The sequence below is a fragment of the Anolis sagrei genome, chromosome Y (assembly GCF_037176765.1).
Source record: "Anolis sagrei isolate rAnoSag1 chromosome Y, rAnoSag1.mat, whole genome shotgun sequence".
In the NCBI taxonomy this organism is placed as follows: Eukaryota; Metazoa; Chordata; class Lepidosauria; order Squamata; family Dactyloidae; genus Anolis; species Anolis sagrei.
The window spans coordinates 41828209-42116566 of NC_090035.1; the positions used below are offsets into that span (position 1 = coordinate 41828209).

The following is a 288358-nucleotide window of genomic DNA, read 5'->3' on the forward strand; positions in this document are numbered from 1 at the left end:
CTCGCCAATGACTGATCAAGACTAAACTTGGCACACAGAGTCCTCATGACCCACTCTACATCCTGGTGCACTTTGGAGGAGGATGGACCACAGATGATGGGACTCACATACCTTCACTAACTTCCTAAGACCACAGCAGGCCATATAGATAACTGATAAAGATCAACCTTGATACACAATTCCTTTCTCAAATAACCCGGGCAGTGCCGGGTCCCCAAGCTAGTCTATCTATATCTATATCTATATCTATATCTATATCTATATCTATATAATATCTATATAACAGACCATGGATGATGGGACTTCAAGTACCTCCACTCCCTTCCCAAGACTGCTGCAACCCTCATCTAATGTCAGAACAAGACCAAATTTGGCACACAGTGTCAAATCTACATTCCGATGCTGTCTGGAGGAGGACGGACAATGGATGATGGGACTTCCAGTACTTTCACTCACTTCCTGAAACCACAGCCACACATATCCAAATACCAAGAAAGACCAAACTTGGCACAGAGGGCCCCTTTGGCCAATTCAACATTCTGGTGAAGTTTGGGGGAGAACAGACTATGGATGATGGGACATGCAGTACCCAAACTCACTTTCTAAGACTACTGTGAGCCTCATCCAATGATTGATCAAGGACAAAACTTGGTGCACAGAGGCCCCCTGACCCAATCTCCATTCTGGACCACAGATGATGGGACCCACTCTTCATCCTAGTGCGGTTTGGAAGAATTTGGCAATGGATGATGGGACTTGCAGTCACTTCACTAACTTCCTGAGACCACTGTGAGCCATATAAATAACTGATAAAAACCAACCTTGATACCCAATTCCTTTCTCAAATAACCCAGGTCCCCAAGCTAGTATATAATAAAAGAGTGTTTGTATTTGTGTATGTGGAGGAAGTGTATGTGGCAGATTTCTGATTAGCTGCAACTGTAGTACTATTTGCATATGGTCTGTGATAGGCCAGCCTCAATAGCAGCCCCTGGTGGTGAAAAGGGTTAATGAGAGAAGCATGGACATGAGAGAAGGAAATTTGCATGTGGTTTCTGATTGGCCAGCCTCAACAGCAGCCCATGGTTGCGAAGAGGGTTAATGCAAGAAGGGGGAATATGAAAGAAGCCTCCCACAAGGATGGTAAAACATCAAAACATCCTGGCATCCCTGGGCAACGTCCCTGCAGATGGCCAAATCTCTCACAACAAAAAGAACTTGCAGTTTCTCAAGTCGGTCCTGACAACAAAAAAATCCCCAAAATAATAAAAACATTCTAACATTCTCAAATGAATGAGAAGAGAAAAGAAAGGGACTGAGGGATTTGCAGTATCTTATCTTCCTCGACATCCTACTGCGGTTTGGAGGAGGATGGATCATGGATGATGGGACTTGAAGTACCATCACTCACTTTCTGAGACTGGTGTGAACTTCATCCCATGACTGATCTACACCAAACTTGGCAAATAGACCTCTCATGACCCATTTTACACCCTGGTGTGGTTTGGCCAGGGATGGACAATGGATTATGGGACTTGCAGTACCTTTGCGCCATTCCTGAGACCACTGCAAACCTCATCCAATTACTGACAAAGACCAAACTTGGCATACTGAGTCTCCATGACACAATCTACATCCTGCTGTGGTTTGGAGTAGGATGCACCATGGATGATGGGACTTGCAATACATGCACTCACTTTCTGAGACCATTACAACTTCCGACAATGATGGATCAGGATCACCATTCACACAGAACCCGTATTACCCACTCTTCATCCTGGTGTGCTTTGGAGAAATTTGGAGATGGATGGTGGGACTTGCAGTAACTTCACTCACTTCCTGAGACCACTGAGACCCTCGCCAATGACTGATCAAGACCAAACTTGGCACAGAGCCCCCATAACCCACTTTACATCCTGGTGCACTTTCGAGAAGGACAGATCATGGATGATGGGACTTCAAGTACCTCCACTCCCTTCCCAAGACTGCTGCAACCCTCATCTAATGACCAATCAAGAACAAACTTGACACACAGGGTCCTGATCGACGGCGACAGAGTGGAGAAGACGCCTCCTGCTTCTGCTCCCTCACTCGAAGAGGCCCCTCTGTCTCCGTCGATCAGGCTGGTGTTTCAGATTTTAAATTTTGGTGGAGCTGTGGCTGGCTCCGGGAGGCCCAGCAGCCATTGCTGCCACAAGTTCCGCCACGAGACGATGGAGGAGCTCTCTTACATGCACGTGCGCTCCCCCCACAGCTGCACCCATGCACTGCAATGGCTTCTCCTTTTATTAAGGATTTCCAAGTTGTTTTCAGTTTTATTTTATTTTTTATTATTGATGGTCACACCTTGTATGGTGAGGAGTTTTGTTGCCAAATTTGGTGGATATTGGCCCAGCAGTTCTTTTGTTTTTAAGCCACTCATTACGATATGAGCATTTTTATATTTATTTATTTATTTACTTTGCTTCTATACCGCTGTTCTCAGCCCGAAGGCGACTCACAGCGGTTCACAAACACAGAACATAGTAGAATTCAAACACAAATATAAAACAGTAAATAACCTAATCTAGTACACAATTAATACACAATTACTATGAAACCATTCACTAGCGTCTCGTCACAAACATGATCCAGGTTCATCATCTATTGTTCCATTCCTATGTCATTACCAGTCTTGCACTCATTATTCGAACACCTGCACAAATAACCAGGTCTTTACTTTTTTGCTGAGAACCATAAGAGATGGTGCTAATCTAATATCTGTAGGAAGGGTGTTCCACAGCCGGGGAGCCACCACCGAGAATGCCCTGTGACTCGTCCCCGCCAGTCGAGCTTGTGAAGCTGGTGGGATCGAGAGCAGGGCCTCCCCAGAAGATCTCAAAGTCCTGGTGGGTTCATAGGCCGAGATGCGGTCGGAAAGGTAGCTTGGGCCGGAACCGTTTAGGGCTTTAAAGGTCAACACCAGCACTTTGAATTGAGCCCAGTAGCAAGTCGGCAGCCAGGGGAGTTGGCGCAACAGGGGGGTTGTATGCTCCCTGCGTCCCGCTCCTGTTAATATCATGGCTGCCGAGCGTTGGACTAGTTGAAGCTTCCGAGCTGTCTTCAAAGGCAACCCCATGTAGAGAGCGTTGCAGTAGTCTAAACGGGATGTAACCAGAGCATGGACTACACACTTGCTGTCCCTTGCCACGCGTTGCTGTGGCCCAGCAATGTATCATAAGCAAATAGATCTGTTTTACATGTTTTTTTTAAAAAAAATTATTGGGTTTTTTTCCCACTCCCACCCTCCCCTCCTTGTATATACAATTTATACATCAAACTACAGAAGTTACATTTGAAATATCAGTCTCGGTCTTAATTTTTCTACTCTACATCTTAACACATTTTCTAAATAATTCCTAACTGGTTCCCACATCCTCTTAGTTATTGTGACCTTTTCAATTTTATCTATGTTATTCCTTTTACAATTTGTTATTTCCACATTTAACATATTAACTATATAATTAAACCAATTAGTCAGTGTCAATTTTGTTTTATCCTTCCAACCCCTCACCAATACAATTTGTGCACATGCTATTAATTTCTCAACCATTTTTTTTCCTTTTGTATATTCTTTGCTTCTGTTATCTGTGCATGTAGTACATTTTTATTAACCACTAGGTGTCCCTGCCACGCATCTGGTGATCTGGAAAATAAAGTAATGAGAAAATGTTGGTTTCTAATATATGTAATTCCTTTATGCTTGTGAGTAAACAGTATTTCTTGTTGTTTCTTTGTCAGTGTTGACGTGGAGAGTGTCTGGTTTGCCTACTCTGGAATATGCACCATATCATAGTCCTTCTTTAAGGGTCTCTTTCAAATCTATGATACTATATCTGTGTGTGTGTGTGAGAATCATATCTTATCTATCTATATTTATGACTGGATGGCTCTTTGTCAGGAGGGCTCCGATTACATTTTCGTGCCCTGGTGAAGAAAGTTGGACTGGATGGCCCTAAGTATTTTATGTAGGTCATGGGGGTTCTGTGTGGGAAGTTTGGCCTATTTCTGTCATTTGTGGGTTTCAGAATGCCAAGGTCTATTTCCTCCAAACTCCATCTGTGTTCATATTTAGGCATATGGAATTTTTGTGTCAAGTTTGAGTCCACAGTGCTCTGGATGTAGGTGAACTACAACTCCCAAACTCAAGGTCAATGCCCACCAAACCCTTCCAATGTGTTCTGTTGGTCATGGAAGTCCTGTATGCCATGTTTGGTTCTATTCCATCATTGGTGGAGTTCAGAATGCTCTTTGATTGTAGGTGAGCTATAAATCCCAGTAACTACATATCCCAAATGTCAAGGCCTATTTCCTCCAAACTCCATCAGTATTCGTATTTGGGCATATGGGATATTCGTGCCAAGTTTGGTCCAGATCCATCATTGTTTGAGTCCACAGTGCTCTCCGGATGTATGTGAACTACAACTCCCAAACTCAAGGCCAATGCCCATCAAACCATTCCAGTGTGTTCTGTTGGTCATGGAAGTCCTGTATGCCATGTTTGGTTGAATTCCATCATTGGTGGAGTTCAGAATGCTCTTTGATTGTAGGTGAAATATAAATCCCAGTAACGACAATTCCCAAATGACAAAATCATTTTTTCTGAGTGGAGGACATAAATTGGACTGTTAGGTGTCTTGTGTCCAAATTTCGTGTCAATTCCTCCAGTGGTTTTTGAGTTCTGATGGTAGCACGAACATACATTACATTTTTATTTATATAGATAGATGACTTTACAATACAATATAAAACCATGTATATTGGTATATTTTAACTTGTAATTGCCACTTTGGGTCTCCGTATGGAGGAATAAAGCGGGATATAAATAAATAAATAAATAGGGCGGCTTCCCGTTTAAGAGAGGGATACATTCTGGGTCCAGCCCTTCAGTTGGCCTGCCTACAAGCCCACGAGGAAAAAGAACTTGTAGCGCGCATGCGTAAAGGGGCGGAAACAGACAAGAGAGGGGAGGGGCGTCTGGCCGGCCGGCGTGCGCTTACACTGGGCGCATGCGCGCGGCCTTTCTCCCCTCCCCTGGCTGATTGGTTCTGTCTTTTGCAGCTTTAAAGCGGGGGTGGGGGGTGGGGGCACTGCCTCGCGCGGCCTAGAGGCGCCTCGGCGTGTCTTTGGAGGCCGTTCACTCCGAGGCCTGCTGGGGGGACGCCTGCGCCCCTTCAGGCCTGCCCGCTCTCCTTTTCCTCTGGAGGCCGCGCCTTCCCTTCGGAGCCCCCTCGAGGGCTGGGCCGCAGGGAGAAGGAGGCCGCAAACAGGTGAGCGCCCCCAAGTTGGCCCCCTTTCCCTCAGGCGGGGGCCCCAACATGGAGGCGGCCGAGGAGGCAGGGCCTGGCCGATGCGCCATAGAGGAGGGGCGGGGCTAGAAGTTGGGGGCGTGGCTAGGGTACCACTTGGGCCCAAATGGAGGAATCAAGAGGAGGGGTGGATGGATTGGGAAGCATGGGAATGGTCTGGGAAAAGGTGAGGACCAGTTAACTGGGAATTTTTAGAATACTGTTTATAATTAATCCTATTTTATAATAATAATAATATTAATAATACATCTTTATTTATACCCCACTTTTCGTATATTTGTATATTTTAAATCAGCCATGGACAAACTTTGGCCCTCCAGGTGTTTTGGACTTCAACTCCTACCGGCCGTTAGGAATTGTGTGAGTTGAAGTCCAAAACATCTGTAGGGCCAAAGTTTGCCTATGGCTGATTTAAATAGTTATGCTAATGGTTTTTTGTTAAGCCGCTTTGAGTTAAAGCAGGGTATAAATAAGTATAATACAGTAGAGTCTTGCTGATCCAACATAAGCGGGCTGTCAGAACATTGGATAAGTGAAATGTTGGATAATGAGGAGGGATTAAAATGATAAAAGGTCTGGAGAACAAGCCCTATGAGGAGTGGCTAAAGGAGCTGGGCATGTTTAGCCTGAAGAAGAGAAGGCTGAGGGGGGATATGATAGCCATGTATAAATATGTGAGAGGAAGCCACAGAGAGGAGGGAGCAAGCTTGTTTTCTGCTTCCCTGGAGACTAGGATGCAGAACAATGGCTTCAAACGACTTCTTTGGAAGCTTTTAAACAGAGGCTGGATGGCCATCTGTCAGGGGTGATTTGAATGCAATATTCCTGCTTCTTGGCAGGGGGTTGGACTGGATGGCCCATGAGGTCTCTTCCAACTCTTTGATTCTATGATTCTATGATTAAGGAAAAGCCTATTAAACATCAAAATACGTTACGATTACATTATGATTTTACAAATTAAGCACCAAAGTATGTTTTACAACAAATTGACAGAAAAAGCAATTCAATATACAGTAACGTTATGTAGTAATTACTGTATTTACGAATTTAGCACCAAAACAGATAAGTGTTCTTTCTTTCTCCCATCCTGTACTGTGTTGGATAATACAGAATGTTGGATGAACAAAGGTTGGATCAGAGAGTCTCTACTGTTATCATCTCTTGGGCAGGCATTATTATTATTATTATTATTTTATTTCTTACCTGCCTCTTCATGGCTTGAGGCAGGCTGCAAAACAATTAAAATACATAAACACAGCAAAAACAACACAAATACTTACACTAAAATGTATCTCTGTAAAAGTTACATAACAAAATGTACCTCTCTAAAATACTTGTTAAAATAGAGATTAAACAAAGGGCATGTATTCTGCTGGCTGGAACAGATAGCTCTTCACTTGTGTCTTAAATTCCAACAGCTGATTTAACTGGCAGAGCTCTTCCTGCAGGTCATTCAAGAGGTTGAGATGGTGTTTTCATCCTAACCAATTGTGGCAGGCCCAAAGCAGTGTTGATAAAATGAGAAAAGAAAAGTAATCTGTACATTGAAGTTTTATGACATTCGTTTTGGGTTATTGTTGCTCTTTGGATATCAGAAATATAATGAATGAAATGATTTCATAGACAATGTGGAAGGATTGGTTGGCTTTGGAAGGACTTTGTAGGGTCAAGTGAAGACCCTACAAGTCAAGTGTGAAGGCTTATAAATAACTGAGGAAGGACAGTGTTTATAGAGTTTTCTTTAACAATCAGGATTCAAAATGGATCCTGGAATGGTTCACAGGTGCATGGGAGAAGAAGGAAGTGCGTGGCTAAACAAGGCAGATGAGAGACCTGGTAGATCTCTGTATACCTGAAAAAAGAAACAAACAAACATGGATACCAGAAAGATAGTTTTAGGTGGATCAGTTAAGATGGAATATGAATGACAAATTAATGTGATCCTGAAGATGTTTTTTGTGCTTGTTCACAGAGATAATGCAAAAACTATCAAAAGTTTATATTAAGAATGTAATTATCCTTACGATTGTTTTCACTCTGTACTTATGTGCCATATGTATAATTTTATCCTTGAGGACAACTTCCTAAGCTTTTAACACATTTTTCAAGCCAGATGGGCAGCAAAAAAAGAATCTCTCAAGTTTTGGTGATCTACATTTAGTTTGGATTTTAAAACATGGTTCAGATTTTAAAGAGAATGCTATTATAGTGTGTGCTTAGAACTGGGGCAAACCGGCAAGAAGAAAGGAAAAGGAATCTAGAAAAAGAAATTGAAGAGATTGAAAAAGCATATGTAATAAAGAGAGATACATGAACTTATGTAAGGTTGAGAGCAAAAAAATAAATAAGAGGAATTGGATAAAATGGAAATAGACAAAGTACAAGAAATATATTTAAGGAGGGAATATTTCGAGTTTAGTGATAGGAATTCAAAGATGTTAGCCAAATCCACACAGAAAAAGAAAATGGAAGGCATGATAAATATGATAAAAGATAAAACAGGTAAATTATGTAGAACTATGAAAGAAAAATTGAAGGTATTTGAAGAATTTTATAATGAATTATACCAAGCAAAAGCTAGTTCTATAGAAGCAATTAGGAAATATGTGGAGGAAAATTGGGAGAGTAAGTTGGAGGAGAAAGATAAAGAGCTGCTGGAACAACCTATTAAGAAGACAGAAATAGAGGAAGTTATTAAGAATTTGAAAGTTGGGAAAGCTCCAGGTTTGGATGGCCTAGGGACAGAATATTATAAAAGCTTTAGAGAAGTTTTGACCCCAAAATTATTAGAATTGTATAATGGAATAATGAAGGGAGATAAAATGCCAGAATCATGGAGGAGATCACTAATAATATTAATACCAAAAGCTGACAAAGACTTAACAGACCACGGGTCATATAGGCCCATATCGTTAGTTAATCAAGATGCAAAGATTTTATCTGCTATAATAGCCAATAGAATGAGTAAATGCATGTATACGTATATATAAAAAAGATCAGTGTGGGTTTGTAAAAGGAAGACAAATGTCAAATTTGATAGGGAGAGTATTAAATAAAATTTGTTTGGCTAAAGAGGGGAAGAAAAAAGTAGGGATATTATCATTAGACATTTTCAAAGCTTTTGATTGTGTGGAATGGGAGATATTAAGGGAAATTATGAATAAATTTGGAATGGGAAATAGAATAAAAGGAATTTTAGAACAATATTACTCAAGAAACTCAGCAGTGGTAACTATAAATGATGGAGTGACAAATGAAATAAAAGTGATAAGAGGAACAAGACAAGGTTGCCCTTTGTCACCAATTTTATTTGCCATGGTGATAGAACTGTTTGCAAATGCCATTAGGAAAGACAAGAATCTAGAAGGGTTAGGAAAAAAGGAGAAACAGAGGTGAGTGTATTTGCTGACGACACATTGCTATTTATAGAAAATATGGTAAAGAAAATAGATAAAATAAAGGATCATTTGGAGATATTTGGGAAAATAATAAGTCAGAAATGATGCTACTCAATTATACAAAGAAGAAAAAGACTTTATAGAACAGAGTAAAATGTCAGATACCACTTCCATATTAGCTTATAATAATTTTCTTTAACCCGTATTGATACATTTTTTAAATGTCTTTGTCTCCATAATTGTTGCCACTCTGTTTCGTTTATTTTTATGCCTAAATCTTCTCCTCAAACCTCTTTAAGGATGTTGTTTTTTTGTGTTTCCTTCCTTTATTTCAATTATTATCTTATATATTTTACTAGTTGTTCCTCTCAAATTTCCATGCTCTTCTACAACCCTTCCATTCTGTATTATTTGTTCAAATTGGTTAAGTTTGCTTCCATTTTTATTATTTTTTCCCCCAATTTTTGAGCCATTGTTCTAAATGTATACAATGGAACCATGTCAATTTTATTTCTTTGAACTCTTCCATAATCATTTCCTTCTTCATTCCCACCTTTATCAAATCCCCTATCTTGTCTAACTTTTTTTCCCTTAACTTTTTATCCGTTACTTTTTTTAGATTTTTTGGAAATTTCTTTTCCATTACAATTGGGGTTATAATTGACCCATCCGTTATTAACTTTCTCCTATATTTGTTCCATACTTCTAATGTATTGCTCAGCATTGGGTTTCTAATTTCCCTAATTTCTTTTCTCGTGAACTGTTTGAAAAATATATTCCAAATTTCTTCTTCCACTTCTTCTGAATCTTTACTAAGCCAATCTTTTTGGTTGCGGATTCAATACTGTTAATTGCCGAACTCTTGCCAATTTTATTGCACTGTAAGTGAAGGCCTTTGTAATCCTACTCCTCCTCATGTTTCGGCGACGGACAACGGGCTAGCACTTTAATCAACGGAGGAACTCCTGTGGACTGCTAATTGCAATGTTATATGTGGACCGTCGTGTTAAGCTTGCATTTACACTTTACATCACGCACTTTATAATTTTCTCCAGTAACGGTCAAATGGCCGGGAAAAATTGGAGATGGTTCTATGAATCAGAGGAGTGGAACTATAAGAACGATGAAATTGATAGTTTGCCATCGGGCTGGGTTAATGATATGCTATATAACAGTGCAATTCTAGAGTGTCATGATGTAGAGAAAGGGGGAGGTGGGGAGGGGGAGAGTTCCAGTTCTCGGAGGGCCCCCATAGAAGTTATGATGGGGAGGGGGAGATACGGGAAAGGGAGAGATAAAAAACTAATTCGGCCAATTCGTGAACAAATGCTGAGGAAAATTCCAAAATGTGCTCCTGACTTGGTAAACGTGGGTTCCAAGGTAGATGGTCCTCCGGGATTGAAGGTGGTGCTGTTGAACGCCAGATCTGTCAATGGGAAAACATCAATCATCCAGGATTTGATACTGGAGGAAAAGGCAGATCTGGCGTGCATCACGGAGACCTGGTTGGACGAGGCTGGAGGGGTGAATCTCACCCAGCTTTGCCCACCAGATTATGCTGTGCAGCACCAACCGAGATCCGGGGGGCGGGGAGGCGGAGTTGCAATAATCTATAAAGATTCCATCTCCTTGGTCAGAGGCCCAGCCTTACAGTCGACCTTGTTTGAATGTGTCCACCTGAGGCTAGGGGACCAGGACAGAATAGGGCTGTTGTTGGTGTACCGACCACCCCGCTGCACCTCAACAGCCCTACCTGAGGTTGCAGAGTTGGTCTCAGGCCTGGCATTGGAGTCCCAGCGGCTTGTTGTGCTGGGGGACTTCAATGTACATGCAGAGTCCACTCTTTCAGGAGCAGCTCAGGACTTCATGGCCACCATGGCAACTATGGGGCTGTCCCAACTAGTATCTGGCCCTACCCATTGTGCTGGACACACACTTGACCTGGTCTTCTGTCAGGGCTGGGAAGAAGGTGGCGGGGTGGAGGAGTTGTCAATCTCTCCTTTGCCATGGACCGACCACCATCTGATAAGAATTATACTCGTTGCAACATCTAACCTCCGCAGGGGCGGTGGACCCATTAAGATGGTCCGCCCCAGAAGGCTTATGGATCCAGAAGGATTCCTGATGGCTCTTGGGAATGTTTCCGCTGCCTTGGATGGTGATTCTGTCGATGCCCTGGTCGCTCACTGGAATAGGGAGCTGACTAGGGCAATAGACACGATTGCTCCGGAGCGCTCTCTCTTAAGTCGCCGAGCGAAACCTGCCCCTTGGTTCAACGAGGAGCTGGTGGAGCTAAAGCGAACAAAGAGATGGCTAGAGAGCGTGTGGAGGAAAGAGCCCAGCGAGCCAAACCGAACACGTCTACTCCTTTATCTAAGGGCGTATGGCGCGGCAATAGAGGCCGCGCAAAATGCTTCCTATTCGGCCAATATTGCGTCTGCAAGGAACTGTCCGGCAGAACTGTTTCGAGTAGTCAGAGGGTTGTTGAATCCCACCTCGAGTGGGTCCCCTGACGACTCGGCAGCGCGCTGTGAAGCATTTGCTCAGTACTTTGCGGACAAAGTCGCTTTGATCCGCGCGGGCTTTGATACCACATTAACTGCGGTCTCTGAGGATGTAACTCAAGCATCTGCTTGTCCAGTTTTGTTGGATTCGTTTCAATCTGTTCCACTCGACGCGGTCATCAGGGTTCTGGGAGAGGCGAGACCTACCACATGCATCCTAGACCCCTGCCCTTCCTGGCTGGTAAAAGAAGCCAGATGGGGTTTGGCAGAGTGGGTAAAGGTGGTGGTTAATGCCTCCCTTCGGGAAGGCAAGATTCCAGGCAGCCTAAAACAAGCTGTAATTAAACCGCTGTTGAAAAAACCATCACTAGACCCCACTCAATTCGTCAACTTTCGGCCAGTTTCCAATCTCCCCTACTTGGGCAAAGTCTTGGAACGTGTGGTGGTCTCGCAACTCCGGGAATTCCTGGTGGACACGGACTATCTAGATCCGGCACAGTCGGGCTTTAGGCTGGGACATGGTACTGAGACAGCATTGGTCGCCTTAGTTGATGATCTGCGCCGGGAACTGGACAGGGGGAGTGTGTCCCTGTTGGTTCTACTGGACCTCTCTTTGGCCTTCGATACTGTCGACCACGGTATCCTTCTGGGACGCCTCGCGGGAATGGGTCTCGGGGGTACTGCCTTGCAGTGGCTCCGGTCCTTTCTTGAGGGTCGCTCCCAGAAGGTGTCACTAGGGGACTCCTGCTCGACTCCTTGGCCATTGCACTGTGGAGTCCCACAGGGCTCAATACTTTCCCCTATGTTGTTTAACATTACCCTGAAGCCGCTGGGAGAGATCATCCGGAGTTTTGGGGTGCGATGTCATCTGTACGCAGATGATGTCCAACTCTATCACTCTTTTCCACCTACCACTAAGGAGGCTGTTCAGGTCATGAACCGGTGCTTGGCCGCTGTCTCGGACTGGATGAGGGACAACAGATTGAAACTAAATCCAGACAAGACAGAGGTACTCCTGGTCAGTCGTAAGACCGAACAGGGTACGGGGTTACAGCCTGTGCTGGACGGGGTCACACTCCCCCTAAAAGCTCAGGTACGCAGTCTGGGAGTTCTCCTAGATTCATCGCTGAGCCTGGAACCCCAAGTCTCAGCGGTGGTCAGGGGAGCTTTCGCACAATTAAAACTTGTGCGCCAGCTGCGTCCGTACCTTGGGAGGGCTGACTTGGCCACGGTAGTACACGCTTTGGTTACATCCCGCTTAGATTACTGCAACGCTCTCTACGTGGGGTTGCCTTTGAAGACTGCCCGGAAGCTGCAGCAAGTCCAACGCGCGGCAGCCAGATTACTAACGGGGGCTGGGTACAGGGAGCACACCACTCCGCTGTTACGCCAGCTCCACTGGCTGCCAATTAGCTTCCGAGCACAATTCAAAGTGCTGGTGTTGACCTATAAAGCCCTAAACGACTCCGGCCCTGTTTACCTCTCCGAACGTATTCTCCCCTACGAACCACCAAGATTACTAAGATCATCTGGAGAGGCCCTGCTCTCGGTCCCACCAGCCTCGCAAGCGCGGCTGGTGGGGATGAGGGACAGGGCCTTCTCGGTGGTGGCCCCACGACTCTGGAACTCTCTCCCTCTGGAGGCCAGAACCGCCCCATCCATCCTAACATTTAGGAAACGGGTGAAGACGTGGCTGTGGAGTCAGGCCTTCAAGGAATGAGACAACATCATAGGACTCTGGATGGAAGTGGATATAGATCCTTCTTATTAGGACGACTGACCATTGTAGTTTTATATTTAGTGTTTTTAAAGTTGTTTTGTAATTTGTGATATATGATATTTTAATGAATGTATATGTTTTTATGGCTGTAAACCGGGCTGAGTCCCTCGACAAGGTTGAGAAGCTCGGTATACAAAACTGCGAAATAAATAAATAAATAAATAAATCTGCTCCCTCTTTTTTAACCATTCCTTCTATAGCCAATCTTAATCTACTTGCCTCATAATATTTTTCAATATTAGGTAGTGCTAATCTTCCCTCTTTTTATGATCTGTACCATAACTGTTTATTTAATCTATTTCTTTTACTAACATTGCAGTGCTTATTTATCATTTGTTGCTATCTGTTTAGTTCTTCTTCTGTGATTAGAAGTGGCAGCATCCTAAATATAAAATTTATCTTTGGAAGTATTTTCATTTTTACTAATGTTATCCTTCCAAACCAAGATAATCGTATATCTTCATACTCTATTAACATTTTCTGAACTTCTTTCCTCAATGTTACTACATTTACCTTTTCCATTTCTTTTACATCCTTTGTTATTATTACTCCCAGGTATTTTAATTTATTCTTAATTCGTATTCCCATTTTACTCTGTTCTATAAAATATTTTTCATCTTTCTTTGTATAATTGAGTAGCATCATTTCTGACTTATTCCAATTAACTTGTAAACCAGTTGTTTTCCCAAATATCTCCAAATGATCCTTTATTTTATCCATTTTCTTTACTATATAAATAGCAATGTATCATAAGCAAATAGATCTGTTTTACATGTTTTTTTAAAAAAAAATTATTGGTTTTTTTCCCACTCCCAGCCTCCCCTCCTTGTATATACAATTTATACATCAAACTACAGAAGTTACATTTGAAATATCAGTCTCGGTCTTAATTTTTCTACTCTACATCTTAACACATTTTCTAAATAATTCCTAACTGGTTCCCACATCCTCTTAGTTATTGTGACCTTTTCAATTTTATCTATGTTATTCCTTTTACAATTTGTTATTTCCACATTTAACATATTAACTATATAATTAAACCAATTAGTCAGTGTCAATTTTGTTTTATCCTTCCAACCCCTCACCAATACAATTTGTGCACATGCTATTAATTTCTCAACCATTTTTTTTCCTTTTGTATATTCTTTGCTTCTGTTATCTGTGCATGTAGTACATTTTTATTAACCACTAGGTGTCCCTGCCACGCATCTGGTGATCTGGAAAATAAAGTAATGAGAAAATGTTGGTTTCTAATATATGTAATTCCTTTATGCTTGTGAGTAAACAGTATTTCTTGTTGTTTCTTTGTCAGTGTTGACGTGGAGAGTGTCTGGTTTGCCTACTCTGGAATATGCAACATATCATAGTCCTTCTTTAAGGGTCTCTTTCAAATCTCTGATACTATATCTGTGTGTGTGAGAGAGAATCATATCTATCTATATCTCTGGCTGGATGGCTCTTTGTCAGGAGGGCTCTGATTACATTTTCATGCCCTGGTGAAGAGAGTTGGACTGGATGGCCTTAAGTATTGTCTGTTGGTCATGGGGGTTCTGTGTGGGAAGTTTGGCCTATTTCTGTCGTTTGTGGGTTTCAGAATGCTCTTTAATTGTAGTGAACTATAAATCCCAGTAACTACAAATTCCAAATGTCAAGGTCTATTATGGGATTCAGAAACTCAGCAGAATTAAAATTTGTATCTTCTAGTTTCTTTTGGATATATTCTAGCTTGGAACATATCAAGTTTAGAGTGTCCAGAGCTAAGAAAATTTGTTTGGCAAAGAGTTCATAAACAGTTATAGATTCCTTATGTTCAGTGGGGTTAATCACAGTGCTACTATCAGCATCCATTTTCCCCTTGTCTTCAGTTATCTCCTCAAGGCAGCTATCAGCCAAGTTGTCTTGAAGTAGCTCATACTTTTTTCTACAAAAAAGATCAGCTATAGAGCCCTCCCTTGGAGAAACCTCTGCATTCTTTAGCAATTTACTTGGATTGCCATTCTGTCCACCTGAGGGAGGCTGATCTCTCTTCCTTTTTCCCATTACAAATTAAAGGGGAGAGAATCAACAAGTCTTGTCAGTGATTAAAAGCTGCAGTCAAAATGAGAGTAAAACAAAGTTAAAAATATAAAAAATGCCAAAAGAGCACCAAAAAGAAACTGATAAGACACAGTCTGAAATTAGGCAAGGCCAATTTTCTAGTCAACATTCAACAGTAAACAAAAGAACCACAAGGATAACAGAATCTCGCCATTCTGAAACAAAACATCTTAAATTCAGTCCTTGTCAACTGGAATTTTGTATTTCACCAAAGGACCATGTACTCTACTCTCTAAGTCTTTTGCTGGGCACTCCAATAAGACAGATAAATCTTCATTCATTGAATGACAGTTCCATAAAAGACAGTTCCATAAAAGATTTATCGTAGCCTTTACCAGTCCTCAAATCCCACAAATGTTACTTTCTCTGCGTTCACATTTACACCATAAATTTGGAATTTTCATAAACAGAGTGTTCGAGGAGGCTGAAAAAAGACCTCTTATTAGAAATCTTACTAGAAATGACATAACAAAAAGTGGGCCAACTTCTGTCATCCATCACAAACTGCCCCTCTAAGCCCCAGATAAATCCCTCAGGGAAAATGCACTAGTCATATCCTACCAAATATCCTAACTGGAAGAAACAGCTACAACTGGAAGCTACAACATCAAAACTGGAATTCTTGAACCAAATTTAGAGAGAGATTTGCCACCTTTATCCAGAACAAAAACAATGAAGATGAACTTGCCCTTTTAAAAACATTCCAAAAGCTAAACAAGGAAGGGCAAACAGCAATAACTGAATGCCTAGATGACTTAGTCAACACGCTAAACAGTCCTTCAAATTTACCGACACCCCTGGCGCCTGCAGAACAAATTCCAACATCCAGCCAGAGAAAATCAAAATCAAGAGTAACCAAATCTGCCAACGATCCTAGTGAAAACTGCCATAAATTCCAAAAGACACAGCAGAGGAAATTAGATTCTTTCTATAACTCAGGAAAACAGATTGGCCCCAATAATCCAAGCACAGCAATCCCAAGTGCTCAAACAACACTTCATAGAATGACATAAAAATCGATCAATAAACCAAGTGAGCCTTGCATGCAAATCCACAATGAAGGCAATAAATCAACAGTCAGAGAATTAAAAACAAAAAAAAAAACTGGTCCAGACAAGTATACCTGAACTTTCGATATCTAGATTCTGAGGAATTAGGCCAAAATGATACTACCATACAAGTACCCGATATTAAGACCAGCCTCCTACCAGCCAGAACTAAAGCAGGAACAAGTATTGCCACAAAAGAGCTCCAAAGGGAAGCCACAGATAAACCATCTTCTATCAATTTGCCTGTGTAAATGGGGGCAGCCAAGAGTGCAATTGGCTGCATCTTTATAGATTCCCAAGGCTTACTCCACTAAATAGAGGTGGGCCCTCCCCAACCTACTACACCCGAGAAAACCACCTCAGTCCGTAGCCCGGCACCTACTGCACCTGTAATTCAACTGGAAAGAGTGCAATGACTAAGCTCAAGTCCAAAAACTCTATTCATATCGTGGAACATAGCGGGCTGGGGGAGAAAAATAACAAATTGTTATTTCCTAAAGTTCCTCAAAAGTGCATCAGTAATTGCTCTCCAAGAAACCTGGGCCCTAAAGGAGGTCGATATCGCAGGGTACCGTATATTCAACTTACCAGCCGCTAAATCAAAGACCCAAAGGGGGGGGGGGGTTGGCTATAGCCATTTCATTAAATATAGCTGCCTCCAGTTTAACAAATCTTCCACCATTGGCACAAGCAGTCCGGTTAACTTTTGCAACCAGAAAAATAGTATTTGTTAACACCTATATCCCAAACAGCCTGGGGAAAAATGAAACAGCTACTTACTGGGACAAATTAACACCCTACATACTAGATTTAAAGTCCGAGAATCCCTCTTGTGATTTTATTATAGGGGGCAACTTTAGTGCTAGAGTAGGGTCTAGTCTGGTGAACCTGATGAGAGAAGAGGGCCTGGATGAAGACCCCTTCTACTCTTTACTAACTCCAGAAGCCCGACGCTCTAAAGACCAAGTATGCAACCAAGCCGGGAAATGCTTCATCAAAATGGCTACGCAGCTCAACCTGTTTTGGTTAAATGGGCTTATTCAATTTCCCAACTCTGATGAATATACCTTTGTGTCTTCGAGAGGCTCTAGTGTAATAAACTATTTTTTGATTTCACCCTCCATGGCAAGCAGCATTGATACATTTGCTGTAGAAAACTATTTACTTAGTGATCATCTCCCCCTTCTCCTCACTCTAGACTTGGAGCAAAGTAATACTTTCTCACTCGAACAAACATGCCAACAACACACTAGACTGAAGTGGAATGAAAGGACGAAGGAGATGTGCCTAGATATATTAAGCTCTAATGAAGTGATGTACATGGAAGCTATGATAACTGAAAGCTTAGCTTGCGAGGAGGCAATCATTGGGTTTGAATCCCTTGTTAAATCTATCTTTCTGAAATTACATGATTGGCAAAGAACACTGAGGCAACCTAGTGCCTGACCAAAAAACTGGTTTGACAAAGAGTGCATAATGATAAATAAACAGATTCGCTCACATTACAACGATTATCTCACCACCCCAAACAATTTCCTCCTTTTAACAATTAGAGAGTCTAAGCAACAGCTCCAGCTGCTTATGGTCCAAAAGCATAAATCCTGCATCATAGCTGACTGGAAGCAGCTGCTGGGGGCACCACAATGAAATGATACCAAGAAGTTCTGGTCAATAGTAAACAGAACAAACAGTCCACTCAGGGCAGATATCTCCCTAGAGAGATGGGTCGAGCACTTCTCAGAATTGTTTGGTGGAATAAACCCTCCCCAAGAAAATGATGACAGTGGAGCTTTAGTGGGACCCAGCTGGGAGCCGGTCACATGCCAAGAAATCATCAACTTGATACACAACCTAAAGTCAAATAAGGCCCCAGGCAGTGATGCCATTATCCCTGAAATACTGAAGGCAAACCCTCTATGGTGGGCAAACCTGCTAGCAAACCTTTTTACAAGGATCACTGAAACAGGGTCCATGCCAAAGGCATGGACCTCCTCCATAATGGTCCCAATATTCAAAAAAGGAAACCAAAATGATCCAACAAACTATCGACCTATTAGCCTGCTCTCTGTAATAGGAAAGATGTATGCCAAGCTTCTCCAGACTAGGCTAGAATCATGGATCAACCAAAACAACATAATTGGCCCCGAGCAAGCAGGATTTTCTAAGGGGAAATCAACATTAGATCAGATCCACATCTTGGCTCACCTAGCCAACAAATACTCTAAAAGTTGTCCTAACAAGCTAAATGTGGCCTTCTTGGACCTCAAGGGGGCATTTGACTCTGTGAACAGAAAAAAGCTTTGGGAAAAACTAGCAGCCCTTAATATTGACCCAAGACTTCTCTTTTTGATTAAGAAACTGCATAACCAAAATCTATGCCAGATAAAAGACCACAGGGGATTCCTGTCAAACACGATCCTGGTCCAAAAGGGAGTCAAAAAAAGGGTGCGTACTAGCCCCACTCCTCTTCAACATCTTCTTGCATGATCTCCCTATAGCCCTGGCCCAAGTAGACGGGCATATTCCCAAGATTGGCCCTAAGCATGTTCCCCTCTTGCTATTTGCGGATGATGCAGCCCTACTATCCCTCTCCCATGTGGGTTTAAAAAGACTCCTGCAAAAATTTGTTGATTTCTGTGAGATGAATGAACTGCAGGTGAATTATGATAAAACCAAGATCCTGGCTTTTGGGAAAAGCAATAAAAAACAAGTCTGGAAGATAAAGGGCCACTATATCGAGCAAGTAAAACATTTCAAATTCCTAGGACTTTGGTTCAGTAACAACCTGTCATGGTCCACCCACTTAAAATATACATTGGCCCGTGCCGAATCAAGCGGCAGTGCTACCAGGAGGTTTTTCCACTCCCGGGGCAACCAATATATCCCCCTAGCTCTGCAAGTCTTCCAAGCAAAGGCAATGTCACAACTACTCTATGGAGCACCCATTTGGTTAACCCCTGATAACAGTGCCATCAGATCTTTCCACTCGAAATTCCTCCACAAATTATTTGGTGTCCCAAACTGTGTCCTGTATGCAGTTCTATGTCTAGAATCTGGTCAATATTCTATAGAGGCCACTATCTGGCTAAACACTATTACATTTTTTTTCCTCCACTCCTATAAATAGCCCAACCGCGGGGCTGCGATCCAGTTCATTTAATCCGCCGCAAAGAAGCAGCAACGGACAGACTTATTAAGAAATAATAATGACTACATCTTTTAAGAAATGCATTTCATGTCCGATTAAAATACCGGACAATGATTCTCATGTGCAATGTATGGCCTGCCTGGGGGAAATCCACCTCTCCCAGGCGTGTGATATATGTCAGGCTTTTACGCCCTAGACAAAGAAAAATAGAGAATTAAGATTGAAGGCCGCATTATATGAGCAAGCCCTTCTTCCGACTCAAAAAGAAGCAGAAGGGACACCAAATGTGAAGGCCATAAAGAAAGTACAAGCAGTAACAAGACCCAAGGACTTGCAAACCACGCTTAGGAAGAAGAAAAGAGCCAAGCCGCAGCTCCCTTCATGGGAGGAAAAAATGGCGCCACAGGCAGCGATCGGAAAGAATCGCGCGGCAAAAGAAACTTCTTTGCAAGAAGAAAGCCAGGCAGGGGCTGAAGGGGCGACCCTTCCAATGCCCACTGAACAAACTAAGAAGGGCCTGGTGGCTGACTCAGAGACCACCGAATCCCCACCTACCTTGACAAGGGCCTTGAATGGGGACCATGATTCAGCGGATGCCCCGATACCGACGGCCTCAGTATCGGGGCTGCTAGGCAGACCATGTGGGGCAATTTCCCCAAGACGCGCAAGAGCACGTCCTCCATCTCATAGTTCAGCCGAAGAAGTGGGAAGATGTCGACGTGGGAGGTGGTCCCTTTCGAGGAGCACCACAAACTCCTCCTCTAACTCCTCCCCTTCTCCAAAAAGGGGAAGAAAACATAGGAGCAGGAGGCATAGAAGCAAGGCTCCCTTAGTAAAGAGTACTGGCCAGTATTGGCAGCCACCCAAGCCTCCAAAGGAAGGCTATTGGCAACTTATGCCTCAAGGGCAAATGATTTTTTGTGCAGGCCCCAATCCTTATGTGTTAAAGAGAAGTGCTGGGGGCAATCATAACATGAGACACATGAGTCAAATTGGAGATGACTATGAGGATCCCCTAGAGGGCCCCTCTACACCCAACTCAAGACTGAGCCTTAATGGACATCAAGAGACTATACTGGGCTTATCTGAGTCATCAGATGAGAACCCAATATTTCTGGAGGAAGCAAAAGAAAAGGAGCAGGATAAATCTAATGCTGAAGAGTATTAGAAATTTAATGCTATATTATCAAGGATGATAAACCTTCGCGCGCGCAGGCAGCAATGGACACTCACGAGCTTGCTCACTCCAACTGACCGTTAGAGCAGCCCCGCCCTTTTCTCTCCACTCCTATAAATAGCCCAACCGCGGGGCTGCGATCCAGTGGGGGGGGGGGATGTGTGAATTCACAGGCTACCACTCGGGAGACTATGTTTACAGGTAAGCAACCTATTTTTTCCCCACGTAGCTAGCCTGTGAATCACACATTTTGTAGACTAGCGAGCTGCTAACCTCGGTGGAGGGAGTCATGCCATAGCTGAGAAAAGAACAGCTCGGCTGAAGGCTGCATCACTCTTCGATGCCACATCCAGTTTGTAGTGTGTCATAAAAGTTGAAGGAGTAGACCAGGTCGCAGCTCTGCACACCACGTCTAGAGGTACCCCATTCAGGAATGCAGTTGATGTCGCCACCACTCTCATGGAGTGAGCTTTCACCTTCAAAGGTAAGTCTTTCCCTGCCAAAACATAAGCTTTATGAATGGTCAAAACTATCCACAATGATAAGCGCTGGGATAACACTGGGAGACCTAAGGAGTCCCTCCGGTATTTCAAGAATAATCTCGGGGATTACCCGATGTTCTATCTAAATAAAAGGCGAGAGCCCTCCTGACATCTAATAAATGCAAAACCTTTTCCAAAGGTGAGGTGGGATTTTGAAAAAGGGCTGGCAGCACTATCTACTGGGAGAACCATGATGGCGGCAGGTCGGGTGCTTTGAGAGCTCTGAAGAGCACCAACCTCTCCTTCAGCCGGTGGGCGATTTCGCCCCCACCCTGGGATGGATCGAGGTCCTGGGGGTCGCTAAACCAGGCAGTGGCATCGACGGCCTCATAAGACTCTTTCCCCTCAAAGGCAGGAGTCGAGTGGGCCCGGTAAAACACTGCGGTAAGCGGACTGAGGAGATGGGAAGCTGGCCGACAGGCTAGCACTCAATGCCAGCCCTGCTCACTTTTAAAGAAAAAAAATAATCTACAAAGAAGCATCTGGAGAAGGGAACCAGCTACAAGGAAATGTAAGTTTCTAAAGAAATAATCAGTTTCTCAATGGAAAGCAAACTCTTACTCTGAAAATAAAAGAATTTACTGATAAATCAGAAAATCAAAGAAAGAGAAACCAGACTCCTCCATAGCTTCCTAACTGTTGGAAAGAAAGCAATAAAGAAGTGGAGAAGAGCTACATAAGCTGCGTAAGGGTAAAGAAGATAGTATACAGACTAAAGTCAGAATATAGAACAACATTGGACTTAAAGGGTGATTAAATTCACTAATGAATTAGACTTACTGGACCTAGTGGACTGATTGAACTGTCCAATCCACCGGACTTGGATGTGGTGAAAGAAATAAGAATATAAAGTAACAGCAAAGATAGAGAAAATCATTACAAATTATCTTAAAGACACTAACTAAATAGATTAATTATATAACGAAGTTGCTGGCTCCCGTGCTTCCATGCCTTAGCGAACAACGGAGTAATTAACTTAAAGAAGCAAAATTAAATAATGAAATAATCAGGTAAAGAGAAAGAAGAACCCGCTGACCTTGAGGCAAGATTGTTGTGTCTTCGCCATCAGGCTTCTTGTAAACAAAGGTGATCCATCTGAGAGAGTGGAGAGAGCGAGCAGATAAGCGACCACGAGGAGGAAGCCGGGGGAAAGCTCGCGAGGCAGGGGAAAGCTCGCGAGAAAAAGCGGGGAGAAACGAGATTTAGAAGGGAGACCTAGAGCAAAGAACAACAGAGTGACGAGCTCAAGAGGAGCTCAAGAGAAAGAGAGCTACGGAAGTGACGAAAGCAACAAAAACATCTATAGAGAGATGAAACACAAGAAGATAAGAAAGGGTAGAAGCTAATCAAGGAAAGGAAAGAAACCACAGCACCAGGAAAAGCGGAAATTAGGAAAAGAAAAGAGGTAAATTAATATATATACTACAAATAAACAAACGAAAATAATAACAATAATAAATAATAACTAAAAAGTAAAAAATAAAATAAAAAGAATAAAAATACAATAATAATAATAATAATAATAATAATATCTCAGAAGACATCAGAAGAAAGAAGAAAGTGAACAAAAAGGAATTAACGTGACTGAAGGTGATCCAAAATAAAATAAAATAAATTTAAAAAGGATCTAAAAAACAAGATAGCTTACAAAAGGACTTCGAAAAAATACGACAAAACAGGAAGAACAACAGAAAATATTCCGAGAGGACATGTTAAGAATGAACAAAGAACTAACGGTGGAAATAGGCTCAGTCAAAGACGAGATGAAACAAATACATGAAGAGATCAAGGAAATAAAGACTGATAAAGATAAAATAGAAGAATCACAAAAGATGCTTGAGAAGAAAGTACAAAAGATAGAAACAAAGAACCAAAAGATGGAAGAAGAGCAAGAAAAACAAGAAATGAAAGAAATGGAATTCCAATTAAGATTCAGGAATATTTTAGAAGAAACCAAAGAAGATACTCGACAAATAGTAATAAACTTGATTGCACCCCTGCTTCAACTAGAGCAAGGAGAGGTAGACAAAGAGATTGATAGAGTGTACAGGGTGACCACGAACTTTTCGAAAAGAAACAACACCCCAAGAGATATCATAGTTCATTTTGTGAGAAAAAAGACACGTGATGAAATTTTGAAGGAGAAAAGCAAGACACCGGTACTCTACAAAGACAAGAGAGTGACAATAATGAAAGCATTTCCTCAATCGATACTAAATAGAAGATGGAAATATTTTTTCCTAACTGATGAATTAAAAAGAAGACAAATAAGATTCCGTTGGGAGAAAGTCGAAGGACTGATGGTGACATACAATGGGGAAAAAATTTGGCTGACCTCCGAGGACAAAGCCCAACAATTCTACAAGGACCTGAGAAAGGATAATGATGATACACCTACAAAACGTAATTCTTCAGAAAGGAGACATAAGAAGAGACGCTTCTCATCCCCGGAAGTGATGATGAAGGCACTCAGACAACAGGTACTCAACCGTGACAGATCCGAAACAACAGAAGATGAGTCAGAAGAACCACGAGAATCGGAAAGTGAAGGAATTAACTAAACAAATAAAATGTTTAACTTTAAATGTGAATGGTCGGAATTCTTCTTCTAAAAGGAAAAAAATATTTAATCAAATCAGGAAAGGATATTACGATCTAGTAGCATTACAGGAAACACATATTTCACATAGACATGTCGCCCATCTAACTTACGAAAAACTAGGCAAAGCCTTCTATTCTTCGACATTGGAAAAGAAAAAAGGGGTGGTAATATATAGCAAAGAGTCCTTAAGTGCAGAGTTAGCTTTCAAAGATTCAGAAGGCAGGTTAGTGGGAGTGCTAATAAAACAAGAAGAACAAAATTTATTAGTATGCAATGTATATGCCCCAAACGGCTCAAAAGGCAAATTTGTGTCAGAACTAAAAAATAAAATTGAAGAGACAGAATTTGACCACCTGATTGTCCTGGGGGACTTTAACGGTGTATTAAACAAACATTTAGATAAGACAAAAATATAAAAAAAAACATGTAAAAGACAACGTAAGCACACTACCCCAAATTTTTTTGAAATTAAAAGAAGAATTTGATTTAGAAGACGCATGGCGAATTCATAATGGAAACAAAAAAGACTTTAGCTTCTATTCTCATAGACACCAAAGTTGGTCTAGAATAGACATGATTTGGACGTCAAAAACACTAACACCTAAAATTAGAGATATAAAGATATTAGCAAGAGAATTATCAGATCATGGGGCCCTAGTGATGACCATAAATAAAAAGCCTGGTCAGAAAAGATGGAGATTGGATAATAACCTTCTAAAAACAGAAGAGGATATTATGAAAAATAAAAAAATAATTAAAGAATTCTTTGAAATCAATGACACACAAGAGATAAGAATAGAAACACTTTGGGACACATGCAAAGCGGTAATAAGGGGAAACCTCATTCAGCAACAAGCAACCAAGAATAAGATAAAAAGGCAGGAAATGAATAAAATAGATAAGAAACTAGAGGAAACAGAGAGTAAATTAAAAAGAAACCCGAAGGACGAGGACATAAAGAGACAGATTGGAGAAATAAAAAAACAAAAACACCACCTAGAATTAGACCAATGGGCAAAACAATTGAAATTTTTAAAACAGAAAGAATTCCAGAATGCAAATAAACCTGGGAAGTGGTTATCGAGAAGGCTGAGAAAGAAGAAACAAACTAACCAAATCACAAAGCTCGTTACAAATAACAAATTAAGCACCACGGACCAAGAAATAGGGAACGATTTTTATGAGTTTTACAATGACTTATATGCAGAAGACCTGACTAGTATAGATGAGATAACAGAATATATTGGCAAACAGAAATTAGAAAAAAATAACTGACCATCAGAGAGAAATTTTAGATAAAGGGATAACAACGGAAGAAATACAGAATGCAATAAGAAAGTAGAAGCCGTCAAAAGCCCCGGGCCCTGACGGTTTTACAGCTATCTTTTACAAGACAATGACAGAAGAGATTAGCCCCTATTTGAAAGTCCTAATGAATAAGATTATGACAGATCAGAGTATCCCTGAGACCTGGAAAAAGGCCAACATAACGTTAATAAAGTAAACACAGAAGAAACAAATATCAAAAATTATAGGCCCACATCGCTGCTTAACCTGGACTAAAAATTTTTTTCATATATATTAGGCAAAAGAGTCAAACTGGTGAACTGGTGAACTGGATAGATGAAGATCAAGTCAGGTTCCTACCGGAACGACATATTAAAGAAAACATAAGAAATATCTTAAACGTAATCGAATAGTATGAGACTAATCACGAAAAAGAAATGGCTTTAATGACAATCGACGCTGAGAAGGCTTTCGATAATATAAATTGGAACTTTTAAAAAATATTATTCAAAGAATTAGATATTGGCCACAACTTTCAAAATGCAATAGAAGCAATATATAAGGAGCAAAACGCAACAAACTGGGTAAATGGCATACCGTCCAAAGAAATTACAATTAAGAGAGGGACAAGACAGGGATGTCCCCTATCACCCTTTATCTTTATCATGTCATTAGAGATATTATTGAGAAATATAACAGAAAACAAACAACTTCAGGGACTGAACATTGGAAGACAAAGGTATAAATACAGGGCATATGCAGATGACCTGATATGTATAATGGAAGATCCAAGAGAAAATTGCTTAAATTGGCTGAAGGTTATTGATGAATTTGGGAAGATAGCAGGGTTCAAAATGAATAAGACGAAGACGAAGATACTAACAAAAAATATGTCCAAGGAAAATAAAAAGAAATTGGAGGAATTATCAGGAATTCAAATATGTACAAAAATGAAGTATTTAGGAGTGTGGATAACTGCAAAAAACTCTCAACTATTAAAGAACAATTATTAAGCCAAATGGATAGAGAGAAAGAAAGATTTGAATAATTGGAAACACTTAAATTTATCAATTCTGGGGAAAATTGCTACAATAAAAATGAATGTGCTACCGAAAATGTTGTATCTCTTTCAGAATATACCCATAATCAGAAATAATAAATTATTTGACAATTGGAGCAAGGAGATTTCAAAATTTATCTGGAATGGTAAAAAACCAAGGATCAAGTATACAAATATGATAGATCAAAGGAATAGAGGAGGAATGGGACTGTCTGATCTAAAATTATACTATGAGGCAAGCGGACTCTCTTGGGTGAAAGATTGGATTTCACTTAAAAAAGAATATTAACAATTGAAGGCTTCGACCTGAGATTTGGGTGGCATTCTTACCTGTGGTACAATCAAACACTAAAAGAAAAAAAAATTAACAATCACTTTATCAGGGCAGCATTAATAAAGATTTGGAATAAATACAAAACGAGAATGTATTTAAAAACACCAAGATAGGCATCACCACTAGAAGCGAAGCAAAGAAGATTATTAGGATGGACCAATTGGCCAACATATAAAGATGTATTAAGGAAAAAAGATAATGAAATACAATTGAAGACAAGGGAAGAGATAAACACCCAATTTGCAAATGTATCTTGGTTTCAATACCTACAACTTAAAGAATATTACAACTTAGACAAAAAATTAGGCTTCATGACAAAGGAAGACATATGGGACAAAATCTTAGGAAAGAAGAAAAAACATAACAACAATCTATAACAAATTACTAGAGTGGGCCACCGAAAAAGAAGTAATAAAAGAATGTATGATTAAGTGGGCTAAAAATATTGGAAGACAGATACAATACAAAGAATGGGAAAAATTTGGACAAAAAAGATCCGGTACACTTACTCGACCGACATGCAGGAAAACTAGTTAAAATTTTTTTATAGGTGGTACATGACGCCACAAAAATTCATAATGTATGATAGTGTTAGAAATAAATGTTGGAAATGTGAATCACAGGTCGGAACCTTTTATCATGCATGGTGGACATGCCCCGTAATCAGTACATATTGGAAAATGATAAAACAAGAATGTGAGAAGATTTTAAAAACAAAGATTCAAATGAAACCAGAATACTTTTTACTGGGAATAACAGACGAAGAATTGGAAGTAGATCAAAATAAGGATATTCTGTTTAATTATTGTATCACAGCTGCAAGAATAGTCTTGGCAAAAAAATGGAAACAGAAAGAAGTAGCCACAAAGGAGGAATGGATAAGTAAGATGAAGGAAATCAAAGACGTGGATAAACTGACCTTTGCATTAAAAGACTCATATGGAAAACCAATGAGAAAAACAGACTGGAAGCTTTTCGAGGAATACTTATCAGATGACCAAAATAGGAAAGACACATAAGAAGAGGAAGAATGAGTTTTCAGAAAAAGGAAGAAAAGAAAAAGACGGATCCAGAGAGAAGGAGATTAAGGAAGTCGGAAGACCCTCAACACCCCCCCTCCCCATTGTTCCTTCCCCCCCTGCCCCAGATCCTAAATACTCTCCATACCCTCTTTCCCTAACCCACTCTCACACCCTTCCCTACCCAACCTACCCTCCAAATCTTCCTCCTACCTATAACTCCAACATCCCTAACCCCCAATTTTTACCTATATATCTGTAAGAATATACTCTAATAAAAATTATTTTTTTAAAAAAAGAACCTCGTAGCCACTTTAGGTAGGAATGCTAGATCTGTCCTCAGGACAACTCTGTCCTTATGCATCCGTAAATACGGCTCATCACACCTCAGTGCGCAGAGCTCACCCGCCCTATGGGCCGAAGTGATTGCTACTAAAAATGCCGTCTTCCAGGACACAAAGGATAAGTCCACTGTTGCCATCGGCTTGAAAGGTGGCTTCGTCAGTGCTGCAAGCACTATTTCAAGACTCCAGGCCGAAACTACCGGTGCAATTGGGGGCCTGATGTTCTTAAAACCCTTCATGAATTGAGTCACTAAAGGATCACTAAAACAAGAAGGTAAGCCCGCTCTCCTGCGGAACCAAGTCAAGGCTGCCAAGTAGCACTTTAAGGATGATAAGGCTAGACCCTGGTTGGCAAGGTGCATAAGAAAATCTAATACTACTGCGGTGGAGGCTGTACATGGGTCCGCATCCCTGTCCTGGGCAAATTTTGTAAATTTTGACCATTTATAAATATAAGATTTTTTTGTGGAGGCTCTCTGCGCGGCCTCCAAAACATCCCTCACGTCTTTTGATAAATCCGGATCTAAACCTCCTGGAGCGGGAATATCCTCCAAGCAGTCAGTCTTAGATCCTGGACATCTGGGTAAAGGACACAGATGTTCTGTGTTGACAAAAGATCAGTTCTGCACGGAAGCCGTCTGTACTCCCCCCTGGATAACTTCAGAACCAGCGCAAACCATGGTTGACGAGGCCACCAAGGAGTGATCAGAATCCCTCTGGCCCTCTCCCGGCACAGCTTCGACACTACTTTCAATATCAGGGGGAACGCATACACTTCCTGAGTCCCCCAATGTATTGAGAAAGCATCCACCATGCAGTTCTGTGTCAAGTTCTCCTCCTGTCTTGCACAAAAAAGGTGACACTTCTTGTTGACCTGTGACGCAAATAGATCTATCGTGGGAGTCGACCACTCCCCGAAAAGTCATGATGCTACTTCCTTGTTCAAAGACCACTCGTGATGACCTAGTGGACTTCTGCTTAGGTAGTCAGCTATTTCCCTGGCAGGTGGACGGCAATGAGATTAATGTGTCTGTCCACACACCAGCGCCATATCTTCAGTGTTAGAGTCAGTAATGTAGGGGAATTTGTGCCACCCTGTTTGTTGATGTAAAACATGACAGTGGTGTTGTCTGTAAGAATCCGAACGACCTTGTTGGTGAGCACTAACTCGAAAGCTTTCAATGCCTTCCCGACTGCTAGTAGAGTGGACTCTAGTGGAGACAACCTTCCCTGGGCAGTGAGGCCGTCTAAATGCGCTCCCCACCCCATGAGTAATGAGTCTATTGTTATGGTCTTGGTGGCAGCAACTTCTTGGAATGGCAATCCCGCACAGACATTGCTGCACTCCAACCACCAAAGTAGGGAGGCCCGCAACTCTCCAGGTATCATTGGAAATATGTGAGGTTTGCATGTTAGTGGGTTGAATAACGAAAAGAACCATGACTGTAGCAATCTCATGTTCAGTCTTGCAAGCGGGGTAACCGCTGTAGTGGATGCCATGTGCCCTAGAATGACTTGGATAGTTCTGGCTTGTACTCGTTTTTCCTGAATAATTTGAAGAATCATTGCCTTTAGATTTTCGAAACGGTTGTCAGGTAGGTACGCCCTCTCCAACTCTGAATCCAGTATTGCTCCAATAAACTGAATTCTTCTTGTCAGTGTGAGCTGGGATTTTCCCAATTCACGATGAGACCTAGGGACTGGAGAAAACATAGGGTTTTTTTGACATGGTCTTGTAAAATGTCCTTAGATCTTGCTACAATATTCCAATCATCTATGTACGGATAAACCGTAATCCCTGAGGTATGCAGGTAATCTGCAACTACTGCCATACACTTAGTGAATACTCGTGGCGCAGTAGCCAATACGAAGGCCAATACATTGAAAGTGTAGGCCTTATCACCTACCATAAAAGCTAAATATTTCCTATGTTGCTTATTAATTGAAATATGGAAATAAGCGTCCTTAAGATCCACCGTTGCGAACCAATCACCTTTATTTAGTAACGGTAATAGGATTTTCAACGATAACATTCGAAAATTCTTAGGTTCTATGTAAGAATTAACATCTCTCAGATCTAAAATTGGTCGTTGACCTCCTCCTTTCTTAGATACCAAAAAGTACCTTGAGTAAAAGCATAACTTTTGGTCTCTTGGATGCAATGGGGAAATGGCCCCTTTTGAAAGGAGTTTGTCAATCTCTTCCTGCAGCAAAGGAGATTGAGCTGTGACCTTAACTCTCCCAATAGGAGGCAATTGCTTAAACTCAATGAAGTAACCGTATTTTATAAGTTTCAAAACCCACTTATCGGTTGTTATACCGGCCCAACTATTGAAAAATGGGGCCAAACGATCGCCAAACGTGGCAGAACCATTACATACTCTTACATCCTCTTCATAAGTGAAACATTCAACATGTTTAATATCTACAACTTTATATAATGATACAACTGCGGTTGTTTTGCCCGCTGAGTTATAATCAAAAACGCTGCTTCGGACCCCCAGGGCGGTTAGGTTTACTTTGATACGGTTGAAAACGATTCTTCGCTCCATAACCCTGCTTCGGCACAAATGGTCTAGAATATTGTGTGGTATATTGGTGTTGTTGCGTGTTTATGTAGTTTCCAAAGCCTCTTCTGTAGTATGGTGAGGTGTTCTGCCATCTCAGTCGTTGCTGGTTTGTGTTCTGCTTTGGGAAACCATATATCTGTATTGCCTTCTTCATCTCTTGGTTGTGTTTTAACTTCTTATCTGTGGCTGTGTTGAATAAGCCATCATGGAGCATGGGCAGTTCTTCTGCTAAGGATCTACCTTCCTCAGACAGGTCTGATGCCCTCAGCCAAGCATGACGCCTAGTTGATGTTGCAATTGCAAACATTTTCCCTGCTTTTTGATATTTAGAGAGGAGCAGGGCCTCGGTTGCAAAAGCTCTAGGCAGCCGTTGTTCTTCTTCAGGTAATATATGTACATATGGCAGTACTTTGTTCCATAGGAAAGTTTGATATGCGCTCATATAGGTCGCGTAATGAGCCATTCTTGTAATTAGACCTGCTGCCATGTGCATCTTCTTCCCCATGGTATCAAGTTTCTTTCCTTCTTTATCAGCTGGTGCTGTTGCGGTCTTTCTTGATTTCTTCCCTTGCCCTACTTCTGCAATAACAGTGTTTGCTTTGAAAGGGCAAACCAACCAGTAAGCATTTGTTAAGTCGATTCTATAGAGGTTGTCGGCTTTCCTGGGCATGGCAGGTGCTGACGCCGGTGACCCTTCTGGTACTTTAGTAATTTTCAATAAATAAGGCAAGGATGGCAATGCAGTAGTGTAAGGAACATCCTGCTCATCATTAGGAAACATTGGGTCTTCTACCATTTCCTGTGGTTTAGCTGTTGGCAAGTCCAATGCTTTTATCATCCTTGATAATATAGCATTAAATTTCTTATACTCTTCAGCATTAGATTTATCCTGCTCCTTTTCTTTTGCTTCCTCCAGAAATATTGGGTTCTCATCTGATGACTCAGATAAGCCCAGTATAGTCTCTTGATGTTCATTATGGCTCAGTCTTGAGTTGGGTGTAGAGGGACCCTCTAGGGGATCCTCATAGTCATCTCCAATTTGACTCATGTGTCTCATGTTATGATTGCCCCCAGCACTTCTCTTTAACACATAAGGATTGGGGCCTGCAAAAAAAATCATTTGCCCTTGAGGCATAAGTTGCCAATAGCCTTCCTTTGGAGGCTTGGGTGGCTGCCAATACTGGCCAGTACTCTTTACTAAGGGAGCCTTGCTTCTATGCCTCCTACTCCTATGTTTTCTTCCCGTCTTTGGAGAAGGGGAGGAGCTAGAGGAGGAGTCGGAGTTAGAGGAGGAGTTTGTGGTGCTCCTCGAAAGGGACCGCCTCCCACGTCGACGTCTTCCCACTTCGTCGGCTGAGCTACGAGATGGAGGACGTGCTCTTGCGCATCTTGGGGAAATTGCTCCACGTGGTCTGGCTAGCAGCCCCGATACCGAGGCCGTCGGTATCAGGGCATCCGCTGAATCATGGCTCCCATTCAAGGCCCTTGTCAAGGTAGGTGGGGATTCGGTGGTCTCTGAGTCAGCCACCAGGCCCTTCTTAGTTTGTTCAGTGGGCATTGGAAGGGTCGCCCCTTCAGCCCCTGCCTGGCTTTCTTCTTGCAAAGAAGTTTCTTTTGCCGCGTGATTCTTTCCAATCGCTGCCTGCGGCGCCATTTTTTCCTCCCATGAAGGGAGCTGCGGCTTGGCTTTTTTCTTCTTCCTAAGCGTGGTTTGCAAGTCCTTGGGTCTTGTTACTGCTTGTACTTTCTTTATGGCCTTCACATTTGGTGTCCCTTCTGCTTCTTTTTGAGTCGGAAGAAGGGCTTGCTCATATAATGCGGCCTTCAATCTTAATTCTCTTTTTTCCTTTGTCTGGGGCGTAAAAGCCCGACATATATCACACGCCAGGGAGAGGTGGATTTCCCCCAGGCAGGCCACGCATTGCACATGAGAATCGTTGTCCGGTATTTTAATCGGACATGAAATGCATTTCTTAAAAGATGTAGTCATTATTATTTCTTAATAAGTCTGTCCGTTGCTGCTTCTTTGCGGCAACCCCCCCCCCCCCCCCCCCAAAATCACTATTACATTTTGGTTATCTATCCACTACCAAAGGCCCAGCAACTCTCTGACCCAACTCACCTTGAGTGAACTCCACCACTAAAAATGCTGCTCTACAGTTCTAGCAAAGATCGGGGGAATTGGGCTATGATAGCAATTTCCTGAACTTGCTAACTTTCACCGAGATCTTTACCCTTATTAAAAGGAGGCTGCTAGAAAGGGACTATAACCAATTGTTGAGCTTGGCCAATAAATCCTGTTCACCTATTAACATTGCAATTCCATTCATACAGGGAAACCCAGCTCACTAACCCCTCTTATAGAACAGCCTACATGCTGGCAAGATTTAACATGCCATTTCCGCACCACAGAGGAAGACTCAGTGGTCTACCAAGCAGTAAGAGGCTTTTCCCCTGTAGCACAGGACAGCTGGATTCCATCCCGCATATTCTTCTGCACTGCTCATCTAAGCTTACTATCACATGTTATAGATTCCTTGAAAAACTACAGTGACTGAGACAAAGTAATTATGTTTTTAAATTGTCAAGATTTTAGCTGCTGCCTTTCAGTGGCAAGATTCCTGAATGAAGTCTGTAAACTGAATGCCTAGCAAATGTGAAGTTCCCTTTTCTATTACTTGTACTGTATTTTATACCTCTTTGCTATTCAAATGCCAATAAAGGCTTTTTGGATTGGATTGGATTGGATTGGTCAAGGTCTATTTCCTCCAAACTCCATCTGTGTTCATATTTAGGCATATGGAATTTTTGTGTCAAGTTTGAGTTCACAGTGCTCTCTGGATGTAGGTGAACTACAACTCCCAAACTCAAGGTCACCTACATCCAGAGAGCACTGTGGACATCCGCTGAATCATGGCCCCCATTCAAGGCCCTTGTCAAAGTAGGTGGGGATTCGGCAAGGTCAATGCCCACCAAACCCTTCCAGTGTGTTCTGTTGGTCATGGAAGTCCTGTATTCCATGTTTGGTTCAATTCCATCATTGGTGGAGTTCAGAATGCTCTTTGATTGTAGGTGAACTATAAATCCCAGCAAGTACAAATCCCAAATGTCAAGGTCTATTTCCCTTAAACTCAATCTGTGTTCATATTTGGGCAGATGGAATATTCGTGCCAAGTTTGGTCCAGATCCATTATTGTTTGAGTCCACAGTGCTCTCTGGATGTGGGTGAACTATAATTCCCAAACTCAAGGTCAATGTCCACCAAACCTTTCCAGTTTTTTCTGTTGGTCATGGGAGCCCTGTGTGCTAAGTTTGGCCCAATTCCGTCATTGGTGGAATTCAGAATGCTCTTTGATTGTAGGTAAACTATAAATCACAGGAACAACAATTCCCAAATGACAAAATCATTTCTTTGGAGTGGAGGACATAAATTGGACTGTTAGGTGTCTTGTGTCCAAATTTGGTGTCAATTCCCCCAGTGGTTTTTGAGTTCTGATGGTAGCACGAACTAACATTACATTTTTATTCATATAGATTACTATTTGTAAATTTAATATTCTATTGATTTCCCCTTCAATCATTTTCCAGTATTCTTGCGCGTGATCACATTCCCATATCATATGATTAAACACCCCTCTTTGTTCACAGCCATGCCAACACCTATCCTTTATCCCTGGTACAAAGCGTGAAAGTTGTGCAGGAGTTCTGTACCATTTTTGTAAAATTTACTTCTTGCTTCCCTTAATACATTATACATTTCTTCTACTATATTACTTATTTCCCTTTGGATGTCTTCCCTCTTAATTTCCATGTCCAAACTCCCTGTTTGGAAAATTTCCTCTATTATTTCTTCTTTTACTGTTATGATTTGGTCATACAGTTCTCCTGCCACTTTCTTCTCCCCTCTCAAACATTTCCTAATCACCTTCTCAAATGGACTATCCTCTTTTCTAATATTCCCCCTCTGTCTAAAAATTTCCTGTCTTATAGCCCAGCTTTGAATCCAATTCCCTGACCCTATCCAATTCTGAATTTCTTTTTGTTCTACAGGGTTTCCATCCTCTGTATATAGATCCTCTACTAACCTGTTCCCTGTACTTTCTATTAATCTCAATGTTCTGCCTATAATTTCATCATTATTATAATTCATTTGCCATATAGTTGCCATCTTATTCTCATTGCCTCGATTTAACTTCCTTTATTCCACACTTTTACTGTTCCTTTAAAGGCTCCTTAAGTTCTATTTCCTCTCTTCTCTTCCATTCCCTAAATATTATTTCTTTGGGTTGTTGTAGGTTTTTTTGGGCTATATGGCCATGGTCTAGAGCAGGCATGGGGAACCTTCGGCCCTCCAGGTGTGGTGGACTTCAACTCCCACAATTCCTTGAGGCTCGGCATTCGCCCCAAAGGCTTACCTTGGCCCAAGGAATTGTGGAAGTCCACCACACCTGGAGGGCCGAAGGTTCCTGACCCCTGGTCTAGAGGCATTCTCTCCTGACGTTTCGCCTGCATCTATGGCAAGCATCCTCAGAGGTAGTTATTATTCTTTTCCTTTATTATTTCTTTTCCTTTAATATCACTCTTCAACAGAGAAAAAGTTGCGGGGCTGAAAATAGTTGTTCTTTTATGATTTTGGGGTGCTAAAAACGAAAATGACATTTAAAAATGTATATTGGCTCTAGTTTTTATGATATAAGCAATCACATGATCACGTATGGTTGAAAAAATGCATGTTGCAACTTACACTATGGAAGATTCTAGAAAGTTGCAGGCCTGAAAATAGCTGATCTTTTATGATTTTGGGGTGCTGAAAATGAAAATGACATTTAAAAATGTATATTGGCTCTAGTTTTTATGATATAAGCATTCACGTGATCACGTATGGTTGAAGAAAAATGCATGTTGCGACTTACCCTATGGAAGATTCTAGAAAGTTTGATGATGCAGTATTAGTGCCGTGTGCAAAAGCCAGAAAGCCCTATATAAGGCCAGACTATTGAATGGTGAGGGTCAGTCAGTTGAAGACTGAGACAGTATCGTTAAACATCGTTTTACATTGTTCTTTTTACTGTAGTTATGCCTCGTACATGTGTAAATAAAGCACTATGGAAAAAAGATATCAAGGTAAATGGACTCCGTCAATGCTGTCAGACTACTGCTGGAGCATTGTAAGAGTCAATCCTTTCCTCGAATACAAAAGAAAAGCCAAGAGAAGCAAACAGGATATGAACTAAAGTCACAATTAAAGCGACATTTCAACTTTCAGACTTTTCAACTGCATTAGGCCTACTAATATAGTTTCTTGCTGCACAAACATAAACAATAGACTAAATAAATATTTCTCGTATAAACTATTGGCAATATAATTTGACTAAAATTTAGTAAATATTCACGGTTTATATACATGCAATAAGGTTAGGCGCATTATCATAATATTAACGAATTACCTATTGTGGAGAAAATTGAAATAGCTGTTGCATAAAAACCACAGCCAATTAACACATTTAATTATTATATTTGAATTCAGCATGTTAAATTTATTAAGAAACGGCACATTTCATTTCCGCAACTGAGAAAAACTGAAAATTTGAAGAACTGTATTATTTACTAGCTTGGGGACCTGGTGCTGCCCAGGATATTATAGAAAGGCATTGTGTGGCAAAGAAGTTCTTTATCAGTTATGAGTTAGTGAAGGTACTGCAAATCCCATTGCGCATGGTCCATCCTCCTCCAAAAGCACCTGGATGTAGAATGGGTCATGAGGGCTCTGTGTGCAAAGTTTGGTCTTGATCAATCAATGGATGAGCACAGCAGTGGTCTCAGAAAGTGAGTTAAGGTACTGCAAGTCCCATCATCCAGTCTGTTCTCCCCAAACCTCACCAGAATGTTGAGTTGGCCATGGGAGCTTTCTGTGCCAAGTTTGGTCTTTATTGGTATTTGGATGAGTGTCACTGTGGTTTCAGGAAGTAAGTGAAGGTACTTGAAGTCCCATCATCCATTGTTCGTCCTCTTCCAAACAGCACCAGGATGTAGAGTGGGTCATGGGGGCTCTGTGTGCCAAATTTGGTCTTGATGGGACATTAGATGAGGGTTGCAGCCGTCTTGGGAAGGAAGTGCAGGTATGGCAAGTCCCATCGTCCATGGTGCATCCTCCTACAAACTGCACCAGGATGTAGAGTGCATCATGGAGACTCAGTGTGCCACGTTTGGTCTTTATCAGTAATTGGATGGGGGTTGCAGTGGTCTCAAGAATTGAGCAAAGGTAGGATGTAACATGGGGCATGAGAGGTCTATGTGCCAAGTTTGGTCCTGATCAGTCATTGGATGAGGTTAACAGCAGTCTCAGAATCTGAGTGATGGTACTGCAACTCCCATCATCCATGGTTCATCCTCTTCCAAACTGCTGTAGGATGTAGAGTGGGTCATGGGTGCTCTGTGTACCAAGTTTGGTCTGTATTGGTAATTTTCTGACATAACCCCTTGCCTTTTCCTTTCCTCTCTTTGTCATCTCGGAATCTTGGAATTGTGGCTGGCCAATCAGAAACCATATGCAAATTGCTTTCTCTCATGTCTCCGTTTCTGTCATGAACCCTTTTCTCCACCAGGGGCTCCTATTGAAGCTGGCCAATCGGAGACCCTATGCAAATAGCACCACAGTGGCAGGTAATCAGAATCTTGGAACTTTCAGGCTGGCCAATCAGAGTCCATATGCAAATAGCACCACAGTGGCAGCCAATCAGAAAGTTGGCACATACTCAGTCGCACCACCACACTTCTGTTCGCCGCATACAAACTTGGACTTTTATTGTATACTAGTTTGGGGACCCGGTGCTGCCCAGGTTATTTGAGGAAGGAATTGTGTACCAAGGTTGGTCTTTATATGTTATTTATATGACTCGCAGTGGTCTCAGGAAGTTAGTGAAGGTACTGCGAGTCCCATCATCTGTGGTCCATCCTCCTCCAAATTGCACGAGAATTGAGAGTGGGTCGTGGGGGCTCTGTCTGCCAAGTTTTGTTCTTGATCAATCATTGAATGACGGTCACATTGGTCCTTCAGAAAGTGAGTTTAGGTACTGCAAGTCCCATCATCCATAGTCTGTTCTCCCCCAAACCTCACCAGAATGTTGAGTTGGCCAAGGGGGCTCTCTGTGCCAGGTTTGGTCTTCCTTGGTATTTGGATAAGTGTCTGTGGTTTCAGGAAGTAAGTGAAGGTACTGGAAGTCCCATCATCCATCGTCCGTCCTCCTCCAAACATCATTGGGATGTACAGTGGGTCATGAGGTCACTGTGTGCCAAGTTTGGTCTTCATCAGACATTAGATGAGGGTTGCAGCAGTTTTGGGAAGGGAGTGGAGGTACTTGAAGTCCCATCATCCATGGTCTGTCCTCCTCAAAAGTGCACCAGGATGTAGAGTGGGTCATGGGGACTCTGAGTTCCAAGTTTGGTCTTGATCAGTTATTGGCGAGGGTCTCAGTGGTCTCAGGAAGTGAGTGAAGTGACTGCAAATCCCATCATCCATTGTCAAATTCTTCCAAAGCACACCAGGATGTAGAGTGGTTCATGTGGTCTCTGTGCAAATTGTGGTCCTGATCCATCATTGCTGGCAGTTGTAATGGTCTTAGGAAGGGAGTGCAGGTATTGCAAGTCCCATCACCCATGGTGCATCCTCCTCCAAACTGCACCAGGATGTAGAGTGGGTCATGGGGGCTCTTGTGTGCCAAGTTTGGTCTTTCTTGGTATTTGGATAAGTGTCGCTGTGGTTTCAGGAAGTGAGTGAAGTTACTCGAAGTCCCATCATCCATCGTCCATCCTCCTCCAAACAACATCAGGATTTAGAGTGGGTCATGAGGGTCCTGTGTGCCACGTTTGGTCTTGATCAGACATTAGATGAGGGTTACAGCAGTCTTGGGGAGGGAATGGAGGTACTTGAAGTCCCATCATCCATGGTCTGCCCTCCTCAAAAGTGCACCAGAATGTACAGTGGGTCATGCGGGCTCTCTGTGTAAATTGTGGTCCTGATCCATCAGTGTTGGCAGTTGTAATGGTCTTAGGAAGGGAGTGCAGGTATTGCAAGTCCCATTGTCCATGGTGCATCTTTCTCCAAACAGCACCAGGATGTAGCGTGCATCATGGAGACTCAGTGTGCCAAGTTTGTTCTTTATCGGTAATTCGATGTGGGTTGCAGTGGTCTCAAGAATTGAGCAAAGGTACGGCAAGTCCCATAATCCATGGTCCATCCCTGGCCAGACCACACCAGGACATAAAGTGGGTCATGAGAGGTCTATGTGCCAAGTTTGGTCTTGATCAGTCATTGGATGTAGTTAACAGCAGTCTCAGAATGTGAGTGATGGTACTGCAAGTCCCATCATCTATGGTTCATCCTCCTCCAAACTGCAGTAGGATGTAGAGTTGGTCATGGGGGCTTTCTGTGCCACGTTTGGTCTGTATTGGTAATTTTCTGACGGAGCCCCTGGCCTTTTCCTTTCTTCTCTTTGTCATCTCGGAATCTTGGAATTGAGGCTGGCAATCAGAGACCATATGCAAATTTCCTTCTCATGTCCCTGTTTCTGTCGTTAACTCTTTTCTGCACCAGGGGCTCCTATTGAAGCTGGCCAATCAGAGACCATATGCAAATAGCACCACAGCGGCAGCTAATCAGAACGCTGGCACATACTCCTCCCGCCACACTTTTGTCCTCCGCATACAAACGTTTACTTTTATTATATGTATAGATTAGGTTGGGGACCCGGCGCTGCCCGGGTTATTTGAGAAAGGAATTGTGTGACAAGGTTGGTCTTTATCAGTTATTTATATGATGCGCAGTGGTCTCAGGAAGTTAGTGATGGTATTGTGAGTCCCATTATCTGTGGTCCATCCTCCTCCAAACTGCTCCAGGATGGAGAGTGCGTCATGGGGGTTTTGTGTGCCAAGTTTGGCCTTGATCGGCCATTAGATGGGTGTTGCAGAGGTCTTGGGAAGTGAGTTGAGGTACTTGAAGTCCCATCATCCATAGTCTGTACTCCCCCTAACCTCGTCAGAATGTTGATTTGGCCATGGGGGCTCTCTGTGCCAAGTTTGGTCTTTATTGGTTTTTGCATGAGTATCGCTGTGGTTTCAGGAAGTGAGTGAATGTACTGAAAGTCCTATAATCCATCGTCCATCCTTCAAACAGCACCAGTATGTAAGGTGGGTCATGGGGGCTGTGTGTGCCTAGTTTGTTCTTGATCGGTCATTAGATGACGGTTGCAGCAATCTTGGGAAGGGAGTGGAGGTACTTGAAGTCCCATCATCCATAGTCTGTCATCCTCCAGGATGTAGAGTGGGTCATTGGGGCTCCGTGTGCCAAGTTTGGTCTTTATTAGTCATTGGCCAGGGTCTTAGTGGTTTCAGAAAATGAGTGAGGTTACTGCAAGTCCCATCATTCATCTCCAATTTCTTCCAAAAGGCACCAGGACGTAAAGTGGGTCATGAGAGTTCTATGTGCCAAGTTTGGTTTTGATCAGTCATTGTATGAGGTTTGCTGAGGTCTCAGAATGTGAGTGAAGGTACTGGAAGTCACATCATCCATGGCCAACCCTCCTCCAAAACTGCACCAGGATGTAGAATGCGTCATGGAGACTCAGTGTGCCAAGCTTGGTCCTTATCGATAATTGTATGAGGGTTGCAGTGGTACTGCAGTGGTACTGCAAGTCCCATCATCCATGGTCCATCCCCAGCCAAACCACACCAGGACGTAAAGTGGGTCATGAGAGATCTATGTGTCAAGTTTGGGCCTGATCAGTCATTGGATGAGGTTAACACAGGTCTCAGAATGTGAGTGATGGTACTGCAAGTCCCATCATCCATGGTTCATTCTCCTCTAAAGTGCAGTAGGATGTCTAGTGGGTCTTGCAGCCCCTGGTCTTTTCCTTTCCTCTCTTTGCCATCTCAGAATCTTGGAATTGTGGCTGGCCAATCAGAGACCATATGTTAATTTCCTTCTCTCATGTCTTCGTTTTTGTCATGAACCCTTTTCTCCACCAGGGGCTCCTGTTGAAGCTGGTGAACCAGAGACCATATGCAAATAGCACTACAGCGGCAGCCAATCAGAAAGCTGGCATATACTCCTCCGCTCGCACCGCCCACGTCCGCCACATACAAACTTTGACTTTTATTGTATGTATAGATAGTAGGCCTGGGTAACAACGCAAAAATTTGTTTCTAAAATCGATTTGTAATTGGGGTGTTTTTTTGTTTCGATATTTAAAATAATTACAAAATTTTCCAAAAAAAAAAAGTTCGGTATTTACAAAATTTCGTAAATATTTACAAAACATTTTGTAAAGATGGCGCCCTTTTTTTTTCAATATTTTTAAAATATTTTTAAATTTAATTATTAATTTAGTAGAATAGGGAGGAGAAATTATTATTGAGGGAAGGCAGGCACTCACTCTGGCGGGCCCTCTCACTCGCCGCTCGCTCGCCGCTCGCCCTCTCGCTCGCCCTCTCACCCTCTCGCTAGGATGGGTTCCTTCCAGGAGGGGCTCTTTTTCCCAGGCTGCCAAACTACAACTCCCAGGATGCTACAGCATTGAGCCAATGAAAGAAAGAGAAGGAGACGTCCCTCTCGCCCTCTCGCTCGCCCTCTCACTCGCCCTCTTGCTCGCCGCTCGCCCTCGCCCTCTCACTCGCCCTCTCGCTCGCCGCTCACCCTCGCCCTCTCGCTCGCCGCTCGCCCTCTCACTCGCCCTCGCCGCTCGCCCTCGCCCTCTCGCTCGCCCTCTCGCTTGCTCAGCCGGCGCCGAGAGAGGAGAGCTCCCAGCAAGCCAGGCAGCCATCTTACGTATTTTCGAAATGGACGGAAATACAAAATTTCTGCCGTTTCGATATTTAAAAACACTTCCAGGTTTAAAAATAAGTTTTGTAATCGTTTCGTAATTCAAAAATTAACGAATTTTTTAACGAAATACGAATTAACGAAACGAATTGACCAGCCCTAATAGATAGATATTGATATATAGATGGATATAGATATAGATATAGATTATATTCTTTTCTGTATACTGTATACTGTATTCTGTATACTGTATTTCCAGGGAACAGCTAATCTAGACCAAAGACTGGTATTCTCGCCTCTCTTGCTTCGTAACATTTGGATTTATTTAAAGCCTGCTTATCTCTCTGCTAACTAGATTATTGTATAATTTGGATTTGAAATGCATTCTGCTAAACTTCTAAATTTGGGATCTCTCAGCCTCCCTCTTCCTCTTTTGCATTTAACCACTTGTCCCTTATTTTGGGTCTTTTCCCTCCAACTGCCCATATTTTTATTCTTCTATGTCATGTTTCTAACATCTTCCTCTCTTCTGTGTTTGGTAAGGTTTGGACTAAGTATAATAATATCTGTTTTATGAACATTTTCAATGCCCTTATTCTGTCCACTCTTGTTAATGTTTTCCCTTCCCAGTTCTTAAGTTGTTTCTCTATTATTTTCCATTTTTGTTTGTAATTCCCCTTAACTATACGCTTCGGATTTTTATATATCTAAACTCTTAAATATTTTAGCTTCTTTGATCCTAATTTTAATCCTGATATTTTTCCTAATCTCTAATTGTTCTTTTGGTGGGGTGTTAAGACATAGTATCTCTGACTTTTTAATGTTATATTTTTAAACTCTTCCAGTTCTTTATCATATCTTTTATCATAATTAACGGCTGATTTGTAATAATCATTGCATCATCGGCAAAGAGATTCAGCTTTATTTCTTCCTTTTTTCCTCCCCCCTTTTCTATTTTATACCCTGTCCACTTGGTGCTATTCCTAATACTTTTGTCTAGTATTTCTATCGCTATTACAAATAAAGTGGAGAATAATGGGCACCCTTGTTTTGCACCATTTAAAATGTGTATCTTTCTTGTCCTTCTGTCATTCACCCTTACTCTTGCCTTGTAGTTACTATACAGTTGCTGTATGTTTTACAAAAGTTTTCCCCATATTCAACTGTTGACATACATTTAACAGAAATTTATAATTTGACCTTATCAAAGGCCTTATAAACGTCCAATCTGAGAATTCCAATGTTTTCTTATTTAAATTTGCATGATTTATTGCGATTAACACATTTTTTATTGGATCCCCAATTTTTCTTCCCTTTACGAATCCATATTGATTTTCTTTTTTTAAAAAATGGCATTATTGTTTCTAATCTTTTTGCTATATTTTTTGTAATTTTTTTGTAATCCTGATTACATAGTCTAATAGGTCTTTATGAGCCTGGTTGTATTAAATCTTTCCCCATTTTTGGTATAGTAATAATTTCCATGTTTGTGGGATTTTTTGCTTATTGTATATTTCATTAAACAACTTTTAAATGTGGTGCCAATTATTCAATATATGCTTTATAATATTCCACCGGGATATCCATCTGGTCCTGGTGACTTAGCTCCCTTTAACCCTTTAATTGCTCTTAATATTTCCTCTCGTGTTATTGGTTGATTTAATAACTCTCTGTCTTCCTCTGCAATTTTTCCTCTAATGTTTAAGTTCCCTTGCACTACCCTCTTCTCCTTATATAAATCTTTGTAATATTTTGCCATTATCTCCCTAATCTTACTTTGCTCTTCTTGTTCTCTCCCATTTTCATCTTTCAATCTCTTTACCTAGTTTTTTTTCCTTTTCCTTTTTCAAATAGTAAGCCATCTTCTTCATTGGTTTTATGTTCCAACTTTGGGAATAACTCTTAACATATAAGTACTTGTTCATTATATTATTTTCCTCAAAAGCTTCTAATTGTTTTCTCTTCTCCTTTAATTCTCTCCAGATCTTTCTGTCCCTAGTTCTTTTATGTCTGTCCTGCAAGGTTTCTATTTCTTTTATTCTCTTATTCTGTTCGTCCCTCCATCTCCTTCTGAGATTTGCCTCTAAACTTATACAGTGACCCCTTATCACAGCCTTCTTGCATCCCAAATTATATCTGTAGTTACTTGTCCATTATCATTGGTCTCAAAATACTTGATTATTTCTTTCCTAATAATTTCATATTCTTGCTCTCTACTGTTTAAAATTGTATTATATCTTCAGATTCTTTCTTTTCTCTCTATTTCTAATTTTACTTTTACTCTTAATGGTGCATGATCTGACAAATATATTGGAAGTGTTTTTGCCTCTAGAATCAATGATTGGCTTGTATTTTTCCCTAGAATATAATCTATGTTACTATATGTATCATGTCTTCCTGAGTAATATGTTCATCTATTGTTCTCTTATTCCCCTTCTAATAGGTCCTGCATGTTGTATTCTCTTATATTTAACTTCCTATTATTATTTTGCCTTGTTGTTACTAATTCCAAATTATAATCTCCCACACAATACAATTCCCCTTCTACCAACTTATCCACCTTTCTAAATACTTGTTTTATATACCTTTTTATTTTTGTTTGGGGCGTATATACAAACCAAAGAAATTCTAATTTTTCCTTTTATTATTACCCACTTCCCCTCTGAATCCCTTTTTACTTTTTCCACCTGGAAATCTATTGTGTTTTTAATTAAAATAACCACACCCTGTGCTCTATTTAAACCTCTAGATTCATAAACCTGACTCCAAATCCTGTCATTAAATAGTGGCATACTGTCCCGCAATATATATAAATAAAAATGTAATGTTCGTTTGTGCTACCATCAGAACTCAAAAACTACTGGGGGAATTGAGACCATATTTGAACATGATACACCTAACAACCCAATTTATGTTCTCTATATATACTTTATATCTATATAAAGTATAATAATATCTATAAAAATAACAATAAAAATAATCACATCTATATGTCTAATAATATCTATAGGTCTCTAATAATATCCATACATCTGTTGCCTGTTTTTACTCAAAAGATATTGAGCCCTATGCTCCTTCTATTTTTACTCAGTTTTATACTAATTTATACAATGTTTTTTTGATATGAAATATCAAAAGGTATAACATCTATAATACTAATACCTATATAGCTTAATAATAATATTTGTATCTATAATAATAATATCCAAATGCCTATAATAATATCAATATGTCTATAATGACAACAATACCTATATAAAATCTTTGAACTGGGTTATATGGCAGTGTGGAGTCAGTTAACCCAGGGCCCTTCCACACATCCATAGAACCCTTTGACCTCGAGGAGACTGAAATGGGCCTGTATTAGGTTGATACTTTGCCACTTCTGTTGTGTATTGATAGCTTAGAAACCAGCTCTTCCTCTTTTCTTTCTTTCCCATTTCTCCACAATGGGCCATAGCAATGCATGGCAGGGTACAGTAGTCTTTTATATGATTCTTATAAAAATAGTAGCTGACTGTTCTCTGAGAGGGAAATGTCAACAGCGGCCATCATCACAACTCAAATCCACCTTGTTATCTTTCACCATTTTTATCAGTTTTGCTCTTTGATGTGGAGCTGATAAGCCGTTACAGTTATACGATATAATTACTGTTCCAACCATATATTGTTTGCAATTACCCTCCTTTTCTTTTCCGTTTTCTTGTCTTCCCTCCCCCTCCCCCAATCCCCTAAGAGTCCAGTCTTCTCCCTCTTCCCCTCAGAGGAAGACCTGAAAAAGAATTCCATCTGTTCTCTTCCATCCCCAGACTCCCCCTGGAGGCCGTACCAGCCCCCTCCCCCCTGCAAGTTCTTAAACCCCATTTATCACAGTTCTATTATTTTTAGGCTGCTTCTTACCATAGTGGATCTTGTTTCCATTCATGACTCCCTTCTAAGCTTTTGGCGTTTCAATTCTCAAATCTGTTTCTCCATGTATTTCAACTTCTGCAAATCCATCGCCTTCAGATCTCATAAAGTTCTTTTCACTTGTTCCTACTTCTCTTCTCTGTCCAATAGCATCTCCAATAGCAAATAGTGTTTGAGAAGAACATAACTCTGTCAGTCCAACTACTTCTCCATCTGCTGCCTCCAACTCTGTTGATGTTATCCAGGGGCCTCCAAACTACGGCCCGCGGGCCACTTCCGGCCCACCAAGGGCCTTTATCCTGCCTGCGGAGGAGGAGCACCCCGCCACACAGAGCCCCTCCGTTGGCTGGCTCACGCTATCCGTCAGGCCCGATGGACAGCATGAGCCAGCCAAGGGCAGCTGCTCTGCGTGGCCTATTCGTGCGTAAAGCACCTCGCAAAGTGCTTTTCTCGCAAGTAAGCTGCGCAGGGCTGCTCCTCCCTTGGCAGGCTCACGCTATCCATCAGGCCTGATGGACAGCGTGAGCCAGCCAAGGGCAGCTGCTTTGCATGGCCTACTCATGCGTAAAGCACCTCGCGAGGTGCTTTACTCGCAAGTAAGCCACGCGGGGCTGCTCCTCCTTTGGCAGGCTCGCGCTATCCATCAGGCCCAATGGACAGCGTGAGCTAGCCAAGGGCAGCTGCTCCGCGTGGCCTACTCGCACGTAAAGCACCTCGCGAGGTATTTTACTCGCAAGTAAGCTGCGCGGGGCTGCTCTTCCCTTGGCAGGCTCATGCTATCCATCAGGCCCGATGGACAGTGTGAGCCAGCCAAGGGCAGCTGCTCCGCATGGCTTACTTGCACGTAAAGCACCTAGCAAGGTGCTTTACTCGCAAGTAGGCCGCGCAGAGCTGCTCCTCCCTTGGCAGGCTCACACTATCCGTCAGGCCCGATGGACAGCGTGAGCAGGCAAGGGAGGCTGCCCCGGCACTCCATGCAGTCATGCCGGCTACATGACCTTGGAGGTGTCTACGGACAATTCCGCCTCTTCAACTTAGAAATGCAGATGAGCACCACACCCCAAAGTCAGACACTTCATGTCAGAGATAAATCTTTAACTAGGAAAATTGTGGAAGATCCAGGGTGGGAGAAAGAACTCTGGTCTGTTGGAGGTAGGTATGAATGTTTCAATTGGCCACCTTGATTGTCATTTCATAGCCTGACAGTTTTTAGGAAGAATCCTTTGTTGATAGGTGATTAGCTGGCCCTGATTGTTTCTTATCTGGAGTTCTCCTGTGTTTGAGTGTTGTTCTTTATTTACAGTTATAATTTTAGAATTTTTTAAATACTGGTAGCCAGATTTCATTCAGACTAGAAATAGGAAGATTTCCCATTCTCTGCTCCTGGAATTACTGCCTAAAGAGGGCTAGAAAGAACCCCCTCTAAGGGCCCTTCCACACAGCACAATAAGATACGTGCAATGTGCATAGGAATTTTTTTATTGTTTTTTTTTTTAAAAAAACAAACTATTGTTCCACCCTCTATCGGTCTGAGGGACAGTAAACTGGCCCCCGGTTTAAAAAGTTTGAGGACTCCTGATGTTATCTGTCCAGCTATCTTGTGAATGTCCTTGGCATGTTTACTCCTTTCCTTTCTCCATATGAAACTCTGAGCTTCTTCTTTTTCTTTATCTGACTCCTCCATTCTGTCCAATGCTCCTCCCTCTGTATTCAGTCTTAGTTGCCTGAGCATTTCCTTCCCACTCTCCAGATTAGTGGCTTAGTATAATTTATTGTTATTATAGATTATCAAGGTTGCTGGAAAAGCCCAGGTGTAACGCTGGCCCTTCTTTTCAAGGATACCTGTAATTTCCCTCATTTCAGCCCTTTTTAAAAATGTCTCTGGTGATAGATCCAAAAGTGGCCAAACCGTTTTACCAGCAAAGGTCAGGTTTTAAATTCTCTTTAGCTTCCAAAGGGTAGATTTTTTATCAGCCTCCCTTGTGAATCGAATTAAAATGTATTTAGGTGTTTTTCCTCCTCTGTAAGGGCAGTGCACTCTCTCTATCTGTTCTGATGAAATTTGAGTCAATGTCTGTAACCAAATAACAATATCCTCTTTCAAACTCTCTTTGATTTGGAAATCTTCCCCTCCTCCTCGTCCTCTCAAACGTATGTTTGCTCATCTGGAACAATCTGCAAGATCAGCAATTTTGTCTAGGAGTTGTTGATTTGCATATTTTAAGTTACGTATCTCCTCTTTTTGTTTCCTAGACTCCTCTTCCGCCTCCTTGAACATTCCCTCATATTTTCCCACCCTATCCTTGATCAGTCCGAGACAGGAATTAATTACTTTAATTTGCTCCTTTATTTCATCATTCCCTTTTCTTAAACAGTCAGAACTTATCTTGAGTTCTTGCAAGTTTTTCATAATTCTGTCCAATTTATCTCCCCACTCTGCTCTCTCTGCCATCACGAAAACTTACTTTCACTTCTTCCTCAGCCGGTCTGTTTTGTTATTTTTGAGATTTATAGCTCCAGGCACACCACACCGTGACCTCTTTAGCTTCTCTTTCAGTCCGGATCCAGGTTGAGGAAAGATTTATAGTCTCGTTGGGCTTTTTAAAGCTTTTATTCTTTTGCCATCAGGGAGTGAGGTTTGAGCGCGTCGACTCTGGCTGACGCATCCCACAGCACTCCACTTTTGTTTTACATGTTAACGTTCATCTATAATATTGATCTTTCACTTCGGTTCTAGCAGTATCTTCTAAATTACTATAATACAACAGAATAACCTCACAAAATACAAGTAAATTAATGACTTGTAACATACTAGTAAAAGTATTTCATTATGTTTAATCTTTTCCTCCACCTTTTCTTGTTACTGTGTTTTCCTACTGAATGAAATATCTCACTAGAACAGAATCAATGTTTCCCTTGCACCTTATTCTCATTTTCCCAATTTAATACATTATAATTACATTTATTAACATTTTCAAACCTTGAAAATAAAAAGGATGCTTTTCTGAAATTGCTGAAGTTACTTTTTACGACATCCAAGATTTCCTTGTTGGAGGTGATATCAGATAGTCGGATATAAGTTGAAGTAGACCCCGGATTGTCAGGGAAAGGAATACTAAGAGCTCATTGACATTGTGGTATTAATGCAGTTTTAGTTTTACATGGTCTTTAGCTTTCTCTGCCAAAGAGTGCTGAGGCTCACCAAATGACAACATCCATGATTCCATGGCATTGCATCATGGCAGTTCAAGTAGTGTCAAACTGTTTAAATTCTAGAGTATAGATGCACCCTGAGACATCACCAGCATTTACAATTTCTGCTTCATCAGCCTGACCTCTCCTCAACTGTCTCAATAGGATTTGTGTCATTCATATTGTGCAAGCTGGGTCTGCAGTTCCATTTAGAGTTGGAGAAATTCTCACAAATCAGTTCCTACTTCAGACCGAGAGCACAGCACACAAAATATTGGACCCTCACTGTTTGCTACTAATGTCCGTATTCTTACTGATGCATAAAATACAGATATATAGAATACACCTGATGTGGAAGCAAATCCTGTCTTTCTAATGCTTTGCCTCTGCTTCTCTGACATTATGTTATAGGTAGTACCTTAGATTTTGTGTTGTCATAGCATAGATTGAGTGAGGGCTTGCTGTACAGAAAAAAAAAATAAGAATCTTTTGAAATTGAAATAAAGTATGTGTTTCATAAAATTTCTGATGGTGTTATATTGATTTCTATCTTAACATAGTTCCATTAATAAAATTGGGCTTTTGTGCTGGGGTGAAATATAATATGGATAATTGCAGATGGAAGTGGAAAATTAATAGAATTAATTGACTATCTCCCATGTATTAGTAGAAGGACAGCTTTGGTTCAAAGATATTATCTTTAATGTTCAGTGAAGTACATGTGTGTTTGGTAGCAAGTTCTATAACATCCAGCGAGGTCACTTTATTTCCATCTAAGCCAGTGGTTCTCAACCTGTGGGTCCACAGATGTTTTGGCCTTCAACTACCAGAAATCCTAACAGCTGGTAAACCCGTTGGGATTTCTGGAAGTTGTAGTCTTCTACAAAAGCTTCTACTTCAACAGTCCAAAATAATAAAAACCCTTAGCTCAGTGGTTCTCAGGTGTTTTGATTATTTTGGACTGTTGAAGTAGAAGCTTTTATGGATCTGATAGACATCTCCATCCTGAAAGCTTGCCCATCTATCTAGTAGTATGAAGTTAATTAAGTTAAAACATCATATTTTCTTGTACTGTATTATTAGTCTATTGGTTGTTTGCGTTTTGGTGAAAGGCACTTAGAAGAAATTGACTTCTCTAAATCCAGATTAATCTTTTTCTGTGAACATATAAGAGTTTTCAAGAAAGTGTTTACTCATTAATAAATTAGCTATGTGGATGATAGAATAGTTTGTTAGTTATGGCTGAAACTGGAATAATGTGGAATTAAAGCAAGTGAGACTCAGCTAAGCACTTCAGGAAGTTAAATCCCACCTAAGGGTTCATCCATTATCCACTAAGGCCCCATCTACAGTGCCATATAATCCAGTTTCTGAATCCAGATGATCTTCTTTGAACTGGATTATATGACAGTATAGACTCATATAACCTAGTTCAAAGCAGATAATCTAGATCAGGGGTCCTCAAACTACAGCCCGTAGGCCAAACCCGGCCCCCCAGGGGCATTTATCTGGCCAGCGCTGAGCCGCCGTACACCTAGGCCTTCTCCCGGCATTTGCAAGAGCACGGGGGATGAGGGTTAGTATAGGAAACGCACGCTCAGGAGATGGTGGAGGAAGCGTGCTTTTTGCACCTGCCCTCTTCCCCCACATGCTTGCCATCGTCCCCTGGGTGTGCGCTCCCTGCACTGGTGCCACCGTCCCTTTTCCTCATTCATGTGCAAACTCAGATCTCCTTTCTTACCTCCTCCCTTGCCCCCTCCGTGCCTTTCCCTCCATCTCCCTTACCCCCACATGCCTTCCTCTCCTTTCTGGGCAGAGTGATCAGCTGGATTGCCCTTCCCAGAGCGGAAGAAAGACCTTGCTCTCCCCAGTCCTAAGTTTCCCCTTTTATTTTCTACTACCTTCCCTTTTCAATAATATATATATTTACATGTGTGTGTGTATCCACTTTTATCCAGTTCTGTATTTATATTATATTTTATATATCTCCACCTTTCTCTCTCTCTCTCTCTCTCTCTCTCTATATATATATATATACACACACACACACTTTTATGTATTTTTGTTTTATATATATACACACACACACACATTCACTCTTATGTATATTATATTATATTATATTATATTATATTATATTATATTATATTATATATTAGAGAGAGAGAATCTATATATTATCTATATGTAATTTCCCGGGGCGGCCGAGGTGAGGAGGCAGCTGAGGACTGAGCGGAGGAAGGAAGCGTGCTCCCTTTGCTGTAGGGCAGGCACAGATGGAGGATGTGTGCCTGCAAAAGGAAGATTCTGGTGGCTTCTCCCATATTGGGTCTGGGCCTCCTTGCTGCCTTGGCCTGCCTCCTCCAAGTAGCCTTCACCTCCTTTTCCTTCCCCCTTTTCCTCCTCCTCTCTGCCTTCTTTACTGCACCGTATAATAACTTCTTTATGTCTGTTTGGGCAGGGGGGTCAAACAGATCCCCCCAACTGTCCCTCTAATATAAAGACTTTACTGGCACCTATATAACACTTGCGGAGATGTCTCTCTATTTAAACATTCGCTGCCACCATACACTAAATGAACAGGAACCCTCTAGCTGGTTAAACTATTGAAAAGGTTTTTTTATTAGAACACCAAGTACTGTGTCTTTTAAAAGGCTTCTTTGAAGGAAAACAGGTGAGGTTGATTTAAAAGACTATAGCCACAAACTGGCATACTGGACTCAGGCTTAAGTTTAAAAAAAAAAAACAAGGGAAGTTTATTTAAATATAGTACAGAATGAAGTGAATGCAGTTTAATAAGCTTGGCTGTTACAGATAAAATATTCTGGTACTTAAAAGCGTAACGGTTGCATGAGAATGGTTCTTTCTTTGTTACAAATATAAAACCCAGCTATTCCTTCTCCAAATAGCTGTACCCAGTTTGCCACAGCTCACTTGGCTGGCAAACTTCAGGCAAACTGCCTATTCTAATCACGAACTCCTAAAACTGTAATCCTGCTCTAACTCTAACATCAACAGACTGACTCTGACTAAAGAAGCTGCTTTCTTTCCCTCCAAACAGTCCAACTCCGTCCCCCTTTAACAAACCAATCCTGGCTGCTCCAAGGCTGGCTCAGGCCTAGGCCACTCCCCCTCTCTGAACTGGAGTTTTCCCTAAACTAAGATGGCTCCTGCTGCCCTCTGCCAGGCCTTCTAAGCTGAAACTACCTAGCCTGTCTCTCCTAGGCCCTGCCACCCGGACTGGCAAGGTAAGGGATCTTCACATTCCCTCCCCACCTCAAGATGGTTTGCGGAGTGAACCATCTTTTCCGAAGCAAAACCTAACAATATCCTAGGCCTAACTAACCCCTCTAACTAATCTATCTATCTAATCCATTTATCTATATACATACCCACATCTAAATACATTTTGCAATACTCACATATGCAATAAACACATTTTGCAAGTCAATATATACCATAAATACATTCCTGTAGGGAAAAAAGAACATGTTAAATACATAGCATCAATGCATATAAACAATCTAATATAACAAATACAATACCTTTTCTAATTCCTAATCTTTACCTTAATTCCTAATCTTTACCTTAATCTTTACCTGGACAAGATATCTGCAATGACATTTTGAGTGCCCTTTATATGTTTTATTTCAAAATAATAATCTTGGAGTGCTAAACTCCAACGAATTAACTTACTATTAGTGCCTTTAACCTGGTGTAACCACCTTAAGGGTGAATGGTCAGTGCACAAAGTAAACCTTCTTCCCCATAAGTATGGTTTTAATTTTGTGATAGCCCACACTATCGCCAAGCATTCTCTTTCAATTACTGACAAGTGCTGTTCCCTTTCTATTAGCTTTTTACTGAGATACAGCACAGGTTGCATCACACCTTCTTCGTTTTCCTGACCTAGCACTGTTCCAAGTCCTACCTTGGAGGCATCCGTGGTTAAAACAAAAGGTTTCTCAAAATTGGGCGCTATCAACACAGGTTTACTCATTAAAGCACTCTTCAATAAATCATAGGCGGTCTGACACTCAGTTGTCCACTTAATTTTATCAGGTGATGTCTTTTTTGTGCGATCAGTTAATACTGCCGCCAGAGAACTAAAATCAGGAATGAAACGTCTGTAGAATCCTACAGCTCCTAAAAAAGATTGGATTTGTTTCTTTGTTTTGGGAACAGGCCATTCACGTATTGCCTGTACCTTATCCATATCCGGCAATATGGAACCTCCTCCCACTATATGACCAAGATATTTAACCTGTGATCTGGCCATTTGGCACTTAGAGGCTTTGACTGTCAAACCAGCCTCCCGGATTTTGTGCAACACTTTCTCTAAGTGCTCCAGATGTTGTTCCCACGTCTGGCTATAAATTGATAAATCATCGATATAGGCTTGAACAAAGTCTTTCATCCCTGCTAACATTTGATCAATTAACCTCTGAAATGTGACTGGGGCATTTTTTAGCCCAAAACTGAGGACGGTAAATAGGTACAACCCATCCTTAGAAATAAAAGCGGTCTTCTCCTGGTCCTCTGGGTGCATAGCCACCTGCCAATATCCTTTGGTGAGGTCCAGGGTTGTTATGTATTGGGCTGACCCTATGGTCTCTATTAGCTCATTTATTCACGGCATCGGATACACATCAGAGATGGTAACTTGATTTAATTTACGGTAGTCTACACAGAATCTGATGGTATTATCTGGCTTTGGTACTAACACAATTGGAGATGACCATGGGCTACTCGATGGTACAATTAAACCAAGGTTTAACATTTCTTGTATCTCCTCTGAGATCAGTCTGGCTTGTTCTCCTGTAACGCGGTATGGGGCAGATGCTATAGGGTTAGCTGTACCTGTATTGATCCGGTGACAAGCTAAATGGGTTCTACCCGGTATATTGGAAAATACCTCCCTATGCTGGTACAATAGATCCTTCAACTGTTGTTTCTGTGGATCTGTTAAGTTGGTATTCTCATCCACAGAGGGTAAAGTACAATCCGCCGTTACCTTTCCCCATCCTGACAGTGAAATCTCCCCATCTGTCTCCTGGGATACTTGCATAACTACCCTAGCCCTGGAGTAGTAAGGCTTAAGCATATTCACATGTAATTTCCTACACCTTCCCCCATCTATGTTTTCCCCCACCAGATAAGTGACTTCCGAAATCTTAGACAATATTACATAAGGTCCCTCCCAAGAAACCTCCAGTTTCTTCTTAGATCTTGGTTTTAAAACCAGGACCTTATCTCCCACATCAAAACATCGATGTCTTGCGTGAAGATCCGCCTGTTCTTTCTGCTTCAGCTGGGCAGTTGACAAACTCTCGGCTGCGCAGTCTCTCATGGTTGTTAAATGTCCTCGTAAGTCCTCGATGTAGCTGTTGATATCACTCTCTGGAATGTCCTCTGCTCCTGTCCATGCTTCCTTCAAAATGTCCATAGGTTCTCTTGGTGTTCTCTCATATAACAGTTCAAATGGGCTGAACTTGGTGCTGGCTTGTGGAACCTCCCGATAAGCAAACAAGAAGTGTTGAAGTTTCTTGTCCCAATCATTAGGGTTCTTGTGGACGTACGCCTTCAGCATGTGCTTGAGGGTACCGTTGAATCTCTCCGTCAAGCCGTTGGTTTGAGGATGGTATGGAGTAGAAGTAAGATGCTTTATCTTGCAGGTCCGGAACAGTTCTTGCATCATCTGCGACATGAATGTAGCTCCAAGATCTGTAATGATAGATCTAGGGAAACCCATGCGTGCGAAGATATTGAGCAGCGCGTCTGCCACTGTTTTGGCGTCAGTTTCCTTCAATGGAATTGCCTCTGGGTATCGTGTGGCAAAGTCCACGGCAGTCAAGATGAATCTATGTCCATCAAGCGTCTTGTGGGACATAGGGCCAATGATGTCCACTCCGACCTTGTCAAAGGGAACAGTGACAACTGGAATTGATTGTAACAGTCCTTTTGTCTTATCTTTGGCTTTCCCCACCATTTGACAAGTCTCACAGGACTTACAATAGGCTGTCACATCACCTCCCATTCCTGGCCAAAAAAACCTAGACTGAATGCGATCTTTGGTCTTGATACCTAGGTGTCCACTGAAGGTGGTATCATGGGCTAACTTGAGGATTCTAGCCCTATACTTTTGTGGTACTACCAGTTGTGTTCTTTCCTCAAAGGATTTGGGACCCTTTTGTCTCCTCACAACTCGGTACAATTTATTCTCCACAATTTTAAACAAAACTGGCTTTTCACTTGTGGGTGTGTGGTTTTCTGGGACCACTTCATCCCATAAAGGTGTTAAGCTTTCATCATGTTGCTGGGCTGCTTCAAACTGTCTCATATGGCTTTGGTTTAAACTGAAGGGAATTTCTTGGCTGACATTTTCTGTTTGTGAGGTAGATGGTTGTTCATCAGCAACACTGTATTCAGCCTCCCCTTCTAGTTCAGCTTGGCTTCTGGTAATCATATGAACATGTCTACAGCGTTCAGCCAAATCATTGCCTAACAATACTGGAACTTCTAAATCATTAAAAAGTCCCATTCTCCATTTTCCAGAGAAGTTCTTGTATTCTATTAGGATTTCAGCCACTGACACTTCGAAAACAGGGCCATAAATTCCTCTCAGCTTGTACTTTTGGCCTGGAAGTATCTGGTCTTCCTTGACAAACTCCGGCCTAATGAGCGATACCTCAGACCCAGTGTCTCTGAACCCCATTAGTTCTTGACCCTTCACTTTGATCACCCTAAAATAAGCTCCATTTGTCTCTTTCTCAGTACTCCATACTCACATTATCTTTACAGGCTCTTCCTGTGCGTGTGGAGACTGACTTTCTTCGTGTGGAGATATTTGCCTAACCACCTTAACTGGCTTTGGTGGTGTAATTGGCCTTTTCTGGGTGTTTAATTTAGGGCAAGCCGTTTTCTTATGACCCTCTTGATGGCAGAAGTAACAGACAAGTTTCCCTGTGGCAATCTCTGGAATGCGGTCCCTCCTGACAGGATTTTGGCTTCCCACGTCAGTTTTCTCTTTTGGAACCCATTCCCTCGGTCTCTTGGTGGCTCCTGAGCTATGACTCACATTCCAGTCATGCTCCATCTCATCCAACCAAGCCGCGAGATCTGCCACTTGTTTAATCTTCTTGTCTTTAACAAACCACCTCATTTGTATGGGAATCAGTCGATAAAACTGTTCCATACAAACTAAATGCTTTAACTCCTCAAAAGTGGTTGTTTTACTTCCTTCAAGCCATCTCTCTAAGGCTTTTTCCACTCGGCTTCCCAATTGTGAAAAGGTTTCTCCTGGCTTTCTTTTGATCTCCCTGAACATTTTCCTACTTTGTTCAGGAGTCAAGCCAAACCTCAGCTTCACCCTTTCTTTAAATATGAGGTAACTCGCGCTCTCTGTCTCTCGCAGATCAGCGTAAACCTCACTAAGTTCCCCACAAAGTAGTGGTCTCAGGTACACCATCATTTTGGCTTCAGGTACCTCGAAATCGTGGCAAGCCCGTTCAAAGCTAGCCAGAAATGACTCCACGCAGTCCCCTTTTACATAATGAGGAAAGTTCTTTAAAACTCTTTGCATGTTAGAGTCCTGCTGTTGGCTTAAGTTAGGAGTTCTCTCTCTTTCTCTCAATTGTAGTTCTGCCATTCTCTCCTCATGTTTTAAACGTTCTATTTCTATCTCAGCCATTCTTTCTCTCTGCCTCTTTTCAGCTTACCTTTCTCTCTGCCTCTCTTCAGCTTGCATTCTTTCTCTTTCAGCCTGAAACTCAAATTCTTTCAACCTCATTTCTAACCTAAGCTTTTCAATTGTCAAAGAGGTAGCTATATGTTCTTGTCTACTCTCTTGTACTTGGGTCTCAGTTTCCTCAATTACAGAAGCAGTTGTCTCCCCTTCACTTTCTGGTTCTTCAGGAGTACCCTTCTTTGTTTTTGGTGGTGCCATGGTGCCTAATGTGTGTTAAAATGGCGCTAGAGGTGTTCTGTCTCTGAGGTAATTCTTAAGTTTCACGTTTTGACAAAAATTTACCTCAGGATTCTCACAAAATTGCCCTGGATTGAGATATTACATGATCCACACCGCTGCAAACCAATTATAATAACTTCTTTATGTCTGTCTGGGCAGGGGGGTCAAACAGATCCCACCAACTGTCCCTCTAATATAAAGACTTTAACACTTGCGGAGATGTCTCTCTATTTAAACATTCGCTGCCACCATACACTAAATGAACAGGAACCCTCTAGCTGGTTAAACTACTGAAAAGGTTTTTTTATTAGAACACCAAGTACTGTGTCTTTTAAAAGGCTTCTTTGAAGGAAAACAGGTGAGGTTGATTTAAAAGACTATAGCCACAAACTGGCACACTGGACTCAGGCTTAAGTTTCAAAAAAAACAAAACAAGGGAAGTTTATTTAAATATAGTACAGAATGAAGTGAATGCAGTTTAATAAGCTTGGCTGTTACAGATAAAATATTCTGGTACTTAAAAGCGTAACGGTTGCATGAGAATGGTTCTTTCTTTGTTACAAATATAAAACCCAGCTATTCCTTCTCCAAATAGCTGTACCCAGTTTGCCACAGCTCACTTGGCTGGCAAACTTCAGGCAAACTGCCTATTCTAATCACAAACTCCTAAAACTGTAATCCTGCTCTAACTCTAACATCAACAGACTGACTCTGACTAAAGAAGCTGCTTTCTTTCCCTCCAAACAGTCCAACTCCGCCCCCCTTTAACAAACCAATCCTGGCTGCTCCAAGGCTGGCTCAGGCCTAGGCCACTCCCCCTCTCTGAACTGGAATTTTCCCTAAACTAAGATGGCTCCTGCTGCCCTCTGCCAGGCCTTCTAAGCTGAAACTACCTAGCCTGTCTCTCCTAGGCCCTGCCACCCGGGCTGGCAAGGTAAGGGATCTTCACACACCAAGGAACACATTCTCCACCCGCACACATCTGCAGCAAAAGGGACATGCCCCCTTCTTTGCCTCCGCTACCCCGACTGAAGAATGGCTTGGATGGGGCCACGAAAGCAGATGAAAAGGAGGAAGAGAAAGAGGGTATGGGGCTGCCCCCCAAGCAGCAGCCCCTGTCCCACCGGAAGAGCTCCTCCGTCCCTGGCACTGCTTGCCTGTAGGAGCTGCTGCAGGAATTGCCCACCAAGGGTTCAGTGCTCTTTGGATGCAGGTGAATTACAACTCCCATATGCCTGTATTTACAGCTGGCCATGTTGCTACAATTGCCATCATGTTGGGTTAGTCCCCCCCCCCAAACCCCACCAGTATTCAAAGTTGGTCATATTGGGCATTTGTATAGGGAATTACAACTCCCATATGCTTGTATTCACAACTGACCATATTGCAGGGAGAACTACAGTTGCTATCATGTTGGATCAGTCTCCCTTAAACCCTACCAGTGTTCAGACTTGGTCACATTGGATATTTGTGTACTGAGAACTACAACTCCCATATTCCTTTATTCACATCTGGCCATGTTGGATCAGCCCCTCCCCACCAAACCCCACCAGTATGCAAAGTTGGTAATATTATTGAAAAAATATATATAATAAAGCCTTTCCCACTTTTCCACCCCCTTTCTATCCCAACCATTCCCAGATTCCAGGCCTCCTTCCACACTTCAGTCATTCCCCCTTTCCCAGCTGCCTCCTTCCCACCTGAATTTGTCACCCAATGCAAGAAATTAACTTTGTGACGCCACAGACATTGCCAAAGCAAATTGATATATCAGATTCATCAGATGAGGAACCTATAACACCAGATGACTCAAAGAAGGCAGAACATGATACCACTTCAAATGAAGACTTTGCAAAATTTACAACCATGTTATCAAGGCTAATTAAGGCATTAGACTTACCTGCACCAAAACCACCAGAGCCAGTGGATGACCCAATGTCTCCAGCAGAACAACAGGAAGCACCAGTCACCACTGCATTACCAGCATTACTATACTTGCTGAAACTTACCAAAGTACCAGAAGGCTCACCAGCAGCAGCTCCGGCCATACCAAAGAGAGTAGATAATCTATACAGAATTGATCTTTCTAAAGCTGACTGGGTTGCTAGACCATCTAAACCAAATACAGTCATAGCAAAAGTAAGTCATGGACGAAAATCAAAGAAAACAACTTTAACACCTTCTGATAAGGAAGGTCGGAAAATAGATACTATGGGGAAAAAAACCCCATATGACAGCTGGACTTTTCACTATGCCACGTACATGAGTGCCTAGCAAACTTTTCTGTGGAACAAAATGTCCCCTTATATAGACCTCTTACCAGAGAGTGAACAACGCTTACCAAGAGCTTTTCATGCAGAAGCTGTCTTACTTGCAAGGTTTCAAAAAGACTTCGCTAAACACCTTGCTGAATCAGCAGGAAAAGTATTTGCTATTGCAACATCAGTAAGGTGCCATGCATGGCTGCGTGCCTCTTCACTATGGGAAGAAGGTCGCTCTATGGCTGAGGAACTCCCCATGCATGAGGACGGTCTCTTCCATCTAGCAAACGACAAGAGGCTAAAACACATGCAAGAAATGAAGAAAACCATACAAGTTTACGGCTTTCCTCGTCAAGGAAATTACCAACAAAGACCTCGATGACAGCCTTTAGTCATCATACTACAGAAGAAACCTCAGTAATTACTATAATGGGCAACAACGTCAATGCACAACCCAAACTAATAAAACCTATATACAAGGGAAACAACCTTATGGAGCAAAGAACCGATACCAACTGTTTCAGAATAAAACCAACTGCTCAGGGGCATCAAAACAGTGTTTTTGACACTGGGTTGTTGAAAAACCACATAAGAAAGCCAAGTTGGGGCATATCTTTCCATAATGTTTCATTTCATTCTAGTTTATTAAGCCCAGTTTTCTGTTCACAAAGTTGTTCTTTAGATATAAGAGTGCCAATGTTGCCTTGTTTTGGGTCACGTTTGACCTATTTTTATGACAATTGGTCAAAAATCACTACTGACAGATGGGTTCTAAAAATTATAAAGAATGGCTATTATTATTGAGTTTGAAAAACAGCCCCCAGTGAGACATGTAAGAGCCACATCTCCGTCACGAACTCTATTAGAGGAGATAAATAACTTGTTAACTAAAGGGGCAATCTGCCATGTACCCCCGGCAGCATATAGTCGGTGTTACTTTTCAAGATACTTTTTGGTACCCAAATGGATAGGTGGACAGGGTGTGAATGTTTTACGGGGTGTGAATGTTTTCATAAGACCTAAGAAGTTTTGAATGGTTTCACTTAAGATAATTCTCCCATTACTGAATAAAATGTTTGGTTTGCCACTGAAGGACGCTTATTTTCACATTTCAATTAACACAGAACACCGAAGGTACCTTGCTTTCATGGTCGGTGACCAAGCTTATGAGTTCAATGGTTTAACAAAGGCACCTAAGTTATTCACAAAGTGTATGGAGGTGGCGGCACATCTACGAACAAAGGGAATAACAGTTTATCTATATATTAATGATTGGTTGATAGTTGCAAACTCCAAGGAAAAACTAGAATCCCACATTAGCAAAACATTGTGTTTTCTCCAGTCCCTAGGTTTGATAATGAACTGGGAAAAATCTCATCTTATACCAATGAGAAGAATACAGTTCATTGGAGAGATATTGGTTTCGGAGAAGCAGAGGGCCTTCCTATCCAGCGATCGCTTTATGAACGTATGAACTCTAGTTCTACAGGCAGCATTCCAGAGCAGCATAAAGGCCAGACAATTTCAGGTGTTATTAGGGCCCGTGGCCTCTACCACCGCTATTACGCAGCATGCAAGACTACACCCCAGGCCTTTACAATCATGGTTCCTATTGGCTTTCAACCCATCATCACACACACCCAATACACACTTTTCGCTACCTATGGAAGTACGAAAATCCCTGCTCTGGTGGCCTGATCACAACAATGTGTGTGCTGGTCTACCATTCCCCCAACCCAGCCAAGATTTTAACAACAGATTCCTCACTCACAGGATGGGAGGCACATGTAGATGGATTAACAGCTCAGGGTACATGGACCACTACAGAGTCAAGCAACCATATAAATCAGTTAGAACTGTTAGCCATAAAAAAGGCTTTAAAAGCTTTTGAAAAAGTTCTCACAAACCGAACCGTTCAACTAGTAACAGACAATACAGCGGTAATGTTCTATGTAAATAAGCAGAGAGGAACTCACTCTCCGACACTGCTATCACTAACACTCAGAATATGGCACTGGTGCGTGAAGAAAGGCATTTATCTCCTAGCTGTGCATTTGCCAGGGAAGCAGAACACCCTGGCAGACTCTCTAAGCAGGTCCCCACTGGCACACCATAAGTGGACCTTAAACAAGGAACTACCATCCCTTTTATTCAGGGCTTGGGGCTGGCCGGAGATAGATCTCTTTGCGTCACCGGAAAACACTCAATGCTGACTGTTCTGTGCCCGTCTGGACCGGAACATGTTACCCAATTGCCTGGGAGATGCATTTCTACTACATTGGGGGGGGGGGTGTGTGTTAAAGATCTACACGTTCCCTCCAATTCCCCTTCTGCTACGGGTAGTATCCAAACTTTACCGGGACGGGGCTCGGGGAATATTAATCACTCTGTGGTGGCCCCGGCAACCATGGTTCTCCCTTGTATTTCAAATGACCATGAGGTTATTCAAGCCGTTGCCGAACAGGAAGGACCTTCTGTTATCACAGAACGGCAATGTCCTGTATCCATATGTAGAACTTTGAAACTGACAGCATGGCAAATATTTTCAATTTAATAGGGAAGGAACCTTCCATATCTAAATCGGTAGAAATAGTACTGGAAGCGGCCCATAGAAGGTCGACAAAAAGATCATACGTATATAAATGGTCAAGATTTAGTAATAAGTTTGCACTAGAAAAAGGGTGGAGCCCATCCAAGCCTCCACATCAATTATATTAGACTTTTGAATGTTTCTATCAGATTCAGGTTTATCTTTGTCATCCCTTAAGTGTTACCTGGCAGCCTTATCCTGGTTCAGGAGGAAGGAGAAATTACAATCTTGTTTCAAAGACCCATTAGTAGCCCTTTTTCTGAAAGGGTTCAAAAACTTAAGGCCACAGGTAACTCCAGTCGTCCCACTTAGAGACTAGAGATAGTACTTGCCGCATTGACAAAACCTCCATTTGAGCCTCTGGCTTCAATAGACATGTCATTTCTATCTTGGAAAACTGCATTTTTGGTAGCGATTACATCAGCACAAAGAGCAGGTGAACTCTGTGCCCTAAGGTGCGACGAACCATATATGAAGATACATAAGGATAGGGTAGTGTTAAGGACAGACATTGCCTTTCTTCCAAAAGTAGCTAGCAAATTTCATATATCCCAAGAGATAGTGTTGCCATCATTTTTTCATCATCATTCCTTGGAGAAGATGCTTCATATGCTGGAAGGGCTTTGGCCTACTACATAGACAGGACTGCAGGGACAAGGAAATCCCCAAAACTCTTTTTGAAGTATAGGAAGGACGTTGTGGGTCTCCCATTGACCTCACAGCAACTTTCTTCATGGATTGTGTCAGCAATCCGGACAGCTTACCAGGTGTCTGGGAAAGTTACCTTTACAGGTTAAAGCTCTCTCCACGAGAGCAGTAGCGACGTCAGCGGCCTTCATGAAAGAGTTCTACTGGACGCTGTATGCAGAGCAGCTACCTGGTCTTCTCCAATGACCTTTGTGAGCCATTATAAGCTGGATGTGTTGTCCAAGAAAGATGCAGCCTTTGGCAGAGCAGTCCTTTTCTCAGCTGTGGCATGACACCCACCGTCCAAGGTTAGCAGCTCGCTAGTCTACCACATGTGCAAATCACAGCTGACCATGATGGGAAAATATAGGTTGCTTACCTGTAAACATAGTTTCCTGAGTGGTCACCTGTGAATTTGCACATTCCCGCCCATCTTCCCCGCTATGTCATGTATCAGGACTTCTGACTGCTTTTGCGGTGGAAGAACTGGTCAACGGCTCCTCACACGGGTGATTTATATTGCCGGGGGGGGGGGGGGGGGAGGGCGGGGCCGTTCTAACAGTCAAAAAAGGTCTCGAGAATTTCCGATGCTGCCTGCATGAGCGAAGGAATAAACCACATGTGCAAATTCACAGGTGACCACTCAGGAAACTATGTTTACAGGTAAGCAATCTATATTTCATAGGTTTCCTATGTTATGGCTAGGTTGACCCTCATTGTTTTGTTATTGCAATCAAGTCAGAAACATGAATGTAACTCAGAAGAACCTAAGACACAAAAGTGTCAGATATGTGTGATATTGGTAAACATTTTATTGGTATTTGTATGCTGCTTCTCCATTAGTGAGCTATGAAAAATCTTCACTTCCCGCTTGAGCATCACAATAACCCTGGCCCCTTCCACACTGCATCTATATCCTAGGATCTGATCACAGTTTATTTTCTTATCCCAGATTATCTGGCAGTGGAGACTCATATTATTTAGCTTAAAGCAGCTAATCAGGATCAGATTCTGGAATATAGGGCAGTATCGAAGGGGCACCTGTGAAGGAGGTCAGGCTCAGAAAAGCCAGCTAGCCTAATATCACTAGTTTATTAAGCTTCAAGAAATAGTATGGATTTGTACCTGGAACTCATCACTATCATATGGTCTATCTTGCATGTCTCCAAATTGTTTATGACTGTTGGGAAATATAAGGTGGAGCACCTCTAGTTAGGGCAGGTGATAAGTCTGTTACAGGTTGAGTATCCCTTATGTGCAAATCCAAAATCCTCCAGTGACTGAGAGTAACACCTTTCCTTTCAGATAGTTCAGTGTGCACAAGCTTTTTTCTTCGTGGCCTCTGTGAATCCACACATATGGAGAATGTGCACCTGCACAGGCTCCAACGGAAAACTTCCCAGTTTAAAACTTTTAAGTTTTAGCGGTAACCCCGCCCAGCCGCTAAGCAGGGCATAAAAGGCCCAGCAGGGCACGCGCTCCGTAGTTCTTTCTTTTCCACCACTCAGCTCGCTCGGAATCTTCCTTAGTATGTCAACAACTAGAGTTAAGCATTGCGTTCAATGCTCTAGGAAATTTCCTGACTCCGACAAACACTCAAGGTGTCTTCACTGCCTCAGCGAAGCCAACAACACCTCGACCTGCAGACATTTCCAGGAGCTTACGGCCCAGTCGAAGAATAGGGCGGCTTGTCTACGTACCCTCCTGTACGAGCAGTCCCTAGCTCCACAACCTTCAACTTCTTGACGTGATGTCTCAACCATTCTCGATGTCTTCCACCTCTTTGGCGGCCCAGTCGACCAGACCGCTGTTGACATCTTCTACCTCGTCGAAAAGGCCTCGTCAAACTAAACGACCCTGTACGGTAACGATGCAGACGGTACCTGCAAGACGCCTCTCGACATCGAGTTCGGTGGCCTCGGTCTGGTCGACCAGGTCAAACACGGCGCCGCCGCCTTTGACCTCTGCCATGAGAATCGTTTTCAAAAGGTCACACGAGGAATCCCGCCGAGCCAAGTTGACACTGGCTGCCATTCCTCCAACCCCGGGAAAATCTCTTCGGTCTCCTCGTCCCCCAGCGAAGAAGAGACCCCAGCCACAATCTTTGTTCTCTTCCTTGTCGAAGAGGGTTACCCAGATATCATCAGCAACCTCTTCCTCTAGGTCATCACCGATCCAGCCTGCACAGCAGCCCGTTCCTCTGCCCGACCCAACATTGGAGACTTAGCCAGAGGAGGTCGATGCCCATGTCTCACCTGGCCAGTTGATCCAAACAGTGGTGGAGCTCCCTCAACATCCTTCGGCGAGGCAACATTTCCCGCCTCCTTTGACACCTGAAAGCGGACGACAAACTGCTCAGGTAGCGAGAGCCTCCCAAGCCTCGGTTTCAAAGCAACCTCCTCCCCCGTCATCCCCGGTGGGAGTTGCTAGACCGCTACCGATGCAACCTAGACAATCTTCATCTTCCCCTCACTATTCGGAGGAAGATGACCACGACAAGGACATTCATTGCTCGGTTCACTCGGAGTCAGTCCTTTCCCTCGGCATTGAGAGGTCGCCAACCCATGATGCATATGTGGGTGATCCACCTTCCCCGACAGACAACGTCCAGGCCTTTGTGGATCAAATGGCTAGGATGGCCGAGACTCTGGGACTTGAGGTGAAACAAACCTCAAAAGCTGTAACTAACCCTGTCTTCAAAAGGGTGCAGTCGGAGGCTTCGCAAGCCCCCCTCCTCTCGTTCCTGCCCTATCTGCTGGAGGTGATCCAAGCTTCTTGGAAGACTCCATCTTCAATTCCACCAAGTGCATCGAGGTGTGGTATCGTACCGATGACGGCTTGGAGTGGCTCAAACACCACCCAGATCCGAATTCCGTTGTTAAGGCCGCACAATCGGGCAGACAATCCAACACCCTGTCGGATCGTGAAGGGAAACGCTTCAACGCCGTTGGCAGAAAGCTGTATTCCGAAGCCCTCCTCCTGGCAAGGATGGCGAATTACGGAGCTTGCATGGGAGCCTACCAGCAAATCATTTGGGAAAAGGCTCAGCCCTTCATTGCCAAGCTTTCCGATGAAGATCGGGCAGTTATGTCGGCACTATCCCAAGAAGCTACGTCACTTGCACATCACCAAATGCAAATGGCGAAACATACTGGAGATACAGTGGGTAAAATGATAGCCCATGCCGTAGCCATCAGACGGCACTCATGGCTTCGCTCTTCTGGCTTTCTACATCATCCCGCCAAGTAATCGAAGATCTTTCATTTGATGCCTTGGGACTTTTCAACGCCGGCACGGACGATAAACTCAAGTCAAATCAGGACTATAAAATTCTAGTTTCAATGTGTGGAATAGAGAACCAGTCGCAGGCTCAACGCACGCACTCGTATAACTATCGACAACATTGTGGCAATACTTACCGTCACCAATCTGCTAGACAGACCTTTCGTCCTTTACCAGCCGCCCAACCTCAACCTCAACAACAGCAATGCCGGTCACAAAAGCCTCAGAGGTCCCGGTCCCGACAACCGCTGACCAATGGCAATGCAAGACGTCGAGTTTGATGCTCTCCCCGATACCACCTCCGTCTCAGATACTTCTGTCATCTCCACCGTATCTTCGACTTTAGGTCCCTCCCAGACCTACAGTTCACCGACCCAACCTCAGTTCGGCGACCGCCTTGTACATTGCCTGCAAAACTGGCAATGTATCACGTCAGATGCGTGGGTCTTGAAGGTTGTTGAAGAAGGCTATGCATTACACTTCAAACAGCTACCTCCAACAGGACTTGTGGTGAAAACAGAACCCTCACCCGCAATCTTACAGGAGGTTGAGTCTCTTCTTGCCAAGGTGGCAATCCAAAGATCTCCCTCTCATTTGGATAATCGTGCCTTCTTCTCATGGTACTTTACGGTACCGAAGCCAGCGGCTCCCTTCATCCGATCCTTGACCTCAGGGCGCTCAACAAATTCATTCATGTGTTGAAGTTCAGGATGGTAACGGTATCGTCGATAACCCCTATGCTCCATCGAGGCGATTACTTTGCATCGATCGACTTCCATTTAGCATACTTCCATTTAGCAATCCGGAAGTCCCACAGAGGCTTCCTCTCCTTCAAAATAGGAGTCCAAACCTTCTCCTTCACCGTCCTTCCGTTCGGCCTCGGGAGAGGCACCAAGGACATTCACCAAATGTATGTCCGTCATAGCAGCCCATCTACGAAGAAGAAAAATCTGCATTTTCCCATATCTGGACAATTGGTTGCTGGCATTGAAATCTCCCGACCTCTTGCAAAAACAGGTCCTGTTGACTCTCAATCTCTTACTGACCTCGGCCTCCAACTCAACGCTGAGAAGTGTCAACTTGCCCCGACAACATCAGTAAAGTTCATCGGGGTCCACTTCGATTCCTTATCAGAGACAGTGTCCCTCCCAATGGCCAGATACCAGGCCCTCCAACAAGAACTAAAACGGTGCAGAGCTACTGTCAGAATCAGGGCATGACACATCCAAGTCCTACTCTGCTACATCGCCTCCACAGTGATGGTCACGGCATTTGCCAGGCTCAAGATGCGTCCACTACAGCGATGGTTCCTCGACAATTTCAACCCCTGTTGAGACTCCAACCTCCAAGTCCTGTCGATGCTGACGTCGGTCCGACAATCCTTGGTGTGGTGGACGCATCGACAGAACGTTTGTGTTGGACTCCCTTTCCATCCCTGGCAACCATCTATAACTCTGACAATGGACTCCTCAACCTTCGCTTGGGTAGCTCACACTGGCCACCTCTCTATTCAAGATGTTTGGTCCCCTCTGGAAAGGCTACACCACATAAACTATCTGGAACTGATAGCCATTTTCAAAGCCCTCAAAGCCTTCCTCCCAATCATGACGGGTCACATGGTCCAGGTTCAAACTGACAACATGGTGGCCATGTAGTATATAAACAAACAGGGAGGCACGGGTTCCAGAAAACTTCTGAAACTGTCGATAACATTGTGGGAGTGGTGTCGCCAACACGCAATCTTCCCGACGGCGATCCATCTACTAAGCAAGCTGAAAAATCATGCCGACTCCCTCAGCCACTCGACATTGACATCCCACGAATGGAAGCTCGACCCAGCGGTGTTACAAGTCATCTTCGACGAATGGGGTCTCCCGACAATCAACCTGTTTGCCTCCCCGGAGAACCACCAACTCCCCCTGTATGGAGCCCGTTTGCCCTGGGACGAGGCCACAGGGTGTCTCAGACATACCTTTCTGTTGGACCAGTCAACAGAATTTCTCTACCTCTTTCCACCGATCCCGCTTCTACTCAGAGTCATCGAAAAAATCGAGATGACACAAACCAACTGCATTCTAATTGCACCGGAATGACCAAGACAGATCTGGTTCCCCACCCTCCTTCGCTTGTCCAATGACCAGATGATCCACCTTCCCCGTCAACCGGACCTGCTGTCGAGGGAAGACAGTCTTCTTTTCCACCCAGATGTCAAGTCTCCATCTCGCGGCCTGGAGAATACACTTATAGCATCGCTCCGACCCGAGCTCCACTCAATTCTCGAAGCTGCACACAAGCCCTCCATGTCGAAGGCCTATGCATACCGTATTGGCCGTCTCCAGGGTTTTCTTTGAGACCGATCACCTGAGGAGTTCCCTCCGTCGATATCGACGATCCTAGACTTCCTCCTGACATTGGCCAACCAAAACCTTACATTGTTCTCGGTGAAGTCTTATGTGGCAGCAATCTCATAGTACCTCCAGACTCACCCTCTCTGTTCCAGAACCACCTGATCAAAACATTCATCAAAGGCTACACTCATCTTCATCCTCCAATACACCCACCCACACCGGGGGTGGAATTTGGATCTTGTGTTGTCCCAGCTCTCGGGTTCCCCCTTCGAACCTCTCGCCATGGTAGATCTTCAACTCTTTTCTTGGAAAGTGGACTTCCTGGTGGCTATTAGGTCAGCCCGGAGACCCTCCGAGTTATCGGCTCTTCGAGTCGATGAACCTTACATGTTATTCCATACCGACCGTGTGGTCCTCAGGACCGACATCACCTTTTTGCCAAAGGTGGTGTCAGCATTTCATGTTAACGAGGACGTTGTTCTTCTGGCCTTCTTTCAGAGCCCGTCCTCCTCAACTGAAAAAAGACTGCACTCCCTCGCTACGCAAGACCCTTAGACTCTTTGTCGCTTATGCAACGGACAAAATTGGGTTACCAATCTTTTCTCAGCGATTGTCTCGCTGGATTGCTTCAACTATTGAACTGTGTTATTAACTTGCTCACAAGCCCCCCCCCCCGACCTCGATCCGTCCGAGGTCGACGAGAGCCATGGCTGCTACAAGGGCATTCCTCAGGGGAGTCCCCTTGGACTCAATCTGCAAAGCAGCCATCTGGTCTAATCCTATGACATTTGTTTCTCACTACTGTTTGGACACCCGCTCTCGAAGAGACACAGTTTTCAGTCGAGCGGTTTTGGCATCCTGCCCTCCTTGAACTTTACCTCGAGGGGTTTTATTCCTTGGGAATGTTTTTTTTTCTGAACCTCCAGGTGTACATGTATCTCTGTGCTTACTTATGACCAATGCTGTTCATTACAACCACTTAAAAGTGTGTGTCTGATTGCAACGGCCCTATGGGCACTGATGCCAGTGTTTTCTCTGTTAACGTTATTTCAAGAATCCATGACTGTAAAGTACATCTTCCTGTGCTTACATGTATTGTTTCAACTTAATCCCACCGAAAACCGAGAACAATGTTAAGGTTATGTTAAAAGACCTCGTTTCATCCCCTCTTGAAATGATGATCCTACCTGTACTTGAGGTTTATTGTTATCTCGCCATACCTACCTTTATGGCACGATTCTTGTTGGTGCATACCTGATATGCGTGCTTGTGTTTTACATGCTTGTGCTTTCCACTTTAATAAATCATGTTTTAGTCCTTAATTGGTGTTGGTTTGCTTCCCACCATCCGGGACTTCAGCTTACTAGCTCTCCATATGTGTGCATTCACAGACGCCATGAAGAAAAATGGCAGGTTACTCACCTGTAACTATCTTTCTTTGAGTGGTCCTCTGTGAATCCACACAAACCCGCCTGGCCATCCCCTCTTGCAAACCTCCTCTTTCCTCGCTAGAGTGGCGTAGGAACTATGGAGCGCCTGCGCGGAGCACCTTTTATGCCCTACTGGGTGGCTGGGTGGGGTTACCGCCAAAACTTAAAAGTTTTAAACTGGGAAGTTTTCCGTTGGAGCCTGCGCAGGTTCACATTCTCCATATGTGTGGATTCACAGAGGACCACTCGAGGAAAGATGGTTACAGGTGAGTAACCTGCCATTTTTAAATAAGCAATGCATGGAAGTGGAAGAAGACAAGAGAATAGGAAGGACAAGAGACCTCTTCCAGAAAATTAGAAACATTGGAGGTAAATTTCAGGCAAAAATTGGTATGATAAGAAACAAAGATGGCAGGGACCTAACAGAAGCTGAAGGGATCAAGAGAAGGTGGCGAGACTATACAGAAGATCTGTATAGGAAGGATAATAATATCGAGGATAGTTTTGACGGTGTGGTGAATGAATTAGAACCAGACATCCTGAGGAGTGAGTTGGAATGGGCCTTAAGAAGCATTGCTAACAACAAGGCAGCAGGAGACAACGGGATCCCAGCTGAACTGTTCAAAATCTTAAAAGATGATGCTGTCAAGGTGATGCATGCCATATACCAGCAAATATGGAAAACACAAGAATGGCCATCAGACTGGAAAAAATCGACATATCCCCATACCAAAAAAGGGAAATGCGAAAGACTGCTCAAACTTCCGTACAGTGGCCCTTATTTCTCATGCCAGTAAGGTAATGCTCAAGATCCTGCAAGGAAGATTCCAGCAATACATGGAGCGAGAGTTGCCAGATGTTCAAGCTGGGTTTAGAAAAGGCAGAGAAACGAGAGACCAGATTGCCAATATCCACTGGATAATGGAGAAAGGCAGGGAGTTTCAGAAAAACATCTACTTCTGCTTCATTGACTATTCTAAAGCCTTTGATTGTGTGGATCATAATAAATTGTGGCAAGTTCTTGGAGGGATGGGCATCCCAAGCCACCTTGTCTCTCTCCTGAGGAATCTGTACAAGAACCAAGAAGCAACGATAAGAACTGACCACGGAACAACAGACTGGTTCAAGATTGGGAAAGGCATACGGCAAGGCTGCATACTCTCACCCAACCTCTTTAACTTGTATGCAGAACACATCATGTGATGTGTGGGGCTTGATGAATGCAAGGCTGGGGTGTAAATTGCTGGAAGAAACATTAACAACCTCAGATATGCAGATGACACCACTCTGATGGCCGAAAGTGAGGAGGAGCTGAGGAGCCTTCTAATCAAGGTGAAAGAAGAAAGCGCCAAAGCTGGGTTGCAGCTAAACATCAAAAAAACCAAGATCATGGCAACAAGAATGATTGACAACTGGAAAACAGAGGGAGAAAATGTGGAGGCCGTGACAGACTCTGTATTTCTAGGTGCAAAGATTACTGCAGATGCAGACTGTGGCCAGGAAATCAGAAGGCAATTACTTCTTGGGAGGTGAGCAATGTCCAATCTCGATAAAATAGTAAAGAGTAGAGACATCACACTGGCAACAAAGATCCGCATAGTCAAAGCCATGGCATTCCCTGTAGTAACCTACGGATGTGAGAGCTGGACCTTAGGAAGGCTGAGCGAAGGAAGATAGATGCTTTTGAACTGTGGTGTTGGAGGAAAGTTCTGAGAGTGCCTTGGACTGCGAGAAGATCCAACCAGTCCATCCTCCAGGAAATAAAGCCCGACTGCTCATTGGAGGGAAGGATACTAGAGACAAAGTACTTTGGCCATATCATGAGGAGACAGCAAAGCCTGGAGAAGACAATTATGCTGGGGAAAGTGGAAGGTAAAAGGAAGAGGGGCCGACCAAGGGCAAGATGGATGGATGGCATCGTTGAAGTGACTGGACTGACCTTGAAGGAGCTGGGGGTGGTGACGGCTGACAGGGAGCTCTGGCGTGGGCTGGTCCGTGAGGTCACGAAGAGTCGGAGACGACTGAACGAATGAACAACATCAACCTGCCATTATTTCACGCACAAAATTATTAAACATGTTGTATACAACATTACCTTCAGGATATGTATATAAGGCATTTATGAAACTAATGAATTTAGTGTTTATACTTGGGTCCCATCTCCAAAATATCTCATGTAAATACACTTCTGGTCCTAAGCATTTTGGATAAGGGATACTCAACATGTACTATGAGCTACTTTGTATATTTATTTTCTTATACTCACAACGAACGGCTCAACTTTTGCATGGCATCTCTACTTTTTGCATGTGTCCTGTGATTGTTTGTCAGGCAACCATAATTGGAAATGCATTTCTGGAATGTGTTCCTTAAAAGCAAGTGAAGAATATTGATAGATGAGAAAAGATGCTAAAATTCTGTGGCAAAATCCAAGCAGCTTTACCAGTGGCTTCTTTAAACCTAGGGGATTTTGTAACCTCATTTCTCCTTTGGAAACCTGCCTTGTGACAAAATGTGGGGCTTTCCAAAGCCATTTATGAAATGGCATTCGGGTCAGCTATTCGAACAAAAGTCACTATCCCATCAATGATTCCCTTGTAACAATTATTTGTAGGATCATATACTTGGCATTCAGGACGTTTCAGGTTCAGGCAGAGATAGGAACAGTATTTCCCCAATTTCCTATACCTCCCATAACAAGTTTGTTGTTGTTGTGTGCCTTCAAGTAACTTCTGACTCATGGTGACCCTATAATGTTATTTTCTAGCCAAGATTTATTCAATTTCTACAGTCCCTGTCGTATATCTTGGGATCTGATCCCAGATTATCTACTTATTCCAGATTATATGACAGTGGAGACGCATATAATCCAGTTCAAAGCAGATAATTGGGATCAGATCCTGGGATATAGTTCAGTGTAGATCCAGCCTGAATGTGACTTGCTCTAAGCCAGTGGTTCGCAACCTCTGAGTCCCCCGATGTTTTGACCTTCGACTCCCAGAAATCCTAACAGCTGGTAAACTTGCTGGGATTTCTGGAAGTTGTAGGCCAAAACACCTGGAGACCCATAGATTAAGAAGCACTGCTCTAGGCTAACAAGTGGGTTTATGTGAATGAGCAAAAATTTGAACCCCGATCTCCCAGAATCCTATTCCAACACTGAAACCACTGCACCATGCTTCTCTAAATAAATGAGTAGGTAATAATAATAATAACCTACTCATTGTGTTGCAGCTGGCTGAGTGTCAGGTGCATTAAGATCACTCTGACCAAAAGGTCATGAGTTCGAAGCTAGCCTGGGTTGGAGTGGGCTTCCAACCAATTGTGTAGCCTGTTGTCGACCTTTGCAACTCGAAATACAGTTGCAGCTGTCAAGTAGGAAAATTAGGTACCACCTTGTGTGGGGAGGCTAAATTAACTAATTTATGAGGCCATAAAAAAGACACCAGCAAAGCACTCCAGCAAAAGCATGCAGGGAATGCGGAAGTACTTCATCAGTGTCGCAGATGGATGATGAAAGCGACAGCTCCCCTGGCAGCCAGAAAAAGTTAAATAGCCTCTGTGTATGTCTGTATATGTTGTATGTCAAATCGGCATTGAATGTTTGCCATATATGTGTACACTGTAATCCACCCTGAGTCCCCTGCAGGGTGAGAAGGGCGGAATATAAATACTGTAAAATAAATAAATAAATAATCTTTATGAACTAGTTCTTTGATTTAAGGTATCTTCCTCCAAACTTGGCTCATATATCTTGTCTAATTCTGAACAGTTTTCTGAGCCGCTCAGATTTCTCATCATACATCTGTGTGAACATGTGAGAATGTTCTTGAAAATAAGTCCTGGAGTAGGTTATTCAATCTAAAAGTCTAACTATAAGGTTTCTTGGGGGAGTAGTGTAGTTAGAAATGAAAACCATCAGATAGAGAGTGAGGAGTCAATAGGATAGTCTTTTGATTTACTAGTTAGTCTTGGTGAATGGTAGATAGAATCATAGAATCATAGAATCAAAGAGTTGGAAGAGACCTCATGAGCCATCTAGTCCAACCCCCTGCCAAGAAGCAGGAATATTGCATTCAAATCACCCCTGACAGATGGCCATCCAGCCTCTGCTTAAAAGCTTCCAAAGAAGGAGCCTCCACCACACTCCGGGGCAGAGAGTTCCACTGCTCTCACAGTCAGGAAGTTCTTCCTCATGTTCAGATGGAATCTCCTCTCTTGTAGTTTGAAGCCATTGTTCCGCGTCCTAGTCTCCAGGGAAGCAGAAAACAAGCTTGCTCCCTCCTCCCTGTGGCTTCCTCTCACATATTTATACATGGCTATCATATCCCCTCTCAGCCTTCTCTTCTTCAGGCTAAACATGCCCAGCTCCTTAAGCCGCTCCTCATAGGGCTTGTTCTCCAGACCTTTTATCATTTTAGTCGCTAGTATGTGTGTCTGTGTATTGGCTTGATTCATTTTCTGTGTCTATATGTTCCTTGAATGGTCATTCATAGTAGTTTTTGTTGCTGTACTGTATTAGTATTAGAAAACAGATCAGCAGGCCAAGGAGAGGTGGGTAAGAAAAAAAACATACTGTTATTATTTTGATAATGTGCTCATTTTATGATAGGTATGTTTTATTTTAATATTAATATTAAAAAGTAAATACGTTCTGGGAAACATGTAGTCTACTTGCCCAATGTTATTCAGAGAAATCCCTCCCCTTCCAGCCTGAATGGCAGGCATTATGTGAGATAGAACAGCTGACACACTGCTAGGGGGCTCTCCTGCTTCCAGCCCAGCAGCACCCTCCTTCCCTCTTCTCTATGGCTCTTGTGACCTCTCGGGGTTCACTTCCTGTTGGAAGTGCTTCGTTTTCCTGCAGCAGGTATATGCAGTAAGCTGGCTCTTTGTTACTCACTGCACTCCTTTCTCCCTGGATGCTTTGAAGGTAGGAAAGCAATAGGCTTCTTTTCTGAACCTGCAGACACATCTTGGAAAGGGCTCCCAGGTGGAGTGGCCACAGCTCTTAAGATAAAGCAGGTTCCTCAAATTAGAGAGGGGCAATGAATTGGATGAAATCTTGAACATACACCCCATAGCTCAGAATAATTAGAATTTCTCATGCAAATGTTTCTTTTCTGTTCCACATAACTTTCATCCAAAGTAATGATCTGGGGGAAGCATTGGATAGAGAATTTGGGGGGGGGGGGGATTGGTTGGGTAGCTGCAATTGCATAGTTTTCTTTAAGAGCCCCCCCCCCTTTCCCCTCCAGAGAAAAACTTGCAGTCAAGTGGGATAGGAAGCAGACCCAGGATTCAAACTCTTAAGAATTTACTGTGGAGGATGTAAGATTATCACTTTTTTTAAAAAAAGTTTCACCAAGCTATTTGTTTGCGCAATCTGCATTGAGCAAGAATCTTGAATTCACTGTATAATGTCTGAATGTTGCAGTTCTGTTTAGGCATTGGATACCCATTTATTTCTTCAGAGGTTCAGATTAAGTATGCCTAAACCAATATGAGAAATAATCTAAAATGCATATAATTTTGAATTAGTTAAATTTAAATATCTGTAAAAATATGTATAGTGTCACATAGTGCTGATCCTGTACATTTAGTGCAGTATCACCATAATCCCTGTAAGGTTGACCAATACTATTATTTCCATCGTGCTGACCAGAGCCTGAGATAAAGTGGTTTGTTCAGATCCTTGGTTGTTCTTGCAAGAGTTGTTGTCTGTTGAAGCTGTACAACATCTCCATGTTTCCTCGCTGCTGTTTTGTGCATTGAAATAATTTCCAAATTATGGCAATCTTTTCACTGGGTTTTCTTGGCAAGATTTATTCTGATTGATATTATCCTTGCCTTCCTCTGAGGCTGAGAGAGTATGACTTCTCCAAAATCACCAAGTGGGTTTTCACTATTTGAACCTCGTCTCAAGAGCTGTAGTTGGGTCTATACTGGTTGGGTCTACACTGCCATATAATCCAATTTTTGAATCCAGATTATCTGCTTTAAACTGGATTATATGAGCCAATTCAAGCCAGATAATCTGGATTCAGAAATTGGATTATATGACAGTGTAGATGAGGCCTAAGATTACTGTTTTGTGTAATAAAGGTATAGATTTGAATCTGTACTGATTTAGAGGCATGTCTCTTCAAGATTTGGTTTTCAGTTTCTACTATGTTACTTTTGTAAAACTTAACCCAACAAGGAGATAAACCTGAGTTCTGTTCTTAACTGCAGTGATTCAAATCTTTGAATATCAATCAGTCAATTTTAGTGAGCAGTATCTGTGCTTCATTCGCTTACATAGCATGCTGCATTGTTGAATAAGGTGGAATTCTTCGATTTGTTTTCTCCTGGAAAGTGGGTAACAAAGGCGGAGGGGAATGTTCCCCTTGAAATTAAATCATCCAGAGTAATGATGCAATTCTTTTTCCTCTTTGCAGTTTGTAGACAAAGCTGATGCTGTTTTTGGCAGCATAGGTGAAAAACATAAGCATTTCTTGAGTTTGCTCATAAAATAGTGTATTACTTTATCTTTTTGGGTAGGTGGGGGAGGGGGTAAATTGGAGCTTACATCTCAATTGTTATGACTGATCCATGGAGTTGAATAATTTGTAGTTCAGTGAGATGTTTAGTGTTCTCTGCTAGAGACCTGTAGTGCAGGGAATAGACTAGTGCGCTTCCTGGAAATTTGAAACAATTTCCAGGAAACTACAAATCCCAAAAATTTACAAGAAGGAGCCCTGGTATCAGCCTGTTGTCATACATGTGGTCTGCTAGATACTGTGTTCATATCTTTTGCTCTTTTTAGAAATAACTCTTCCAGAAGCTCAATCGCTGCTCATTTCGTTATGTGGCCATCCATAATGATTGCACCTAAAATTAAGGCACAATAGTTTAGCATTGTATTCCAAGTGCAGCCACTTGGTATGAAATTCCCCATAGCTATTACACAAAGTAAAGTTAAAAATTCAGTAAACGTTTGTTTATCCTATCAGGAACCCTGTGCTATATCCTCCTGATCTTTTATAAAGCTAGTGTGTTTTACCTGACCATTTAGGACCCATGGCAATAGAGATGGTTGTTGTTGTGTACCCCTTGCTTTCCTCTGGGGCTGAGAGAATATGACTTGCTCATAATCACTCCTAGGACTCCATGACTGAGCAGAGATTTGAAACCTGGTCTCCAGAACCATAGGCTCGCACTCAAATCATTGGAACATGCTGACTCACAATGGGTATAGTTTGCAATAATACAAAGTGTGCCAAAATGTATACACATTTTAAGAGTAACAAAAGATGTATATAAGTCACATTCTACAATTACAAGTGATGCTCAAAGTAGTTACCATCAGCATCCAAGCACTTCTAATTATGGTGAAGTACTACTGCTACTACTACTACTACTACTACTTGTTGTTGTTCATTCGTTCAGTCGTCTCCGACTCTTCGTGACCTCATGGACCAGCCCACGGCAGAGCTCCCTGTTGGCCGTCACCACCCCCAGCTCCTTCAAGGTCAGTCCAGTCACTTCAAGGATGCCATCCATCCATCTTGCCCTTGGTCGGACCCTCTTTCTTTTGCCTTCCACTTTCCCCAGCATAATTGTCTTCTCTAGGCTTTGCTGTCTCATGATGTGGCCAAAGTACTTCAACTTTGTCTCTAGTATCCTTCCCTCCAGTGAGCAGCCGGGCTTTATTTCCTGGAGGATGGACTTGTTGGATCTTCTCGCAGTCCAAGGCACTCTCAGAACTTTCCTCCAACACCACAGTTCAAAAGCATCGATCTTCCTTCGCTCAGCCTTCCCTAAGGTCCAGCTCTCACATCCGTAGGTTACTACAGGGAATACCATGGCTTTGACTAGGCGGATCTTTGTTGCCAGTGTGATGTCTCTACTCTTCACTATTTTATCGAGACTGGACATTGCTCTCCTCCCAAGGAGTAAGCATCTTCTGATTTCCTGGCTACAGTCTGCGTCTGCAGTAATCTTTGCGCCTAGAAATACAAAGTCTGTCACTGCCTCCACAATTTCTCCCTCTATTTTCCAGTTGTCAATCATTCTTGTTGCCATAATCTTGGTTTTTTTGATGTTTAACTGCAGCCCGGCTTTTGCGCTTTCTTCTTTCACCTTAATTAGAAGGCTCCTCAGCTCCTCCTCGCTTTCGGCCATCAGAGTGGTGTCATCTGCATATCTGAGGTTGTTAATGTTTCTTCCAGCAATTTTTACCCCAGCTTTGCATTCATCAAGCCTCGCACATCGCATGATGTGTTCTGCATACAAGTTAAAGAGGTTGGGTGAGAGTATGCAGCCTTGCCATACGCCTTTCCCAATCTTGAACCAGTCTGCTGTTACTACTAAATACTTTATTTATAGAGCACCCTCTCTCCCTGAGAAAGGAGCAACATGGACTGAAGTCTTCACTTGTATCACTGTGCATGCCCTTTCAGTTTCTTCTCAGAGTACCACCAGTGTAGCTAGGTTTCTTGTCACCAACTCAGCACAAATTCATTCAGTTGTTAGGCGTGTTGGAGGTTCTGTTGCACACTCAGGCCTCTATTGTTGTCATACCTTCACAATGCCCTCAGATTTCAAATACCATTTCAAAGGAGTCTTACTTCTCAAATGGCTCGGCCATTTTTTTACCATCCTACCTGTCCCATGGTGACACTAGCAGTCATTTGGTTAACGCCGTCTTTTTAGTGAACATCATTCATATTCAGTTCAACTTGGGAAAGTAATACACATATAAGATCACTTAAATATGTATACTTTTTTTGGCATCTCTGGCATATTGTTTCTGAGAAGAACACAGTGTTCCTTCGCTTATCGTGAGTGTTCCATTCCAGGAACCCCCACGATAAATGAAAATCCACAATGTAGGGACACTTGGCTGCTGCTGACGACTGAGGAAGGAAGGCACTTGTCTGGTCGAGATCTTCTTTACCCCTATGAAAGGTGGCCCTTGCCCTCCCGACCCTGTCCCCTCCATCTCCAGTGAAGGATCAAGGCCCAGCTGCCCTCCAGCTCCGCCAAGGTAGTCCCTTCCCAAGGCAGAGCTTCATCCCGCTCCCCCTAGATCCAGGCCTCTCCTCCTCCTTGCCTGCCTTCTTCACTTCCTTCCCGGCCTCTCTCGCTCACTGAGTGGCACCGCGCGACCACCAGAAACGGCCTCATCACTGCAGAGCACTGAACCCTCCTTCCTCAGTTATCTTCAGCAGCAGCAGCAGGACAAGGAGCCGCTGGAGCAGGAAGGAGGAAGTGGTATCCTTCGCTAGTTCTCGGTGGTGGCCCCCTCTCCTCCTCCTCTTTCCCCTAATCTGCCCTCAATAAATTAATATTTATTTTTTAAAACCCGCAAACATTGTATTTCTTCCAGCTACTGTATAAAGATTATACATAGGTATATGGCATCCAATGTGATATAATATTAATGGAGGAGAATAATAGAGGTTTACATTACCAGCAATTACCGCCCAGTCTCTAACCTTCTTTTCCTGGGCAAGATTCTGGAATGGATGGTGACGTCGCAGCTCCAGGGATTCCTGGAGGAAACGGATTATTTAGATCCATTTCAGGCTGGTTTTGGGCTTGGCTATGAGACTGAGACAGCTTTGGTCTTTATTTTATGATAAAAGTACTTTGATTTGTATTGTATTACATTGTGAGATATTTTGGGTCCCGTTAGGGAGAAAAGTGGGATATAAATAAAAATTTATAATAATAATAATAATAATAATAATAATTACATTATTAATATTAAATTGGGTAAAAGTAAAGGTTTCCCTGACATAAAGTTCTAGTCCAACTCTGAGTGGTGGTGCTAATCTCCATTTCTGAGCCAAAGAGTGCCGTTGTCCATAGATTCCTCCAAGGTCATGTGGCCAGCATGACTGCATTCACCGCCGTTACCTTGATCTACTCACATTTACATGTTTTTGAACTGCTAGGTTGGAAAAAAGCTGGAGCTAACAGCAAGAGTTCTCCCTGCTCCCCAGATTCGAACCACAGACCTTTCAGTCAGCAAGTTCAGAAGCTCAGCAGTTTAATCCACTGCACCACAAGGGGGTCCTTATAATTAAGTGGATGAACATTAAGAATGGTGTAGTGTTCAGCTCAGACTCCTTCAACTTGAAGGAAGTTCTGTTCAGGGCAGACGTTCACTGAATTTTGAGCATACTGGGCCTTATGTCTTCTTCCTGATTCCACATAAGTTGGTTTTTTAAAGGTGCCCGATTGTTTTTTTCTGCAGGTGGAGGCCTTGTATATACCACGATGTCTGAGAAAACAGTCCACAACCTAACCCCTGCCTTTGACAACATACCCTACAGAATGCAAAACAGAACAGGTTCTACAAATTCTTTGCTGGATGACAAAGACTACTTCCTGAACTCTGGGGATCTCACAGGAATTCCTGTCATTGAGAGTGATAATGAAGATGAGCAAACCTTTGCTCCAAAAGAGACCCTCGCTTCTACCCTTTGCTCTGAGGACAGCCAGGGAGATGTGCGGAGGGTTCGGGATCATGCAGTGGACAATGAGAAGGACACGCAGATCGAAAAGGACCTCTCCTCACCTTTCAATAAAGGACCCTCTGTATTTAAATCTGTTCGTAAAGATTTTAGCATAGCAAGAGATGATGGAAATGAGAGTTTTTTGGCAAAGGAGAAAGCTCGAGAAGGACCTTTTCAAGACCATGACAAATGTTTGGAAAAAATGCAAAAAGAGTTGGATTCCAGATTGAAAAGTAATTTCCTAGATAAATTAGGTGACATCATGTTTGTTCAGATTGTGAAGAGCAAATCCAAAAGGTTTAACATTGTCTTGATCTGTTACCATTTAGTTTAGAAAACTTTATACAAAACAGAAGTAATAGGGGAAAGTATATGCATGGAATAGATCCATCATCTTTCTTCTTTTATGATCTGAAGAGAAACCAGAGTATATATTGTCTATGTAATACATTATAATACTACTAATAGTACAATATAATAATATTATAATTATGCATTATATATTACATGTAATATTACTAACATTGCAGTGTAGTGGTATAGCACAATATAGTAATATATAATACTAATATTATGCTATGTTAATATAATATATCGTATATACATATATTTTTCTTCGTGGCCTCTGTGAATGCACACTTATGGAGAATCTGCGCCTGCACAGGTCCCAACGGAAAACTTTCTAAGTTGAAACTTTTAAGTTTTGGCGGTAACCCCGCCCAGCCACCCACAGGGCATAAAACGCGCCTTGCATGCACTCTGCCATTCCTGTTTTTTCCGCCGCACGTCCCCTCGGGAAATCCTATTATGTCAACGACTAGATTTAAGCATTGTGTACAATGCTCGAAGAAAATTCCTGATTCGGACAAGCACTCAAAGTGCCTCCGGTGCCTCGGTGAGGGCCATAATGCCTCGATTTGTCGACATTGCCAGGCCCTCATGGTACAATCAAGAAAAAATAGAGCAGCTCGACTGAAGGTGTTGCTTTACGAACAAACCTTAGCCCCTCAGCCATCGATATTGACAGCTATGATGTTTCAACCATCGACTGCTCCATCGACATAGAGACCAGCATCGGCTGCTCCTTCGACATCAAAACCAGCATCGGTGGCTTCCACGGCGTCGAGAAGACCACGCCAAGCCAAACAGCCATGCACTCTTACTACATAGACGGTACCAGCGAGGCGTCCGTCCATGTCGAGTTCGATAGCCTCAGTCCGATCAACAAGGTCGACCTCCGCCACTCCACCCTTGACTTCGGCCATGAGAATTGCTTTTAAGCGTTCTCATGAGGACACTAGATGGGCCAGATCGACTCAGCCCGCGGTTCCCCAGACCCCGGGGAAATCCCTTTAATCACAGCCTCCAGCTAAGAAGAGGGCCCAACACTCCTCTTCCTCTTCTTCATTGAGAAGAGTGGCTCAGACCTCCTCAGCAACCTCTTCATCAAGGTCGTCACCAATCCAGCCAGCCCAACAACCTCTCCCGATCGAACCTACCCCGGAGGTTATGCCGGAGGTGGAGTCACACGTCTCACCACAACAATCGGTGGAGACGGTGATACAACTCCCTCAGCAGCGATCGACCGTGAGACAGGAACTCTTCCCGCCTCCGTCTACACCAGAAAGAGGGCGCCAAACCACTCGATTGGCTAGAGCTGCACAGGCCTTGGCCTCCAAACAGCCTCCTCGCCCGTCGTCTCTGGTGGGAGTTGCACGATCCCTCCCAGCTGCTTCGAGGCAACCCATCTGAGGAAGACGACCAAGACCAGGACATTGAAGGCTCGATCCATTCAGAGTTGGTCCTTTTCCTCGACATTGAGAGATCGCCAACACACGACGCTTACGATCCGGACCGTCCATCGCCCACCGACAACGTTCGAGCTTTTGTCGACCAGATGGCCAGAATGGCTGAAACTCTCGGTCTCGAGGTCAAGCAGGTATCCAAAGCTGTATTTAAAAGGGTACAATCCGAGGCGCCCCCAGCTCCTCTCCTGCCCTTCCTCCCTTACCTGTTGGAGGTGATACAAGCATCTTGGAAGACTCCTTCCTCGATTCCACCAACATCCAAGCGCATCGAAGCCTGGTACCGTACAGATGAAGAGGCTCAAGCACCACCCAGACCCGAACTCCGTGGTGGTCAAGGCGTCCCAGTCCGGAAGACAGTCTAACACCCCGTTGGACCGGAAAGGAAAGCGTTTTGACACTGTAGGCAGAAAACTGTACTCGGGAGCCCTCCTTTTGGCGAGAATGGCCAATTATGGAGCCTGCATGGGGGCCTACCAGCAGATCATATGGGAAAAGGCTCAACCTTTTCTGGCTAAGATATCGGATGAGGATCGAGCAGTCCTTTCTGCGCTATCTCAGGAAGCGACTTCCCTGGGCCACCATCAAATGCAGATGGCTAAACACACAGGAGATACTGCGGGCAAGATGATTGCCCACGCCATAGCTATCCGGAGGCACTCCTGGCTGCGTTCCTCAGGCCTGTCCTCATCACGCCAAGTCATCGAGGATCTTCCTTTCGATGCCTTGGGTCTGTTCAATGCCGGAACAGACGATAAGTTAAAGTCAAACCAGGACTACAAGATCCTTGCCTCAAAGTGTGGGATCGAGACACATCCACAAACTCAGCACACGCAATGGTACAGATACCGGCAACGATGCTTCAGGTCCTACCGCCATCAGTCGACCAGGCAGACGCTTCACCCGCTTCCGCCAGCCCAGGCCCAGCCCCAGCAACAACAGCAGCAGCGCCGAGTCCAGCAACCACAGAGGTCTCGGACTCACCAAACACAAAACAATGGCAACTCCAGACGTCGGGTTTGACGTTTTCTCCGACGATACCGAATCCGTGTCCGTTACTTCTGCCGTGCCCACCTCGCCCTTGTCGGTTTGCCTTCCCAACACTGTGATCAACAATCCGGTCAAGTTTGGAGATCGTCTAAGAACTTTCATCCAGGCCTGGCACCATATCACATCCAATGCATGGGTGCTAAAGATTGTTCAAGACGTTTATGCGTTACAGTTCAAAGACTTACCTCCAACCGGAATTATTGTTCGAACCGATCCGTCTCCCCCGATCTTAGCGGAAGTCGATTCCTTGTTGGCAAAAGGGGCGATCCGAAGATCTCCGTCTCGTTTAGACGGTTGTGCCTTCTTCTCCAGGTACTTTATGGTACCGAAGCCGGACGGCTCCCTTCGGCCGATCCTCGTCCTCAGGGCACTCAACAAATTCATGAAACTGACAAAATTCAGAATGGTGACGGTATCGTCAATCATCCCCATGCTTCATCGAGGCGATTTTTTCTCATCAATAGACTTGAAAGACACATATTTCCATTTATCCATTCGGGAAAACCACAGGAGATTCCTCTCCTTCAAAATAGGAGAAAAGACTTTTTCATTTACCATTCTTCCGTTCGGAATCGGGACGGCACCCAGACCATTTACCAAATGCATGTCCGTGTTTGCCGCACATCTCAGAAGGAAAATCCGCATTTTTCCTCACCTGGCCGACTGGTTACTGGCCTCAAAGTCTCCCGACCTTCGGGATCAGATCGCCTTCACCCTCAACCTGCTGCGAAAGCTCGGTCTACAACTAAATGCCGAGAAATCCCACCTCACACCTGCGACATCGATAAAGTTTATCGGCGTCGACTTCGACTCTACGAGGGAAAAGGTATCCCTCCCATCGGTCAGGTTCCAGGCCCTCCAACATGAGAATGCAAGATGCCTTCTTCCCACCAAGCTGAGGGCGCACCAGATCTAAGTTCTCTTGGGGCACATTGCGTCAACGGTAGCTGTTACACCGTTTGCCAGACTCAAGATGCGCCCCTTGCAGCGTTTGTTCCTTGACAACTTCGACCCCTGTCGAGATCCCAAAACAAAACTGCTGTCAATGCCGGCTGTAGTTCGACACTCTCTGAATTGGTGGAAGGATCGTTGAAATGTCTGCATAGGCCTACCTTTCCATGCGAGGCAACCATCAGCCGTGCTCATGACCGACTCATCGACGTTCGCCTGGGGCGCCCACACGGGACAATTTTCCATGCAACACCTGTGGTCCCCAGAGGAACAATCTCACCACATAAACTACATAGAACTGTTAGCCATCTTCAAGGCTCTCAAGGCCTTCCTTCCCCTCCTGACGGGGCAAGTGGTCCAGATCCAGACAGACAACATGATGGCCATGTATTATATCAACAAGCAGGGGGGCACTGGCTCCAGGAAGCTGCTAACGCTGGCCACAAAACTGTGGAACTGGTGCATCCAGCACGCAATTTACCCATTGGCGCTTCACCTTCCAGGTCATCTGAACGACCAGGCCGACTCCCTGAGCCACTCTACGTCCACGTCCCACGAGTGGAAGCTTGACACAATAGAGCTCCAAGCCCTGTTCGACACGTGGGGTTGGCCATCGATTGATCTGTTCGCTGCTCCAATCGTCAGCTCCCACTCTTCGGTGCACGCCTTCCTCAGAATGCAGTACCAGGATATCTAGGAGACGCATTCCTGCTGGACTGGTCAACCCAATGCCTGTACATCTTTCCTCTGATCCCTCTCTTACTTCGGGTGATTGAGAAAATCGAGATGTCCTGGGCCTACTGCATTCTCATCGCGCCGGAATGGCTGAGACAAGTTTGGTTCCCAGTACTCCTGAAGCTATCCAACTCTCAGGCGATCAAGTTACCACCTCGCCCAGACCTCTTATCCAGAGAGAACGGCCTCCTTCTGCATCTAGATGTTTCATTCCTCCATCTGGCGGCATGGAAGATAACGTTCTAGAGCCTTTTTGCCCCGAGCTCCAATCGATCCTCGAGGCAGCACACAAGCCTTCGTCATCGAGAGCATATGCTTATCGCATCGGGCGCCTCCAAGAGTTCCTCCGACTCCGAGCGATTCCGGAATTTCCACTGTCGATACTGACGATTTTGGACTTCCTTCTCTCTCTGACGACTCAGTAGCTTACCTTGGCCTCTCTAAAGTCTTACGTCACAGCGATCTCCTGGTATGTCCAGAGACTAGGCTCCCCCTCACTCTTCGGCAACCATCTCATCAAAACCTTTTTGAGAGGTTACAACCATCTTAATCCACCAATCCACCCACCAACGCCGGGATGGAGCCTCGACATCGTCCTTTCCCAGCTAACAGGCCCTCCCTTCTTAGCCACAACGGACCTTCGTCTTCTTTCATGGAAAGTCTCCTTCCTGGTCGCTATCACATTGGCCCGTAGGCCTTCGGAGTTGGCGGCATTGCGAGTCAATGAGCCCTACCTACTTTTTCATACCGATCGAGTAGTGCTGAGGACCGATATCACCTTCTTACCAAAGGTGGTGTCTTCCTTCCATGTCAACGAGGACATAGTCCTGCTGGCTTTCTTCCAAAACCCTTCATCGTTACCGGAAAAGAGATTGCACTCTCTAGACGTTCGAAGGGCATTGTTGTTCTATAGACAAAGGACTGCTGCCCTGAGAAAAACTCCCAGACTTTTCGTCGCTTATGTGACAGACAAACTGGGGTTGCCACTCTCCTCCCAAAGACTTTCTCGATGGATTGCCTCGACGATCGAACTCTGTTAGGAACTGGCGCATAAGCCGCCGTCGTCGATGGCACAATCAGGTCGACTAGGGCCATGGCAGCCACGACAGCATTCCTGCGGGGGATCCCGCTGGACTCGATTTGCAAGGCGGCCATTTGGTCTAACCCAATGACTTTCATTTCCCACTATCGACTGGACACTCGGTCTTGACATGAGACCGCCTTTGGTCGAGCAATCTTGTCGACTTGTCCCCTTTGAAAATGGTCACTAGGGCTCCCTGGGTTTTTGTTGTTGCCCTTCTTTTAGGGCGCTGACATGTTTCTACAATAAGGACTGTGTTCTTGACGACCCCTGCCGGGTACATTGATCGTGTGTATACCCCATTGTTTTCCTCCCGTTCCGGGAGTACAAATTTCAAGAAGTTTGTTGTTCTTCTATGTAACGTGTTTTTTCTCAAATGATATGCCTGCAATACACATACAGTACTTGCACATACCCAATGTCCTCGATATCTCTTCTTACCTGTATTGTTACCACTTGTCGGGCCCATGATGGGTCCTGAGTATTTCTTGTTATGACATGTGTTTATCTACTGTGATACCTACTGGTTCATTCACTGATGCCTAACCGTATGTGGAATGTGTTCCCCTTCTATTGTATACCTGCTTATGCAACGGGGTGATGTTTACGTTACTGTATATGCTTCTGCACACTTGATACTCTCATGTGATGTACAAGGTCTTCCTTTATTCATGAATAAAACATGTTTTGGTCCTTCAATTGGTGTCGGTTTGCTTCCCACCATCCGGGACCTTAGCTTGCTGGCTCTCCATAAGTGTGCATTCACAGAGGCCACGAAGAAAAATGGTAGGTTACTCACCTCTAACCATGTTTCTACGAGTGGGCCTCTGTGAATCCACACTAACCCGCCCAGCCGTCCCCTCTTGCAAACCTCCCCCTATTCCTTGCTATGCGGTGTAAGGAATGGTGGAGTGCATGCGGGGGGCGCCTTTTATGCCCTGCGGGCGGCTGGGCGGGGTTACCGCCAAAACTTAAAAGTTTCAACTTGGAAAGTTTTCTGTTGGGACCTGCGCAGGCGCAGATTTTCCATAAGTGTGGATTCACAGAGGCCCACTCGAAGAAACATGGTTACAGGTGAGTAACCTACCAATATTTATCATATACTATATTATAATATATTACTAATAATAGAATATAATAGTTATATATTAAATATTACATGTAATATTACTAATAATATTGCAGTATAGTGGTATAATTCAATATGGTAATATATAATACTAATATTGTTCTATGCTAATAATATAATATATTGTATATACATGTAACGTAAGCTGCTCTGAGTTCCCTTCAGGGTGAGAGAGAGTGGGTTTTAAAAATAGTAAATAAATAAATAATGCCGTTTTCCTTATCATAGCATCTCTCATATTCCACTGCAATAAGTAGGCACTTCATTTTGATTTACCTGTTTCTGTCCACCGCCGAATAGCTCAAAGTCACAAACTTTGAGACATGGCAGTTGTAACTTCCCTTATTTCAACAGTAAGTTACTCTTGCTGAAATAAATGGAGGATTCTTCCTTTGTGCTTGCTCTGGATAAATGTAACAGCAATTTGTGCAATAAGTTCAGGGAACCTCTCCCATTTTTTTTCTAACTGAATGTTTGTTTTCCTCAAGTAGAAGAAACATTACGTACCCAATTAGGACCACAAACCCCGGAAATCAACTTCAGGGTAAGTATGTATTGTGCACGTCTGACTGTGGATGTTTTGCATGATACGATGGTCAGATTGCTTTTCTGTGTAGAATTATTGTACAGATTTTCTAGTGACACTCTGCTAGTGTAGTGATGTGTTCAACTACTCAAACACCTGAAAGGTGAGTGATATAGATTCAAACCTAGGAGTCTTTTCTTGAGCCACCTAGAAGTAGGGAAAGGCCCTACATGAGAGTGAAGAAGCAGCTAGCCAAAACAGGTAATGTAATCAGAATGATGAGAATATGCAAAAAAATACCGTATATACTCGAGTATAAGCTGAGTTTTTCAGTCCATTTTAAGGCTGAAAAAGCACCCCTTGGCTTATACTCGGGTCAAGGTTACTTATTATTATACACTATTACTATTACTATTATTATTTCATTATATTTATTATTTTACTTTATTATTATTTTATTACATTTATTATTTTACTCTAGTATTGCATTTACATTATTTTACTCTGTTATTATTTTTATTACATTTATTAGTTCAGTCTGTTATTATTTTTACATTTATTTTTCTCTATTATTGTTGTTATTACATTTTAATTATTTTACTCTATTATTTGTATTACATTTATTATTTTATTTTCTTTATTATTATTGGAAGGGTACGTAAGCATATTTATATTGAAGAAGGTTAGAATAATGGTTTATTTTTGAAATTTACCAGTAGGTGCTGCATCTCCCACCCTCGGCTTATACTCAATAAGTTTTCCCAGTTTTTTGTTTCGAGCATATACGGTAAGCCTGAATTACAGCTCCCTGGAACTAGATGGTTCTGGAGGCTGTAGTTCAGGCTATGAGAGTGAAGGTACATCAGGATTGGGAAGTTAGAAGACAGAGTGGTCTAAGCAAATGAAGGGAAGGTTGAAATAAACCCTAGGAAGACAAAAGAGAAAATCACAGAGCCAGAAGGTATAAAAGTAGGGAAAGCTGAACTTCACCTCCTTGCCTTCTTTTTTCTTTTTCTTTTCCATCCCTGTCTTCGGCCCTTCCATTCCTTACTCTTTCTTCCCTCCCCTCCCTTCATACCTTTTCTTTCTCTTCCTTTCCTACTTTATCTCACTCCTTGCTCCTTTGTCTCTCCTGCTTCTCTTCCTTCTTTTGCTAGAACACATATGAATGAGGGGAAGGGAGGAAGAAAGGAAAGGAAAGGTGAGGGGAAGAAAGAAAAAGTATGGAAACGAGAAAAAGGAAAGGGGGGGAAAGTAGGAGGGAGGGAGGGAAGGCGAGCAGACAGGCAAGCAAGCAAGAAAGCAATCAGAGAGCCTCAGTAGCCCAGTTCTTTCTCCAGGAAAAGGAGGGCATCCTTTAGTATAATATGTCTTAAAGACTATACCATTTAAAAACTCTGATCTGCCTTCAGTTTGTCATCATTTTCTCCTTCTTTATCTGGGGAATTCTCCACTACTTCCCACAAATTGTCTCTTAACAAAAAAAATTAATTTTAAATGACCATGTGTCATAATTGCTGACAATCAACCTTTCAAAAAGCAATCCACTTGCTTGAAATACCATTGCCATATTTCTTCAATCTCAGTATGGTCTCTACTGGTCTGTACTGGGTTATACTGGGCTATACTGGGCTCAGAACCTTTGTTGGGTGAGTGGGCTTAATAACAAAAGATCCTTCTCATAAATGTACAGCAGAGTAATTTAGTAGCACAGTGTGACCCAGCACCAGTAGCCTAAAGTGATAAAAAGAACAAAAATATACAGACCAATGTTCTCTCTTCTATTGAAGGCTTTTCTTTGTAGTAAAATAATTTAGTTTTTTTACTGCTGCTCTGAGTCAGAGTGAAGAGAGATGGGGCCAGGGGACAGTTCCACCTTGTTTCCTGTGCTATGCTAATAATATAATAATATAATATATTGTATATACATATAATATTTTTAATATTATAATGTAATACAATATAATACTACTACTGCTAATATATTATAATTATATATTTTATATAACATGTAATATTACTAATAATATTACAATATAATGGTATAGTACAATATAGTAATATATAATACTGATATTGTACTATGCTAATAATATAATATATTGTATGTATATGTATCTTATAAGCTGCCGCTCTGAGTCCCCTTCGGGGTGAGAAGGGTGGCATATAAATGACGTAAATAAATAAATAAATTGTTGCACTATTTACAATAACAAGGTTTCCACAACACAAATAAACAAATACATAGTAGCTTTGCATGCAGCGGAAGCATGCCGGGCCCATAACCTTTGTTGGGTGAGTGGGCTAATTAACAAAAGACCCTCTCCATGAATGTATAGCAGAGCAACTTAGCAGCAGCAGTGTGATCCAGCACCAGTAGCCCAAAGTGATAAAAAGAACAAAACCACACAAACCAAGGAGTTCCCTCACTGAGGCAAAATACACACAAACCGGCTTTGGCCTACTCATTCTCCTCAGGGCGACACTAGCTTTGGCCCACTAATTCTAACAGGCTTCGGTCTACTAACTCTTTCAATGCTTGACTCACACTATTGTGATCAAAAATACCCTGTTAATTTTTAATATTTCTGACACACAATATAAACGTTAAAAATAATTCAACATTCCAATTATTAAAGGTGGAGAAATCTAAAGATTTGCATTTGGATTTTATGTATGGGCAGAAATGAGGCGTAATTCTGAAACTTTGAAGAAATTATTGAGAAGTATGGAGAAAAATTCTGGCATATTTGGAAAAATTATGTATACTAATTGCCGTCTTGCAATTCCTTTATGGTAGGAGTCCAACTATCTGTTTTCTAACAAGGAATCTGTTGGGCAAGAGCTTGGGAATACCTATACATCAAGTATTAGAATTAAGGAAGAGCCTTTGGATAATGATTACGATAAAGCTATGGCACCTCAGCTGGGGCTGGCGAATAAAGTTAAGGATGAACCAGATAATACTGAGGTAAGATAGACATAAACTACAAACTCTTTATCGGTATCCATGTATAAGGATATCATTGCTTGTGAGGCTGAAGCTGCGTTGCACAGATGAGCAGCAAGAACCAACAAGACCTCACAGCGCCATTTCAGCATCCTCTAGAACTGTGGTGGACAGCACTGTGAAGTTACTAGTATCATTTTGAAAGCCTAGAAATGTAATTGGGCCATTTCTATCACTTTAGGGCCCTTCTGGCGCAGGCTTTTGGTTTTTGCCCTTTCTGTTTAGCCCTGGTCAAAAATAATCTAGTAAGAAAACTTTGTAGAGAATTTCAAACACTTTTCATCTGAAAAGTGTAGTTTTTATTTATTTTTTGTGCACATGGGACTTGGGAAATTAGTGCGGTCAAAAGCAGGACTGAATTTTAAAAGTTTGCCCTTCGTTTAATATCTGTTTTGTTTATTTTGATACATATTTTATAGTAATACATTTTAATATGTGTATCTGTGGCATTTTTACAATGTTTATGTGTTTTAATTGTTCCGTAATCCACTTCAAGCCACGTGGAGAGGTGGGTAAGAAATTATCGTTGTTGTTGTTGTTGTTGTTGTTGTTGTTGTGTTGAAAGCTTTCATGGCTGGAATCACTGGGTTGCTGTGAGTTTTCCTGGCTGTAAGGCCATGTTCCGGAAGCATTCTCTCCAACAAATGCTACATTCAGCAAAGGATAAGAGGGATCCTCTCATCTCTGCAGGAGTCTGCCATATATTGTGCAGCTGTGGACAAATATACACAGTGACCACCAAATACAGCATTGACCAAACACAAATCAAGGAACACGAAAGGCACTACAGACTCATTCAGCCAGAGAAGTTAGCCCTGTGGGCGAAATGTCAGGACAGAATGCTTCTGGAACATGGCCATACAGCTGGGAAAACTCACAGCAACCAGATTATTATTATTATTATTATTATTATTATTAAACTTTTACCACTCACAACCCCTTTCCATTTGAGAGTTTTTTTGTGACCCCAGGTAAATAGGTATCGAAAATAGATACCTATAGATACTTCCTGATGGTAAATCGGCATTTGCAAGGCTTGTTTAAACAAGGAGATTTTCCTTTTTTGTGGAGTATAGATGGCGAATTTTCTGCATAGTCCACTTTAAACTCTGCATGTTGTTGCTAACAGATTTATGTAAATTGGTGGTGTTCAGAAAGTTTTTACTGTTGCCAAATTTTTGGTGATCCTAACATTGAACTAAGGGCACCCCAATTAGGATTGAGACACACAGTTCAAGAAGCAGTGGTCTAAAGGATGGAACTGCACCCTGAAAGAATCATGTGGCCTATAGCACAATTCTTACTCTGCTTTTTTGGTGAAGAAACAGGAATAGGATGACCTCTCTGTTCTTGACCCTTTTAATATTTTTGTTACTTCTGGGTTTCTCCCCATGAAGACTTTGTAGTTGTCTATGTAATCCACGTGTAAACATAAGAGGAAAATACAGTCATCACTCTCCACATTTACTCTGGTTAGGGAACCACAGGACCCCTGCAGAAGTGGGAATAATGTGAATAAAAACACCTAGGTTTTGTTTTTTTTTGCCTAACAGAATACCTTTCAAGGAATCTTTTGATCCTCCAGTGCAATTGTGTGGCATCACCATCGCCACCATTCTATTTTATCTTTTTGATTGAGAAGTGTTGAGCAGAGCTATGCTGGGGGACCTACAGATTTCTAGAAAAAAATATTAACCAAATAATCCAATCTGGATATTTGAAAGAAATGCAGATGTGGAGGGATGATTGTCAAAACTCAGAGAGCATTAAGCCATTCCTTCATCATGGATGAAGTTAGCATAATATATGCATAAGATAGGGAGCAAGTCATGGCTTCCATTACTGGGCAAGAGGCTGTGTCCCATAATTGCATTAGAGTAAGGGAGTGAGTCTCCTGAATAAGACCTCGGTTTCAAGGTGAGTTGGAGAGAGCTGATTTCATGTGCAATTGTTTATTTCAGGAATATGGCCAGCAGCCGAAAACTCGGGAAGGGGAACTAAAGATCAGTGCCGTGTTTTCCGTCAGTGGCAGCCCTCTTGGTAAGGAGCCGTACTTGGGAAGGGAGCGCAGAACTGCGTAGACTGAGAGGAGTCCATGCCTTTGCCTTACTTGTTTTACGTAATTTGGAGACATCTGTGCCACCTTTGAGCATTGCTTCCAGGATGGTTCACATATAGTAAGACCACCCCTTCCCTCATGTCCAGGGAGAAATGCATTTGCTAGGTCTTCCGGGTGATTCTGTGGGATGCTTCCCTTGAAGTTGCTATAGATGTGCCTTGCAGGATCTAGCAAATTTCTAGAGAGGATACTTTTTAAGTTCCTCCAACACAACTCTATGGTATTCTGGGACTGGAAGTCAGACAATTTAATGACATTTGGTTGTATCCATTGCTTCAGGCAACAGCATCCAGGCAAAAATGTTTCTTCCACAGTATAGATAAAATGCATGATCACTAGAAAAGACTTTTATTTGGCACTAAAAAAATATCACTGGCCAACATACATTTTGGTGTCTCAAACAGACCTCTTTCTGGGTATAGTTGACATGCTGATTCAAAAAATGGCACCCGTTTTCTCCTATCAGTCCTAGTTTTTGAGCTGCAGATCATATTCCATCTATCAGTTGCTATATAAAATAATGATAACCATATTAAATCAGCCCCCTCCCTCCCGACCTTTTGGAGGAAAGTAAAAACCTAGCTTTTTGAACAAGCCTTTGGGAATGTAGTGCAGTAGTTAAATACAGATTCATATGGAACTGAATTATGGAATGGCTCAGACGATGTTTTTTTGGACAACGTGTTGAACAGTGAAGATACTGGTTTTTATATGCCCTTAAATGGTTTTATTTTGTGATTTGATAAATCTGTTTAAATGTTTAAAATTTATACTGTATATTACGGTATCAAATGGCTGCTGGGTTGTAAGCCGCCTTGAGTCACCTTCGGGTTCGAGAAAGCCGGGATAGAAATATCACAAATAAATAAATAAATAAATAATACTTAGGAAATTAGTACTGATGTGGTCTATCCAATTCAGTTTTCCGAATCAGTGCCACAAATAACCCCAGGAATAGGCCTAAAAACCAAGATACCAAGATTTATTTATTTATTTGGTTGGGCTGTGTAATAATACTGATAACTGACAAAAGGGTGCAGCCCCTCAGAAATAGACTGTCCCATCTGAGGATGCTGTTTGGTCAGGCACTTAGATGGTGGACTTGTAATGATGATCTAGTCATAACAGCCTGTTTCTATTGGAAATTCCATAACCCATTGGAAAGGTAAAAATGATGTCACATCCATTTGGCAAATGTGAATCCTCATTAACATGTTGAGACCACATTTTGAAAACCACTAGTCAAGAAAAGCATGACCTTTGAACAAGTGATATTTATAAGCATTAATGTAACGGCACACAGGTAACAGCTATTAAACCGAAGAACCATGTCTTTAAATAGCTAAGGATAAAGACATGCCACTACAATAATATATTTGGTTAGCAGAGGATGGTTGTTTCTTTGAAGTTGTATTTGCAGTTGCCCAAAAGATATTTAGTTCAAAATATGCACTCAAGGATAAAAAAAACACACAAAGTATTCTTTGAAAATAATAACATGTCTTGTTTACTCATAAACAAGTTGTATTCACCAAACAGGCACATTTCTTATTAAAGTTCTTCTCTGTGTTGAGTATCAGTAGTTCATAGACTTTAGGTATAGTTGTACACACTGAAGTCTATAAGTCACATTTCTCTGTTGAAGTATCTAAACAGCCACTTCTTTCATTGAAGACCAAACACATACATGCATCCACCTCCACTGATGCAAACACTGAATACAAAATGGAGCCCCAAGTCTGCATATGCTCAGTACAATTACATGTCCATAACCCCTCCGACACCAAAGAAGTAAGGCAAACTGACAAATCAACATACACATAGAATACAGGTTAGCAAATATACATGTTAATAAATAAACAGTGAAAGGCTTGGGAGGTTGCTATTTCCAATAGTTTCTTCTCTTTTTTGGTAAGCTCCACAGTTGACATCAGGTTTTCCACCCAACATGCCCTCCTCTGGAGTGAACAAACTGCTTCCTGCAGTCCCAAGTGCAGCTATCCGGGTTTCCTGCTCTGGCTGTAAGAAGATCTTGCAGAAGGGGCAAACTGCTTATCAGAGGAAAGGCTCCACTCAACTCTTTTGCTCCACACTGTGCCTCACGGGATATACTGTACCAGCCACCCGGCCACCAGCTTCGACCAAGAAAACTTGTTTCAGCTGCTCCAAGTAAGGATGATGGTGGCTTGTATCAGAGCATTTGAAATCATGGGGATGAAATCCCTGTAAATATGGCCCGATATACATTGAACTATGGCAGGAGCATCAAACTCATTTTCATTGAGGGCCACATCAGCCTGATGGTTGTCTTCAAATGGCTGTTGAATCCATTGACAAAGAACCTATGGATACAGAGGGCCAACTATCTTTTTTATATATATAGTGGTCAGTGCTCTTTAGTTTTCACCCAGTTTGGGTCCACAGGTATTACTGAACGACAACTCCCATCATTTTTTATTATGGGAATACTGGAAATCGCAGTCCAACAACACTTGTGGCTCTGAGGTTGGGAAAGTGTTAAAGGACACTTTAATGATAGACTTCATATCCACAACCTGGGGGGTCAGGTTCCCGGGGGGGGGGGGGGGAGGTCGCAAGGGGGGGTTTCAGAGGGGTTGCCAAAGACCATCAGGAAACATATTTCTGATGGTCTTAGAAATCCCTTTGGCAGAGAAGGCTAAAGATCTCTCCGTCTTCCTTTTCAGAAACAGACGGCAAAATCTCCCACCAAAAGCCCTCTTCCTCCCTTGTTATTGGTGAGCTACAATTCCAAAACTCAAAGTCAATGCCCACCAAATCCTTCCAGCATTTTATTTTGGTCATGAGAGTTATGTGTGCCAAGTTTGGTTCAGTTCCATCATTGGTGGAGTTCAGAATGCTCTTTGTCTGTAGGTTAACTATAAATCCCAGCAACTACAACTCCCAACTTATAAAATCAATCCCGCCTCAACCCCACCAGTATTCAAATTTGGGCATCTCGAGTATTTGTGCCAAAGTTGGTCCTGTGAATGAAAATACATCCTGTATATCAGATATTTACATTACGATTCATAACAGTAGCAAAATGACAGTTATGAAAGAGCAATGAAAATAATTTTATGGTTGGGGGGGGTCACCACATGAGGAACTGTATTAAGGGGTCACGGCATTAGGAAGGTTGAGAACCACTGCACTAAATCCAGATCCCACCATCGCAACTAAACAGAAAAAATTGCAGCCTTCTAGATGCCACTATCATAACTCCCATCAGCTCTAGTCATGATGCCTAATATTGAGGAATACAGGAGTTGAACTACAGCATCTGGAGAGCCACATAAAATGACCTGGCAAAATGGATTTGGCCCACGGCCCTTGAGTTTGACAACGTGGTCTAGGAGTATATAGGATGGGAAACAGTATGAGAGAGTTCCTGTGAAACCTGGGGAGGTACCAGGTAACTTAGCTTTTCCTTCTTGTTTTCTTCATTTTTCTTGTGCTGTTAAGGTGGGCTTAGCCTAAATTCTAATTCAGCACCTGATTTGGTCTTGATACCAATATTTTCTCAGAACCAGTTGTTCCCTTTTCAAACTTGAAAAAACGTTACTGCAGTGGCCTTTGAAACGGCAATGAACTTGATCGTTTAAAGCAACCCAAACTGATAGCTCTGTTTTTTTTCTTCTTTTTTCCCAATTCCACAGGAACATCCTGAATCCAAAGGATGTGATCACTGCTCAGTTTGACAACACAAATTCCAGCAAAGACTTCTGTAGCCAGGCATGTCTTTCCATGCATGAGCTGAAAAAGAAGCCTGTTGTCACCAATCACATACACAGTATTTCCACCAAGTGCAGCATGTGCCAGAAGAATGCAGTGGTAACTGAACTTGCGCCCTATTCTTTGTTCTGAATGCGGGATAGGCAAGGTTGCTGGGATCAATATCCATTCAGCCATACATTACCCTTTATAAGCTTTACAAGTTAGTTTTTGATGTGCAAGTGCTAAGGGAAGTGGCAAAAAAGAGAACAGTTAGATCACATATAGAGTGGTCTGCCCAGTGATGTCAAACTACTGTATATACTCGAGTATAAGTCAGCCCAATTATAAGATCACAAACATACTGATTCGAGTATAATCCGAGGGTGGGAAATGCAGCAGCTACTGGTAGATTTCAAAATAAAATAGATACCAATATAATTACATTAATTGAGGCATCAGTAGGTTAAATGTTTTTGAATATTTCCATAAAACTGTAAGATAAGACTGTCCAACTCTGATTAAACCATTATTCTAACCTTCAATGTAAATGTGCTTACGTATCCTTCCAATAATAATAGAGTAAAATAATAAATGTAATAATAATAATAATAATAATAATAAAGGCAAAGGTTTCCCCTTGATGTTAAGTCTAGTCGTGTCCGACTCTGCAGGATGGTGTTCATTTCCATTTCTAAGCTGAAGAGCTGGTTTTATCCATACACTCTTCCAAGGTCATGTAGCTGGCATGACTACATGGAGTGCCGTTCCCTTCTTGCCAGAGCGGTACCTATTGATCTATTCATCTTTTCATGTTTTCAAACTGTTAGGATGGCATAAGCTGGGGCTAATAGCGGGAGCTCACCCTGCTCCCCAGATTCAAACCGCTGACCTTTCAGTCAGCAAGCTCAGCAGATCAACAATTTAACCCGCCGCACCACTGGAGTCTCTTTCATAATAATAATAAATAGAGTAAAATAATAAATGTAATAAAATAATAATAATGACAGAGTAAAATAATAAATAACTGACTCAAGTATAAATCGAGGGGGGCTTTTTCAGCCTAAAATAAGGGCTGAAAAACTCAGCTTATACTAAAGTATATATGATACATAATTCAACAGTGTAGGTGTGAAACTTGTGGGCCTCCAACCCCTTGAAGCTCTAGCCAACTTGTCCAGTAGCCAGGAATTCTGGGAGCTGAAGTCCAAAACACCTGGAGGGCCACAAATTTGACACCACTGGTGTGGATGCGTCCTTAGTTGTACTTTTGAGCTAGGCTATTGATCTCCCTTTACATCTGTGGGCGTTTCACTTAGAGGAAACCATATTGCAAAATATTCTTGAAAAGAAAGGTTTTTATGTGACTTGTTGATGGCTCAATTTTATACCCTCTTTTTCCTCCCTTTTTCCAGATTCGGCATGAAGTGAATTACCAGAACGTCGTGCACAAGCTCTGCAGCGATGCCTGCTTTTCCAAGTTTCGTTCAGCAAACAACCTCACCATGAACTGCTGCGAAAACTGTGGGAGCTACTGCTACAGTACCTCAGGCCAGTGCCACATGCTTCAGATCGAGGGGCAGTCCAAGAAGTTCTGCAGCTCAACGTGCATCACGGCGTACAAGCAGGTCTGGTTTTCCTTTGAGATATTTTCCTTCTTATATGTTTTAAATTACTCAGTTTGTGAGTATGCGCATTAGAGTCACACAGGAGTGAAATGGAAAACCTCAGCAGTATCTCTTTAATGACATATAAGGAATCTTCCTGAAGGGTACGTGGTTGTGGAGAAACTCCACAGGTAAACAGGAATTGTGGAGTAGAACCCAGATATTTGTTCTCAAGTCTGCTAAATCATTAAAAGATAGTGTCTCCATGAGTTGTATAGTTCCATCCCCAGTGCCATTCTGTGGACATATAAAATTCAGATTATCTGCTTTGAACTGGATTCTATGGCTGTGTAGACAGATATAATCCAGTTCAAAGCAGATAATCTGGATTTTATATGGCTGTGTAGATGGGGCCTTGTTCTTTAACTGGGGCCGTTCCCGCTATAACCAATATTATGGAAAGATTCACATATGGCCTTTTCTTTTACTTCTTATAAAATTATTATATTGTATCACTATTATAATATTTGAGTTCAACCCCCCAAAAATTCAGCAACTAAACACTGCATGGCACAGCAATAACAATTCCAGCAAAATGTCCATCATGCCAGTTGGTTAAATTCTTGTGTTTCTTCAAGCAGATTTTTTTAAATGCATCTCCAAAAAGTTAATGAGAAAAAGAAGGGTCATATGGGGAAACCTTTCTGTTGGCATAAAAAATGAAACCCTATTAAACTTGCACAGATTTATCTTTTTTCCAAATCTTTTGCTCATCTAAAATTATGTCTAGCCAGTGTTCCAAGTTCTGTTCATTCTTTTTCTTTTTCTGCTTCTTGCAATGTTATATTTTTACTTGTTTAGACTACCTTTTTGCAGATCAAGCGCATCATTTCTGTCCCCATCTGGCAGGGAAATCCCTTGTTTATTCCTTTTTCTCCCCTGCAGAAGTCAGCCAAAATCACTCCATGTGCATTATGTAAAACTCTGCGATCATCGGCTGAGATGATTGAAAACACAAATAATTTGGGAAAAACTGAGCTGTTCTGTTCTGTGAACTGCCTGTCAGCCCACAGAGTTAAAATGGTCACATCTTCAGGTAACTCCTCGATTTGCCTTGCCTTGGTTTGTTCCAAAAAGCCAAGGGTTAAAATCCATTAAGTCCCCTTTTGTTATGCTTTGCTGTTCTGTCAGGTGTCCAGGTCCAATGTAACAGCTGTAAGACCTCAGCCATCCCTCAGTATCACCTCGCTATGTCTGATGGGAGCATACGCAACTTTTGCAGTTATAGCTGTGTAGTAGCCTTTCAGGTATGTCTTCATTTTCAGTCTGATTATTAAGTATATAATCAGGTAAGCCATCCTCCTTCTCTGTCCTGAGCTCAGGGTCTTCTCCAGTGTCACTTCAAGTACATATTTTTCTTGTGACCATTGACTACCTAGCCCCAATTGGTAGGTTTCATCTGATTTTTTTTTTTTAAAAAGATATATGATGTGCAAAAACAATTGGTTTTTAATTATTTACCCCAGCTTTTCCAAGGCCTGAAACTGAGCTAAAAGTTAACATAATGAAAAGTATAAATATATATTTCAACTCCCATAGAATTAGACATGATCAAAGCATGCCCACTAAAATTGAAAAAAAAAAAAAACACAATCCTGCACACTCTCGAAAGGCTCTTTCCCTATGAGCAATTAGTTTTTTTAAAAGATCTGCCAAATCAAAAATGTTTTCACTTGCCTACAGAAGGATAGCTGGGAAAGCACCAGTCAAGCGTCTCTTAGAAAATAATCTCTGAATCAAGAAGCCATTATCCACAAGACCTCTTTCTCTGTTCCTCCAGACCAGCATTTCTCAACCTGGGGGTCAGGACCTCTGGGAGGGAGGCCATGAGGGGGTTTCAGAGGGGTCACCAAAGACCATCACAAAACATACATTTTTGATGGTCTTTGGCAGAGAAGGCTGAAGATCTCTCCACCTGTTCTTCTCTTCCTTTGTGGAAACAGGTGAATCCTCCCACCAAAAGCCCCCCTCCGCTGTAATTGGCGATCCTCTCAGCCGACTTCTCAGCCAAGGGGAGGGCTGTTTTTGAGATTCCAAACAGAGAGGAGAGGTGTGTTTGGCTCATGGCAGCATGGTGCGCATATTCGGGTGACGGAAAGCACGTGAGGCTGAAGGGAGGCTCAAGCCAATGAGTCCCTACTAGGCATGGGGGTTCTGTGTGGAAAGCTTAGCCCAGTTTTATCATTGGTGGGGATCAGCAATTCCCAAACATCAAAGTTTATTTCCCCCAAACTCTATCAGTGTTCACATTTGGGCATATTGAGTATTCGTGCCAAGTTTGGTTTAAATCTATCATGGTTTGATTCCACAGTGCTCTCTAGATATAGGTGAACTATAACTCTAAAACGTGAGGTCAATCCCTCCAACCCTTCCGATATTTTCTGTTGGTCATGGGAGTTCTGTGTGCCAAGACTGATTCAATTCCATTGTTGGTGGAGTTCAGAATGGGTTGTTGTAGGTTTTTCCGGGCTATATGGTCATGTTCTGGAGGCAATTTTTCTCCTGACGTTTCGCCTGCATCTATGACAAGCATTCTCAGAGGTAGTGAGGTAGTGAGGAGTTCAGAATGTTCTTTGATTGTAGGTTAACTATAAATCCCAGCAACTACAACTCCCAAATGACAAAACCAGTTGCAGTGACCACCAAGAGCAATGTAAAGGATATTGGGAAGCAGCCATGTTCTAAATTAAAGGTTGACCCCTTTATACAGTTCCTCATGTTGTGGTGACCCCCAACTATAAAATTATTTTCATTGCTTCTTCGCCGTGCCCGGCCCCCGCTATGTCAGACTTCGACAGCAACCCTTTTGTGGACCCAGACCACAATAACCCCTTCAAGGATCCTTCAATTACACAAGTGACAAGAAATGTACCTCCAGGATTATATGAGTACAATCTATTCTCATATTCTAGAACATTTACCTGTCTGAACGTATCTTCCTCTATGAACCACCAAGGATGTTAAGATCATCCAAGGAGGCCGTGCTCTCGGTTCCACCTCCTTCATAATCCTGACTGGTAGGGACGAAAGACAGGGCCTTCTCTGTGGGGGGCCCTCCCTAATCAGATTAGATCAAATCCTGGCTGTGAGATCAAGCATTTGAACAATAGACAGATCAACTGGGAAGAGAAATGTACCTCCAGTTTTTAGTGGACTGCAATGGATTGATCTGGATTATGGTTTAAACTGGCAAAGTGTTTTAATTGAATGTTTATAACTGTTTTAACTATATTATTTGTAATTATGATTTTTTTAATATATTGAATTGGCATCTAATGGCTGCCTGTTGTAAGCTGGCCTGAGTCCCTTTGTGGAGATGAGACGGACGGGATATAAATGCTCGAAATAAATAAATAAATAACTGTAATTTTTCTACTACTATGAATCTTAATGTAAGTATCTGATATGCAGGATGTTTTTTTCATTTATTAGACCATGACATTTGGGAGTTGTAGTTGCTGGAATTTATAGTTCACCTACAATCAAAGAGCATTCTGACCTTCACCAACGATAGAATCGGGCCAAACTTCCCACACAGAACTCCCATGACCAACAGAAAATATTGTGCTCCTTGTACTCTGATACCCCCTTGTGACTTCCCTAGGGGCCCCGACCCCCAGGTTGAGAAACACTGTTATAGAGTCAGAAAATTTTCCCAAGAGGCTATATAAGCTTTAGGTGGCCTTGGAAGAGCTCCCAAAGTTGATATGATAGACAAAGTGTTGTCTTTTCTTGAAGATGCTGGGGCATGGAATCTCTTCTGGCCTTGGTGCTTAGAAAAGTTAGTTTGGGACATTCCTCCTCCTAATGTAGGATTTTGAGAGATCAAAGTCCTGAACTCTGTTGCTTTTGTCCTGTCCATCTACTCTTCCAGCTACCTGTGTTGCAGAACTGGCCACCTGTTTTTGAAACAAATATAAGGTAGCAATTCATTATCATAAAAGAATAAGTAATTGGTATGAGCATTTTGAGATCTACCAGCTGGACAGATTCAAACAGGGATTAGACAGATTTGTGGAGACAAAATTGTATTAACAGCTGTGTCATTTCTGGTGTAAAGTATAGTTTACTAGCTAATAGGCACCCACTTGCCCTTCAGGAAACTGGTGAAAGAGCTCTGGAGATTAAAATCTAAATAAAGTATATTTTCCAAGTCCTGACATGATCCAACAAGGTTCTATGTTTCTACACTCATAGTCATAGTCATTGGCTTTTCTTTTCACCTGCTTCGTTTGTATGAATGTCTTAAGTTGCTTTTCTCTTGCAAGTATCTTTTTTCTTCGTGGTCTCTGTGAATGCACACTTGTGGAGAAACTGCGCCTGCACGGGCTCCAACAGAAACTTCTCTAGTTTTAAACTTTTAAGTTTTGGCGGTAACCCCGCCCAGCCCCGGCAGGGCATAAAAGGGCGCCCCACGCGTACCCTCGCAATTCCTTTTTTTCCACCACACGGCTCACTTCGGCTATTCTGAGATGTCAACAACCAGATTCAAAAAATGCACCAATTGTTCGAAGAAGATTCCTGACTCTGACAAACATTCCCTTTGTCTTTTGTGTCTCGGCGAGGCACACATTACTTCTTTGTGCCGCCATTGTCAAGCGCTGACGGCACAATCCCGTAAAAATCTACTACCATACCTACTTTACCAACAAACATTGGCTCTGGTACCATTGACATCTACACTGGTGTCGACATCAACTTCGGTGTCTCGGCCATCGGCATCGACGTCGAGGGCAGCGCGGTCCGCGGCATCTCGACCGTCGACATCAGCAGGGGCGTCGACCTCACAATCTGTTGATCCCCCACCCCAGGCCGCACCTCGCCAGACAAAAGCAAAGAAGGTAGCACAGAAAAGGCCGAGGGCAGCTATGTCGACAACTTCCAAAGCCACGAGGCCGGCAAAACAGGCCGCAAAACCATGCACGGTTACCACCGAAACCGTACACATTCGACACTCTTCGGCCAGTTTGATTGCATCAGTGAGATCGATTAGATCCACGAGATCGACGTTGGCGACCCCGCCATCCTCTACGGCGGTTTGTATCGCTTTTCGCCGGGTGCAAGAAGAGTCTCGGCGTGCCTCGGACTCTCCCTTTGTTCCGCCCACCCCGGGCAAGTCTCTCTCCAAGTCAGCACAGCCTCCGGCAAAGAAGAAGAAGACGATGCCACCTCCTTCCTCGTCTTCTTCTTCTTGACGGCCAACTACAGCCTCCTCGGCCACCTCGTCATCGAGGTCTTCGCCGATACAGTCGGCCCAACCGGAGCCTATTCCTCAACCTACTCAGGAGGAACATCGGTCGGCAGAGGTTCCAGTAGAGCGACCAGGATCCCCTGTGATTTCAGTGGACACGGTAATTGAGGCACCCGTTCGTCTTGTGACTGCCAGACAGGAGCTTTTCCCGACTGTGACAGCCAGACAGGAGTCCCTTTCCACTGTGATGGCCCGACAGGAGATACTCCCGGTGATGGAAACACCGGAAAGGGGCAGACAGACCACGAGGCTGGCGTGTGCCGTACAGGCTTCGGCATCAAAGCGTCCTTCCACCGTCCTGCCGGCGCAACCATTACGGGACGTTTCTTCATCCCCTCCCCTTCAGTCGGTGACAGCCGAGGAAGAGGAGGAAGATGGCGAGATACCGCGATCGGTCCACTCGGGCTCGGTATTGTCTCTCGGGATCGAGAGATCACCTACCCACGAAGCGTATGAGGTTGACCCGCCATCCCCTACAGACAATGTGCGTGCCTTTGCAGATCAAATGGCCCGCATGGCAGATACTCTAGACCTAGAGGTGAAGCAGACTTCTAAGGCGGTAGCGGATCCAGTATTCAAAAGGGTGCAGTCAGAATCCCCGCCTGCTCCCCTCCTGCCCTTCCAACCCTACCTCCTCGAGGTCATTCAGAGTTCCTGGAAGACCCCTTCCTCCATCCCACCCACATCTAAGAGGATCGAGGCATGGTACAGGACGGACGACGAGGGTTTGGAGTGGATCAAACGCCATCCCGATCCAAACTCTGTAGTCGTTAAAGCTGCCCAGGCATTTGGAAGACAATCGTCAACACCTTCAGACCGAGAAGGAAAGAGGTTCGACGCCGTAGGCAGGAAACGCTACTCTGTCGCCCTCTTGTTGGCCAGGATGGCTAACTATGGCGCGTGCATGGGGGCATATCAGCAAATACTCAGGGAAAAAGCAACGCCCTTCTTCCAGTGAATGTTGGAGGAAGATCGTACTGTCCTCTCCACTCTGGCCCAAGAAGCGAACTCTAGCGCATCACCAGATGCAAATGGCCAAACACACGGGAGATACCACAGGGAAGATGATCGCCCATGTGGTTGCCATTAGAAGGCATGCCTGGCTCCGTTCCTCAGGCCTTTCGACATTGTCACATCAGGTCATTGAAGACTTCCCATTTGATGCCCTTGGTCTCTTCAATGCGGGAACGGACGATAAACTTAAGTCAAACCAGGACTTTAAGATTTTGGCTACCAAGTGCGGCATTGAAAACCAGTCGCAAGCACAAAGGACAAGGTAGTTCCAGTACAAGCGTCGGCACGGAGTCCCATACCGAACGACGCAGTACCATCAGTCCTTTCGACCTCTGCAATCGTCCCAGCAAACCCACCCTCAACAGTCTCAACAGCGGAAACAGCAATCTCGACAGCAGCGTTCGAGGTGTCGCCAACCGTCAGGAGGTAACCAGGCCAGGCGCTGTGTTTGACGCCCTAATGGACGATACCGTCTACAGATCCGGTAACGATGCCGTTCCCATGCTCCTCCCATCGAACCCCGACCTCGATTCTCTACCAGGCCTCACACCTTTTGGCGACCGACTAACAAGATTCTTCCCTGCATGGCAAGATATCACCTCAGATGCATGGGTCTTAAAAGTTGTAGACGAAGGCTATGCATTGGAGTTCGAAGAACTTCCCCCAACAGGACAAATTGTCGATACCGAACCATCGTCGGCAATTCTCTCGGAGGTGGATACCCTGCTGCTGAAAGGGGCCATTTCTCCCCTCCCGGACTATCTCAACGATCAGGCCTTTTTCTCCAGATATTTTACTGTCCCCAAGCCGGATGGCTCCCTTCGTCAAATCCTCGACCTCAGGGATTTTCATCAAACCTCGAAAGTTCAGAATGGTGACGGTATCGTCCATACTTCCCCTCCTCAAACACGGAGACTTCTTTGCGTCCGTCGACCTTCGAGACGCCTATTTCCATCTTTCGGTCAGGAAACACCACAGACGCTTCCTGGCCTTCAGAGTGGCGGGACAAATTTATGCCTTCAACGTGCTCCCGTTGGAGCCCACCACACGCATAAAGTTTATCGGTGCCATGTTCGATTCTCTGTCCCAGTCTGTTTACCTTCCGGAGGAAATGTTCAAAGCCCTCCGCACCGAGACCTTCAGAGTTCTTTGGTCCCGCATGGTCCCAGCAAAACAGATACAAGTCCTCCTCGGACATATGGCCTCCACGGTGATGGTGACCCTGTTGGCGAGACTCCGCTTCCGTCTCCTTCAAAGATGGTTTCTGGATTCCTTCAACCCCATGAGGGACAAAGCCTCGAAACGTCTGGTGGTCCCGGACTAGGTGAAACACTCTCTGAGCTGGTGGATGGATGAGCACCATGTCTGCAGAGGCATCCCTTTCCATCCCGACCCTCCATCCATCACCATCACAACGGATGCGTCGATGTTCGCATGGGGATGCCATACAGGAGAACCCTCCGTCCACGACCTATAGTCCCCAGAGGAAAGACATTGCCATATAAACTATTTGGAACTACTGGCGATTTTCAAAGCCCTGAGAGCCTTTGCCCTGCTCGTTGCCGGAAGATCCGTCCAAATCCTTACGGACAATATGGTGGCGATGTTTTATGTCAACAAACAGGGAGGCACGGGTTCGAGGAAGCTGCTCAAGCTATCCCTAGAACTATGGGAGTGTTGTGTAGCCAGATCGGTGTCGATAACGGCCCTGCACCTCCCAGGCGAGGCCAACACCGAGGCGGACGCACTCAGCAGAACGAAGTCAACCTCACACGAATGGAGGCTGAACCCCCAAGAGCTGACCAAGATCTTCAACGACTGGGGACTTCCAGCAGCCGACCTCTTCGTGTCTCCCCTGAATGCTCAACTGCCACGGTTTGGAGCCCGACTGGCTCCCAGCACGGTACCGGGATGCCTCAGGGATGCTTTTCTCCTAGATTGGTCGAAGCACCTACTCTATCTCTTCCCACCCTTCCCACTCATATCGAAAGTGATCGATAGGATCCAGGTGGCGCAAGCGGACTGTATCCTGATTGTTCCGGAATGGCCACGACAACCGTGGTTTCCAGTCCTCCTCCAGCTTTCCGGAGATCGCATGCGACGCCTTCCACTTCGACAGGATCTCCTCTCCAGGGAAGATGGCCAGCTGCTCCATCCCGACCTCCCATCTCTTCACCTCTCGGCGTGGAGGATCCAGTTCTAAGGGCACTCTGTCCAGGTGTCCTTCCCATCTTGGCTGCAACTCACAAACCGGCGACGAAAAAGTGTTATTCGGCCTGCCTCAGCCGTTTTCAAGCTTTCCTTTCCGAGAAGGGAATCGACGATCTTCAACCCTCGATGCCGTCAGTCCTTCTGTTTTTGTTGTCCCTTACCGAATGGGGACTGTCCTTGTCATCCTTGAAATCCCATCTGGCCGTCATCTCATGGCAGTCCCAACAGAGAGAGGGTATCTCTCTTTTCAAAGACAGCTCGGTGTGATCTTTCCTGAAAGGGTTCAACAATCTTCATCTGCCAGTTCGTCCCCCTACTCCTGGATGGAACCTCGACTTAGTGCTCACACAACTTGTGCGATCTCCCTTCGAACCCCTAGCGACAGTGGACCTGCGGCTCCTCTCCTGGAAGGTGGCCTTTTTGGTAGCGATCACCTCAGCCCGTAGGCTGTCGGAACTGGCCACGCTAAGGGTTGATGAATCTTACCTGATATTTCATGCGGACAGAGCGGTTCTCCGCACAGATGTGTCCTTTCTCCCCAAAGTTGTATCCCCCTTCCATGTTAATGAGGACATTGTTCTCCCTTCCTTTTTTCAGTCCCCCTCTACCCCTGTAGAAAGGAGACTTCATCTACTCGATGTGAGGAGAGCGTTGTTGTTCTACAGGGATAGGACTTCCCAGTCTCGAAAAACTCAAAGACTTTTTGTGTCTTATGCCAAGGATAAACTGGGCCTTTCAATCTCTGCACAGCGCCTCTCCCACTGGATTGCTTCGACTATCGAGCTGTGTTACCAGCTGGCTCGACAATACCCCCCGCCGGTTGTTCGGGCCCGATCAACCAGGGCGGTAGCAGCCTCAACTGCTTTTCTAAAGGGGATTTCCCTAGACGCTATCTGTAAAGCTGCCATTTGGAAAAATCCTCAGACATTTGTGTCCCATTACAGATTAGAAACCAGGCATAGACCTGACATGGCCTTTGGGAGGGCAGTTCTGGCATCGTGTCCGCCTTAATTCTCCTTGATACCATGTTATGTTACCGATACCGTGTAATGTTTCTGGATATCGGTACTGTTTGCACTATTATTTTCTGTTGGGCCTACGGGTTGCTCAAATAGAGCTTGTCACTAGAGTTATTAAGATGTACTTGCACTTGTTAACAAAAAGGCTGCACGGCCTGTTTGACAGACAAATGTTTCTCCTATTCGACTTGAACGCGAGTTGCTTTCTGGGCTCGCTATTGTGCCTTATACTGTGTTTTATTTTGCACATGTTTATGTAACTGTTTAAGGTGCCCTCATCTTGATGAGTGTGTTTTTTACTATGAATCGGCCATCCACGTTTGGCCTGGGAGGATCGCGTACTCCCGTATGTTTACCTGCCGTGTACTTTGTGTGCTTAATACGGCTTATTGTTTTTTCTTATTTGCACTTAATAAAATAGTTTGGTCCCTTGATTTGATGGTTGGTTTGCCTTCTTCCCGCCTCCGGGACCTCAGCTTGCTAGTCTCCACAAGTGTGCATTCACAGAGACCACGAAGAAAAATGGTAGGTTACATACCTGTGACCATCTTTCTTCGAGTGGTGCTCTGTGAATTCACACTAACCCACCCGGCCTCCCCGCAAGCAAACCTCCAATTTTCTCCATGCCTTTGCGGCGTAGGAATTGCGAGGGTACGCGCGGGGCACCCTTTTATGCCCTGCCGGGGCTGGGCGGGGTTACCGCCAAAACTTAAAAGTTTAAAACTAGAGAAGTTTCCGTTGGAGCCCGCGCAGGCGCAGTCTCTCCACAAGTGCGAATTCACAGAGCACCACTCGAAGAAAGATGGTCACAGGTATGTAACCTACCAATATCTGCTTAGAATACTCTTTGTTGTTGTATGCCATCAAGTCATTTCTTCGTTATGGCAGCCCTAAATTGAGCCTATCACAGTTTTTTTGGGGAGGGGGAGAGATATGTGACTTGCCCAAAGTCATGCAGTGGGTATTAATGGCTGAAGTAGGCCCCGTCTACGCTGTCATATAATGCCATTTCTTTTTTCTTTTTTTTGATATTTTTTATTGATTTTCAACAAAAGTTTACAATTAAAAACTACATTGAGAGAAAAAGACATTTAAAAAAAGAAACAAGATAGAGAAAAAATAAAAATATATAATGCCATTTCTTAATGCAGTTTAATGGCATTGGATTAGATTAGATGAGTCTATTAAAAAAAGTAAAGGTTTCCCTTGACATTAAGTCTAGCCATGTCTGACTCTCGGGGGTGGTGCTCATCTCCATTTCTAAGCCAAAGAGCCAGCGTTGTCCTCCAAGGTCATATGGCCAACATGACTGCATGGAACGCTGTAGACGCGGTGCCTATTGATCTACTCACACTTGCATGTTTTCGAACTGCTAGGTTGGCAGATGCTGGGGCTAACAGTGGGAGTTTATGCTGCTCTCCGGATTTGAATCACCAACCTTTTGGTCAGCAAGTTCAGCAACTCAGTGGTTTAACCTGCTGCACCATCAGGGGGCTCTAGATGAGTCTATACTCTCATCTAATGCAGTTCGGTGCCATTAAACTTCATTCTGAAACTTCATTATGTGTCAGTGTAAATGAGAGCTGAGAACTTGAATTCAGGTCTTTGAACTTGCCTGAGCCTCAAACCACTGACACTAGTCTGACACATGGGGTTATTTTGTAACCTGTGTACAGATAAAAGCTGGTGAGGTTTTCTAAAACTAATTTGATACAGAACATGATAAATTTATCCTTAACAAAGGTTTATGTGTATTTTCTCCTCTCTCTGGTGCTCCTGCAGAACTTGTTCAACAAGCCCACGGGAATGAACGCATCCGTGGTGCCCTTGTCGCAGGGCCAAGTCATTGTCAGCATCCCCTCGGGGGCCACTGTTTCAGCCGCAGGCAGTACTACCTCAACCATCTCCCCAAGCTCCGTTAGCAGCTCAGCTGCGGCTGGCCTCCAGAGACTGGCCGCTCAGTCCCAGCAAGTTACTTTCGGTCGCACTGTCGTCAAACTCAGGTGTCAACACTGTAACCGCCTGTTTGCTACCAAACCCGAACTGCTCGATTACAGGGTAATTGGCACCTGCCCATTCATGTTGTTTGGAGTCCCGCACTCCTTAACAAGGGATGTATGAGTGCTGCCACTGTGATTTCTTCTACAGCTGTTTTAAGACCCTCCAATATTTTCTAGCAATAAGAAGGGCAAGGATAGTAGGACACTCTCTCTTTCTCCAGCTTCTCCCTCTCTTGGCTTCTGAGTGCTGCCACTGCTCTTAAGCTCAATGAGAGACTAGGCAGTGTGTGTTCTACACTTACCATGCATACTTGAGTCTAAACCAGATTTATCAGCTTTTTTTCAGCTGAAAAAAACCGCCTCGGCTTATACTTCAATCAGGGTTTTTTATTATTTTAGTCTGTTGTTGTTGTTGTTGTTGTTACATTTATTATTTTACACTATTTATTGTTATTACATCTATTATTTTGTTCTATCGCTGTTATTGCGTTTGTATTATTTTACTCTATTGTTATTATACATTTATTATTTTACTATGTTGTTACTACATTTATTATTTTGGTCTATTACTATTATTGCATTTATATTATTTTACTCTATTATTGTTATTATCACATTTATTATTTTACTCTATTATTACTATTATTACATTTCCATTATCTTACTGTATTTATTATTTGTTTATTACATTTATTATTTTACTCTCTTTATTATCATTCCAGGAATACGTAAGCACATTTACACTGAAGAAGGTTGGAATAAGGGTTTAATCAGAGTTTGACAGTCTTATTTTAAATCACTGTTTTATGTAAATATTCGAAAACATTTAACCTACTGATGCCTCAATTAATGTAATTTTATTGGTATCTATTTTTATTCTGAAATTTACCAGTAGCTGCTGCATTTTCCAGCCTTGGCTCATACTTGAGTAAATACGTTTGCCCAATTTTTTTCTGGCTAAGTAAGGTGTCTCGGCTTATATTCAGGTCGGATTATACTCAAGTATATACGGTAATTCAAAAAGCGAAATACAGTTAGCCCTTTACATCTACTGGGGTTAGAGACACGGGGCTCTCATGAAATTCCAAATACAGCAATTACTGTTTGGTATCTGAGAAAGTATCTCTAGTAATTTTAGGTCTTTCAGCTGGACCCTGTACTTTACCTCTGCTGGGAAGCTGACCATAGATCCACAGTGGAAAACTAGAGATTCCTAAAGAAATCTTTCCCCTAGATCCTCCAGCATGACTAGAGGAAGTTGAACAAAGAGTCACACTGGAGGAACTAGAAATTCCTAGAGAAAGTCAAATTCCCAAATGTGGAGGGACAATAATTTTACCAAAGGAAGCCGAAATAATTCGAAAACTTAAACACAAGCATGAGCAAACTTCGGCCCTTGAGATGTCTTGGACTTCAACTCCCATAATTGAAGTTGAAGTTCAAAACACCTGGAGAGCCAAAGTTTGTTCATGCCTTCTGAAACAGGACAGTTACTAGTTTAGTTTCTAGGACAGGTTCTAGCTGTAGTGGATTCTCAAATCCATGAATTCTCAAACCTGTGAATTCTCAAATCCCATTATATACATTAGTGTAGTAAAATGGTGTCCCTTTCATCAAGTAGCAATATCAAGGTTTGGGTTTTTTGGGGGGGGGGGAAATAGGGCGGAGAACCTTTTTGGGCCATGGACACTGGAATCTGTGGATACCGAATGCATGGATATGGAGGGACAACTGCAATGTAAATGTGATTTCTTCTACAGCTGTTTTAAGACCCTCCAATATTTTCTAGCAATAAGAAGGGCAAGGATAGTAGGACACTCTCTCTTTCTCCAGCTTCTCCCTCTCTTGGCTTCTGAGTAATAGGTTTGTACACATACTGGGGGAAAGCATATATTTTTATCTGTAAGACCTAGAATGTATTTTTTTCAAGTAAAAACAGATATTCCTGGTGTTTGTGATTTTGCACTTGCTATTGTGATATTTTGTCTTTGTGTGGCCCTATGAGATGGCAATTTACACTCAGTCCAAATGATTTCTTTAGGTTGTTAACATGACTCTGTTGATGTTTAATGACAATGAGGTGGATTTGCCTTTTTTGGATGATTGTAGTGGCATGCTTTTTCACTCTCTGGATGGGCGCTGGAGGAATCCAAACTGTTCTTGCTTGCTTGCAGGGGAAAATGTTCCAGTTCTGTGGTAAGACCTGCTGTGATGAGTATAAGAAGATAAACTGTATCATGTCCATGTGCGAATATTGCAAAATTGATAAGATTATCAAAGAGACTGTGCGGTTCTCAGGCATTGACAAGTCATTCTGCAGCGAGGGTAAGAAAGGACACGCTTGGATTGTATGCTTGGAAGAAACTCAGTCACAAAGATTTTATGGGATTGGGGTCAATGGGGAATGTATTGCTGAAAATTTAGTACAATTCAGGAAAGAGTGTAATTTAATTCCAGGAAAGAGCGGTATCAATAATTTGTGGGCAGATTTTGGCAGGTACAGTAACAGGCTATAAGTTAAGAGACCAGTCAGTGATCTTCTGGAGAGAACTGGCTTATGCTTCTTCATATTTTCAAATCACCCCTGGCATTGAAGCCCCCAGTGGTGCAATGGGTTAAAGATCGACAGGGAGCGTGCAGATGAGCTCCCTCTGTCAGCTCCAGCTCCTCATTTGTGGACATGAGAGAAGCCTCCCACAAGGATGGTAAAACATCAAAACATCTGGGCATCCCTTGACCAACAGCCAATTCTCTCACACCAGAAGTGACTTGCAGTTTCTCAAGTCACTCCTGACACAAAAAAAAAACAAAACAAAACCCAGGCATTGTATAGCAAGAGAAACTCAACATGTCATGAAATTTTCTTTTTGAAATATTAATGTTCATTATTGCTTTCCTCTTTGTGTAGTCTGTGAAAGACGCACATAATGGGTTTTAGTTCTGTGCATGCACAGCTGTTCGGAACCTTCTAGAATCTTATGGAAGAAACATTTTGGCAGAGGTCCCGCCCACACTCCCCAATACTATAAATGCCCAATGCAGGGGCTGCACCTTAGTTCCTTTTTCCGTGTTAGCAGCTTAGGAACCTCTCTAGTCTAGTAGACCTTTTCTGCCTGTTTTCTTTGCTTCTTTGGGTTTTCGACCTCGGCTGCTTATCAACCCGCTCTCTCCCTCCTCCCGACCGACCGGATTGGATTTCGTACGCCCAGGCCAGTTCTCCCCAATTATGACTACCTCATTCTTTAAAAAGTGTAACTCATGCTGCAGTAATGTCCTGGACATGGACGGGCATACTATGTGCCTGCTTTGCTTGGGGGAAACCCATCACCCGCAGTCCTGCCAAGTTTGCCTGGGGTTTACCCCCAGAGGCCGGAAGGACAGAGAATTCAGGCTTAAGGCACTGCTTTACAAGCGGGCTTTAGCCCCGAGCGCTGCCCGTCCGGCCAAGCGCCCAGTCCCCGAGGAGCCGCCTACTCCGTAAATGGAGTGTGATGGCGTCCTGACTGCTTCGTAATCGCCCCAGCCCAACCAGGAGGCGAAAAAGAGCAGCCTGCAAAAAAAGCCAGATGATCCAAACTTGGAAAATCGAGCCTTAAACAAAAGGAGGGCTCTAAGAAAGGGGGGGGGGAGGAACCGGGTGGTGTCTCACCCCCGAATCCTCTCCTCCCAAGAGCCACGACTCAGGGCGGAACAACACAAGGGCCCGCTACTAACTCCCTCTCGGAGATGCAAGAAGCTCAGGTGGCTGAAGCAACTCCACCCCAGGAGGATAGAACGGCGAGCCTCCCAACTTTCTCTCCGGCTGAAGGGAGTAACGATCACCGGGCCCGGAGCATAGGGGAAGCTCTTAGTCCTGCCGTCCCCCCAACCTTACCTTCAATGGCCCAGCAACTGGAGGACTCCCTAACTCCGTCAGAACTGCCTCAGCCACCCCAAACGGGGCCGTCAGTGGCTGAATGCTCCAATGAGGCAGCCCGTAGGGGCCGCTCTCAAGAAAGGCGCTCACACCACATGCCACGGCTCTGGCGTAGATCCCCATCCATCTGTTCTTCGAGCTCCCGATCCCAGAACCCTCCTAGGCAGCGTTACTATGAAGAATACTCACCAGAGCGCCGCTATCAGAGAGCCCACCACGACTATGGGCACTACAAAAATGCTGTGCCATATATGGAGAGACCCTGTTGTCGCCATCTTGACTGCTGCCAACAATTCTCCGGCCATATGCACCCCCGACAGTGGCCACACCCCCACTGATAGGACACGCCCATGAGAGCAGGGTGTCCCTGGCTTTGCCTCAGCCAGTGACCATGAATCCACCAGTGGGGACAGCAGCACACAGATTGGCGCTGCCTCGGCACCGAAACGTGCTCAACCTCCAGCGCCTCAGCCTGCGGCACCAGCCGCCTATAATACAGCAGAAGATCCCCCGAAACCAGTTGAAGAGGCTGAGCAACTCTCTGCCTCCTCGGATGCGGAAGACAGACCCAACTCTTCTGTGGATCCCCAGCCGGATCAGGAGCCCCTTCAGGCAGAAGACTTCAGGAGCTTCTCTGTACTAATGATTAGAATGTCACATGCCCTGAAACTTACGGTACTGTAACCTACCAAGATAGTTGAAGATCCGATGTTCCCCTCATCTCAGCAGCAGGATCCTCCAACGACTGTGTTACCCTCATTGCCTTTTCTGCTGCAGCTTAGTAAAACTTCAGGGATAGCTTTATCAGCGGTTCCAGCAACACCGAAGAGGGCTGAGAACCTATATAAAGTAGACTTCTCCACTACACTTTGGATGGCAAAACAGCCCAAACCCAATTCGATCGTAGTGGACATCAGTCAGCCTCAACCTGCGCAGAGGTCTCAAACAACTTCGGATAAAGAGGGAAAGAAATTAGAGGCTCTAGGGGAAAAGATCTATGCCTCAGCTTGCCTGGCATCTAGGATGGCACACTACGGGGCTTATATGGCAGGATATCAGAATTACTTGTGGTCCAAGGTTGCACTCTATCTTGAATTGCTTCCCCAAAATGAGCAGGTATTGGTAAAAGCTTTCCAGCAAGAGGCACTGCTATTAGCATCGTTCCAGAAAGACCTAGCTAAACACACAGCGGATGCTGCAGGGAAACTACTAGCAATGGCGGTAGCCCTCCACTGTCACGCATGGCTCAGGGCGTCTGGTCTCTCTTGGTTAGAACAGTGATAGAAGATTTGCCTATGCATGAGGCTGGACACTTTAATCCAGACACAGATTTGCAACTGGAGCATACTTAGAAGAAGATGTGCCAGACAGCCCATAGATATGGTTTCTCTCTTTACCTCTCGCAGGCCTTACTGGCCAAACCGCTTCCATCACCACCACAGGCATTATAGTCCACCAGCATTTAGAGGATGCCAGCGAACTTCTTCCTTAGCATCATCTGCCAGAAAGCCCACCCTGCCGTTCAAAGGCAACAACGTGGCCGAGGTAAACAACCAGAGTGTCAAAAGCGCCGCTTCTAGCCCTTCGACTAGAAGCCAGCCATCGTTATGCCTGTCAGTTCCAGAAGTTCAGAGTTTTACAGTTGGCTCCGTTGAGCCTTGTTCATCGTTTGACAGTTCTTTACCCTGCGATGCTCACCGGCCTTACTTACTTACTTACTTACTTAGGCGATCCCTCGTTTTCCGAGTATGATGGTCCTCCAATGTTCTTGTGGGTCCGTAAGTGGCTGTGGAGCCCTATTCTTGCTCTGCACCTTCTTCCGCAGTGAGGGCATTGGTTTCCAGGTGGAAGGCGGTCCCGGTCGGGGTTGGCTTGACGCGCTTTCCTCCTGGCACGTTTCTCTCTTTCACCCTCCACTCGTGCCTCCTCGAATTCTGCAGCACTGCTGGTCACAGCCGACCTCCAGCTGGAGCGCTCAAGGGCCAGGGCTTCCCAGTTCTCAGTGTCTATGCCAGAGTTTTTAAGGTTGGCTTTGAGCCCATCTTTAAATCTCTTAGCCCTTGAAGAGAACCTTTCGGGATCAATTGGTTCTTTTTGTGCATGCCTGGAGAAGAATAACCATGGACTCCTGGGTCCTCTCTATTGTGGAGCATGGGTACGCAATAGAATTCCAATGCTACCCACCTATGGGTGACATCAAAATAACAAAGCTCTTGCCTCAACGACGCAAAGAAATCACAACCCTCCTAGAAAAAAGGAGCTATCTCAAGGCTATGTCCCTCGGAAGCAAGGGGTTACTTCTTCTCCAGATACTTTCTGATTTCAAAAAGGGGTGGTGGCCTTCACCCCATTTTAGACTTAAGGGACATCAATTATTTCATCAAGCCCCACAGATTTTGTATGGTTACCCTCGCAGCGATTCTTCCTTTGCTAAGGCCAGGTGCTTGGTTTGCGACAATTGACCTTACCGATGCATACTTCCATTTTCCCATCAGGCCAGATCATCGCAGGTTTCTTTGTTTTGCTTTGGGCAACCAATTTTATTTGTTCAATGTGCTTCCTTTCGGACTCGCAACAGCTTCCCGAGTCTTTACAAAATGTGTAGCAGTTGTAGCAGTATACCTAAGTCAGAGAGGAATCATAATGTTTCCATACTTAGATGACTGGTTACTTACCCAACTCTAATCTGATGTCACCTTCACACTGTCTCTCCTGCAGGATCTTGGTCTCAAAGTCAACTGAGAAATCCAGCTTGACCCCATCTCGGACTGCTCATTTCATTGGTGCAAGGATAGACTCCGTAGCAGAAAAGGCCTTCCTCCCAGAAGTGCGGTTTCGTACCATCAGATCTGTTGGAGACGATATTTGCACATGCAAGCGTGCCTCTGTGCTGGCCATCCAATCCCTATTGGGACATATGACCTCTACAACATCTGTCACCCAATTCACAAGACTCAGAATGCTCCCCCTTCAACACTGGTTTCTTCAAGTATTCAAACCGCAAATTGACAGCCAAAATACCCAGTTGAACACCCCCCCCCCCCCCCCGGAAGTGCTGGCCTCTGTATGGTGGTGGACGAAGAGACAACACGTTCTGTCAGGCATGCCTTTCAGGCAGCGTCACCCCTCACGAAGGCTCACAATGGATGCGTCCATGCAAGGATGGGGAGCACATCTTCGGGACCTAACAATACACGAACAGTGGTCTCACAAGGAAGCGAGCCATCATATCAATTATCACAAACTTCTAGCGGTATGGAAGGCCCTGCGCGCATTCGAACGTCAAGTCGCCAAGCACACTGTCCAAGTGTTGACAGACAACATGATGGTGAAATTTTACATCAACAAGCAGGGCGGGATGCACTCTGCCAGACTGCTCTGATTGACGAGGGAGATTTGGGAGTGGTGCATCCAGAGGCAGATCCACCTCTCTGCTGTTCATCTTCCCAGGGAAAACAACTCTTTGCCCTCAGTCAGATGCCAACATGGACTCACAAATGGCCACTCCATTGAGACGAGTTCAACTTTCTGGTGCGCCACTGGGGCTGGCCAGCAATAGACCTGTTTACGTCACCAACGAACAGTCAATGTGACACGTTCTGTGCCAGACTTCACCCCAGGGCAGTGACAGGATTCATTGGTCCCCAGGCCTACTGTATGCATTCCCTCCGGTCCCTCTGACATCCAGGGTAGTGGCCAAGATGATCGCAGAAAATGCAGATTCCATACTGATCACTCCATGGTGGCCGCGCCAGCACTGGTTCGCCCCTCTCCTCTGAGCATTGGGAGGGAAGTACATCCGTCTGTGGTCCAGGCCAGATCTCCTCTCCATTCAAGAAAGCCAAGTGTACCACCCGGACTTGGCTTCCCTGCATCTCACAGCATGGAGAATTCAACCCAGGAACCCCTTTCAGAGGCAGAGCGACAAATAATCAATGCCACTCAAAAGGCCATGACCAAGAAGGCATACACATATAAATGGTCATGGTTCCTGGAATTTGTTGCACCATTGTCCACGGACTCATTTATGGCCCCCACTTTTGGTCATTTTGGACTTCCTGGTTCATCTGTCCAGTAGGGGCTTATCCCTATCCTCACTCAACTGTTATCTGGCAGCCATCTCATGGCACAGAAGGCGAGCTGGAAGCCCATCATGCTTTCATGATCCCATGATTTGGCTCTTACTAAAAGGCTACTCTAATCTACATCCACCAGTGATGCCTCCCTCTCCAGTGTGGAGTTTGGAACTGGTCCTGTCACAATTGTCCAAGCCACCATTTGAGCCAATGGCCACTTGTGGCACTTCACATCTGTGTAGAAGTTATTAATACTTTGCATGTTTTAAACTGTATATATATGTGTGTGTTTGGGTTAGCTACAGTAACACTGGAGCAGCCTATTCAGAGATCCTCAGTCAGCGTTACCATGGAGACCAAGGCAAGCTGGCAGAAGGAGGAGTGGGAGGAGCCAAGTGGAGAGAGTTTTGAAAACAGACAGTTTGAAAGTCAGTTAGGAGTTGATTTTGTATCTGAGAGGAGTAGAAGAGTGGAAGTGAAGAGTAGAGTGGGAGAGTGAAGTGTGAAGCGAATAATTGTGGCTTTGGGAAGCCTGAATAGCTACAGGAGGTTTCTCAGTCTAAGGAGGCTGAAACGAAAAACATAGCCAGTTTTCTTTAGTCAAGGGAAAGGCTAAAGGATAAGCTTGTTAATTTATTTGATCAAGGAAAGATCAAATAGGGAAGATAGTCCTGTACTGAAACATTGTTTATTAATAAGAGCTTCACCTCAGTGAAATACTGTGTAACTTGGAAGAATGAAATGTTTAACTAACCAAGTATTATTCAAAGTTCTATAAATTAAGTTACAACTTGTAACCACACGCTTTGTACTCAATAAACCAGGTATCTTTTGTTGGAGACAGTCTCATCTCCATCTATTCTGCGTCTGTATTGCCATATCTCACAGTAATACCTCATATCTCATGTTGGTGGCAGTTACCAGAGATTACATATAACAATTGGCCTCCACTATACCAGTTGGTGGCAGAATTCAGAGAAATAAACAATAAATCTCCCTCTACTATCCTGTCACACGACAGAAGCGTGTGCTTTCTCTCCACTCTGATCACCTCCTCGCAACACGTATCATGGAAAACGATGTTCCTCGTAGCCATTACATTGGGCAGGAGGGTAAGCGAGATCTGCGCTTTGAGAGCTGATGCACCTTATCTCCGCTTTTATAAAGAAAAGGTGGTCCTTTGGCCGGACATCCTACCAAAAGTAGTCTCCAAATTTCATTTGTCACAGGATATTTCCCTGCCAGCATTTTTTCAGAATCCTTCCTCCCCATTGGAAATAGCTTTGCATTCCCTTGATGTCAGACAAGGCCTTGGCATTCTACACTATAGGACAGCCCCACACAGAAAATTGATGAGACTTTTTCTTAAATATCTTAAGGACTCCCTGGGCCTGCCTGTGTCATCCCAGTGACTGATGTCGTGGATCATCTCGACGAACAGGCTTGCATACCAGCTTGCAAAGAAAGATCCTCCGCAGCAAATCTCTGCTCATTCCACGAGGGCAGTTTCAACTTCACAAGCCTTCCTAAGGGCGTCCCTATAGATGACATCTGCAGGGCAGTGACCTGGGCCAACCCTTCAACATTCGCCACCCATTACAATTTGGATGCCTTGGCAAGAAAGGATGCAGCCTTCGGTCGAGTGGTGCTGTTTTCCTGCGTCGCATGACCCCGCCCCCAAAGGTTAGTAGCTTGCTAATCACCCATTATGTGTGTCTTTCACAGACCACACGAAGAGGAAATGCAAGTTGCTTACCTATAACTGTGTTTCCTCAAGTGATAGTCTGTGAAATTCGCATATCCCTGCCCATCCTCCCCGCAGTGGTCATGCTTTGCTCTATAGCTGCTACAGCTGCTATGGAACTAAGGCATAGCCCCCACATTGGCCATTTATAGTATTGAGGAGTTTGGGCGGGGCCTCCGCCAAAATGTTTCTTCCATAAGATTTTAGAAGGTTCTGAACAGCTGTGCATGCGCAGAACTAAAACCTATTATGTGCGAATTTCACAGACGATCACTTGAGGAACACAGTTACAGGTAAGCAACTTGCATTTTTGAAATATTAATGTTCATTATTGCTTACTATTTCTTTGTGAACAGGACACTTGTGCCACATTGTCACAATTTGGTTTATATGTGTTTTGTTCATGCAATCTGTTAATAGAGACGAAACCAGCATTTTTGTTTATATACTGTCTAGAGCAGTGCTCCTTAAACTTTTTCCACTTGGAAACCCTTTCTGCCTGATAATTGTTTACGTGATGCAAAGTGTATGGGTATATCATAGAATCATAGAATCATAGAGTTGGAAGAGACCTCCTGGGCCTTCCAGTCCAACCCCATTCTGCCAAGAAGCAGGAATATTGCATTCAAATCACCCCTGACAGATGGCCATCCAGCCTCTGTTTAAAAGCTTCCAAAGAAGGAGCCTCCACCACACTCCGGAGCAGTGAGTTCCACTGCTGAACGGCTCTCACAGTCAGGAAGTTCTTCCTCGTGTTCAGATGGAATCTCCTTTTTTGTAGTTTGAAGCCATTGTTCCGCGTCCTAGTCTCCAAGGAAGCAAAAAACAAGCTTGCTCCCTCCTCCCTGTGGCTTCCTCTAACATATTTATACATGGCTATCATATCTCCTCTCAGCCTTCTCTTCTTCAGGCTAAACATGCAGAGCTCCTTAAGCCGCTCCTCATAGGTCTTGTTTTCCAGGCCCTTCATCATTTTAGTTGCCCTCCCCTGGACACATTTCAGCTTGTCAATATCTCTCTTGAATTGTGGTGCTCAGAACTGGACACAATATTCCAGGTGTGGTCTAACCGAAGCGGAATAGAGGGGTAGCATTACTTCCCTAGATCTAGACACTATGCTTCTATTAATGCAAGCCAAAATCCCATTGCCTTTTTTTTGCCGCCACATCATATTGTTGGCTCATGTTTAACTTGTTGTCCACGAGGACTCCAAGATCTTTTTCACACGTACTGCTCTCGAGCCAGGCCTCCCCCATTCTGTATCTTTGCATTTCGTTTTTCCTGCCAAAGTGGAGTATCTTGCATTTGTCACTGTTGAACTTCATTTTGTTAGTTTTGGCCCATCTCTCTAATCTGTCAAGATCATTTTGAATCCTGCTCCTGTCCTGTGGAGTATTGGCTATCCCTCCCAATTTGGTGTCATCTGCAAACTTGATGATCCTGCCTTCTAGCCCTTCATCTAAGTCATTAATAAAGATGTTGAACAGGACCAGGCCCAGGACGGAACCCTGCGGCACTCCACTTGTCACTTCTTTCCAAGATGAAGAGGAAGCATTGGTGAGCACCCTCTTGGTTCGTTCATTTAACCAATTACAGATCCACCTCACCATAGTTTTGCCTAGTCCACAAGGGACTAGTTTGTTTGCCAGAAGGTCATGGGGGACCTTGTCGAAGGCCTTACTGAAATCCAGGTACGCCACATCCACGGCATTCCCCACATCTACCCAGCTTGTAACTCTATTGAAAAAAGAGATCAGATTAGTCTGGCATGACTTGTTTTTGATAAATCCATTTTGATTTATTTAGTGATGTTTAGTGATGACCACATTTGTTTCTAAATGTTTGCAGACCACTTCCTTAACAATCTTTTCCAGAATCATGCCTGGTATTGACGTGAGGCTGACCGGACGGTAATTGTTTGGGTCATCCTTTTTTCCCTTCTTGAAGATTGGGACCACATTGGCCCTCCTCCAGTCTGCTGGAACTTCTCTAGTTCCTTCCGTACTCTTGGGTGTAGTTGATCTGGCCCTGGGGACTTGAACTCATTTAGAGCGGCCAGGTATTCCTGGACGACTTGTTTCCCAATTTGAGGTTGGATGTCCTCTAATCCCTCATCCACTCCATCTTGCTGAGGTTGAAGATGACCTTCTATTTGTGAGAAGACCAAGGCAAAGAAGGCATTAAGTAGTTCTGCCTTTTCCCTATCCCCTGTCAACATTGCCCCATCTTCTCCTCGAGGAGGCCCTATCGCCTCCTTGTTTTTCCTTTTTCTACTGTTTATTGTTTTTATTGTTTTTAATGTCCCTGGCAAGCCTGAGCTCGTTTTGTGCTTTAGCCTTGCGGACCTTTTCCCTATAGGTGTTGGCTATTTGTTTGAATTCTTCTTTGGTGATGTCTCCCTTTTTCCACTTCTTGTGCATGTCTCTTTTGTGTTTTAGCACAGTTAGAAGTTCTTTGGACATCCATTCTGACTTCTTTGCACTTGTCCTATTTTTTTCTCCTTGTTGGCACAGTTTGCAATTGTGCCTTGAGTATTTCACTCTGGAGAAATTCCCATCCATCCGTAACTCCCTTTTCTTTTAGTATCTGTGTCCACAGAATGCTGCTCAGCGTTTCCTTCATTTTTCGAAAATTAGCTCTCCTAAAGTCCAAAATGCGGTTTGACTTTTCTTAGTTTTGGCCTTCCTTTGTACCTCAAATTGCAGGAGCACATAGTCACTTGCCCCTAAGGATAAAATAAAATAAAGTATACAATAAGTATACTTCAGTATATAAAATAAGTATACAAATCAAACATTTACTGTGTTGTATCCCATATAGGAACACCACTGTACTTAAACCACAGTCTAGTATAAATCAGCAAGCAGTTTATTGAAGGTTTATTGTGAGTTTTCCGGGCTGTATGACCATATTCCAGAAGCATTCTCTCCTGGCGATTTTCCTTCATCTATAGCAGGCATCCTCAGAAGTTGTGAGACCTCATAAAACCTCTGTGGATGCCTGCCAAAGATGTGGGTGAAACGTCAGGGGAGAATGCTTCTGGAACATGGCTATACAGTCTGGAAAACTCACAGCAATCCATTTCTCCCCTTTATTTTTTAATATACTCTTATCCAAAGAACAGCTTTATGCCCCCACTTGATCTGAATAGCAGTTCTTGAGGTTCTTGTAGAGAAAGGATGGGGAATTGGGCATTACTAGATGTTGTACTTCATCTTCCATAGTCAATGGTAAGGCACAAAAGCATCCAGCAACACATGAAGGGTCACAAGTTGCCCCCCCCCCCCCCAGTTCTGGAGTATGTGCCTTAGACATAGCCTCCAGCCAATGCCAAATACAATCCCTAGGGCAGGCATGGGCAAACTTCAGCCCTCGGTGTTTTGGAGTTCAACTCCCACAATTCCTAACAGCCTACCCGCTGTCAGGAATTGTTGGAGTTGAAGTACAACGCACCTGGATGGCTGAAGTTTGCCCATGCCTGCCCTAGGGCCACAATTTTATCTACTCATGCTTTTGTCCTTTTAAGATCAAGAGAGAGTGTGGAAGCTTTATTTGGTGGCCATAGTTTTTTGTTATTTACCGTTCCAGGCTGCAAACTGCTGTACAAGCATGATTTAGCTAAACGCTGGGGGAACCACTGTAAGATGTGCAGCTACTGTTTGCAGATGTCTCCCAAGCTGGTTCAGAATCATTTTGGGGGAAAGGTGGAGGAATTTTGCTCCGAAGACTGCATGTCAAAGTTCACGGTTTTGTTTTACCAGGTAAGCTGTTCAGTGCTCCTCTCTATCTTGTATTGTTTCCCACCTTCTGAAAAACAGTAATGGACCTCAACAGGAACCTTTGTGTCATATTTATGTGCCATCATAGAATAGCAAGGTACCACAAGGCCAAGTAGTTTAGCCCCCTTTCAGTGCAAGTATCTACTGCTGGTGCTCGTTTTTGGTCTTAAACTATCTAGCAACTTTTGATCTATTTATTTTATCAGTTTTAGGTAAACTTGTATGCAGTGCTTTTAACACAAAATAAATAATACCCATAACACTTCTCCTTCTGCCTTTTCCTCTTGTCCAAATAGATGTCCAAATGTGATGGATGCAAAAGGCAGGGGAAACTCAGCGAGTCCCTGAAATGGCGAGGAGAGATTAAGCATTTTTGCAACTTGCTCTGCATCCTGATGTTTTGCAATCAGCAGTGCGCATCTGATCCCCCGCCGCCTCCTCCTCCTTCTCAAAACAATACAGGTAAACAAGGTGTTGGTTGTTGCTGTGGATAGAGGATACTGATGGAGATATAAGACAATGAAAATCTCAAAATACAGCGAGAGTGTGTATGTATAGGTGTGCATACTTACTTAGGTGATCCCTTGTTGGCCAAGTAGGATAGTCTTCCAGGATCAGTTTTCTGGTGGGTCCGTAGGTGACTGTGGTGCCCTATTCTTGACCTGCATCTTCTCCCGCAGTAAGGGCATTGGTTTCCAGGTGGAAGGCGGTCTCGGTCAGGTTTGGCTTGACGGACCTTCCTCTTGGCACATTTCTCTCTTCGCCCTCCAGTCGTGCCTCTTCAAATTCTGCAGCACTGCTGGTCACAGCTGACCTCCAGCTGGAGCACTCAAGGGCCAGGGTTTCCCAGTTCTCAGTGTCTATGCCAGAGTTTTTAAGGTTGGCTTTGAGCCCATCTTTAAATCTCTTTTCATGTCCACCGACATTTTGTTTTCCGTTCTTGAGTTTGGAGTAGAGCAACTGTTTTGGGTGATGTTGGACAGGCATCTGGATAACATGGCCGGTCCAGCAGAGTTGATGGTGGAGGACCATCACTTCAATGCTGGTGGTTTTTGCTTCTTCCAGCACGCTGACGTTTGTCCGCTTGTCTTCTCAAGAGATTTGCAGGATTTTACAGAGGCAGCGCTGATGGAATCGTTCCAGGAGTTGCATGTGACTTCTGTAGACAGTCCACGTCTCGCAGGCGTAAAGCAGGGTTGGGAGGACAATAGCTTTATAAACAAGTACCTTGGTATACTTACGGATGTGCTGGTCCTCAAACACTTCTGCTTCATTTGGAAAAATGCTGCTCTCGCAGAGCTCAAGCGGTGTTTTGCTCATGGAACCCTTGCTCATGGAACATTTCCGTGTCAATGTTGACTGTGGTGGAGAGGTGGCTGCCAAGGTAGCGGAAATGGTCAACATTTTCTAATGTTACACCATTAAGCTGTATCTCTGGCATTGGAGACGGATTGACTGGTGACTGCTGGAACAGCACTTTGGTTTTCTCGATGTTCAATGACAGGCGGTGCTTCTCTTATGCTTCTGCAAAGGTGTTTAAAGTAGCTTGTAGATCTTCTTCTGAATGCGCACAGATGACATTATCATCAGCATACTGGAGTTCTATAACAGATATTGTTGTAACCTTGGTTTTGGCTTTCAGTCTGCTAAGGTTAAACAGCTTGCCATCTATCTGATAGATGATTTCCACTTCGGTGGGAAGCTTCCCATCAACAAGATGAAGTATCATAGCGATGAAGATGGAGAATAGAGTTGGGGTCAATAACACCCAATTGACACCCGATTCCACTTTAAATGGGTCACTTTGGGAGCCATTGCTGTTCAAGACAGTTGCCATCATTTCATCGTAGAGGAACCACAGGATGTTCACGAATTTATTAGGGCACCTGATTTTTTGAAGGATGGTCCAGAGAGCACTGCGATTCACTGTGTCGAATGCCTTTGCAAGATCAATGAATGCCATGTACAGAGGTTAATTTTGTTCCCTGCATTTTTCTTGGATCTGTCGTGCAGTGAAGATCATGTCCACTGTTCCTCTGGAGGGGCAAAAGCCGTTCTGGGAGGGGATCTTCTGAGAGGGGTAGAAGGCGGTTTGCAAGGATTCTTGTGAGGATTTTCCCAGCTGTTAGAAGGGAGATACCTCGACAATTTCCACAGTCTGTTCTTTCCCCCTTTTTGAAGAGGGTGATGATGGTGGCATCCTTGAAATCTGCTGGTGTTTGACAACGTGCCATGGGACTACTTGATTAAAGTATTGGACCACTTTGGAGTGGGTCCGTATTTCAGAAAGGCCATAGGAGCCATTTACTCAAAACAAAGGGCTAAACTAAAAATAAATGACCAAATGTCAAGTTATATAGAAATGCAAAAAGGAACAAGACAAGGCTGTCCCCTATCACCACTATTGTTTATTTGGATATTAGAAATCTTGAACGGAAGAATTAGAGAAGCAAGTGAAATCAAAGGAGTTAAGGTAAAAGGGTATGAATTTAAAGACAAAGCATATGCAGATGACGTGGTTTGTTTTTTAACGGACCCTTTAAGAAGCACACATACTTTATTGGAGATTATCAATAAATTTAGCACTGTGTCAGGTTTTAAAATTAATAAAGAGAAATCAGTATTTCTAACTAAGAACTTATCTACAAGAAATATTGCTAAATTGGAGAAACTAACTAATTGTAAGGTAGTGCCAAAAGTAAAGTATCTTGGAATATGGCTCTCCAACAAAAATAGTAAACTTTATCAAAATAATTATGACAAAACGTGGAAGGAGATCAAAAGAGACCTCGTAAACTGGCAAAGACATCAACTTACCTGGTTAGGGAGGGTAGCGGTTATAAAAAATGATGGTATTACCCAAAATGTTGTTTTTGTTTCAAAACTTACCGATTATCAAGGGAGTAATGGTTTTCAAAAAATGGAAGAGAGATTTGGTCAATTTTATTTGGAAAGGCAAAAAAGCCAGAATTGCTTATAGGAACCTTATTGATGGGAAAGACAGAGGGGGCCTGGCTCTGCCAGACCTCAGATACTATTATGAAGCAGCCAACTTTAGTTGGCTAAAGGATTGGATCAGACTGGAAAATAAGGAACTGCTTAACTTAGAAGGACATAATCTAAGATATGGATGGCATGCCTATCTATGGGATGAAAAGGACAGGGTGAATAAAGAATTCAATAGACATATAATAAGAGCCAACCTTTTGGCAACGTGGAAAAGGTACAAGAAGGGGATAGAGCCAAAAATCCCCTTATGGCTGCGTACACTGGAAGCTGTGCAGAGACCGGCCACACATACTGAATCTAGAACTTATGAAGAATATTTAGTTAAAGAGAAAGGGCAATGGACACTTAAAGGTAGAGAAGAATTGGGAATAAAAGATTGGTTTTGCTTCTTTCAATTGCATGATAGGTTTAGGAAGGACATAAAGGTAGGAATTGCCTCTAAAAAGTCAGAGTTAGAACTTATCTTTGAGAAGGGCAACAAAGGCCTCATATCCAGGTTCTATAATTTTATTTTAGAATACAATTTAATAGATAACCAGATAAAAACTGTTATGATTACATGGTCCAAAAATTTAGGTAGAAATATTGATTTGGAAGAATGGGAACATTTGTGGGAAAAGGGGTTTAAATTTTCAGTGGCCAGCTCAATTAGAGAAAATATGTTTAAAATGTTTTATAGAGCCTACATAACTCCAGAATTATTGGCTAAAATAGAGAAAACAGGACAAGGAACTTGCTGGAGATGTAAGAAGGCGAAGGGTTCATTTTTCCATGTATGGTGGATGTGTAATATAGTTAAAGAATTTTGGGAAAAAGTGGTGAAGGAAACAAACTATGATTAACAAAAAAGTTAAGAAAAACCCAGAAATGTGCCTTTTAGGATTATTTAGAATGTGTACCAGTGCAGAAGATGAAGAAATTTGTCAATATAGCTTTGTTGCAGCAAGACTAATAATAGCCAAAACTTGGAAAGGGGAAAAAGTGCTATCTATTAATGATTGGAGAGATAAATTAGCAGACTATATCCAAATGGCCAAGCTGACAAAAAGCAGCAGAGGAGGAAATAATGAAGAATATGCAAATAATTGGAGGCTGGCACTTGGGTATTTGGAAAAGAAGACAAAGGTAAACTTGAAGATTGCCATAAAGGGGATTCAGTGAAAGAAGATATTTGGGTAGTTGTTGTTTAAGAATGCGATCCTGTTTTGAGGGGTTTCGGAGGTCAGGGGGGTGGGGTTCACGGGTGGGGGATAGAGGGTTATGTAATGTTAAGGTATAAATAATTGTACAACCAAATCTGATTGTACACGTGTTTGATGAGTGCTGAATGTTGACTCTTGTAAAAAAAAATTGCATATGTTTTCTTTGTTTATTTTTTTCTTTTGTTCGTTTGTTTAGTTTTCTGCATACACTATGAAACAATAAAAAATTATTTTTTTTAAAAAAGGAAAATCTCCACACTAGTGTATACACAGATGGGATACAAGTTGAAAACCCAATAGATACACCATATCTGTACTACGAAAGTATATTTGCTCTGTTCTACACTAATATCTTCTCAGAGTTGCGATCCATGACCATTCTCGCTATTTGTTAGAAAGAGTGTAAATAAAGCTCTTTTCAATTTGACCTTTTAAAAAAAGAAGAAGAAATCTGCTGGTGGAGTTGTTGTGTCAGCTCAGGTCCTCCCTCTTTAAAGATTTCAGCAGGGATCCCATCAGGTCCACTAGTTTTGTTATTTTTTTGTTGGTTTATGGCATTGCTGACTTCTTCCAAACTAGGCAGTGCTGCAAGCTTGTCCCTGGTTTGTTGTTGTGGGATTTGTGAGAGAACCTCTTCGGCCACATTGGAGCTGCGATTCAAGAGGCTTTGGTAGTGTTCTTTCCAACGTAGTGCAATTGATTTTTGGTCCTTCGGGAGTTTGGTTCCATCTGATGAGCATAGAGGCTGTATGTCATGGTTTCTTGGTCCAAAGATGACCTTTGTGGCTTTAAAAAATCCCTGAGCATCATGGGTATCTGCCAGGTGCTGGATTTCTTCAGCCTTCTTTGTCCACCAGATGTTCTTGAGTTCTCTTGTCCTTCTTTAGACTTCAGCTTTTGCGCTGGTGTAGATCTTTTTCTTAGCAGCACAGTTGATGTCTCTCTGCCATGTTTGGAAGGCTTTCCTTTTCTTGTCAATTAGCTGTTGGATCTCGTTGTCATTTTCATCAAACCAATATTGATGTTTCTTGGTTTGATATCCAATAGTTTCTTCACAGGCTGTGATGATGGTGGTCTTCAGTTTGTTCCAATGTTCCTCAATATTTTTGGGGTGTTCTGTGGGTAGATGGTCCTTGAGTGCTGTTTGGAGAAGGGCTCGTCTGGAGGGCTCCTGAAGGGCTTGGGTGTTCATTTTGCACCTTGTCTTTTTCCTTGGAGTCTGTGCTTGTGGGCGATCTTGATAGCCATAATGGATCTGATAAGCCTATGGTCTGTCCAGCAGTCATCAGTACCTGTCATGGCTCTTGTGAGGAGCACGTCATGGTGGTCTCTGTCACGTGTGATTACGTAATCTAAGAGGTGCCAATGCTTTGACCGCAGGTGCTTCCATGATGTCTTGAACTTGTTTCTTTGGCAGAAGAGCGTGTTGGTGATGACAAGGTTGTGTTCTGCACATTTGGTGAGAAGCAGGATGCCATTCGAGTTGCTGTTTCCAACCCCATATTTTTCTATGGTCCCTGGCCACAGATAGAAGTCTCACCCAACTCTTGTGTTAAAGTCCCCCAGGAGGATGATTTTGTCCTCCTTAGGTATCTCCGATAGGACGGTGTCCAGCTGACAGTAAAATTGTTCCTTGTTGTATTCATCAGCATCTAGTGTTGATGCATAGGCACTTATGATGGTTGCCTGTTGGATATACTGTGTGCATATACTGACTGCAGAAATGTCTAGCTTAAATCGGGAAGCAGAGTGGGCTGGAATCTCTTCTCACGAGTTATGATAGATCCAATGTTGAACCAAAATGGCAGAAGCTAAGGCACTGGTTCCATGGAAGCGTGGTGTTCCACATGAACATTGTAGGGTTTCCATGAACAATCTTTTAAATTCTTTTTTAAGAAGTTCATGCCGGAGTATGATGATGTTTTTGAAATTCAGTATATTTTCTTTTTAAATGAAATTTAATCTGTGCCACTGCATGACTTTTGAGTAGGAGTGATAGAAGTGTACCCGTCAGTTGCTGGAAAAGCTATGTGAGCAATGCTCCCATTCATGTCCAGCTATCAATGCAAATCGGGCTTTTTAGCTTAAGCTGATATCAAAAATAAATTTAGGAGTAAGTTAAATACTGCCCTGGATTTACATATTCAACTGTCAGACATAAAGCTTATTTACATATTCAACTGTCAGACAATAGTTTCAAAACTATTTTAAGTGTAAAAATAAAAGATTTTCAACTTTTTGGGTGGGAATTCAATATCTTCCTATACTAAAATTTAGGTTTGTGGTTATAGCTAGTATTTTCTTGTACCAACATAGGTATACTGATTTATATTTAAAATACTTTCCCTTTGGTCAAAATCTATTACAGTATACAAAATACAGGCCCTCTGGTGGCTCAGCGGGTTAAACCACTGAGCTGCTGAACTTGCTGACCAACAGGTTGGCAGTTCGAATCCAGGGAGTGAGGTGAGCACCCTCTGTTAGGCCCATCTTCTGCCAACCTAGCAGTTCGAAAACATGCAAGTGTAAGTAGATCAATAGCTGCCGCTTCTGTGGGAAGGTAACAGTGATCCATGTAGTCATGCTGGCCACATGGCCTTGGAGGTTTCTACATACAATGCCGGCTCTTAGAAATGGAGATGAGCACCAAGAGTCAGACACAATTAGACTTAATGTCAGGATAAACTTTTACCTTTTATACAGAATACACAAGCAATGTGGTAGATGAAAGAAGAACTTTGTGGCTTTTTAGGGACAGAGATAGAGTTCTGTAGGGGAAAAGTCTTTTGAAGGGTTCCATGAGCAAATAAAATCAGGAACCACTGAGTTAAGGGAGGTACATGGAGGAAAGGATAGGAAGTGCTTGTACATGCACTTTGTGAAACTACATTGTGTGATTGAATGTGTTTCATTAAACACAAGCCTCTGTGGACAATAATGTTTATGCTACTTCATTACCTCTTGCTTCCTCTACTCAGCAAATCTTTCCATGGCACCAACATCCTCAGCGGGACCCCCTCCATCTCTCAGGAAGGATTCCACTCCAGTTATTGCAAATGTGGTGTCCCTTGCCAGTGCACCTGTTGCTCAGCCCACAGCCAATTCCAACAATGTTTTGCAAGGTAGGACAGCCATTAAGGAACTTCCTTTCTCTTTTCCATTGATCGTAATAAATTTCATTCAAGTCACTTCCAGATACTACATGCATGTGAATCTCCCCTCTATTAGAAAATAATGTGTCTCAGTTTTTTTGTTGGCTACCTGTGATGTGTGTGAGAAATGTCGTCTGAAGAGAGAGAGACTAAAAGAACCAAAGGCCTGGAAACCATAAATTGATGAGAGGCTTAAAGAGCTGGGTCTGTTTAGCCAGCAGAAGAAAGGTTGAGAGGCAGCATATCTTAATATCTGAAAGGCTGTTATTGTCAGAAATATTAAAAACCAACTAGGTATTTCTAATTACAAACCTCTTGAGTCAAGCACTGAAAGGGTTAAATGGATGCAGTGACTGCAAAAGCTGCAGTTCTATATAAACAGATGTGCCTCTAACTTAGTAGCTATCAGTATGAGGTAAACCTCAGTGGGAGAAAGGTCTCAGTCTGAGAGGCCTCACAGTGTGAGGTAGGTCTTAGTCGGTGAGAGAAGCCTCTGTGTGAGGTAGGCCTTAGTGTATGAGAAGGTCTCATGTGTAAAGCTCCAGTATAAAGGCTGCTGTGTGTAAAAAGCTTCTGTGTGAAGCTCCAGTATAAGTTTGTTGTGAGAGGAGACTCTGTGAGAGCGAAGCTGTTTATCAGCATGAGGAAAATGTCCAGCATGGAAGCAACGAAGGAAGTATAGAGGTCTTTATTTGTGTTCTAAGGAAGAAGGAGCATACTTGTTTCCTGCTGTCCTAGAAAATATGACTTGGTTCAGTGGGTTTAAATGACAGGAAAGAAGGTTCCACCTGAACATTAGGAAGAACTTACTGACCGTCAGAGTGGAACTCCCTGATCAGAGGATGGTGGAAGCTCCTTATTTGGAGGCTTTTAAATAGAGACTGGATTGCCATCTGTCAAGTGAGCTTTAATGGTGCTTTTCCTGAATGCCATAATAGGGTTTTACTGGATGGCCCATGTGGCCTCTTCCAACTCTTATGATTCTATGATTCTAATAAATTTCCTACTTTTCTCCCCAATAACAGGTGCAGTTCCTACTGTGACAGCAAAAATTATTGGAGACGTAAGTTGTCCTAGAAAGTCTTTGTTTTGCTAAATAAAACTATAATTTTGTTTATATCTCTTTGAATACCATTCTCTAAATTTTTGGGTGTTTCTGTACTGTATGTAGAACATTTCAACATTTCCTTGTCATTTATTGTGGGTAGTAGTACTTTTTCTTTTAAAACATTCAGTACAATTCTTCTGTCTGTGGAGGATACATTTCCAGACTTCACATGGATACGCAAAAACGCAGATAATAGTGAAACCTACTGAAATGAAGGATTCTGGCCCAAGAATACCATAGAGTTGCACTGAAGGACTTAGATACTGCCCTGAGAGGACATATTTTGCCAGATACATATAAATAGAACCACATATATCCAACCCAGGGATACAGGGGTCATGCTGTACATCCTAATTCCATAGCAGACTATTTGAGGCAGCATCAGAATAGTTTAGATTAGTAGCTCCATGGCTACTACATTTACTGTACATGTTTTTCCTTGTTTTGTTTTTTTAAAAATATATATATATACTAGGTTGGGTACCTGGCATTACCCAGGTTATTTGAAAAAGTCAATTTCTAATTATTTAAATAAATAAAATAAATAATTGTACAAAATGCATAAGGTTGTGTGTGAACTACAACTCACATCATGCCAGGTTAACCCTGAGAAACTCCATCAGTACATAAAGTTTGTTACGTTGGGGAAGTTTGCTCTCTGAATTCATCATGACTCTCACTATGGAGAGTCAGTCCCCTCAAAGCCCCTCCAGTAGGTTGAATCAGTCATGGGGGTTCTGCGTGCCAAGTTTGTCACCTTGATTTGGGGGAGTCACCTATATCCAGACAGCACTATGAACCCAAACACCAATGGCACTGGACCAAACTTGGCAAAGATACTGGATATGCTGAAATTTGATTACTGGAGGGGTTTGGGGAAAACTGACCTTCCTTTCTGGGAGACCTCCAGTATTTTTTGCTGGTCATGAGGGCTCTGTGTGCCAAGTTAGGTCCAGTTCCATCTATGGTGGAGTTCAGAGTGTTCATTGATTGCAGGTGAGCTTTAAATCCCAGTACCTACAACTCCAAAATGTCTTGGCCATTCCCCCTCAAAACCCACCAGTATTCAAATTTGGGCACATTGGGTATGCATGCCAAGATTGATCCAGATCCATGGTTGTTTGCATTCATAGTGCTCTCTGGATGTACGTGAGCTGCAGTTCTATAAATCCCTCCCATAAGACCTTCCATATTTTTTGTTGGTCATGGGGGTTCTGTGTGCTAAATTTGTTCCATATCCATTGTTGGTGGAGTTCAGAGTGCTCTTAGATTGCAGGTGAACTATACATTCCAGTACCTACAACTCCTATACAACTCCTATACAAAGTGAATTCTCCCCAAACCTCTCCAGTATCTTCAGTTGCTGATCAATCCTCTGTTTGCTGTGTGCCATAAAAATAATAGGAAAGGGAGAGGCATTAGGCGGGGTCATGCAAATTCCACACCAATGGAGAGAGTAAGAAACACTGGGATGTCTGTGGTGGAGGAAACACATAAAACCTAGGATGATATTGTCCCCAAATGAAAGCCTTCCCTTGGGTCGAGAAGATAGATAGATAGATAGATAGATAGATGGATGGATGTATATAGATGTAAGTAAGGCCAATTTGCCCTAACAGTAAGAGCAAACTTAAGCTTAACTACAGTGTTGAAAGGAAGAAATAACTAACTTTCTGAATATCATGATCAAAAAAGACTTCCCGGGAAGTGTGTCTCCCAAACATAACTTCACCGAGAGTGACAATTTTCTCTGTGTATAGCAGAAACAAAAACATGGGTAATGGGAGCAGGAGGAGCAGACTGGTAGCTGAGACTTGCTGAGTTTTGTGTCACATGAATAGATGCTTCCCTTCAAAGAAACGACAACATAAATTGACTGAGTTTCCTTTTCTGGCTTCTGATCAGGCAAGTACTCAGACGGACGCTTTGAAACTGCCTTCTTCACAGTCTGCTCGGCTTCTCAAGAACAAAGCCTTGCTCTGCAAGCCTATAACGCAGACCAAAGCCACCTCTTGCAAGCCTCATACGCAGCACAAGGAATGCCAAACAGGTGTGTAATGAAAGAATGGCAGTTAGTTGTTTGGACCCATTAAAAAAATCACATAATATTTTGGAGATGTTAGAATCCCTTGAATGATACAAAATAATGAACAAGATTTGGAGTGTCCCACAAATCCTCAGGAGGATTTGTGGAACACATGCAAGTTTAATTAAAACCAAAATGTGACTTTCATAAGAATGGACTTCTTGGTTGAAGATTGGATCATTTGGTCTGGAATAATCTTCCAAAGAGGCCAGATGGGTTGCATCCCTGTTGAAAGGGATGGTGAGTTTGGAGCAGCAATCGTGATTAGCAAGAAAAAATACACAGTTTGTTAAGCAGGGCAAATGACTGACCAGTTGCTTTTTGGTAAGGATTGCTTTATTATGTTTGATATGACAGAAGAAGAAGAGGTTCTGCCCAAAATCATCATGGTGCCTGTTCCTGTACCTGTGTTTGTGCCACTCCCACTTCATCTCTTCACCCAGTACACACCAGTTCCGCTGGGAATGCCGGTACCCGTAAGTGGAAAGTGGGCAGAGCCCATCTTTCTAACTAGCTCCAAAAATGCACCAGTTAAAAGTATCTCCATATCAGTATTTGTGACAGTGCTGAAAAGAGCACTGTGCCCGCACCCAACACATCTTGATGCATCACACCGAGAAATACCCTCTCTTAAGACTGAAACCATAAGTGGCTGAGTAATTCATAGTAGACCAGGGGTCCTCAAACTAAGGCCCAGGGGCCAGATACGGCCCTCCAAGGTCATTTACCCAGCCCTTGCTCAGGGTCAACCTAAGTCTGAAACTACTTGAAAGCACACAACAACAACAACAACAACAACAACAATCCTATCTCATCAGCCAAAATCAGGCTCCATACTTCCCATTGAAATACTAAAAAGTTTATATTTGTTAAAATTGTTTCTTCATTTAAATTATTGTAGTTTTAAAGTGGTTTTTTCGCTACAAATAAGGTATGTGTAGTGTGCATAAGAATTCATTCGTGTTTTTTTTTTCAAATTATAATTCGACCCTCCAGCAGATTGAGGGACTGTGACCTGGCCCTCTGTTTAAAAAGTTTGAGGACCCCTGGTATAGACTGTTTAGGACCATAAAAAGTGCCTGACTTAATGAAGCAAGTGTTGTAGTTCAGCCTTTGATTGTGCCTGTACCTGATCTCTCTGGACATGATTTCTCTGGGGATTTTGGGTCTGTTAGTCACTGTTGACACAAGAGATTCTGGGTTTGCAAGTCAGCAGGAGCAGCTAGAGATTGAAAAGGGGTGCTTTGAATGCAATTTTCCTGCTTCTTGGCAGGAGGTTGGACTGAATGGTCCATGAGGTTTCTTCCAATTCTATGATTCTATGAACAGTCTCTGTCTGAAGGCCACATTCCAAAGGAACTGAACTCAGAAGATGATAGTGGAATTCCAGGTGGGCAGACTAATGAGCAATTAGATAGAAGATTTAGGTTTCGTCAACATAGAGTTTCAAGATCAAGTTTGTTAGCGAAAAAGTCTTTGTCAGTTTTCCAGTGAAAAAGGCAAAGTTTTTTAAAAAACGTTTTATTAGGAAGATTAAAAAAATAACATCAAAAGTGGGAGAACATATTTGGTTTGGATAGGAAAGTAGGAACAGTAAGGTACAAGTATGTAGAAAGAAGGCAAAAAAAGTGTATAAATAGGTGATAGAGAAAATATGTTTAAGGAAAAAAGAAAAAGAATAAATTAAGAAAAATAATAAAAAATAAGAGTAAAATAAAAAAATAGTATTGTTGACGTCCATTTAGACTTTGGTGGCCTTTAAAGTCTTTTTTGTTTTGTTTTTTAAAGTTATCTGTTTTTCAGAGTTTATCTGCTTCCCTTCTTTTTCTTCTTTATTTGTGATTTACTCTTTTTAGATGATAATTTCTATTTTCCGTTGTTTGAAATAGTCTTTTACTGGGTCCCAATTTGTGTATTTCTTTGGGGTCCCTTGGATTGTGTATAGCCAGTAGGTCAGTTTGTCCATATTCATTATCTCCAAAATCTTATTCTGCCATTTTTTTCTTTTTTGGGTGTCTCTTTTGACCTCCAGTGTTTTGCAAATACAATTCTAGCTGACGTAGTCAGGTAATTAAACAGAAAAAGGCAAGTTAGGCTAACAGAATCTTTGGTCAGTGGAAGCAAACTGTTGTACACCAAGGCTGGGAATCACCTCTGCACTTAACACACACACAAGTCCAAGGTAAAATAGCAAGTAGTTTATTGAAGAATATATAGAAAGCAATTCAGCAAAGTAGTATCAGAAACCAAAGTCCAAAAATCAGAGATAATCCACAAAAAGCAAGGTACATGAGTAGCTTCCAGAAACCAGGAATACAAGAACAGAAAAAATCCAAAACATGAAATTCAGGAACAATCATCAATACTTTAGAAACATGAAACAGGAACAAACAGGAAAACATGAACATGGCACTAGAAATCCCTTGACTTGACAGGCTGACTAACAGGCCCAGAATCCCCAGAAAGATCAGGTCCAGGTCTTCCTAAATTTAACTGAATTAGCGGCCAGCCTTTGCTTGCATTGTCAGTGAGATTACCCACAATAAAACTTTCTGGTCTGCCTTTTCCCATCATAAATAACAAGGCATTTGGAGCCTGCTTTCTAATCAAATACATGCAACACCACCACTGAATTTTCCCCTCTTCCCAAATCGAACCTTTCTTCTAGATTCCAGTTCCTATGTTTATCCCACCTGCCCCGGAAAATACCGGAAAGGCGGTAGAAGCTGCTCCAGAGGTCAAGAAGAAGAACCCTGTGAATGCCTTTGGCACGGCTCTTTTGCAGATGGCAGAAATCATCACAGAAGATGAGAAGGATAAGGAACATTCTCAAGGAGGTGCCTGGTTTTTCTTTTGAATGGGTGAAACAAGGTTGGGAAGTTAACTTTTTCTGGAAATGCTGCTTTAAATGCTCATGTTTTTATCATATGGGCGAATCCCAATGTATGCTAGTTAGCTTCTCCTTTGATTCTGTAGTAAAGTTACTGTGTTCATCTCCCAAAGAGAGGCCTACTTGTGAAAACTATTCCATAGGGTTTGCCCCAGTTTTGGATGCCTTTGAAATTCTAAACTAGTCATTTTCATAAAATGGTTATTTGAAGGCATTTACGAATAGGACTGCTGAGGAAGTGGGCATGGGCTGAAATATAGCAGGATAATGGGTGACATGTCATACAATAACATAAATACAATATAGTAATAATATAGTAATATATATAATACTAATGTGTTATTCTAATAATATAATATATTGTATGTACATATAATATTGATCATCATAATGCAATACAGTATAATACTAATAATCAGATACTAATAATACTAATACTAAAATATTATTATTATTATTATTATTATTATTAACTTTATTTGTACCCCGCTAGCATCTCCCGAAGGACTCGATGCGGCTTCCACGGCCGAAGCCTCAAACACAATACAAAAGAAAACATAGCACAACAGTAAACAAAGCAAATCAAAACAATTAAGCAAAATAAACCACAATGACAATACATCAGGACACTATTAAAAACTGGTTCGGCCGGCGCAGTGGGGTACAGGGATTAAAAGTGCTGAAATGGCAGGAGGAACGTAGGATTAAAGTGTGGTGTGCAGCAACATTGGTTATGCTAAGGTGCTTCTAGGACCTGGGATGGGGATTCCTAGTCTGGGAAGGCACAACGGAACAGCCAGGTTTTTAACTTCCTACTGAAAACGGCTAGAGTGGGGGCCTGTCTGAGATCTTTTGGGAGGGCGTTCCAAAGTCTGGGGGCCGCCACGGAAAAGGCCCTGTCACGCGTCCCCACCAAGCGCGCTTGCGACGTGGGTGGGATCACAAGCAGGGCTTCTCCGGATGACCGTAGCGAGCGTGTGGGTTCGTAGATGGAGATGCGGTCACGCAGGTAGGGTGGTCCCGAACCGTTTAGGGCTTTGTAGGTAAGCACCTGCACCTTGAATTGGGCCCGGAAAATAAAAGGCAGCCAGTGGAGCTCCTTAAACAGAGGGGTAGACCTCTCTTGATAGTGAGCCCCTGTTAGCATCCTGGCTGCTGCCCGCTGGACCAATTGAAGTTTCCGGGCCGTCTTCAAGGGCAGCCCCACGTAGAGCGCATTGCAGTAATCCATTCTAGAGGTGACCAAGGCGTGGACCACCCCGGCCAGATCGGCCTTCACGAGGTATGGTCGCAGTTGGCGCACAAGTCTCAGTTGCGCAAAGGCCCTCCCGGATACCGCCGACACCTGAGCTTCAAGTGTAAGCGAGGAATCCAAGAGGACGCCCAAACTGCGGACCTGTGGCTTCAAGGGGAGTGTAACCCCGTCCAACACAGGTAACCACCCTATACCCCGATTCGGTTTGCGATCGACCAGGAGGACCTCTGTCTTGTCGGGATTGATCTTCAGCTTGTTCTTCCTCATCCAGATCGACACAGCGGCCAGGCACTCACCTAGCACCTGAGAAGCCTCCTTGGAATTAGGTGGAAAGGAGTAGTAGAGTTGTGTGTCATCCGCGTAGAGATGGCACCCAACTCCAAAACCCCGGATGACCTCTCCCAGCGGTTTCATGTAGATGTTAAAAAGCATGGGAGATAGAATAGAGCCTTGCGGGACCCCACAGGTCAAAGGCCAGGGGTCAGAGCAGGCATCTCCCAGCTTCACCATCTGAGTTCGTCCCTCCAGGAAGGACTGGAGCCACGACAGAACCGTGCCCCCAAGGCCCATCCCGGAGAGACGACCCAGAAGGATACCATGATCGATGGTATCGAAAGCCGCTGAGATGTCCAAGAGAACCAGCAGAGTCACACTCCCCCTGTCCAGTTCTCTGCGGAGGTCATCTACCAAGGCGACCAAGGCTGTCTCGGTGCCATGGCCAGGCCTGAAACCAGACTGTGACTGATCTAGGTAGTTGGTATCGTCTAGGAAACCCTGAAGCTGAGAGGCGACCACCCTCTCCAGCACCTTTCCCAAAAAGGGGAGGTTGGAGATCGGCCTGTAGTTATTCAGTACCGAGGAGTCAAGGGAAGCTTTTTTGATAAGTGGGCGAACCACGGCCTGCTTCAGGTTAGATGGAAAAATTCCTTGCTCCAGCGATGTATTGATAATCGGTACAAACCAGTCAAGCAACCCCCCTCTGGCTGATCTAATGAGCCAAGATGGGCATGGGTCCAGGGATGAGGTGGTCGCTCTCACAGCCCCAAGGGTCTCCTCCACGGTTTCAGGAAGAACAAGCCTGAAAGAATCCCATAAAATTGGACAAGCAGGTGCCTCCGTCACCTCTCCTGGCACTGCGATGGAATTGGAGTCGAGCTCGAGGCGTATCTGGGCGACTTTATCTGCAAAATGGTGTGCGAAATCGCGACACCGAGCTGCGGGGTCGTCGGGGAGCTCCTCCACCGCTGGTGGGTGGAGGAGCTCACCCACGACCCGAAACAGCTCCGATGATCTATTTGCTGCAGATGCTATACGGGCGGTCGTGAATGACTTCCTGGCCGCCCGTATAGCCACGGAGTATGCCTTAAGGGAGGCTCTAGCCCGTGTTCGGTCAGACACGTTCCGAGATTTCCTCCATTTGCGCTCTAGCCCCCTTCTCGTATGCTTCATGACAGCCAGCTCCTCGGTAAACCAAGGAGATGGCCTGTCACGACGCAACGAGATGGGGCGTTCGGGTGCGATCGTATCTAACGCCCTGGCCATCTCCCCGTTGTAGAGAGTTACTAAGGCGTCGATAGAATCGCCAGGCTCCAAGGCAGGGGGAACCCTAAGATTCCTCAGGAATCCGTCCGGATCCATCAGTCTCCTAGGGCGGACCATCTTAATTTGTCCTCCACCCCTGCGGAGGTTTAGGGTCGCAGTAAGTCTAAATGTGATCAGATGATGGTCAGACCATGACACTGGAAGGATGTTTTGATCTTCCACTCTGATCAATTTGTCGTCCGCCACAAAGACGAGGTCGAGAGTGTGCCCAGCATGATGTGTGGGGCCAGATATTATCTGTGACAGTCCTATGGCCGTCATGGTGGCCATAAAGTCCTGAGCTGCGCCCGATAAAGTGGTCTCGGCGTGGATGTTAAAGTCTCCCAGCACCACCAGGCGCTGGGAGACCAAGGCCGAATTAGAGACCACCTCCGCTAACTCAGCCAGGGAAGCTGCTGGATCTCGGGGTGGACGATACACCAGCAGGAACCCCACACTGTCACGGCTCCCCACCTTCAAGTGGACGCATTCAAACCCAGACGCTTGTGGGACAACGCATCTGGTCACGGCGATGGATTGCCGGAAGACCACTGCGACCCCTCCTCCCCGCCCCCCTTGTCTGGCCTGTTGATGCACTCCGAAACCTGGGGGACACAGCTGGGAAAGGTTTACACCTCCCACCTCGTCCAACCAGGTCTCGGTAATGCATGCCAGATCCGCCCTCTCATCCAGGATCAAGTCCTGGATGGCTGCGGTCTTATCATTTACGGATCTGGCATTGATCAATAAGACCTTGAGACCAAGGGGGCTGCCAAGGAGCCTACCACTACCCACTTTTTCCAGGGTCGCAAGGACTCTGTTGCGCTTCTCCCTGGGATGTTTATGAACCGCAAATCTCCTTCCCCACACGACTCGGATAGCACCCCCTTCCTCTGGAACCTTACCTCCCCCCGCCCGGCCAGAATCTAGTCAACTCTCAGGGGAGGAAGTTGGGCTGGGAAATAATCTCCCTTGGGCATTTGGTGGGGATGACTCTGATATTGAGGTGGACAAAGAGGTATCAAGGGAGCTAAGTGGGCTGAATAAAGGGAGTGTTCTCGAGCGGAGAAGTGTGGCTGGCTGAGTGGAGGCGACTGGGGCAGATGGGGTCTTAAAATTGTACGAACCAGGAGGGGGGGCCATGACTGGTGAGCTGGTTGTGGAATTCGCCCGGGGGCCAGGTGGGGTATGGTGGGACAAAGCCCCAGGATCGAACAAGGGGCGAATGTGGGGGTCTACAACTACCCTCCTAATGGTGATTCCCCATTTCTTCAGGCCAGATTGTTTAGCCATTAGCTCACCAAGCCAAGTGGTGTCTTCTGATGAAATTTGAAGACGGGTGGAGCGGTCAGGGGATTGGTAATCCCTCCACAACCACACTATGGCTTTTAGTCTTATATCCTGTGATCTTTTACCTAGGATTTGGGCCAGGGAATTGCAAACTGCCCTCTTGGAGGTCCATCTACCTCTGTTTATCATTTGATCAGCAATGTCCACTGCAAAACTGTCTGTGGAAAGATGTTGATGCCAATCATAAAGTGCAGTGGGCTGATCCATGTGGCCAGATGTTGTATTGTTGGCCGTTCTCTGAGCAGCCAGCCCACACCGCTGCCACTCCCGGATGTTTCCATTCCTATGTACGCCCAGAAATTCTCCCTTTCCCTCAGATATCTCATCTTCACTCCCTCCCTCCCTCCCTCCTTCTGCCTTATGTTCCGAATGCTCTAAAGTGCTTTCCTCCCCGTTCCGGCACAAGTCCTTAGCAAAGTCTGCACAGAGAGAGTCTTCAGTCTTTGGAGGGTTAGATTGCACAGTAATTCCTGAGAAGGAGGCAAAGCCTCTGAGGAGATGGTCCATTTTCTCATTCAAAAACCTGAGCTGAAACAGCACATGGTTGAAAGAGTCCCTCAGGAGGTCGTAAAAGTGCAAAATGTCATTTTCCGGATAAGAGTCCGCTGTAGCCATTCCTATGTCAAAAAAATACACTCTCTCACCACTAGCACCAGACACTCTTATCATTACTCATTCACTCCCACTTACAGCACAATCAGTCAGTCCACCAAACATTCCAGTACTCCCATATTCTTCACAACCTCCTGAATTTCTCCCAGCACACTAAAACCAACATGTACATTCTCTCACACACACTACTATCATCCACACCTTCCACACCTTCCTATAATTCGCTACTATCACGGACAACTCATACGCTCTCCTGGACTTCTTCACTCACACCATCTCATGCAATCCAGTCCTTACTAATACTGATTATTATTATATGTTATATATTACATGTAATATTACTAATAATATTGCAGTATGGTAGTATAGAACAATATAGTAATATGTAATACTAATATTGTGGTATGCTAATATAATTTATTGTATATGCACATAATTTGTAAGCCACACTTGTCTCCTTCAGGGTGAGAAGGGTGGGATATAAATGTCATAAATAAATAAATAAGCATATAAATATTGTTGAGAAATACTTCACTCCTCCTTTTTTTCTATCATGGAGTGATTCTTTGACAGTGTAGCTGGTGAGACATAAATACAAAAATCTGAGAACTATTGGTCTGGATGGGTCAGTACAAGCAAACATTATATGGAATTACATACTTTTTTGGATTACTGGGTTTGTTTGCTTTTTCTCTATCTGTGTTTGTATAGCTGTATTTTCTCCACTTGTTTCTTTATGCATTTGTATATCCATGTCTTCTCCACTTGTTTTAGGTTCTCAAACGTCTGAGCAGGAGCTGTTCCTGGACCCTAAAATATTTGAGAAAGGTTAGTATACAGGAGCTTAGTAAATGAATTCCACAAAGCAATATTGCCCCTGTATTCTTGTGTGGGACAATAGGGATAAAGAAGTTTGAAATATTTCCTTGACCCGATAGATGCAAGTTAGAAAGAGAGATGATTTAGCTCAACATTTGGAAATATGTCATGATGGAAAGAGTAGCCAAGGGGAAGGGCTCTCTTTTCCTTAAAGGCTTCAAGGCTGAGTGGCCAATCATTGGGGATGCACCAACTTTGAATTGGTTTGGGGCAACATATGGTGGTCTTCCCACATATTTCTCAGTATTGCCACAGTATTGCCTTGCTTGCCACAGCCAAATCACCGAAGTGCTTGGCTCCTTAATAGCTTGAATTTTCTACTGGGCTTTGCTTTGTATCCACCTGTTGGCCTTCTTCCATCATTCATTGCATTCTCTATCTTGCTCTGAATTCCAGACCAAGGCAGCACATACAGCGGTGACTTGGAATCTGAAGCAGTCTCCACACCTCACAGCTGGGAGGAGGACCCCAACCACTATGCCTTACGCTCCAATACGGTGCCCGAACCTGAGCCTGAGTCAAGGCAGTTCTCCAAAGGGGAGCAGGACCTGGAAGCTGACTTCCCTTCAGGTTGGTCAATGTTCACTGAAAGCACTCCAGAGTGTGAAAAGCATCCCTGTCCCTAACAGCGTCCATAGATTTTCCACCCTTGTGCTCTGAGTAGCTTGGTGAAGTCTTCTTTCCCCAGACATTGTATGGCCCCCATTTCTCCAGGGAACAGTTCCCTGAACACACTCTGTTAAGTTGCTGTTAATTTGGCCCACTAATGAGGGGCAGCCTCCTATTCCCACATAAACTGTATTCTCCTGATTACTGCTGCCTTTCCTGTACTAAATTTCTGCCTTTTCTTTTCAAATTAGACTCTTTTAGCAAAAGGCTGGGATCGCGTGCACGGGCAAGGCGGAGACACAGAGATGGTTTTCCACAGCCCAAAAGACGGGTAAGGAGCATTCTTTTAAAGGAGAGGGAAATATTTGTTTGGTACATGCCTCTAACTTTTAGCCTCATCTTAGACATGAGGGTGACCTATACACAAGTTTATGTTGGGAGAATGGGGTTATTAACAAAAGAACCTCCTCATAAATGTACAGCAGAGTAACTTATCAGCAGCAGCATGACCCAGCATCAGTAGCCCAACAAAAGACCCTCCTCATAAATGTACAGCAGAGTAACTTATTAGCAGCAGCGTGACCCAGCACCAGTAGCCCAAAGTGATAGAACAAAAATACACGTTATCTCTACCGTAGGAGGCTTCTCTCTATAGCAAAATAATATGGTTGCACTATTTACAAAAACAAGGCTTCCATAACACAAATAAAGTTCAACCTTCACACATGAGGCCTTCTAATACTCTGGCCTACCTCACACTTTCTGTGAGGGCTACTACTACTGAGACCTATTCTCCCACTGAGGCATTCTCTCACACTGAGAACTCTCTCAGACTGAAGCGTTACTAACCAACAGGCACACCTTCTTATATTGAACTACAGCTTTTGCTAAGCCATTGCATCCCTTTCAGTGCCTGACTTACATTTTTGTAATTAAAAATACCTAGTTAATTTTTAATATTTCTGACAGTTTACACAGTTGTCTCATTTGCAGATCCTATCGCCTTGCCCACTTTGGATCATAGGGCTGGATTACTAGGCTTACCCACTGAGCACCTATTTGTGCTAGAACTCAATTTTTGAGAAGAAAAAGGCAATCCGAAAGGCCAGCATCATGAGCCATTGCTTCTTCCCCATGCTTGCTTTTGACTTTAAAGTTGAGTGTGAAAAGTTTTGAGTGCACAGGAAATGCTAAATTTGTGTTAGTTCTAATTCACCAACCTGCTGCTGATGTATCAGAAGATTGAAAATTAGCTGGAGCGCAGAGATGTTTTGGGTGCACAAACCACCCGCCTCTATATGGACCTGAGTGACACACAATGACACATCTAATGGCACACCAACCCACTGTCTTCTGGCATTTTCATAGGGGAGGAAGAAATCCATTGTGGCAGTGGAGCCCCGGATATTTGTGAAGAGCTCTTACCCAGGCTGCTCCGTTTCTGGAATGACCCTCAAGTACATGTATGGAGTGAACGCCTGGAAGAATTGGGTCCAGTGGAAAAACTCACAAGAAGACCAAGGTGAGTTGAAATTTGGAGGTAACATATCCTTATTCTAACTTATTTATTTGTATGTTGCAAATAAAAGTAAGGGTATATGTCAGATATGGGCAAACTTGGGCCCTCTGGGTGTTTTGGACTACAACTCCCACAATTCCTAACAGCATTGTTAGGATGTGTGGGACTTGCAGTCCAAAACACCCAGAGGGCCCAAGTTTGCCCATGTCTGGTATATGCAGTTGGACTTTAAATAGCTACTGCAGTATTTATTTGTCTTGGCAATTTGTATTGGATTGTGCGACTTGAATAAATGCTGTTGTCTACACCAGTAAGTCAGTGGGGAGAATTTTTTTGTGAAAAGGTGACCTAGAACTAAAAAACAACATAGCACCCTTTGTTTCACATGCTTGGGAAACTTGAAAAAGGGGATGCCATGAGTAGCTATGATGATAATAATTGAACTTACCATCATAGTACCTGGAATTTCCTGCTTGTTCAAGCAACTGTTTTGGGTGCTTCTCTTTCTTGCAGTTCGGTCTGTAAAACTCAAAGAGGACATCCTCTCTTGCTCCTTTGCGGAACTGAGTTTTGGCTTGTGCCAGTTTATCCAGGAGGTGCGGCGACCAAATGGTGAAAAGTATGATCCCGACAGCATCTTATATCTGTGCCTTGGAATTCAGCAGGTAATTGTCCTCCCTTAGGGCCTTTTCCTAAAGTTATGTTTCTTTACTTGTACTTTGAGGCCCAACCGACAGAAAGAATGCTTTATGTTGTCAAGACAGATCGGCTCACTGTACAACACAGGTTTTGTGACAGGTTACCCACTGCCAATCTTTTTGCAGGATGAATTTGAGCTAATGGCAGCCCTTTGCTAACCCTATGCCAGAAGTGGTAATTGTACATCTTCCCAGCTGTTGTTAGACTACAAGCAAAGTAGCAAAGTCCTAAAAATGATAACAAAGAATTCCTAGGTTCTCCAGCACAATTTCTAGGATTGAAAGCCAAGTACCACATATACCAAGTTTTCAGCCCCCCCCCCCCTCCTTTTTGTTTTTTTTTTTTTTTGAGCTGAAAAATCCTCCCTAATGAGGTCAAGGCCAGGCAGCGGAGCCTGGAGGCCATTGTTTGCAATATACGAAATATCTCTCTCCTCTTATCTCCCTTAACAATGTGTTTCCCCTTCGTGTAGTCTGTGAAAGACGCACATATTGGGTTTTGTTGTGCACATGCGCAGCTGTTCGGAACATTCTAGAATCTTTAGATAGAAACTTTTTGGCGGATGCCCCACCCAATCTCCCCAATACTATAAATGGCCAAGGCGGGAGCCTCAGCTCAGTTCCGTGTCTGCGATCAGCAGCGTTTGGAACCTCTCTACTAGCGAGCTTTCTCTTAACGGACGGACTTAGCTTTTCTTTTGGACTCTGAAATCTCATCGACTTGTGATACTCTCCTGTCCAACGACCACAGAACAGATTTTGACTACGCTCAGGCCAGTTCCCACCTCGATATGAGCACCTCTTTCTTTACGAAATGCAGCTCCTGTGGCGGCAAGGTGCCCGACTCAGACGAGCACTCTATGTGCTTGCTCTGCCTAGGGGAATCCCACCGGCCCCAATCCTGCCAAGTGTGCTTGGCATTTATCCCCAGGGCGCATAAGGACAGAGAGTCCAGGCTCACAGCCCTTCTCTATGAAAGAACCTTAGCCCCTAACACTACCTGAGCAGAGAAGTGCCCGGCCCCTGAAGTGCTCTCTGATCTTCAAAAGGACCAGGATTCGGGGCTGGCCTCCTCCCAACTATCCCTACAGGGGCAGGAAGCGGAGGACGGCTCCCAGCTGGGACCCGCAAAGAAGCCCAAACCTCCCAAGCAAGGGAAAGTATCCCATAAGCATAAAGATGGGCTTAGAAGAGGCAAGAAGGGGCAACTTGGCGGCAGCTCACTCCCGAGTCCCCATTCCACAAGAGGCGCAGCCCAGCGAGGCACAGCCCGACCCCTCTTGGACGCTCCTACAGAGCCGCTGGGAGAAGCTCAACAAATGGCGAATCAAACCGCCAGATCGGAGGAAATGGTGCCAAGCCCGCCAATGCTCTCCCCTGCCGAGGGTGTTTTCCCAAGCAGCGCAGTCCTAGCTGCACCGACAGCGGCCTTGGGGCCTATCTTGCCAAGCGACTTACCTGTTGTGTCTCAGGGTACAGAGGGGTCTTCAGCCCCTCCAGGGCTGCCCCATCAAGCTCAAAATCCGCCCTCTTTGGCAGCAATATAAAAGGGAGATGGGGGCAGGGGCTGTTCCCAAGAGCGCTGATTGAGCCACGTGCCATGGCACCGACGCAGGTCCCTGTCTATCAGCTCATGGAGCTCACGATCCCGGTAGGATCTTATTATGGAGAAGATTACTCCCCGGAGCGCCATAATTCCAGATGCTTTAGAGACTGTGCTCAATACAAGTACGCTGTTGCCGCCATGTTGCTTGCTGCCAATACGCCGACCATACCTACCCTCCTCCAGGAGCCATGCCTCCTGGCGCAGACCACGCCCATTCAAGGGCTGCAACTTCAGCTCCTTCCCAGCCTGGAACCGTAACGCAGCCTCTGAAGGCTGATGCGACACCGGCGCAACAGTCCGGCCAGCTCAACACCACAACAGCGCCTACTGCTGCGGGACCTTCGGCTCCACCAAGAAATGTCTCGGCACCAAGAGTTGCAACTCCAGAAACCGATGCAAATCTTCTCCTCGGACTCAGAGGACCACCTCCACTCCCCCTCTGAGCCTCAACCTGACTCAGAGGCACTCTCCACTGAAGAGCTTGGGGGATTTTCTGCCCTACTGATTAGACTGTCCAAGGCCCTGCAACTGAGGGTGCCACAGTCAGCGAAGGTAGTGGAGGATCCAATGTTTCTTTCTTCTAAGCAACATGACCCTCCAACAACTGTTTAGATTCCCTTCCCTTTCTGTTACAACTCAGCTAGACCGAAGGCGTTACTCCATCAGCAGTGCCCGCAACATCTAAAAGGGCAGAGAATCTCTACAACGTGGACCTTTCTGCTGCCCCATGGCTGGCCAAACAACCTAAGCCTAACTCCATTGTAGTGGATGTCAGTCAGCCTTGCCCCTCCCAGAGATCTCAAACTATCCCTTCTGACAAGGAAGGAAAAAAATTGGAAATGCTAGGAAAGAAGATCTACACTTCTGTCTGCCTCGCCTCCAGGATGACTCACTATGGGGCGTACATGGCAGGCAATCAAGAATACCTATGGGCAAAGTAGCTGGATACTTTGACATGCTCCCACCAAGCAAGGAGATGCTGGCGAAGGCCTTCCATCAGGAAGCATCACTACTAGCCTCCTGTAACGTCTTAGGAGAGAGGAGGGACGATTTATTATTTATTACTCTTAATGGTGCCACCAATGGGTGATGTGAGGTATTATTGGGAGATATGGCACACTGGACGCAGAATTAATGGAGATGAGGCAGTCTTCAAACAAAAGAGAACAAGTTTATTGAGCACAAAGCGTGTGGTTGCAGGTTGTAACTTTTCTTATAGAACTCAGAATAATGCTTGGTTAGTTGAATGTTACACTTTTTCAGGTTATACAGTATCTTCCTGAGGTGAAGCACTTATTACAGAACAAAGTTCCAATACAGGGATGTCTCCCTTATCTGATCCTCCCTTGATCAGATACTTAATAAGCTTATTCTTTAGCCTTTCTTTAGACTAACGGAATACTGGTTATGTTTCCCTTATCAGACTCTCTGGCTAAGAAACTTCCAGTAGCTTAATCTGGCTTTCCAAAGCCTCGAAACTTTGCTTCACAATTCACTCTTTTACAGCTATAACCTCCTAATCTTAACTCCTGACTGCTCACTCCTCTAACCCTAAACCCTAACTCTGACTGAACATAAACTGTCGTTTTTTTTAAACTCTCCCCTCTAAGCTCCTCCCACTTCTCTACAGCATCGTCTCCATGGTAACGCACTCCTCTCAGTTAGGCCGCTCCAGCATTACTGCAGCCAATCTAAACACAAATACAGTTAAAGTCATACAATTTATAATCAACTTCTTTACACCTCCTTTCAAAAGGATTTAGCCAAACATACGGCTGATGCAGCGGGCAAACTCCTGGCAACAGCAGTGGCCTTACGCCGCCATGCTTGGCTGAGATGCCAAGACAATAATAGAAGACCTCCCAATGGACGAGTCGGGTCTCTTTAATCCAGAGACAGACTCCCAACTAGAGCATGCCCAGAAGATGAGACAAACAGCTCACAAATATGGTTTTTTCCCCCTATCTGTCACAGTATCACAGACCATACTGGCCGAATCATTTTCAACAACACCGGAGACGCTACAGCCCTCCAACGTTCAGAGGACGCCCTGATGCTCCACCACCATCTACCAGAAAACCATCTCTACCATACAAGGGCCAACAGCATAGCGGAGGTAAACAGCGTGAGCGTCAGAAGCGCCACTTCTAGCCCTCGGGCTAGAAGCCAATCTCCAACTATCTCAGCAGTTTCACAAGTTCAAAGTTCCACAGTTGGCTCCATTGAGCCAGGTTTATTGTTTGACAGTTCTTTATTCTGCGATAGTTACCTGCCACGTTTTGCCCAAAGGACCTTCCAGGACCGCCTGGCCCCTTTTGCGCACGCTTGGAGGAGAATAACCACAGACTCTTGGGTGCTCTCCATAGTGGAGCAAGGTTATGCCATAGAATTTGAATCTTGCCCCCCCATGGGAGCCATCAAATTTACACCATCTTCCCCTCAACTTCTCAAGGAAATTTCAACCCTCCTAGAGAAGGGAGCCATCTCCAGGATCCATCCTACAGAAGCTGAACATTGCTTCTTCTCTAGATACTTCCTGATTTCAAAGAGGGACGGTGGCCTCCGCCCCATACTAGATTTGAGAGATGTCAACTTCATAAAACCTCGCAGATTCTGCATGGTCACCCTAGCATCCATTCTTCTGCTCCTAAGGCCAGGGTCGTGGTTTGTAACACTCAACCTCCGAGATGCATACTTTCATTTTTCAATCAGAGCATATCATCGCAGATTTCTAAGTTTTGCATTAGACGACCAATTATACTCTTTCAATGTGCTTCCATTCGGACTGGCAACAGTGCCTCGAGTCTTCACGAAATGCATAGCAGTAGTGACCGTGCACTTGAGGCAGAAGGGAATAACGATCTTCCCATATCTGGACAATTAGTTGATCACTTCAGAATCGAGATCCCAACTTCAATCGGACCTTACCTACACTCTGTCTCTCTTGCAGAGCCTCGGCCTCATAGTCAACTTTGAGAAATCCAAGTTGACTCCCTCAAGGGGCATCCAATTCATCAGCGCTACCATAGACTCCATCAAAGAAAAGGCCTTCCTGCCAAAAGACCGCTTCTACGCCATCAAATCTGCAATAGACGACATCTGCACTCATGGGAGAGCCACGGCGTGGGCCTTCCAATCACTGCTTGGACACATGGCCTCGATGACATTGGTCATCATGTTTGCAAGGCTAAGGATGCGCCCACTATAGCATGGGTTCATTAGAGTGTTGAAGCCCCAATGCGACAGCCAGAACATCCTACTGTACCCCCCACATTGGGTACTGGCGTCCCTCCGATGGTGGACAGAAAAGGAGCATGTCCTTGCAGGCATGGCGTTCAGACAGCTGCGCCCATCTCACTGCCTCACAACAGATGCATCCACTCAAGGATGGGGGGCGCACCTCCAGTGCCTGAAAATACACGACAGATGGTCCTATGAGGAGGCAATTCACCACATCAAGTACCTCGAACTCTTGGCTGTCCAAAAAGCCCTGCGTGCATTCGAGCTCCAAGTCACCGAGCGTGCTGTCCAGCTCCTCATGGACAACACAACAGTGAAATGCTATGTAAACAAGCAGGGCGGGACGCACTCTTCCGACCTCCTTTGCCTATCCACGGCAATATGGGAGTGGTGTATTCCACAAAAGATCCATCTCACGGCGGTACACCTCCCAGGCGAAGACAACACTCTCGCCGATGCTCTCAGTCGGGCACAAACATAGACCCACGAATGGCAACTTCACCAAGATGAATTCTGGTTTCTGTCCCGCCACTGGGGCCAACCAACCTTAGACCTGTTCGCATCACCAGTGAACACACAGTGTGGCACATACTGTGCGAGACTTTGCCCCAGATCGACTCAGGGATGCATGGGGGACCCATTCATATTCACTTGGTCACCGGGCCTGCTATACGCCTTTCCTCTGATCCCACTGATACCCAAGGTACTGTCCAAAATGATCGAGGACAACACAGATGCCATACTGGTCGCGCCATGGTTCATTCCCCTCCTCAAGGCCTCGGGGCGGGGGTGAGTATCTTCATCTGCGAGACAGACCAGACTTCCTGTCCATCCAAGAGGGCCGGGTGCATCTGACTTCCCTGCGTCTCAGCGTGGAGAATCCGACCCAAGCCCCACTCTCAGAGGCGGTGCTACACATAATTGCAGCAGCTCAGAAGGCTACAACCAAGAAGGCCTATGCTTACAAATGGTCGCACTTCCTGGAATATGTCAAACCACTGAATGTTGACCCTCTAACAGCTCCGAAAACGGTTATTCTGGACTTCCTGGTACACCTATCTAACAGAGGACTTTCTTTGTCATCCATCAAATGCTACCTAGCAGCTCTGTCATGGTACTGGAGACAGTCAGGAAGACCATCATGTTTCCACGAGCCTATGATACGACTATGCCTTAAAGGATACTCCAACCTGCATCTGCCTGTCATGACCCCTCCTCCAGCATGGAGCTTGGAGCTAGTACTGTCGCAACTTTCCAAACCACTATTCGAGCCGATGGCCACATGCGACCTGTCACATCTCTCATGGAAAACAGCATTCCTCGTGGCCATCACATCGTCCAGGAGTGTGAGCGAAAACTGTGCCTTAAGAGTTAATGCACCATATCTGCGATTCCACAAGGAAAAGGTGGTCCGCCGACCGGATATTATGTTCTTACCAAAAGTTGTCTCTAAATTCCATCTGTCGCAGGACATTTGTCTACCGGCCTTTTTTCAGAATCCCTCTTTCCCGCTGGAAGCTACCCTGCATTCTCTAGATGTCAGATGTGCCCTAGCGTTCTACACCAACAGAACAGCTCCCCACAGAAAGTCAGTCAGACTATTTCTAAAATATCACCAAGACTCCCTGGGGTTACCTGTATCCTCCTAGCACCTGGCCTCGTGGATCGTCTCAACCATCAGACTAGCTTACCTGCTGGCAAAGAAAAACTGCCTCAGCAGATTCACGCACACTCCACGAGGGCAGTATCAACTTCACAGGCTTTCCTGAGAGGCATCCCAATTAATGACATCTGCAGAGCAGTGATCTGGTCCAGCCCGTTGACGTTCGCTGCTCACTACAAGTTGGATGCTATGGCAAGGAAGGATGCTGCCTTCGGCAGAGTGGTGTTGTTTTCCAGTGTTGCATGACCCCCGCCTCTGGAGGTTAGTAGCTTGCTAATCACCCATTATGTGCGTCTTTCACAGACTACATGAAGGGGAAATGCAGGTTTACCGAGTGATATCGAGTGATAGTCTGTGAAATTTGCACATCCCCGCCCATCCTCCCCGCAATGGTCATGCTCGTTCTATAGCTGCTGATAGCGGCTGCGGAACTGAGCCGAGGCTCCCGCCTTGGGCATTTATAGTATTGGGGAGATTGGGCGGGACGCCCACCAAAAAGTTTCTATCTAAAGATTCTAGAAAGTTCCGAATAGCTGCGCATGCGCAGAACAAAACCCATTATGTGCAAATTTCACAGACGTATCACTTGAGGAAACGCAATTACAGGTAAGCAACCTGCATTTTCTTTTCCACTCAAAAGGGGAGGGAAGGAGAAAAAGGAAATATATTTCATGTCCTCCTTGTTTGTATGGCTCTCAAACCCACCCAATTTCCTGGCTTTTTTGTGTGCATCTAAATGTATTAACTTTATATGTGATATATAGGGCTTGCGAATATTGCAGGAGGGAAATGCACATATAGAGAGAGGCGATTTGCAAATGTTTCATAGACTCATAGAGTTGGAAGAGACCTCATGGGCCATCCAGTCCAACCCCATTCTGCAAAGAAGCAGGAAAATCGCATTCAAAGCACCCCCCAACAGATGGCCACCCAGCCTCTGTTTAAAAGCCTGGGAAATGCATATGTGAAATTAGTATATATAATTATGGATCTATATCTGGCTCTACATTGTTTATATAGGCATTGAATGTTTGCCTGCTACTATGTGGGAAGCCAGCCTGAGTCCCCATGGGGAGGTAGGGAGGAATATAAATGAATTGATTATTATTATTATTATTATTATTATTATTATTATTAAAGTTATTGTTGCTACCATATTGGTTTTGTTGACCCAACTTTTCCACTTACAGAGCTAGTTTGCTGTTTTCCTTTGAAATACAGTAAATATTCAAAAACATTTAACCTACCGATGGCTCAATTAATGTAATTTTATTGGTATCTATATTTATTTTGAAATTGATCAGTAGCTGCTGAATTTCTCATCCTTGGCTTATACTGGAGTCAATAAGTTTCCCCAGTTTTTTGTGGTAAAATTAGCTTCCTCGGCTGATATTCAGGTTGAGTATATATGGTAATTTCCTTCATTCAGCCATATTGGTGATTTTAGGTTACCATAGTCTGTCCAAGAACATATTACTGCAGATAGGGAGGCCTTACTGTATTTCAAAACCTTGGGAGCTATTCTGAATATATCCAGAAAATGTCCTTTCCTGTTGGTTATCCTTGAATGATTCTCTTGAGGCTCTGTGCTGTTGACAACTTTTTAAAAGTTTGACACTTGCCTTCAAGGTATTGAATTAGTGCAGACTCCACCCCAAGGTCCCAGGAAGACAACTTACATGGTAATTATTCTTCCTAATTACTGGGCCACAAAAACAACTTCTTAGAACAATCTGGAAGCTCAAGCTTTGCAGCGTCTCCAAAGAGAATGAATTCTGTATTTGAGGAGTAGCCACCGAGAACGCCTCCATGTACCTCCCATATTGAACTGATTTCTCAGATTAACATGACATGTAAAAGAGGGAGTGTTGTGTGACAGATTTTTCAGATTCTTCTTACATGTGAAACAGACCATTCTTTAAAGGTGCTCACTGCCTAGAGAAGAAAACAACTTACAAGAGATCTCCATCTTAGGAGGAGATAACAGAAATGAATCTGGAGTAGATTAGTTTTGTCTACAGCAAAAATGGACACGTGCAGAGAATTGTACCATCTCATTTGTCAACTTGGATTGTTGAGAGACAGGGTTTTTTTTGGAAGCCCTCAATAGAATATGTAATAAATCTTTCAGTGGGCTTTTAAATCCTTTTCAATGTGTTAATGTGGGAGGATGGGCCACAAGATTTCCCTTCCTGCAGATCTCTGTAAATCTCAAGTGATTCCTCATTACCCTTTTTCTTTTCTCTTGCAGTACCTGTTTGAGAATGGTAGAATAGATAACATTTTTACTGAGCCTTACTCCAGGTTTATGATTGAGCTTACGAAACTGTTGAAAGTCTGGGAGCCTACAATACTTCCCAGTGGTAAGTGCCTATTTGTTTTTCACATTGTCTCATTGGGGCACATCTCAAAAGGAGAAATACTTGGAGCAGGAAAGTGGTCTATAATAAGTTACGTGGCTTTTCACCTTGTGTCTTCTGATGTGTAATCAAGGGCTTGTACATTAGCTCCTCCACTTTTGCAGGGGTTAAGGGTACAGGAGAAAACACAAATTTAAAAATGCCTCTCTGGGAATCTCTTGGTCCTCCAGCGTGACTCTGTGGCCAACTTCCACCAGAAATAAACCACAGGGTTGTGTTGGAGGATCTAGAGATTCTGAGACAGGTATTCTCCCTAAGTCCTCTAGCATGCCATCAATTAGAAACATCTTGAAGACATACAACAACAGACAGTTACTTAGGAGAGAACCATTCCAAGACCACTTTTAGTATTTCCTTTTTTATTTGTTGCAGATAATAGTAAGGATAAAAAACAGATATTTCTGAAAGTGTAGTCAGAGATGCCTTCTGTCCCCAACATAACACAGTAAGATGCATTTTCATTCCAGTCCCTCCAAACTTCATCTGTTTAGCCAACCACTGTGAAAGGATATACTGCTAGGATTAATTTAGGTCATTTGTACAACGTGTGCCCATCTTGTTTTGGGGAACCAAATGATTTTTGAAATGAAATGTCTGTCATTTGACCCAGAAAGTTCTTGAAAAAGTCCTGGCTAGCTGCTTCCATAAGCCCAAATCCAGTGGCATTCCTGAACAGAGGACTGTAGGAAGGAATCTTGTCTATCCAAACATTATTTTCAGGAATCCCCATAACATATATTCAGTGGTACACTAGCAATTGGCTCCTGATAAATAATTGACTGGGTGTCTCTTGTTATATGGAGAACTGCCCTAAAATATACAGCAAAGAATCCAAAAACAAGCAGGATACAAAAATTGAGCATCAGCTCATTCGCTAGCAAACCACAAAGAGCCATGTGATGTGACTGCAAAGAATTCAGAGCTTAGGAGGGAAACATGCAAAGTCCAATCTTTAAAATCAAAAAGGTTTATTTACAATAATAAAGATCTAACTACGTTTCTTCATGGTAAGGAACTGGGTCTGATCTACTTCAGTACCCATCTCTTGTAAGGTTTCAAGAGAGGGGAAAAACAATCTCTATGTTTCTCTGACACACAAGCAGAGAGAGAGATCTCAAAGCACAAAGTGCATACTCTCCATACTCAAGTGTAAGAAGGCAGAAGGCAGATTCAAATACTTGCAGTATAAAAGTATCAATTCTAAACAACCAATCAGAATAAGAGCAAGAAAAAAGAAGTGAGAAGAAATTAGTTAGATTCCAGTTGTCATACAAGAGACATGAGAGAAGGGAATTCCTTCAGTTTATACTAAACTAACTAAACTGTTACTCATTAAGGACTCGAGACTTGGGCAGTGTGGGATTGACTCCCAACATTTCTTCCCTCCTTCCCCCCTTCTCCAAAATCTTCAGGCTACATGTTCTCAAGAATCGAAGAGGAGCACTTATGGGAGTGTAAGCAGCTGGGCGCCTACTCCCCCATCGTTCTCCTGAACACACTGCTGTTCTTCAACACCAAATATTTCCAGCTGAAGAACGTCAGTGAACATATGAAGCTGTCCTTTGCCCATGTCATGCGGCGCACCCGGACTCTAAAGTACAATACCAAGATGACGTATTTACGCTTCTTCCCTCCCTTCCGAAAGCAGGAAGTTGAATCCGGTGAGTGAATCTGTTGTCTGTTCTTGGCCTCCTTGCGTTGTCAGCTGTTTGTTGCCTTTGTCACTTGCTGATCCGCACACATGTGTTTGTACTGAGATTCTGCAAAAGGACAGCAACTCACTGAGAATCCTGGCACCCCCTTATACTTTGTCTCCTGCTGTCCTCCCTATCCCATCTCCAGATAAGCTAGTGGGCAAACGAAAACGCCACGAAGGTGAAGAGGTCCCAACGGTAGTGGAGATGGTCGAGAACACTGACAACCCCTTGAGATGCCCAGTTCGGCTTTATGAATTCTACTTATCGAAGTGGTGAGTGATACCATCTCTCTTTGCTTCCTCTCGTACTTTATGAAGTCGGTTGGTGCTGTGAGGCTACCCTTGTAGAAACTATTTGGAATTGATGAGTAGAGAAAGGCACCAATTTCCACCCTAAGCCCCTGCAGAAGCCCCTCCTGGGGATCAGCCTCTCATTCCCTTATCTCATCCAGGGTTTTATCAATGTTATCCTCTGCATTTGGCCCGTCCATTGTGTCCTATTTTGATATCTTTTGATTTAGTAACTTTATTTTATTTTGTTATTTCATGTATTTTATTTTGATGTTATTTTTGCTTCTTTGTATTTTATTTTGCTGTACTGTAATTTTGGGCTTGGCCTCCTGTTAGCTACCCCAAGTCCCCTTTAGGGAAATGGTGGCGGGGTACAAATAAAGTTTATTTATATTTATTATATAACTTGAGTCTAGTTCTGGACCTTGGATTGAATGCTTGTATGTTATATACCAGGTATAGGCAAACCCAGGCCCAGGGGCCGAATGTGGCTCCTTGGGCTCTTTTCTCAGACGCTCCTCTCTCACACCATCCTATCCTTCCTTCTCTCTTTCCTTCTTTCTTCACTTCCTTACATACCTCCCTCTTTCTCCCGCCCTCCTTCCCTCCCACCCTTCCTTCTCTTTCTCCCTTTTTTTTCTTTCCTTCCTTCTTTCCTTTTTGTCTTTCCTTCTTTTTCTCTTTCCTCCCTCCCTCCCCTCCCTCTTCTTCCCTCCATTCCCTTCCATCTTTTCATCATTCCTTCCTTCTCTCCTTCCTTCCATCCACCATCCATCCACTCATCCTTCCCTTCCATCCTTTCATCCTTTCCTCCCTTTTGCTTTTCCTTCCTACTTTCCTTCCATCCTTTGCTCCTTCGCTCCCTTTTGTCTTTCCTTCCTTCTTACCTCTCTCGCTCTTTCTCCTTCCATCCTTGCACCTTTTGTCCTTCCTTCCTTGCCTCCTTCCCCCCTCTTTCTCCTCCCTTCTTTCCTTCTCTTTCATTTATCCATTCTTAATCGTTTCCTCCCTCCCACACATCCATCCATCCATCTTTCTCTTTCTCCCTTCCCTCTTTCTTTTTTCCTTCCTCCTTCCCTTCCCTTCCCTTCCTTCCATCCTTCCTTCTACCCTTCCTTCCTTCCATCCTTCATCCTTTCTCTTCTTCCTTTCTTCCATCACTGGGCAGCCAGTCCTCCTAGCAGGGAGTGCTAGCAAGTGGCCCCCAAGTTTGAAAGTTTGCCCATGCATGTTACATACATTCATCTTGATAGTTAATGCAAACCTCCCTGGCATGATTTGGGAGACAATGTTAAGGAAACACTTAGCCAAAATGTAATATTATTGTGAAGTGTTACTTTGAGAAAAGGAACATGGCTGGGTATGGGTGAGAAAGAAATAGGATGCTTTTGTTTGGGTTTTAAGAGTTGCTTTGACCCTGCCCTTGGTTGCCTTCTTCTGCTGGCACAAGCTGTTGTTCCCCACATTCTTGCTTCTCTTTGTTACTTTTTCTGCTATCTTCTTTGCTTTGATGCTCAGCTTGCAGTTTCCAGCCCTATTCTTTTCCTTGTGTCAGTATTATTTCAGGGCTGCCACTTTACCCACTCACTCCTTTGTTCCCACAAACAGTTCTGAAAGCGTGAAGCAGCGGAGCGACGTCTTTTACCTCCAGCCAGAGCGTTCATGTGTTCCTAATAGCCCCATGTGGTATTCCACAATGCCCATCGACCCGGGGACTTTGGACATCATGTTGACGCGCATCCTCATGGTACGAGAGGTACACGAAGAACTTGCCAAAGTCAAAGCAGAGGACTCTGATCCTGAGCTTTCAGACTGAAGGCGGGCGAAAGGAGTTGTGCGCGCGCTCTCTCTTTTTGGTTCTGTTTCCTTTGTTCCCTTCCCTTCCTGATACACATTGCGAAAGCACCAAACTGTGAATGCACCCAGCTTTTGGGGAGATGGTCCCTTTCGTGTCATGTGAACCCTCTAAAGGAGCACTGTCGACTGCAGCAGATCACAAAAGGAGAACCAAAAGGATGCAAAATAGCAGGAGACGCAAGAAAAAAAAAAAACAATGGAGGCTGCAATCGATCCTGAAAACAATGTCTTCAGATGGACTCATTTATTTCATTCCACACACGCCCTAGTGGTGCTTTGAGTGGGATAAAAACCTAGTACGGATTATTAGGGTTTTTCTGTTTTCATTCTTAAAAGGAAACCTGTTGTGTATATCCTTCGCTCTGAACCATGGAAGCAAAGTTTAAACCCCTGAATGCTTTTGCAGTATAGCTGCTGCCCACAGGAATGTGGGGTTTCCTAACACTTTGCCGTAGGATGCAAAACCAAACCTAGTTGGGTGGAAACCAGTGGAAATTGCATCTGTACCATATACACCAATTCGATTTCCTTGTCCTTTTCCTTTCCATATATATACATACACACACATGTATATATATAGATAGATATATTCCACTTCAATTGGATATTTGGAAATGCTGATCCAGCCCCAGGAGAAGCGGGCAACAGGCTAAGCTTTTGGACAGTTCACTTTGGAAGGATACTTTGAAATTTCTTCACTGGCTCTGTTGCATCCCTCCCATGGGCAGTAGCAAATTCTCCTGCCATCTTGGTCAGGAAGTTTGGGAAGCTGTGGTCCCAAAAAGTAACTTTTCCAAACTCTGCCCTCCTCGCATCACATTGATGAGACAAGTAACCCATGTTATGTGTGTGAACATATGTTCACATACAGAAAGACACAGTTCCATTCAGACAAATAGGGGATTTTGACACAAAATTCCCCATCATAACCAAGATTGTTACTAAAAGGCCAAGTTGCTTAGAAACAGGAAATGTGCCCCATGCACTTTTGAATCTTTCCTTTTGTTTCTCATCTCCTTTTGGATAGGCCTTTTTTTCTTTTTTTTTTCTTTACATTTTGGAGGGAGTGGCCTTCTGGCATCTTACAAAATATAGGGTTTTTAGTTTTGTTTTTAATTATCTGCCCCTCCCCCTTTTAATTATACGCCCCCTTTTAAAAACAACAACAGAATGTTGAACTACATTCTAATCCTCACACAGGTTGACTACTCTCTTTACCACTTCCTTTCAACTGAGGTCCATATTTGGAAGAGACTTTGCCGAGAAGCTCTAATCTCTGCCACTGGCCACTTCACCCCAGTAGAAATCCCTCTTGCCCTTGTAACCCAAATGCAGGGTGCTAACCCTCTAGTTAGGTTAAACACATTCCACTACTCCCCCATCCCAGTGTATGACCCTTTTTCTCAGTCTTGCAGATCACTTTAAAGATCCAAAACTATTTTTTAAAAGCAGAAAAATTGTATGTATGTTTTTATTGGCAGTTTTGTCCAGTCACCTGATTTCTAAGGCGAGAAGTCCGATTATTTTTTTGTTTGGTTTTTTGTTTTTGGTTCTTTTTTGTGTTTAAAACGCTCTGGTCGATTTTTTCTCTCTCTCCTACGTTGAACAAAGACCTCCTTTTTTGTGTGCGTGGGTGTGTTTTGGGGTATTCTTTTTAACTGTAACAAAAAAAGGTAATAAAATCAGAAAGTAGTCTTCTCTTTTTACATTGTGTAATTGGCCGTCCTTGTCCTGCTGCCTTGAACTAAATTGACTGCTGTGGTACAGAGACATTTTTAAAAGCACCTCTTCTACTCCTTTTGATGTCCTCTCTCCCTCGTCCTTTGAAGCTTGCCTTTTCTGGACAGAGATCGCACTTTTCATTTGATATTCCAAGATGCACATTTTTTTTCATGACAGGAATGATTTGAGAAAGTACAAGTTGCTTCTGGTGTGAGAGAATTGGACTTCTGCAAGGACGTTGCCCAGGGGACGCCTAGATGTTTTGATGTTTTACCATCCTTGTGGAAAGCTTCTCTCATATCTCTGCTTGGGGAACCGGAGTTGTCAGGAAGCTCAATCTACTCTCACCAGATTCGAATGGCTGACCTGTCAGTCAGTGGTCCTGCCGGCACAAGGGTTTAACCCAGGTTTGGGCAAACCTAGGCCTGGGGACTGGATGCGTCCCCTTGGGCTCTTCTCAGGCCCTCCTCTCTCTCACCATTCCATCCTTCCTTCTCTCTTTTCTCCCTCCTTCCCTTAATTCCTTCCTTACTTCCCTTCTTCCCTCCTTCCTTCCCTTCCACCCTTTAATCCATCCTTCCTTCCTTTTTTCCTCTCCTTCCCTCTCTCCCTCTTTCTCCTTCCTTTCCTTTTGTCTTTCCTTCTCTTTCCTTCCTCCCTTCCTTCACTTCATTCCCTTCCACCCTTTCATCGTTCCTTTGTTCTCTTTTTCCTTCTCCTTCCCTTCCACCTTTCCACTCTTTCGTCCTTCCTTCCCTTTTTCCTTGTCTGTCTTCTCTCTTTCCTTCCTCCTTACCTCCCTCTTTCTCCTTCCCTCCTTCCCTCCCTGCCTTTCATCCTTCCTTTCTTATATCTTTCTTTCCTCCTTACCTCTCTTCATTACCTCCCTCCCTCCCACCCTCTCTCTCCTGCCACCCTTCCCTTTCGTCTTTCCTTCTATCTTTTCTTCCTTCCATTATCGGGCAGACAGTCCTCTTACCAAGGAACACTAGCATGCATCTCCAAGTTAGAAAGTTTGCCCATGCCTGGTTTAACCCCTTTGCGCCACTGCAGTCTCCAACATACACATTTAGAAAGAGTGACTTTCCCAGTCCAATTTCGTTTAGAAGAAAATCACAGATGATTTCAGATATTCCTACTCCACTACCTTTTCTTTCCTGCCCATCAGTTCCCTCATAGCCGTAAGCATTAGTAGTTGAATAGTGGATAACACTATTGCCAGTTTCAAAAGCATTCTTCTGGAACTTTTTTTAAATTTCTCATTTTTTTTTAAAAAAAAGAGCTTTTTGTGTTTCTTAACAGATATACTTTCACTGTATGGCGCTGTAAAGGTTTTTTTAAAAAAGCGGTGTCTTGGTTGCATGTCAGGTCGGCCCAGATTTGTCCTCTTCCTCTTCTGTAATTGAGAAACCCACAGTAGGTGGGACGTCTTCAGAAGTGCAGCTATTTATGTCTGTCAGACTGGTTTTCAGTTTTGTTTTTCTTAGTAATTGTGTGAAATTTATTATTATCATTTTCTTTCAGGGAATAATAAGCAGCAGGGGATATATCTACACCATCTTGTTTGAAACTTTTCAAAAGAAGACAGTTATTTCCCCTGGTTTTTCCCTTGATAGAAGTTAATCGAAAGATTCCCGTAGAATAAAACAATTTATTTGTATATGATGGATGAGTTTCAAGTTTTTTTCTGCCTCCAAAACATTTTGGAGCAGCATTTCTCAACCTGGGGGGTTGGAACTCCTGAGGGAGTCACGAGGGGGGTTTACAGGGGTCACCAAAGGCCACCAGAAAAAACACATTTCTGATGGTCTGAGGAATCCCTTTGGCAAAGAAGGCTGAAGATCGCTCCGCCTGTCCTTCTCTTCCTTTTTGGAAACAGACAGCAAATCCTCTCACCAAAAGCCCTGCTCTGCTGTGATTGACTGGCCTCTCAGCAGCCCCCTTAACCAAGGGGAGGACTGTTCCTGAAATGCCAAGTGGGGAGAGCAAGCGTACTCAGTACATGGCAGCATACTATGCATGTGTGGGTAAGGGAGAGCATGCGAGGCTGGAGGGAGGCTCACATCCCTTCAAAGCAGGGGAAAAGTACCCGCATAACATGGGACTAAGAGTGGCCCAGCAGCATCAGGATGAGGAGCACAATTATGGGCTGGGTTCAGAGTGCTCTTTGATTATAGTTTAACCAAGTGACAAAATCGATCCCCCCAACCCCACTAGTATCGAGATTTTGGTATATTGGGTATTTGTGACAAATTTGGTACAGACCCATTGTTTGGGTTCACAGTGCTTTCCGGATGTAGGTAAACCACATCTCCACTAAATCACTGTCAATTCCAAATCCCTCCAGTATTTTCTGTTGGTCCTGGAGATTCTGTTTGGGATGTTTCGACCAATTCAATCGTTTTCTTGCCCTGGTGAAGAGAGTTGGACTGGATGGCCTCAAGGTACCATTTCTCAACCTGGGGGTCGGGACCCCTGCGGAGGTCATAAAGGGGTGTTAGAGGGGTCACCAAAGACAATCAGAAAACGGTATTTTCTCTTGGTCACGGGGGTTCTGTGTGGAAAGCTTGGTTCAATTCTGTCCTTGGTGGGATTCAGAATGCCCTTTGATTGTAGGTGAACTATAAATCCCAGTAACTACAACTCCCAAATGTCAAGGTCTACTTTCCTCAAACTCCACCAGTGTTCACATTTGGGCATATTGAGTATTCATGCCACGTTTGGTCCAGATTCATTATTGTTTGAGTCCTCAGTGCTCTGGATATATGTGAACTACAACTCCAACACTCAAGGTCATTGCCCACCAAACCCTTCCAGTATTTTCTGTTGGTCTTGGGAGTTCTGTGTGCCAAGTTTGGTTCAATTCCATTGTTGGTGAAGTTCAGAATGCTCTTTGATTGTAGGTGAACTATAAATCTCAGCAACTACAACTCCCAGTTGACAAACTCAACCCCAGATTTGGGCGTATTGGGCATTTGTGCCAAATTTGGTCCAGTGAATGAAAATATATCCTGCATATCAGATATTTACATGACGATTCATAGCAGAAGCAAAATTACAGTTATGAAGCAGCAACAAAAATAATTTTATGCTTGGGGGTTGCCACAACGTGATGAACTGTATTAAGTCACAGCATTAGGAAGATTGAGAAACACTGCTTTGGAATGCTACTATCACTGGAGGTTGCAGTGAACTCCATTGACCAGTAGCCACTGGTTGACACATCCCAGGAAGTGCCATAATAGTCCATTTTTTGGGAAAGGACAGTGACACAGAACCATAAGGGAACTTTTTTTGTCCTCAATCTGCTCATTTTAATATTTGTGCACCAAATGAGCGAAACATGTTGCTACCTTCCCCGGATAAGCCAAAAAAGCATCACCAGAACATTCAGTTGCTCACAACTTCTGCTATTTCTCTCAAAATGCAGCTGCAAGATGTTTTGAGATGTATATGCAAATATTCCATAATCTGAAAGAAAAAGAAACCCTAAAACCAAAACATGTTCGATCTCAAGCATTTCAGATAAAGAATACACCCAACCAGTAATTTTCAGCAAAATTACTGGTTTCGCAAGGAATGCAGAGGAAATCGAAGATGTTTTGTCAAAGGCTTTCATGGCCCAAATCACTGTGTTGTGAGTTTTCTGAGCTGAATTGCCATGTTCCGGAAGCTTTCCCTCTTGACGTTTCGCCTAAATCTATGGCAGGTATCCTCAGAGGTTGTGAGGTCTGTTGGAAACTAGGAAAATGGGGTTTATATATCCGTGGAATGTCCAGGGTGGGAGAAAGAACTCTTACTACTAGCCAGATTTTGTTCATTTTCATGGTTTCCTCCTTTCTGTTGAAATTGTCCTCATGCTTGTGGATTCCAATGGCTTCTTATGTAGTCTTACATGGGGGTTGCTACAGTGGTCCAAGAAGAAACCAGGAAAATGAACAAATTCAGAAAACAAAAGCTCTCGAAAGTTGCTTTGGGTTTCAGTCCTGAGTAAAAAGCACGATGAAAATAATAGTAATAGCCTAGAAGCTTTATTTATGAAAAGGAGTTGTTCTCAACGAGGCTGTTGTTCGGACTGAAGGATCAACTGTTTCCTGTCGTAGTCAACTGTGAATTGCACATATGGTATCTCTGCGCCTGTGCAGACCAGTTTCGGAACCTTCTGGAAGATTAAAATAGACATTTTACCCCCGCCTCGCCCCGCCCACCCCAAGTATATATAGCCCATGAGCGGGGCTAGGCCTCCAATTCTCTCTTTTCCGTGCTTTTAGCAGCAGCTGAAGAACCTTCTTCTGACTAGTTCTTAATTTTACTTCGTCGGACTGCCCTTTTTCCCGAGCCTTCTCCTTCCCTGACTTGGACTAGCTGACTTATCCCAAACTCTGACTTAGTCCAGGTCAGGATTAGAGAGTCCAGAGTAAGTATTTGCCCCTTTTCCTTTGCTTAGTCTACCGCTGCGTTTAAGTGCTGTGCTAACTGCCTCCTTTGTTTGAGAGAGGAATATTTATCCCAGGCTTGTGGCATCAGCAGGGCCTTCACGCCACAAACAAGAACAAAATGAAGAATTGAGGTTTAAAGTGGCCTTATATGAGCGGGTGCTGCTGCCATCTGCACCCCCTCAGTACCTCTCTAGTGTGAGGGGCTCGTCGGGGGCCGTAAACTTACCTTCTCTGGTCGCAAAACCGCTTGGGCCGCCTAAAAAGGCCTAGATGAAAGGCCGCCAAGATGGTGCCCAGTCTTTGCAGCAGCGGTTGAGCCCTGTGAAAAGGGCGGGAAAAACTTCTTTGGCTCCGCCAGCCATTTTGCGACCCTCTCCTGCCCTGCAGGGAGAGTTTGAGACCCCTCTGCTGGCCATTGAGGTGCAGCTCACAGAGCTGACAGAGGCGCCTAATGCGCAAACTGTGCATGCACAAGATTTGGCCGTGGCGATCTCTATTCTGCCTCGTGAGGAGAAGGGAACCTCCTCCATACCGGCATCCTGCATATCAGCACCTCCCGAGGCCGGCAGGGGCAGGTCCGTGCTGGATGCACCTCTATCAGGTCCGCCTTTGCCTTCAGGCCATATCTGTCACTGGCCCCTTGTGTAGAACCCCTCTGAGCTCAGTGCAGGAGCTCTTGGCAGAGGTGGTCAATGGCAGCCTCCTGAGTCAGGGAGCGCATCGATGTAGCAGTGGAGTACAAATTCCCAGCCATCTCTGCAAGATGTTTTGCAAAATCTTTTCGAATCCTTGACAACACAACAGCCTCAGCTTGTCGATCTAATGGAAGTATCTCAATGTAAGGCATCATTTTTGCCCATAAAAAACTCTGGTACCCACTCAGGTATGTCGAATAATGCGCCATACGTGTGAGAAGGTTCGCGGATAGGTATGCCTTTCCCCCCAAAGTATCTATCTTTTTTCCCTCCTTATCAGGGGGAGTGGTGAGGGTATTCTTGGGCCGCTTGGTTTTTGCAACTTCCACCACAACTGTGTTGGGCCTAGGGGGAGTGACCACCCACTTATTAGAAGAGACATCAATCTTGTACAACACATCAAGCCTTCTCGGAATTGCAGGCACCAATGTGGGAGATGTATCCACCACACGTGCCAACTTCAACAGGTAAGGCAACACTGGTAGAACAGTAGCTGGTGATGAAACCTGCTCATCGGAGGGGAACATGGGGTCGTCTACATGCTCTGGTGCTTTCGGAGCGGGCAGATCTAATGCTTTAATCATCCTCCCTATAAGTATATTGAATTTATTCATCTCAGCAGATTGCATAAGAGAAGTGGTATCATTGTCTCCCTGACAAAGATAATCTGGTACATCAGACTCCTCCGATGAACTGTCCATCTGCACTTGTACTTGTTCAATACTCCCAACTTGAGAAGCAGATTCAGGACCTTGAGGGGTCGAATCACCTTGCACATGAGTAGACGCAGGATCACCACTGTGTATATCGTTGATGGATGCTGGTGACACACTAGTTGGCCCTGAAGAGGACATTTCAGCATTCAGAGTGTTCATAGAATAACGTGAGGCAGCTGTCTCTGCAGAAGGAGATGCAAAATGACTCTGAGTACCTTGCATATTATGAGTCATATACTGGGGTCTGGCAGTAACAGCTGCTGATGTGGAAGGGCCCTGCACATCAGCAGGGTGCACATTCAATCCAGGATCCCCCACTCTCTGGTGCGGTGGATATCCTCGTCTACGTCCTGCAGAGTCAGAAGCAGGTGTTTGCATGGGCATCTCATGGCTCATATATCCCTCCTGGCAGCAGCCTGGATGGGGATAGTAACCCATGGGAGGTCGGCCCCAATAAGGAGGATAAGAGTAGTGGTGGCACCTATTGCGTTTATGATGCCTTGATTGCCTTGAAGGAGGAGAGGGGGAGCGTGAGGATGATGCAGATGATGATGATGATGATGATGATGAAGAAGCCAAGGGGGAATGCCCAGGTGCCCTCCGCTTTGAAACTGCTCGATATTGGCGGCGGTGAGAACGAGAGCTACGTCTTGAAAGAGATCTGGAGCACCTAGGGCGCTTGCTCCCTCTTCTTGGAATGCGCCTATTTTCTTCGAGTCGCTTCAGATTTTTAAAAAAATTATTTTTATTATTATTATCACTATTTTTTTAGTAATATATATATATATTAATATTGTTATTGCCCTTTTAGCCTCCACTCCCTCTTCTTAGTTTCTTTCCTGGTTCCCGTTCCCGTTCTCCTCTTCACTCACCTCTCCCTTTTTCCTCCTCTTCTTCCCCTCTTGGGTCCTTCTTGGCCAAGGCTTGTTGCTTGCGAATTCGCTCTCGCGCTTCCGGGTTTGTTCTTTTCTTCCTGCTTCTTGTTGTAGCTTCCTCTTGCTCTTTCTCGCCGCTTCTCGTGCGAGTTCCCCACTTACGCGAGAGTAGCACAAGAGCAACGTGAGAGCAACACAAGAGTAGCACGAGAACGGCGGGGGAGCCCACTGGGCGCCACTCTGCTTGAGTTCACAGTTCACTGTTCCAAGGCATCCCCCATCTGCGCTTCTCCGGAGCAAGGAGCAGGAAGCAAGGAGGTAGGAGGGTTGAGGGACTGGAGTGGAGAGTTGCTCCAGGGCTCTTTTTTGCGTCAGGAGGAGACTTTTCGAGTAGAGAAAAGAGATGCAATAGAGCTACTTAATTGGGGTGGGCAGCCTGCTGGAAAAATGGGGAGTTGGTGCGGTGGGGAAGAAGAAAGATTCTTGGAAAAGGATAATACTAATAATACTAATAATAAAAAAGTTAAAGAGTTAAAGGTGGTTGCGACTCACTCTTCTTTCCTGCCTTATATTCCGTCCGTTTATCTTCTCATTACCAAGACTTCTCTAGTTCTTTACTTTGCAGGCTGATTTTTCACTGCTCTCTCCTTACTTCTGGTGATTACAGCGTCTCTGTCTCTGTTTCTCTTCTTTTGAAACTCAAAATTATATTAATTTACTGGTTCGCTAGGATATTGTTCTTCATGATGCTTCCATGCGACCGTAATTCTCTGTGTTGACCTGGATTCCCTTTTTTCTTGTGCCAAAACCTCTGTTGTTCAGCTACTTCAACTGCTCGGATGTATTGTTGCTTATTTAAAATAGCGGCCGGCGTCCTTTCCCGTTCTTCTATGGGCACCTTGTCTGGTCCTGCCCCTGGAGACCTGGTTTTACCCTGTTTGGGATTGGTTCTGTCTCTTGGGTGGGCTGCCCAACTTTTCCCCGCTGGGCAGGGAGATTTGCTCAATCAGGGCCTATAGGCAGGGTCAGAAACCTGAGGAGCTTCAGTTTCTGCAGCGTTCGCCATCTTTGCCGCTACTGGAAGTCGAGAGAGCCCACTCCTTGTGTGGAAGTGTGGAAGAGAGAAAGGCACAGCTTCCATAGTGCTTGTGACCTTCATGGCTTTGTCATTTTTTTAGCTTGCCAAAAGAAAGGAAAGAAAGAGCCCACTCCTTCAGGGTGTCATCGAGGGCAGCGGAGGCCCCCGCTTTCAAGTTGGTCTGACCCGCGGTGGAGAGTTCCGCAGTTCCTGGAAGCCACAATTGGGACAAACTGATGAAATGTGCCCCAATAGACAGCTCAACAGGGACTTCACTCAGCCTCTATGCCTTTCTATCACTTTTCCCCAAGCCCTAACTTTGTAACTATTCCCTTATTAAAGAGCTAGCGGGGGTGGTCTCGGACCTGGCATTGGAGTCCCAACGGCTGCTTATGCTGGGGGACTTCAATGTCCACGCTGAGGCCACCTTATCGGGAGCGGCTCAGGACTTCATGTCTGCCATGGCAACCATGGGGCTGTCCCAACAGGTATCTGGCCCCACCCACAGTGCTGGACACACATTGGACTTGGTTTTCTGCCAGGGATGGGAGGAAGGTGGCGGTGTTGAGGAGTTATCCATCTCTCCGTTGCCATGGACCGACCACCACCTGGTCAGCTTTAGACTCACTGCACCCCCTAACCTCCGCAGAGGTGGAGGACCCATTAAATTGGTCCGCCCCAGGAGGCTTATGGATCCGGATGGATTCCTGACGGCTCTTGGGGAATTTCCCGCCACCTCGGTTGGTGATCCGGTTGATGCCCTGGTCGCTCTCTGGAATGGGGAGATGGCTAGGGCAATAGACACGATCGCTCCAGAACGTCCCCTCTCAAGTAGCCGAGCTAAACCAGCTCCTTGGTTTACTGAGGAGCTGGCAGTGTTGAAGCGAAAGAAGAGGGAACTAGAGAGCGTGTGGCGTTCGGATCCGAGTGAGCCAAATCGAACACGGTTTTTGTCCTTTTTAAGGGCATATGCCGCGGCAATAAAAGCCGCAAAGAAGACTTTCTTTGCGGCCACTATTGCGACTGCAAAGAACCGTCCGGCTGAACTGTTCCAAGTTGTCAGAGGCCTGTTAAAACCCACCATGCAGGATGGGTGCCCTGATGACTCGGCAGCTCGCTGTGAAGCCTTTGCTCAGTTCTTTGCATACAAAGTCGCTTTGATCCGCTCTGGTCTGGATACTAGGCCTGGGTAACAACGCAAAAATTTGTTTCTAAAATCGATTTGTAATTGGGGTTTTTTTTTGTTTCGATATTTAAAATAATTACAAAATTTTCCAAAAAAAGTTCGGTATTTATGAAATTTCGTAAATATTTACAAAACATTTTGTAAAGATGGCGCCCTTTTTTTTCAACATTTTTAAATATTTTTAAATTTTAATTATTAATTTAGTAGAATAGGAAGGAGAAATTAAAATTATTATTAAGGAGGGAAGGCAGGCACTCACTCTGGCGGGCCCTCTCGCTCGCCGCTCGCTCGCCCCTCTCGCTCGCCCTCTCGCTCGCTTGCTCAGCCGGCGCCGAGAGAGGAGAGCTCCCAGCAAGCATCGGCAGGCGGCCATCTTACGTATTTCCGAAATGGACGGAAATACAAAAATTTTTGGCGCCTGCCGTTTTGATATTTAAAAACATTTCCAGGTTAAAAAAAGTTTTGTAATCATTTCGTAATTCAAAAATTAACTAATTTTTTAACGAATTACGAATTAACGAAACGAATTGACCAGCCCTACTGGATACCATATTAACAGCAGTCTCTGAGGATGTAACACGAGCATCTGCTTGTCCGGTTTTGATGGATTCATTTCAATTGGTTCAACCCGAGGATGTGGACAAGGTGCTTGGAGGAATGAGAGCTACCACATGCATCCTAGACCCCTGTCCATCCTGGCTTCTGAAGGAGGCCAGAGGGGGATTGGCCGAGTGGGTGAAGGTGGTGGTCAATGCCTCCCTTCGGGAAGGCAAAATTCCAGCCAGCTTAAAGCAAGCTGTGATAAAACCGCTGTTGAAAAAACCATCACTGGACCCCACTAAATTCGTCAACTATCGGCCTGCTTCCAATCTCCCCTTTTTGGACAAAGTCCTGGAACGTGTGGTGGCCTCACAACTCCAGGCATTCTTGGTAGACACGGATTATCTGGACCTGGCACAGTCTGGCTTTAGGCCGGGGCATGGTACCGAGACAGTCTTGGTCGCCTTAGTGGATGATCTGCGCCGGGAGCTCGACAGGGGGAGTGTGTCCCTGTTGGTGATGCTGGACCTCTCAGCGGCCTTTGATACCATCGACCACGGTATCCTTCTGGGACGCCTCGCAGGAATGGGTCTTGGAGGGACTGTCTTACAGTGGCTCCGCTCATTCCTTGAGGGTCGGTCTCAGAAGGTGTTACTGGGAGACTCCTGTTCAACCCCACAACCTTTGTCTTGTGGGGTTCCTCAGGGTTCAATATTGTCTCCCATGTTGTTTAACATCTACATGAAGCCGCTGGGTGAGATCATCCGGAGTTTCGGAGTGCGATGTCAACAGTACGCGGATGATGTCCAACTCTGTCACTCCTTTCCACCTGCTACTAAGGAGGCTGTTGCGGTCCTGAACCGGTGCTTGGCCGCTGTGACGGTCTGGATGGGGGCGAACAAATTGAAATTGAATCCAGACAAGACAGAGGTACTCCTGGTTAGTCGCAAGGCCGAACAGGGTATAGGGTTACAGCCTGTGTTGGACGGGGTCGCACTCCCCCTGAAGACGCAGGTTCGCAGTTTGGGTGTGATCCTGGACTCATCGCTGAGCCTGGAACCCCAGGTTTCGGCGGTGACTAGGGGAACATTCGCACAGTTAAAACTCATGCGCCAACTGTGCCCGTACCTTGGGAAGTCTGACTTGGCCACGGTAATCCACGCTCTGGTTACATCCCGTCTAGACTACTGCAACGCTCTCTACGTGGGGTTGCCTTTGAAGACGGCTCGGAAGCTCCAATTAGTCCAACGGGCGGCAGCCATGATACTAACAGGAGCGGAGCGCAGGGAGCATACAACTCCTCTGCTGCACCAGCTCCACTGGCTGCCGATTTGCTACCGGGCTCAATTCAAAGTGCTGGCGTTGGTCTTTAAAGCCCTAAACGGTTCTGGCCCAAGCTACCTATCCGAACGTATCTCGGCCTATCAGCCCACCAGGATCCTAAGATCTTCTGGGGAGGCCCTGCTCTCTATCCCGCCTGCTTCACAGGTGCGGCTGGCGGGGACGAGAGACAGGGCCTTTTCTGTGGTGGCCCCTCGGCTATGAAACGCCCTTCCCATGGAGGTAAGATCAGTCCCCTCGCTGATGGTGTTCCGAAAAAGATTAAAAACCTGGATGTTCGAACAGGCATTTGGTTAATTCGGTGCAATGAATATGATGATTAAAGGATTGGTAATATGGACGACGAAACTGGATCACGATTTTAGTCAGGAGATGCATTGGATTGTTATTGATGTGCCAATATTGTGTATGATGTTTTTATGGTTTTAAATTGAATACTGTTGACTGTTGTATTTTGTTGTAAACCGCGTTGTCGCCAGCTAGGCTGAGAAACAGCGGTATACAAGTATAGAAATAAATAAATAAAATAAATAAGATACTTGAAATTGCAACTTTTTAACTTTCTAGCCTGATACTTTGTGTCACCTCTTGCCTGAATTAACTAAATGCATGAATTCAACCTTTTCCAGGCAACAGGAGACTGCGAGCCTGCCCGGAATGCCTCCCTGGCATTCCGGGGATGCCAGATCCACACCGCTTGAAACCGCAGATATGGAATCTTTCCTTTCAGATCTCCGTATCCACAAAATGGCGGATCAGCTCCATTTTAACGACTTATTTTTCTTTACTAAATTCTAACCCTATCTGCCATCTCGCTTTTCTCATTATGGATCCCTACGCTCAGGAAATAACCTCTCAAGTTTTGAGAATATATTTTATTAGAAACAGCTGATTGTCAAAGGTGCCGGTTCCATTGCTGCTGCTCCATTGCTCCTCGCTGCCCCTCGCCTCTGCCCAGCTCCGGACCCAGGGATTCAATGCGGTTCACTCATGAGACTTCAGGGAAGAGCCTGGCCATAGGACCTCAGACCCTGAGGGGGACTCCTAGTTTTCCAAGGACCAAAGCATGAATCAATTGCAGCACAGCTGGGGCTTCATCTGCCAGCCTTCCCAAAGATCAGAGACTCTCTATCTGCATGTCTTGGACTTCATGAACATTCTTCAAAGACTCCTTTCCAAACACTTTCCAAGTGAAATTAAATCTTTTATTAAATGTACTTGGAATGTGGGACAAGGATGGGGTTTATTGCTATGAAATGTTTATGGTTTGAATGCATGTATATCTTTTTATGAATTATCCTTTGCCCTTTTGCTATGCCCAGCTCTTGGCCCCTTGCCCAACCTTAGAGCGACGGCCAGGAAGCGACCAGCTGCCCGAGGGGGCTGTTGCTCTCACAAAAGACAACATTACACAAACTCTTGCATGGACAATAGCAAAGGAAGTTCCTATTGATTTTCAGAGTTAGGCTGATTGATAGGCATCTCCTCCGGTCAGTTTTGATTAATAGAAACAATACTGGCCAGACTGCCCACAGGAGGTCTTATGCCCAGCTCCGTTCTTGCCTCACCCGAAACACATCACAAACATCCCTTATCAGATCAGGGACAGGAAAACTCTTCTTAAGTTAATCAACTTCTCATTATCAAAAAATAAGCCAGTCCCCCAGCTGGCCGACTTCCCGGACACAGGGACACATAGGTTTCAGGTATGTCATAATCCTATCATTGTCCCTGATCGTCCTGCCTCCTCTTCCCTGATTTGTCAATTCCCCGAAGTGGGGAAAGCGTTCTGATAGGCTCCCCTGAAGCGGGGAAGCCTCGTGATTGGCCCAGGCTGGGGGTGGGCCGCCAAGCCTCCTCCCAGCTGTTCAGCCACCAGCCAATCACTGTCAAGACGGGTGGGGAAGGGAGGGCGGGAAATTTGAAATTTTGCTATAAAAATGCTTGCAAACTTTGTAACAGCATGCTTGTATGTGAGCTATCACTACAATTGCATCCGCTTCAGCTGAATCGCTCCAATAAAATCCTCTGTCGCTGCTTCTTCCACTTTGGTGAGATAATTATTATTTTTATTATTTTAATATTGCTGAAATTCGTCTTCTCTGTCCTCACCAAAGTTGCGGGCCCTCTTTAGTGTGGTCCTAGGGGTTTCTCTTACTGGAGGGACCCTCCTAAAGTCTTCAAGGGTGTGTGTGAGAGGAAAGACACTGTTTCCACAGTTCTATAGGCCTTATCGCTCTGGCGATTAGTTTGCTGACAGAAAGAAAAAGATAGAGCCTACTCTCTGAAACTTATGAAGGAGAGTTAGGGGCAGCTTTCAAAGTAAAAAAGCTGTCTGCCTGCCCCTTTAAAAGTTATTGGAGGCTTGCTTCCTGTCAGAGAATGAAAAGGGCAAGGCTAGCATCTGCTATTTGTCTTAAGGAGGCGTTTGGCGCCAAAAAGGGGTTTTTACAGTTTGGCAGCCATTTTGTGTTCATCCTTATAAGCCTACTATAGTAACATCAGAACTGTGATGGCCATATTGTCTTCTTCAGAGTTGGGGCGGCCATATTGTCCCCTCAAAAGAAGCGGTGGACATTTTGCCTTCACCAATCTACGTAGATTTCTATGGGATTTGTGCTGATAGTTTAAAGGAGCAGAAAAAGGTGCTTTGGGCTTGTTCTTGCATTTTTCTGAGGTAAAGAAGTTACAATACTCTTAAACCTATTCCAGTTAATTGCTATTTCGCTGATATAGCATAGGTGGTGACAGTAGGCTGTGTGAACATTTTGTCTCACACTCAGTCCTCTTCACCCACATAGAGTTGTTGCCTTGGCAACCAGTGAACAAGAATGGATGGGCTTTCTGATGGAAGTGCACACAGACATGTACACAGCTCCCGTTCACATAGAGTTAGGCCCTACAGAAAAGGCCCTACAGTTGTTGCTAGAAAGGGAAAGTGATTTAATTGTGAGGGCAGAAAGTGCTTGGAAACACCTGTAATATGGCATGAACACTTTGTCAGCCTCCAGACACTGAGACAATAACAGTGCGCAAAGGAGAGCTCCAGGATAGCTTTTCACTCTGAAAAGCTCTTATAGAAAGACAACAACAAGTGCTTACAAACATCAATGATGATGATGCCCAAGCAAGACTGCAAGAATTATCACTTAACTATCAAAGTAAAGAAAGAGAGTTTAATGCCATGCTTGAAGCTGCACAATTTCAGCTTCAGGAAGTTCAGCTGAGGGAGGCTTACTCTTTATCTCCTCCTAGAAGCCCCAAGTCCAGCAAGGGTTTCTACCCTCAGCGTCCACTAAGTCTCAAAAGTTCTGTCACACACAGGTCACATAGTCATTCCAGTGCTGACAGCAATAGTGACGGCCATATAGTTTTCTCTTCATCTTCCCGGTGTGCCATCACAATCCTCCTCTCCTAAAGGGCCTGGTCTAGAGGATTCTCAGAACTGTAGTCCGGAAAAGAGTGTGGATATGCTATTGTGTGTTTTGTTTGTCAGGAGGAGTCATTTTTGCGCATGCACTGTAGCATCCTTTTACTTTTTTGGCTTTTTAAGTCCCTTCCTCTGTGTTTTTAAATGTTTTATGAGTGATGGTCATTCATTGGCCCAATAGATGTATTGTGTCCAAATTTGGTGTCGGTTCATCCAGTGGTGTTTGAGTTATGTTAATCCCACAAACAAACACTAAATTTTTATTTCTATAGATTTATTTATTTACAGAATTTATATTCTGCCCTTCTCATCCCAAAGGGGACTCAGGACAGATAATAGAACACATACATTCAGTGCTATTAAACAGACAGGACGGGCAACAGATTTCTCTTCCAAGGGGCTGTTGTATCAGCCCCATTCTTAACTTGGAGTCATAAGTTTGTAACTCAGGGGTGCCCGAGTCATTTTTTTTAAATGACTACTTGCAGTTGGTCATTTTAAAAAAAACTGTAAGAAAAGAAATGTTTTTCATTTGCCAGTGGAGAGCAAGGAGGGAGCCTTTTTGTGATTACGGAAAACATGTACTGCTAACCAAAGCTTTCTTTCAGTTACTGGAACTGAGCCCATAAGCATGGCTCCTTCCAAAGCACTGTTCCTTTGCTCTTCTTCCAGGACTGGGTGATTGCACTGCAGGGCTACTCTGCCTTTTACTGTGATGGAAAGTGTGCTTTCCCCTTGGACTCCTGCATGAACGCCACCAAACATGCCATCCTCCAGTCCCTGGTCAGTATCTTCCGGTCAGAAAGATTTATTTATTTATTTATTTATTTATTTATTTACTACATTTATGTGTTGCCCTTCTCACCCCAAAGGGGATGCAGAGCAGCTTACAAGATACATACTATATATTATATTATTAGCATAGTACAATATCAGTATTAAATATTACTATATTGTATTATACCTTTATATTGTAATATTATTAGTAATATTACATGTAATATAAATATATAATTATAATAACATTATTATTATTATTACAGTAATATTATATTGCATTACATTATAATATTATAAACGCATGGCAGCCAGATTAATAACTGGGGCAACTTACAGGGAGCGGTCAACCCCCCCCCCCCCCCCCTGTTTAAGGAGCTCCACTGGCTGCCGTTTATTTTCCGGTCCCAATTCAAGGTACAGGTTATCACCTACAAAGCCCTAAACTGTTTGGAAGCCGCCTGCAGATGACACACAACTCTACTACTCTTTTCCACCTAACTCCAAGGAAGCCCCTCAAGTGCTAGACGACTGCCTGACCGCTGTGGCTGTCTGGATGAGGACGAACAAGCTGAAGATTAATCCCGACAAGACAGAGGTCCTTCTGGTCGATGGTAAACCAGACCGGGATATAGGGTGGCAACCTATGCTGGACGGGGTTGCACTCCCCCTGAAGTCACAGGTCCGCAGTTTGGGGGTCTTGCTGGATTCTTCACTTACGTTTGAGGCTCAGGTGTCGGTGGTGGCCAGGGGGACCTTTGAACAACTAAAACTCGTGCGCCAACTGCGACCGTACCTCAGGAGGGCAGATCTGGCCAAAGTGGTCCATGCCTTAGTCACCTCTAGACTGGATTAATGCAATGCACTCTATGTGGGGTTGCCCTTGAAAACAGCCCAGAAATTTCAGATGATCCAACGGGCGGCGGCCAGGTTGCTAACTGGGGCACCTTACAGGGAGCGGTCAACCCTCCTGTTCAAGGAGCTCCACTGGCTGCCATTCATCTACCGGACCCAATTCAAGGTGCAGGTTCTTACCTACAAAGCCCTGAATGGTTTGGGACCCGCCTACCTGCGTGACCGCATCACTGTATATGAACCCACATGATCCCTTCAATCATCTGGGGAGGCTCTGCTCTTGATCCCATCAGCATCGCAAGAGCGGTTGGTGGGGACGAGAGAGAGGGCCTTTTCAGTGGTGGCCCTTTGACTCTGGAACTTATTCCCTAAAGACATTAGACAGGCCCCAACCTTGGCAGTCTTTAGGAGGAGCTTGAAGACGCGGTTGTTCCAGTGTGCCTTCCCGGAATAATGATCCCATAGCACTTTGTCCTCCAAAGCACTTTACATTTTTTAGATCTGCTCGTATGCCCTTCCACAAACGCCACTATCACCTTCCGTCCATGCCCCAGCAGTATTTCTATTTTAACTTTACATTTGGCCTCTCCACTGTTTTAATTGCGTGTTGCCTTATTGATAATGTTGTATATTTTATTGTCGATGTTTTTATTTAAATTGCTTATACTGTTGCTGTTTTGCTTGTATTGTTGTATTCGACCTTGGCCTCATATAAGCCGCACAGAGTCCCTTGGGGAGATGGTAGCGGGGTACAAATAAAGTGGATGTTTAGCCTCATAACTCTGTGTTTTAAACATCCTGCTCTTGTTTTCATAGAATCATAGAATCAAAGAGTTGGAAGAGACCTCATGGGCCATCCAGTCCAACCCCCTGCCAAGAAGCAGGAATATTGCATTCAAATCACCCCTGACAGATGGCCATCTAGCCTCTGTTTAAAAGCTTTCAAAGAAGGAGCCTCCACCACACTCCGGGGCAGAGAGTTCCATTGCTGAATGGCTCTCACAGTCAGGAAGTTCTTCCTAATGTTCAGATGGAATCTCCTATCTTGTAGTTTGAAGCCATTGTTCCAAGTCCTAGTCTCCAAGGACGCAGAAAACAAGCTTGCTCCCTCCTCCCTGTGGCTTCCTCTCACATATTTATACATGGCTATCATATCTCCTCTCAGCCTTCTCTTCTTCAGGTTAAACATACCCAGCTCCTTAAGCCGCTCCTCATAAAGCTTGTTCTCCAGACCCTTGATCATTTGAGTCACCCTCCTCTGGACACATTCCAGCTTGTCAATATCTCTCTTAAATTGTGGTGCCCAGAATTGGACACAATATTCCTGAATATGTGGCCTGCCCATTGTAATCACTATCATGATTGTGTTTATTGGAATGTTTATTTTATGATTTTTTTCTTTTAATGTTATTTTGATAATGTTGTTTTTTATTGTATATGCTTTTATTTTATTGTTGTATTATGTTGTCCGGGCTTGGCCCCATGTAAGCCGCTCCGAGTCCCCATCGAATTGAAGGTGGTGCTGCTGAACGCCAGATCTGTCAATGGGAAAACAACTTTCATCCAGGATTTAATCCTGGATGAATGGGCAGATCTGGCGTGCATTACGGAGACTTGGTTGGACAAAGCTGGAGGCGTGAATTTGACCCAGCTTTGCCCGCCAGGTTTTTCCTTGCAGCACCAGCCGAGATCCGGAGGGTGGGGAGGCGGGGTTGCAGTGGTCTATAGAGATTCCATCCCTCTGACCAGGAGCCCCATCCCGCAGTCAACAAATTTTGAATGCGACCACTTGAGGTTGGGTGACCGGGACAGAATAGGGATTCTGCTAGTCTACTATCCACCTCGCTGCACTACAGTCTCCTTACCTGAGCTAGCGGGGGGGGGGGGGTCTCAAGCCTGGCATTGGAGTCCCAGCTGCTCCTTGTGCTGGGGGACTTCAATGTCCATGCCGAGGCGGCCCTTTCAAGAGCGGTTCAGGACTTCATGTCTGCCATGGCAACCATGGGGCTGTCCCAACAAGTATCTGGCCTCACTCACAGTGCAGAACATACATTGGATTTGGTCTTCTGCCAGGGATGGGAGGAAGGTGGCGGTGTTGAGGAGTTGACCATCTCTCCGTTGCCATGGACCGACCACTTCCTGGTCAGATTTAGGCTCACTGCACCCCCTAACCTCCGCAGAGGTGGAGGACCTATTAAGTTGGTCCACCCCAGGAGGCTTATGGATCCGGACGGATTCCTGATGGCTCTTGGGGAGTTTCCCGCCGCCTCGGTAGGTGATCCTGTCAAGGCCCTGGTCCCTCTCTGGAATGGGGAGATGACTAGGGCAATTGACACGATCGCTCCGGAACGTCCCCTCCCAAGTAGCCGAGCTAAATCAGCTCCCTGGTTTACCGAGGAGCTGGCAGCGATGAAGCGAAGGAAGAGGGAACTAGAGAGTGTATGGCATTCGGATCCGAGCGAGCCAAATCGAACACGGTTTGTGTCCTTTCTAAGGGCATATGCCGCGGCAATAAAAGCCGCAAAGAAGGTCTTCTTTGCGGCCACTATTGCGTCTGCAAAGAACCGTCCAGCTGAGCTGTTTCGAATTGTCAGAGGCCTTTTAAATCCCACCACCCAAGGTGGGAACCCTGACAATTCATCTTCTCGCTGTGAAGCTTTTGCTCAGTTCTTTGCAGACAAAGTCGCTTTGATCCGTTCTGGTCTGGATACCATGTTAATGACAGTCTATGAGGATGTAACACGAGCACCTGCTTGTCCAGTTTTGATGGATTCATTTCTATTGGTGAAACCCGAGGATGTGAACAAGATACTTGGAGGAATTAGGCCAACCACATGCATCCTGGACCCCTGCCCATCCTGGCTTCTAAAGGAGGCCAGAGGGGGATTGGCTGAGTGGGTTAAGGTGGTGGTTAATGCCTCCCTTCAGGAAGGCAAGATTCCAGCGAGCTTAAAACAAGCTATAATAAAACCGCTGTTGAAAAAACCATCACTGGACCCACTAAATTCGACAACTATTGGCCTGTTTCCAATCTCCCCTTTTTGGGCAAAGTCTTGGAACGTGTGGTGGCCTCACAACTCCAGGTATTCTTGGTAGACACGGATTATCTAGATCCGGCACAGTCTGGCTTTAGGCCGGGACATGGTACCGAGACAGCCTTGGTCGCCTTAGTGGATGATCTGCGCCGGGAGCTTGACAGGGGGAGTGTGTCCCTGTTGGTGCTGCTGGACCTCTCAGCAGCCTTCGATACCGTCGACCACGGTATCCTTCTCGGATGCCTCACAGGGATGGGTCTTGGAGGTACTGTTTTGCAGTGGTTCCGGTCATTCCTAGAGGGTCGGTCTCAGAAGGTGTTACTGGGAGACACCTGTTTAACACCACAACCATTGTCTTGTGGGATTCCTCAGGGCTTAATATTGTCTCCCATGTTGTTTAACATCTACATGAAGCCGCTGGGGGAGATCATCCGGAGTTTCGGGGTACGGTGTCATCTGTACGCGGATGATGTCCAACTTTGTCACTCCTTTCCACCTGCTACTAAGGAGGCTGCCCAGGTCCTGAACCGGTGCTTGGCTGCTGTGACGGTCTGGATGAGGGCGAACAAATTGAAATTGAATCCAGACAAGACAGAGGTACTCCTAGTCAGTTGCAAGGCCGAACAGGGTATAGGGTTACAGCCTGTGTTGGATGGGGTCGCACTCCCCTTGAAGATGCAGGTTCGCAGCTTGGGTGTGACCCTGGACTCATTGCTGAGCCTAGAACCCCAGGTTTCAGCGGTGACCAGGGGAGCATTTGCACAGCTAAAGCTTGTGCGCTAGCTGCGCCCATAACTTGGGAAGTCTGACTTGGCTACGGTAGTCCACGCTCTGGTTACATCCCGTTTAGACTACTGCAACGCTCTCTACGTGGGGTTGCCTTTGAAGACGGCTCGGAAGCTCCAACTAGTCCAACGCTCGGCAGCCATGATTCTAGCAGGAGCGGAGTGCAGGGAGCATACAACCCCCCTGCTGCGCCAACTCCACTGGCTACCGATTTGCTACCGGTCTCAATTCAAAGTGCTGGCGTTGGCCTTTAAAGGCCTAAACAGTTCCGGCCCAAGCTACCTACCTGACCGCATCTCTGCCTATGAACCCACCAGGGCTTTGAGATCTTCCGGGGAGGCCCTACTCTCGATCCCGCCTGCTTCTCAAGTACGGTTCGCGGGGACGAGAGATAGGGCCTTCTCGGTGGTGGCCCCTCGGCTGTGGAACGCCCTTCCCACGGACATTAGGCTAGCACCATCTCTAATGGTATTCCGTAAAAAAGTTAAGACCTGGTTGTTTGAGCAGGCATTCGAATAACTAGTGCAATAATTGGTAATGAACATAGGAATGGAAAATGGTTGACGAGTTTGGATTATGTTTTTGTGGATGAGATGATAGTGATTAGTTATTGTAATAAGTGTTTATTAATTGTGTGCTGCGCGGGATTGCTAACTTCTTTATATCTGACATTGAATTTCTACTGTTTCTGTTGGTTGTGAACCGCTGTGAGTCACCTTTGGACTGAGAACAGTGGTATATAAGTCAAGTAAAGTAAGTAAATATGAGAGGAGCAGCCATGGGTGGGCACATTACCTCTGAAACTGTGGGCCCCGACCCCAAATGGGATCTCTTGAGCTCCATGTTGGGGTCACAAAAATTGGCAACAACCAAATTTTTCTGAATACAACACACTTTAAAAAATGTACATTGTTTACCATGGACTGCATAAAATGCTTCAAGTAGTACTTCCCAAAAAAGGGAAATCGTCCTGTTTAGCAAGCCTTGGAAATGCTGGTTTATTCTCAAGAAATGTTGAACTGTGGTGGCACAATAGCTTAAACCCTTGTGCCAGCTGAACTGAATGTTGGCGGTTCGAATCTGCGAGACGGGGTGAGCTCCTGTCTATCAGCTCCAGCTTTCCTTGCTGGAAACCTCCCACAGAATGGTAACACACCTAAGCATCCCCTGGGCAATGTCCTTGCAGACGCCAATTCTCTCACACCAGAAGTGACTTGCAGTTTCTCAAGTCTCTTCTGTCATGATAAAAAAATCAGGAAATGCTTACTTTTTATACTTATTTTATATAAGGGACTCATGTAAAACTGGATCATTAATTCCCAGACTTTGATTCTTGGACTTCAACTTCCAGAAACCTCAGTGAGCTTGGCCAAGCATCAAGGATTCTGGGAGCTGAAGTCCAAAACATTTGGAAGACCGACGTTTGGGACGCGCTGCATTGGAAGAACTGTCTGCCAGAAAAGTCTAAACATCACAAAACTACAAATCCAAGCCCTCCATAAGCCACAGTTGAAGGGAATGTTAAAGACTCTAATATACACCCCAACAAAAAGCCCTTTAAATGCACAGCAACGAGGCTTTGAAAGCCTCCTTTGGCATCAATGAAGGGTGTTTTTTCTAGATTAAAGGCAGCTCAGGAGGGAAATGAGGAAATATTGTTTATTCGTCGTGTCCTCTGTGAAATGCACACCTATGGGTTTTACCCCGCGCATGCGTAGCATTTTGGAATATATTACAGTTTTAAATGAAGTTTTAAGAGGAGAATGAGGCCCCGCCCATTTGACCCTTATTGTACCATCGACCACCCACCTTCTCCAATCCTGAACCGGAACGTTTTAGAGCTGCCTTCTCCCTTCTCCCACTTGCCAGGCTTGATATGTCTTCTTTATATTTTAAAAATTGCTCAGCCTGTGGGGCTACTATCCCCGAGGCCAATATACATTCAAAATAGCTCCATTGTTTGGAGGAATCCCACAACTCCCAAACTTGCGAGATTTGCCTAACCTTTGCAACGAGAGCTCGCAAGGGCAGAGACGCCCGGCTCAAAGCATTCCTTTACCAGTGCGCCCTGGCTCCCCAAGCAGCCGCTAACCCCACCGCTCAATCTCCCCCAATCCAAGAGCCTTCTCAGCCTCCCTCCCACCGCGCGGGGGAAAGGCAAGCCTCTCCCTCAGCACTGTTCTCCCATGCTCCCCAAGCAGCCGCTAACCCCACCGCTCAATCTCCCCCAATCCAAGAGCCTTCTCAGCCTCCCTCCCACCGCGCGGGGGAAAGGCAAGCCTCTCGCTCAGCACTGGTCTCCCATGCGGAACCGCCGAGAAAAAAGACAAAGGTTTCACAACAAACTGTGAGGCCTTCTAATACGAAAGAGAAACAAAATAAACAAAAAAAGGGATGGCCACTCACTGGCACACAGCCCTTGAGCCCTCCTTCTCTGCTGGTTCCATGCTCCAAATACAGGATTCCCTTCCAACCCTCCTCCATATGGAAGAGACTTTACAACTTCCTCTCTTGGAGCTCCTAGATCCCCATGTGCAGTTAGGAAACGAACCCATCATGGATCCCTCAGTTTCTCCTCCCCTTCTTCCCCCCTCCAAGCCTCACCATCCTCCTCTGTTCATGAACCGCCCCCTCCGGTACCACAGGAAACTCCTCAGCTGAATCCTTCTACCTCAATCCATGCCTCACGCCATAAGCACCGCTCTCTCCCTCAGAGCCCTCTCCAAACTACTCTGTCTCAACTTCCAAGCACTCCCGCGCTCCCTCTCATGATCAGTTTCAAGGCTATCATGATTTTCCCTACCCACCTTATCCCCCTCCTTACCCCATCTATCCCTTTTACTATGCTCCCCCTCCTGATCAGTTTAAGGGATTAATCCCTCTGATTATACCCCCCTGCTCCTGAACAAGCCTATCTTCAACCCCCACGTGCGCCTCCTCACAGCCTCACTCTCTTGCCCTCCACCTCCTACACCAGGGGTCCCCAAACTACGGCCTGTGGGCCGTATGCGGCCCGCCAAGGGCATTTCTCCAGCCCGCACGGCCTGGCCTGACCTGGCCACGCCCACCCGGCGCTACTCCGCCAATTGTGGACACCCTCTGCTCCAGCCGCTCTCCCAGGTGGGTCCTTTGCAGAGCAGAGCAGCCGGATCAGAGGGTGTCCGCAATTGACAAAGTGGTGCCGGGTGGGCGTGGCCAGGGAACGCTGGCTTCCCTAGCCATGCCCACCCAGCGCCGCTCCGCCAATTGCGGACACCCTCTGCTCCGGCCGCTCTGTTCTCCGTGGCCACGAGGCGCCTCCGGCTCCACTCCCAGTTGCGCTGGGAGAACAAGTCCCCGCAGCGCCGCTGTGAAAAGGTTTGGCACATTTAGAACATCAGTGCCAAGTTTGGTCCAGATCTATCATTGAGTCCACAGTGATTTATGGAGGCAGGTGAAGTTGTCTTTACACCAAAAGACTCTTTATGTTATGTATGTGTAATCTTTGTAAACAACTGGTTGTTGTTCATTATACACTGTGTTATGCCTATACCATATAAATTTGACATTTGTTGAATATTGTAATATACAAACTGTTGGGCAATATCGACCTTTGTCATTTATGTACCACAACTTTTAGTGGATTTGTGTTTTTTGTACTGGTGGGAATCCATTGTCTTCGTGTGCAAGCTCCCAACAACACAGGCCTGTTCTGTATTCAGTGACAAGGAAACAAGGCGCCCACAGATTCTTGCCCTGGAAATTAAAGAAAAGCAGTGCAAATCAACACACCCCTTTGGCACCAAGAGGCTCTCTTTGATCCCTGGCGTTTCCGGGTCCCGGGTCCAGTTTGGGGCCAAGGTACACTGTAAACAAAGGGTGGGGGTGCTGGATTGCCATGGTGAATGGAGGGGCTCTGCCCTTTTTGGGCCTGGGCCCTTGTCCAATCACTCCTCCCTAAACCAAGTGAAAACCCTGCTCTTTCTAAAGCTCAGGGTTGCAAGATCTAGTGTCAGGGGATTCCATAAAAGAGGACCACAAAAGGCAGCCAACCACATAAGTTTGCATACCGCAGCCATCACCAAACGTGGTGGGTTACAGCAGCGTGTGGTTTTCCCATTTCTAATGGGGGAGAAGGAGCAGAAGACACACAATCAAGTTGCCTTGGAAGACACTGCAACACAAGCAATCTTAGACCGGATCTACATTTCCAGATAAAATCCTGATTTGAACTGGGCTATTTTGCAGTGTAGACTGATACAGTATAATCCAATTCAAAGTGGATAATCTGGATTATTTGATTTGATAATCTGGATTATAGGGCAGTGTATATCCAGCCTTAAAGTGTGTTGCCCCCAGTGGGGAAAGTTTGGATCAAAGCCACCAACAGTCCCCATTGGGGGGAAAAGGGGGCTGATGAGCACCAAGCAAATGTAAATGGATTGTTGCACTTTGGAAATATTTGGGATTGGCAATTTGGGTCCCAAAGTTCCCTAGCTCAAAGCAATCTCGAAACCAAAATGGCAAATAACATTAAGGGCCCTTCCAGACAGGACTTTTATCCCAGGATCTGATTCCAGGTTTTCTGTTTATCCCAGATTATATGGCAGTGGGGACACATATAATTCAGTTTAAGGCAGAAAACCTGGGATCAGATCCTGGGATATATAGCCTGTCTGGAAGGCGCCTATGTGACATGATTTTTGTTTCTGCGTTGGAAATGTCATTTCCAAATTAGCTATATCATAAAAACATGGAAAAGGTTTATTGCCACCCACAGCCCTTGAAACCTGTTCCTTTACCATTGACAAACTAGGGTCACGGAGGTGGCCTTGGGGAGTCAAACTGGAGGAGCGTTGGTGAAGGAAGAGCTGAAGGAGGTTTGGAGAAGAAGGGAGGTAGAGCGACTGGGTGGCCGCCATTACTGGCTCTTGAATACGCTCCCTCCTCACCCCCTGCGCTGCACCCCCGGCCTCTACGTACCAGCTCCAGCTCCAGCGGGATTGGGACCACTGCTGGGAGACCACTGGCACCGGGAGGACGACTCTCTGCCCCCACTCTTGCTTGGCTCGGACTGGCCATCTCGGGCCTGGGGCCGAGGACGCGCCGGACCGCCGGGCTGCGGCTTGACTGTTACATCGGCTGTGGGCCTGCTGCTTTGTGGCTTCTCGTAGTTGCTTGACGGCCTTGCTTTGCGGCCTTGTCGGACTGCCGCGCCGCAGTCGCTGCTCCTTGCGAGTGCTTGCGAGGCCTTGCACAGCCTGTGCCACCGCCGCCGCCAATTCCGTCGTGGCCGCCGCAGAGGTCATGGAGGAGTGGAGGAGAGGACCGCGCAGGGCCAAGGGCCTTTCCCTTGTTTGAGTGACAACAACCCGACAACCGCCGCTGTGTTCCCATCTTGTGACGGTTACCATTCTGGAGCACGGTTTGATTGTTTGACTGTTTGACTGTTGACTGTTTGACTGTTCGACTGCCGCCATTATAGGAGATGTCCACCATCGCATTTGTTATTTTCCAACCCCAGAAGGATTGTGTTGACCATCTCTTATCCCGCTTTGTGTTGATCATCTCGTTATTTCACTTCTGGAAGGATTGTGCTGACCATCTTCTTATCTTGCTCTGTGTTGACCATCGTGTTAATTTTAACTCCGGAAGGATTGTGCTGACCATCTCGTTATCTGATCTTCATCGCCATTGTCTGGCCACGCCCGGCAACCCCACACTACATCTTTTGGGGTTGTAACTCTAATTACTGAGGGGGGGGGGTTAAAATTGTAACAATAACAACAACTATTCAAGATTGAACTGAGAACTTATGAACTAACATTGCACTGCCATCAAACTGAATGGTGCTGCTAACTGTATAATCCCAGCACTTTAATCTACCAGCACTTTAATTTACTATCTCTGTACCGAATTGGTCACCTGCTCAACCTCAGCACGTTAATTTATTGACTGAATCCTCTAGCACTTGAAATACCAATTCCTCCATGACACACTTTATTCTAGCACTTTAGAGTCAACTCGATAAAGCTTATTGCACTTTAATAACATCTATACCATCTTATATGCTGATACAATTATCTGCCTGCACCTTAAGAATTCTTGGGTTAATTCTATTGATTGTGTTTTAACATCTACCATCCATGCTGCTACCCATTCCCTGGTACTTGTTAACCCTTCTGTTAATTGACTGTGGTAAAAACAGGGAGTGGAGTGGACCAGAGAGTTCCAGAAACAGCAAAGCTGGGGTGGGAAATGAATGGAAGGGAAAACTATGGTGAATTGAATCTGCAACAAAACAAATAGCCAATACTGAACCATGGGTTGAAGTTATGGATGTTGAATGCGTCATGGAGGAGGGGGGGTGTTCCGTCGGCCGGGGGACCCCCATAGAAGTTGTGGTGGGGAAGGGGAGATACGGGAAAGAGAGACCTCTAATTCAGCCTAGGGATTGGGGAATAACATTAGTAATTCCAAATCGGTCTCCTGATATGGTAAATTGGTGTAACCAGGATGGCAGTCCCTCCGGGTTGAAGGTGGTGCTGCTGAACGCCAGATCTGTCAATGGTAAAACAACTTTCATCCAGGACGTAATCCTGGATGAACGGGCAGATCTAGCGTGCATTACGGAGACCTGGCTGGACGAAGCTGGAGGCGTGAATTTGACCCAGCTTTGCCCGCCAGGTTTTTCAGCGCAGCACCAGCCAAGATCCGGAGGGCGGGGAGGCAGAGTTGCAGTGGTCTATAGAGATTCCATCCCTCTGACCAGGGGTCCCATCCCGCAGTCAACAAATTTTGAATGTGTCCATCTGAGGTTGGGTGACCGGGACAGAATAGGGATTCTGCTAGTGTACTGTCCACCTCGCTGCACTACAGTCTCCCTGCCTAAGCTAGCAGGGGTGGTCTCAGACCTGGCATTGGAGTCCCAACGGCTGCTTGTGCTGGGGGACTTCAATGTCCATGCCGAGGCCGCCCTATCGGGAGTGGCTCAGGACTTCATGTCTGCCATGGCAACCATGGGGCTGTCCCAATGGGTATCGGGCCGCACTCACAGCGCAGGACACACATTGGATTTGGTTTTCTGCCAGGGATGGGAGGAAGGTGGCAGTGTTGAGGAGTTATCCATTTCTCCGTTGCCATGGACCGACCACCACCTGGTCAGATTTAGACTTACTGCACCTCCCAACCTCTGCAGAGGTGGAGGACCCATTAAGCTGGTCCGCCCCAGGAGGCTTATGGATCCTGATGGCTCTTGGGGAGTTTCCCGCCACCGTGGTAGGTGATCCTGTCAATGCCTTGGTCGCTCTCTGGAATGGGGAGATGACTAGGGCAATAGACACGATTGCTCCAGAACGTCCCCTCTCAAGTAGCCAAGCTAAACCAGCCCCTTGGTTCACTGAGGAGCTGGCAGTGATGAAGCGAAGGAAGATGGAACTAGAAAGCGTGTGGCGTTCAGATCCGAGCGAGCCAAATCAAACACGGTTTGTGTCCTTTTTAAGGGCATATGCTGCGGCAATAAAAGTCGCAAAGAAGACTTTCTTTGCGGCCACTATTGCATCTTCAAAGAACTGTCCGGCTGAACTGTTCCGAGTTGTCAGAGGCCTTTTAAAACCCACCATTCTGGATGGGAGCCCTGGTGACTCGGCAGCTCGCTGTGAAGCCTTTGCTCAGTTCTTTGCAGACAAAGTCACTTTGATCCGCTCTGGCCTGGATACCATATTAACGGCAGTCTCTGAGGATGTAACACGAGCACCTGCTTGTCCAGTTGGTGAAACCCCAGGATGTGGACAAGATACTTGGAGGAATGAGGCCAACCACATGCATCCTAGACCCTTGTCCATCCTGGCTTCTAAAGGAGGCCAGAGGGGGATTGGCTGAGTGGGTGAAGGTGGTGGTTAATGCCTCTCTTCGGGAAGGCAAAATTCCAGCAAGCTTAAAACAAGCTGTAATAAAACCGCTGTTGAAGAAACCATCACTGGACCCCACTCAATTCGACAACTATCGGCCTGTTTCCAATCTTACCTTTTTGGGCAAAGTCCTGGAACGTGTGGTGGCCTCACAACTCCAGGTATTCTTGGTAGACACAGATTATCTGGATCCAGAACAGTCCGGCTTTAGGCCGGGACATGGTACTGAGACAGCCTTGGTCGCCTTAGTGGATGATCTGCGCCGGGAGCTCGACAGGGGGAGTGTGTCCCTGTTGGTGCTGCTGGACCTCTCAGCGGCCTTCGATACCGTCGACCACGGTATCCTTCTGGGACGCCTCGCGGGGATGGGTCTTGGAGGCACTGTTTTACAGTGGCTCCGCTCATTCCTTGAGGGTCGGTCTCAGAAGGTGTTACTGGGGGACACCTGTTCAACTCCACAACCTTTGTCTTGTGGGGTTCCTCAGGGCTCAATATTGTCTCCCATGTTGTTTAACATCTACATGAAGCCGCTGGGGGAGATCATCCGGAGTTTCGGGGTGCGATGTCATCTGTATGCAGATGATGTCCAACTCTGTCACTCCTTTCCACCTGCTACTAAGGAGGCTGTCCAGGTCCTGAACCGGTGCTTGGCTGCTGTGACGGTCTGGATGAGGGCGAACAAATTGAAACTGAATCCAGACAAGACAGAGGTACTCCTGGTTAGTCACAAGGCTGAACAGGGTATAGGGTTACAGCCTGTGTTGGACGGGGTCGCACTCCCCCTGAAGACGCAGGTTCGCAGCTTGGGTTTGATCCTGGACTCATCGCTGAGCCTGGAACCCCAGGTTTCGGCGGTGACCGGGGGAGCATTTGCACAGTTAAAACTTGTGCGCCAGCTGCGCCCATACCTTGGGAAGTCTGACTTGGCCACGATAGTCCATGCTCTGGTTACACCCTGTTTAGACTACTGCAACGCTCTCTGCGTGGGGTTGCCTTTGAAGACGGCTCGGAAGCTCCAAGTAGTCCAACGTGCGGCAGCCATGATTCTAACAGGAGAGGAGCACAGGGAGCATACAACTCCTTTGCTGCACCAGCTCCACTGGCTGCCGATTTGCTACCGGGCTCAATTCAAAGTGTTGGCGTTGGCCTTTAAAGCCCTAAACGGTTCTGGCCCAAGCTACCTATCCTAACGTATCTCTGCTTATGAACCCACCAGGACTCTAAGATCTTCTGGGGAGGCCCTGCTCTCAATCCCGCCTGCATCACAGGCACGGCTGGCGGGGACGAGAGACAGGGCCTTTTCTGTGGTGGCCCCTCGGCTGTGGAACGCCCTTCCAATGGACATTAGATCAGCACCTTCGTTAATGGTGTTTCGAAGAAAACTAAAAACCTGGCTGTTCGAACAGGCGTTCGGTTAAACAATGCAATGTACATGATGAATATAGGAAACGGAATTATGGAAGATGAATTGGATCACGATTCTAGTTACGAGACGTTAATGTGTTGTTATTGATGTGTCATTTTGTGTATTATGCTGTTAATGGTTTTTAAATTTTGTATGCTGTTGGATTGACTTTTGCTCTTGTAAACCGCATTGAGTCGCCTACAAGGCTGAGAAACTGCGGTATACAAGCAAAGTAAAATTTTGTTTCGGCCATGATAAAGGATTACGTGTATTCCCCACAGTCGGATATAATAATTTTCTCCTTTAGCTTCCCATCTTTGGTGCCTTGAGCCTGGATATTTTAAAGAAGGGGAAAGAGAGAGAGAGAGAGAGAGAGAAGAAATATCAAATAAGATCTTTACACCATGCATAGTACAGCATGCATAGTAGGGGAAAACGCAGTCCATAAAGGTAAAGCTTTCCCCTTGACATTAAGTCTAGTTGTGCCCGACTCTGGGGGTTGGTGCTCATCTCCATTTCTAAGCCGGAGAGCCAGCATTGTCCGTAGACACCTCCAAGGTCATGTGGTCGGCATGATGGCATGGAGTGCTGTTATCTTCCCGCAGAAGCGGTACCTATCGACCTACTAACATTAGCATGTTTTTGAACAACTAGGTTGGCAGAAGGTGGGGCTAAGAGCGGGAGTTCATCTCACTCCCTGGACTAGAACTGCCAATCTTTCAGTCAGCAAGTTCAGCAGCTCAGCGGTTTAACATGCTCTGCCACCAGGGGGCCCATATAAAATTTACATAACATTTTATAATGATGTGTTTTTAACCGTGGTGCCCCCTATCTTGAGCCATAAGGAGAGGTGGGTGAGAAATAAAACAACAACACTAAAAATAATAATTATGCTTGTGGCCCCTAAACCCCTTGAAGCACCTACCACCAATCTTCTCATTCCTCCCATTTTACAGAAACCAGTAATTTTGGGACAAGTGGGCCCCTAGACCCTGATACTGGGCCTCTTGTAAGCCCAGCGAATACAAGAAAATACAGCAAAATATTCCCTGCACCTATACAAACACGACAGAAAACCCCTACTGTCCCCAAATACCACATTTCCCTCTGTAACTTCCAGTTACAGGGCATCACTTCCAGCTGCCATTTTGTGCAGTACAGCAGAAAAAAATTGAAGTACTGTATTGACTCGAGTCTCAAGCACCATTGGACTAATGCACACTTCTATTTTCAAAACCGTGAAACCAAAAAAGTATTTGCTGACGGGTGGAATGCACAGCAGCAGAAAGTGCCCTCTTTATATTGTTAAAAGGCTTTAATAGCTGGAATCACTGGGGTGTTGAGTGGATTCCAGACTGTATAGCCATGTTGTAGCAGCATTTTCTCCTGACATTTTGCCTGCATCTGTGGCTGGCATTTTCAAAGGATCTCTTTGTAATTTGGCCAAAAAAAGTGTGCATTACAGTTGCTTCTTTTAAAAACAAAACAGTTAGAAAACCAAACCTTTCAGCATTGAAAGGAAAAAACTTAGGGGTGCATCATTGCCATAGAATGAATCCACTTTAAATGCCCTGGCTCAATGCTATGAAGCCATGGGAGTTGTAGTTTTACAAGGTCTTGAGCCTTCTTGACCAAAGAATGGTGATGCCTCACTAAACTACAAATCTCAGGATTGCAAAGATTTGAAACATGGCAATCAAATTAGAGATTATGTCCCTGAAAGAGGAGCTCCAGATGCTCCTGAAGCAGCTTCCTCTTTCACTTTGGCTCAGCATTAAGATAACAGTATTATGAAAATCTAATGTGGACCCTAATTTTGGTGAAGTAATTTAGCCAAAAAAGAAAAAAAAGAAGTGAGCATTAGACTTGAGTAAATAAGGTAAATGGGTTTGTTATGGACGTGTTTACTAAAGGAGTTCTGAAGGAGGAAAAAATAGTTCCTCTATAAGGCCCCATCTACACTACCATGTAATGCAGTCAAACAAAGCCAAGAACTCCCAGGGCCTGCTTTACCTCCATCTTCTGCACCATGTCCATCCCTTCCGCGACTTCCCCAAAGACCACATGCTTCCCGTCCAACCAGTCTGTCTTGTCGCAAGTGAGGAAGAACTGGGAGCTGCTGGTGTTGGGCCCAGAGTTGGCCATGGAGAGCAGGCCTAAAATAAAAACCCATGCAGTCATAAGATGCCCCATGTTTCATGACAACAGCAGAGTTCACCCATGGCATTTCTGAGGCCAGAGCGCAAGACATTTAGCATATGGACATCTGCAGACTTCTCATGAAAAAAGGACTGATAAGGACTGACTGAAGCAGGAGGTAGGAATGATAATACTATCTAACATGATTTTTGTTCCTGGATTATAAATGTCATTTCCTAATTGGTTCTATCATAAAAACATGGAAAAGCTATAAAAGTTTTCTCTGACATTAAGTCCAGTTGTGTTCGACTCTGGGATGAGGCTCTCATCTCCATTTCTAGGTCAAAGAGCCAGCCTTGACCATAGACACCTCCAAGGTCATGTGGCCGACTTGTGAGTCAGCTGCGTCCATACCCTGGGAAGTCTGGCTTGGCCACGGTAGTCCATGCTCTAGATACATCCCGCATAGACTACTGCAATGTGCTCTACATGGGGTTGCCTCTGAAGACTGTCCGGAAGCTTCAAATGGTCCAATGGATGGTAGCCAGATTACTGACAGGAGCGGTGCTCAGGGAGCATACAACCCTGTTGCACCAGCTCCACTGGCTGCCAGTTTGATACCGGGCACAATTCAAAGTGCTGGCTTTAGGCTATAAAGCCCTAAATGGTTCTGTCCCAATTGACCTATCTGAACACATCTCCCCTTATGAACCATCATGGACTAGGGCTGGGTAACCACGGAGAAATTTGTTTCTAAACTCGCTTCGTTTCCAGGGGGCGCCAGCGTTTCTAAATTCTAAAGACTTCCGAAATTTGAGATTTCAAAGTTTCGTTATTTACGAAATTTCGTTATTAATTACGAATTGATTCATTAATGGCTGACACGATTGCGCAATACGTGAAAAAAAAAACTCCAAATGGGAGAGGGAGAACCTCTGAAGCTCCCCTTCTCCCTCTGTTGTTGACTGTTGGTGATAAAACTAACAACAACTAACCAAAACCAAACTACATTACATTACATTATTATTATTATTATTATTATTATTATTATTATTATTATGAATGGATGGCCATCTGTCAGGGGTGCTTTAATATACAATTATATTAATATAATATAATAATAATATAATATAATAATAATATAGTAATATAATGCATAATAGAAAGGAAGGAAGAGGAAGGGAAGAGACAGTACATATAGCTCTCTCCCCCCCCTCAGGTTTCATCTAGCATCTCCTCTTTAATCTGATTTAAATCCTGGCCAAATAGGGTGCCAGGAGAAAGAGGAGGGGGGAAGGGAGATGTGGGTTTTGCCAGCTGGAAGGAAAGAAGGAAAGAAGGAAGGAAGGAAGAGGAAGGCAAAGGGGGCGGAGTCTGCCATGGCCGGGTGAAAGACGTCTTTCCTTCAGCTCTTGTGGAAACGAAGCAAAAAGCAGTGAAAAATGGATGGATGATGACCTTTCTGGACTAAAAAGAAGTCTGAAAGTCCGGGGCATACGAGAGCCTGAGAAGGTAATTTATTACCACTTAATTGCTCTTATTTATGAGCTTTGGCAGAAGCGAGGCGGCTGGCTGAACCTGGCTGCCTGAAAACGAAAGCTATTTGAAAGTGAAAGTGATTTGCTAATTATAACTGCGTACAGAGCTGGAGAAGATAAATACACATTAAAATAATTAGAAATACTGGATCCGGGAAGGCAAAATAATGATTAGAGGCAGGTTCCTCCTTTGAAGAAGGAGTGAGCTATTCTCGTCATATTAAAAGCAAACTCCATTGGCATTGTAAGGCATATTTGAGTGGATCTTTCTCGGACTGTGTAGAACGGAGGAACCAAGTAATTAAAAAAATTGATGAAAGCAGGAGGAGTAAAACTGAAGGGAGGTTGAATGAGAAAGAACAAACAAAGCCAGGATATCCCAAAGCCAGATCCTCGTTGGTTACGTACCAAGCCTTCAGACAGATCGTTTTCAAGATTGGAACGGGTCCCACAATCCCCCGAGGAAATGAGTACTGTGAGAAGAAGCCCTCCCCCCTCCATCAAGGGAGTTAAACAGTTAAAACAAACCCCCACCAAATGGAGGGGGCAAAAGGGGGAGGAACCATTTCTACCCCGCTGCCATGTTTAACACCAGAACCAGAAGGAAGCAGGAAGAGCAGCGAGAAGGAAGAATTGGAGATGGGCAGTAGTCAAATGTTAAGCAAAATAGCAGACCTGATTAAAGGAGAGGCTGAAAGACAAACAAAGGAAATGAACTTGAATATGAACTTGATGTTTGATAAAGAAAGAGAAATAAGGAAGGCCGAAATTCAGGCATTGAAGCAAGAAATTCTGACCAGCAATAAAGAAATGAAAGAACATTTGGACACAGAAAGAAAATGCTCAGATAGAAAATTTCAGACAATAAGAGAAGCTCTGGAGACTGCACAGGGAGAAATACGAAAAAATAGAGCAGAAATTGAAAGAAGTACACAGGAACAACTGGTACTCAAACAACAAACGCAAAAAAATGAAAATAGGCTTTCAGATGTGGAAAGAAAGTTTGTGTACATGCAAGACAATCAAAGAAGAAACAACGCAATAATAAAAAACTATCCAGAAGGAAACAAGAAAGAAGATCTGAAATCTGAGATCTTGAAATGGTTGCAAAAGATCTCGCCAACACTAAGCTGGTCAGAACTGGATATCGAGAGTTCATCGCCTTCCGGCTGGAAGAAATAGAATAATTCCTAGGAACATAATAATTCGATTTCACAATTTTGTAAAGAAAGAAGATTTGATGAAAATATTAAAGAAGAACCCAGATCTGCTAAAGATGGGCCACTCAAAATTGGAAATATTTAATGACTACTGTCCTGAAACTAAAAACTGGAGATACTCAATGAAGCCTATTACGACGCAACTAATGAAAGCCGGAATTGTGTACACCTGGGGATACCCTATCTTTCTTAAATTTCAATGGAAAGGCAAGAGATATAGAATCGACACATTGGAACAAGGTTATCAACTACTGGAGGAGCTTGGCATAGTAAGAAGACAAGAGAGAGATCGAAAGGAAGAGGAGGCGAAGGATCTGGATGGAGGAGAATTGGAGGAATTAATCAGTGCTGTTGGAGGAATCGAGATGTAAGAAGAAACTATACACTGCAATCAAGTTTTTTATTGATTTAAAATGAGCACTCGGGGGGAGGGAGACTCTGGGCCACAGGATGACTTCGCCCCCCCCCCCCAATTGGGAAGGCCGGGGGCCATGACTGGGACGAGAAGTCCCGAAGATTGGAAGGGGAGGAAGGGGGGAATGAGGGAAGTGGGGGGATTGGGGGGGAGGGGGGAATGGGGAGCAAGGGTAGGGGAGGGGAAGGGACAAGGGTTCACGTTGTTTCAAGCCACAAAAAAGCTTTTAAAGGGAAATGGAAATGATGTCCCATAAATTAAGAATTTCAACGTTTAACACGAGAGGGTTGGGGACGGTAATTAAGAGAAGGCGGATCGAATCTCTACTGAAGAAGGATGCGGCGGACGCCATCTTCTTACAGGAAACGCATCAAAATAAGCGGGGCTCAAATGAGTTAAAGTCGAGCTGGATAAGGAACTATGATAAATCTTTCGGGTCATCAAAGTCAAGAGGAGTAGCAATAATAATAGCAAAGAAATGTAATTTTGTCATAAACAAGGTATTGAAAGATGAAGAGGGAAGATATATAATAATGTATGGGGAAATAGGGGAGGAAAAATATGTATTAGTAAATGTATATGCACCAAATGTAAAACAGCAAGAATTTTATGAAAAAGTGTTAGAACAAATAGAGAATTACCATCAACAAAATGTAATATTTGGAGGAGATTGTAATTGCTGTATGGATTTAAAGAAGGATAAAACTACGATAGCATCAAAAGCTAGAAATATTGAAACAACGGAATTAAGTAGAGTAATGAATAAATGGCAATTAAAGGATGTGTGGAGATTGGTAAAAGGGAATGAAAGTAGATATACATATTATTCATCGGTACATAAGGTGTATACAAGAATTGATTACATTTTCGTCTCCAAAAATATGACAAGTAAAGTGCTAAATGCTGATATAGGTATGATTAAGATTTCGGATCATGCTTTGGTTTCAATTGAGATTGTGTTGAAATGTGATTATGACAAAATGAAAAGGTGGAGGTTAAATACAAGAATCCTAAATCATAAAGAGATAGTAGATAAAGTGCAAGCAGAATGGCAAGAAATATGGGGCTTTAACGAAAAGGGGGTGACCAAAGGAGTTCTATGGGACACTATGAAAGCAGTGACCAGAGGGTTATGTATAAAAGAGACAATTAACTTAAAAAGAAAGCAAGAAGAAAGGAAAAGGAATTTAGAAAGAGAGAAGAGATTGAAAAAGCATATGTAACAAAGAGAGATACACGAATTTATGCTAGGTTAAGAGCAAAAAAAGAGGAATTGGATAAAATGGAAATAGACGAAGTACAAGAAAATTTAATTTATTTAAGGAGGGAATATTTTGAGTTTAGTGATAGGAATTCAAAGATGTTAGCCAAATCAACACAGAAAAAGAAAATAGAAGGAACAATAAATATGATAAAAGATAAAACAGGTAAATTATGTAGAGCTATGAAAGAAAAACTGAAAGTATTTGAAGAATTTTATAAAGAACTATATCAGACCAAAGCAAGCCCCATAGAGGCAATTAGGAACTATGTGGAGGAAAACTGGGAGAGTAAGCTGGAGGAGAAAGATAAAGAGTTACTGGAACAACCTATCAAGAAAAAAGAAATAGAGGAAGTTATTAATAAATTAAAAGTAGGGAAAGCTCCAGGCTTGGATGGTCTAGGGACAGAATATTATAAAAGCTTTAGAGAAGTTTTAACCCCAAAATTATTAGAATTGTATAATGGAATAATGAAGGGAGATAAAATACCCGAATCATGGAGGAGATCATTAATAATATTAATACCTAAACCGGACAAAGACTTAACAGATCCAGGGTCATATAGGCCCATATCATTAATTAATCAGGATGCAAAGATATTGTCCGCCATAATAGCCAATAGAATGAATAAATGTATGTATAAGTACATAAAAGAAGATCAGTGCGGGTTTGTAAAAGGAAGACAAATGTCAAATTTGATAGAGAGAGTATTAAATAAAATTCATTGGGCTAAAGAGGGGAAGGAAAAAGCAGGGATACTATCATTAGATATTTTTAAAGCGTTCGATTGTGTGGAATGGGAGACATTAAAGGAAATATTGAATAAATTTGGAATGGGAAATAGAATAAAAGGAGTACTAAAACAATTATACTCAAGGAACTCAGCAGTGGTAACTATAAATGATGGAGTGACAAACGAAATAAAAGTGACTAGAGGAACTAGGCAAGGGTGCCCTTTGTCTCCAATACTATTTGCTATGGTGATAGAACTGTTTGCTAATAACATAAGGAACGATAAAAATTTAGAAGGGTTAGGGAAAAAGGAGAAACAGAAGGTGAGCTTATTCGCTGACGATACATTGTTATTTATAGAAAATATAGTGGAGAAAATGGATAGAATAAAAGAACATTTGGAGATATTTGGGAAAGCAACGGGTTTACAAGTTAATTGGAACAAGTCAAAAATGATGTTACTTAATTATACAGGAGAAGAAGAAAAAGATTTTATAGAACAGAGAAAAATGGAATAAGAATTAAGAATAAATTAAAATACTTGGAAGTAATAATAACTAAGGATTTAAAAGAGATAGAGGAAGTAAATGTAGTAACTTTAAGGAAAGAAGTTCAGAAAAAGCTAATAGAGAACGAAGGTATACGCTTATCCTGGTTTGGAAGAATAGCATTAGTAAAAATGAAAATACTTCCAAAAATAAATTTTATATTTAGGATGCTACCACTTCAAATCACAGAAGAACTAACTAGATGGCAACAAATGATTAATAAATACTGTAATGGAAGTAAAAGAAACAAACTAAACAAACAGTTATGGTATAGATCGCAAAAGGAGGGTGGACTAGCACTACCTAATATAAAAAAATATTATGAAGCAAGTAGATTAAGTTTGGTTATAGAAGGAATGGTTAAAAAAGAGGGGATAGATTGGTGTAACACCAGGGAGGGAGGACACCGGTTTGTGTAAAGAAGCATGCACCTATGTGCAGTCTTCTGTCAACACTTTAATAGCTGACTTGCTATGAGTGTTATAAAGCAGAAGCCTCATGGCTTGGAATCACAGGCTTGAGTCTCTCTTGTATGAAACAAAGTATCAACGTTTATTCAAACATTCCAAGCTCCAAACGATTGTGGTTACAATTACTATTTTTGTTGCAAACTTGAGTTTCAGTCACGTATAATATACTTGTTGCACTTTCCTGAAATAGGCTTTCAATGTTTCTCATTTATCAAGATGGTATTTGCTTTACACATACAGGACTAAAATTACTTTCCGATTCAAGCACCACTGGCTTTTCTTTAGGTTCTCAAAACTTGTACTCTATTTGACTAGCGGCTTACTTTTCTAACAGGTTTTATTAACTACCATTCATGAACAGGAATCCCTAACTCTCTGTCCTTCACAAACTGCAATCCCTACTCAACTAATTCTCTTTTTAAAACTCTCTCTCTAACTCCCCTCCTTTTTGAACTTAACTCCACCCCTTTAGAATGTTCGGCCATGCTTTTCCCAACTGTCATTTTGTCTCCCAACCTTTTGAAATCCTGGGGCTATGCTAATCTGCATATGACCAATCAGCCTCCATATGCAAATAAATCCTGTCCCTCTGTTGCTATCCTCTCTTGTCTCTAATCTTCCTTATCTGCCCCCTGCGAACATAGATCTATGCACTAAAATTTCATATAGAGTAACAAATTCGCTACAATTGGCTTAGTAATGATTCAGGAAAAGTGGAAGATGAAACCTGGAATATATTTTTTAAACAGTTTACTAGAAAAGAAATGAGGGAAATTAGAAACCCAATGCTGAGTAACATACTGAAAGTATGGAATAAATATAAGGGGAGGTTAATAAAGGAGGGATCAATTATAACCCCAATAGTGATGGAAAAGAAATTCCAAATTTTTTTAAAAAAAGTAATGGATAAAAAGGTAAGGGAAATAAATCTAGATAGGATAGGGGATTGGATGAAGGTGGAAATGAAGAGGGAAATGATGTTGGAAGAGTTTAAAGAAATAAAATTGTCATGGTTTCATTGTATACAATTAGAACAATGGCTAATAAACTGGAAAAAAAACAATAGAAATGGAAGCCAACTCAATCAATTCGAACAAATAATACAGAAGGGAAGGGCTGTAGAAGAATATGAAAACTTGAGAGGTATAATTAGCAAAATTTACAAGATACTAATTGAAATGAAGGATGAAAAAATAAAAAAGTGTACCCTTAAGGAGATTTGGGAAGAGGATTTAGGGATAAAAATAAGTGAAATAGAGTGGCAACAATTATGGGGACAAAGACATTTTAAAAATTTATCGATACGAGTTAAAGAAAATTATTATAAGTTAATATGGAAGTGGTACTTGACACCGGTAAGAATAGCATATATGAATAAAAATAACTCAATAAATTGTTGGAGAGGGTGTCAAGAACCAGGAACATATATACACATGTGGTGGCAATGTAAATATGTAAATAATTTTTGGGAGAAAGTATTTAGAGAAATAGAAACAATAATGAATATGAAAATAGATAAAAGTCCTAGTATAGCCTTACTATCATTATATAACAATAAGCAACTGAAAAAGGAGGATAAAGAAGCGATAACAAACTTACTAACTATAGCAAGACTTCTTATAGCAAGGAATTGGAAAAAAGAAATGAATATACAAACAGAGGAGTGGTATAAGGAAGCATGGAAAATAGCAATAAATGATAAATTGACATGTATATTAAAGGTTAAAAAAGGTACATGGAAACAAAGCGATTTTGATGCTGTATGGGGAAAATTTGTGGTAAATGGATTAAAAAATAAGGAAGGAAAATTACCGTCACAAGAAGAAATGAAATTTTGGACAGATGAAATGTAAGAATGGTGGCTTGAGACGGGTGGAGGGGAGCACTGTGGTGGAAAAAAGGGGGGGGGAAGAGAAAAAGGGGGGGAAATGTCAAAGCAAAACAACAAAACAATATGTTAAAGAGGCTGATGTACAAAATGCAATAGTGTGTAATAAATGTGATAAATCAATAAAAATTAATAAAAATAAACAGAGGACCAGGTCACAGTCCTCACACTGCTGGAGGGCCGGATTATAATTTGAAAAAACAAACAAAAAATGAATGAATTCCTATGCACTCTGCTCATATCTTATTTGTAGTGCAAAAAGCACTTCAAAACAAAACAATAATTAAAATGAAGATTTTTTTAACAAAAAAAAAAGGAAGAGGAAGGCAAGGGAAGAGACAGTACATATAGCTCAGGTTTCATCCTCTATAATCCGATTTAAATCCTGGCCAAATAGGTTGCCAGGAGAAAGAGGGGAGGGGGAGGGGGATGTGGGTTTTGCCAGCTGGAAGGAAAGAAGGAAAGAAGGAAGGAAGGAAGAGAAAGGGAAGGGAAGAGACAGTACATATAGCTCAGGTTTCATCTAGCATCTCCTCTATAATCTGATTTAAATCCTGGCCAAATAGGGTGCCAGGAGAAAGAGGAGGGGGGAGGGGGATGTGGGTTTTGCCAGCTGGAAGGAAAGAAGGAAGGAAGGAAGGAAGGAAGAGGAAGGGAAGGGTAGAGACAGTACATATAGCTCAGGTTTCATCTAGCTATAATCCGATTTAAATCCTGGCCAAATAGGGTTCCAGGAGAAAGAGGAGGGGGGATGGGGGATGTGGGTTTTGCCAGCTGGAAGGAAAGAAGGAAAGAAGGAAGGAAGAAAGAGGAAGGCAAGGGAAGAGAAAATACATATAGCTCAGGTTTCATCTAGCATCCCCTCTATAATCCGATTTAAATCCTGGCCAAATAGGGTGCCAGGAGAAAGAGGAGAGGGGGGGGGGGGGACACGTGGTTTTGCCAGCTGGAAGGGAAGAAGGAAGGAAGGAAGAGGAAGGGAAGGGTAGAGACAGTACATATAGCTCAGGTTTCATCTAGCATCTCCTCTATAATCCAATTTAAATCCTGGCCAAAGAGGGTGCCAGGAGAAAGAGGAGGGGGGAGGGGGATGTGGGTTTTGCCAGCTGGAAGGAAAGAAGGAAAGAAGGAAGGAAGAGAAAGGGAAGGGAAGGGAAGGGAAGGGAAAGGACAGTACATACTGATCAGCCTGTCAGCCGAACTATCAGCGGTGTGGATTCAGATAACCCAGGGCCATTTCACACAGCCATATAACTCAGAATATAAAGCAGAAAATCCCACAACATGTGCTTTGAATTGGATTATATGACAGTGTGGACTCAGATAACCCAGGACCTTTCCACACAGCCATATAACTCAGAATATAAAGCAGAAAATCCCACAATATGTGCTTTGAAATTGGATTATATGACAGTGTGGACTCCTTCTTTCCCCTCTTCCTTCTCCAGGAGGAGGAGGAGGAGGAGGAGGAGGAGGAAAGGCAACGCTGACACCTTTTCTCTCCTTCTTTCCCCTTTTTCTTTTCCAGGAGGAGGAGGAGGATGAGAAGGAGGAGGAGGAGGAAAGGCAACGCTGGCACCTTTTCTCTCCTTCTTTCCCCTTTTTCCTTTCCCGGAGGAGAAGGAGGAGAGGCAACGCTGGCACCTTTTCTCTCCTTCTTTCCCCTTTTTCTTTTCCCGGAGGAGGAGGAGGAGGAGGAGGAGGAGGAGGAAAGGCAACGCTGGCACCTTTTCTCTCCTTCTTTCCCCTTTTTCTTTTCCTGGAGGAGGAGGAGGAGGAGGAGGAGGAGGAGGAGGAGGAGGAAAAGCACCGCTGGCACCTTTTCTCTCCTTCTTGCGGAGGAGGAGGAGGAGGAGGAGGATGGGGAGGAAAGGCAACACCAGACATACGAAAATAATTACGAAAACTGGAAAAATTGTTTCGATTCTTAATTACTCCTCACAGTATTCCTGCATGGCTCAATATTAGATTGTAAGCTAATTTAAATACGAATCAATAACGAGTAACGAACATAACAATCAAAACCGCCCAGCCCTATCGTGGACTTTTAAGATCGTCTGGGGAGGCCTTGCTCTCAATCCCGCCTGCATCACAAATATGTTTGGCGGGGATGAGAGACAGGGCCTTCTCTGTGGTGGCCCCTCGGCTATGGAATGTCCTTCCTAGGGACATAAGATTGGCCCCCTCCCTTTTAACATTCTGGAAAAAAGTTAAGACTTGGCTGTTTGAGCAAGCATTTGAAAATGCAGTGTACCAGACATAGGAATATGGAATGACTGGATTATGAGATTGGACAACATTTTAACTAATAGACACAAATGATTTATGTTTTATACATCTTGTTATTGTTTTATATTATATGTTAATGTTTTTAAATGTTTTATGGTGTTGTTGGGCATTGAATTGTTGCCTCTTGAAACCACCTTGAGTCGCCTGTGGGCTGAGAAGGGCGGTATACAAATATAGTAAATAAATAAATAAATAAATAAATGACTGCATGGAGCACCATTACCTTCCTGCAGAAGCAGTAACTATTGATCTACTTCATCATCATCATCATCATCATCATCATCATCATCATTTAATAACTTATTTAATACTTGCACTTGTGTGTTTTCAACTTGTTAGGTTGGCAGAAGCTGGGCCTAACAGTAGGAACTCACCCTGTTCCCTGGATTCTAACCGCCAACCTTTCAGTCAGCAAATTCAGCCGCTCAAATTTTAACTCACTGCACTACCAGAGAGTTAAAGCTTGTTTTTGTGGAGCATCCTGCTGCACAATTCGCTATATTTTTTCAATAAAAGTCTCATGGAGTCTCAACCAATTCAAAATAGTTTGTGGCGGCAATAAAAACAAAGTTTCTGGAGTAGAATAACTATTGTTGAAGTAAGGACATCACAATTAAACAGGAATAACACTTTAAATGCAGAAATCAAAAAGGTTCAGCTTTTGTTACATATTGTAATGAGAACTAACAGAGAGCTGGTTGACCTGTAATGACCTCTAAGGTTAAGGGATGGATTCAAGAGGGTGGAAAACTAAGAGTTTTGGCATGTGGTTTTCATTGGCAATTTTTGTTGAGCTGTAGCAATTAGGCAAATTTATTTTCAAGAACTCCTTGTGAGGGACTCTGGATTGCTGGAAAGGTTCTGCAGTACATCACACTATAAGGATTCCCTCAACGTTTGGAACGTATTGTCCTGCCATCATGCTGAACTGAGGCCCCACCGAAGCCAGCATCACCGACAATGTCCTACCAGGCCAGTGTGCTTCAGAATGAAGTTCTCATCGTCAAACTTCTTGCCATAGATGGACTTCCCTCCAGTGCCGTTGTGGTTGGTGAAGTCCCCGCATTGGCACATGAACTGGTGGCACATGAACTTGGCACATGAACTGATGTCGCAGTGGAAGCTGCTGCCTTTGAAGCCAAAGCCCTTCTCGTAGGTGCAGAGGCAGTGGAAGTTCTCTGTGGTCCAAAGCAGAAAAGAGGGTACCGTTGAGAGAGTGAGGACAGCAAGCACAAAAGCAAAAGGCCAAAGCCATTGGATTGTCTGAACACTACCCACATTCATGTAATGCCTACTAAGGAGGTTGTGTTTTCTCTGCAATGCCACTCCAAATGGCAGTGGAAAGCTATATGACATCACTTCCAGTTGCTATCTTGATAAATGTGGGTGTCCCCCCACTTTTATGAGATGCCACCCAAGAAGGGTAACACATCTTTCTCGAGTAGGTAAAGGTAAAGGTTTTCCCCTGACATTAAGTCAAGTTGTGTCCAACTCTGAGGTGTGGTGCTCATCTCCATTTCTAAGCCAAAGAGCCGGCATTGTCCGTAGACACCTCCAAGGTCATGTGGCCGGCATGACTGCATGGAGTGCCGTTACCTTCCCGCCGGAGTGGTACCTATTCATCTACTCACATTTGCATGTTTTTGAACTGCTAGGTTAGCTGAAGCTGGGGCTGACAGCGAAAGCTCACACCACTCCCCGGATTCGAACCTGTGACCTTTCGGTCAACAAGCTCAGCAGCTCAGCGCTCAGCTCAGCACTCCAGAACAGTTGGGCAACATCTCCCATCATCCCCAGTTACATGACCATTGGTCACTGGCCATGTGACTTGGGGATTAAGGGGGCATTTGCCCAAGACTTTTGGAAGGCGTCAAGTTAGAGAGTGCTGTTTTCTTCAAATTTTATTTGAAGAAAACTGCACCACCAGGGGCTCTTTCTCGAGTAGGGTACCATAAATGTGGGATATGTGTTTGGACCTCCCTTACTGCATTTCAAACACATTTTGAACTCCCTTTCATTGTATTCTAGTTTGAGTTAAAGGCATTGCACAAAACCTTGTGTCATTTATATTGGGCTTCTAGATAAGGCTTCACTACAACTCCCAGCATCCCTTTTCCTTGGCTATCCCAGTTAGGAGGCTGAAAGGGAATATTGTTCAACATGGAACCCCTGGATGAATCACATTCTCTCAGTCTCAGAAAGTGGCAAACCTTGGCAAGGTAAACCTGTGATAGTGTCATCTTAGAGTGGCCCTAAGTTCAAATAATAATAACAACAACTTTATTGTTATACCCCACCACCATCTTCCTGAAGGGACAGCTTATATGGGACCAAATGTCCAAAAGACAATAAACAAACAATCTATCAAGCAAATACACAATTAAAATAAGAACATAATCACAAGGAGCATTGGTCTATTTAAAAACAAAGTGAATAGACATAAAAGTATAAAACATTAGCATCAAAACTCCATCCAATCAATACTCAAATCCAGATCCAGGAACCAGGGCTACTAAAATGGGCATAACCTGGCTATCAAAAGGGCTGGGCATGAGAAAGTGCAAACAGCAAACTATATGGCCATGGAATTGGGCACTTGAAGACACACAATACCCAACAACCAGAGGTTTTGCTTACCAGCAGTCATAGGTACGATGTCCGATCGCAGAAGGATGTTCAATCGACCAGCTGGCTTGTTCCCAATCTTGATATCCATGTAAACCTGGGGGTTGGCCCTTGACTTCTTTGCTGGTGGCTCTCCCTAAAAGAGGGGGAAATACAGCTTGTTCTATGATAAATCTCAGCCAAGTAAATCCCACCAGAGCCTAACTATTTGCCATGTAACCATAGCACCCACGGCCACAACCTACCCCAGAAAACCACTTGAGGACAAATAACTTTGCAACATAAAACACTGTGTAATAATAATATCCTCTTTGCTACATTGAGCTTCAATCTATGCTACATTGAGCTTTGATAGCAGCTACAGCCAGCCCTCCCACTAAGGGCATAGGGTCCTCATGACAGCGAACAGTAGTGAATAAAGAACCTGTGATGCATTTTACATGAGAGAACACTTCAATAGGAATTCCTGAGTCTCTCAACAGAACTCTGTGGTTGACTTCTGCTGGAAGCTGACCATGGAATGGCATTGGGGGATCTAGAAATGTCTAGAGAGAAAGGGTAAACTGTAGCTGAAGGATGTGTGACATCAGGTTGCCTAACCTCGGCATCTGTTATCTCACCAAGCATTGTCTATATGGGCATGGAAATTATGCAGCCAATCTGGAGGTACCTACAGGTTTGGCGGTGCTAAATGACTTCATCCAGCCCCCAAGAAAGAGTTGTGTGGAAATGAGCTCTAAGGCAGTAGCCAAAAGTAGGGTGCTAAAACTGCAAACCCTACAGAACCCCAACTGCCCCTTACTTAACCGAAGGAAAGATGGCCACGCACCTCCTGGGCCTCTGACCGGGCTGGCTCTGCCCCTTCTTCCTCCACATTCTCCTCAAGCGTCTTTCCGGAGAATTTCTTCAGCCAGTCATCGTCCGACCAGACTGTCAAAGGAAAATGGAAGGCAATGAGAAAACAGAAATGTTAATCAAGTGATAACTCTATGTAATATGATTTTGGTCCTGGCCTATAAATGTAATTTCCTAATTGGTAGTTGTGACGATGTGTAACTTTTATTCTTATGGTTATGTGTTTAAACACTAGTTATTAAATGGTAAGTATGTAGGATTATATTTTGTTAGAGATGGTGGCTGGTGGCTTGAGCTGAATTGCCATAGCAACAGGGGCGGAGCCAACTATCACTTTACAGCGCAGCTTTTTGAAAGTGGCAGTTGTAAGCCGGTGAGCTACAGGGAAGGACTGGTTTCTCTAGTGGGAGAAACAGGGAGTTTATTTGTGACCAAAGGGGTTACAAGAAAGGACCTGGTAGTGATAAAACTACAGGGGGTTATTGATTCTGGGTTAAGAATCAAGGTTTGGCTGGGAGCCAATTCTGTTGAATAGGCCTTTTGGCTTATTTGTTTTGTTGGGACAGTTGTCCAGGAAAAATACATCTGCGTATAGAAACCTCTTGAAGTCTGTGCCTGAGGTTACTCATGAAACCTTACTAATGTAACCAGTCAAGATTCGTGCCTCTTGTGAAGAAACAATCAAATCTGTTATACCTTGCTTGTTCCAATAAAATTGTTACTGTTCTCCTCAAGCCTTGCCTGATACAGTTTCTCTTAAGTCAAACAGCCTGCATAAGAAGTAAAACCAAACCAGGGACAGAAAATGCTACGCTATCAATACTTCTGTAAATAATGGTCCCTTTATAAACCAGCTCATAAGCTGATATTGATAATTGCCCGGCTTTCCTCACAGATTAGGTGGCAGTAGTTTTACCCTCCTTTACAAATTGGTGGCAAGCGATGGGATTCGAGTAACATCTGATTTAGTGCCTAAGGTTGCCTAAAAGGAAAAATATTGAGGTAAAAGTTGGAGCCAAAGATGGCGGCTAAAAAGCAAGGCAAAGTAACAAAGGAGGTTGAGGCTTATCAAGAAGAGGGAAGCTCAGACTCAGACCAAACTCCTATCTCTGAAATACCATTTAAATATCAACTAAAGTTAAGGAAACTTGAGACAAGACAAAGGGAAATTGAAATAGAAGCTCAAAAAAGACAGGCAGAAATGGCAACTCAAATGAGGCAAATGGAGTTGGAGGCAGAAGAGAGAGAAAAAGTCAGGCAGGCTGAATTACGAAAAATGGAATTAGAAATTGAAAAACAACGTTTAACTCTCCCTCAAGCCCAAATAAATCTACAGGAGAGACAAGAGGAGATCCCTATGGATCATATTTTGAGAAAATTCCCAAGATATAATAAAGAAGACAATGTGGAAAAGTTTTTAATTTCTTTTGAAAGATGCTGTAAGGACTTCAATGTTGCTGAGGAAAAATATTAGGGCTGGGCGGTTTTGTTTGTTAATTTCATTATTCGTTATTTTTTCTATTTTTTTTATAACGGAGCGATATTGATTTTTTTAAAAAACCAGGAAGTGTATTTTTAATATCGAAGCAGCATCCGCCATCTTTGAAACGACTTCCGCCAGTTTCGGAAGTTACGTCATAGATGGTAGGATGCTGGGAGCGCAGCGAGCCAATCAGGAGTCGCCAAGGGTCAGTAAGGGCAGCCAGTGCCCTTTAAAAGCGGCTGTGCGCTCTGCGTGGCCGCATTGTGCTGGGGAAGCGAGGGTGGACGGAGGGTTTTCTCCTGGCTTGCTGTGGCTGCCTGTTAGTGGAGTCTGGCTTTAGCGTGCTTGGGCTGGGGACAGGGAGCTTGGAGCTGTCTGCCTCCCAGTCCCTAGCTGGGGCTGGGGCTTGTGCCTGCCAGGCTGTTTTTTGGGAGGGGAAGCATTTGAAATTGTTCTTTTATTATTATTATTTTTATTATTTATTATTAATATTTATCAATAATTAAAAAATATTTCATTAGTGTTACTGTTCTTTGCTTTTCTGTTAACTCAAAGTAGTTGCAAGTTCAACCAGTGACTGCAGCCTCTGTGGCCCCTTTTTGTCCAGTCCTTTTGGAAAATCCAGTGTTCTTTGCTTTAAAACCTAAAACTTAAAAGTACAACCAGTTACTGCGGGCTCAGTGGCCCTTTGGGGACCAGCCTTTCCTGAAAATACAGTGTTCTTTCCTTTTCTGTTAACTTAAAAGTACAACCAGTTACTGCGGCCTCTGTGGCCCTTTGGGGACCAGCCTTTCCTGAAAATACAGTGTTCTTTGCTTTTCTGTTAACTCAAAGTAGTTACAACCACTTACTGCGGCCTCTGTGGCCCTTTGGGGACCAGCCTTTCCTGAAAATACAGTGTTCTTTGCTTTTCTGTTAACTCAAAGTAGTTACAACCACTTACTGTGGCCTCAGTGGCCCTCTGGGGACTAGCCTTTCCTGAAAATATAGTGTTCTTTCCTTTTCTGTTAAAGTAGTTACAACCACTTACTGCGGCTCTGTGGCCCTTTGGGGACCAGGCTTTCCTGAAAATACAGTGTTCTTTGCTTTTCTGTTAACTCAAAGCAGTTACAACCACTTACTGCGGCCTCAGTGGCCCTTTGGGGACCAGCCTTTCCTGAAATACAGTGTTCTTTGCTTTTCTGTTAACCCAAAGTAGTTACAACCACTTACTGCGGCTTCTGTGGCCTTTTGGGGACCAGCCTTTCCTGAAAATACAGTGTTCGTTGCTTTTCTGTTAACTCAAAGTAGTTACAACCACTTACTGCGGCCTCTGTGGCCCTTTGGGGGCCAGCCTTTCCTGAAAATACAGTGCTCATTGCTTTTCTGTTAACTCAAAGTAGTTACAACCACTTACTGCGGCCTCTGTGGCCCTTTGGGGACCAGCCTTTCCTGAAAATACAGTGTTCTTTCCTTTTCCATTAACTCAAAGTAGTTACAACCACTTACTGCGGCCTCAGTGGCCCTTTGGGGACCAGCCTTTCCTGAAAATACAGTGTTCTTTGCTTTTCTGTTAACTCAAAGTAGTTACAACCACTTACTGCGGCCTCTGTGGCTCTTTGGGGACCAGCCTTTCCTGAAAATACAGTGTCCTTTGCTTTTCTGTTAACTTAAAAGTACAACCAGTTACTGCGGCCTCTGTGGCCCTTTAGGTCCATACAATTTTCCTTTTTCTTTGTCCTCAAATTTTCCTTGCCTTGCCTTGCCTTACGGTTCCCTCTTAGTTGGTATTTTGGCCTGCAACCCTCACTCCTACTTCCATTACAGTACATCCTAGGTTTGCCCTTTTAGTGCTGTTAGTTTAAATCAGAAATGTTCTAATACTCTGAGGAAACCTCACCCACTCCTACCAGCCTTTGCCTTTGAATTGTGTGATGAAACGTTTCCTTCCAAGCTCTTCGGGACGCAAGGGCCCAGTGAGGGTATCACGAACATATAAGAAAGGCAGGGGAATGATGAAGACCACATCGAGAGGAAGGGAACATTCAACCAACGAAATGGCAACTGAAACAGACACAAATGCTTTATCAAGCTGTGAGATGGGAGAATCATCTACATCGGTTCAAAAGTCTCAACGTTGTGCTCATGATGTACTACCGAGTACCTCTGTTAAAACTACCAATGGTTATGAAGAGGAGGGTGAGGAGGACGAGTCTTGAGGGATGGGTGGTAGACTTTGACAACATGGATTCTGCTTCCACCTCGGCACTTAGTGATCCAGAGGAGGACTGCATGCTGCTGGAGGGCGAGGAAGAGGAACCACCAACAATCCTACTCCCTTCCCCTAACACCTCTACTCCAAATACAAGCATTATTATACCTATAGCGCGTGTGGGTAGGCCGAGATCGCTTCTCTGGGATCATGATGACGTCCATGCTCAGAAGGCCACTTTGGCAGTTTGTAGGCATTGCGGTGTGAGTGTCAGCAGAGGAAAAGATTTGAGGCATCTTGCCACCACTGGGCTAAGGATGCACATGAAGAGACACCACCCAAATGTTAAGTTAGACGCAGTGGAAGGTGGCAGCACATGCAGCAGTACACTGAGCACTCCAACCTCACCAACAGACCCCATGCAGAAAACCATCAATGCTTGGGGCCTGCCAGTTTCAAGGGTGAGATCTGGATTGAAGCCGCCATCAGTGAAGGAAGTAACACGTTGCCTGGGAGAGATGATGGCTCTAGACCACCAGCCCTTCCGTATGGTGGAACGGGAAGGTTTTTGCCGATATGTTCACCTCCTGGCACCATGGTACAACATCCCAACTCGCAAAACTTTCTCTTGAACTGTCATTCCAGCTTTGTTCGAGGGATGCAAGCAATGCCTCAGAACCCTGCTGAACAAATCATAACCCGTGTATGTACATTTCACCTCGTACATTTGGTCCAGCACGGGAGGAGGGCATTCCTATCTGTCCTTCACCGCTCACTGGTGGGAGACGGAGGGTTGCCTCGACTTGGGTCATCGTTGGGCCCTCCTGTTCCTGGAGGTGATAGATACGGGTCACAGGGCCGACACCATCTCTGAGTACTTGCGAGATATGATGAGAGATTGGATGCGGCATACTCATTCCGGTGGTAACTCGGGATTCATGGTCACAGACGCAGGAAGGAACATGATCCGGGCGGTTGAAAGTGCGGGCTTCACAAACGTCACATGCATGGCGCACTTGTTGCATAACTGTGTAAAATATGGCTTCAAGGGGCCCGATGACAGCAGCTCCACCGCCGTCACTCAGCTCATTGACCGCTGCCGCAGAATCGCCGGCTTCTTCCACCGTAGCACCAAGTCCGCAAAACTGCTGCGTGACAGGCAGACCCTGGAGTGCCTCCCACAACACCGGTTACTGCAGGATGTCTCCACCCGCTGGAACTCCACCTACATGATGTTGGAGCGCATGGTGGAGCAACAGAGGGCAGTCCACGCTGTATCACTGTCAATGGCGGCTCCGATAAACAAGCTGGTCCCCAACAACCAGGAGTGGATGACCATCGCTCAGCTGGTCAAGATCCTAGAACCATTTTAAAAAGCCACCGAAAAACTTTCAGGCCAGAAAGCTCTACTCAGCCAGGTGCTCCCTGTCATCTTACGGTTGAAGAGGCATTTGGAGACGCTGGGTGGACACAGTACATTGCATTGTATGGCTGGGCCCCTGACTCCACAGGCCCAGGAGGTGGTCAGAAAGTTGTCTATCGCCGTCCGTAAACGTCTCCTCCCACTGATGGAGAGTAAGACTCATGTTTTGGCAGCACTCTGCGACCCCTGCATCAAGGACACCGTCTGCCCCAAAGATTTGCCGAGGTGGAAGGCTGAACTTGTCTTGCTCGTGAGAAGAGAATACTCACGGAGGGTGGGGGAACAGTCAGAGCAAATCGTTGATGCCATTTCTCCCCAAAATCCCAGTGGTTGCGCCAGCACCGTTACCAATAGCCCCACCTTGCCACCTACAAGGAATGATGGTAGGGCGGAGCGGCAGAAAAGGAGGTGAGAGGAAAATGTCATACAGGACAGTATCGCTTTTCTTTCAGAGGGAGGAACATCTTTGTCGGCCCAGGCAGCAAAGATAGACTTGGCTGAGTACTCCATAAACCGTTCCTTTGAGGAGCCTCAGGAGAGTTTATCCACCGATCAATTGTCTTACTGGTCCTCCCGAAGCAAGGCATGGGCTAATTGGCCCTTTGGGGTCCAGCCCTTATTGAAAGTCATTTTTACTTTGCTTTGTGTTACCTTACAATTAGTAATACCTGCTGTCTGCGGGAACATTGGCCCTTTGGGGTCCAGCCCTTACTGAAAATCATTTTTACTTTGCTTTGTGTTGCCTGAAATTACTATTACCTGCAGTGTGCGGGAACATTGGCCCTTTGGAGTCCAGCCCTTATTGAAAATCAAGTTTACTTTGCTTTGTGTGACCTAAAATTATTACTTCCTGCTGTCTGCGGGAACATTGGCCCTTTGGGGTCCAGCCCTTATTGAAAATCAAGTTTACTTTGCTTTGTGTTGCCTAAAATTACTATTACCTGCAGTGTGCGGGAACGTTGGCCCTTTGGGGTCCAGCCCTTGTGGAAAAAAAAGTTTACTTTGCTTTGTGTGACCTAAAATTACTACTACCTGCTGTCTGTGGGAACATTGGCCCTTTGGGGTCCAGCCCTTACTGAAAATCATTTTACTTTGTGTTACCTAAAATTACTATTACCTGCAGTGTGCGGGAACATTGGCCCTTTGGGATCCAGCCCTTACTGAAAATCATTTTTACTTTGCTTTGTGTTGCCTAAAATAACTATTACCTGCAGTGTGCGGGAACATTAGCCCTTTGGGGTCCAGCCCTTATTGAAAATCAAGTTTACTTTGCTTTGTGTGACCTAAAATTACTACTACCTGCTGTCTGCGGGAACATTGGCTCTTTGGGGTCCAGCATTTATTGAAAATCAATTTTACTTTGCTTTCTGTTACCTCAAATGAGTTACTAGGCTTGGGCGGTTTCGTTCGTTAATTTTGTATTTCGTTAATGATTCGTATTTGAGCCATTTTGGAATAGTGTGAGGAATAATTAAGAATCAAAACAATTTCTCCAACTTTTATAATTATTTTGTAACTTTTTCATATGTCTGGTGCAAGTTTTACAATCTCTCCGTTTCTCTTCCCTCCCCGGTATCAAGCTAGCAAGCGGCGCATTTGGCCCACTTGCAGTCTCTCCCCTCCTGCCAGCCACCTTTGCTCTGCTGCTTCAAACTATGTTACACCTGCTGACCGCGAGTTTTCATAACAGGGGAGCCGTCATTCCCGGCCGCCCTTGCGATTGTCATGTGTGCATTTCTCTTTCACTGCATCTGTGCCGTCCCTTCACTTTTCAGCCTGGCAGGCAATGTCTCTCTGGGGTGCCCGGAAAAGAGGGCGCATGCGTTGGGCTTTCATAACAGGGGAGCCATCACTCCCGGGGGCCCTTGCGGTTGAATCAATTTTACTTTGCTTTCTGTTACCTAAAATGAGTTACACACCTGCTGACTGCGGGAACATTGGCCCTTTGGGGTCCAGCACTTATTGAAAATCAATTTTACTTTGCTTTCTGTTCCCTCAAATGAGTTACACACCTGCTGACTGCGGGAACATTGGCCCTTTGGGGTCCAGCCCGTATTGAAAATCAATTTTACTTTTCTTTCTGTTACCTCCAATGAGTTACACACCTGCTGACTGCGGGAACATTGGCCCTTTGGGGTCCAGCACTTATTGAAAATCAATTTTACTTTGCTTTCTGTTTCCTCAAATGAGTTACACACCTGCTGGAACATTGGCCCATAGTATTCCCCCATTAACCCCTGTGGACCAGGAGGTGTTTGTTGGTTCAGGAATTTTTAATCCTTGGCTCTTACCCATCTTTGGGTACATTCTGAAGTTAAGTACTGATCTTTGCAGGCAACGACAACGTAGTTCTTGTGAGAAGTGACATATGCATTTGCACAAACCCCCCTGAACCAGTAGGTGATCATTACACCTTTCATAACAGGGGAATTTTTAATCCTCTTACCCATGTTTGGGTACATTCAGAAGTTCAGTATTGAGCTTTGCAGGCAACGTCTCCGTAGTTCTTGTGAGAAGTCAACCCTTTTGTTCTTCCACATGTGAGCTGTCCTTTCCCAGCTATCTTTGACTTTACTGTTGAGTCACGGGGCTACCTGGTTTGCTGCGTGTTGTTGGGCCATTCTGTCTGTCTGCCTGTCCGTCCGTGTCCGTCCGGAGGTTAATGCATGATGTCTGTCTGTCTGTCTGTCAGTGCGTCCGGGGGTTAATGCATGATGGCCCCCGGGAGGGCTTGGAGGTGGGCGAAATGGGTACTGGCTGTCACAGACAGATTATCTGCTTTGAACTGGATTATATGAGTCTTCACTTCTCTACAAATTTGGAAGTATTTTGATAATTTGATTATAATATAATATATTATATTAAATATAATATAATTATAATTATATTATATTTAATTTTTAATCCTCTTAACCATGTTTGGGTAGTGGGAAGTCCACTTCTCAGCCTGGCAGGCAACGCTCTGAGGTGCCCGGAAGAGAGGCCGTTCGCGTCGGGCTTTCGTAACAGGGGAGCTGTCATTCCTGGGGCCCCTTTCAGGTTGTCATGTATGCATTTAGCTTTCACAGCATCTCTGCCATCCCCCTCCATCGAGGGCAGGCAATCTTTTATGAATGCCAGCTTTACTTCCCCTTTCCTCATGATGTGGCCAAAGTACTACTGTCTGCTTCCCTGAACACCCCTTTATGCACCCTTTCCTTAGTCAGTTCCCATCCGCCCTTGCAGTTGTCATGTGTGCATTTCTTTCACAGCATCTCTGCCGTCTCCCTCCAACCCCCCGTGAACCAGTAGGTGTTCATTGGTTCAGAGGTTTCCAATCCTTGTTTCCTGTATGTTTGGGTAGAGTCAGAAGTTCAATTTTCAGCCTGGCGGGCAACGCCTCTGAGGTGCCCGGAAGAGAGGTTGGGCTTTCATAACAGGGGAGCCGTCATTCCCGGGGTGACCTCTGGTTGTCATGTATGCATTTAACTTTCACAGCATCTCTGCCGTCCCCCTCCATCAAGGGCGGGCATTATCTGTTGAAGGCCAGCTTGACTTCCCCTTTCCTCATGATGTGGCCAAAGAACTACTGTCTGCTTCCCCAACGCCCCTTTTACGCACCCTTTCCTCTGTCATTCCCGAGGCCCCTTGCGGTTGTCATGTGTGCATTTAGCTTTCACAGCAGGCAAGCAGGCATTCCCGGCGCGCTAATTGGCCCTTTGGGGTCAAGCCCTTCTGCAGAAAACAGTGTGGTTTGCTTTTCTTTTAACCCAAAGTACTTACAGCCGCTTTCCTTAGTCATTCCTGGGGCCCCTTGCGGTTGTCATGTATGCATTTATCTTTCACAACATCTCTGCCATCCCCCTCCATCGAGGGCAGGCATTATCGCTCAAAGGCAAGCTTGACTTCCCCTTTCCTCATGATGTGGCCAAAGAACTACTATCTGCTTCCCCCAACGCCCCTTTTATGCACCCTTTCCTCTGTCATTCCCGAGGCCCCTTGTGGTTGTCATGTGTGCATTTAGCTTTCACAGCAGGCAAGCAGGCATTCCCAGCAATTTGGGACGCAAGGGCCCTGTGTGGGAGAGGTATCGTATGCAGTGGGCTTTCAGAGCAGGAGAGCAGTCATTCCGGGGCCACACTTCCGGTTGTCATGTCATGTATGCATTTAGCTTTCACTGCATCTCTGCCGTCGCCAACCCAACCCCCTGTGAACCAGTAGGTGTCTGTTGGTTCGGAGGTTTCAATTCCTTGTTACCTGTATGTTTGGGTAGAGTCAGAAGTTCACTTTTCTGCCTGGCAGGCAACACCTCTGAGGTGCTCGGAAGAGAGGCCGTTTCGGTTGGGCATTCATAACAGGGGAGCCGTCATTCCTGGGGGCCCTTGCGGTTGTCATGTGTGCATTTCTCTTTCACAGCATCTCTGCCACCCCCCTCCATCGAGGGCGAGCATTCTTTCTCAAAGGCCAGCTTGACTTCCCCTTTCCTCATGATGTGGGCAAAGAACTACTGTCTGCTTCCCCCAACGCCCCTTTTATGCACCCTTTCCTGAGTCATTTCCCACCCGCCCTTGCAGTTGTCATGTGTGCATTTATCTTTCACACCATCTCTGCCGTCCCCCTCCAATCCCCCCCCCCCCCGTGAACCAGTAGGTGTTCGTTGGTCTGGAGGTTTATAATCCTTGCTCCCTATATCTTTGGGTAGAGTCGCAAGTCCACTTTTCAGCCTGGCAGGCAATGTCTCTGAGGTGCCCGGAAGAGAGGCCGTTCACGTCGGGCTTTCATAACAGGGGAGCCGCCATTCCCGGGGCCCCTTGCAGTTATGAACACAGTGATGTGCTTTGACGTTTCCTTTGTCTTTGGATGACATTTTCTATGCATAGCTGGCACCTGGTTTCTTCCTCTTCCCTTTGACATCCAAAACAGTGTTGGCTTTCTCCTCAGATCGAACACTGCAGCATACCTAGAGCATGGCCACTGTATTCTTGGTTCCAATCTCCTTGTGCCCCTGTTTTTTTTTGTTTTGTTTTCTTCCGGTTGTCATGTGTGCATTCAGCTTTCACAGCATCTCTGCCGTCCCCCTCCATCGAGGGCGGGCAATCTTTTTGGAATGCCAGCTTGACTTCCCCTTTCCTCATGATGTGGCCAAAGTACTACTATCTGCTTCAATCAATGCCCTTTTATGCACACTTTCCTTAGTCATTCCCGGCCGCCCTTCCGGTTATCATGTATGCAGTAAGCTTTGCCAAAACTACCTCATTAAAAAACAAATTAAAGAAATCCCTAAAAAAACCTATTAAAAACTTGGGCAGAAATGCATTTATCTGAGAACAGCTGCTACCGTATTTCCGCACTTTTTACTGTTTTTTTTCTCCTGCTCTCATCTTTAATCAAAACACTTTACCTGCCAACTTACTCACCCCAACCATTTCCACCGTGCTGCAATGCAAATCTCCATCCCAAGAGCAAACACTGCAATTACTCTGGCACCCTTCCCCCCCCCCCTCTCTGCTCCTGGAACTCAAATCTGTTTGCTATTATCCATCCATAACAAACTTCCCTCTTTAACTCCTTTTTCTCTGGGGAACTACGGCTTGATTACTCAGTGAGTATGGATCTGTTGGATCTATCAGCGGTAGACGTTCCATCACGTCTCTAGAATGAATCTGTGAGGAACGGATTATTTACCGCAATTTAGGAACGTCATGTGTGCCTTTCTCTTTCTGTGCATCTCTGCCGTCCCTCTCCACCCCCCCCCCCCCGTTAACCAGTACTTGTTCGTTGGTTCGGAGGTTTCTCTAATCCTTGTTCCCTGTATCTTTGGGTTGAGTCGGAAGTCCACTTTTCAGCCTGGGAGGCAACATCTCTGAGGTGCCCGGAAGAGAGGCCGCTTGCGTTGGGCTTTCATAACAGGGGAGCCGTCATATCGTTCATAGCTGTCCTCCACAGAGCAGACAAACGGACACTCCCACATTATTAAAATTCTGGATTGATACTATGGAAAAAGGGTAAGGAGGATGAGATGACTCCAAACTACCCGCCCCAACACCCGTGGAACCCTTGTAATCGCAAAAAGCTTCCCAAATACACCTAGAAGCTACAGAGGGAAGAGAGTACGCAACGTAAGCAGACTCGTTCATAGAGGAAGAGATTTAGAAAGATTCAGGTTTGCTGTAATACTGGCATACATAGTCGTTTGTTCTTCCCATTCACGATTTCTTACAGGGCAGTTCTGTGAGTCTTCACTTTCCGTTTCGGAGGGATGGGTGCCCCCTTTAGCCACACATTGTGGTGTTGCATTACTCAAACACCACTACAAAACATCTGTCCTTATGGGGTGTCTTACCATTCTCTGATGGCTAATGGTACTTTTTCCTCCCTCTCTATGTTGTTTGTGGTGTGAATATCCCAAATGCAGTTTGGCTGCTCCTTGCTGACGTATCACTGAGCTTGTCGGGTTTGTAATGTGCTCCTGAGTGGCATCGAAGGATGACATCTTCAGTGTGACGTCTTCTACAGATGTAAAAATTGGCTGGTGGGAACTGTCTGCCTGGCTGCTGAGTGTAGCCCAGTACTTCATCCCAGACTATCCTCGGGAATAACCATGACTCTCTGCTCTATGCGTGTACCTGCTTCCTTATTAAGGTGATTTTGAACCCTTCTGTTCTTCCACATGTGAGCTGCCCTTTCCCAGCTGTCTTTTACTTTACTGTTGTCTACCTGGTTGTCTACTACCTGGTTGTCTGCTGTGTGTGGGCCATTCAGGTCTCAAGTTTTTAGTGCGAAATACTCCTTGTATGCCTTGTTGCTCGTGTTCCTTCACTTAGCGATGGAAGCAGTTCTGTCCTTGAGGTATTTCTAACTTTCCCTTGCTTTCATGTGGTCCTCTGCTACCGTTAACGTGGGTAGCAACCGTACAGACTTAGGGAATGGGAGGGCAGAAGGGAAGATACAGCTACCTCATAAAAAACTACCTTATGAGAAAACTACCTCATAAAAAAACTACCTAAGAAAACTACCTCATAAAACAACTACCTCATAAAAAAATTAAAAAAAATTACCCTAAAGAAAACCTTTTAAAAACCGGGGGGGGGGGGGGGGTTGCATTTATCAGGGAGCAGCTGCAACATTTTTTTCTGCACTCTTTACAGTGTTATTCTCCTACTGTCATCTTTATTCAATACACTTTACCTGCCTACCTACTCACCCCAACCCTTGCAATGCAAATCGCCATCCCAAGAACAAACACTGCAATTACTCTGGCACCCTTCCCCCCCCTCCCTGCTCCTGGAACTCCAATCTGTCTGCTATCCATCCATAACAAACTTCCCTCTTTATCTCCTTTGTCTCTGGGCAACTACTGCTTAATTACTGGGTGAGTATGGATCAGTAGGATCTATCAGCGGAGGACGTACCATCTCGTTTCTCGAATGAATTGGCCTTCACAAAGCAGGCAAGCAGGCAGCCATTCCCGGGGGCCATGGTCAAGCCCCCCCCCGGAGGACTTAGAGGCTGTCTCACTGGGGGACGGCTGATATGCTACGAAAGATAACTGCACAGCGTGACACTCACGGGGGGTCACTGTCCAATGCCCCCCCCCCCGGGAGGACTTGGAGAAGGGAATTGGCCTTCAACCAGCAGGCAAGCAGGCAGCCATTCCCGGGGGGGCCAGGGTCAAGCCTCCCCCCCGGGAGGTCTTAGAGGCTGTCTCACTGGGGAACGGCTGATATGCAGTGAAAGGTAACTGCACAGCGTGACACTCCTGGGGGGTCACTGTCCAATGCCCCCCCGGGAGGACTTGGGGAAGGCCGGGAAGGGAACTGGCTTTCACAAAGCAGGCAAGCAGGCAGCCATTCCTGGGGGCCATGGTCAAGGCCCCCCCCCCGGGAGGACTTAGAGGCTGTCTCATTGGGGGACGGCTGATATGCTGTGAAAGATAACTGCACAGCGTGACGCTCCCGGGGGGTCACTGTCCAATGCCCCCCAGGGAGGGCATGGAGAAGGCCAGGAAGGGTATTGGCCTTCACCCAGCAATCAAGCAGCAGGCTTGATTCCGGGGGGGCAGGGTCAAGGCCCCCCCCCGGGAGGTCTTAGAGGCTGTCTCACTGGGGGACGGCTGATATGATGTGAAAGATAACTGCACAGCATGACACTCCCGGGGGTCACTGTCCAATGCCCCCCCGGGGGGGCATGGAGAAGGCCGGGAAGGGTATTGGCCTTTACCTAGCAATCAAGCAGCAGGCAGCCATTCCCGGGGGGGGGGGGCAGGGTCAAGCCCCCCCCCCCCGGAGGTCTTAGAGGCTGTCTCACTGGGGGACGGCTGATTGATTTGTTTATTTTTTTAATGTAATGTTTTTTCATTTATAAATTAATTTCTGTGGATTCTAAATTATATACTTATTAAATTAATTTGATTTTGAACTCACCCACCCACCCTCCCTCCCTCCCTCCCAGTGGGAATTGGTCCTTACTTAACTTGCAGTACTGCTACAGAAATTATAATTAATACACTTGCCAGATAATTTGGCCATAATTTAATATTCATAATTTGTTTCAAAGTGCAATTTTTGTTACTTTTTGTTTATTTTTTTCTTATATTTACTTTCTAATTTTTTTATAAATTACATTATTACTTTTTATATATATTATTAATAATTTATATTTTATATATTATTTTTAAATATTTTTATTATTTTATTTATATATTATATATTATTACAAACTTAAGTAATTTAATTTCAATTTCTTAACTTACTACTTGTTTTGCTACTTTATTTTATTACTTTTTTATTTTCTTATTCTATTTGATTATTTTAGTATGAAATGATTTTGTTTGTAGTGCATTGCGCAAACGCGCCCGCCATTTTAACGAATCAATTCGTAATTAATTACGAAAATTTCGGAAGTACTTTGCGCATGCGCAAACGCGTCCGCCATTTTAACGAATCGATTCGTAATTAATAACGAAATTTCGTAAATATCGAAATTTTAAAATTGCAAATTTCGGAAGTATTTCGAATTTAGAAACGCTGGCGCTCCCTAAAAACGAATCGAGTTTAGAAACAAATCTTTCCGTAGTTACCCAGGCCTAGTAAATATGTAGGATTATATTTTGTTAGAGATGGTGGCTGGTGGCTTGAGCTGAATTGTCATAGCAACGGGGGCAGAGCCAACTATCACTTCACGGCACAGCTTTTTGAAAGTAGCAGTTGTAAGCCGGTGAGCTACAGGGAAGGATTGGTTTCTCTAGTGAGAGAAACAGGGAGTTTATTTGTGACCGAAGGGGTTACAGGAAAGGACCCGGTAGTGATAAAACTACAGGGGGTTATTGGTTCTGGGTTAAGAATCAAGGTTTGGCTGGGAGCCAATTCTGTTGAATAGGCCTTTTGGCTTATTTGTTTTGTTGGGACAGTTGTCCAGGAAAAATACATCTGCGTATAGAAACCTCTTGAAGTCTGTGCCTGAGGTTACTCATGAAACCTTACTAATGTAACCAGTCAAGATTCGTGCCTCTTGTGAAGAAACAATCAAATCTGTTATACCTTGCTTGTTCCAATAAAATTGTTACTGTTCTCCTCAAGCCTTGCCTGATACAGTTTCTCTTAAGTCAAACAGCCTACATAAGTAAAACCAAACCAGGGACAGAAAACGCTACGCTATCAATACTTCTGTAAATAATGGTCCCTTTATAAACCAGCTCATAAGCTGATATTGATAATTGCCCGGCTTTCCTCACAGATTAGGTCACAGTAGTTTTACCCTCCTTTACAGTAGTAAAGATAAAGGTTTCCCCTTAACATTAAGTCTAGTCATGTCTAACTCTGTGGCATAGTGCTAATCTCCACTTCTAAGCCAAAGAGCTGGCATTGTCCGTAGACATCTCCGAGGTCATGTGGCCAGCATGACTGCATGGAACACCATCTTCCTGCAGAAGCAGTACCTATTGATCTACTCCCATTTGCAGGTTTTTGAACTGCTAGGTTGGCAGGAGCTGGTTTAAAAGTGGGAGCTCATCCTGCTACCCAGATTCGATCTGCTGACCTTTCGGTCAGCAAGTTCAGTAGCTCAGTGGTTTAACCCACTGCACCACCAGGGGGCCCTATCACAAAAACATGGAAAAAGTTTATTAAATTGCAAAAACTTTGCCTTTGCGGCACATATTTTGCTCTAATTTTTCAATGACTATCTCATTGAGTCTCAACCAAGTTTGTGGCAGCCACAAAAATGAAGTTTCTGGAGTAGAACAACTGCTTTCAAAGTAAGTACTGCACAATTAAACAGGAAAACGTATTTTCAAATTAGGAAGAGCATTTTTTGTATAAATTTTTATTAATGATTTTTCTTTAACAACAGTAAAAACAAGGTTTGGGGGGGGGTGGAAAGGGAGGGGTGGAGGGACGGGTGGTGAAAACAAGAGGTGGGTGGGGTATACTTGGGTGGGAGAAGGGACATTATGGGGGGGGGGGGGAGGTTCTTCCGTCTCTCTTCCTATAAACATTTCCAGTAGATATTTCTTTCTTTTCTTCTTCATCTTGGTAGTGGGTCTATATAGATTAGGTTTCTTAATTATTATTATTAGTAGTAGTAGTATTGCACTATTACTCTAGGTGCTTTGATGTTATTGCTCTATTAATATAGGCACTTTGTTTTCTTTTAGCCAGGTATTCAAGGGTGTCCAGTCTGTCCTCTTCATTTGCTTATTTTGCGTCTTCGCCACTATATATGTCAATTTGTCCATGCACATTATGTTCATGATTTTCTTCGTCCATTCCTCTGTCTGTGGTCTAATTTCTTGTTTCCATAGCCTAGCGTATACAATTCTCGCTGCTGTGATCATGTGAGTGAAGAGCTTATCTTTGTTGATGTTCCATTTTATGTCTGTCATCCCTAGAAGAAAGCACTCCAATTTGAATGGTATTCTCTTTTTTAGCACTTTTTGGCATATCTCTGCGATCTCTTTCCAGTAGGGTTTTGGTATCTCGCAGGACCACCACATATGCTTGAATGTCCCTTTGCACTTCCCACACTTCCAACATCACTCGATTTTTTGTTAAACTTTGCTATCTTGTGTGGGGTAACGTACCACTGATAAAAAATCTTGATCCAGTTCTCTTTGAGGTCGTATGCGTAGGTGTGGTTCATTCTTTTATTCCACAGTGTTTCCCAGTCTTCTAGAAGTATCGGTCTTCCTATATCTTTTGCCCACTTGATCATACATACCTTAATCAGATCTTTTTCTGTACTCCACTCCAGTAATTGTTTGTATATTTTTGTGATTATTTTTCTTTTACTTTCAAAAGTCCTTTGCCATATTAAGTTCTTTTCTTCAAATCCTTCTTTATTGTCTTTAATGTATTGATGATTAATCTGCATATATTGGAACCAGTTCAGATTTGGAAATTTCTTACGTAGTTCTTCTTGTGTTCTTAACTTGATGGTTCCCTTTTCTTTCTTTATGCAGTCTTCATAAGTAGGCCATATCGTCCATCCCATTTCCTGTCTGTGATGTGCCTCTAGGGGCGATAGCCACAATGGGGTTTTCCTAAACATCCTCTGTTTATATTTTTCCCAGATTTTCAGTAGGGCGGAGCGTACGAAGTGATTTCCAAAGTTTTTTTCTATACTTTTCCTTCCGTGCCAGAGGTATGCGTGCCATTCCGCACGCAGATTGTGGCACTCTAATATCAACAGCTTTTTGTTTTTCAAGTTTATCCATTCCTATACCCATTGTAGACCACAGGCTTCACTGTAGAGGCCCAGGTTTGGTAAACCAAGACCCCCTCTTTTCCTTTCATCCGTCAGATTGGCGAAACTTATCCTGGGTTTTTTATTGTTCCAAACAAACCTTGTCAGCTCTTTGTTCCATTCTTTAACTATCCTTGTTTTCCTTACTATTGGCAAGTTTTGAAACAGATACATCATTTTTGGCAGGATATTAGTTTTAATAGCAGCTATTCTGCCTAGAAGGGATAATTGCATCAAGCTCCAATTCTTTAGATCTTTTTTTATTTCTTTCCACTTTTGTTCGTAATTATTCTGGTATAGTTGGGAGTTTCTGGCTGTTAAATATATTCCTAAATATTTTATTTTGTTTGTGATTTGTAGTCCCGATCTGTTTTTTAGTTCTTCCTGTCTTGGTTTGGATATGTTTTTAGTTAGTAACATTGTTTTCTCCTTGTTTATTCTAAGGCCTGAGACTGCACCAAAATCTTCCATTTTCTTGATCCATTTCTCTATACTAGTTAGAGGGTCTTCTATCGTGAAGATAAGGTCGTCAGCGAAGGTCCTCAACTTATATGATTCTTTACCTATTTTGAGTCTTTTTAGGTCTTCGTCCTCCCTTATATTGTTTAGCAAGATCTCCAATGCTAGGACAAATATAAGGGGCGACAAGGGGCATCCTTGTCTTGTGCCCTTTTCTATCTTTATTTTCTTTGTAGCCATTCTGTTGATCCAGATGTCTGCTTCCTGATTCTTATAAATTTCCTCTATTGCGTTCAGAAAAGTATAACCTATGTCTAATTCCCTGAATAGCATTTTAAAGAAGTCCCAATTTAACCGATCGAATGCTTTTTCCGCATCGATCAATAATAAAGCTAGTTCCTTTTCATTGTGGGCTTCGTAGAATTCTAGGACGTTGATTATATTTCTAACATTATCTTTGATGTTCCTGTTGGGTTGGGACCCAGACTGTTCTTCTTTGATCCATGATGACAGGAAGGTTTTTAGTCGTTCTGCAATTATGTTGGTGAAGATTTTGTAGTCCATATTTAGGAAAGATATAGGTCTGTAGTTTTTGATGTTGGTGGGATCGGTGTTTTCTATGTGGATTAATGTAATGTTTGCTGCTCTCCATGAGTCCGGCATCCTTTCCCCCTGTAGTATCTGGTTCATTACTTCCCTTAGTTGTGGTTTTATTATTTCTTTTAGTGATTTATAATACACAGCAGTTAGGCCATCCGGACCCGGCGCTTTATTCGAATCTAGTTTTTTGATAGCATTTTCAATCTCTTCATCACTTATGTCTTTATTTAGATATTCTCGTTGCTCATCTGTTATCTTCTGGATTTTCTGTTTTCCTAAAAAGAGGCAGACTGATTCTTTCTTTATCATATCCCTTTTGTATAGATTGGTGTAATATTTGCGGTACTGATCCAGTATTTCTGTGTCTTTTGCATAGATCTTATTTTCTTGTTGAATTTGTGTAATATATTGTGATTGTTTTTCTTTCTTATTCTTCGAGAGAGCCATTTCTCCGGTTTGTTTGCATTTTGGACGTTGTATTGTTTCATAAACTTTAATTCCTTTGCCGTTTGCTCCATCTCCAGCAGGTTTCGTTGTTTATTTAAAACTTGTAAGTCTTGTTTGAGTTTGTTGTTATTTGGGAGGCGTTTGGATTCTTTTTCTATTTCCTCTATTTTTTGTTGTAATTCATTCATTTGTTGGTTCCTTAACTTATTTTTCCATGCGCTTTGTTGCAGGAAATTCCTGCACATGACCACTTTGCTTGCGTCCCATATTATATTGCTCTCCATTCCCGGGATAGAATTTAGGTTGAAGCACTCCTTCAATATCTTTATATTTTTTTTCGATGTCTTCTTTTGTTCTTAATAAATTTTTGTTTAGTCTCCATTTTCTGTGTCTAGGTTTTTGGTCAATATGCAGTTCCAGAGGGCAATGATCCGTGTCTCTTCTTGGCAGGATTTTGATCTTGTCTACTTTTGACGTTAGTGTTTTAGTCGTCCATATCATATCTATCCTGGACCATGTGTTATGTCTACTTGAAAAGTAGGTGAAGTCTCTTTCTGAGGCATGATGTAACCGCCATGTGTCTTGCAGACCTAGTTCTTCCTTCAATTTCAGTAGCCCCTCCGGCAACTTTCCCTGTTTATTTGTTCCTAACCTCTTTGCTATTTTGGTCCTATCCATTTTATTGTCCATCACCCCATTAAAGTCTCTGAATAATATTATATCTTGGGGGTCTTGTTCTAGAATCAATTCTTTTAGTTTCTTTGTAAACTTTCCTTTCGGCCCATTGGGGCGTATATATTGCAGATTAAAAGTTTTTGATTGCCTCTTTCTAATGTAATGCCTATTATTCGTCCGTCTTGATCTTTGAATGCTAGTTTGGCTGGAGCTTTTCTTTTGTGTAGATCACTACTCCTTTTTTCTTATCTGTTGATACAGAGTAGAATTCTTTCCCAAGTTGTTTTTGGATTAAATATTCTGTATGTTTCTGAGAGATGTGTGTTTCTTGTAGTGCAATTACATCATAGTTACCTTTTCTGATTTGAATTCAATCCATTTACTTTGTTAGAGTAACATTTAAGCTTCCACTCCATCTGCAAGATCTTCTTCTGGTAGTTCTTCATCCAATCTGCCGAGGTTCGGTTGGGTTTGATCGCTAGGTCTTTCCTGGTTGGTTGATAGGTTGGGGGAATTGGTTCTGGTGCGCTTATTAGGATTTCCTAGGTCTGGTGTTTTCAACTCTTCCGTATCTTTTAGTATTTTCTCATAAAAGTCTTTAGCTTTCTCTTCAGAGGTTAGCCAGTATCGTTTGCCCTTGTATGTTGTCATGATGCCTTCATTCCTCTCCCATCTATATCTTATCTTTCTTCTTTGTAGCTCTTCTGTCAGAAAGAGATATTTCTTTCTTTTTGTTAGGGCTGTCAATGGTATTTCTTTCATTATTGCGATTTTTTTCCCTTTATGAAATATCGGAGTTTTATTTTGTTTCAATATTTCATCCCTCGTAGTTTTCGTTATAAAATGAGCTATTACATATCTATCGACCTTATTCCTTCTGGAGTAGCTTGTTGAAATTCTGTATACTCTGTTTGTTCTTCGATGTCTTCCACTGTACATTCCATGAGTTTCGCTGTCATTTGGATTATGGTTTGCCTAATGTTTTCATTAGCCTCCTCTGACACATTTCTCTATATTAGTTGAAATTCTGTGATGTCTTGCTCGAAACGTTCTTGTTGTCTTGCTAGTCTATCACTTTTCTCCACTACTTTATCAATTCTACTTTTTTGTTTTTCTTGTGTTGTTGCTAATTGCTGCTTTTCTTGTTTAATTTCTTTTATTTCTTTTTGCAGGTTTGTTATGTCTGTTTTCATCTCTTTTTTTAGTTCCCCTAACTCCTCTGAGATGCCCTTTTTCATGTTTAGTTGTTGTTCTTGAAGTTCTAATTGTTTCTCTAATAGTTTTTGTTGTTCTTTGAGGGTGTCATTTTTCTCTGACAATTTCTGAATTTCTTGCATGATATCTAATAGAGAGGGTTCTTTTGGAGTAGGTTCTTGTTGTGATCCTCTTCTTTGTTGTGACAAGAATAATTTTTTTCTTCTTTTCTATCTAGTTTAATTTTTGGATTTGCCATGATTATTTTATGTCCTCCTTTTAAATTTTTTTATTTATTGTTATTATTTATTTTTATTCCCCCCCCCATTCCTTTAACTGTTCTCTGTGTGAGCCTTCTCTAATCTTACTTTTTAACTTTCTTTCTAATTTTCTTAGTTGTATTTGTTTACTTTTACTTGTTTTTATTTATTTATTATTGTTTTTGTATTTATTTATTTACTTATAATTTTTTATTATTATTTTAATTAATTTGTTTGTTTATTTTGTATTGTTTTTATTTTATTTTATAGTATATTTGATTTCACTTTGTTATTTTATTTAGTTATTTCATTTTTGTTTGTTTATTTATTTGTTTTATTTGTCCAGAATTTTATTTATTTATATTATTTATACTATTTTCCTATTAATTGCTATTAGCGTTATTACTATGTATTTTATAAAATATTATATATTATCTTTTTGTTTATTTGTTTGTTTTTATTTGATGTATTTGTTCTTATTTTATTTTTATTTTTCTATATTTATATATATATATATATATATATATATATATATATATATATATATTCAGATTCCAATTTTTGCTTTTATTGTTATTTTTGTTATTATTGTTATTTATATATTATTGTATTATTGTGGTCTTATTATTTTATCTTCTTTTTATTCTATATTTATTATTATTGTTATTTTTATTTATTTATTTATATTTTATTTTTAAGTGATTATTTTATTTTTATTATTATTTAGTAGAATTTAATTTGCGCATGTGCAGTTTGGTTGACCTTCTTCTTACTTCCACCCTTGTTGTGTCCTCTGCCTCGTGCGTTGCGTGCTTCCATCACTGGCCTTACGTCGACTTCACCGTCCTCCCGTTCTCTCGCTTTGCTTCTGACGCCTCTGACACCTTCTCCTCCTCCCCTGCTAACTTCTTATTTGCTTCTTGGTTTATTTTGTTTCCCCCTTGGTTATTTATTTAATTATTTTCCCGGGGGGGGGGGTGGGGTCTGGTGCGGCTTTTTGAACCTTTCCTGTTCTTCAGCGATGCACGTCGCTTGGGGGGGGGGTGCGGCGTGGCTTATCGCGGCTTGGCGTGTTTTGGCGAAGTGAGGCTACTTAAAGGGACTCAGACAATCACAACCAGTAATTTTAATTCTTTTAAATTTTTTAATTCTTTTATCCCGAGTTTGCCCGAGTTTGCCCTTAGCTTGCCATAGATTACCACAATTTGTCATATATTGTTCTATTATTATTTTTATTCTTTTCCTTCTTTCTTTCTTTCCCTTCTTTTGTATTTCTCTTACTTCTTGCTTCTCCTCTTCCTCTTCTCTCATGCGCCCTTGATCCTCCTCCTCCCTCCTGACCTTCTTAAGCCTTGTCAAACTTTCTTCTCTTTTTTTTTCTCCTTCTTCCACTACCACTTTCCAATGTGTTTCAAATGCCGTCACCTTTATGTATTCTTATGTTTTATCCTTTATAGAAGAGAGTAATTTTTGAACTCTTTGTTGAGTCTAAAATGCGGGCGGTCGGCAGTGTTCCTGGGCCGATCCCAGGTCGCACAGTGGAGGTCTGCCTTCCCCTTGGAGGTCTCGTCCGGACCCCTTGGCTGCCTCTCCCTTGAGGAGGGAGACAGCTTATGGGCTGTCGGTTGGACCCCATGCGGGTTCGCAATCTTCACCAGCCTCAATCTGCTGGAGAGTGGGAGCTATGCTCACTGTAACCTCCGTAGGCTGTAGAAATGTGAGAGAGCACTCACCTCCACTGTCCTGCCACCATAAACCCCGCACCGGAAGTCGAAGAGCATCCCCCCCCCCAAATTTTTTTTGTTATATAGGTATTTCTGGGATGCTTATACACGAGATGAAAAAATCTTTGGAACCTTCCTATTCAGGTATATTTAATTCAGGGTTCACAGACATAATCTCCCCTGGTCCAAAAGTACACACAAACAGAAACACAAAGGTAAAGAACCACTCTTTCCTGCTTCTTGGCAGGGGGTTGGACTGGATGGCCCATGAGGTCTCTTCCAACTCTATGATTCTATGATTCTTCCTGTCCCAATTGCATGGCTCATCTGGGCGAGAGGAGCCTTCCTTGATCCTCATCGGTTTGTCCAAGTTGACGCGGATCGTCCTCCCAAATAACTCAGACTCATTCTAAGGAGGGGAGAGGATTATTTTGAAATCATCATTGCCATTTAATTCTTATACAAGCCCAACATAAGGTAGGTTAGATTTCGCATCTTAACATGAGTATCATGTAGGAAAACGGACTTCACTGCCCCGGATGAATGCAGCCATTTCACCAGGTTGGCTCTTAAAGCAGGAAAAACATGTTTGTCCATACTTTCACTTTAATTATTTTCATGCCCACAAATTCCTCAGTGGACTACACTACTAATTTCCCTGCCACTGGTCCTCTTTGTTGCCACTGGATTCTACGAGGGTTATCCGGAAAGTAAGGTTGTAATTGAGTTGCTGTAGGTTTTTTGGGTTATATGGCCATGTTCTAGAAGCATTCTCTCCTGATGTTTCGCCTACATCTATGGCAAGCATCCTCAGAGGTTGTGAGGTCTGACATGGCCATATAGCCCGAAAACCTACAACAACTCAGTGATTCCAGCCATGAAAGCCTTCAACAATACATTGTTTGTTTATTTATTTATTTTATTAGTACCCCGCTACCATCTCCCCAAGGGACTCAGTGCGACTTACATGAGGCCAAGCCCAAACACAACAATACAGCAATAAAACAACAATACAAGCAATTAAAAAACATAGACAATAAGATAAACAACATTATCAATAAAACAACACAGAATTAAAAACAGAGGGGGGGGGCAAATGTAATGTTAAAATTGGAAATATGCTGGGACATGAACGGAAGATGATACTGGTGTTTGTGGAAGGGCATATGAGCAGACTTAGAAAAATGTAAAGTGCTTTGGAGGACAAAGTGCTATAAGATCATTATTCCGGGAAGGCACACTGGAACAGCCACGTCTTCAAACTCCTCCTGAAGACTGCCAATGTTGGAGCCTGTCTGATGTCTTTAGGGAGTGAGTTCCAGAGTTGAGGGGCCACCACCGAAAAGGCCCTCTCTCTCGTCCCCACCAATCGCGCCATATATTCTACATTATATATTCTACATTGTTATATATATATTTTAAAAGACAAAGAATGAATATATTTTAATACAACTTACATAGGTTGCAGCATAGGTATTATGCTATTTTCCGACACAATCACCATTTAATTCAATACATTTTGTCATCAGTGAGACGAGTTTTTGATGCCAATGTCATAGAAGTTTCCGTCCGCCTTTTTCCTTTTCTTTTTTATAATAATTTTTATTGAGTTTTTTCTTCAACAACAAAAGAGGGGGAACAATCAACATAATAGGAAAGTAGGAAGTAAAGGATAGTAGGGTAGTGAGGGGGAAGAGAAGAAGTGTCCAAGCAACAACCAAACCAAAAAAAAAAGTGTGAAAAAAATGAGATGAAATCATAGGCTTCCAGTTTGGACTACAGAGGTACGGACGTTGAATTGCTTGTATCTCCTTTAGGTCTCATTCGCGTCATAATGGATGTTAGTTCATGGAGGTGAATGTTAAATGTTAAACTTAATTTTCCCTCTTAGGTACTCTTTAAGTTGGTTCCAACTTACTGGCTTTTCACTACTCTGATCCCTTAATAAATAAGAAAGCCTAACCAAGTCCATATATTCTCCTATTTTCTTAACCCATTCCTCATTGGAAGGGATTTCTTTCATTTTCCATTTTTGAGCAATTAATATTCTTGCTGCAGCTGACAAATAAAAAAGATTCATCATTTTTCTTTAAATCAAGATCTGTTATGTTCAACAAGTAATATTCAGGCTTCATATAGAATTTTGTTTTAATTATATTTTGTGTATGTTTATGGACCAGGGTCCAAAATTTTTGGATCTCCTTACAACTCCAGAATAAGTGAAAGTATGTTCCTGTTTCTTTCCTGTATTTCCAACATAAACTATCAAGCTTTCCATTAAATTTAGAAAATTGGACCGGTGTCAGATGCCATCAATGGAACACTTTAAGCCAGTTCTCTCATATATTCATGGCTTTTGTAAACTTTAATTTAACCTTCCAGACATGTTCCCACTCTTTTAACAGTATAGAGTGACCTATATCTCTTGCCCATTTAACCATGTTTTCCTTTATTAGGTCTTTCTCATTGCTCCATTCTAATAAGTTTTGGTATAATACTTTGATCAACTTTTTCCCCCTTTCTCATTACAACTTCCCAACAAGTATCTTTATCATTAAAGTCTACTTCAGAATTTTCCTTAAAACATTCTTTAAGTTGTAGAAAGTGGAACCAACCTATTTCTTCATCTACTTCTTTCAGTTCTTCCAAAGTTTTTAAGCGCCATTCATTATTTTCTTTCACAAAGAGTTGTTTATAACTCAGCCATCTCTCCCTAGGAATTTCTTTCCTATGATGGGCTTCCGTCAGGGATATCCACGTGGGTGTTTTATCATAATATCCCTTATATTTATTCCAAGTTTTTAGTAGAGAGGATCTAATATAGTGGTTAGTAAAATTTCTTTCTATTCTGGCTTTGCCGTACCATACATAGGTGTGCCAGCCTCTTCTAGTGTCATGTCCTTCCAATGTTAGTATTTTTTTTCGGTTCTAGAGTGTTCCACGCTTTAACCCAGGACAGAGCACATGCCTCAAAGTACAGTTGCAGGTCAGGCAATGCCATTCCTCCTCTGCTTCTTATGTCTGTTAAGGTTTTAAATTTAATCCTGGGTTTCTTCCCATCCCAGATAAAATTTAGAATGTCCTTGTTCCATTTTCTAAAACACACACTAGTTTTTATGATGGGGATCATTTGGAACAAAAAAAATCATTTTGGGCAGTACATTCATTTTGATGACAGAAATTCTGCCCATTATAGACAAGTTTAGATATTTCCAGTTCTTAATTTTCTTTTGAATGTTCCCCCATACCTTTTCATAATTGTCTTTAAACAAATAAGCATTAGAGGTAGAGACTGTTATCCCTAAATACTTGATCTTTTTTACTATTTCCATTCCGGTCTCTTTGGAAAGTTTATCTTTCCTTTCTTTTTTGATATTTTTTGCAAGTATTTTAGTTTTATTCCTAATTATCTTGAGACCAGCAAGCCTTCCAATTTTTTCAATTTTGGCTATCCATTTCAACTTATCAACTTATATCCCCATACCAAAAAAGGGAAATGCGAAAGACTGCTCAAACTTCCGTACAGTGGCCCTTATTTCTCATGCCAGTAAGGTAATGCTCAAGATCCTGCAAGGAAAACTCCAGCAATACATGGAGCAAGAGTTGCCAGATGTTCAAGCTGGGTTTAGAAAAGGCAGAGGAACGAGAGACCAGATTGCCAATATCCGCTGGATAATGGAGAAAGGCAGGGAGTTTCAGAAAAACATCTACTTCTGCTTCATTGACTATTCTAAAGCCTTTGACTGTGTGGATCATAATAAATTGTGGCAAGTTCTTAGTGGGATGGGCATCCCAAGCCACCTTGTCTCTCTCCTGAGGAATCTGTATAAGGACCAAGTAGCAACAGTCAGAACTGACCACGGAACAACAGACTGGTTCAAGATTGGGAAAGGCGTACGGCAAGGCTGCATCCTCTCACCCAACCTTTTTAAAGTGTATGCAGAACACATCATGCGATGTGCGGGGCTGGATGGATGCAAAGCTGGGGTGAAAATTGCTGGAAGAAACATTAACAACCTCAGATATGCAGATGACACCACTCTGATGGCCGAAAGCGAGGAGGAGCTGAGGAGCCTTCTAATCAAGGTGAAAGAAGAAAGTGCAAAAGCTGGGTTGCAGCTAAACATCAAAAAAACCAAGATTATGGCAACAAGAATGATAGACAACTGGAAAATAGAGGGAGAAACCGTGGAGGCCGTGACAGACTTTGTATTTCTAGGTGCAAAGATTACTGCAGATGCAGACTGTAGCCAGGAAATCAGAAGACGCTTACTTCTTGGGAGGAGAGCAATGTCTAGTCTCGATAAAATAGTAAAGAGTAAAGAGTAAATAGTAAAGAGTAGACATCAGACTGGCAACAAAGATCCGCCTAGTCAAAGCCATGGTATTCCCTGTAGTCACCTACGGATGTGAGAGCTGGACCTTAGGGAAGGCTGAGCGAAGGAAGATCGATGGTTTTGAGCTGTGGTGTTGGAGGAAAGTGCTGAGAGTGCCTTGGACTGCGAGAAGATCCAACCAGTCCATCCTCCAGCTGCTCACTGGAGGGAAAGATACTAGAGACAAAGTTGAAGTACTTTGGCCACATCATGAGGAGACAGGAAAGCCTAGAGAAGACAATTATGCTGGGGAAAGTGGAAGGCAAAAGGAAGAGGGGCCGACCAAGGGCAAGATGGATGGATGGCATCCTTGAAGTGACTGGACTGACCTTGAGGGAGCTGAGGGTGGTAACGGCCGACAGGGAGCTCTGGCGTGGGCTGGTCCATGAGGTCACGAAGAGTCGGAGATGACTGAACGAATGAACAACAACAACATTTCTGTGCAGTTTCTATTGGGCTTTCCATAATACATGCTATGTCATCTGCGAACGCAAGAAACTTGTATTCCTCTGACCTACTTATTGTGCCTTTAAGTTCTTTGTCTGTTCTTATATCCTCCAATAAGATTTCTAAAATGAATATAAAAATTTGTGGGGATAGGGGGCATCCCTGTCTGACCCCCTTTTGGATTTTTATTTTGTCCGTACATTGACCATTTACTATCACCTGCACCGACTGTTTGGAGTATACAAATTTTATAGCATTTAATATTTGATGGTCGATGTCAATTTCTTCTAGGGCATGTACTAGAAAGTCCCAATTCGTATTGTCGAAGGCCTTCTCCGCGTCAAAGAAGAGGAAGCCTACTTCTATCTGTCGATTTTTTTCATAGTATTCCACAATGTCTCATCTGCAGATTTGGGAGAAATCCCCTTTGATCTTCCTTAATTCTTTCTTTTAACAGTCTTTTAAACCTTTCTGCCAAAATACTTGTGAAGATCTTATAATCGCAGTTGAACAGTGAGATTGGTGGGTATATTTTTGTGGGATCTGTGTTTTCTTTATGAATCAAGGTTATGTATGCTTCCCGCCAGGTCTCAGGTATTCCTCTACCTTCCAGCACCTTATTCATAGTTTCTGTTAAGTGTAAGGATATTTCTTCTTTAAAGGTTTTATAATATAGTGCAGAAAAGCCATCAGGGCCGTGTGCCTTGTTGTTTGCCAACTTGTTTATAGTCCCTATAACTTCCTGTACTCTTATTGGGGTATTTAGGAATTCTCTTTCCATATCTGAGATTTTTGATAGTTTTGGGTCTGAGATATAAGCTGAAATGTCTTCCTTCCTCACTATATCCCTTTTATATAGCTTTTTATAGAATTTCCTAAATTGTGTAGCAATGTCTTTTTCTTTAGTGAAATTTATCCCTTCTTCTATTATTTGGGTTATGAATCTTTGTTGTTTCTTCTTTGCTAATCTCCTAGCTAGAAATTTTCTGGGTTTGTTAGCAACACATTACATCAATCTCTAAGAGGATTTTCTTATTACCTGGTCTTTTTTTCAATAGACCTTCTTTTAACTTTAACTTTTGTTCTAATTTTCTTTGTTTCTCTTTTCTTTTCTTATTTTTAATAGATCCCTGTTGTATAAAATGGCCCCACATAACCGCCTTGCTGGCCTCCCACACCCTTTCTAGTTTAGTACCTTTGTCAAGATTATCTTCAAAATATTCCTTTAATATTTTTTATTATATTTTATGTCCTCTTCCTGTTGTAATAAGGATTCGTTAAATTTCCACCTCCTAGCATTTTGGCTAAATGCCATATCTATTTTAAGTGGACAGTGATCTGTATTAATTCTCGGTAAGATTTTAACATTTTTGGTTTTACCTGTCAGGGAATAGGATGCCCAACCCATGACAATGCAGGGCCATATCCGGTGTCTATCTGAATAAAAGGTGTAATCCTTAACCTCAGGGTTTTTAATTCGCCAGATGTCTTGTAGTTGTAATTCTTTTTAAGTTGTAAAAAACTTTGCGGCAATCTTCCCCCCTCGAGTCCCCACCTTTTATTCCCCCCCCCCGACCTGTCTAATTTGCTATCCAGCACACTATTAAGTTGTCACACATATGTTCCATTATTTTTTTCCTCAGGGATTTTACAAAGATGGTTTTGGCTCCATTGGGTGCATAGACATTACATATGAGTATATCAAGATCGTTTACTTTCACTTTGACTCCTATAATTCTACCTTCACTGTCTTTGAAAGCTAGTTCAGGATTTAAATTCTCTTTTATATATATTGCAACTCCTCTTTTTGGGGGGGAGTGGAAGAGTAGAATAATTTCCCCAGTTGTTTATTCTCTAGGGGAGAGAAATATTTTTGCATTATGTGTGTTTCCTGTATTGCAATTATGTCACACTTTAGACTTTTAAATTGGTTGAAAATCGTTTTCCTTTTATTAGGTGCGTTTAATCCATTTACCTTGTTAAATACTATCCTTAATGCCATCATCTGGATCTAAATCAGTTAAGCCCTTTGGTGTTTTATTACTATAATATTTATCGTAGTCCTCTGGGGATATGTGTCTAGGTCTCTTCTCTCCCTTTTTCATCTTTGTCTCGCCAGGTGTTTTAGTAAATTCTGAAATTTCTTCTTCTGATTCGTTGTCATCTTTGGGGTCTGAGTCCATTTTAGGTTGTTTTCTTTCATGTTCTTGATCTTTTTAATTCTCTAGTGGAAAGCTTTTGCTTTCTCCACTGAGGTTATCCAGAGTTTTTCTCCCTTATAGGTAGCCATTATTCCCTCTTTCTTTTCCCACCTCACCCGCTTCATAGGAAATCTGCTACAAAACAGGAGCTTTTTTGTTGAGTTCCGGGGTCAAAGAAGCAGATGATGAAAACTGAAGAATGGCCTGCTTCAGTGAAGTGTGCTTGCTCCATCCATTTACACAAATGACCAGCCATTGCCAGAAGGGACAGAGAGCTTCATCTATGCTGATGATCGTGCCATTACTGCTCAAGCAGGGAGCTTTGAGATGGTTGAACAGAATCCCTCTGAAGCTTTAGGTGCTTTTATTGCCTATTACAGGGAAAACCAGCTGATTCCAAATCCATCTAAAAGACAGACATGTGCTTTTCATCTTAAGAACAGACAAGCATCCCGAGCTCTGACCTACAAGAAGCACTAGCTGAATATCAAGCAAAAAGTGGGTGCTAGAACAATATCATACGAATGCTGCCTGACACAACCTGGGGATCATAACCAGATACAGTGAAGACATCTGCCCTTACTCTGCCGCTGAGCATGCCTAGTGTGGAACACATCTCACCACGCTAAAACTTTAGATGTGGCTCTTAATGAAACATGCCGCATTATCACGGGGCCATATCACGGCACCTGCGCCCCACACCACTGGAGAAATCACACTGTTTAGCTGGTATTGCACCACCTGACATCCGCCGGGATGTGAAAGGACCAAGGCAGTGACATCTCCAGCTCATCCCGTGTTTGGATATCATCCAGCACACCAACGATTTAAATCAAGAAATAGTTTTTTAAGATCTACAGAGACACTCAGCAAGCGAGAGTCCAAAAGTGGGTGTGATCCTGGGTTCACCACTGAGCCTGGAACCCCAGGTCTTGGCAGTGACCAGGGGAACTTTTGCACAATTAAAACTTGTGCGCCATCTGCGCCCGTAACTTGGAAAGTCTGACTTGGCCACGGTAGTCCATGCTCTGGTTACATCCCATATAGATTACTGCAACGCTCTCTATGTGGGGTTGCCTTTGAAGACTGTTCGGATACTTCAAATGGTCCAACGTGCGGCAGCCAGGTTGCTAACAGGAGCGGCGCTCAGGGAGCATACAACTCCTCTGCTGCGCAGGCTCCACTGGCTGCCAGTTTGCTTCCAGGCACAATTCAAAGTCATAGAATCATAGAATCATAGAATCAAAGAGTTGGAAGAGACCTCATGGGCCATCCAGTCCAACCCCCTGCCAAGAAGCAGGAATATTGCATTCAAATCACCCCTGACAAATGGCCATCCAGCCTCTGCTTAAAAGCTTCCAAAGAAGGAGCCTTCACCACACTCCGGGGCAGAGAGTTCCACTGCTGAACGGCTCTCACAGTCAGGAAGTTCTTCCTAATGTTCAGATGGAATCTCCTCTCTCGTAGTTTGAAGCCATTGTTCCGCATCCTAGTCTCCAAGGAAGCAGAAAACAAGCTTGCTCCCTCCTCCCTGTGGCTTCCTCTCACATATTTATACATGGCTATCATATCTCCTCTCAGCCTTCTCTTCTTCAGGCTAAACATGCCCAGTTCCCTAAGCCGCTCCTCATATGGCTTGTTCTCCAGACCCTTGATCATTTTAGTTGCCCTCCTCTGGACACATTCCAGCTTGTCAATATCTCTCTTGAATTGTTGTGCCCAGAACTGGACACAATATTCCAGATGTGGTCTAACCAAAGCAGAATAGAGGGGTAGCATTACTTCCTTAGATCTAGACACTATGCTCCTATTGATGCAGGCCAAAATCCCATTGGCTTTTTTTGCCGCCACATCACATTATTGGCTCATGTTTAACTTGTTGTCCACGAGGACTCCAAGATCTTTTTCACACGTACTGCTCTCGAGCCAGGCGTCACCCATTCTGTATCTTTGCATTTCATTTTTTCTGCCAAAGTGGAGTATCTTGCATTTGTCACTGTTGAACTTCATTTTGTTAGTTTTGGCCCATCTCTCTAATCTGTCAAGATCGTTTTGAATTCTGCTCCTGTCCTCTGGAGTATTGGCTATCCTTCCCAATTTGGTGTCATCTGCAAACTTGATGATCATGCCTTCTAGCCCTTCATCTAAGTCATTAATAAAGATGTTGAACAGGACCGGGCCCAGGACGGAACCCTGCGGCACTCCACTTGTCACTTCTTTCCAAGATGAAGAGGAAGCATTAGTGAGCACTCTCTGTGTTCGTCCACTTAACCAATTACAGATCCACCTCACCGTAGTTTTGCCTAGCCCACATTGGACTAGTTTCCTTGCCAGAAGGTCATGGGGGACCTTGTCGAAGGCCTTACTGAAATCCAGGTACGCTACATCCACGGCATTCCCCGCATCTACCCAGCTTGTAGCTCTATCGAAGAAAGAGATCAGATTAGTCTGGCATGACTTGTTTTTGATAAATCCATGTTGACTATTAGCGATGACTGCATTTGTTTCTAAGTGTTTGCAGACCGTTTCCTTAACAATCTTTTCCAGAATCTTGCCCGGTATCGACGTGAGGCTGACCGGACGGTAGTTGTTTGGGTCATCCTTTTTTCCCTTCTTGAAGATTGGGACCACATTGGCCCTCCTCCAATCTGCTGGAACTTCTCCCGTTCTCCAAGAACTCTCAAAGATGGTTGCCAATGGTTCCGAAATGACTTCGGCTAGTTCCTTCAATACTCTGGGGTGTAGTTGATCTGGCCCTGGGGACTTGAACTCATTAAGAGCGGCCAGGTATTCCTGGACGACTTCTTTCCCAATTTGGGGTTGGATGTCCTCCAATCCCTCATCCACTCCATCTTGCTGAGGTTGAAGACTCTCTTTTTGTGAGAAGACCGAGGCAAAGAAGGCATTAAGTAGTTCTGCCTTTTCCCTATCCCCTGTCAGCATTGCCCCATCTTCTCCTCGAAGAGGTCCTATCGCCTCCTTGTTTTTCCTTTTTCTACTGACATAAGAATAGAAGCCCTTTTTATTGTTTTTAATGTCCCTGGCAAGTCTGAGCTCGTTTTTTGCTTTAGCCTTGCGGACCTTTTCCCTACAGGTGTTGGCTATTTGTTTGAATTCTTCTTTTCTTGATTTCTCCCTTTTTCCACTTCTTGTGCATGTTTCTTTTGTGTCTTAGCACAGTTAGAAGTTCTTTGGACATCCATTCTGGCTTCTTTGCACTTGTCCTATTTTTTCTCTTTGTTGGCACGGTTTGCAATTGCGCCTTGAGTATTTCACTCTTGAGAAATTCCCATCCATCCGTAACTCCCTTGTCTTTTAGTATCTGTGTCCACGGAATGCTGCTCAGCGTTTCCTTCATTTTTTGGAAATCAGCTCTCCTAAAGTCCAAAATGCGGGTTTGACTTGTCTTAGTTTCGGCCTTCCTTTGTACCTCAAATTGCAGGAGCACATGGTTACTTGCCCCTAAGGATCCTACCACTTCGACCGCATCGATCAGGTCCTCCGCATTTGTCAGGATGAGATCAAGAGTAGCCAATCCCCTTGTTGCCTCTTCTAACTTCTGGACCATGAAATTGTCTGCAAGGCAAGCGAGGAATTTGTTGGACCTTGTACTCTTGACCGAGTTTGTTTTCCAGCAAATATCGGGATAGTTGAAATCGCCCATGACTACTACTGTGCTGGCTTTGGTCCAACTTTCCTATCCGAATGTATCTCTCCTTACGAACCATCCAGAACACTAGGATCTTCTGGGGAGGCCCTGCTCTCGCTCCCGACTTCCTCACAGATGCATTTGGCAGGGATGAGAGACAGGGCCTTCTCTGTGGTGGCTCCTCGACTGTGGAGCGCCCTGCCTAAAGAGATAAGATTGGCCCCCTCCCTCCTGTCCTTTTGAAGAATGGTGAAAACTTCGCTTTTTGAACAGGCCTTTCCAGATATGGCATAGATATATGATATTATGGACAAGTGATGACGCAACCGGACAATGATTTGATATGGAGGCGCTTTGATAATGTTTTTAAATGCTATGTACAATTTTTATGTTTTATATTGCTGTTAGTATTTTAAAGTATTTATGATTGTTTTAATTTTTTAATTTTGCTGTAACGGCACTGGCATCAAATTGTTGCCTATTGTTAACTGCTCCGAGTCGCCCTTGGGCTGAGAGGGGCGATATATAAATGCAGTAAATAAATAAATAAATGAATATATAAACCCCACTTGCCTAGTTTCCAACAGACCTCTCAACCTCTGAGGATGCCTACCATTGATGTGGGCAAAACATCAGGAGAAAATGTTTCTGAAACATAGCCATACCGTAAAACTTACAGTAACCCAGTGATTCCAGCCATGAACGCCTCCAACAACACTTTAATGTATTTTTCTTAGCTGCTTTTTCAGGGATCCGGCAATTACCTTGAGTGTGGTTTTTGCATTTCGATCCCAAAAGGCCAACTGTTCCTGCCTTCCACTTTATGCTTGAGCCATGGAACCCACCTCACCATTCATCAAGGAATACTGCAACAAGGTATACAGCAAGGTGAATGGTTAAGGAACACAAGGGTGAGCTCACATTACAAAATCCCCTGTTTGAATATCAGCCATCATGCCAACGACTTAAATCAAGAAATAGTTTTCTAAGATTCACATAGAAACTCGCTGGAGCATCTCAGCAAGCGAGAGTCCAAAAGTGGCAGGCTCAAATCCAGAACCTCAATCAATGGCTGATACCAAATGAGAGACTCCCCCCTGGGCACACAGAAAACTGGGTGACTTGGAAGACGCTGAACAGACTGTGCTCTGGCACCATGAGATGCAGAGCCAACCTCAAGAAATGGGGCCTCAAAGTGGATTCCACAACATGCGAGTGTGGAGAACAAATCACTGACCACCTGCTGCAATGCACCCTGAGCCCTGCCACATGCACAATGGAGGACCTTCTTGCAGCAACACCAGAAGCACTCCAAGTGGCCAGATACTGGTCAAAGGACATTGAATAGAATACCAAGTCTGCAAACTTTGTCTTTTGTTTGTTTGCTTGTAATGCAATAAACTGTTTTAGTTTTCTCCTGACACGATAAATAAATAACCTGTCTCATAATCCAAGGGGATCTGGATGTCGGTGATGTCGCAGAAGGGGATGAAAGCCGCGTGCAGCATCCTCTTGTCCACCTCCTCCGCCAGGCTGCCTATGGAGAGCCATTGTCTGTAAACAGCCATTGTCTGTAAACAGTCCTGGATCACTGCACTTTCAACATTGGGAAGGCAAGGAAGGCAGACCTACAAGTCTAACCCAAACCCAGGCCCAATAAAGAGACGCCGGCAGGATCCTGGCCGCTTGGATCGACGAGGCGCCTTTCTGCTGGGAGGCCTCCAAGGTCTCTCCAACTTTGTCAAGCCGCCCCCTTCTCTTCCCAGTCTTTTCTCCTCACCCACATACAGCACCCTCTTGGTGGACGCTATTTGCCTTCCCACAATCCCCCTCCGACCGGAAACGGATTCCAAAAGCGGCCGGAAGGAGGAAGAGAAGGAGCTCGCACACTGCTTTCTGCGTCAAAGCAGAGAGTACTGCTTGGTTTCGCTCCTTCCACCAAACACTTTTTGGCTATGTGTTGTCGAAGGTTTTCATGGCCGAAATCGCTGGGTTGCTGTGAGTTTTCCGAGCTGTCTGGCCATGTTCCAGAAGCATTCTCTCCTGACATTTCTCCTGCATCTATGGCAGGCATCCTCAGAGGTTGTGAGGTCGGTTGGAAACTAGGAAACTTGGGTTTATATATCTGTGGAATAATGTCCAGGCTGGGAGTAATAACTCTTGTCTTTTGGAGGGAAGTGTGAATATTGCAATTGGCCACCTTGATGAGCACTGAATAGCCTCAAGGTCTGGCTGCTTACTGCCTGGGGGAAATCCTTTGTTGGGAGGTGTTAGCTGGCCCTGATTGATTCTTGTCCAGAATTCCCCTGCTTTTTTAGTGTTGCCCCACCTCCTCCAAGGTAAACTGAACCACCTAAACCTCAGAGATTGTGAGTTCTGTTGGAAACTAGATCAAATTAGGTAGGTGATGTCCCCCATTCTTCATACACAGAGTAAACCGATTTTTGGCGTTTGTCATGATTCTTGCCAGCATAGCAGGCGTTATGTTGGCAATTTCTTCCTGGATGTTGGTCTTCAAATCTTGTAGGGTCCTTGGATGGTTCACATAAACACGGGATTTCAAAAAACCCCATAGAAAAAAATCACAAGGAGCCAAATCTGGAGACGGGGGCGGCCACACCAAATCCGCTCGAAAAGTAGCAAAAGCACGCTCTCCTCACTGTTCCAACGCATGATGGCGATTGAACTGTGTCAGGACAAAACCTTTTACTCCCGCCTCTCGAACGAGACCACTAACGCTCCGCTAAGTCTTCAACTGACTGAATGGCGCACATTTTAAAAAAGGAAATTATGCTGCCTCACCCTGTATATCTGTTGAATGTCCAAGGTGGGAGAATAAACACTTGTCTGTTTGAGGCCGGTGTGAATGTTGCAATTGGCCATCTTGATGAATAGCCTTTCAGTTTCAAGGTCTGGCTGCTTACTGCCTGGGGGAAATATATGAAAACGAACAAAATCTGGCTGCTAGTATTAAAAAAAACCTCTCTAAAATGGAACCAAATGTTCAACTCATCATAAGAATATTTAAAGTTGAAAGTGCAGTGATCCAGGACTGTTTACAGACAATGGCTATGTCTTTGTGTAACATTATTTTATGTCAGGAGAGAATGCCTCTAGAGCATGGCCATATAGCCCGAAATAATCTACAACAACCCAGTTTATGTGCCGTGTTTACAGTGTTCCCTCACTTATCGCGGGTATTTTGTTCCAGGACTACCCACAAAAAGTGAAAATCCGCAAAGTAGGATTTTCTGCTATATATATTTTAATATTTATATATTATTTTAGTAATTATACACTATATTAAGGCCTTATAAACCCTCCCCACATACATACACTACATAACCCTCCTTGAACATGTTCACAAAATCCTCAGCACCGGCTTTATCCACAGAGGCAGCCTCTCCATACAGATAAACGCTTTTAAGTCCATAGCGCTTCTAAAATTGTTAAAGACTTTCATGGCTGGAATCACTGGGTTGTTGTAGGTTTTTTTCGGGCTATATGGCCATGTTTTCACAACCTCTGAGGACTTGCCATAGATGTAGGCGAAACGTCAGGAGAGACTACCTCTAGGACATGGCCATATAGCTCGAAAAACCTAGAACTACCCACAAACCAGTCCTCTTCATGTTCACCACCATCTTGGTCCTCCATTTTCTCTGCCATGCGATCGTAAAGTTTATTGGCTGTAGTTCTACTATACATGCACTCCGATGCTAATGTGAAATGGAAGAGCAGAGAGGAGTAGCTGCACATGAGATTGTTGTTTTACCAAGTACCACGAAAATCCGCAAAACAGCGAAAATACCCCAACAAATACTTTACATTAGTATTTATTGAAAAACCGCAAAACAGCAAATCCTCAGAGGTTGTTAGGTCTGCTGGAAAATAGGCAAGTGAAGTTTATATATCTGTGGAATAGTGTCCAGGGTGGGAGAAAGAACTCTTTTTCTGTTTGAGACAAGTGTGAATATTACAGTTGGCCACCTTGATTAACATTTAATGACCTTGCAGTTTCAAAGTCTGGCTGGTTGCTGCCTGGGGATCCTTTGTTGGGAGGTGTTAGCTGCCCCTGATTGTTGTCTGAAATTCTCCTGTATGACACTCTTGTGCAGTAGTTAAAATGAAGGAATTCTTGCCACAAAATACAGTGATCCCCCTGGTGGCACAGCGGGATAAACTGCTGAACTTACTGACTGAAAGGTTGGTGGTCCGAATCCAGGGAGCAGGGTGAGCTCCCGCTGTTAGGCCCAGCTTCTGCTGACCTAGCAGTTTGAAAATATGCAAATGTGAGTAGATCAATAATTATGGCTTCTGCGGGAAGGTAATGGTGCTCTGTGCAGTCATGCTGGCCATATGACCTTGGAGGTGTTTACGAACAATGCCGGCTCTTCAGCTTAGAAATAGAAATGAGCACCACCCCCTAGAGCTGGACACAACTAGACATAATGTCAGGGAAAATTTTTACAATTCATCGATAAAGATCTATATAAAGTTATTATTTTCTCTGGCTATACATAATCTGAAGAGGTCCAATTCCTCTAAAGAGCAGCACTTAAGAGAGGTTACTTCTCAGTACTTTAACCGGGAAATGGTAGTTTACTTGACACAACAACCTACTAGATAAAACACAGGGTGGTTGTTTTAAATATTTAAAATAGCGTTTGTTTGATGAATGTAAAAAAAGGAATGTATTTGTGCAACAAGGATGACATGGAGATTTTGAATCTCTCAACTAAGGTTCACAAATCCCCCCATGATTTCATAGGCCTTGCATTTGTTGGCTTTGTAGATGAACTCAGACCGAACCCCATAAAGGCATATTGGTTTCCAGATTCTTACTATTCTGACCATTTCGCTTTGAGAATTATAGAGTAAGCACCAATTGTATTGGTTCAGAAGCTCATAAAACAGTGTACATGTGCCTCTATACCAGGGGTCCTCAAACTTTTTAAGGGCCAGGTCATAGTCCCTCAAACTGTTGGAGGGCCTTATTATAATTTGAAAAAAAATGAATTCTTATGCACACATCTTATTTGTAGTGCAAAAAACACTTAAGACAATACAATAATTAAAATGAAAAACAATTTTAATAAATATAAACGTATTAGTATTTCAATGGGAAGTGTGGGCCTGCTTTTGGCTGATGAGATAGGATTGCTGTTCTTGTATGCTGTCAAGTCATTTCAGACTTAGATAGACCCTGAGCAAGGGCTGGGTAAATGACCTTAGTGGGGCGTATTCAGCTCCTGGGCCTTAGTTTGCGGACCCCTGCTCTAAAGATTCAGTCCTTCTGCTGCTAATAATGCTTTTCAGACAAACCTCATTAAAAACTCACCCTGTCCTGAATGGAGAGCATCCAATGCAGACTCTTGTTGCAACCTAATCAGAACTGCAAAGGGCATGTCTACACAGAAGCTTCAGTATTGTTTCCATGCAGTTAAATGAACCATTAAGCACTCATGACTTGAACCCAGGGCATTCAAAGCTGTGTGGCACATACTTTGGGGCTGCTTTGAGCGGAAGAAGAGAAAGAGAAGGCAGGCCATTTTAGGAAATGCTTCTGTTTATTGACAAACACTACCCCAAGCTTTGCAAACAGGATTATCCCATTAAAACCAAACAAAATGTCTGGTCAGCCAAAAAAACATTTCAAGGTATTGGTCATGAAATGCAAGGTAGTTAATCAGAAGCATGGTATATTTTGACCCAAAGGGGTTTTTTCCCCAGTGTGTGTTTGTGTATTTTTGGGGAATTTTTGGTGCAAATAAGGCATATAGGATGATTTTCACGCAGTGGAATACTGTGAGTGATGTTGGTGTGACATGTAAAAGACACATTCATTTCTACATGTTTTATCAGAATGTTTCTTTGAGGTGCGAGACGTCTGGCTTTTGAAAACCTAGAAAAGTAGAAAAGTAACACTTTAAAGAGCTGGGTTAATAATTTCAAGATAATCCTTCCCAGTTTTCCACCCGTCACACAGTTCAGTCTATCATTGTTTCAACTCCTACATGGTTTGGGATGATCATGCAGAAAATAGGGGAGAAAACTCCATCCTGATTTTTAACTATAAGACTTTTCTAAAGTGATGTTTCTCAAGCATTTGGTTGTATATATATATAATGGCGATAGTTTTGCTTGCTTGCATGCATGCTGGTTGCTTCAGGATTGAGAGAATCAGCAGTCTACGAAGACGTTGCCCAGGGGACGCCTGGATTGCCACCAAAGGAGGAAAGAAACTAATAGCCAGACAACCAGAGATTGAGAACAACAACCTCCATGAACCCTTTACATCTACTGAATTGGACATGGCTCTCAATAAATGTAAAAATGGCAAAGTAGCTGGCCTGGATGATCTACGGATGGAACAAATCAAGAACTTTGGCCCAAAAGCAAGGCGCTGCCTGCTGGAGCTGATGAACAATTGCACTGCATTCTGTCAGATCCCCAAAATCTGGAGGAAAGCAAGAGTCATCGCCATTTTGAAGCCAGGCAAAGACCATAATGACCCAAAAAGCTACAGACCAATCTCCCTGTTGTGCCACCTCTACAAAGTTCTGGAAATACTTATTCTGCATAGAATTACGGAAAAAATAGACCCATGTCTGATTCCACAGCAAGCTGGCTTCAGGAAAGGCAAAAACTGCACATCACAAGTGTTGAACATGACTCAGCACATAGAAGATGGCTTTGAAAGGCAGCAGATCATAGGAGCTGTCTTCATAGACCTGTCAGCAGCCTATGATACTGTGAACCACCGCCTCCTCCTGAGAAAAATGTATAATATCACAAAGGACTACCACCTCACCTGCCTCATAGGAAACCTGCTACAAAACAGGAGCTTTTTTGTTGAGTTCCAGGGTCAGAGAAGCAGATGGCGGAAACAGAAGAATGGATGCTTGCTCCATCCATGTTCAACATCTACACAAATGACCAGCCACTGCCAGAAGGGACAGAGAGTTTCATCTATGCTGATGATCGTGCCATTACTGCTCAAGCAGGGAGCTTTGAGATGGTAGAACAGAAGCTTTACGAAGGTCTAGGTGCTCTTACTGCCTATTACAGGGAAAACCAGCTGATCCCCAACCCATCTAAAACACAGACATGTGCCTTTCATCTCAAGAACAGAGAAGCATCCCGAGCTCTGAAGATCACCTGGGAAGGAATCCCACTGGACCATTGCAGCGCACCCAAATACCTGGGAGTCACTTTAGACCGTGCTCTTATCTACAAGGAGCATTGCCTGAACATCAAGCACAAAGTGGGTGCTAGAAAAAAATCATACGAAAGCTGACTGGCACAACCTGGGGATCACAACCAGATGCAGTGAAGACATCTGCCCTTGCGCTATGCTACTCATCTGCTGAGTATGCATACCCAATGTGGAACACATCTCACCACGCTAAAACAGTGGATGTGGCTCTGAATGAGACATGCCGCATTATCACGGGGTGTCTGCGCCCACACCACTGAAGAAATTACACTGTCTAGCCGGTATCGCACCACCTGACATTCGCCGGGAAGTGGCAGCCAATAGTGAAAGGACCAAGGCAGAGACATCTCTAGCTCATCCCCTGTTTGGGTATCAGCCAGCACGTCAACGACTTAAATCCAGACATAGTTTTCTAAGATCTACAGAGACACTCGCTGGAACGCCTCAGCAAGCGAGAGCCCAAAAGTGGCAGGCTCAAACCCAGAACCTCAACCAATGGCTGATACCAAATGAGAGACTCCCCTCTGGGCACACAGAGGACTGGGTGACTTGGAAGGCGCTGAACAGACTGCGCTCTGGCACCACGAGATGCAGAGCCAACCTTCAGAAATGGGGCTACAAAGTGGAATCCTCGACATGCGAGTGCGGAGAGGAGCAAACCACAGACTACCTGCTGCAATGCAACCTGAGCCCAGCCACATGCACAATGGAGGACCTTCTTGCGGCAACACCAGAAGCACTCCAAGTGGCCAGATACTGGTCAAAGGACATTTAATCAACTACCAAACTCACACATTTTGTATTTTCTCCGTTTGTTTGCTTTGTTCTGTTAGAAATGTAATATAATTGACTGGCTGCCCTGACACGAGAAATAAAAATAAAATAAATGGCGATAGTCAAACAAAACATCCACACTCTCATGCAGAAACTATTAATATAAGTAAGGCTCGATGCAAACATGTTTACCACAACTTTATTCAACTGCTTTAAGAAAAAAGGGACAAATTGAGAGCCATGAGCTGAATGGAGCCTGGGTCACTTACCAGCCTCCTGGGTTCAAGAGGTAGCAGCAACGATGCCCACTTTTTGGGTGGCTTCTTTCTTCGCCTGGTGGGCCTGCAACACTGCCACAGCCTCCTCCACCTGAGAAAAGCAGAAATCCACCAAAAGGCCAAGTCAGTGCAAAGAGTGGGACCTAAATAATAACAATAATAATAATAAAAACTTTATTTGTATTCCGCTCTATCTACCCAAGGGGACTCAGGGTGGATTCCAACATAACAATGGCAAACATTCAATGCCTACATGAAACACGCAATACTAATATAAAATCCCAGAAAAACCCCACATATGAAAGTAGCATTAAAACCTAACATCAGTAAATCAAACTACATGTAGCCAGTCAAAATTCTATAGTAACATAAATCTAAAGAAAATATTCAACAGCCAGCAAGGGTTCACAAAAGAGTATGGGTTGGTTATGGAGTCAAATGAGGTCATTGGGCTAGCATGGACCAGAAAAGCCCAAATACGAATATTCTCAATCAGAGGCCCGGCAGTGATCTCTTGACCATCTAATCCCCCTCCTCTCCATATCCTAGTGAGGAAAAGTAGGTCTTCAGTTGTTTTTTTAAAGGAGAGGAGGGAGGGGGATAGCTTTATTTCTTTAGGGAGAGAGTTCCAGAGGTGGAGGATGACTACAGAGAAGGCTCTCTCTCTTGTTCCCACCAGCAGTGCTTGGGATGGGGGTGGGACCGAGAGCAGGGCCTGCTCCGATGACCGCAGTGCTCGGGATGGTTTATAAGAGGAGATGCAATTGGACAAATAGCCTGGACCCAAGCCATTTAGGTCTTTAAAGGAAATGGCCAGCACTTTGTATTTAGTCCAGAAGCAGACCAGCAGCTGGTGGAGCTGCCACAACATGGAAGTGGATCTCTCCTTCTATGGAGCTCCTGTTAGCGATCTGGCCGCCAATCTCTGAACCAGTTGAAGCTTCTGAACTATCTTCAAAGGTAGCCCCACATAGAGAGCATTGCAGTAGTCCATCTGCAACGGAGCCCAAAAAAAAGCCCTTACTTTTGAGCCTAGGGACTCTGGAGACTCCAGCATGTGCAGCAGTTCCGAGTTGTCAATCTCTAGCAGCATTCCAGTGATCTTTCCTGCCAGACTGAGGTGCATGGCTTGGATGAGGGGGAACAGACGCTCGCCTGAGGGAGCAAAACAAGGCGGTCATAGGAAGGAAGCGGAAAAGATACCCTTCTCTCACACACAATCCTAGAGTTGGAAGACACCTAAGGTCAGGCAGGAAAGGCACAATAAAAGCCCTCTCAACAGACGGCCATCCAGCCTGTTTCAACGTCTCCCAAGAAGAGGCCTTGATTCTTAGGCAGAGAGTTCCACTGTTGAACAGATCTCCTTAAGGTCAGGAGATTCTTCCTAATGTTCAGGCAGAATCTTCTTTCCTTGAGTCCTATCACTAACCCCAGTTGTATTTTAAATTCTTCTGCCATCGAGTCACATTCAACAAAGTGAAGCCTTGCCATTTAAGCACTGTGGTCGAAGGACAACGATGCAAAATTCCTTAAGATGATTAAATGCCATGCAATTCTCTTGAGAATTCCTCAAGAAAAGGTCTCAATATAAGCTGATTTCTGCTCCACTGAACTAGAGACATGGAAGTGCATCTAGAATTGAAAATCAGGACGCTCAGCTACCCGTATTCATTGTGACATTTGCCACCATCCTCATTTACACAATGACCACTGCACTTTCAAGTCAAAATCCATGGGTCTCCAAGGAGGAGAGAAGGAAGTCTTACCCAGCATCTGCTTCTGTTCCTGGGGAGGAGCAGCAGCTAACATGGAGGCTGTCAAGGGCTCCTGTCCTTGGACATGGACTGCAGGCTGTGGGGCCTAAGGAAGGAGGAAGACAGGGCTCTATCATTTACAGCAAATACATTTGGAAAGGCCCCACCAAGGAGAACCTTAAATGCATTTGTATATCCTGCTTACGAGAAAAAGACTCAAGGACTTTGCATGAAAATGAGGAAGGAACCTGTGCAAGCAGGGAGTGGGAAGACCTGAAACCACAGGAGATTTAGAAAGGAACTAATCACAATCATCATCATCATCACCACCATCATCATCATCCTTGATTCATATTCTGTCCTTCTCCCCATGAGTACTCAGGGCAGATTTCAGTGTAAACAGATACCGGAAAAGTGTTCAATGCCTTGTTACAATACAATGAGACACACATATACAAACAAAGGCAAAGGCTTCCCCTTTCATTTCCGGCTTTGGAAGTGGTGCTCATCTCTGGCTCTGGAGAAAATGTTCTCCATTTCCAAGCCGAGGAGCCTACATTGCCACCTCCTGGTCATGTGACCGGCATGACGCGTCTTATGCCTTTCTCACCAAAGCGGTACCTATTGATCTACTCAAGTTTGCATGTTTTTGAACTGCTAGGTTGGCAGGAGCTAGGGCTAACAGCGAGAGCTCACCCCGTCCCTCAGATCTGAACTGCTAACCTTCAGGTCAACAATTCAGAACAAGGGTTTAACCCATTGCGCTACTGAGGCCCCATGAAAAACTATAGTTACATAGACTCAAAAACGGTGGAAAGAAAGACCCAAAATATATTTCTAATCCAATAAATATACAAAATAGGGTGTTTCAAAATGATGGACCCCAATTTCAAAGGCAGCATCATTTTATGACGGCAACATGTTACAATTGCACCAAAAGTTACCAACCATTCTTGGCCAGACACAAATCTCAAAAATAACTCCAGAAACAGAACATCTCATTGGGCAAGGTCTCCATTTTGTGAATGTCTGGGGATTGGGGCTGTTTGTGGCATCTAGTGGCAATACTTTGCAAGGGTAAAGATTTCATCCCTGGGTGGTTTGTGGTTGCAGAGACACAGCAATTTCAAATGGGGTCCATCTTTTTGAAGCACCCTGTATACAGCAGAGCTAAGTCAAAGCTACCTGCAAGGGCTGGGCCGCTGGGTGGGGGCTGCGGACGTTGGAGGCGTATTTGTAGGGGGGGACAGCCCTGGGTACCTGGGCAGCTGCAGGGGGCCGAGGGGCTAAGTTCGGACCTGTGGGGGGGACACCTGGAAGAGAAAAAGGTAATTGAGAACCCAAGCCAAAGAACAAAGATCAAACAACATAAATATATAGACTAAACTTGCTTGGAAAAAGCAAATTGTTTTGCTCTTTGTAAATGTGTTAAATTAGAGCCAGCAGAGTACAATGGTTTAGTTAAAGGATTAAGTTGAGGCCAGACTTCAAATCTCCAATCAGCCCCAGAACCACAAAGTGAGTCACTTACTCTCATTCTTGGAGGAAGGCAAAGGAAAAACCCCCTTTGAACACATCTTGCCAAAAAATCCTTGCAATAGGACTGCTGTAAGTCAGAAGTGACATGAAGGAAATATGGGTTGCTTACCTGTAACCGTAGTTTCCTGAGTAGTCACCTGCAAAATAGCACTTATGGTATTCCTGCGCCCGCGCAGGCCCAGCTTTCGGAACCTTCTAGACTTAAAAAGAAACATTTTGCTCCCCAGTCCCGCCCCCCCTCCCCCCGAGTATATAAGGTCCGTGGGCAGGACCAACCGTCAATTCTCTTCCGCCGCACAGCAGCCAGAAGGAACGCGGCATGACACTCGAGGGGAGGAAGGGAGGGAATGTGCTATTTCGCAGGTGACTACTCAGGAAACTACGGTTACAGGTAAGCAACCCATATTTTCCTGTCGTAGTCAACTGCGAAATCGCACTTATGGTAGACTAGCAAGCTACAGTCAGGATGGAGGGAGTCATGCCACTGCAGAAAAAAGTATATTCCTGCCAAAGCATACATCCCTCCTGGATCTCACATCAAGCTTGTAATGGGATACAAAGGTGCTTGGGGACGCCCACGTGGCTGCCCGACACACCTCCTCCAAGGGAACTCCTCTCAAAAAAGCCACTGAGGTGGCCATTGCCCTTGTTGAATGAGCATGCACCTGCTGCGGCAATTCCTTGCCCGCTAAACGATAGCAAGTGCGAATGGTAGATACAATCCAAGCGGAAAACCGCTGTGACGTGACCGGCAAACCCTTTGTGTCCTTCCTATACCTAGGAGACTTCCTAAATTCCTTAGTCCTCTGTATGTAGAAGGCCAGTGCCCTTTTGACATCTAACAAATGTAAATTCTTTTCCAGCGATGTTTCCGGATTCTGAAAGAATGCCGGAAGAATTATTTCCTGCGAGTTATGAAAACGAGTGGATACCTTGGGCAAAAACGCCAGGTCTGTCCGTAAGACCACCTTGTCTTTGTGAAACTTCAAATACGGTTCATCCACTCTAAGAGCACACAATTCACTTGATCTCCTGGCCGAAGTAATAGCCACTAGGAAGGCTACCTTCCAAGTGAGTGAGGCTAGGTCCGTTGACGCTAAGGGCTCAAATGGAGCCTTCATCAGTGACGAGAGAACCAACTCCAGACTCCAAGAGGGAGTAATCGGAGCCGTTGGCGGTTTGACATTTGCTAGCCCCTTCAGAAAGGCCTTGACCGACAGATCAACGAAACAAGACGGAAGTCCCGTCTTCCTTCTGGCCCATGAAATGGCCGCTAAATAGCACTTTATCGAAGAGTTAGACATGCCTGCCTCTGAGAGGGGCAGCAAAAAATCCAAAATCACTGAGATAGGTGCGGACTCTGGTTGCACCCCATTTGCTGCTGCAAATCTGCTAAATCGTGCCCACTTGTATGTGTATGAGCGTTTGGTAGATGGTCTGTGAGCCGCATCAATAATGGCTAGAACAGACTCTGAAAAGGAAGCCTCACGGTTTACTCCGGTGGGAGAATCCGCCACGCGGTCAACCTCAGAGTTTGGACGTCCGGATAGAGAACCTGTCCCTGTTGGGAGGTTAGAAGGTCCGGCTTGTTCCTGAGTCTCACAAAGACTCTCCCTGACAACTGAAGGAGTGGTGCAAACCACGGTTGACGTGGCCACCACGGGGTCACTAGGATGCAGTGCGCACTGTCCGATTGTATCTTTGCTACTACCCTCAAAAGAAGAGGGAATGGTGGAAACGCGTAGACTAGGGAACCCCCCCCCCCAGTTCCTGAGGAGTGCATCCCCTAGACAGTCCCCGTGCAGGGACGGCTGAGTCCTCGCACAGAATGCTTTGCATTTCCTGTTCTCCGTGGATGCGAACAGGTCTATGGTCGGATAACCCCACACCTGGAAGATCTTTCCTAATTCCTCCAAATCCAGCGACCACTCGTGGTTCCCCATTGGGCTCCTGCTCAGAGAGTCCGCTAGGGAGTTTTGTTCCCCCAGGACATGAGAGGCCCGTAAGAACGTTCCCCTCTGGATGCACCATTCCCAGATGCTGATCGTGAGTTGCAGGAGCTGGTGTGAGTGAGTGCCGCCCTGTTTGTTTAAGTAGTACATGACGGTTGTGTTGTCCGTCAGGATCTGTACTACTGTGCCTCTTACCATGCCTTCGAAGGACTTTAGAGCTTTTCCTACTGCCATGAGCTCTAGAACGTTTATGTCTAACGTGCTTTCGCTTGGGGACCACCTTCCCTGAGCAACAAGTCCCTGTGCATGGGCACCCCACCCCGACAGGGAGGAATCTGTTGTGATGGTTAACGTAGGAGAGGGGGGCTGAAAGGGAAGCCCCATACAGACCCATTGGGGTTGCGTCCACCATCCCAAGGAGCGCCGGACCATTTCCGGAGGGGACAGCCTGATATTTTGGCTGTCCCTGAGGGGGTTGAAAACTGAACCAAACCATGCCTGCAGGGGACGCATCCGGAGCCTTGAAAACGGGATTACCGACGTGGTAGAGGCCATATGGCCTAGCAGGATCTGGACTTGTCTGGCCGACACCGTGGAGGACTCCAGGAATCGGTTGATAAGCTCTCGAAGGTTGGAAACCCGATTGGCAGGTAGGTAAGCCCTCTGCGTGCGAGAGTCCAGCAGGGCTCCAATAAACTGGATCTGACGGGATGGCGCCAGGGACGACTTCTCCATGTTGACAATCAACCCTAAAGACTGTAAAAGATAGAGAATGATAGAAATGTGGTGATGTAGTTGGTTGTGTGATTGGGACACAATCAGCCAATCATCTATATAGGGGTACACTATAATGCCCTGAGTGCGTAGATGTGCTACTACCACTGCTATGGACTTGGTGAAAACCCGCGGGGCCGTACTCAGTCCGAACGGGAGTACGTTGTAATGAAATGCCTGTGAGCCCACCATGAATGTCAAAAACCTTGTGTGATGTGGTGATATTGAAAAATGGAAGTATGCGTCCCTAAGATCGATGGTGGCGAACCACACATCTTTCGTTAACAGAGGTAAGATCGAAGCCAAAGTGACCATTCGAAATTTCTTTGGAATGATGCATTTATTCAAGTTTCTTAGATCCATAATAGCCCAAAAACCTCCTCCGCGCTTTTCAACAACAAAATAACTGGAGAAAAAACAATGCGGGAACATAGACGGCGCAACAGGTGAAATGGCCCCTTTGAGTAGGAGCGTATTTATCTCTTGCAGGAGTGCCGGAGACGGTTGCGTGCTCGTAACCCTGCCCGTTCCCGGGGTCTCATTGAATTCAATGGTGTAGCCCCGTCTAACAATAGCTAACACCCAACTATCAGTAGTAATGGTTTCCCAACAATTATAAAACATAGCCAGCCTATCTCCAAACACTGGAGGAGAGTCAGCTAGAAAACTCGGGAAATGAACATTAGTAACCGGGGCAAATTGGGCCTCAACGGGTTCAACATTCAAACTCGCGGAGGAGTCGACTAAGGGGCTCTCAATAATAGGATCCCTGTCATCAAAGGCGCTTCCGCGAGGCGCCCTGCTTCGGTTTGTTTTGGTAGGGTTGGAATCGTGGTTTAGAGTTATAGGAGGATCTCCTATTTCCCTGATATCTAGGTGATGATGAATTCCTTCCCCTGAAGGGCCCTGAGTAAGAGTTATTAAAGATTTTACGGAAATTACCCGCAGGAGGTTGCCATCTTGCGCGTTGTTGGTTGTAGGGCTGCCAGGTGTAACCGAATTTATTAGCAGCCTGGCGTACTTCCTGCTTCTCCTTTAATGTTCCGTCCGTTTCCGGATTGAACAAGCCTTCCTTGTGCAGGGGTAGGTCCTCGGCTAAGGCCTTCCCCTCCTCAGATAAGTTAGCAGCCCTAAGCCAGGCGTGCCTTCTGATTGAAGTGGCCGTAGCAAACAGATGGCCCGCAGTCTCGGCCAGGTGTTTGGCAAAATCCTTTTGGATTTTCGACAAAATCAACGCCTCCGTGTGGAGAGCCTTAGGGAAACGTTGTTCCTCTTGGGGAAGTTTGTCGAGGTATGGGAGCATTTTATTCCAGAGAAAGCTCTGGTACCCGCTCATATATGTCGTGTAGTGCGACATCCTTGTTAGCAGACCGGCCGTAACATGAGCTTTCTTTCCCATGGAATCAACTTTTCTGCCCTCCTTGTCTGGGGGAGCAGAAAGGATTCCCTTTGGGCGCTTTGACTTAACCACCTCGGCTACTACCGTATTCGGTTTGGGGGGATTTGTCACCCATTTCGCTTTGGCCAGATTGATTTTGTACATGTTGTCCACCCTCTTGGGGACAGCTGGCACTGCGGCCGGCGGTATGTCTAGTATCTTAGCTAATTTCAGTAGGTAGGGGAGCATGGGTAGGGCTGTTGAGGTGACCACATTTTGCTCCTCACTAGGAAACATAGGGTCCTCGACATGCTCCGGGGCTTTAGGGGCCAGGATGTCGAGGGCTTTAATCATTCTGTCTACCAGACATGCAAATTTGTTAAAGTCAGGTGGTAAGGGACCCGGTTCAGAGGCGCTGGGAACCACCGCTTGGTCAGGAGTGTCTGAATCGGAGTTCGATTCCTCCGGCTCAGTGGCCCTATGCTCCACATGGGGGGCAGGGTCCTCAAGATCCCCCATAGGAGTCATTGCAGGCTGACAAGAGGTCATTGGCACGGGTGTGGAGCCCCCATTAGCATTTTCAACACAATCAGGAGGATCAATATAAAGTGATTGAATTACACCAACAGATCGTTCATTACAAGCATTTTGTCCAGCACAGAGTTCTTGACTTGCCCTGGGGACGCCCTCTGGGCGAGAAACAATTTCTTGCGCTCTGGCAGTCAGTGCCGTTGTTGGTGGTGGCATTAGGGCTGGGGTAGGGAATACAGTTGTTGATGTGCCCAAGCCCCTTTGCGCAATGCCAGGGATGGCCTCCATGTGCTGCATGGGCGCAAAAGGAGGCGTATGCTGGAACAACATTTGGCCCGATGGAGCCATTTGCCAGAAGCCCGGGTATGGATAAGGGCCTGGTGTGAACTGGGGCCGCAAAGATGCAGAGGAGCAGGATCTACGAGCCCGGCGAGCCCTCCTGGCCGACCTGGAGGCGGGGGAGGAAGAGGAGGACGAGGAGGACGAAGACGACGACGATGTTCGCCTGGATCGGCCCCTCGATCCCCGTCGGTATCGACGGCTGGAAGCTCTGCTTCGTCTGGATGCAGATCTGCTTCGCCTGGAGGGAGATCTAGACCTCCGAGGTCTACGGTGTCGCTCCTCCCTCCTTGGCGAAGTCGGCAAAGGAGTCGGGTTCGGGAGGGGCAAAAGGGCTCCTCTCGGGCTCGGCGAGATCGAGGGGCCCGCGATCCCGAGCGGCCTGCCCCATTCATCAACCTCGGGGGCCGCTCTTTGCTGCGCGTTGGCACCTCCCTTTCCAGCGGCCGCCGCTCCTCCTGTCTCGGGCGGGGCCGGCTCTGTGGGGGCGGGGCTAGCCGAGGCGCCCACTCCCGCCCCCCTCGCTGGAGTCACGCTCTCGGAGGCCTCACGGCTGGCTGGAGGAGGAGAAGAGAGGCTCGGGATCGAAGGCACTAGGAGAGCCTCAGTCGGTGTCGGGGAGGCTCGAGTTTGGGCGGTCTTCGCGCCCAGATCACGGGGCGGCGCCGGTCTTCCCGGCGGGAAGAGGAGACTCGCTGTAGGCTGCGCCTGCACGGGGCGCTGTCGGCCCTCTGCTGGAGTCTTCCCCTCCTTCTTAGAGGCGCTGCGGCCCTGAGGCTCCGAGCGGCCATCTTGCGCCTTCTCTTTAGGCTTTTTGGCCTTCTTCTTGGGAGCAATCTCAGCAGGTAAGGAGGATGCCTCAGGCCCTGGTGATGGCCTCGGGGACGGAGGGGGCAGCAGGGCCCTTTCGTAAAGGGCCGCCTTCAATCTCATCTCACGGTTCTTCCGCGTCTGTGGAGTAAAGGCCGCACAGATCGCACAGGTTTGGGAGAGGTGGATTTCTCCCAAACACGCAAGGCATAACTCGTGCCCATCCGTGTCAGGTAACACGTTAGGGCACTTGCTGCACTTCTTAAAGGAAGTGGTCGCCATTTCAATAGCTACCCGTGCCAGTTTAGCCAAAGAATCGTCGTTCAGTCCAAGTTAGGGGAGCCAGATATCAGAATCGTTGTCAAAAGATCAGTCCGAGTCAAAAAATCACAGGTTCACTAAGCTGATGCCTATTCTATCGGCGGAAAAAAGAGAATTGGCGGTTGGTCCCGCCCACGGACCTTATATACTCGGGGGGAGGGGGGGCGGGACTGGGGAGCAAAATGTTTCTTTTTAAGTCTAGAAGGTTCCGAAAGCTGGGCCTGCGCGGGCGCAGGAATACCATAAGTGCGATTTCGCAGTTGACTACGACAGGAAACATAAATGCAAAGGTTTCCTCTTGACATTAAGTCTCGTTGTGTCCAACTATGGCGGGTGGTGCTCATCTCCATTTCTAAGCCAAAGAGCCAGTGTTGTCCGTAGACATCTCCAAGTTTATCTGGCCAGCATGACTGCATAAAGCATCATTACCTTCCCGCCAAAGTACTTACTGAACTCACATTTGCATGTTTTCGAACTGCTAGATTGGTAGAGCTGGGGCTAACAGCAGGAGCTCACCCAGCTCCCTGGATCTGATCTGCTGACCTTTCAGTCAGCAAGTTCAGTTGTTTTACCCGCTGCGGGGTAACATAGCAAAATACTAAATGGATATTAGTAACTGGGGAAATATTAGTAAACTTATTGGAATTATTACACTATTGTAACATGATTTTTATGCCTGGGTTTTAAATGTCATTTCCTAACTGGTTCTATCATAAAAACATGGGAAAAGGTTATTGAACTGCAAAAAACTTTGTTTCTGCAGGAGGGCCATCCTGCAGCTTATTTTGCTAGTTTTTCAATGAATATCCTATCAAGTCTCAAACAATTCAGCATGGTTTGTGGCAGCCACAAAAATGAAGTTATAACAACTACTTTCAAAGTAAGGACTGCACTATTAAACAGGAAATAACACTTTTAAACGAGGAATATAATTTTTTCCAATTTTGTTACACAGTTATCTATTAAAATAGCTTCCTCTATGAACAATGATTTTTCATTTGCCACTGTTTTATATTTAACTTTATCTGTATTTTCTCTAAATATGGAACCCAATGTAGCTCACAGTATCAGCTATAAACAATATAGAACATCTAGTACAAAACAGACAAAAAGGTAATGTACAATCCTTTCAAAGTTGAATGAATTGGACCACAGGGTTGCTGGAATATAATGAAGATCAGATGCCTGCAGAAGGAAGAGCCGGTGCCTTCTTCCCAGAGGAAATCAGAATAAACTGACACTTACCAACCTTTTGAGGGGCACCAGGCAAACCCCGTCCAGCTTGGGCATTTCCGGCCGGAGCCAAGTGGCGTAAACTGGGCCTTGGTCTGGATTGGCGCATGTTGGGCACCCCTTGAAAGCCTATATTTGAGAATGAAGGAAGGAAGAGAATAAAGCCATACATCTGCAATGTTAGGTGTAACGGATTGGCCTACCTTGCAGGGTTGGTGTAAAAGGCAGTAAACAGGCCTTGTGCTGGTACAGCTGTACCAGGAGCTCCTATTTTGTTTGCTTTGCAGTTAATGTTTGTTTGCAATCCCAGGCTTGGGATTTTGCAGCAGGGTGGCTTCCTGTTATAGGCTGCAACCATAGGGTAAGCCACCTGCCAATTATAGTTAGGATCCCTGGTCCCGCCCCCTTTTTGTTTTTTGGAGGGAAAGGGCCATTTTTCAATTAGTTACAGCAAGAGAAGCCAAGGCAGAGGATGCATACAGACATTCCTCCTGTCCAAAAGATTCGTCTTTTAAGACTTCCTGGGGAAGAACAGATTGAAGGCTTCTACGGATTCCCAAAGGGTTCCAGGGAACAACTTCACAGCCCTGAGGACCTCCAGAGGGAATAACGGCTCTTCATCTTCAGCTAAGTGATTTCAAGCCTGATGGTACATCTGTTTCGGTTCTGAGACGCAGTTCAGCCGGTAGAAGACTCAAACCAGTTAGGTTTAAGTTCACAGCAGCTTGGGAGGAGCTTTAAAGGGGAATTTTTCTGTTAAAGTTTTCTTGAAGATAGTGCCTGTTTCTTGTAAACAAGACTGCAAAGCCAATAGACTTTAGAAACTTTACAATTCTTGCTTGTTCATTAATAAAGACTGTTGTATTTAAGCTCCAAGTCTCCTAAAGCTTGCTTAATAGGAAAAGTTCCTCTAAAGGCTCCTTCTCGGGCCCCCGGGCTTCCCGCTGGACGCAAGCCTTGCATCCTCTTTTAGAAGCACTTAATTTCGGCTCCAGCGGTGACAGAACAGGCCTGGCTGACCAAAGCTAAGGAGAGCTGAGGGGTGGAGCAATCAGGCACCTCATAGCCAGAGGTACAGTCTGATTGGCTGATGAAATTGGAGGGAAACGCTTAGCCACTGGAGATGGGCAGAGCCAGAGGGAAGGAGAACGATCTAAGGCAGCCATTTTGGAGTTCAGTTGGGAGTCTGGAATTTGAAGGGTTAGGGAACTGTTTATTGTTAAAAGATACCTCTTTGAGCAAAATAGTTAGGCCTCTATTGTTATTAGAGTGCTGGTGTTAAAGGAATCATAGAATCATAGAGTTGGAAGAGACCTCATGGGCCATCCAGTCCAACCTCCTGTCTAGAAGCAGGAATACTGCATTCCAAGCACCCCTGACAGATGGCTATCCAGCCTCTGTTTAAAAGCTTCCAAAGGAGCCTCCACCACAGGAAGATTTAAAAGGTTCAAAAGACCCTGTTTGTATTCCTGTGTTTAAGAAACTCAAGTTAAAAGTACCATTCTCTGTCCAAGTAAAGCCTGTTAATCTATTGAAACAGCTACACCTATTTACTGTTACAGAACAAAATAAACAACATATTCCTGTTTTATTTCAACTGAAGACTGGACCCCAATTTCAAAGGCTTTTTTAAAACATTCTAGTTAAGGAGGGTGGTCTATGAAATAATAACTTAACCTTAAGAAATATTTGGTGGCAGCAAGAAAATAATTAATATACAGTGGTAGCTTCCCACTGTCTGGCCTTGTGTGTGAGGGTTGTGTGTACTCTGGTCCCCTCATGGCCTTGCATTGGGCCAGACCTTGTCGCTTGTTTCTCAATCCTCCATCTTGTGGTGGTTGCATTAGGCAAGTACTACGGATTGAAATACTGGTCAAGGGATTGGGATTGCAAGAGCTGGACATTCCTTTCAAAGGAAAGAGGGGAGAAGCCTGGACCTTGAGGTCAAAATGGCCCTTTCATTCCTACTCACCTTGAGGCTGCCCTCCTTGCTGCCAGCGAGGATTGGGCCGGATCTGCGCCATCTGGTTGGGGGCATAGTAAGGAGGTCTGCTCTGGGCCTGAAAAACAGAAATAACAACAACATATTTATTACCCACCTCTCCTTCCGAAGCAGGCCCATCTCAGTCAGATCTGTCAACTTGGTTCTCCTGCAATTCCATAACCCTATTGACACATTCGCACTCTAATTCACAGGAAAAGGGTGTGTGATGATGACATAAAAGTTTGACCCAATACAAAACATTATTAGCAGCTTTGGCTTTGAAGATTCTTAACGCCAGAGCACAAAGTATTTGTAATATTATCAGCTAACTCAAAGATACTTCATACTCCTAGCAAGTCCCATCATTATCATCTTCATAATCATTATCCCATTTTTCTCTAAAAAAGAGACTCAAAGCGGTTTAAAATAAAACAAACACAATTCTATTTAAAACATTAAAATATACAAAATATTAAAATATTAACAGTACACAATATTTCTTTTTGTATACAATATTTGTATATTTTGTATGCAATATTTATTCAAACATTCAAAGAAAAAACATACCGGTAAAAAACAAGACAAAATACAATTAAAACTACATTAAATATAATTTTTCTTTATACACAAAAGTAAAACACATTTTAACCTGCAACATGGAACTTCTATTCACATTCTACTAAACACTTACTAAACTAATCTGTAAGCCTCCCACTTGTTCATTTTGACTTCTCATTTGTGGGTTGCTTTAAGTATAACTTTATTTCTACCTTTCTAAGGGAAAACCCTTAAAACAGTTAAAAACCTTAAAACCAGTTCTCAGGCCAGAACCACACTGGAGCTGAAAGAGTGGGCATAGAGTATGCATCCCATTAGAAATTCTGTAGCTGCCTCCTGCAGAATCCTGAGGCTTATAGTTTAGGGGAAGGAAGGGCTTTTGAAATGCTCAGCCAGAGTTCTGCATCTTTCTAAACTACAAGCCCCAGAATTTTGCAGAATTTCAGGTGGGATGTATATTCTTTAAGCTTTAGGACAGTGGTTCTCAACCTTCCTAATGTTGTGACCCCTAAATAAAGTTCCTCATGTTGCGGTGACCCCCAACCATACAATTATTTTCGTTGCTACTTCAAAACTGTAATTTTGCTAGTGTTATAAATCGTAATGTAAATACCTGATGTACGGGATATTCACTGAAGCAAATTTAGCACAAATATCTGATACACCCAAATTTGAATACTGGTGGGGTTGGGGGGATTGATTTTTCATTTGGGAGTTTATTTTTTGTTGTTGTTATTTGTTTGTTTTTTTTACAATTTATAGTTCACCTACAATCAAAGAGCATTTTGAACTCCACCAACAATAGAATTGAACCAAACTTGGCACACAGAACTCCCATGACCAACAGAAAATACTGGGTTTGGTAGGCATTGGCCTTAAATTTTGGAGTTGTAGTTCACCTACATCCAGAGAGCACTGTGGACTCAAAAAATGATGGATCTGGACCAAACTTGGCATGAATATTCAATATATTCAAATGTGAACACTGGTGGAGTTGGGAAAATGCACCTTGACATTTGGGAGTTGTAGTTGCTGGGATTTATAGTTCACCTACAATCAAAGAGAATTTTGAATCCCACCAACAATGGAATTGGGCCAAACTTCACACACAGAACCCACATGACCAACAGAAAATACTATTTTTTTTCTGATGGCTACTCCTCTGACACTCCATCATGCCCCCCCCCCCCCGGGTCCCCACTCTCAGGTTGAGAAAGTAAAGACTCTGTGATATTCATAGTTCCTACTAGCTGTACCCTGCCATGCGTTGACTTCCTTCTTTCATTTTTTATTTTCTTTTCTTCCTTCTTTACCTCTTTCCTGCCTTTCCTTTTATTTTTCTTTCCTTTCTACTTTCTCTTCTTCCTTCCTTCGGTACCTCTTTCTTTCCTGCCTTCCCTCCTTCCTTTCTTCCTTCCCATTGCTTACCAAACCCTTCTCGTGTTTATGTTGGGTCTTGGGAGTCCTGTGCGCCACGTTTGGTTTAATTCCGTCGTTGGTGGAGTTCAGAATGCTTTGATTATAGGTAAACTATAAATCCCAGCAGCTTCAATGGAGGGGGGTGGGAAGAGGGAAGGATTGAGTCAGGGAGGGAAGGGGTGGGGTGGGGGCAAAGGAAGGGGCGTGGTTTACCGGAGGGGGGTGGGAGGAGGGAAGGATTGAGTCAGGGAGGGAAGGAGTGGGGGTGGGGTGAAGGAAGGGGGCGTGGCTTACCGGAGGGGGGTGGGAGGAGGGAAGGATTGAGTCAGGGAGGGAAGGGGTGGGGGGGCAAAGGAAGGGGCGTGGGAGGAGGAAAGGATTGAGTCAGAGAGGGAAGGGGTGGGGGGGCGAAGGAAGGGGGCGTGGCTTACCGGAGGAGTGTATGGGCGGGGCGTCGGTAGGTGTGGGCGGGGTTAGATGAAGGAGGGGGAGGAGGGATGGTTTTGACAGAGCGCGCTTGGAGGCGGCATGGGCGGGGTAAGATGAAGGAGGGGGAGGAGGGATGGTTTTGACAGGGCGGGAAGGGGTGCTGCGGGGCTTGGAGTGGGCGGGGCGGGGCTTGGAGGCGGCATGGGCGAGGTTAGATGAAGGAGGGGGAGGAGGGATGGTTTTGACAGGGCGGGAAGGGGTGGGGTTTGGACTGGGCGGGGCTTCCTTGGAGGCGGCGTGTTGTGGCGTGATCATGTGGGGCGGGCAGGGGAGGGAGGGGCCGTGCTGTTGGGTTATCGCACGGGGTGGGGTGATGGAGGATGGGGGCATGGCTTGTGCGGAGGGAGCATTGGCCGGCAGGCCATGTGTGCGCACCAGGGAACTTGTGGCTGGGTGCCATTACGCATGCTCAGTTGTTTTGTCCTTTTGTGAGTGTGTTGTTGTGTTGTTTTTTATTTTGATTCGATTTGTTTGTACCTTGTGGGTTGTGGTAGGTGCATGGGAATTTTGGTTAATTTTCGTTGGGGGTTTTTTGAGTTTTGCTGTCCCGTTGGATGCCCCTTACAGATTTATATATATAGATGATTCAGAAACGTTGCTTGAGAGCATCTGCCAGGACTCACCTGGGGCACAGCAGGCATGAAGTAACCTCCTGCCGCTGGCTGGAACTGATTGAGGATGGCGTTGGCAGGGAGGGCCCTCATTCCGGCAATGCGCTGCATATACCGGTTGGTGAGGTGGGCCTTGCGCTCCTCCTTCCTCTGAGCCAAGGCAACGTAGAGCGGCTTGGAGCCCACAATGCGCCCGTTCATTTCTGTCACGGCCTTGGTGGCCTCCTCCGGGGAGAAGAAGCAGACAAAGCCAAAGCCTTTGCTGCGCCCCCCTTCCAGCATGACCTGGAAGGGAAAAACAGCATGGCAACTCTTCATTTGTAAGTGACCTTTTAAGTTACTTTTATTCAAAAAACTCAAAGGCCACTTACAAAAATATATGGAGCAAATAGAGACAACAGCCCATACAATGACAGGCACATACAAAAATGTTCATAATAATAATAACAATAATAAAAATTAAGGTCACTTAGAAAATAATCAATTGAAAAGGAAAATGATAAAAACATGGCAAGATGAAACATTATTTAAAAGTCAGTTGGTGTCATCAGGACTGCTGTTGCATGTGCCAAAAAGAGAACACTCAATGTGTCTGCATTGGAAGAACACCTCAAACTTGGATTTTTTTTATTCTATATATTTATTATATTTTTCAGCAATGTAAATATTATTATACAATTTATAAAAGACAACCATTTCCCCCTATATTACTTTCATCAATTTCAACAAAATTTCCCCAAACCTCCCAATGAAAAATAATCTAGATTAGAATGGATTTCCCACCTCCCATCTTAAAGATGTACACTGAAAATATAATTTTGACGCTGCTAATCTCTTGGCGAAAATCTTAAGAAGAGCTCCACAGTTCCTTTGTTGGCTACTTAATAACCAAACTTGTGTTTGTATTTGTTATATGTATTTTAAGAAAGGATGTGCTGCAATAATGCTGTGCAGAGGATGATAATATTAAATTCATTACATGCCTCTCCTTGCAGCTGGCTATAACATAATTAAAACAGAGAGATGAAACACAACATTCGTCATCGCCATCATCATCATCATCTGTACAGCATTTTTGCAGCACATTTGCAGTTTCCCCAAAAATCTTCATCCACCGCCTTGAACATTTCACACTAGAGGCAGGATCAACTGCAGGCCAAACTAAATGCTGTGAAACATATTGTTTAATGAATGAGGTCCCTAGCTGAAGGCAGTGTAGCAGAAGGTGTAGAGACAGGCCCTCACTGCGGAGAAGAGGCAGCCCATCTGGATTTCCTCTGCTTTGCTTTAGCACCCCTTGTCCCCAGGCCCCCACTTGTTCTCCGAGACTTGGAAAAAATTCAGGTGCATCCTTCCCATGAGCCCTTACACCATCAAAGGGAATGGACTACAAAAAGCCAAACGTCATTCTGTCTCTTTCTCCCACTGGTTGCAAAATACTAATACGACTACTACCACTAATAATATTTAGGTGCAGTGCCTAAAGACCTTGGCCTGCACTGACAAAATTACCATCTGCCAGGTGCAGAAGGCGACCTTACTGGGATCTGTACGCATTATTCGCAGATCCCAGTATACATCACAGAGTCCTAGACACTTGGGAAGTGTCCGATGTGTGATCTTGTCTGCTGTGGACTCATCTTGATGTGTTTCTAATAATAATAACAACAACAGACAAAGTTTTGGAACACAATACACCAGACATCATGATTATGGAAAAGAAACAAGTTTGGATTATTGATGTCACCATACCAGGTGCCAGTCGCATTGAGGAAAAACAACAGGGAAAAACTCAGCCGTTATCAGGACCACAAAATCAAATTACAAAGACTCTGGCATAAACCAGTACATGTGGACCCAGTGGTAATCAGCACACTAAGTGCCATGCCAAAAGATCTCAGGCAGCATTTGGAAACAATAGACACTAACAAAATAACTATCTGTCAACTGCAAAAGGCCACCTTACTTGGATCTGTGCACATCATTCGAAAATACATCACACAGTCCTAAATGCTTGGGAAGTGTTTGACTTGTGATTTTGTGATACGAAATCCAGAATATAGATCTTGTTTGCTGTGGCATACTGTGTTTTGTGTCAGTAAAATAATAATAATAATAATAATAATAATAATAATAATAATAATAATAATAAAAAATCTTTATTTATATCCCGCTTTTCTCCATCACAGGACTCAAAGTGGCTTACAATATATTAAAATAATGTAAACAACAATCCAAATACATTGATAATAAGTATAAAACATTGTAAAGTAACAATTTAAAATAATAATTTACATTCACATTCTTGTAGCAAAGGTTTTAGTCTGATCTTAAAGCAGGCCAAATTTTAAATTATATTTAAGGATTATCCATTATCATTATCATTATCATTATTATTATTTTAGTCTGATTACACAGTATATCATCCTCCTAAAGATTTCCAGTTACATTTCCATTCTTTCTCTCACTTCACCCTTTACCTTGGCACTTGTAATAGAACCAAAAGGAGAGAATTCCTTCCTTAGCGTCTCATCATCGATTGTATCATCCAGGTTCTTAAAGTACAAATTAACTCCCTACAAAGGAAACATTATCAACATGAGATAGTAAGCATGTAAACATGATACAAACGAAACTGGATTATCTTATCCAATGTGTACTTGATGAATTACGACAAGTACGAACAAACCTATCTTTTCTTGGAGACAAAATAATCGAAATGTTGCAGAGTTGTAGAGACAAGACTCTTCAGAATGGAGGCCCGTCTGGATTTGCTCTGTGTTGCTTTCACATCCCATGTCCCCAGACCTGCACCTCGCAGCAAGGAGTGAGAAAGATTCAGATGCAACTCCCTCCAGCTGGATTTTGGATCACTTTGACCTTTTCTTGGGATCTGAATTCCCCTTCGGTTACCATCAATGGGACTTTCTCCCTCATCCATTTATGTGACTTAAAAATGTTCACAACAAGAGCTCAAGCAAAAAAGCCCTTCATGGAACTTTTTCACATAATGGTTAATCCTTCATCTTGTCTCATACTTTTGATGTAAATTTGAACAAAGGGTAAATTCAAATCTAACAACCCTCCTCTGAGTGATGAAACAAGCCCATGATAAAATGCAACTCCTCTCTAACCTGATACCGGCTGATCCTCTCTTGCTTGAGTTGCTCAAACTTGCGCTTCAGCTCGGTCTGGCGCTCCACTTTCTTCTGTGCTTGGCCTACAAACACCATCTTCCCATTGATGTCTTTTCCATTCATTTCTTCTACGGCCTGTGAGGGAATGCAAAGCATTACAATCACAACACCAGTTATCCCTTAATGAATGCACATATACAAAAGAAGACTTCATTGCAAGTAACTGATTATTTCCTATTATGGAAGTTACTAGTTCTGGGCAACCTCAATTCATCTTTGATTTGCATGATCTTTGAGTGCTGATTTCATCCTGGAGCGTTCAGAGCCCTCTATTCCCTTGTGAATGGCCCAGGATTATTAGCGAAGAGGCCCAGACATTCATTGTTCTATACAGATGTTGATACTGAATGTTAACTATGAATCCGATCATGTATTTGCAGAATTTTAACTATTTATTTATGATTATTTTATTGTTTATTTGTAAACTGCCCTTCTCAACCCCGAAGGCAACTCAGGGTGGTTTACAGTGTTGGCAACAATTCAAAACTAGTAGGAAACACCTAATAGCTCAAAGGAAAGGATTTGGAAACAGGCCGAACCTTGTTGGCTTCTTCGTGCTTTTCGAAACTCACAAAGCCAAAGCCTTTGGAATTTCCAGTGGGGTCTCTCGTGACTTTGACACTGAGGGTCTTGCCTGAAACAAACAAACAAACAAAAAACACCCCAGTGTAGAAACCAGCAACTGACTCCAAGAGAAGATAAGCATAGACTGGGATATACTGATGGATCCCTGGGTGATTTGCAGGAGATCCCCAAAGTTTTACTGACAATATGAAACCCCCTCTCCTATTAGAGTTTTTTCCCATGAAATTTTCCCATGAAATTACTGTATTGACTTGAGTTTAATGCACCATCAAATCTAATGAACACCTCTATTTTCAAAACTCTGAAACAAAAAAAGGATTTGCTGCCAGATGTGCCCTCTTTAGCTGGATCTACACTGTGTTATATCCCAGGATCTGATCTTAGATTATCTACTTTGAACTGGACTATATGAGTCTACACTGCCAGATAATAATCTATATATATAAAATTGCTCTGTGCATGAGTTCCTTAAAAACAAAAGAACCAATGAACGAAATCACACCAAATTTGGCAACAAAACGTCTCTCAACACAAGGAATGACCATCACTCAAAAAATTATGATTTTGTCATTTGGGAATTGTAGTTGCTGGGATTTATAGTTTACCTACAATCAAAGAGCATTCTGAACTCCATCAACGATGGAAATGAACCAAACCTGGCACACAGAACTCCCATGACCAACAGAAAATACTGGAAGGGTTTGATGGGCATTGACCTTGAGTTTGGGAGTTGTAGTTCCCCTACATCCAGAGAGCACTGTGGACTCAAACAATGATGGATCTGGACCAAACTTGGCACGAATACTCAACACGCCCAAATATGAACACAGATGGAGTTTGGGGAAAATAGACTTTGACATTTAGGAGTTGTAGTCACTGGGATTCACAGTTCACCTACAATCAAAGAGCATTCTGAACCACACCAACGAATTGGGACAAACTTCCCATACAGAACCCCCATGACCAACAGAAAATACTTAAGGCCATCCAATCCAACTCCCTTCACCAGGGGAAGAAAACATAATTAAAGCCCGACAAAGAGCCATCCAGCCATAGATATAGATAGATAGATAGATAGATAGATAGATAGATAGATATTATTCACACACACACAGATATAATATCATAGATTTGAAAAGGACCCATAAAGAAAAACAATTATATATTGTATGTTCCAGAGTGGGCAAACTAGACAATCTCCACATCAACACTGACAAAGAAACAACAAGGAATGCTGTTTACCCACAAGCATAAAGAAATTATATATATTAGAAACCAACACTTTCTCATTACTTTATTTTCCAAATCAACAGACTGGGCCACAGCAACGCATGGCAGGGGGCAGCTAGTTTGGGATAAATAGATAACCTGGGATCAGATCCTGGGATATAAGGCAGTGTAAGTCCAGTCTTTGTCATTTGTGCATTACAGTTGCTTGCTGCTTACAATTCCTTTTTGAAACACAAAACTGTCGAGCATCAAAGCTTCCAACTGAAAAGAAAACCTTGGGATCCATCTATGCTGTAGAATGAATCCACTTTAATTGCCTTGATTCAATGCTAAGGAGCCCCTGGTGGCGCAGTGGGTTAAACCCCTGTGCCAGCAGGACTGAAGACCGACAGGTTGCAGGTTCAAATCCGGGGAGAGTGCAGATGAGCTCCATCTATCAGCTCCAGCTCCTCATGCGGGGATGTGAGAGAAGCCTCCCACAAGGATGATAAAACATCAAATCACCCGGGTGTCCCCTGGGCAACGTCCTTGCAGATGGCGAATTCTCTCACACCAGAAGCAACTTGCAGTTTCTCAAGTTGCTCCTGACACGACAAAAAAAAAAGGGTAAGGAGTAATGGGGGCTGTAGTTTGACAAGGCCTTGAGCCTTCTTTGCCAAAGAATGAAGTTGCTTCAATGTATTACAAATCCCAGGATTTGTACTGAGCCTGGCCATTTGCACTGATTTGCACTGAGCCTGGCCATTAAATTAGAGGCAATGCCCCTCAAAGAAGAGCTCCTGGTGCATCTCCTAAAGTATCTTCCCCCTTTGATTTGGCTCAGCAATAAGATTACCGTATTATGCAAATCTAATGTGCACCCTAATTTTGGCAAGGTAATTTAGCCCAAAAAAGTGAGCATTAGATTTGAGTAAATAGCGTACCTTTTTTGTTTTTTTTTGCAAAAGGACCAGTAAGCATGGTTTTAGTACTGAATCAAAACTACTGATACAAAACCTTGGGCTGGATATAAAAACCCTATTCCTTAATTCATAGCATGTGCCCATCTACCGAAACAACTCAGATCTTCTGAAAAGCTAGAAAAGCATATCTAGCAGTACTTAAGTTCTCTACAAAACCAGCGTCACAAATTTGGCAAGGTCTTTGAAACTCTCCCTTCTGTCCCACTTTGTAGTGTTTTCCATTTTTGCCGCAATAAGTTACATTGCTAAAACCATTTTAATCACACACACAAAATCTCCTGCATAAAAATTTCATCTACACTTTTGTTTTTAAATCTGTCAGTTTCAATGATTTTGGTAATTATTACTAAATGCTGGGTGCTGGAATGCTTACCATATTTCCCAGACAGTTCCTTCAGCCTCTCGTCATCCATGTCGTCCCCAAAGTTTTTGATGCAGACATTGGTGAACTCCTTAGCTTTGGCTCCCAGCTCTGCCTCCCGCTCTTTGCGGGACTTAAATCGTCCGACAAACCTGGAGAAGGAAGAACCAAAGCTGTTTCGTGTTATCAAAGATATAGATAACACTGTGTAACAAAATTTGAAAACATTATGTTCCTGGTTTGAAAGTGTTATTTCCTGTTTAATTGTTTGGTACTTACCTTAAAAGTAGTTGTAATTAGTAGTAATAATTAGGAAAGGACATTTATAACCCAGGGACAAAAATTGTGTTCTATAGTGTTAGAAGTAAAGTAAAGATAAAAGTTTCCCCTGACATTAAATCAAGTTGCATCCAATTCTGGGGGCTGGTGCTCATCTCCATTTCTAAGCTGAAGAGCTTAGACACCTCCAGGTCATGTAGCCAGCATGACTGCATGGAACACTGTTACCTTCCCGCAAAAGTGGTACTGATTCATCTATTTACATTTGCGTGTTTTTGAACTGTGAGGTTGGCAAAAACTGGGGCTAACAACAGGAGCTCACCCCGCTCCCTGGAGTCGAACCGCCAACCTTTCGGTCAGCAAGTTCAGCAGCTCAGGGGCTTAACCCACTGTGTCACCAATGTTATATATCATATTATTATTTTATAATTCAATATGCCTGTCAAATGTTACAAGAGATTACCACCGATAAATGCCTGGGATAGGGCTTATTTTATGAGCATCATCCTGAATAATCATGCAAGGGTTTCTGGTTAGATCTTATTTTTAGGAAAATATTCGCAACACCCTCCAAGCTGTTTGTAATGGGTAAAGTGGAAGAGAATCCGCCTAGCAAGCCCTTGGACTGGAAGGAGGAGGCTGAGGCCTGGGCAGGGACAATCACCAGCCCTGGAGCAAAGAGGCAGCGGTCAAAGCCTGGTGCAAGGGAACCAGCAGCCGGGCAGGTTAATATCGAGATGCAGCAGAGACACTCACACTTTGCGGTCGTTCAGCAGCATGCTGTTCATCTTCTCAATGGCCCGGTCGGCAGCATCCTGTGTCTCAAAGTGCACAAAGGCATAGCCCTTAGAGCGGTTCTCATCGCACACCACCTGCAGGGAATGGCAAGGGGTGGGCGAAGGAAAAGGCACATGCCACCTGCATCAAAAGTGGCAAAGATATAGGTTCTGAATAAGGAACACAGCAACTAACTTCCTGGATGCAATCATAAGCTGTTGTTTACTGACTATGGAAAAAAGTAGGTGTTATTTACACCATTTTTGTTTATTAATGCTTACACTGAAAGCCATTCACACTCACACAGATAAAACAATACCGAAAAAGACAATATAAAACAATGTAAAAAAGCAACAGTATAAAAGAACAATGTTATAAAAGTATTACATAAAACAATTGGCATAAAGATTTTACCTATTAAAATTCAACACCATTAAAATGCAATATGATGCCAAGGATAAAACTATTTAGCTAAAAGCATCCTCATAACAGTTAACTGCGATATCAGCAATATGTTCCGCCCAAATGTGCTTTGCCCTGCTGCCAGAGTGAAAAGAGAAACCTTGTGAGTTGCCATAGAATTGGTGTCATTCAGGAGATTAAAAAAAATTCTGACATATTATTCAGTACTATTTCTCATGCAATCATAAACTCTGCTGTTTATGGACTATGAGAAAAAATAGGTATTATCTCTCAATAAACCATCACAAGTAGTGGTTTGACTCTGATTCTAGAGCAGGGTTTCTTAAACATTCTCCACTCATGACTCCTTTCCTCCTAAGTAATTTTTTCATGGTCCCAGGTATATAAAATAGGTATAAAAAACACTGATAATAAATCAGCATTTGCAAGGCTGATTTTTCTTTTTGTTGGGTATAGCTTCTGCAGAGTCCACTGTCAACATTGCATGTTGATGCAAAGAGGCTTATGTAAAAAGGTGGCATTCAGAAACCTTTTAATGCTGCCGAATTGTTTGTGACCCCAATATTGTACTAAAGGGTCCCACAGTTTAAGCAGTGCTCTAGAGGGAAGGGTTTGAATCCCTCTTCAGCCATGGAAACCCCAAGTGTATTATATCAGCCTCAGAGGAAGGTAAATCCCACCTACACAAAAAAAATTGCCCACAAATACAGCCGTCAACCACGTCCAGCACATGAACTGAATGCGCCGGTGAGGAGGAACAAAGAGGAGGCCAAAGCACGTCCATTGCGGGTGGGAGATATGGAGAAGCTGGAGCCAGAGATCTCTCTGCTGAACCACAAATGCCAACCGAATGAAAAAGCGATCAGTGATTATCATTACGAGAAGTTCAAGAAGATGAACCACCACTATTGAAAGCTACCCGAGTTTTTCCTCCTTTTTTCTAGAAAGGAAAATGGGAATACCTTCCAAAAAAAAATAACAAAGCAAAAAACAGGCTACGCTTCCTGTCCTGCAAATATTAGTTCTGCTCTTTTTTTTTATTTTGGAGGGGGGGGGGGCATTTGGGATTTTTAGCATTACAATGTGTTTGTATATATCTGGGTTGTTACTGTATCTCATGTTATGGAAGTTGCCCCCAAGATGGCCATTAAAAAGAATTTGAAAAAAAATCTTGCTAAAAAATCTCTAGGATAGGTTTTTTAGTCTCCATAAGCTGGAAATGACTAGAAGGCTGTAGAACAAAAACCCGCAGGAGAAAATCCTTTCTACCTGCCTCCTTCTGGAGCCAAGACAGAAAGGCAAACAACAATACTGATACTTGCAAAAAATGTATATACAACACACACACTTTAATGCTCAACACCAGTACTGTTACTCTACTTTTAACACAGTCAAGGTAAGACTAAAGGATCTCAAGGAACAAGGTGAAAAGCAGGCTTCCTGAAGCTTACCTTGCAAGAAAAGATATTCCCAAAAAGCGGAGAAAGTGTCATAAAGTGCCTTGTTGTCAATGGATTTGTCCAGGTTCTTAATGAAGACGTTCCCTACACCCGACTTCCTCAGAGAAGGGTCCCGCTGGGACCACATGATGCGGATGGGCTTGCCTTTGATCACATCAAAGTTCATAGTGTCCAAGGCTCGCTCAGCTACAAAGGCAAGTGAGATTTTTTATCTTAAGAATGCAAGAAGTAATAATATACTGTCAAAAGCTTTCACGTCCAGAATCACTGGAGTGTTGTGTGGTTTCTGGGCTGCAAAGCCATGTTTTTGCAGCATTTTCTTCTGACATTTCACCTGCATCTGTGGGTGGTAACATCAGAGGATCGTCTGAAGATGCCATCCACAGATACAGGCAAAATATCAGGAGAAAATGCTGATGGAACACGACCATACAGCCTGGAAATCACACAACACTCCGTGAATACTTGCTTCAATAAATCCAGGGCAGTTGGAACATACAAACATGGCCAGAAAAAACATGGTGACCCCTGACAGACAATTTCATAGAATCATAGAATAACACTATGTAATACGATTTTTCTTCCTGGGTTATAAATGTCATTCCCTAATTAGTTCTATCATAAAAACATGGAGAAGTTTATTAAACTGCAAAAACTTTGTTTCTGTGGGAGGGACATCCTGCAGCACAGTTTGCTCTAGTTTTTCAATGAATATCTCATAAGAGTCTCAAACCAATTCAACATAGTATGTGGCAGTTACAAAAGTGAAGTTTCTGGAATAATACAACTACTTTCAAAGTAAGGACTGCGCAATTAAACAGGAAATAACACTTTTAAACCAGAAACAGAAGATTTTTCAAATTTTGTTGCATAGTTTAATCATAGAACCTATAAAAATTTAAACACACCAGCATCACCACAGATAGTTCTCAGGATACTGCACAAATTGTCATGTCCATTTGACTCCGCTGCAGCAAGCTTACCATTGGTAAATACCATTTGTACCAGGGGAGATTCTGTCCTAAACAGATGACACATGTAGGCAGCAGAGAACCATGCCTGTTAGATATCAAAAACCTGCCAATCACACATTGTGGCTGAGCAGATTGACTTGAACGCACGTTTGTATTGGTCTATCCATGTTCTCTGGGATGCAAGGTTAAGTATCTCCTGTTGGTCAAATGTACCTAAAAAAGAAACAGGGAAGCTCTGCTTGTGCTAAATAGCAAAGGGTATCCATCACATTCTAAAACCATTGCAACCTAGACTTTTGACACACACTAATCCTCCTTCAGGTTTCTATTTTAGTACAAAGCAGCATATTAAAAGCCCTTTGGCAGAGGCACAAGAGGCTCTTGTTCATAGAAAGGCAGGGGCCTGGGAAAGAGTTCTTGCCAAACAGGTATCTCAGTTGAGAAGGAAAAAGAGAAATTCAAAGAGGAGTTCCTTGGGGCCAGATGAGAATTCCCTGCTTGATGGAACTCTACACCTGCAGACTTCTCAACTTCCCTCTTGCTTTCATCACCAAGAAGTCCCATTTCAGGCAGTTACATTTGGCTGTGTTTTATTTATAGCAGAAAGCAATACTCCAAAGGCATATGCTGGCAAGGGAGGCAACCCCAGAGAATACGCCATTTGCTGCTGAAAGGTTGCAATGCAGGAACACAATAGAAGGGATTGTGCTCTTGTGCCATCAGAGGCTGCTATGGTAATGAGACAAAAACTGCAGCACATGTTGGGACAAAAACTGCAGCACGTGGTAGCAAGCATGCAGCATTCCAAATGTCGTTAGATTGCAGGTCCCATCCTCCACAGCCAGCAATTAGGAATAAGGCCTGCAGTCTAGGATTGCACAATTCTCACCATTACCAGAAGAGAAATATTACTCAGCGTTTTTATTTCCTTCCCTCTGCAAAACTGTATCAGAGTCAGGTTCTGCTTCCACAAATACTCAGAATTCTGTTTATTATTTATGAGTTTGAACATAGCCTGGCGCTTGCTCTTCCCATCCAATTACAAACCAGGCTAGACTTTGTTGAGCTTCGGAGATCAGGTGTTTAAGGGTGTTTAGGCATTTGAAGGGAACTATTTTAATTGGCAAATATGGTGACTCTAAAAAGACAAGTCTCTGTGAGGTTTGAATCAAAAATCCTTTTATTTGCGAGTGCGGCCGCACACGGACAGAACCAGCTGGACAATCAAATGTCTTTCAAAAGGCTGCCTGTGCCATTTGATCTTTCCAATTCATTCTTTATACCCCTTTTCTGATGTGTCATGAAACAGATCCACCCTCTTCCAAACATTCTTTCAAAAACATGTTCTTTCACCTCCTTCCACTTGACGACAAAAACTGATAACCTTTCACACACTTAGAGCCTCTCTCATACATGTTATGACTTCAAATTCTTGGATGTCAGCCTGTGGTAAGTCCTTTAGCTTGCATCCTGTTCCTTCCTGTGCTTTTCAAAACTCTGTCTCTCCTTGCCCTTGTTCCTTTCTATGGCAAAGGACAAGGCTCTTCCTTAGACTTGCATTTTCAGCATTTCCTAAATCTCTTTTCACCTAATAAGCTCTGTTCACCCCTTCACTCCCCCATTTTTTCTTTTGTGAAAGCTGAACATTTATTTATTTATTATTTAAACTTATATGCCGCCACTCCCCTGGGGCTCGGAGCGGCTTACAAGAATAGCTAAAATCTAACAAAGTTTAAAAGCAATTTAAAACATTTTATAAACAACAGTATCAAACATTAAAAGCCTGTCGGAACAGGTATGTCTTACATGCCCTGTGGAAAGCTGGTAAGTCCCGCAGGGCACGAACCTCAGGTGGCAGAGAATTCCAGACTGATGGCACCACTGCTGTGAAGGCTCTGCGTCTGGTTGCCGCTAGACGCAAGGTCTTGACACTGGGGACCTCCAATAGATCTTGGTCCTCAGAACGGAGGGATCTCTGGGGTTGGTAGGGGGTGAGACGATCCCTCAGATACATTGGCCCCAGACCATGCAAGGCCTTAAAGGTGAGTACCATCACTTTGAAAGTGATCCGGTGATCAATTGGTAACCAATGCAGCTGTAGTAAGATTGGTGTTATGTGGCATCTCATCGGAATTCCCGCAAGAAGCCGAGCAGCTGCGTTTTGTACCAACTTGAGCTTCCGAATCACCGACAGAGGGAGGCCAATGTAGAGGGCGTTACAGTAGTCCAGTCTTGAGATGACCGTGGCCTGGATCACCGTAGCTAGGTCGTCCCTGGACAGGTAGGGGGCTAGCCGTCTAGCCTGCCGCAGGTGAAAGAAGGCGGTTCTGCTCACGGCGGAGATCTGGGCCTCCATTGTCAGCAGAGGGTCCAAAAGGACTCCCAGACTCTTTACCAATGATGACGGGCGTAACGCCTCGCCATCCAGGGTGGGCAGATGGACGTCCCCACTGCCCGGTCCACCCAGCCATAGGATCTCCGTCTTTGTTGGATTCACCCTCAACCTGCTGGCACGCAGCCATCCAGTAACGGCCTCGAGGCACTGATGGAAACAATCGGGTACAGAGTCCAGTCGGCCTTCCATCTTCAGCACCAGCTGAGTGTCATCGGCATACTGATAACACTCAAGCCCAAAACCTCGAACCAGCTGAGCAAGTGGTCGCATATAGATGTTAAACAACAGAGGGGAGAGAATGGCCCCCTGAGGAACCCCACAAGATAGAGGGGACCTCTCAGAGACCAGGCCTCCCCTCTCTACTCGCTGTCCACGGTTGTGAAGAAAGAAGGACAGCCAGTTTAAAGCTGTCCCCGATTCCAGCAACAGCAAGGCGGTGGGTCAAGAGATTGTGGTCGACTGTGTCAAATGCTGCTGTGAGATCCAATAGCACAAGCAGCGCTGACCGGCCCTGGTCAAGCTGGCATCGAAGGTGATCCGTGATGGAGACCAGCACAGTCTCTGTTCCGTGCCCCGCACGGAAGCCGGATTGGAAGGGATCTAGTCCGGCTGTGTCGTCTAGGAATTGCTGCAACTGCTCCGCTGCTGCCCTCTCAATCACCTTGCCCAGGAATGAGAGATTTGAAACTGGGCGGTAACTGGAGGGAACCGAGGGATCTAAACTCACACTTGCAGTATATTTATGACACATCTTCATGATGATGGGAAAACACATTATCATTATAAAAAAAATATAAAAATCAACATGAAAATACCCATGTATTGTATAAAATTGGCTAGGCGTTCTATTTGAACAGATATTCTTCTGATTCGTCTGATGTTTAGAAAAATATTGCTCCAAGTCTTTCCCCCTCGGTAAAGTAAATGTTGTCAGGATCATATTCCAGTTTCTCCTGGTATTCTCTCTTCCTTCTATTCCATGCCCACTGCTTTTTCCCAGGCATGTTTTGGCTGGTGTAAGGGGTAAGCTCTTCTATCAGCTGGGAGTATGCTTTCTAATGTACAGGTGCCATTCCATACAGGAGGGAACATCTTTCCTGCCCAATTTCCACAGATCCAAAATAATCCCAGGGCAATCCTCCCGACCTGGTTGGACTATGTAAGGTAATTGATTCATAACCTTCCATAGGGCTTGCTCAGCTATCAAATTATTACATCTCCTCCATGTACATTATTATAATGTAAAGATAAAGGGAGATTCGAATTTTCAGTCTGATTAATACACAAAACCTTATTTTCATCGAGAGTTACAATCATCTCACAAGTGGGGTAATGTCCTAAATGTATGCGTTTTCGGGGCCGCGTCTCAATCTGTCCCTGTATATATCCCCACTCACTCTTATTACTCCGATGAATACATAAAGGGGCCACGGGAGTGGGTTTTCTTAAAGTCAGAGTGCTTTGACTTCTGTCTTTTGTCCAGTTGGAATGATAGGCTCATACCTTTGTAGAGTTCCATCCTGACCAATTCAAGAGTGGGCCGGGAACTATCAGCCATCCCTGTGAGTGGGTAACTACTGGAAACACAGGATTGGGAGATCATTTTCTGCCATGCAGAGACATGCTCTCCAAGCCCTCCTGACTGTGGGCTACCCAACCTTTACTTCAAAGTCTCCACAGACGCCACTTTCTGTCGGAATGGGGGGTGGGATTCCTTTCTTGTGTTTAGCTGGGATTGGTCCCCCCCCCCTCCCCCCGCAATTTTAATCTATTGCTCTTTATCAGTCTTCTAGACTAAAGAACAGGCTTACCTATCCCTCCTCAATGGGACATCCCTTCCAATATCTAAACATGGCTATTGTGTCTCTTGGCCTTATCTTTTCTAAGCTATGAATCCCTCCGAGGAGCATTTTAGGGAGCGTTTATACTCCGCTCCCTAAAATGCTCCTCAGAAGAATTCATAGCTTTCAGACCTTGGCACTTCTCTGAAACTGTTTCTTCTTGTCCACCCCCTTCGTGAAATACCATATTTACTCAAATCAATTTTTCTTTGGCTGTATGGTCTTGCCAAAATTAGAATGTGTATTAGATTCACATAATATGGTAATATGAGCCAAAGCAAAACAGAACATTACTTCAGGAGCGGCTAGAGTTCCTATTTGAGGAACACCATCTTTAATTAAATGGCTAGAGCTCATTGCTATGCAATGCTGGGATTGGTAGTTTGGTGAGGCATTCACATTCTTTGAGAGAAGGCTCAAGTCAAACTACAGGCCCAATGATGCCACAGCATTGAACCATGGCAATTAAAATGGATTCCTTCTACAGCATAGACGCATCCCAAAGTTTTCTTTTCCATCACTGAAAGCTTTGGTGTTTTAACACTTGTTTTTAAAGGAGGAATAGTAATGCACACCATTTTTGGCCAAATTGCAGTGCACTTCTTGCTGCTGCGGATTACATTTGGGAGCAAATCCTTCATTTGGTTTCAAGGTTTTGAAAATTGAGGTGTGCATTAGATTCAATGAGTCACAAAACTCGAGGAAATACAGTACTTTGCCCAGAACTAGACCCAGGGCTATTCTTCCAGGTGGGGTTTGGTGGAGACAACAAGGTCATTTTTCTGTTGATTAAGTCAGCTCTGCTAGGATCATAACCAATCTCCTTTCAAATCCATCCAAGTAGTTGGCCATGTTTGAAAATTTGAAATGATGCAATAAGGAAGAGGGAGCAGGCTTTCTTTCTGCTCCCCTGGAGACTAGGCCTCAATGGAGCCATGGGTTTAAATTACAGGAAACGAGATTCCACTAGAACATTAGGAAGAACTTCCTGACTGTAAGAGCAGTTCAACAGTGAAGCTCTCTGTCTCGGAATGTAGTGCAACCTCCTTGGAGGTTTTTAAACAGAGACTGGATAGTCATCTGTTGGGAGGTACTTGATGTTTTTCCTGCAAGGCAGATTGGGGCTGGACTAGATAGTCCAACTGTATGATCAGTACGTCTTGTGGCAATGAGTTCCACAGTCCCAGACTCTCTCATTATGACTCACCATCTGCAGGCTGCTGGAAGTTGACATAAGCATAGCCCAAAGAGCGGCGGGTGATCATGTCCCTGCAGACACGGATGGAGAGGACAGGGCCGGCGGGGCTGAACTTCTCATAGAGCATGGCCTCTGTGACATCTGAGTGCAGGTCCCCCACATACACGGAGGCCATGGGGTAGCTGCTGGTGGCCGCGTTCATCCCCTTCTTCCCCCAAAGCAGGCCTCAGACTTAAGAGACACCTCCCAATCAATTACCTTTTAAAAAAAAAAAACCCTAGTTTTTAGAGTTACATTTAAAGAGAGGTCTGACTTATGAGAACAGCCCTTTCAGTTGAATAGGAAAAGCAGGTAATGGGCTAAAACGATTAAAAACAGTGCAAATGTTTAATGGAACAAATATCTGAGAAAGGCCTGTTGAGGACTAGATGGAAGATTTTGAAAAACTCCCCAAATCAATATATTTTCCAAGAGCAGTTTTTAAACACTGTTTACAAATAAACAATTCAATCCCGCTTTACAAAAATAATAATCTTTTGGGGGGAGAGAATCTTTTCTTTTTCTTTTTAAATTAAGGTTTTGCTTCAAGGCTAATTCTTTCCTGCGGCTTTAAAATAAAATCCTATATTCCTTCATACATATATTTATAGTTTCTTCTATTTTATTAGTGCAAAATAGATCAATCATCCAATGATTGTTATAGACAAAGCAACTACAGTATTTCTCTCCAAAAAAGTCAGGGAGGCAGGTGATTTTTTACAATACTAAAATTTTATTTAGAATAAAAAAAAACCCCACCAAGATTGAATTTGAGGTGATAAAAAGGAAAATGGTAGCAGAGAAAAGAAAAATATAGTAAAGGGATTGGAGGAGAGTTAATGGGTTTTGAACAAAGAGAGGAAAAGTAATGAATTTCTATTCTCCTTTGAAGAGGGAAATAAACTGACAAAAGTGATTGGGGATATAAATAAGTATGAATAAACCTGTATTAAAGGGAAGGTAAATAAAGGACCCACAAAAAAGATGGAAAAGAAAGAAGGCTTTGAGGGCAATACAACACATACAAAGAAAGGACTAAATTAAATTAAAAGTTTAAAAATACTAAAAATAAATAATAAGGCAGGGAAATCAGAATATTTCTCATTATTCCCTTCCCTCTTAAATATTATTATCTTACTATTTTCCCTTCTTATTCCTGGCAATTATTAATATTATTAAAATTTTCTCTCCCCGCTTCGTATATTATTTTTATTATTGTGAGGATTTCTCCTCTCTCGTTTGGGTTATTACTCGTAGTGTTTTCTTATTGACCCTCCTTCCTGGCGATTTCTTATTATTTATTTATATTATTTTTTCTTTTGCTATTTTTAAGGCTTTTTTCCCCCTCCCCCTTTTTTTCCCCCTTTGAGACTCCTACTTGGCCTACTTGGCCCTCCTCTTCCGAGACCGACAGCGGAAAGAGGGGCCCGATTGGCGCCGACCGCCGGCCTCCTGTGCCCTCCACCAGGAAAGGGAAGGTGACCGGAAGTCGGGAAGGGTGGGCTTTCCGGCGGAGAGGAAGCCTAAGGAAGCGACACAGCGCCCCCTGCAGACCAGAGGAGCGAGCCACGCCCAGGCCACGCCTCCCTGGAGAGGAGCCCTATGGTAATAGGAACCTCAGAATCCCTAGTATGAAGGGAAGAGGAAGAGGAGGAAGAACAACAACAATAACAATAATATTGAGTCTCTTTTGGAGAGAAAAAGGGGTATAAAGTATTATTGTTATTATTTCTTTATTGGAGAGAAAAAGCAGCGTATAAATAATAATAATTTGTCTCTTTTGGAGAGAAAATGGGGGTATAATTTATTATTATTATTATTATTTCTTTTTTGGAGAGAAAAAGCAGAGTATAAATAATAATTGTAGTCGCTTTTGGAGAGAAAAGGGGGTATACATTATTATTATTTCTTTTTTGGAGAGAGAAAGCAGAATATAAATAATAATAATTTGAGTCTCCTTTGGAGAGAAAAAGCGGTACAAATAATAATAATAATAATTTCTTTTTTGGAGAGAAAAAGAGTAGAAATAATAATAAAAATATGAGTACGTTCTTGTGGGTTTCTTCGGGCTATAGGGCCATGTTCTAGAGGCATTTCTCCTGACGTTTCGCCTGCATCTATGGCAAGCATCCTCAGAGGTAGTGAGGTCTGTTGGAATTAGGACAATGGGTTTATATATCTGTGGAATGGGTGGGGTGGGGCAAAGAGCTCTTCTCTGCTAGAGCTAGGTGTGAATGTTTCAACTGACCACCTTCATTAGCATTTGAAGGCCTGCCAGAGCCTGGGAAAATCTTTTGTTGAGAGGTGTTAAGATGTGCCTGGTTGTTTCCTCTCTGCTGTTTTGCTGTTGTAATTTTAGAGTTTTTTAATACTGGTAGCCAGATTTTGTTCATTTTCATGGTTTCTTCCTTTCTGTTGAAATTGTCCACATGCTTGTGGATTTCAATGGCTTCTCTGTGTAGTCTGACATGGTGGTTGTGAGAGTGGTCCGGCACTTCTGTGTTCTCAAATAATATGCTGTGTCCAGGTTGATTCATCAGGTGCTCTGCTATGGCTGACTTCTCTGGTTGAAGTAGTCTGCAGTGCCTTTCATGTTCCTGGATTCTTGTTTGGGCCCTGCGTTTGGTGGTCCCTATGTAGATTTGTCCATAGCTGCATGGTATATGGTAGACTCCTGCAGAGGTGAGAGGATCCCTCTTGTCCTTTGCTGAACGTAGCATTTATTGGATAGATGCAGGCGAAACGTCAGGAGAAATGTCTCTAGAACATGGCCCTATAGCCCGAAAAAACCCACAAGAACCTAGAGATTCCAGCCATGAAAGCCTTCGACAATACAAAAATTTGAGTGTTTTTTGGAAAGGGGCATATAAATTATTATTATTATTTCTTTATTGGAGAGAAAAAGCAGAGTATAGATAACTAGCTGTACCCGCCACACGTTGCTGTGGCCAACCTTCCCTCCCTCTTTCTCTCCTTTTTTCCTGTCTTTCCTTCCCTCCCTCTTTCATTCCTTCCCTCTTTTTCTTTCTTTTTCGTTCCCTTCTTCTTTCTTCCTTCTCTACATGTTTCTTTTCTCACTTCTTTTGCTCTTTGGTTCCACCCTTCCTTGTCTCTTTCCTTCCTTCCCCTCCCTCTTTCTCTCTTTCGGTCCTTCTCTCCTTTCTCCCCTCTTTCACTTTTTTATTTCATTCTCTCCCTCCTCTCCTTCCTTCCTTCTCTACTCTTCTTTCTTTCTTTCTTTCTTTCTCTCCTTCCCTTCTTCTCTCCATCCTTCTCTCCTTCCTTCCTTCTCTACCCTTTTCTTTCCTTCCTTCTCTCCTTTCCACTTTCTCTCCCTCCTTCTCTTCCTCCTTCTCACCTTCCTTCCTTCTGTTCCCTGCTTTTTTTCTTTTCTTCTTTCCTTCTCTCCTCCTTTCCCTTCTTCTCTCACACTTTCTATCTTTCCTTCTCTCCTTCCTTCCTTTACCTTTCTTTCCTTCTTTCTCTCATTCCCTCCTTTCCCTTCTTCTCTCCCTCCTTCTCTCCTTCCTTCCATGGGGGGCGTGGGTGGGGGAAGAAGAAGGAGAGAGAGGAGGGATGGATTTGGACAGGGCGGGAAGGGACGGGGTTTGAGGGGGTGTGGCTTCCTTGGAGGGGGCGTGGGAGGGGGAAGAAGAAGGAGGTGGAGGAGGTAAGATTGGCGAATGTGAATGTTTGGGGCGGGGCGGGCGAGGGAGGGGGCGTGGTGTGACGTGATCGTGTGGGGTGGGGGAGGGAGGGAGCGTGGTATGGCGTGATCGTGAGGAGCAGGGCGGGGGAGGGAAGGGGCGTGGTGTGGCATGCTTGTGTGAGGCGGGGCGGGGGAAGGGGCGTGATGTGACGTGATCGTGTGGGGCAGAGGAGGGAGGGAGCGTGGTGTGGCGTGATCGTACAGGGCAGGGCGGGGGAGGGAGGGGGCATTATGTGGCGTGATTGTGTGGGGCAGGGCGGGGGAGGGAGGGAGGGGGCGTGGTGTGGCGTGATCATGTGGGGCGGGGCAGGGGAGGGGGCGTGGTGTGGTGTGAACGTGTGGGGCGGGTGGGGAGGGAGGAGGCATGGTGTGGCGTGATCGTGTGGGGCGGGGAAGGGAGGAGGCATGGCGTGAACGTGTGGGGTGGGGCGAGGGAGGTAGGGGGCGTGGTGTGGCGTGATCATATGGGGCGGGGCGGGGGACAGAGGGCTTGGCTTGCGTGGAGGGTGCGTTGGCCGGCCGGCCATGTACGCGCACCGGGGACTTGCGCGCCGGGGACTTGGTGTGATCGTATGGGGCGGGGGACGGAGGGCTTGGCTTGCGCGGAGGGTGCATTGGCTGACCGGCCATGTGCGTGTGCCGGCGACTTGCGGCGGGGCGCCATTGTGCATGCTCAGTTGTTTTGTCTAATTGTGAGTGTATTTTAATGTTGTTTAGTATTTTGAATCGATTTGCGCATACCTTGTGGGTTGAGGTATATGAATGGGAAATTTGGTAAATTTTCGTCAGGGTTTTTTTGAGTTTTGCTGTCCCGTTATACGCCCTTTCTCTTTTTATATATATAGATAATAATTGTAGTCTTTTTTGGAGAGAGAAAGCAGAGTATAAATAATAATAATGACTGTAGTCACTTTTGGAGAGAAAAAGGTGGTATAAAGTATTATTGTTATTATTATTATTATTATTATTATTATTATTGGAGAGAAAAAGCAGAGTATAAAGGATAATAATTTGAGGCCCTTTTGGAGAGAAAAAGGAGTATAAATTATAATTATTATTTCTTTTTTGGAGAGAAGAAGTAGAGTATAAATAATAATAATTTGAATCTCTTTTGGAGAAAAAAGGGTATATAAAATATTATTATTATTATTATTTATTGGAGAGAAAAAGCAGAGTAATAATAATAATTTGAGTCTCTTTTGGAGAGAAAAAGGGGTATAAATTATAATTATAATTATTTCTTTTTTGGAGAGAAAAAGCAGAGTATAAATAATTTGAGTCTCTTTTGGAGAGAAAAGGGAGGTATAAAATATTATATTTTTTTGTTGGAGAAAAAAAATCAGAGTATTATTAATAATAATAATAATAATAATAATAATTTGAGTCTCTTTTGGAGAGAGAAAAGGGACCTCTGAGGATGCCTGCCATAGATGTGGGAGAAACGTCTGACTTGGCCACGTTAGTCCACACTCTGGTTACATCCCGTATAGACTACTGCAACGCTCTCTACATGGAGTTGCCTTTGAAGAATGGTCCAGGGTTCGGCAGCCAGGTTGCTAACAGGAGCGGCACTCAGGGAGCATACTACTCCTCTGTTGCGCCAGCTCCACTGGCTGCCAGTTTGCTACCGGGCACAATTTAAAGTGCTGGTGTTAGCCTATAAAGCCCTAAACGGTTCTGGCCCTACTTACCTCTCCGAACACATCTCCTCCTATGAACTGGCTAGGACACTAAGATCATCTGGGGAGGCCCTGCTCTCTGTCCCGCCTGCATCACAGGCGTGCTTGGCGGGGACGAGAGACAGGGCCTTCTCAGTGGTGGCCCCTCGGCTGTGGAACACCCTGCCTGCAGATATCAGATTGGCCCCCTCCCTGCTGGCATTTTGGAGGAAAGTGAAGACCTGGCTGTTCGAACAAGCATTTGATTAAACAGTGTAACTGAACATAGAAATATGGAATAATGGATGATGAGACTGAATTCTGATTTTACTGTTGAGGTGCTAATGATTGTTATACGGATGTTTAATTATTTATGTTACAATTGTTTTTAATTGCCCTATACTTGTCTCATGATGTTTTGTATTGATGTTGTTCACCGCTTTGAGTTGCCTGAGGGCTGAGAAAAGCGGTATATAAATAAATAAATAAATAAATAAATAAATAAATAAATAATAGCTATTTTCCAGCCATTTGGGATATTGTTTGCCAGCAGAGGGCAGGCAGAGATTGCAGACTTTCTCAGAACGTGTCTCACATCTGTATGTTGGCAAAAATGGTGATAAAAAAGGACAATAGCACAACAACAGGCATTGCTCAGTGCTGCCCTTAAAGTTTGGATTAAAGTCTGGAGCCAATGGACTGCCCCCGCCAGCATCGGACACACCAATCGCCTCTCTCCGAAACAGGAACACAATTTTGCTGCTTTGAGTGCTTTTAATCATCATCATCCTCAATCTCTCCTCATAGCTCAAGGCATGGCACAACATAGGTAAAACAATGGGCCATAAAATGCATGAATTAAAAACATAAGAGCATAGATTAAAACAGCAGTCATAAAGATATCTCTCTAATATGAATCCTTGCTTTTTTCGTAACATGCATTTTCTTTGTTGCTGACTTTCAAGGTGATTTTTAAAGAAATGGTTACTGCATGCTCATTTTCTCATTCAGCTGGCTCGTCAGTGGGAAACCTCTCCACTTCATCTATTCCTGAATTGCGGTGAAAAGTGATTTTTCCCCCCAAAAAGCAGGCAACTAAATAAATACAAAGTTGCAAATGTGTACACATTCTGTCCTAGTATTCATTTTTGTATCAGAGATCAAATTGTTTTGTATGAGTTTTCCAAGGTCTTTAGCCACCTTCTGCCAGTGCCTCCCCAAACTACAGCATCTATGTTGTAGAATGATTCCACTTGAACTGGCTTGTTCAGTGCTATGGAGTCATGAGCTGTAGTTTGACAAGGACTTGAGCCTTCTCTGCCAAAGAATGCTGGTACCTTGTCAAACTACAGATCCCAAGATCGCATAGCATCGAACCTGGGCCATTAAATTAGAGATGGTGCCCACACTGAAGCAGCTTCCCCTTTGGCGTTGGCTCCACACTAAGGGCCCTTCCAGATAGCCATATAACCCAGAATATCAAGGCAGATAATCCACAATATCTGCTTTGAATCGGATTATCTGAGTCCACACTGCCGTATAATCCAGTTCAGTGTGGATTTTATACAGGGGCCAAAGATGATCATATCATGCAAATCTAATGTGCACCTTTTGATGAGGTCGTTTAGCAAAAGAAAAAATGTGAGCATTAGATTCGAGCAAATAGGTTAGATTAGCTAACAGACTACATGGATTCGCTAACAGACTAAATAGATTAGCGGACAGGTTTATTGGCTTCTATAGATGCTCCACTGAGTTTGGGTATAAATAGCAGGGAGAGACCTCAGAGGAATGAAATGTGCCAAGAGACGGGCCTCCATGTTGCAATAATGGCACACTGGAATCTCTCTGAATATCTCTCACCCGCATGCATGCATGCACACACCATTCTCAGGGGTCCAGAAATGGCATCCCTGGAGATTAGTAGCTCCCAGGCCAGAGAGATTGCTAAATCCAGCACAAGTTGTCATCTAGAGTTTTAAAGGTGCTGAAACCTCTATATGGATGAGATATTGGCTCCACTCCTGCTGTGGCTTCCTTGACTGAGCCACTCCATTGTAATGCGATCTCAAATTTACACTCAAATGCCTTTTTCAGTGAGTTGCCTGCTTCATGAATGGGAATGGTTTTGTGATGGCTGTTAATATGGGTGTCCATTTGTGGGGCAAATTGATTCATGCCCCTCCACAGTTGCCCACCCAGGGACCCTTTTGGGTCATTCATTAAGATTTCACACTTGCCTCCAGCAGACAAGAGTTCTTTCTCCCACCCTAGACCTTCCACAGATATATAAACCTCCCTTGCTTAGTTTCCAATATACCTCACAACCTCTGAGGATGTCTACCATAGATGTGGGTGAAAAGTCAGGAGAGAATGCTTCTGGAACATGGCCATACAGACCGGAAAACTCACAGCAACCCAGTGATTCTGGCCATGAAAGCTTTCGACAACACAACAGATAATGTGTTTTTTCAGCCCCAAATACCTTTTGCTTTATATGTTTGAGATCATGCCCTAAAATGGCAAGAAAGCAGCTCTCTAGATTAGTTTGAAAATGACTGGAAGTGATTTCTGCTCATCCCAAATGTTGCCTCTTAAGGGGGTCTCAGTCGAAGGGAGCTATTTGCTTTCCCTCAAAAACAGGGACTGCAATCTGAGTGGGGCGTCTAAATCGGAGAGGCCTAAAAATAATTTGTGATTGGGCACTGTTCAAATATGCAAGATAAAATCGGAGAGCTCCTTTCCCAGATGAAGTGCTGTGGAAGCAGGGACAGGGAGACCAGGATGGGATATTTTTGAGTTTTAAAAATGGGATCAGCAGTGAGAGAAAGCGATGTTTTTTCTTGGGTTTGGGCTTCATTAAACTAATCAGGGGAAACAGTGAACCCAAAACACACAGCCCATTTAATGCTTGGGCATCTCAGTGGGATGTTTCAATTTCAACAAAAGCTTCTGGTGCATCTCCACTCAACAGAAAAAAAGACCAGAATCCTGGAATTAAAGAGTTAGAAGGAATCACAGAGGCCATCTAGTCCAACCTTTTTCAGTGCAGCAACAGATGGATAAAACTCTTCTGGAATATACTCATCCAACCTGCATTTAAAAGCTTCCAAAGAAGGAGAGTCCACCATCTTCCAAATCTTTCTCTCAGGAAATTCTTCATGAATAAATCAGATTGTGCTCTAATTTCTGGAGAAGCATAAAACAAGCATTCTCCATCATTTCCATGGCACTCCACAAGGAAGTCTCTTTTGGCAAATGTTTCCCCAGCAGTTCCAGTCATTCTGTACAGTTTTAGTTCATTTCTTGGGGTGATATGCAGCAAATCCCACTTTCTCTTCCCAGCTACAAAAGGTAAACTTTAGTTCACTGGAGAGAGAAAGTTTACACAATACTGGAAGAAATAATACAATTTTATCAGGAGCAACCAGTGGCATCTATATCAATGGCTTCATGCAGTGTTTCTTGAACTACTCCTCCAGGTGTTTTGGACTTCAGCTCCCCAAAATCCCAGACATTTCACCAGCTGTTAGGGAGCCATGGTGGCAGAATGGGTTAAACCCCTGTGCTCACTGAAATCCTGACCTGAAAGTCGGCGGCTCGAATTCCCAAGATGGGGTGAGCTCCCATCTGTCAGCTCCAGCTTCTCATGCATGGACATGAGAGAAGCCTTCCACATGATGGTAAAACATCTGGGTGTTCCCTAACAGTTTACAAAAGTCTTTTGCTAAGAAATAGCAAGGATTGGGTTGTTTTAGGTTTTTCGGGCTTTTGGGTCATTCATTAAGATTTCACACTTGCCTCCAGCAGACAAGAGTTCTTTCTCCCACCCTAGACCTTCCACAGATATATAAACCTCCCTTGCTTAGTTTCCAATACACCTCACAACCTCTGAGGATGTCTACCATAGATGTGGGTTAAATGGGCTGTGTGTTTTGGGTTCACTGTTTCCTCTGATTAGTTTAATGAAGGCATTGTCAGGCAAAATGTCTGACGATGCCATCCATGGATGCAGGCGAAACGTCAGGAGAGAATGCTTCTAGAACATGGTTATATAGACCAAAAAACCTACAACAACCCAGTGATTCTGGCTATGAAAGTCTTCGACAATACAGTAGCAAGAATCTGAACCATTCTATTACAGCACTGTTACAGCTTAGTTGGATGTATTATCTACTCACTGGATAAAACAAAGCACTAAGTTTGTGGTTGCTAAGCTTTGCATTTGCTTAGCTTTGCTTGTCTGTGTTTTAGAGCTGGTAGCTCATGGGAGCTGGGAGCAACAGGTGGCTGTTTTTATTGCTGGGAGCTGTCATGCAGCGTTTGGAAGCTGAAAACTGAAGCGTAAGTCAAGGCCAAGAAAGACTGCTTATCTAAACTACAAACCAAGAGCATCTTATTTTCAACAAAGGGGGCAGACACTGAACTATTTACTATGTTTAGTTCCTGTAGTCATAGAAAGAAGAAGACTCACTGAAGAAAGTGTTTGTTATTATGCTTTGGTGAGATTAAGTATTCTGATATATTTTGGATCGTTATTGAACTAAAGTGAACGAACTATTTTCTTTTCTATTTAAAGGCACAACTGACTCATGTGTATTATTGGGTTCAGGGCAGGCATGTAGCCGGGGGGGGGGGGGGGGGGGGTTGGGGGGCTTCACCCCCCCCCCCTGAAATTCTCATGGTGGTTCGCGAAAAGGCCTTACTGGTGCATTATTTAAATTGTTATGTTTATTCATATCATGATCTGATCACCATACTCAATATATCCCATATGCATGGGGGTATTGGGGTAATGATACAAAAGGTTTGCTAGGCTAGACTCTCTTTCACTCAGACTCAGCCCCCCCCCCCAAACTCAGCCCCCCCCCCGAACCTTCCCTGAAAAAAATTCAGCCCCCCCCCCCCTGAAACGAAATCCTGGCTACGGGCCTGGTTCAGGGTCACACTATATTAAAAGGGGCCCGGCTGAAATATCTTTAACAGGATATGTGCTTGCTTCTGTGGTCTATTACCACTAATATGATACCCTGGGCAACGTCCTTGCAGAAGGTCTCACACACGAGAAGCTCCTTTCTCCAGTGGCTTCTAACTCAGAAAAGAAAAACCCAACTGTTAGGAATTGTGGGAGCTGAACTCCAAAACATTTGGAGGAGCAGAGTTTGAAAAACTCTGGCTTAGTGAATCTGATCAAGGGGTTTGTCATCGAGGGCAGCGGAGGCCCCCGCCTTCAAGTTGGTCTGATACGCAGACCAACTTGGCTGGTGTTTCATCGCTTGGCCGGTGTTTCCATGGCAGCTGTTTCATCGCTCCTCGCTGCCGCTCGCCTCTGCCAAGCTCCGGACCCAGGGACTTGATGCGGTCCCTCCATGGGACTTCGGAGAGGAGCCTGGCCAAGGGGCCCCGGACCTTGGGAAAAGATTCTAATTTTCCAAGGACCAAAGTGTGAATCCATTGCAGCACGGCTGGAGTTCCATCTGCCAGCCTTTGCAAAGACCAAGGACTTTCTGTTGCCTGTTTGGAACTTCAGAAAACACCTGTAGAGAAATGTTTATTATAAAGTGTTTATTATACTGTGTTTAAACTGTATTTATGTTTTACATTGGTTGCCATGGCCTAGCTGTGAGAGATAGGTTGCCATGGTGACAAGGCAGAAGAGGAGGTGGGCGGAGCTTAAGGAGAAAAAGGTTTGAAAGCGACAGTTAATTTTCAGTCAGGAGGATGAGACCCTGAGAGGAGGAGCAGAGTCAGATAGGACTCTGGAAAAGTAGTTTAGTCAGGAGGAAGAGACCCTGAGAAGAGGAGCAGAGTTAGTTAGGGCTCTGTGGTGTGAAGCAGTATAGATTCAGTTAGTTCTTGGTATTTGTGAATATTTCTTCAGCAAGGGAGCTGAAGGTGAAACCTCGTTAGATTGCTTGAGTTAAAAAGAATCTAACAGAGGGGGTTTTAGGATCGCCAGTAGTGGAAGACTGGGGATCAGTGGTTTGATCCGGTATAGGACAAACAGTGTGAATATTCACAACAGGGAACACTGAAATAATAAAGCACTTCACTGAAGAAGGAGTTTATAAGATTGTAACATCAGAAGCCTGAATGTATCTCAACCAAGCCATATTGTAACCATCAAGCTTGTGCCAAGTTCAACATCTCAATATTGCAACAATTACGCTTTGTTAACAATAAACTTGTTCTCTTTGTATTTTAAACCTGCCTCCTCCATTGCTTTTACGTTTGGTGCATTCCGTTCTACCAAAGTTACCTCACAACGCAAATAGGGATAAACAGAGACTTTAATACCAGCGTCTCTATATATAATGGTGGCAGTTTAATCTAGCAGTCTCGGAACTTCCTTACAATTTATGGTGGAATTAGGTGGATTAACATACGTCCTTACATAATTTTGGTGGTCCCATTTAGGTGGCATTGGCACGTCTTTACAACACCATTTCCCATTAACTTTCTTCAGAAACACTGGACTCAAAGCCTCCAAATAAAATTAATTCTTTTATTAAATATACTTGGTATGTGGGACAAAGATGGGGTTTTGTTGCTATGAAATGTTTATGATTTGAATGTATGTATCTTCCTATGAATTATCTTTTGCCCTTTGCCTTGCCCTTGGCCCCTTGCCCAACCTTAGAGAGACGACCAGGAAAACAACCAGTGCCCGAGGGGGCTGTTGCCCCCACAATACAAACATTCCACGAACCCTTGCATGGACAATAGCAAAGGAAGTTCCTAATGATTTTCTGAGTTGGTCTGATTGATAGATGCTTCCTACGGCCAAGTTTTGATTGTTATAAACAATGCGGGCCAGACTGCCCACTGGGGGGTCTTCTGCCCAGTTCCGTCTTCCTTTACCCAGCACACAAAACAAACATCTCTTATCAGATTGGAGACAGGAAAACTCTTCTCAAGTCA

General features: G+C 43.9%; 3 protein-coding genes and 2 non-coding genes across 11 annotated transcripts; 1 reads left to right on the forward strand and 4 right to left on the reverse strand.

The window, feature by feature from the left end:
- Positions 1-5256: 5256 nt before the first annotated feature.
- Positions 5257-160168, forward strand: LOC137095694 (zinc finger MYM-type protein 4-like). 7 transcript variants are annotated; one of them, XM_067462491.1, is made up of 29 exons: positions 5257-5309; positions 78987-79502; positions 86491-86543; positions 89326-89496; positions 91497-91575; positions 93571-93823; positions 94360-94410; positions 95332-95506; positions 96802-97014; positions 97939-98089; positions 98185-98300; positions 108331-108606; positions 110723-110873; positions 121873-122045; positions 122360-122525; positions 129253-129396; positions 130452-130489; positions 132440-132584; positions 132978-133096; positions 135289-135457; positions 141083-141136; positions 141584-141757; positions 142048-142127; positions 143165-143318; positions 143829-143980; positions 152774-152885; positions 154355-154603; positions 154785-154911; positions 156538-160168. In XM_067462491.1, exons 2-29 carry the CDS (start codon positions 79010-79012, stop codon positions 156743-156745), a joined length of 4446 nt encoding a protein of 1481 aa, XP_067318592.1. In that variant the 5' UTR covers positions 5257-5309; positions 78987-79009; the 3' UTR covers positions 156746-160168. The 7 variants fall into 7 exon arrangements, with proteins under 7 accessions (XP_067318592.1, XP_067318593.1, XP_067318591.1 ...); XM_067462492.1 differs by lacking the exon at positions 5257-5309 and adding an exon at positions 73582-73610; XM_067462490.1 differs by lacking the exon at positions 5257-5309 and adding an exon at positions 73616-73673.
- A 27105-nt stretch (positions 160169-187273) lies between these two features.
- Positions 187274-207467, reverse strand: LOC137095605 (peptidyl-prolyl cis-trans isomerase E-like). Its single transcript, XM_067462379.1, has 7 exons — positions 207379-207467; positions 207163-207296; positions 203511-203611; positions 202694-202817; positions 201026-201234; positions 189569-189711; positions 187274-187886 (listed from the first exon to the last, which is right to left on the reverse strand). Exons 1-7 carry the CDS (start codon positions 207465-207467, stop codon positions 187859-187861), a joined length of 828 nt encoding a protein of 275 aa, XP_067318480.1. The 3' UTR covers positions 187274-187858.
- A 33993-nt stretch (positions 207468-241460) lies between these two features.
- LOC137095086 (polyadenylate-binding protein 4-like) lies at positions 241461-277542 on the reverse strand. Its single transcript, XM_067461310.1, is given in 17 exon segments — positions 241461-242291; positions 244649-244748; positions 245682-245812; positions 246424-246517; positions 247597-247724; positions 255301-255417; positions 257261-257348; positions 260362-260634; positions 262830-262925; positions 263484-263621; positions 264086-264180; positions 266697-266836; positions 267720-267835; positions 269615-269638; positions 269640-269809; positions 276041-276289; positions 277449-277542. Coding segments are annotated over 15 exon segments (1890 nt in total). The 5' UTR covers positions 276234-276289; positions 277449-277542; the 3' UTR covers positions 241461-242291; positions 244649-244661.
- LOC137095748 (small nucleolar RNA SNORA55) lies at positions 261561-261697 on the reverse strand. Its single transcript, XR_010908901.1, has one exon. It is a non-coding gene; the product is annotated as a small nucleolar RNA SNORA55 (small nucleolar RNA).
- On the reverse strand, positions 263067-263195 carry LOC137095749 (small nucleolar RNA SNORA55). The gene has a single exon (XR_010908902.1). It is a non-coding gene; the product is annotated as a small nucleolar RNA SNORA55 (small nucleolar RNA).
- Positions 277543-288358: the final 10816 nt, after the last annotated feature.

Coding starts and splice junctions, on each gene's coding strand:
- LOC137095694 (XM_067462491.1), top strand. CDS start 79,010: ATGTCTGAGAAAACAGTCCACAACCTAACCCCTGCCTTTGACAACATA. Junction 98,301..108,330: donor GCTGTGTAGTAGCCTTTCAG/GTATGTCTTCAT, acceptor GTGCTCCTGCAG/AACTTGTTCAACAAGCCCAC. Junction 132,585..132,977: donor GCACAAGGAATGCCAAACAG/GTGTGTAATGAA, acceptor TTGATATGACAG/AAGAAGAAGAGGTTCTGCCC.
- LOC137095605 (XM_067462379.1), bottom strand. CDS start 207,467: ATGCCTACAAACTGCCAAAGTGGCCTTCTGAGCATGGACGTCATCATG. Junction 202,818..203,510: donor CCCGGTCAGAGGCCCAGGAG/GTGCGTGGCCAT, acceptor CCCCTCTTTTAG/GGAGAGCCACCAGCAAAGAA. Junction 201,235..202,693: donor CATCGTACCTATGACTGCTG/GTAAGCAAAACC, acceptor TTTGGACCACAG/AGAACTTCCACTGCCTCTGC.